The 288,358-nt window shown below is 38.6% G+C and overlaps 1 protein-coding gene across 6 annotated transcripts; it reads right to left on the minus strand.

Annotated features, from left to right (window-relative positions):
• Positions 1 to 22,365: 22,365 nt before the first annotated feature.
• On the minus strand, positions 22,366 to 149,547 carry EXOC2 (exocyst complex component 2). 6 transcript variants are annotated; one of them, XM_064426149.1, is made up of 28 exons: positions 149,409 to 149,547; positions 135,623 to 135,778; positions 130,732 to 130,908; positions 129,226 to 129,352; positions 119,280 to 119,393; positions 114,979 to 115,103; positions 103,143 to 103,223; positions 99,170 to 99,315; positions 98,988 to 99,069; positions 98,383 to 98,485; positions 95,318 to 95,436; positions 83,526 to 83,651; positions 80,258 to 80,382; positions 76,896 to 76,964; positions 76,476 to 76,633; positions 73,325 to 73,446; positions 69,767 to 69,828; positions 67,399 to 67,479; positions 66,428 to 66,487; positions 65,538 to 65,599; positions 64,559 to 64,625; positions 62,494 to 62,610; positions 58,468 to 58,609; positions 33,627 to 33,682; positions 30,537 to 30,659; positions 27,720 to 27,781; positions 25,848 to 25,907; positions 22,366 to 23,938 (listed from the first exon to the last, which is right to left on the minus strand). In XM_064426149.1, the coding sequence occupies exons 2-28, from the start codon at positions 135,738 to 135,740 to the stop codon at positions 23,845 to 23,847; spliced, it is 2,778 nt and encodes a 925-aa protein (XP_064282219.1). In that variant the 5' UTR covers positions 135,741 to 135,778; positions 149,409 to 149,547; the 3' UTR covers positions 22,366 to 23,844. The 6 variants fall into 6 exon arrangements, with proteins under 6 accessions (XP_064282219.1, XP_064282228.1, XP_064282249.1 ...); XM_064426158.1 differs by lacking the exon at positions 149,409 to 149,547 and adding an exon at positions 138,314 to 138,483; XM_064426179.1 differs by lacking the exons at positions 129,226 to 129,352; positions 130,732 to 130,908; positions 135,623 to 135,778; positions 149,409 to 149,547 and adding an exon at positions 120,189 to 120,294.
• Positions 149,548 to 288,358: the final 138,811 nt, after the last annotated feature.

A 288,358-nucleotide genomic window follows, 5' to 3' on the forward strand; every position in this document is an offset into this window, starting at 1 on the left:
CCAAGCTGGTTTTCCCATAGGAAGCTGGTGTGCAGCTTCTCTCCACCCAAGGCACCACATCCAAACTGCAGTTTCTCCAGGTGATTGAATCTGTGGTTTCTCATGCTCCTGTCAGAGCCATTCATAACTGTCTTGTAAAAGGAAAGGCTGAGCATTTCTAGTTTCTAGCACAGTGCATGTAGCCTCCAATAAAATTGCTTTTAGAGATAGATGTCCTACATTTTTCCTTTCAAACTTCTGGGTTTCATAATTTTATATCCTCAGAAACCAAAGTTATGGGTCAGGCCTTGATACATCTCCAATAGCTCATTTTCATTTCCTTTTTTCACACATGATCAAGAGGTTTAGCCTGCTTCATGACTGTCCCCTCCCACAGAAAAAAACCCATGCAAGGAGTAGTGAGAGAGAGAGACTTCAAAAACAGGGTTAGTGACCTCATCTACTGTGGAGACGTCAGTCTCCAAGAAATAGGAAAGGTCAGAGCTGTTTAGAGCAATGGGGTTTTCACAACTCAGCTAAAAAACCCAGACTGTCTGAAGAGTTTTTGGTGCCCTCACCCTTTATCTCATCTTTCCCCAAACTGGTTGGTGACCCTCCATCCAGAGAATTGGCCGCTCTGTGGTTTTTAACATAGATTACCATCCTATCTTCCATTGCTTAACATGGACTTTCTAAAGGAAAGTAGTGAAAAAAATGACAGAGGTTTGCATGAAAAGGATTCACAATATACCATATTGTGAATCCTTTTGTCCCTTTAAAATGAAACACAGTGTTTTTCTTGAGCTTCTTTTACCTCCAATATAATGGAATCCTGGAAGTTTGAATTGCACTATCTTAATGATTTTATTACTTGAACTAATTAGCTGGTTTGGTTGCTGGGCTTTGTGCAGCTGTCTGAGTGGGGCAGGGGCAGAAGAGCCCTCTCTCTCGGTGGCGGTGGCAGGAAGCTGGAGCAGCTGGGAGCTGTGTGTCCCCGGTGCCGCGGGCCGGGAAGGGGGTTGGATGCAGGTCACCCGTACCGCAGACAGCGCCAGCCTGGAAGATGACTCTGAAGTCTCACTTTCCTTTAAAACCATCACTCTACCAATAAAATGGCTTACCTGCAATCCCCACACAGTTACAGGCACCGTTTAAATATAGCATCGATGTCTATCTGCGAATTACAAGGAAATGAATAAATCGAGGCGACGCAAACCGCAAGAAGGAAGTAGAAAGGCTGGAGCTGAGATGGGCTGCGTGTGCCCGGGGCCCCGCTCCAGCCTGCGCCGCTGCTCCAGAGGTGGCACCGCCGCCCCGCGCATCCCGCGCCGCCGCTCTCCAGGGAGCTGGCCCACCTGGAGCGGGCTGGATCTGGGCCCCGGGGCCACCTGCACCCCCGCAAAAGCCAAAAGCACCCCGGGCAGCCGGGGTCCCGGCCGCAGGGAGGGGGACGGTGCGGCGTTTTCTGGAAATGAGCGAGTTCATTTCTGGGAGGCAGCGGTGGGGGTGCTCCAGCACGCAGGGAGGATGAGTGCAGGAAGTCGAAGCTTGACTTCTGTGCTGCTCGCCGTCCTGCAGCCTGCTAGCTGCACATATCTGGCAAAGTTATTTGGCCTGGCTTCGTTTTTATACTGTGAAGGTTGATTACCTCTTTTTTTTGATTGCAAAATTTATATGAACGCCAGAGTCATTAGGTAAAACATGAAGGTATTGCATACAGAGTGTGTGTGTGTGTCTGTGTCTTTGTGTGTGTGTGTGTGTGTGTGTGTGTGTGTGTGTGCAGCTAGCAAGCCACCCTCACCCTTCTTCGATAATCTTTTACACAATTGGCAGGGTTTATTCCCATGTGAAGGAGGTGCTAATGACACCCTAAACATTTTGTGAAAATATTGCACTGGGGAGAGGAAGGAAGATCAAGTGCAGATCAGTGTCTGCTGCAGGCTCTCAACACGTATTAGGCACTTAATTTTTTGCATTTCACCAGGGGAGGAGTGTCCATTGATGCCTTGTGCCTTATTAACCCCCCGGCACTGCACTGCACTGCACTACAGGCTAATTCTGCTGCTCCAGAACTCCACCTTACCTGCAAGGTCTTGTGAAAAACAAAGCACATACCCCAAGGGTCCAATAAACCCATTTTCCCTCCTTCCCCATGCTAGGATGAAGGCTGTAGCTCTTGGCACTAACAACCCTTTCCCCTGGCCACCAGCTTGGGTGGTAGGCTGGCTGCGGGCAGGGGAAGGAAGCTGAATGCTCATGTGCAGCCTCTTCTTCCACCCCTCTGGCACACCCCTGTGGATGGGATAGCACTGAAATTAGTCCAGCAGGATGTATGGATCATCAGCACTGCTCTCTGCCATTCCAGCCCAAACGTGTCTTTTCCAGGAAAAGCTCTGCATCTTTGGCAGGAGGAGGCAGAGGGCAGTGGCTGCAGGCATGAGCCCAGTGACTGCAAGGACAAAGTGTGGAGAAGGACAGCAGGCTGAGGACAGTTCAGTTGCAGGTAGAGCTGGGGTTCGCTAGGGCCATTTAGTGCATTCTGCCTTTTGCAAGAGTCTGAAGTAGAGAAGTGGGTTTTGGCCAGGAGGAGAAGTCAGCTAGTTCTCAGAAATAAGGCAGCACGTGCAGACGTGGGGGGAGCAGGAAAGGCATAAAAATGTAAAAATAAAAATCAGTGCATAAAGACGAGTCTTCCCCTCAAAAAAAAAAAAAAAAAGAAAAAAAAAGAAAAAAAAAAAAGAAAAGAAAAAAAAAGGCCATGCTAAATTTGGCTGGGAAAGAGGTGGACAGGTATATAGAGGTGTGAGCTGCTGCTTGTGGCCACACAGGGTCAGTTATGTGGGGGCCTGGAAGAGCTCAGTAAGAGTTGAGAGGGGGATACCATCAGGAAATGGGCCAGAAGCAAGCCTGGAGACCATCCCAGGGGAGGATGGAGGAGGAAAAAGGGAGTGAAAGGGCCCCCAAGGGGCAGCAGTGGGGCCATGGCCATGAGGGAAGGTGACAGTGGGGCTGCTAAGTGTGGGTGTATGTGGAGGGCAAGGGGGAGTTTGAGGACTACAGAGTAGTGAGTTGTGGTTGGAATAGGGGAGGAAGCTTGAGGAAGAGCTTGGAGGGAGAAAAGGAGGAGAAGGCAGCGCAGCAAGAGGGATGCTGCAGCCACAGGTGCTCTGGCAAGCAGGAGGAAGGGAGGAGAGGAAAGAAGAAGAGGATGGAGGATGATGATGGTCAGAAGTAAGGATCTGGTTGTGTTTAGAGGAGTCAGTGTTAGGTGTGTGGCTGGGTCCAGAGGAGCTGGAGGAGAGGGTTATTGGAAAGCCTTGCCAGGAGGCTTTCACCCACACTTGGAGAATGGGGTAAAAGTAGCTCATGATCTGGGGTAGAGTGAGCCAGAGCAAACCCAGTGCTACAGAGAGATAAAATCAGGAGAGTCAGAGCTGTTGGAAGAGACCTGAAGGATCTTTGTGCAGAGGGACAAGGAGAGGCTGAGAAAAGCAGCAAAGCCACATCCAGTGATATAGCCAAGGTCACAGCAAGGCCAGGTGGAGAGACAAGAAGATGATGCTGAGGGAGAGACAAAGGTGGCCATAGAGAAGGAACTGAGAGCCCAGAGATCAGATAAGGAGCAGAGCATAGCCTGAAGAACGTTTTTAAGAGGAGTGAAAGTTAGCAAGTGGTCCTGATGTGGTGAAGCCTTAGTGAAAGTGGGATGTTGAATATTTCCTCAGTTCCTCAACAAAGTCAAGCTAAGCTTCCTTGGCTTCAGGTAAGTATCTCCCCACAGACACCCACGTGCTCCTGCTCCTGCCCAGCCATCTCCAGCTCCATGTTTGGAAGTAGAAAGTGAAGAGTATTACTTTTGGAACAAAGACAGCAGCTCCTGTGCAGTCCACCAGGGAATCTCATCAAGACTGCCATGGGTTTAATGGGCCAAGAAGGCTGATTTTAAGTAGTGAATAGTTCAATTAATCATTGATTTTATTGCCAATGATGCAAAAGCACAGGCTGCCATTGCTACTCAACACTTCTTTTCTGGAAGGTCCTTGGACTGCCATTGCCATGACCGTGCTCCCAGCAAGAAGGTGTTGGTGTGAGCTGCACAGTGCAAGGAAGTGCTATGTTCCCAGAATGCATGGGATTGCTGGGGATCACACAGTCCAGCAGAGACGTCCTTCCTTTTCCATGAGCTTGCAACCTTTCCCCCATCCCCTGGGTGGAGGGAAGAGGCTAAACGCACCAGGCAAAAGTCACCTCCCTGATGTTTGAGAAAGATTCACAGGACAAGGTCTTCTGCCTGGCAAGAAGGAAAGTTAACCTGCCCCCAGAGTGAGTGGGGAAACACTTGGTGAGGTTTGCTAAGGGGTGAATATAAGTCTGGGGTAGGTCCAGAATAAACCCATGATTAAAGGCTACCCCAAACCATTCTTCCACCCCTAAAATAGTCCTGAGCTTATTTGTGAGCAATCATTCAGGTTTGCTTTTAAATGCACTGGAAGTAGGTGAGCTTTAAGATGAGTACACAAAGCAAATGTACTGTTTATCACTTCTTATGCTGATGATTAAAGCAAAGGTTTTCTTTTCTCTGCAAAGAATATTGTGAACTGAGTGCAATCACGTTAATGACAGCAGTAGCAACAACAGAATAAGTATTATTTTAGTGGAAACCGAGGTGTTGGTGAAACACAATCTGAGCTGGAGCAGGACAGGGTTGGGGTAGAGGCTCAAAATCCTGACTCCACTGACTTTGTGGGCTGAGATGTCACCCCTGAGAGAAAACTCTATGTTTTAAAAAAACAGAGATTACTTCAGTTTGGGAGTGGGTCTGTGGTGTTGCCTAACTGCTGGGGACATCCCATAAACCTCACAGCCACCTGCCTGTGTTTTGATGGCCAATTTGGAACTGAAGCAACTGATGTGGTGGAAATAATTATCTCACCATCTGATCTAGTCACTCTGGCAAGGTGTTTGCAGAACTTAGCGCTTTGTATAGGCTAACAAAAAGGCAATGGGCTGGCTAATTCAATTAAAAGCAAATAACTACAGTCTAGGCACTGACAGCATGTGGGAGGAAGTGGTGTTGTTTCCACTGTGACTGGCAGTGAGTGACTAGCAAAAACAAGGTGGTTTGAGGAAGGCTTGCGTGTTAATGGCATTTCCCTGTTCTGTTTGTCAAGCAAAGGTGGGAATATAGAGTCAGAGTTTACTTGAATCAGTTCCTTTACAAGAATAGTTGGGGGGCCTCCACGGGAGCGGTGTGGAGTCGCCGGGGCACAGGGCAGCCCTGAGCTGGCTGCAAAGCGCCCCGGAGTGCCAGGGGCAAAAATCCCAAAATCCCTGGGCCTGAAACAGAGCAAAAGACATCAGAGCTGTGCAAGTGCAGGTAGGAGATGGAGGTCAGGCTGCCGGGAGTGTTGAGCTGCTTTCTCTCTCTCTCCCTGGCAGCCGGGCTCCCACTGCCTGCTGTCAGCTGGAGGCTCCTACCTAGAGTCTGCCCCATTCACTTTGTACTCGCAGCAGCCACAGGCCCCCTTTGCAGCCAAGGGCTCAGCAGTCTGGCTGCGCATTTTTCCAGAAGTGAATCAGTCTCTGCCTGATGGCTGTATCAGGCATGATAACTCAAAAGTGTCTGATAGTACCTTCCTGCCCGTCTGAGTTCATCTTTCCATCACTACAAAGATAAAAAGGCCACCTGTACTGATTCTGGGCGCTCCATCCTACAGGACAGCCTATAGGATGTTAATTCCCTCCTAACCGCCTCAGATGACTTTGCATGAGGAGAAAATATTTCTGTATCAAAACTCACTTTAAAAGAAACTTGTCCATAAATAACTAATTCCAGCCTTTTGATGGCTTAATCTTTCAGTCAGAGAGAGAGCCAGAAGTGAGGTGCAGCACAGAGAGGGACAGTTTCTGGGCTCCCAAGTATGTGATGCCTCTCACACTGGACCAGGGATTCCTCTGCAGTGCTGCTCTCCTACTCACAGCTCTTCCTGTGATTTGAAGTCTGCCAGCCCTGGCTGGCACCAAACTCCTTGTACTAAGTCAGGCTCAGCCTTCTAATAGGTCTTGTTTCCCCTTGAATACATCACAACAAAAATAAAGGAAGTATGTAGATTCTCCCCCTCCTGCACCAGCTAATGTATTTTTTGTCAATAGAAACAAGGGGATATGCTCTGGCCTTAGCTCTGTCATTTCAAAGATGTATGGAACAAAGATGTGTAAATCTGGAAAAGTCAGACTTGGACTGGCATTACCTCTGACCCATCCTGATGTTCCCATCCTGGCTTTGGTGAGTTTTTTGCCTGCATCTCATCTTGGTTCAGATCAGACTATGAACACTCTGGCACAGTGCGTGGGCATTTCCCTGTCACTAAGCACTGGTGGCTCCAGCTGGGAGCTCTGTGTGGTGCCACACAACAAAGTCTGGGGGAAGGTGGCAGGGCAAGTATAACAAATGCAGCCAAGCAGTAGCATTGCTCCAGCACGTCTTACAACACACAAAGTGCCAGCACATGCTTGCTCCAGTAGAGCACAACCATCCTGGGTGCCTTGGAAGACAGAGCCTGCAAGTGTGTCCTGCAACATCCTCTACCACCAGCCACAGAGACATCCCCAGGAAAACAGTGAGAGGAGAGGCAGAGGGTCTCCTGTGCAATCAGAGATGCCTTAATGCCACTAGATGTGTGCCCAAAATCTCCAGGGTATTAAAAACCCTCCTGACAGCATAACCCAAGAATGTGCCCCAACCAATGCTAACAAGGGCATGGCTCTGTGATGCACATGTCCACACCACACAGCTTCTGCCATTCCAGGGCTTTGCAGCCCCCTGTTCTCAAACACGTCCACAGCTGATGGCACTGGATGTTTTCTCTGTCTGAAATAGTTTTAATTTCCAGCTGCTCCTGAGAAGGGCAGCTCCTGCTGCTCAGTAATGGGGATTGCACAAGCTGGGCACTGCTGGGAGGCAGCCGGATGCTTCACTGCAGGTAAAACCCTGATTACTGTTGGGAGCCTGCCGGAAGAGAGAACAACTTCTTGACCACTTTTACTTAGACCAAAGTGTAGTTCCTTTTGTTCTGTGGTTGGCATCAGGAACTTCACACCACTGATTTTTTTAAAGTTGTTTTTTCTCTTACCCAGTTTGAATGGAGCTGCCTCCTACTCTTCCTTCCCTGTTGCTTGTTTATTCTCACTTAGTACTTCTGCCTCCCTGTAATTCAGAGTCACTGGCTGAGGAGGGAGGCAAGGTGGCTCCCTGGTGTTCATTTTTTTGCAGCAGCTCCATTGTCGCTGCCTGTGCTGGTTTGGCTTTGACAGACAGCAAAACAAACTCCTTGGTGTTTGAATGGCCCTGCCCCATGTTAGACCCCTCTCCAGCCCCATGGCATGTGGAAATCCCTTGTCCTGGGTGATGGGAAAGTCTCTGGCCCCACACTCTCCAGCGCCTCATTGCAGCCTGGGCAATGCTCACAGCAGCACCTCGGGAACTGAGCTGCATCCCAAGTGGTTGTGTTTTATTCCTTCTTGTTTGCTTTTTTTCCTTTCCCACTGCTGCCACAGGTCTGTCTGCTTTGCCTCTGCCTGTCAATAAGTTGGGGCTGTGGGACAATAAGAATTCTGTTTTGCAGAAGAAACAGGGAGTTTTGTGACATTTGGAACTTGGACTTTTGTTTGCTGCCTAGTTCGGATGTTTTTCTAATTCAGCAAGGGATGGGGGAAAGAAAGATTTCATTAATGTTTTTCTTGGGGAAAAATGTATCCAAGAAACAATAAAAATGAAATGAAATGAAATGAAATGAAATGAAATAAAATGAAATAAAATAATAGAAAAAGGGAAGCCATTCAAAAGAACTTCTCACTAGTAAGAAAGTTTGAAATCAGGAGTGGGGCCTGGCCCAGTCCAGTCTCCCCAGTCACCTGCCTGCCCTGGTGGTGACACCTGTGCCACCATGGGTGCAGGTGACCCAGCAGAGATACTGAGATGCTCAGACACCGCTGTCCCTGGAAGCAGCAGCCAGGGATGAGCAAAGGAGGCTTGAACTTGGTGGAGAAGAGGCTCACTGGTGGGGAGGACACCTCTTCATCTCTGCCAAAATCAGTGACTTCAAGGCTCAGCCCTCAGCCTGCTGGGAGTACTCCTGGCTCTCCAGAGCTGTGCTCCATGGGTGCTCAGAGGAAGCCCAGCAGAGGGGATGGCCCTCCAGGAGCTGGGATTGGTCCTGTGTGATGCAGCTGGACTGTGGTTTCGGGTGCTTTGGAGGAAAGCTGCTCCTTGCAGGCTGGGCCCCACCGCAGGCGCTCACGGCAGCACAGCGGGGCTGAGCCGCCCAGGGGCTGGGTGTGCAAAGCTTGGCTTCTTCTAAAAACAGGACACTTACTCAGAAGCAGAATCCAGTACTTGCCTTTACTCCAGCTCTTTTATATATAGTCCCCATTTCTCCTGTTTTTACTTCAGCAGTCGCTGTATGAATTGCAGCTCTGTGTGTGTGCAGGGGTGCAGGGACAACTGAGTGCTGCTGGCCAAGCTGGAGCTGCTGTTTTGCTCCTGGATGTGGGGATCCCTCTGCAAAGGCCGTGTTGGACAGCAGACTTCATCCTCCAGATGGTTGTTGGGGGCTGTGCCTGGGGCTTATGTCACCTTAAATGAAAGTGGGGGGCTCTTCTTTTTCCCCAGGGAAAGACCAAGAACATTTTCATTAGTGTTTCCCTTCCCGTTGCTGTTTTTCTGATTTCTTTCTCTCCTCCCCAAGCCCCCAGTTTTTTAAAGAAACAAAGCCAAGTTGCAAAACTAAGAGGTTTGTTTCCCTGCAAAGCAGGATGATTCCTGGATTATTATTTTCAAGGGAGGTGTCAGATGCCAGGAAGCATGTTAGCTCAAAACCTGTGCTCAGAGGGAAGGAAAGGGAGCAATGGTGGTTTGACCTTACCTCCAGGAATGCTGGTGCTGGAGGCAGCAATAGGCCTCCCAGTTTATCTGAAACTCAGAAGATCCCCAGATCCACCAACCAAGAGTCTCGAGGAGCTGCAGCATTCCTGCTGCCCTTTCCCAGCACACAGAATGGTGGTGGGAACTGCTACTGCTTTCACTTCAAGGATTCCCAAACTGATGAATCCAGGCGTCTGTTTATGACAGCAATTCAGAACACACATAAATGGGGGGCTGGCTTCTTTTTCTCCTGTCATTTTTATAAAGCTGTGGCAACATAAACAGGGATTTGTAACAGCCAGGGGAGAACTCAGTGGAGTCTGAAGTATTTTCCTAGAAAAGATTCACAGACATCAGTCCTTGGCCCACATGATTATAAGCAGAAATAAACAGAAATGTTTATCTCCTTTTAAACACCGAGGCTACCCTACTTGGAGTTAGGGAATTTAAAAGCAAGGGACATCTTTCAATGCTGGTCACTTTAAGAATCAACCTGATTTTCCTTTTTCCAGCAGTAACAGTGTAACTTCTGAAAAAGCAGCACATCCTATATGAAGTTTCCTACTTCAATCACTAGAAGCAGGCACAATCAGCACACACGTGTATGCAGAAGACACATACACAAATCAGGTCATCTTCATGTTGGAGTCAAAATCAAAACAGAACCAAAAACCCAACCCCAAAAAAAACCCTCAAAAAACTTACAGGTTTGATTTCACCTCATGGGAAGGTGACCTTGAGACCTTCAGGCATTTGGTTGCTCAATTTTTATTAATGCTCTCTTCTGCTTTGCTGTCTAGACACCAAACCAAAATGAGGTTGGCAGCTGCGGTGGCTTCTAATAAATGACATTTCTTGCCCTCAGAAGTTTCCTGTCTAAGTCAATGGGGCAAGTGGCAGAAGAATGGAAACATTACTAACTAGATCACTCCCCTGCCACCTTTGAAAATGTGATATAGTGAGAGGATTGATGAGAAAAACATTACGGTTTTGATAGTTGAAAAAAGAAATAAAAATATGGACAGCATTTTTTGATTGGAGTCATATACTTACAAGACCTAGAAATCACACCACGGACCCCTTTACAGTCTTAGGCATGGGACCTGCACCTGCCCTGGGTACTCAGGGCTGCTGCAAGGAGCCTTTGGGGTGCCCAGCTCCAGGAAGGCCCCATAACTCTCCCTCATGAGCTCATATCTCAGATTTCACCCTTGCCCAGGTAGTGCTATCCTAGCTGGTGGTGAAAGGAGCATTTCCAGGAGCTGAGGCTGCTCCCTGTTTGTCCTTGCTCCCAGGCAGATGAGAAATGAAGGATCAGCACCGCTGCAGACAGGGCTGGCAGGAGGCTTTTCCAGCCCTGAGTTGACAAGGTCTCAAAGCAGTGCACAGAGATGAGGTGTTGGTGGGGAGCTTGTGGCATCAATTCACAACCTGTCATTTCCCCAAGGACTCCAAGGAGCCGGCTGGACCAAGGGTGGGATGGTGCCTGGTGGCTCTGTGGTGGCAATGAGAGGCTGGTGTAAGCCCAGGGCCTTGGAAGTTGCTTTTGACTGGACATCAATACCTATCAAAAGTAAAACCAACCAGCCCCAAGCCCCAGCAACCTATTTTTGTGAGCAATTTTATCCATTATCCTAATTAAGAAGGAAATGCCAGAATTCTGAATAAAGATTAGGATTGACTGGAATGATTACTCACCATGTCCTCCCAGGGCTGGGTGCCTCTGTGGGTGCAGAAGGAGGCTAAAAGGGTTGAAGAATGAAAGCACAGCACATGAAAGGTCTCTTTGGCAAGCTAGGGAAAAGAGCAGAGATAAGGGATGGTTTTGGCACAGGTCTCAGAATACAGAAAAGCCTCGTGGCCCATGATTCAGAGGTGCTGGTCACCGCTCTAGCGCTGCCTGAAGTGGTGGGTGTTCAGCTTCTCAGAAAGTCAACCCTTTATTTACAAACTCACTCATCACTTACAATCCTGCTTGTTTACAAAGCCTGTTGATAAAAGTACCTCATCTTGAACTCTTAAAGGAAGTCTCTTTAATCACAGAAATCTTACATTGCTTCTTTGCTTTGGGTTGGTTTTTCTCTTATTCCTATTTTTCACTTCACTTACAGTATTGTGCAGACAGAGGAGAATATTATGAAGGCCACATGGACAAATTTAAAAGATATCAGCATTTGACTTGTCTGTGCAGTGTTTGTGTGCCTGGGTAAGTGGATCCCTTAGCTTAAGGAAGCAGAACTGGGAGGGACACAAACTTAAGGGTCCATTTCATTGGACCCTTTTTGGCTGTAGCCTGGTGCTACACCTCCCAGGGGTACTCTGAATTGCCATCCTTAGGACTGGTCCTCACCCAGTATGTCCCGAGATGCTCCAGGCACTTCCCTTTCCCATCACCACCATCTCTAAGGCACAACTTCTCCCTCCCTCTCTCACCCCTTCATCCCTCATCCCTCATCCCTCATCCCTCATCCCTCCCCAAGCTGTGCCTGCCCTCCCCTCCATGCCCAGCTCCTGCCTTGTCCCCAGCAGCTCCGGGGCTTAGGCTGCTGCTGCCAGCACTGTCAGAGCCTGCAGCAGTGGGAGCTTCCTCCTGGGTGAGACCCCACCAAGACCCCCTCCCTGGGGCTGCAACACAAAGTTCCACACAGGGGGGCTCAGGTGCAGAGCCCAGGGGGGCTCACGGGGAGCCCTGGCTGTGGAATAAAGCTAGGGAGGATTTTTTTAGCTGTCCAGCTCTAGGGAGTACTATGAGCAGGGTGATTTATTTCTTCAGAGGTTTATAACTTGGCAAAATTTGGATGGAGGTTTTTTGCAGGCAAGCAGCACATTCCTGACACCCAAGCCAAAGTCCTGCCACATTTCAAGTCCTTTTCCCAAAGCCTGGGGACATGAGGAAAAGGTCACTAAGTTTCTTGAAGCACGGAGCGAGGGAGAAAGAGTATATTTTCTTCCAGTTAAATGATCGGCAACTACTTAAAATTTCCAGGCAAAGAAAATAGACTGGGGCAGACTCCAACCTGGGATATTTTAGACCAAAATTACAAGCAACTGTAACTGAGAAGCAAGAGGCAACTGCTGGATTTTCTTGTGTCCCATTTTTGCATTTTTCAAAGACTGAAATTGCTGTACAGTGTATTTGCTATGGCTGGGAAGAAGCAGCACCCTGCTTTGCTTCTCCCCCCACCTCCCTTTTTTTTCTGAATGAAAGTGTTTTACAGATGAAAAATGAGGTTTCCTGAAATGATGGGTTGCTTTTTATTCTGAGCTGGCTTCCATGAAGTATATCTGTGAGCCTTTTGTCGTTATCTCTCAGCTTGCTGGGGGGTGACAAGGGACCATAGTGTCCTGGTCAGCCTGGCCAGGCAGAGACCAGCGGGGCATTCAAGGAGGTTCTGGGCAGCCCCAGGAAAAGGCTTGTCACTCTCTTTGCTGGCTGTCCCCAGATTCAGAATCAAACCTCGTCTACCTTAGGGCCTGTTGGACATCTGGGGAGGCAGAGGCTGCAGGAGGGCTCTGTCCCTGTCACACCACGGGGCTACAGTCCCAGTCAGTGCACCATCCTCATGACAGCCTGGGGAAAGGCTTGGCTGCCTGGGCGCCATCATCACCCTGCATGGACACCAAAGGGTTCTGCTTCCCCAAACCAGAGTGGGGGAAGGTGACCCCGGAGTGCTCACAGGTATGACCTGCACTTGCCCTGAGTGCTGCTGGCTAACTCACTCTTCCTCATGCTTTCTGACTCATCTCCATCACTTGTCCCCGAGCCTTCACTCTCTCTGTCACTTCACTGAACTCCCTTTTTGTCCTAGCCCCTCTTTCCCCTACTGCCCCAGAGTGCCACCAGGAGAAGGGTGGGAAGTGCTAAGGAGTCCCATTCCCTGGAATTCCACACACCAGTGTCTCCAGAAATGCAGCCTGACCTGCACGGCCCTCTGGGCAAGTGAGGTAGTGAGGAGACCATGGGCATGTACTGGAGAGTGTGGGCCAAGGCCAGTGTGTCTGTGCCTGGGAACTGCTGATATCCATGAGGGAATGCTCCTTATGGGAATGGAATCACTTCAGTACACTCAGAGGTACTCAATGACTCCATGAGCAGCAAAACTCCCCCCAGCAAGGAAAAGGCAATGCAACTGCGAATGACAAACTGTTGCATGGGTTAGGGCAATAGTCTGAATGGCACATGAGCACAGGAGCTGAAACTTGTGGAAAAACTCCCAAGCTTGCTCACTCCCTCTAACCTGTGGACTCACTGCCACACATCACTGCTGAGGCAAAAGCTCCACAGAAAAATTAAAATCCTGGTAAGTCAACCCCTTGCCCCTCATCTGTGTGGCTGTTGGGAAGAGCTGAGAAGTACAGCAGATAAAAACCGTCTTGGTGCAGTCATGTGCAGGTGGTGAGAGCTGCAGGGATGCTTCAGTGGAATCTTCCACCAGGTATGCAGGAAGGGCAGACGCTGTCCCCTGAAGCTGGAGCACTTACTCCTCTTCACGCTCAGGAAGGCATTGTGCTTTTTAGAGCAGTCCTAGCTTCAGTTTTCATCCTGTGGGACCAACATAAAAGCAAAAGGATGTGTATTTGTGTCTGTGAGCAGGGGTAGGTCTACTAATGGACAGGTCTGAGGAGACTGAACCTTTGCTCACCCTTAACTCCTGCTGGTGTTGCTCCCACCACACATCCTCTTTGTTCCCACGGCAAAAATGGCACAATTGCAAATATGATATAACAGGATGTGTAAAACAGATTCTGTTTTGCCACAGAGAAAACCTTTTTTTATGTTGAAGTTAAGCTGAAATATTACATTGGTGAAAAGTGTAAAATTTTTTAAGAAAGAGAATATTGCTGCAAAATTCCCCTCAGGTAACACCCCCTTCCAATAAATCAAATATACAAAAAACCTCTTCCCAATAAAAGACCAAACAAAACACATGAAACACAAACACCAAAAGGACCAACCAGCCCCAAGACCCTGACAAAATGGCAGCAACTGGGTTTTATTGGAATATGAGGAACCGAATAGATGTAAACCCAAACAAAATGCAGATATGGGAAGTGGGAAGAAAACACAAAAACACCCCAACAAGATGAAGAATAGAAGGAAATAAACACTCGGGGCATCATTCCAAAAAGCCCACACTTTGTGGTATGAGTCACTTCAGATGATGCTCCACCAGCCCACTGTGTCTTTGTTCTCCTCCCTGCTCTCTGCAGCATGATAAAAGCACAGGAAGGATGTTTGAAGGCAAATTGGCCATTGGCCACTTTCAAAGGAGAGTCATTTAGTGAGATTCACTCATATTTGTATGAGCTGAAACAAAAAAAAAATGAACAACATGTGTAAAGCAACCATACTGATCTTACAAGCACACTTCATTTTGGATCTGGCTGATGGGGAAAAACACTTCATTAGAGAGAATGTGGCACTATGAATACAGAAAACACCTTCCAGCAAGCCTCAGACACCTATTTCTAGATGAGTGTTTATCACCATGTGGTCAGTTGTGGCTGACCATGTTGTGTACAAGTCTGAATATTACAGCCCTAGTGTATCAATTTTACTTTTTTTAAGTACAGGTGTGTATGGGGGAGGGGATGTGTGTGTGTGTGTCTGACTCGCCCCTCATTTCTGTAGCACAGTGGAGTAGTCAGCTTAGACCAGAATCTGTGAGCTGTTTTTCCCAAAGTGGTCAACCTGATAAAAGGCTCCCCAGAAAGGTGGAACCATTTTTATCAGTGAGTGTTTATCATTCACTATCATTGGTAAAGGCTTGCTAGTCAGACTGAAGGTCCTAAGAAATAGAGGAAACCCACAACCTTTCTTCAGTTATTTGAGTGACATTCTGCTCCCCAAAAGGCTGAGAAAGCTTTTGAAGACTGAGTAGTTTTTCATTCATGAGAACTGACTTGGTTTTACTGTTTGTTTGCTTGCTTGTTTTTGGGGGCTTTTTTTTTCTTTTTTTTTTTTTTTTTTTTTTTTTGCTTTTAAACCTGTCTTACAGATAAAACCGGACACAATTCACCACAGGCAGGAAACCCTGGAGGGTGCGGTCTGCTGGGTAGAGCACAGGCCCACGACTTCGAGTGTTCAGAGTATTTACTTCCATCCCTGCCACCTGCACTGACTTATTGACTGCTGGGGGTGTCACCTCCTGGCTCCGCAGCTCCTGGGGACGTGGTGCCACACCTGGTGGGACAGCTCAGCTCTTAAGGGCAGCCAATGCCAGGCTGGGGCTGTCAAAGCCAATGGGCGGTGTCTGCTGGCTTTCACAAGTTCTGGTGTTCATCCCTGCAAACTGCGCTCAGAGTCAGAGATCAAAGGTGTCAGGAGTGTCACAAGAAGCTATGCTGGACTTGTAAATTGAGTTTTCAGTGTGTTCATAGATTGCACGTGAGGGTGGCAGAGGAGTGAGACCTCTGCTTTAACTGTAGCATCAAGCACAGCTTGTCACGTATGAGCCACCCAGATGTACCATGACTCTGCTCCAGGAGGAATTCAGGTTCATGTCTCTGGTCTTGCATCAATGCACGTGGCCACAGGGAAGGCACCAAAGCTGATCTCATGTCAGGACGGGAACTTTGGGCACTTTGTCCCACCTCAGGCGGGGCTGCTTTTGACCCTTCCAGCCCTAGACCATGCATTCTTTGTCCCTACACTCTTCCTTGTTCCAGCCCTTGTGCTTGGCAGTCATCTGCTCAGTGGTCTGATGCCACAGATGATGAATTTGAGGGAAAGGTGGAGCGCTTGGCCGGGGGAGTGATGCAGCAGCCTCACACTCCTCAGAGCCAGCTGTTTCCAGCTTTGCAGTTCCTCAGTCCCACAGCAAAATCCATGCTGAACATCATAAGAAAAGCACAAGTGTGCCTCAAGAGCCCATCAGCTGCATGAAGAGGCACCTACAAAAGTTGTTAAAAGTCAGAAGTTCATATTTAAACAGTCCTTAGTTGCAAGATTTCATCAGTCTTCAAAACTGAGACGTTGATCTTCACCTGTCCTCAATTCTCACTTTCAGCAACAAAACACCACTTGGCTCCTTTTTCTGACCAAAGAAATCTTGAATTCATGGACTCAGTCATAGAATGTTTAGACAGGAAGCGACGTTCCAGATCCCCTGCCATGGTCAGGGACAGTTTTCACTAAACCAGGGTGGTAAAAGCCCAATCCAACCTGGCCTTGAAGACTTCCAGGAATGGAGCATGCAAAACCTCTCTGGGCAACCTCTTCCAGTGTCTAACCACCCTCACAGTAAAGACTTTCTTCCTAATAGCTAATCTAAACCTCTTCTCAATCATTTCAAGCCATTCCCCCTTGTCCTACCACTATACATCCTTGTAAAATGTCCAGCTCTCTTGCAGGCCCCCTTTAGGTACTGCAAGGTGCTAGATGGTGTCCCCAGAGCCTTCTTTTCTCCAGGCTGATCAACCCCTACTATCTGAGCCTGTCTTCAGAGGAGAGGTGCTCTCAGAGGAGCCCTCTGATCATCTTGGTGGCCTTTCTCTGGATTTGCTCTAACAGGTCCATGTCTTTCTTGTGTTGAGGGCCCCAGAGCTGGATGCAGCACTGCAGGTGGGGGTCTCAGCAGAGCAGAGCAGAGCAGAGGGGCAGAATTCTTTCTCTCCCTCACTCTGCTGGCCACACTGCTTTGGGTGCAGCCCAGAACATGTTGTTTGGCTTTTCACACTGGTTGGCTTTCTGGGCTGTGAGTGCACATTGCTGGAGCTTCTTGTCCACCATATCTTTCCTGCACAGATTAAACCATGGGAACTGGGACTCCTTACCACAGTGCAACCTACAGCAGCCTACATCTCATCTTAGATGTCAATATCTGTTTGTGAAGCTGGGTGCAAAAAACAATGGGATTGGTCTGAAAAAGTTGACACACAAGTCCTGATCTGTTATGGGATGGGTCCCCAGGTACATTCAGGAGGCAGGACTGAAGTATGGATTAACACAACTCAGGTGGGTCTGTGCAATGAGTACTCTCAGGAGCAGAAAACCACACACGCACAGAACATATTGGCATTGGCACACAGGGTCCCCAGAGAGTGGAGTTTATCAGGGTTTAGAAAGAGTTTCAACATTCACACATATGGGACCCTAAGAAAAACTGTTTATTTTGCTCATGAGCTAATCCGTGAACCACCTGGGTTTGTAAAGCTCGAATTGACTACAAGAGCTACAGATCAGTTTTCCCATTTGACTCAACACTTAAATAATGACCCAAAAAGGTCAACCTGGGCAGCGCTGCAGTACAAGGATAAAACATGCCTGCAAGAGATGTCTTCCTCAGAGATGGTATTGGAACTAGCCCAGTTGTGCTGCACATTTTGGAAATTTCAAAATGTAGAACAGGTTTTATCCTTGTGAGACAGAAAATTTTGCTGGAGTTCATTCTATTCTGTTTTGTAGCACTTTTAGTTATTACAAAGAATCATCTCACCTTCTGTACCATGACATCACATTCTCCTGTTCTCCAGCACGAGTAGGTGGAGATGTCTGAAGAGACGGCAATGGAGATTCCCTTTCCTATGCAGGCTGTACCAAAGAGAGCTAGAACAGGTGTCTACCAACATTTTTCACTCAAGTGGTTCAGAGTTCTCTAGTCTCTCCTAACTTATTTTCAAACCTATGTCTGCCTGTATTTATGTCAGGTTCTAAAAATAAGTGGCACTGTTCACATTTTGAATTTGAGTTATCTGCTGAATATCTAAAAAGATAAACTGGAACGGGAAGCCCCTCTGTGAGCAGAAGTACAATCTAGTTAAAATGAGTGAAATTTATCAGAAAAAATGAGTAATGAGCAGTGAGAAAAACTGCCTCATTTCGCTAATTTTACTTTATAAATTATCTGATTTGACATTCTGTGCTAAAAATCTGCTTATGAACCAAGAAAAGCAAGGCATGTGCTTCACTTGGTCAAAACAGAATCTGTGGCTGCAAAAACTTTGCTGCATTAGTACTGCAGCATGAAATCCTGTGCCACCAAAATGAAGGCTCTCATGGTTGTTTCTAGATCACTGTGTATTTAGAAATAACTGGGTACACCAGGCTTCAGGTCTGAGTCTACAGTGAGCCCCCTGGTTATCTGCAGTCACATCAGAACTGCAGTAATTTCACCACACAGGTGTCATCAAAGCACGGAAGCATGCAGCAAAGCTTTCCTTTCCCCTACCTGCACCCCATTTCAGGAATAAAGGAAAAGATAAAATGAGTGAAAAGATTATTCTTAATCCTTAACTGGTATTTAATGCATTTTTCATGAGCTATATTGAGACCATCAGCCCATTTTATTTGTGCACTTTTGCCTGGGACCGGCAATGAACTTTTAATATTAAAAGTTTTTTCACAAGAAAGAGGTGAAAGGCTGCCAGAGTAGGCTATAAAACTAAGCATGTGTTAATAGCATCTGTTACAAATAAGGCTGGATTCCACTTTCCATTGTCTTACTCCTTTTTCCTCAAGTTGTTTAAATTTTCCAATTCAAAAGGAATTTGGCTGAAGATTTCCCTTACTTGGTCTTGAGCTCAACGAAGGCTGCTTGCAGAAGAGTTGTACAAAACCTACTACAAGCTTTTAAATAGCGGGATTGTGAGAGGAAAAGAATACAGTTGTCTTCTGGGATGTTCAGAATAGAAGCAATTAGGTACAACAAAGAAGCCCACCCAGTCCCCCCATTTGCTCCCCAGAAAATCCTGCAGCAGATCTGTGGATGCAGCTGCTCTAAAAGCTGTTCTGTGCAGTGATAAATGCCACAAATTGTGGCATTTAAGTTACTCACCAAGGCACATTGTTTTAAAAGACTTCAAGGTTGCACTGGTGATTCTCCAAAGGAAAGCCCCCTTGGGTTGTCACGTAATACTGAAAGAGGTATATAATTTACATGATAAACACCTTGTTCTGAAATAAATATACCATTTTGAACCCACTCTCTTAATACCTTTGTTAAAGACAAGCTTTTAGATCTCTCAAAATAGCACAAGAGAAATGGAACTGAATTGCACATATCTTCTCTTTAACCCTTGGCAGCACTATATAAAACCAGGACTTAAAAAAGGTGAAGACAGAAATGGCTATCGTGTTCCCTTATGAAACTGTGCTCCCTGTTACTCCCAGTTTTGCCTTTCATTTCATGCCAAAAGGACTCTAGTAAGTGATGCTACGTCAGAAAACAGCCTGTCAACCACATGAAGCCAAAATACTCTTAACACGTAACACAGCTTGTGCAAAATTATTTTTGCCTATAATTAACCATCTAGCTCCCTTTTTTATGGCTTCCTTTAAGAATGTTGAAAGAAGCAAAGTGTCCTGTGTTTGCACTGCAGAAGCAATTCTAGCTGTGGCCAAACTCATGTGTGCACACTTTGTACTAATGTTTGATACAGAAAGACAGGAGAACTGCTAATGAGGCCATGGCAGGTAAATTGGACCATCTCTTTATCACTACCTGGACAGGCTGGAACATATCTAAGGATGTTTTTATCTTTGAACGGTAAACATACCAAATTCTTTCCTAAAAATCTTTTAAAGGAATTTCCAAGTTACAATTATTTTTATTTTCAGATGAGCGTAGCCACCCAGAACTCCCCCAGTTACACAGCTAGACCAGAAATGCCAAAGGATCGAAGTCCTTGAAGTCTATAATCACGTTAAACAAATTCCCAAATATTTCAACCTATCTGGAAGGCTGAGTAATTCAAATCATATTTGCATCTTACTAGTTAAATAATGCATGTGCTGTGGCTTGTTTTGACAGTAGTCAGAGTCTATTACTAACTCCTGACTAATGCTAAAATTTTAAGTGCCGTACAGGAAGTACAGTTCCTAAGAACCAGAAGCAGATTGCAGATGCTAGATATCCTCAGGGGTCTCTCCTTTTATCCCTGGATAAGATGCACCTCATCAATCAGATCCAGAGAGCCAAAGCTTTACAAGGTTAAAGATCCAGATGTGAATTCTGAATCTCAGGCTTCAGCAGGGGCACTGATTAAATTTTCAGTTTCAATGTGTTCTGATGAGATTAAAGATCTTTTCCTTCTAATTTTCATAGATATTATGCAATGATAACAGCAGTTATGTTTATAGTGTGTAAAACATGTAAACTCCTTCCTTTCTAGTGAGTCCAGAAATCTGTTTGGATACAAAGATCAGTATTTGCATCCATTGATACAAAGGATATTTAATATCCTCCGGAAAAACACAGCTAAGAGTATTTTAGCTGGACACATCCAAAGCTGTGGTCTGGAGCTGACCTGAATGTGGTCTGGCAGTAGGTTTGGAAGTATAAATCCCCTGTGCAGGACTGTCTCTGATGATCATGGTAACCATGACAAAAGGTTCTTGAAGTTTCCTTCTTCATGGGGCCAAAACTGTATCTAGGAAACTGCAATCTTCTACCTTCTCTTAGATTAGAAACAGAAAATGCCCATCAGGACCTTCAACATTAAAAAGGAGTTGGATTTCAATACATTCAATGTTAAAAAGGAGTTGAGTTTGGATAATTTGAAGGTAAATTTCTTAGGGCATCGCTTAGCTAAGTATTGGACTTTTGCAGATGAGGGATTTTTTGCTTCTCAGGCTCAGCAGTAAAAGAGCTCCATGAAATTTTTCTTTCATGATTTTTTAGAATATTGCCATTACTTCTGCCTTTATATCAACAATCAATTCTTATTTTTTTCCCCTCAACATACATAGGCCTATTCTATCTGTATCTCACTACTTACCAATAGAGCAGGAAAACATGCTAGTGCACCAGAAATGTTTTTTTGGTTCTGGATGGTGAAAGGCTGCCTGGGTAGAAAAAAAAAATAAAATAAAAAAATCTCACCTTCACCAGAAAGTACTCTCTCTTCAGGGAGATGCAATAGCTTTGGCAAAGGTTAAGAGACTGGAGCTGTTTTACAAGGCCAACAGTCACACGTTATGGAGCAGCCAAAAGCCCCCTGCAAAGCACAACTGCTTCTTATTTCCTTCTCTGTTGCCATACAGTGAAATTAAACTGCTCAGAGTCCTGGGAAGATGCAAGGGGTTTAGCACACAGAATTCAACCTGCCTGATCCTCAGTTGTCTCATGCCTATTCTTATCCTCAAAATTCAGCACAAGCATGAAAAGTAGCAGGACTGTCGTTCTTTCTATAATTATAAACCAGGTGGCTTTTAAAAAGCTATAGGAAGATGTTAAACTCGGACAACAACACATTATGAGCACATTTCATAAATGATTTCTAAAGCATGTCAATTAAAAAAAGTTTGTGAGTGAGAAGGAACAGGATTTCTTCATTATTTTATGCTACTTATTTGAGCTATTCCATTAAGTTAACGCCCAGATATGTAATGACTTTTCCCTATATTTACATATTTTTTTCCCATCACTTTACAGGGGGATTAAAACTTTTTTTCCTGTGTTGTTCCCTAATTACATCAATGCAGCATTTGTGTTTTATTTCCTCTTTGCCTACCTCTTGAACTACTCAGGACTATTCAAAATAAATGTCAAAATAAAGTAACAGAATGCCTCAACATCTCCAGAGGCTGAATATCTCAACACAGCATATTTTGGTTGAATTTTCCTGTAAGTTTTTAAGTCAGATATATTTTACAGCCTTATTACTTTCTATATTTCACTTATGTAAAAATAAAGCACTCTAGGCTTTTACTTAAATGACAATTTTTTCCAGTTTGTATCAATTTTAGATCTTTCTAGAGGTTCAAAGTTCATGTAATAATTCACTTTATTTTCCCTTGTACTGTTTTTAGCGTTTACCTTGCTTTAAATGTCAGAGCCTTTCACTTCTGTTACTTTGATTTCCTTGCTGTGTCTCTTCTCTGCAAGCTGTAACTGACGGTGTATTCTGGTGTGGTCTCCCTGTCTTTTCCCACTTTCAACAACTCTTTTTAAACCCAATTGTATCTTCTAACAGTTTTTTATTGCAAAACCCACACTGACCACTTCTTGTTTTTTGTAATGTTCTTTTCAGAGGAACTGCAGCCTGCTGTACATTGGCTGTGAAGCCTCAGCAGTCCCAACATCTCTTCCATGCAAAGGGATTCCAATACCCCCATCATGCTCACTGACTTCCTTAATCCACAAAGTGGATTTATTCAAAAGCAGTGCTCTGACTTGACTGTGAACATTTATTCTTATCAGATGGGATTCAAGGAATGTTTTGATCGATTCCACATTATTCTCGTTGCCGCCAACGAGATGTTCTGAAGCATAAGTTACTTCAGAGAAGCACCTACACGAAGTCTGACTTTGGGTTTTAATGACAAGCAACAAGCTGCTGCAGTAAAAGATGAGTAAGAGAATGATCTTACAATAAAGAGATGTCTGAATGTATATTAAGACAGCACAGACAACGGATAGGTTTTCAATACTTAGAACATGTCTGATACGAATACAGAAATTGTAGACTGGCAAAATTCAAAGAAATAATACTTCTTGGAAAGTGAGGAATTCAAGAAGAGATTTTGACCATATTTCTTAATATTTTATTATTCTGAAGTGAAACCTTTTACAGAACTGGATGACTGTTTCAGTTAATATCAGCAGTTGAGACTATGACCAGCGCAGAATGGACAACACTTAACAAAACAACATTGCTCCAGGTGCTTAATGATAATAACATATACTTGAAGTCTCACACTTCCATTCAACATGCTGCTACTACTTACACAAATCTTATTAACAAGTCACTATGTGTGCATCAGACTTTCTCCAAATTTGCATTTTATACGAATTGTACGCTGCATTTTTAAAGTACATAATTGAACTGGCAGAATAAATGAGCTGACATTAAGAAATTGTTTGAAAACTATGCATCATTCCTGAAACGATATACCCAAAATGACCATAATTACAGAAATAATGTATTATTACTGCATTATTTAATTCCAAGCCATGATATCAGTTATAAAATTAAACCCATTTGTTACCCCCCAAAACAATGGCAGCAAAACTGGTCTCTCCTGAATCCCTACTTCCCCCCATACAAATCCAATAATTAGTGGAGAAAGGAGGAAAAGAGGACTAACAAGAGGAAGACAGTGGTAGTAAGCCTGTAAGAACAAGGAAAGATAAGAAGAATAAGAAGGAAGAAGCAAAACAAATGATGTATTGTGATCCTCCTTACTATGTGAGAAGCTGTTTACTATTCTACACCTTAACAACAAAGAATATTTTACCTGGACATTTTTTCTACTCATCTTATAAACTTGGAGTGCTCTTCTGGTAATTTCCAATGAAAGTAAATTTCAGATGTGAAGGCTACCATCAATACTTGAATAGAAGGGAGAAACATGAAAGGGAGCAACATGTTTAATTAAAAATAGGTAAGAGAATAAAAGCCCCCAAGAAATCAGACTTACAAACACCAAAACTGTAGATAAGAACAGAAAAAAAAAAAAAAAGTTACCATTTATAAATGCAAAAGAAGCAGTGTACTTAATATGGTGGTATCTGGACATTTATTAGTCAGCTCTAGGGGGCAATGCTTATTACATACTTTTCAATAGTTTATAGAATTTGTGTCTTCCCGTCACTTCAATATCCTCTACACCTAGAAATTAAGATTGATACACTGAACAACATGAGTAATACTCATATTTAAGCTGACATTTGCTAAAAATACATTTCAATGTATTTTTAACAAGTGAAACTGAGACTGCAGAACAGTGATGAATATTTCTTCATGAACAAGTGTATGTAAACAAAATTGACTTAATTACCTCCATGGAGTGAAATACAGAAGACAGAAAACCATTTAATCAAAGTATGTAGGAACACAAATCTGACTCAGCAGGACACCCCATAACATCACTGAGAAAGTTGTATCTCAATTTATTTTCCAGTGGAATTATTTTTAGGTTTTTTAGGGTGTTCAAAGGAATTGAAGTAGTCAAAAAAAAAAAGTACAATGGTTAAGCACATTTGTCTGCATTGTGTTGTTTATGTTTTCATCATGGCTGATGAAGAAGCTTGGAAACAGGTCAGTTGCAAGTGCATGCTGCTTTTGAATTTGTTCAGCAGCTCTTCTAGTAACCTGTAAAGGGAAACAGTTACAATTTTAGAAGATTCTGAAAAGGGAACAATAACTGCAAGTTATGATTATTCTGTCTGTTACTTCAGGTACGCTGTCTGCTTTTCTTGTGTAGCTGCATTGCAAATTTGGGTTCTCAGGCTTGTTTTTGGAAGGTATTTGTAGATTCCTCTTAAGTATTATGACTGAAAGATCAGAGATATTATGAGTGTTCTAGGAGAAACATTAATTCACCACAATTATGTTGTTTTGTCCCTAACAGATAAACTGTGTATGGGTTCATTTGGGGGCATAACAATAGTTAATTTACATCTACCCAGCTGTCAAGAAAGTACCTGGTGCAGTGGACAGTATTTATCATAATCCACAAACTGCAGGTGTAGGAGCAATGCTGTTGATGTTGATTGTAGAAAATATTGATTGTAACACTGAAGATACATTAAGTTGTTTTAAGGTCTTGGCTGGGTGTTTTATTTTCTCCCTAATCTAGGGAATAATGTGATCTCTGAACTTTCTGCTCTATTTCAAAAACAAGCCATATTGGGCAGACATGTATCACCTGAACTTTTTGGCATGCTGCATTATTGAACAGCAAATAACAACAACACAATATACTGTGTGTTAAAAAAACCAAACTAGCTCAAGAATAACAACTTAAACCAAAAAATCAGTATCTGCTTCCTCAGCGGGTCCTCTGGAAAATGATCACGTCCACATTAATCATTTAGCATCATAGTAGTGATTATGAATGAAGACACCCAAACAGCTCTCAGTCAGAGCACAAATGTGTCATTTTACACAAATACAATAGATTACAATGGGCTGCCTGGAAAAATGACAACTGACATAAAGTGACTTGGGAAACAGAATAGGTTCTGCCCTGTCTGGAGCTCAAAACACTGAGGCAGATGTAATAATGATGCAGTTCTTGACTGTCATTTGTCTTATGAAGCTCAGCTGCTTGTGACTAAGTGAAGAAAAATGTCTACATTTCTACAGGTGTTTTGGAAAATTTGAGTTAAAAGATCTCTCCTTACTCAAAACTGATATTAACTTTAATAAAGCGTAAGAGCTAAGTAAGATGAGGAGGTATCTTGAGACTTCTTGTGGCTAGCGAAGAGCAGGTTTGACTACATAGAGGACATCTGGAAGAAGGCACAAACCATGAGCTGCTTTATGTGTGTACAAAACATTCTAAATTCTGACTGCTAAGTGCAAACTGATTTGATGCAGGAAAGCAAAAGGAAACCAATCTCTAGTTCAAACCATCTATACTAACACTACTCTACTCATTACAAATCTGTCCTAGTTTTACTCTTTATTATGCTGTGGTTGTAAAATAGACTACCATATACCAGGCTGGACACAGCAAAGCAACCTCTTTGTCAAAAGTTGTTGTGGTGGAAAAGGAAGAATCCAAAATTCCTCCTCCTGATGTTAATTAAGAGCCACAGACACTCCTTATTTGTTTTTAAAAGGAAACATGCCAGTTTTACGAGTTCCCCATACATCAGCTTGCAAAAGCCAGAACTTTGTTCTCGGCCATTTTTAAAATTGCTACTAAATTCAGTGAAACAATACAATGGAATTCACAGAAACCTTAAGATTAACAAGGAAGGCTAAAGTAGACAGATACTACAAGACAAATACAAAGCTACACTGAACTGATAAGACTAGGACAGGCAAGCAGGATATGTCACAAAGACATTGGATCCTCTGGGTAATTTAATAGGCCATGAACAAGGCAAGGACTGAGCTTATTCTTGATTCTGTCCAAAAAGGCTTCAGCTGTGTAATTCAGAAGGGTCAAATAGGATGAAAGTTAACCCTTTTATAACAAAGTTTTCTTACAAGAGTAAACAGCAATGGCTCCAAAGACCATAAAGGAAACAAGAGGGTGCATTGTACTCACTTTCTGTCAGTTCCACTTGAGAGCTGAGGCAAGGCTTCCAAAGCTTGCTTAAAGCTTGATCTGCAAGGAAAACAAAAATACTCATATTCTGCTAGTACAAGACTCAGCATTTACAGTTTCTCTCTATAAATCCTATGGAGAGATGCTATATTTTATCCATTCTTTTTTTCAATAAACTGACAAAATATTTACCTGAGACCTGACATCCATGTGCAAATTGAACATAAAACAGACATGGGGTCAAGCATGTATCTTGATATTCCGAATGCGATGTACATCATACACCAACAGGAAATGTTAAATCAGCAGCTCACTGAAGACTGTCACATCTTGGACTGTTCAAAAATTAACAGGTAGTGGCCAGCCTGCCTTCTGCCTAAAACTAAGTGACCATCAGTGTATGAAAAACAGATAAAACACTGATTTTGTCTCTCTGTGCTTAGCAGACAGACCACTGCATTCTGCCTTACACAAGGGTGCCTACAAAGAGTATTCCAGTGGGTTTGCATTGAGGTAACATAGAGTCATAGAATACTTTAGGTAGGAAGGGACTTTAGATCTAGCCCTGATCTCAAAGTAGGGCCCATTTCAAAGTTAGAGGAGGTTTCTTTGGGCCATTATCCAGTCAAATCAACAAAGATGACTTTGGGGTTCCCACCTCACTCTGGGAAACAGAAGTGGAACAGAATGAGGGAACAATGCAGGTGGAATCCTGTCAGCAAAAGATTAATATGGTGACTTATGGCAACTACTGCTAGTTACAAGTTCAACAATAATAAAACATCTATGAAGCACTGGCTTTCAGGGTTCACTGTACTTTGCCCTATTACAGACAATATAATTTTGATTTTATCCAACCTGAGCCGGTGCCAAGTAGTTTTCTTTTAGTAGTTTTCTTTTAGAGGCCTTTGTCACTATCAGAATAGGGAAGTGAGTACTCTGAATTGGAATGCAGTGACACCAGTGGACACTACGTGTGACTCTATGAAGACACATTAAGACTGCGATGTCTCCTACAAAACTGTTGATTAGGTAAGATGATCAAATTACCACCTGCAGGGACATGTAATGCCAATCTTAAAAGAAGTGAAGGTAATTAAAATAATGACTGATTCTGCCCACATCCAGTTCCCACCATAAGCACCTAGAAATTTCAATCAGCTTTCCTCAAAAGTGCTGAGAGCTACCACAGCCTGTTTTTACAAGCCTTGCCTGCATCAACCATTGATGGTGCTCATGCTTTTCCTTCTCCGTTTATATGAACGTGTATGAGTGTTCCCCACACTATTCATCTTCAGCTGTGTCTCAGTGAGAAATTATAAATTGCTGAAAGTCTTTTGAAGGCATTGACTCTAGGAGACAGTGTGAAGCTGAATTCCCTTTCCCTGATTAGGTGTGTGGAGAAGGAGCAGGGTATTATATAAGCCCATGGAGAGCCCTAATTCTCCATATAGTTGTAAGGGGGCTATGCCAGTATCTGGATCTGTAGACCCTCTGATAAATCAGGCAAGTTATTTATGTTTTATGAGAGTGCTGTGAAAAACTAGATAAAACTCATCAAGATCTGCTTGTGTCTGGCTTTAGCATAATTATCCTCACCAGCTGTAGTGGTGTTAAGAAGTTTTACAATTTGTTTTTGGTGGCAAATATTAGTTTGTGTCTAAAAGTCCACATAAAAAACAACAAAAAAGTAACCATTTTCTTTCAACTGATAAAATCTTGCTAGGCATCTGTTTTTTTCTATATTTACACAGTAGATTGCATATTCTATTTGAAGCAAAATTCCTTCATTCTAAATTTACAGTATGTGTTTTTGTACGTTTACCAAGGATTCCATTACACTGCAAAAAGTGACATTACAGCATATCTTACTTGCTTTCAGGTGTTAGGTATATGGCCACAGTATCCCTCAAGGCACAGATTTCAAGTTTTGCCTAAAGACAGAAATACAAATATTGAAACAATGACATAATGTCCTTTCACCAACTGTATACAAGTACCCCAAAGCTTCACCTTCTTGAGAGGCAAATACTATTGCACACTGCCCTTGTAAGCAGCCTTGGCTTTTAACAGTTTATTTCCTGTATTCTTTGTTGCCATGCTACTCTGTCAGGAGACTGCTGAAAGGAACAATTTCTTACTTCTGATTCAAGTCAAACTGTTTACATGGTCACTGTGTAGTAGTCAAAAAACACTAGTTTGTCTCTCAGTAACAGTAACAAATCTTCAGTTCTGTTTAACCTTTTCTGTACTGTGATAGAAAGACAGATGCAACTTTTTTTTCTTTTTTAAATAATTCAATACAGTGAGTTTAATTTCTCACAACACTGCTTATTCAGGGAGAAAGGAAACACAAAAGTACAAAAATTTGTCAATACACATTTGGTGCTTGGTTCTTCTGGTGAATTTATTTTTTTCCATCAGATGAGGAAGCAGAATGATTGTAGTTTGTTTCTTTTGTGCCACCTGGCAGGCAGAAGAGCTTGGGGATTTTATTCCTGCACTGTACTGTGTGCCCAGGTATTGATTTTCACTTAGGTAAACTATGGAGGAGACTGAACTCACAGATTAAAACTACTTCATAGACCATCCATTGGACTTCAAAAAGCAAGCATTATCATCACAACTTTTATATGAAATACAAACATTCTGCAAGAGACTATGAAATAATTTCATTTAAAAATACAAAGTGAAATTCATAAAAATAAATATTCTGTTCCTTTAAGCATAAATATGAAATTTAATCCAGTTAGACATTACAGTAACTGATCTACATTTATACAGATCTACATTACACCTTTACATTAATCTTCCAAAACAAAACTTTTAACAATGCAACACAGACAACTAATTCAACATCTACTGAAAGCCTTTGGCTTTTAGGTATCTCCCTCATCCCTCCTCTAGGTAGAAAGACCAGTAAAATTTATGTTTTTTTAGAGCCAGAACTTTCTGGCACAAAATATAACACAGAAACCCCAAATTTTACACTCATCAGAAATGCTTTTCTCACACAATATTTTACCTCTTTTTGTACAGTGCTCCAAGCTCAGGAGTTGTGGACTTTTTGAAGTTCTATGCCTAAGATTCTGGAGTCTTTTCTACATTTTAGGAGGGACCATCATCCCATTCTCAAGTACCACAGCCTAAGTAAACCTGGTGGAAGGCTGAAAGGTGAAGGGTGAAGGAAGCTCTGCAAAACTGTAGGTCATGGGATGTGGTAATACAGAGTGAAGGTTAAATGAGAATTTCTTGTTCAGCCTAACAAGACTTGGATGACTTTCATGCTGCTGTTGTCTGTCAGAAAAGATTTGCCATGTTCAGAGGAACAGAAAATGACCATTGAGTGACAAACTTACAGTATGGAGAGAAAAGCCTTTCAATTATGGCCTTAGGCAGCAAGTCCCTACAGTGGGTTGTTTAACCAGACAAAAGGGTTATAGGTGTAGCTTTGTTGTTATTCATGGAATTGGTTTAAATGTGGAGTCAATCACTCGGCTATGATCTTTCTATACTAATTCTCTGTCCAATGCCATTACTTGAAGAATTGTGTTTCCAGGGCTGTTGGGGTCCACTCTGGCTAGCTATAGACCCTTGCCCACACGATACTTCACAGACGATGGTAAAAGATTGGAGAAGCCCCTCCTCCACGTGGGAAATGTTGTTCTTTATTCCAAGACACACATCAGGCAGAAAAACCCATGGGAGAAAAGAGAGGGTTCCCTGGCAGCAGGGAGCTTTTATTCTCCCCAGGATGGGGACAGAGGGAGAGGTCCACAGCCAATGGGACACCAGTGAGGAGTGGTGAGGGGAGGGGTAACCCAGAGGAGAGACCACCAGGGGGTACTGGGGTAGGTGAGGGAAAGACCATGTGATGGGGACATGGGGTAACAAACCACATGATGTAACATAAGCTATATACACTGCAATATAAAACTATTCTGTGCAAATTCCCAATCACCCAGTGCAGAGGAACAACTAGACAGGTGCACCACAACAATTACTAGCAGCAACTGGAAAACAAGGCTTACCACTGGATATTATTTTCCTATCATAATGCAAGAATTCTGTCATGTACAATGAAAATAGGGAGTTTGCTCTTTTTCTGCTACAGCCATAGCAATCTGACTCAAAGGGATTTTTTATAAAGAGGTGTGTTTCTTTGAGTCCTTTAAAGCTTAACCAATAGCAACACCATTCCATCTGTAAATAAAGACAGCAAAGCTATTCTGTCCATGTTACAAAAACATGGTATTGTAGAGAGAGTAAAACAAACAAGTGACTAGTCCTGCAAAGTCTTACAAGATCCTACTGCATCCTGTTTTAGGGATTTTTTAAATCTCAAAATCTCAACAACCTCTACGTTGTTTTTTTCTTTTAAAGTGATTTTTTATGTCAGGCCAAAGAGAATATTTAACAATATTTCAAACAGATATCATTATGATGCTTTTTATTTCATGGAATACAGGTAGTCTTTTAATGGCCTCTAAACAATGATAACCCTAAAATATAACAAACCCAAGAACCACTATCCCAAAGGGTTATTTCCATAAATCTGAAATAGGTTGTAAGCTAATCCTTTTTATCTCCTTGCTTTCACTGCTACAATAAATCGAATACCCAGATTATACCTCTGTTATTCTCAGTTTTCTAGATTCAGATGTTTGACAGTACAAAGTATTCAGGTACCTGTAAAGCTCCATTTTTGCTGAAGGATGAAACACACTGCATCAGTCGACTCAGTTCTTCAGAGACAGCTTCTACAACCCTTGACATTACCCGAGGAACTAAGTCTTTGGAAATGGTAAACACCTAAGTTTAATGAAAGAAGAACCATGAGCACAACATCTGCATTAACATTTCAATAAAAAAACATAAACATCTTTGACTGAAAAGTCTCCTTCATTTTTATCAACATACCAAAAATTCAAAAGAAACTAGAATACGAAGGGTGTCTTTTGATGCTTGCCCTGCACTTTGACCAATCCCCTCTGTTAACAGCAAATTTGGCTATGTGATTTGTGATAACCTTTTTGCTATACCGAAAAGCAGCTAACCTTCAAAATACGTGCTTTTGGCTGATGGATGCAGGTAGTCAGGTGGCTGTAGACAGACTGCTGTCTTGCAGATAGCACCTTTAATTCAGAGTTGGGTGTCTGACTGACAGTCACACATTCAGCCACTTTTTACCCATATATTTTGCTATTTCTTCTAGACTCCTTTATATTTGACCACTGTTACATGGCTAGTGTCATTATACTCTGTGGCAGAGATAAACATTTGACAGCCTGTGTGAGTATGAGGGTGTGAATGGATTTTCATTTAGACTCTGCCACTGCTGCCATGTATTAGTTCCCTGGCAAAAAACTTTTAAGCCTTACTGGTTTTCCCACGAATCAAAACCATCTTTTTAACAATTTATTTGTGTAACTTTTAGAAGTTGCATATTCAGAATAGTAACTGCAAGTTATTATTCCCTTCAAGTTATATCACAAAGTTATTAAACCTATGCTTGAAGCAAAGTATGAAGAGACCAATCTTCCTTAAAGGGAGTTTTACAGAAGTGAGAAATTGTTGTGGATTTAAAAAAAAGAAAGTATGATTTTTCTATAATGAATTCAGGAAAATGCAGGCCAAGAGGCTGGAATATAGGAGGAAGTGAGATTATGGGTCAGACACACCAAACTTGTGTCAAAGCTTAAAGGTGATGACAAAGCTGTATTAAACTGCACAGGGCTGGGAGAGAAGATGACACATGAAGCTGGAGTGGTGTATGTAAGCTTAAGTATGTGACTAAAGTGGTACAACAAGGAAAATGAGATGTATAAAGTTTTGAAACATTTCCCCAGTTTCTGCTTTGAAAAATTCTAAAGAATTAAGTAGTGGACTGTTTTGCTGAAATACCTCTGTTTTACGCAAAGTTTAGATCCCATGTATGACAAGGAAATTTACCAACTGACAGAAGATTTTAACACATAAGTGTAAAAATCAACAAGGAAAAAAAACCCAACAAAACAAGGAAAGAAAGATTCCTAGAGAGTTTTCAGTGATTTAAATAAAGAATTGTGTAGCAAGCATCCCATACGGCTGACCATTCCAAAAAGCAGGTCTGCCCCACAGGCCAAGTTCACTGACCCCATAAATCAGCTACCAGCTGTAACCAGTGCTGGAAAGGGGTAATCTTACTCAGCACCAAACACTGGTGACCAGTTCAACACAAGCATACTGGGAACATGCCCGAAGATCTTCTCCTGAGAAGAGAATATTTCTGCCTGCAATGAGCACTCTTGAAGTTACTTTACAGAATCCCAGAAAAATAATTGTCAGCAAGGGTGAATCATCACAAATTTGCAATTTTGATTTCAGCAAAATTTGAATTCAGTCTATCCTTGCTGTTTATCTGATAGTTAAGTTTTGCTGTTTCAAAATACAGAAACTTGTTGCCTTACTAACTAAACTTACACCTGACCCAGCTTAACAGAATTTCACCAGTGGAAATGGGAGTTTCGTCTTGACACACGTTTTCATATTTCTGCACATTTCACATCTAGACATTTATGAGGCAGTGCTATTTAGGCCAGAATCAGTATCAGTCTCAATGAAGAGAGTGTAGCAATGCACCTTTCTGCTGCAGCATTTTAACAAGTATGCATGTTTACAAGCCTAGTTCAATAAGTCACAAATTACTATAAATTTGTTTAAAGCAAAACCTCTAATTTCCATTTTAATCTATTTCCACTACACTGAAAAGCAATATGAAAAATTGGTATTATGTTGGTGTATGTTTTTAGTGTTTCTAATTGCCTCATTTGGAAGCATTTGGTAAAATCACAATGCTTCTGTGAAAATGCTTCTGCTATAATATAACACTGAAATAGTATCAAAAATACTGCAAGTTAAATTTGAAGTTCCTGAAAATATTTAATTTGTATGAATCCTTGTAATTCAAGAAGGAATAAGGTAAGTAAAAGCCTCAAGTGAATTTCATTATATTTTAATTACAGGGAAAAGATAGAGCAGCCATACTTGTGGTATTTTGGAAGGTAAGAGTGATATTACTACCAATGCTTCTACCAGGAGCAACAGTAATATGTTAACACTCTTGATGATTAGAAGGAGTGATTATGTAAAAACAGGCTCTAACTCAAAGAACCACAGAAAATTCCTGCATACAAACCCAAAAGGCTAAATAACTGCAGCCCCTCTGAGCTTATTATGTTATAAGCCGTGTTTTAACATGCACTTGCTAGCCTAGGTAGCCATTAGCTACTGAGGTATTTCAAGCAGTATTTGTGCTTAGAAAGACTACAAAACTTTCTGTGTTTAGCTTTCCTATTTCCATTGGATGTAGAAGACTGACATATATTGGCTTTTCACTCTGAGTGGCATGTATTAAACATTTCCTTCAAGGTGAAACAGAAGTTAATTTACAGATGTTTTGGAAAATAAAGATAATCAGAGAAAGAGAGCATCATAACTAGCTACATACCTATATATTATCTGCATGGAAAGGGAGAATTTAACTTTAGCATTTGGCTTTACTCTTTATCAGATAATGGAGACAAAAAGGTGTAATGGAGTGATAGAGAGGATAAACAGGAACTACTCATCTCCGTCTGCCCATGAAAAAGTTCTGCGTTGCATAACAGGTTGGCTAAACCTAATCTAAAACACATCAATAAAGAAGATACTTCAATAAAAAAAATCCAGGATTTACCAGCAAAAGTACACTGAAATCATATGAATATAAGCATGAAAAGATCTGAAGTTTCTCCTCACCTCTGCATGCACAGCAATGATATTCACTAATGCTTCTTTCAAGTAGTTTCTCACACCTGAAACAAGAGAAACAAAATAATTACTTTCATTCTGTTATCTCAACAACACCATAATATTCTGCTGTTCAATACTGTACTTTTTATTTTCATTTTTTACTACTACTTTTGCAATCAGAGGCAGAAAGAGAAAGTTCTATAGCCACACCACCAGACTATTTCCTTTTTCAAATCAAATGGAGAAAGGCACATTTCCTTACAACAGAAGGTTAAAAAAAGCCAGTAGGTTCCTGTTTTAGTTTTCTTCTCTAGCAAGACAATTTCATCAACTTTGCAATTTAATAAAAAACTAGCATTATTAAAAAATACATTCTGGATGCTTTGCTAGAATACACACACCATAGCACATAGTTTGATAAGTTCTAAAGAACAAAGTCAAGGGGTTTTGTTTGTATAACAGCCTTCAAGATCTTACTACTTTATCAGCTTCTCTATCTGTGAATTATTACAGATAGGAATAGCAAGGTCTCTTGTTTATCTGAAAACGGTTCAGAATATATTACTCATGGCAGTTTATAGGAGATGTCATGCCTTAGTAGAAATTTCCTTTTGGGGAAGGTGGAGAAGTCAAATAAGCGTTTTCTTGCCAAGCTTATGAAACACTTGTCAATTTACACTAAGAAGTGAATTCTAAACAGAACATCCAGCAGCATGTGCTTTAGTTAGGCTCTTAGTACTCTCTGCTGCTGTAATTCTGTAACTTTCCCAGCCTGTAGTCCATTCATCTAAGATTTAAAATAGGCAAAAATCTAAAATTGCCTCACTTGTTTTTATGGCCACTTCACTCTTTAGGCAAAGGAAAATTAGAAAGCATTCAACTCATTAAAGCATGTATAAATGCTGTAAGTACAAACAAAGTAATGAGAGAGGGTTAGTGATCCACATGACCTCAACCTCTGATTTTGATTAGTCTACCTGAATCAGAGAAAGTGCAATGACCCCATCCCTCCCTTCAATAAATTCAATCAACAGTAAAATACAAGAATCATGGACTGGTGAGACCACACAGCTCAGAGATCACAGTGTGATTAAGGCTAATGCTATAAAAATTACAAAGTGAACCTTTAATCAGTTCATCTTACTCGCTCCACCTTTCCTCAGATAACACCAATGCAGAAACTTAGTCCTGATACAAAAAACAGCTTTAAAAGGGGTTACCCAAGATCATCAAAATGAGCTGTTCTGTGAGAAGAGTAGTATCTCACTACTGCCACCACAGTCATGCTCATATCTTTAACCATTGTTCCCAGAACTTGCCTCAAGATCTAAAAAGGTGACACTTTTTCTTTGTTAGACAATTACGGATAAAAAATTTATAAAAGCAGGACACAAGGATGACAGGACTGTCTTGCATGAGAAACAAGCATCTAGGATGTGCAGTGGCATGCAGCCTGGACGTCAGAAAAATACAAACCTTTCTCCACACATTCCAAACATCTCTAGTGCCTTTTCTCTTTACACCTTTATTCTTCCCCTTGAAAATTTCAGTAGTTTTTTTCTGCTTACATTAACCCAAAGACAAGTCAAACAGTATCATATATCAGCTTGCAAACTTAAAATTTATTTCTTCTTAGGAAGGTAATGAGGGAGGAATAAAGCAACACCAGAAATTTTATGAAACTGACTTTTTTTCTCCTGCCCTGTAACCTTGCAAAATAAAGCAAGAATGTTACACACCAATACTTGAACCACACCAAAAGATCACAGGTATATGTGGAAATGCAACACCCCCTTCCTTTTTCCTCTTGTACTATTTTCCTTCTTTTACTTCACTCTGCCCCTGTTTAAATTCTCTGCATACTTCATATCACAGAGGTCAAAATTTCTATCACACCCCAGAAACAAATACAACTTGACCAGACACTGAATAAGAGTATGCATATCACATCAAGAGGTACAGGGTGAATTTGGGAGCTGGTTTGCAGTTAACCTCAGGGTGCAAAGTGTTGCTTTTGGTCTACAAACCTATGCAGTATCCAGCTTTGGCTGTCTCCCAGCCTCATCTTGTGACAGTAGGATCTTTCATGGGGAAACTGTGGTTTTACTTTTGCACAAATGCCGAACAAGATTAAGACTTTGACAGTCTCCCTTCTCTAGGGATACCTGAGCACTGCCACGGCACATTCCTTAGTCAGTCAAAATTTCAGCTGTGACCTAAGCAGCATTTCTTTGGCCCAACTGAGTGTTCCCTAATGAAGTATCTCACTCAAAACCTGCTACTGCTGGGGAGCAGCAAGGAAAGTACAGAGAGGGGGCTGCCATGTCAAACAAAGAGGGCACGTGGGTCTCCTGCAGAGGTGGCCAGCAGGCTGAACTGGGAAGAAGTGTTATCAAGGAGGTGAGTGAAAAGCTGGACTGGATAGAGACTGAAGTGGGTCGTGTAAGAGGGGTGATGTGGTTCCAAGGAAGAATTCTCATTTCCCACCTAAACCCCCGAGGTAGCGAGCCTCTTCTCACGCATTTGTGCAACTTGGCTCAGGGTAGGTGCTGCTAATTCTGTCTGATGCTGCAGGCACCCAAATTAAACAGCTCTTGACTGTGCTAGTAAAAGTTGCCTATCACTGTATCTGCAGAAACTGTCCATAACATATTTCATGAAGAGTGAGTTACCAAGTTGCCATCACTGCTATAACTACCTAAGTACTGTTATTTCATGCTTTTAGAAATTACTAGTATCAGCAACATTAGCACCAGATGTTGAACACCACTGTCTCATGGTTCTTAGCTAAGGTAAAATGGTCATTTATGTCAAGCTCAGAATCAATTCAGTAAATGGAATGGAGATGGAAGCTATGGTAAAAATGAAGTGAGAGTAGTTTAGTATTACGTATTGTTAGTGTATCCTAGCTGCATGATAAAATTGTTAACTTAAACCTCAGTGAAAGGGCATAAGCAGACATATTTTATCTTCCATCCTTGTACCACACACAAGGACAAATGGGTGAACTAAGAACTTAAAGGAGATAACTGCTACTGGGATTGCAAGAAATAATTAGGTGTTCCTGACCTTTCATAGTAGGCTCAGTCCTGCAATGACTGCAGGATCAGGGAGCTCAGTACCAGCACAAATATTTCCTCAGTTTCTTCGACAGGTTTTACAATTTAAGAGCAAATAATTCAGCACAAACTGCGCAAAGCTACGCAGTTTAGAGACAGTCTATGTACATGAAACTGCAATTGCCTTAATTGCAGCATTTAATAACCTGGAAGACCTTGTCTTCGTAAGCTAAACAAGCCAAAGATAGAAAGAACATGCAATTGCACTCTAAAAATGCCAGTCAGTGGAACCGAACAGGGAAAGAAGGAAGAACTGTGGAAGGTGAAGAACAACATAGTCACAAGAAAGAAAGGAAGGTATACATGAATGGCCATCAGTGAACTTAGGCTGGAAATTAAAGGTCACTGTGTAAAGGTTTGCTCTAACTAAGCTATGAAAGATGTGGTTTTATGACAATCATTGCTATTGGAGGGTCAGTTTCCTACCACAAATAGAACATAAGTAAAAAGGGCATTTCCCCCTACCCCTCTCTTTTGTCTTATTTGTGAAGGATTTATTTTTTGGATGTGGAGACAAAACCAAACATATCAGAATGTCAGGACCTGCAGGCATAGTTAATAACTGTACTATATTTTGAAAAGTTACAATTAAAAAATATCCCATTTCTGATTTATATCACTGTACTGTTTGGCAGGCTTTGCTGAAGCAAAGTATTACTTTTCTGGAGTATGATTCACTGGAAATACAAGCAGTGGCATCCAACTGTGAATTTGTTGTGAAATTCATTTCAAAATGAAAAAATTCTGTCTAGAATAGAATTTTTGTGCAGCTTTCTCTACAACTGTTCAGCAGCCCACGCAATTACAGTTTTTGGGACACCATGCTGCCAGTCCTATTATACAGCACTGAAAGCTAATGCACCATGTAACTGTAGATTGCAACTATTAGGCTAATCAAGTGAAACACAACATTCTTAAGTCTAAAATACCTCTTATTTAGCATATTGAAGGACAAATACAATGCCTTTCCACTGCTTCTGACAGAAATGTGTTATAGAAAGTCTCAACAAGCCCTTGCAATTTCTCTGAAGAAAATGTTATTATTCTGTTACAACATAAATGCATTCCACTCCCACTCTATTCTTAATACCAAAGACTGACTTGCTGGAATTCTAGCTGCCACTAACAAAGACCCAGCATTGCTCTAAAGAAAAATGAATGGGAAGACTTAAGAAATAAAAATGAAGGACAATTTCAGCCATCAACTATCACAATGGCTGACAGAAACTTTAAAATAGCATCTTCCAATTTTGGACTCTCCACTGTACTTTTTATCAGAGAAACACATAACAAAATTATTCATTAATCTCCAGTTTACACCACCTATTAATTTTATTCTTTTTTTTTGTTTTGTTTTGTTTACAACTTAAATGTGTCAGTCTACATTTCAAAGCAATTTTAGCAACACTGTAAAGCTGTAGCATGGATGACTGTGTGAATGATGGGAAAAGCAGAAGGGAAAAAGGTTTGTGGTTCTGAGGAGTAACAGAAACCAAACTTTTAGCTTGCTAATAGAGGAGTCATTCAGAAGATCTTCAGATGGTGTAGTGCTACCAGTTGTCCCACTTAGTTAGTTCTCAGAGATATGTTTCCCCCAAGTACTTATATGACATTGTTATACTACGAAACCCCCAAAGTGACTGAATAAGCATGAAAGAGCTGGGACTCCAATACCACATGTGTAATTCTAGAACACAGAGAGGCTACAAAAACTTGCGTGCAAGAAAAGAGCAAAGGTTGCACACACAGTAAGACTGAACTCATCCGGCTGCTTTTTCTGTGACAGAAGCTAACTTGGGGCTTCAAATGTTCCCAGTCCTCCTACAGTAAATTGATAGCCTGAAGGATGATATGAGCTTCAAACATTTTTTAAGCCTTCTGCAGACTTGAGCTCAAGTTTGGTGAGGACAACTGAAGCACACAGGAAATTTTAACCCAGGCAGATGGGGTCTGACACACTTTTAACTTTTGTGAGATTGGAACCTCATTTGAGATGGACACCTGGGAATCCAGCCTTGCTGCTGCATCTCACCAAACCAGCCTTTAGCTTGCCTCTTGTGCAAAAAGGAGGAGGAGAGGATAAATGCACATAACTGTTTAGAAAAAGCAGGTGATGTCAGGAGGTACCTCTGCTTATTAGCAGTAAAACATGAGGATGAGAGGCTATGAAGGATCAAAAGAAAAGGAAAAAGGCAAATTTAGTTAGAGAAATCATGCAGGAGTATTGAAAGCTACTGTTCCTTTCTGGAGGAGCTAGAAAAGCCATCCACAGGAAATTCTACAGTTTGACAGCTGTCACTTTTTTTTTTTTTTTTAAATAAAGCAGAGAAGACTGAACAGTTCTTAATATGTTGACTAAGCTACCAGTCCTGTTTCACGACTGAGTTGACTGACTTTTTAGAAACCTAAGCTCAGAAATGAGTGTTGGGTAGGCACAGAGCCACCAATTTAGGCAACAACAGAGAGCATTCTGAGACCATTCTGTAGGAGGTCAATACTTAACTGGGCAAGCAACCGCTGCTGGTGGTAGCAATGTTTCTTAGTGCTTCTGAAAAGAGAACACTAAATTTGTTGGCCTTGAGGCTTGAGCATGACTTGGTAGAGATAGGAAAACTGATGCCTGGGAGTCTGAAATTTTGCATTTTAAGACACATCCAATTGTACGCAATATTTTTTACAATTTATTGTTCTGTTTGGTGGGTTACGCCAGTAACAGTCAATCAGTCTGAAACCTTTTTCCTGATTAGTTTTTAATGAAAACTTTCTGAAAAAATAATAATGTACAGAATTTGGTGATCCAAAGAGATTAATATTTTTCCTATCTAGCTGCAGAACAACAATAATTGCCTGTTCCTGGACATTTCATTTGCTAGAGGAGGATGAATGCAAGAAAGTATTTAATCTGCTCTGTTCTAATGCAGGAACTGGCTTTTAAATTTTTTTATATATATTGTTTTTAGTTACATTACATCCTACTGCCAAATTTAAGCAAAATGGTATTGGAAATGTTAATTTCTAAGCTTCAGATATATCATGCCAAACTTTACAGCAAGTCACACACAAAGTTTTTTGAACTGTATGTCAGTTAAGCTCCTGCAGCTCTTCTGTAAGTTTTTAATCTGCTATGTGAAACTGTTGGGAAAAAAAAAGCTGCACACATCTACTGCAAGTCGTTAATCAGTGCTGCGTAGTGTACATTAAAAAAGAAACTAATGAATGGTATCCAAAGCCTTGTGGATGTAACTTCTTTCAACAGTCTGATTTTAACTGTTAAGTTTCCTCTAGGTTCTGGCTGCATTGCAGCTGCAATAGCAGTATTTGATGCCTGCTTTAACTAAAATTATCCTAGCACAATTTCTAGTGTGGTCACATTCTTTTCCAATGCAACTCCTGTTACAGAAAAAGTGCTAGGGGCTAGCAGGATTCCTTCTGGGATGGCAGACAATAATTTGTATTTCTGCAGCTCTTGAAAAGGCAGTCTGTGCTCTTCAACACACCAAGTGAGCCCCGTCCTGCCTGTGCATTGTGAGAATTTCAAGCTTAGATGGATGCCTCCTGATAAACCAAGCTGCCCCACACACACCACAGAATTTCACTTTTCAATCTAACCTAAACAATAACTTCCAGCTAAAATCAAGTAATCTCTTTCCAAACCCCAAACATTTCCACAGGTAAAGCAGAATGGGTGGGAGGGGGAAGAAGCTCTACAGAGTAAAACACTGTCTGAGGTCACAGCAGGTCAGCAGGGCAGTCAGCACTGCCTCCATGCAAAAGCTGCTGGAACAATTTTAAAAAAAGGTTAACTGTGCACATGTGTCTCGGTAGAAAAATTTTAATTTACAAGATCTATAGATAACTCCAGGCTTCCCATACTTACAGATCACCGCTTGCCACCTCCAGTGCGTGCAAAGATCTATCAACTACCTTATCCCAAGAAATGAACAGGAAGCAGCATAGACTAAAAGTGAAAATTCAGATGAACACCAAAATATTTTTATTTTTAGGCTGCAGAATTCCAAATAAACATGACTTATAATGTACCTTACATGTAAACTATTTCAGAGACTCAGGGTACTGGACTGTAAAGTATATATCAAAAACCAGTTTACATTATGTTGGTATTGGGAAGGTATTTATGAAGGAATATTCCTTATATGAAAGAATAAACTTATTACTTGAATTTTTCAGAGCACTTGGATTTGAAAAAAAAAATAGACCAATTTGGACTTAGAATGAAGTGCCCAGGATGACATGAAAAAGGCTGATATCTATCTATGAGAACCAACAGCACAGCATGCCTGAGGCTGCATTAAATGCATTTGAAAAAAGGTGTTGGCCCTCAAAACTATTCAGAAATCTAATATTTATAACCAGGGAAAGTTTAATGTGACTGATAGTCTGTTTAACCTTGTATGTTCCCAGAACAACAAACTGTATTTGCCTCATTAGAAAATTTGCCTCATTAGAAAATGCCCTAAATTATTTAATGTTTTTGGAAAATTATTTTGAAAGCTAGCAACTATTTGCAATTACTACAGTAAATGTGATACCTCATTTAAAAAAGAGGCCTACACCTTGCAAGATAGTTCCCTAACCTGGAGGAATAGACAGAAACCTAACTTGTTTGCATGCATAAGTCTTCCATGAACTACAGCACTGGTACATGAGTATTTCATGCTGTTTTACTGAAGTGTCCCCACCCACACAGTGATATCATCTAACCTGACACCCCACAGATGCTAAAAAAAATATATATTAAAAAAAGTAGAGACGTGACTTGGAATTTCCCCATGGACATAACAAAGCAGCTCACCTTTACAGCAGCACAAAGGTTTCTCCCTTAAAAGACAGTTGATAGGAAATCAGCTTCAGCTAACGGTACTACCAGTGGCCTGTTTTCTAAATTAAGGCAGCTACACAAGCCTGCTTGTTTCTTCCTAATTACTAAAAATACATTTGCTGTCATGCTTTGTTGTTTGCCCTGGATAAAAACATTTCCAGAAAACTGCTTGCAGGATGCTAAGAGCAGAACACATAGTAGCAGTAGCTCTCAAAATACAGGAGATTCATCAGGTCATAACCTTTACCACCACCTAAGTGGCCTTATTTTTTTATTATATTCCCTCTTTGTTTCAACTCACTAGTATTATTCAAGTTGATTAAAAAAAGTTAATAATTAGTAGCTGTCAAAAACCAAATAATAAGCAGTGCAAATAATGGCTATCATTTACTTATTGCTTTTGTTTGCCCAAAGAAATACAGACACCACCTCTTAATTCTAGAGAATTAAATGGACATTAACATGTTCAGTAAATTCCTTACTTCATAGTAAGATTTATGCAGTCTGATTAATAACACTATTTTTACAATCATTTTACACAATTTTTATAATTATAATGTTTTTACAACTTTCAAACATGATTATAAAAATTTTTTAAAGTGTGTGCATAATACACAAATACAGATGATACCATAAGTAACATAAAAAATAAATACCACATATAAGAAAAAGGTAAGTTAGAGAAAAGTAATTATTTAAAACCAGTCTAGAATGAAAGACATAATTACAGCATTCACAGAATTTTATGGATCTATATGATACACCTCAGCCAAGTTAAATGTCACACAACTCCTCCATTGTAATTTAAAAAGAAAAATCCACTTCAAAACAGGGACTCCAGAATCTCATTTCAATTTAAACAAGAATGTGAAATTTCTCATTAGGCCACTTCCTGCTATTGCTGGAAACATTCCCTCCTTTAAACGGAGATGGATTTCAAGGTACTGTACTTAATGTTGTTTTGAAAGTATATTAAGAAGAAAATGTGAACGTGTAGGCAAACTGGAAACTCTCTGGAGAGATTACCCACTTATTTAACCACATTTCCTGTTTTTTAACCCATTTGTCCTAAGTCAGTCCTTAGACTACTGACAAAAATAGATACAAGTGTGCTATAAATAGTTCATTAGCAGGTTTTTCTCAGTAAAACTGAAAATGTTTTGATAAATCTATTGTTCTTACTATCTCCATACTAATTAAACTGTGAATCAGATTAATGTTTTCTTGAAGTTCTTGTCTGCACAGCTCATGGTAATTATAAATATAGAGTGCCTTAGGAATCTGAGAAAAAGTCCCGAGAACTAATAGTGACCTAAAAAATAGCTATCAATAATTGAAATTTAATGAAGAAATTACTGGTAACCTATGTGGCAAAGTGCTTTTACAAACAACAGTTCTGAAGCAAGAGAAGAGGCTGATCACACAAAGTCACAACCTTTCTAAATATTTTGAGATCTGAAGGCCTGTTTGCTACATCATTGAATTAGTCACCTTGCACTTATTTTCAGCCATGGTAGTGTGTTGATCTAACATAGTGAATGTCATTTGAAGGACCTGATACAAGTAGCCACAAAACTGATTTCTAATAATAGTAAAATGTGAAGGCTTTTCAGACTTATGTTACCTGTAGTTTTTTGGCAGGAGCTCTAAAGATTGCAAATACTTTGATTAATACCTTTGTCTATGCATTAACTTCAGTCTACAAGAGGAAAACACCAAGAGAATAAAACTGGTTCTGTGCCTTCCTGCATAGCCCAAACTGAGATATCTGTAAAATTGAAGCTGCTGAGGCTCTTCTGAACTTTCTGCTACCCCATTCAAACCACAGAATGATCTGAGGGACTGCTGAAGAGGTCTACCCAATATTGCTGCTTTCCTTACAGATATTAAACTCCACTGCTTCTGGGACAGGATAGAACAGAGTTTCCTTTATTATTAAGAAGGAGCAAAATCTGTAGTTGTCAAAGACTACAACAGAAAATGCAAAACCCATCAGTGCTTCACTTGGGAAGAAGAGATGTTTGCTATCATCAAATATTTAGAAGAAGAGCAGGTAGCTGAAGGCCAGTTTGATATGTATACATGTTCTTGCAAGGATTTTGTTAAGAGATGGATTTATTTTCACTTCTTCCTCCAAACACAGTAACAAAGCATAAAGCGCATTTTACCAATGCAGACATGAAGGTCTTGAGCAAAAGAAGCTGCATATCATACTTAGAACTGAACCATGAAGACTCTCAAATTACTCAAATTATTGCACAGTCAGCCAAATTTCAACCCACTAATCAAATAACAAAGAATGTAAATGGTGAAAGAACAACTAACAAAAAAAGCCTGAAACCCCATAAACCAAGAATTCCAATGGACTAATGTAAAAAAAAAACCTACTTCAGAAGTTATAGCCATTCATATCTCTCCATCTAAGCATACACTGGTTTCAGCTCACTCCCCACTGGTAAAGAAATGCATTGATGATCATTAGATGAACCCAGTGCTTGAGATACATGACCCACAGAAATTTGTCTTTTGGTTGCTGTAATTTAAATAAGAACAACATGGTCTGGCAGAGTTACAGCCTTTGCAGTGCTCTACAAGTGCAAGAACCAATGTGTAGCTGTAACCCATAAAAGCAACCTGGTGTCAGAACAAGAATATAAACACTTCCCAGCCAACAGTGTGCTGCTCTATAGATTTAGCATTACTAAAAAAATACCTTACCATTTCTACTTCAGCATTAACAGCTTTGGGGATGTTGAGTCATTTTTTTGGTGGTTGTTGTTGAATTAAAGTGGGTATATGTTTGACTGAAGGGAAAACCTAACAGTAGAAATGAATTACAACTATTAGATATTAAAGTAGGTGGTTTGAAGAAGATGAAAAAAAAATGCACTACAAGAAAAGACATTTCACCCAACTAAAACATAACATCTAAGCCAAACCCATTTTTCTTCCTGAATGTAAAAAAAAGCAAGGTTCTGAAGAATGAAATTTATGCATGAGACACTCAGATATAACAAACACTCCTCCTTGACACGAAAATGAAGACATCTAAGGATGACTCAGTACTACCTGAACTTTATCTACCACCAATCCATTTGCTGTAGAATGCTGCTTCATTTTCCAGAAGAAAAATTTTTAACAAATTTCTTCCCTCTTCCTCCCTTGATTTTCAGCATATAAAGGTCATAGCATATAAAGGTCATAGCATTATGTATCAAAATATGTATCTATCACTACATTTCCACTACAAGAATAATTTTAGTGCTAAAGGATTTTCTTTTGACAAAGCAGAGACTACTTTTAGCCAACAGGTAAAAACAGTGTGCTGAAAACAGGGCACTGAATAAGTGGTATGAATAAGTTCCTACTGGTTTTAGCAATTTATAAGACAGGACTGTAATCCTTCTGTATGTATCCAGGAAATGTAGCAGAGTGGAAACCTAATGGCTCTTTCCTGGTCACCGAATGTTCTTAATTTTCCGAAGTTTGTAGGCAAAAGAGGGAAAACTGAGGGAAAACACAATATTCCACATAAGATGGAACAGACTACAAAGTGTATATAAATATTTGCTGTGTATTTGACATATTTTCAAATAGCTGCGTGCATCAACAGTTTTAGCATGAAATAAAGTTAGATTATGCTGACCAATAAACTGCTCTGCTGCTTAAAAGCTGTCTTCCTATTTTTTTTTTTTTTTTCAGATTTAAGAATAATTGAGAAACTGTGAAACAGATCAGCTGGTGGGTGGTAGACAAATGTAGAGCATCATCATCTTGTAAAACTAGTGCCTACATACCTCTGGAGCCTGGCACTCACATAATTTCCAGTACTGTAACCTGTTTGCCATTTATTTTCCAAATTCTTCACAAGTGAGCCTCTTAAGAAAAAAAACCTGAACAGTTGTACTCCTTGACAACTTTGACATAGGCTTGCAAAAGTCTGAGTGTGGTACCTCATCACACTTGGGAGTCCTTGCCACTCCCAGAGCTTTCTCACTTCACAGAAGTGAAGTCACATGTACCGTGGTGTCTGTGGGGGTCAAAGCCAGGAACATGGACAAACCCCTTCAGACTGCCCCCAGAGGTCCCCACACAGGAAGACTTATGTAATGACAAGAATGCCAATTAAAAAAGGTGTTCCACAGACAAAAGAGTGCAGCTATATTCACCCCATAAAGGATGACCAATTCAACAGGAAAAGCCAGACCCTTCTTTAATTGTAAGGTAGACTAAAAACCAACATCTCTATCAAAATTGAGAACAGTTGAATCTAAAAATCTCAAGCAGTATTTCCTTTCATTAACACAAACCAAGCATAGTTGGCAAGAATATTCATTTATTTCTTTCAAACACATCAATTTTAAGGCACCCTGAAGGTGTCCTTTCATGATTTTATAAAACCTAAAATTATTAAAACCTTTCAAAACACAGACTCACTCAGGAAACTGTGTGTTCTTCTCATAATTCCTTAAGTCACTGGTACTGTAATAATAGCCTGTCAAATGCAAAATGACAGCAATTTCATAAATGAAGAATGGGCTTAGAGATATACTATGTTTATGAATTTACTTTGGTTGTCACTCAAATATTATTATCATAAGAAATGAGAAAACTGAAGTCAACTGATCCAAAAGAGACTAATTTCACAAATAAAGTGTTTGGAACAATACAGACACTAATAATTTTAGTGCCCAGTTTTGCTCTGCATGTCTCTAACCTTCAAGTTACTGAAAAAAAATTAATTACCCATGAAACATGTCCTGCATTTATTAGAGTGACTTACGACAGATATACTTAGGTAAGTAAAAGAAAAGGCAAAATTGGCAAGAGAAAGTATAGACCTTTTAAAATACTTTTTTTAAAGTAAGCAACTGCAAAAGCGGTGCTTTGAGAAAACGCTTACGAGCAGCACTAAGATCCACAATTTTCATGGTTTTACAGTATGTTTTGTTATTAACACTGATGATTTTTTTGAAAGTTGCTATTTCTATTGAATTATACAAATGTATAATGACAACAAGCAGGTGGCAATGCATAATGTAAAAAACCCAATACTTCTGGAACCTGATTCTGCAAAGGTCTGTGAGTGTTCTTAACTCAAAAAATGCAAGCAGTCACCGCACTGAAAAAAAGCACAGAACCAGTTCTTAATATTTTTACATACTTTCTTCCAAATTGCTTTGTGTACCAATTGTACATGAAATGCATGAAATAATATGAAATTTTTATTTGTCTTAAATAACTAAATTCAGCAAATTGGCAACTAAATCAAGGCCACTGTAATAACTTACAAACACTAATAGGGAGCAGTATTTAGTAGGCAGGATGGAAGTATCGAGTCATGGGAAAAAGCTGACTGAAGAAAGGGACTTTGATTACAGATTCAGTGGATTCTTTGGAAAATGTGGTAGGAGGTTGTACTCTGCTTCATTTCACCAAATTCTCAAATTTGATTTCTATCACAAAATCTAGTTGTTTGTTTTTTTCCATAGACTTGGTAATTTGGGATGACCTTGAAGGGGCAATCACCATTTTGCCTTTCAGACAGCTCTTACTTCTACCAATGTACGTATTTAAAACCTGAAACATGTACTGCAGTCAAATGCACATAGATCAGCATATCAGGAATAATTACTCACAAGAGTATACCTTACATTTATGGCAAAAAATGTCCTAAGTTGAATTTTATGTATAGCTTTACTTATCTGTCTGTTCAAATAACCAGTGAGTTGGAACCAGATAACAGCAGCTTTTAGAGATGTTACTGCAGAAAATCAACCAAACCCCAACAATCAAAACAAAAAAACCCCACTGCACCTTACTGTCTTCTAGTCTGCAATGAAAAAGGAGAAAATGAGAGAAAATTGTTGTAGGAAACATACAGTATTCAATGAGATCACATATTAATCCTATTTATCAGTGTGAAGGTGAGAACTTGCACTGACTTCCAGTGTTACTATTTCACTGTTTTTCACTTCCAAGCTTTACTGAATCCCCTATAGCATTTTGAAAAGGGCATGGGTTTGAAATTAAGAATGTTTCTGCATGATCTGAACAATAGATTCTTTAAAATTATTTAATCCGAAATCGACATTTGGAAGCTATCTTAACTCAGGAGTGACCCACAATAACTGGAAAGCTTAAGACTTTTCACAGTTCAAAGTAAAGGCTTTTAATATTTTTGAATTACTTCAACTGCTGAACAAGCCCAACACTAATTTCATCCACACATCAATAAAGTTTTAAGTGTTTCAGTAAATTTAAATTGCTATTCGTTGTGTAAAGAAATTTTAAGCTAATGAAATGTTTTTTATTACAATGGATTCGCTGTACTGTTAGAAGCCAATCATATTTTCCCACTTAAAAAGTAAGAGTTCAAGGGCTTGATAACTTGGCTACTGAGAGAATATGCTCCAGGCTGAATTTTGTATAGAAGTTTTGTATAGAGAAAGCTGAGGCATTTTGTTACACTAGAATTTTTAACTTAAAAACACGCACACCCTTGGGCAGAAAGTGTTATGAAGTACTGAGGAGACAGCTGTTCCCCACTGTCCTAGTAGGACTCTGCAAGTCTGGCCAGTTGCAACGTTCATTTCAGAGACTATTTTCATCAGTGCTTTTAAAGCATTAAAAACAACAGCATCCTTAACTACTACATATATTCAGGGCTTGGAAAATAGCTCTTTCCTACTGCTCCTTCATCTTGAAATCAGTATTATTTTATGTCTGACCATAGACCCCTTGTGCAAAACTTCAAACTATAACTGAGAATGTGAACTGACCAGTGGGCTCACTAAGGGCATAAAGGTTATTGGACCTCCTCTGCTGTGCTGTCTAGGTCAAATTCAACATGTTTTAGGATGATTGTCTGCATCTGCACAGAAGGTAGTATAATGCTGTATTTCATATGGCTCTTGAAGAATCTCCACCACAAGACACTAAACACCTTTATCAGGAGAGATCACTAACTGTTATGGATTGTTTCTAAAGAACACCTACATGCTAAAGGTTAAAAAGACAAAACCATTCACTAAGCAGAACAATTTGAATTATAGGAACTACACAGGCAGCTCCATGCACAGAAAAATGGGTAATTTTGACAGAGGTGAGTTTATTTAGACCAATACCAAAGTTTTAACTTGGGACTTTCCATCTAAATATCACACACAAATCCCTGATCCTTTATAATTTGAGCTAGAGGACTATGACTTAGCTACAAACACCAGCAAACCAACCTCTCCTACAGATCAAACTTAAATGGGAGCCACATTCACCTATGAATAGGTAACAACAACACAATTAAGTTTCACAAATATTAATCGTGACCGGTAAATGCTTCTTGATCTCACAGTGTTCCCATGCACACTGCCTTCTGAAACGGTAATGATGACCCCAGTAAGATCTGGGTAAAGACTGACAGAGGGACTTGGAAACAGTTCTGGGTAGAAGAAGACAGCAGTCACAAGACCTTTTAGCAGCTAACACTACCCAGGCTGCATATTCTGAGAAAGAGAAAAGTGCCTACAATTAGCACACCTGTGGAAATAAATCTTCGAAGGAAGAGAAAAATCCAAGCAAAAAAGCCTAACTAGGAACTCCAGAACAGATCTGATACCAGAGTCTGGGACTACAGGTAATTTTACTTTTCATGTGACTTACTTTCGCCACTCCACTAGTTTCATTACACATCAGTTTGTTAAACATTGCCACAGAAACTACCTTGAGCATTACCAAGATAATAAAAAATCTGGTTTCTAAGAGTAACAATTGAAGGAGCAGTCTAACATAGCTCACTCAAACACTTCATACACAGCCAAGGTTTGAATTTATTTTGGCTTATAACCCAACTAGTAATGAAATAAAACCAAGTAGTAGTAATAGTGACTATTGACTTGGAATTCTAAGCTTTTTTGCATATTATCTTCTCATACCTCCCTCACCTCCCTAGTCTTCAGTTCTGGCTTCCAAACCCCTCTGAAACAACCCCATTGAGTTCTTCCTCTCACACACTTCCATTCATTCACTTCTGCTCAGTTATCTAACCTGCAAACCCAACCTGCCTGTGCTCCAAAACTGCATCATTCCGTAACACTGGGGCACCCAAAGAATTCACTAAATCAGACAGGAAACATAAGGATGCCGTTTGTGCCTATCGAATGCAACATAAACATGAAAACATTCACTATGCCAACAAGCTAGACCACGGAGTATTGTTTTGTTGATGACACAATTTATTACTACTTTTTTTTTACTGAAAGGGCTGAGACAGTACAAAACTTGTGTGGATATACCCTCATTCGTGCTTCTAAATAGTGTGCTGGAAGAGGGGGAAAAAATGCTTGCCCTTTCTCCTCTATCACTGATTCCAATCTCTAATTAGCTTTCTGCTTTGAGCAATGCAGGGATTAGATCCTATTACCAAAGACAGTCATAAAAATACTAAATGATATTGGAAGATCTTAAGTGTTTCTCAAAGAAAGTATGCTTGAGGGGCTAAAAAAATTTAGGTCGCCTTGTAACAAAATCAAAACAAAAACAAAATGAAGGCTATTGACATTAACACATGTCCTCATATGACAGAGGCTGACTGTATAAGCAAGAAAATGCTGAACTGATGACAAGTATCATACAACTTCCTACAACTGGTTAGACAACAGAAGACGACAAGTCAGAAGAGACTTCTGATTTGTCAGACATGCCTGATAAGTAAATCCTCTGAAATTGCACTAATTATAATCTTATGCAGGTACTAGAGTGACTTGTCATCAGTTAGAACAGGTACTTGAGCAGACAACTCTCAAGCTACAAGACTAAGCTGCTGTCTGACCAAGGAATCACAGCAAGACTTCATTTTGCAAGTCTTTAGTCTTTAGCAAGGCACAGACATATAGACAGAAATGCTACAAGGTATCCTAGCAAGAAGTTTGACAGGTAAAGCCAAAGAGAAGCTGGAAGAGTGATGGACAGCAGTCTAGTAAACAACTACTGGTAGGCTTAATAAAAGAAAATGCCAGAAATCAGAACTGTGAGTGAGGGAGGACATGTGAAAAGCAAGAGGAAGCATAAGGTATAAACCAGGTAAGATGCAGATAAACTCTACTGAATGCTTGTACATTCTAGAGTCTAGAGGCTGCTGAGACCAGTCAACAAAAACTTGAATCACAATTAGAAGCAGAAAATCTTGCATGCAAGAAGCTGGGGAAGCACAAGAAGATATCTAATAAAGTCAACATACAAGGGCAACTCAATGTGTAGCAAGTAGGAACTGAATAATGTGATGTCTCTCCAGGATGGTTTCTAATGGGACTTCTATAATAGTCAGAAATTAAAAGTAACGTGTTGGTAGAAACTACAGGAAGCTGAAGCACCATTGCCTTCTTCTGTTGCCATCTTTTGCAAGGACAATGTGCATTCCATTTCATCAACTACAATAGTCCTTACAATTTTAAATTCAGTCATGAATATAACAAGACAATACAATCTTGTGAGAAGTGAAAAATAGAATGAAACCTAAATGCCTCAAAGTGAAATTGAAGAAAAATTTCAGATTAAAATGAAATTACACAAGTGAAAGTATTTTGAAACATACATTGAAATTTGTGCTTATGTTTCAAGCAGTAAATTAATTTTTTACAAAAAATGGCAAGGCTACAATATGAAGGCCACTGACATTACAATTTTGGTAAATGATTCTACTCTGTGAAGAATTATGTGTAATAAAACAAATGCAAGAACTGTAATCGTTCAACGCATGGATTGTCACACTTGCTGATCGAATGGGTCATTTAAGGATGAATGAATTAAACTCATCCAAATACAAATTTGATTGTTATACTGTAGGTATTTCCTTACCAGAAGCACAAAACATCAATTTACTAATGTATGTTGTAAGAGCAGTTAGCTTGAATGAAAACCAGCACATTTTAACTGGACTATTTAAAGACTGCTGTGTATAAGAACCTTCTTGTGTCATAAACAAACTACTAGCATTTTGTAACAAAAACCCCAAACTGACAAGTCCTTCAGCAATTTCATTTGCCATTACAGAAGACTTTTTTCCCTTAACATTATATGTAACAGACCTGCAAAACATTGTTTTCTTCCTGTTCACATACATGGCACATCACATCCTTGCATCAAAATTCAGGAATCAGAATTTGGCCTTACTAAAGCATAAAAAATCAGACAATTCCTAAAGACACTACATCAACAATTTGAGGACTGTTGGAGTTCAAAATCATCTACCTGATGTAAGTAAGATAATTCTGAAGCCATCCTTTTAAACGGTTAGGAGAAATCTAAAGGGTTACAGAGATTTCAAACAAAACTATTTTGCACATTTCAGTCAAAAAGTAATTGCTTATTTCTAACAAAAAAAAAAAGGAAAGAAAGAAAGAAAAAGAAAATGATTTGTACTATATCCAAATGTTTTTAAGATGTAAATGCACTTGTCATCTTTCACGTAAGCAGGGTGCTAGTGCCCTAAATTAAACAAAAGAAGAAAAGTTAGGGTTGACAAGTATGTCGCTGCGTAACTACAAATTAAATATGCCTTTTGATATTTAATTTTTAACTGCTGAGTACCTTTTCATCAGGCTATTGCCATTAGAAGTTTTTTATTAGATTATTAAATTAGACAAATAACAGATAAAAGATGTGACAAGTATAAAAAAATCTGATTTAGCAGATGTGACGCACTTAATCTTTTACTGTGATAGTGGCATTTCATATATTTGAAATGTTTCAAACAATGATCTCTTAACACACCAAAGAAGAAGAAATTCATATATAACTTGACTATATTCAATTTATGCCAAGTACAGAATGAATATCTAAAAACCACAAACACCTTTCAGTTGAAAGTGCAAAATCACTTAAAACTTTCAAAGCAATGTGAAATTTTAAATACTACAACCCCCCCGAGTATCTGACAACACAAGTGAAACACAGAAGATGCATATTTAAAAAAGACTGTTAGAATAGCAGCTGAAAATCTGTATGCTTGTGAACTCTGAGTGAATGCTGGCTAGACTGCACAGCAGCCAGCATTTCAAAAGCAAGTTATAAAGAGATATCACCATTATCTGAATTGTTTAGAAAAATAAATGAACATCGACCTTTTGTGTGGTAAACAAATCCTCACATACTACTGTCTTACAGAAATTAATACAGTAGTTGCATATGTAAACAAATTAAATATAATCAGACTTGCCATATTATGAAAAGTAATTTTCCATTTGCATGCAAAAGCTCACATTAATATTCTAAAAGACTAAATGCTCACATACTACAACTACCTTTGCTTGTATTACACAAACATTAACACACAGAAATATTTTCCATCCAAATTCAGAGCAACCACTTCATTTACTCTCCAAAAGTCTATAGCCTTGCAAGTCAAAAAGATAAATTTTTTAATATTAAAAAATCATGCAAAAATATAAATTAAAAAGCTGCCTAATTCTGTTATATGACTAAGACATGTGCATTTTAAATTAGAAATAAAAAACCCACAACAAAACACAATTTACTACCAAAACAGAGATGTATGAACAGGAACAAAAAAACCCCTTGTATGTTACACTATCAGATTGACCAGTATGCACAAAAAACAATCTAAATACATACTTGGCAACTGATTAACACTATGTTTCCTTTGTTCCTTTCATCTCTTTTAATTATGTTAATAATGTAGAATAAATCAGAACAATTTTCAAACAAGAGAAAAGAACTAAACTAGATTTCACTGCTGCTGCATGTTAAAATTGAAGTCTGTCTTGTAAAGACTCAGAAGTCTACATTGAAATTAAAGTGAAAACTTGAACGAGTTATTTATTAACAATAAATCTAATTAAGTTAATAAAACTGCCTTCTAACACCAGCAGTCACACCTTAGATCAAAATAAAGAGCCAAACATAAAATCACTTTGTACACAAGTTCTGACATTTAGATCTTTCTTACTGAAAAGCACATGTATGTTGAAAAACTAAACAGTAAATGTTTTAATACGTAGGCCAAATGAAAATTTGCCCCATGCAAACAATTTATCCTTTTTTATATTTAAAACTGTAACAAAAAGCATATGTGTTAGGAAATATCTGATAATGACAGGACAATTGCTTAAATGAGCAAGGCATAAGCTTCTTCCACACTGACAGAAGCAGAGTACCACACTTGAATAGTATATATTTTTCAAAGCTTGCTCAAAAGGCAGGCTTCTTAATTTTATTCAAAATTCTTCTTTGGAACTGTTCATTTAATACAGTTCTTCTCATTCTTGCATTTCCCTATGAATTTTATGATGCAAGAAATTGTTGTCCCTAGTACTTACAGCCAGATGCCTGCAGAGCAGCCAATGATAAATAGTGTCAAGGTTTTTGGATAAGATTTTTCTGAATGTTCTATAACTTACAAGACTTTAGCTAGTCAAATTAATCATGAATGTTCAAACAGACAGGATTCAAAGAAGGTAGTAAAAATAGAGAAAAACACTTAAGTGAGTTATTTACATGACATAGCAAACTCTGTGGACAGAATCCTACCTGCACCTTTTTTTCCCACCCAGATTATGCTTCACTTGTTTCTCAAGTTTTGTAACAGCTCAGGATAGGTTTTTGCCTGTATCAATTCCACTTAATATAAAAACCAATTGTATTTCCAAATCAGCTGTCATTTTATGAAGCAAGACAAGTCCACTCATGTGAGAAAAAATATTATTTAAAGATGGAATTATAAATGATTGCATTTGTGTAGTTTTTCTTTGTGCATGAGTTTTACTGCTATGAAAAAGGAAACAAATCAAAAGCCAGACCAGAAACCAGCAAATTCTCTTACTGCATTGGTCTACATGGCTCAGCAACAATATTGGCAATAAATACATTACATTTCTGTAAAGGAAATTCATGTGGATTTGATTAATTTTCCTGATGACATAGACCTTTTGAAGCCCTGATTCTCAGAAAGAAAAAATGTTGGTAACACTGTCAAGGCAGAACATTTAGGTAATTGCTGTGCTACCCAGTGGTATTGCCTATACATAGGCAATATACATATTGCCTGTAGTGTACTCCAAGAATACAGTAATTCATATAACTTCTGTAAGCTGTGCAAAGAAAGTAATCAGTGATATTAATAGGCTGTTATCCCTAGAGCATGAAAGTGCAAGATTGAAGGGATTTCTTAAATTACACAGCAGCCTGTGGTAAGCTCACTTGTCTAGTGAGTATCAGATTTCTCTGTCTTTTTATTTGCACTTCAACCCTGTCTCTTGTTTGAATAATCCCGTGCAATCCATTTATATTTCTAAATAAAAATGGATTAATTCTATTTAATTTAATTTCTAAATCCTACCCTAATTTATGGTTTTAACTTGCTCATCCAGTCCTGGTTTCCCACCTTGCTCCATCTCCATTGGCTTGATAACAGTCTTCATCACAAGGTGTTTGTTCCAGTCTCTCCCTCTCTTGCAGTTACATTATTCCCTATCTCAGCATTAACTTCCTCCTCCTGAATAACTCCATCTACTCAAAAGCATTATTTCCAATAGTCCAGATCAGGTGGCCTCTGCAGAGAACTGTTCAGAAACAGCTGTAGTCTTGAAGCTCTGGACTGGACAGGAAATTTACCACCAGAAAATTCTTCATCTTGTTCCTAACCAAATAATGAGTATTTTCATACACATTTTCAAAAAAGTCCTTTGCAAAAGATGTGTCATGGCATCAACATGCCCCCAGTTCTGGTCAGATTTTCAGGGGCCAGATGGCTTGAAAGTTTCAGACTGAATCAGGGATGTCATTTACCTTTTCTTTACCATTCAGATATGGGCAAATCGATGTTCTGACCTCCTCTTTCCCTTCAGAAAAAGAACTGTTCTCATCAAAGTTCGCCTCTTTACTACCATCATTAGTACTGTTTGAAAGCTGATGCAGAAACAGCACATAAAAAACTTCATGCCCAGCTGTAATGTCCTGGCAATCATCCAGTAAGGATACAACACTACACATCACTGATAGCATCACTCAGGAACACAACTGAGGCCTAAACAGTTTCCCTTGCCATGTCTTTTTCTTATTTTTTTTAAAAATTAAGACTTTAAAAGTCAAAATCCAAACCAGGAAAAGGAAACAAATACAATATTTACAATTTTCAGATATAAAGATTACTGAAAACAGATAATAATTTCCAATATACAATTTTTTCCTAAGAAATCAATATGTCACTGTTTAAGAAATCCTTGAGTGAACAACGTGTTTGACTCAAGTCAGACCCACTCCTCATCATATGTATGGTATTTTAGCTTAATAAAATAGGTATTTTTAATGCTGTTGGAGATTAAGTGTAACATAGAGCTTTGTTTGTTTTGGGTTTTCTTAGAAAGAAAATAAAAAAGATAGCACGTCTACTGCAGTGTTAACTGCATTGTTTAGATTATGTATATTTTCTCAATTAAAATCTTACATAGAATTTAAAATTGTTTGCAAATACCAGTTTATTGAAAAAAATCAATTCTATGGCTCTTGGGTGATCTTTTTTTCTTTTTTTTTTTGATTGAATACTGGAAAAAATCTGATTCTCATTTGCCCCACAAAGAGGCTTTTTTTCATCCAGTCCTTTTCAATTAATAAGCTCCTCTACCTTCATGAAGAGGTTACCTATTAATCACTTACTAATTTTATCTTCAGAGCACCAAATATTTTCAGGGTCAATGAACCACTGCTCTAATCAAACAAACTGAAGGTCCTCAAAGCTACTCTTTGTTTGGGTTCTGGCTGGGATAGAGTCAGTCTTCTTCCTAGCAGCTTGTATAGCATTTACTGTATTTAGTATGAGAATAATGTTGATAACACATCCATGACTCAGGTGCTGCTGAGGAATGCTTACATTAAGTCAAGGACTTCAGTTTCTCATGCTGCCCTGGCAACGAGTGAGTAGGGATCCATGAGACTCTGGGAAGAGACACAGCCGGGCAGCTTTCCCTGACTGGCCAAAGAATATTCCATACCACATGACATCACGCTCAGTATGTAAACTAGGGAGAAAGCTGGCTGGGCGCAGGCTGGGCATCGGTCAGTTGGTGGTGAGTGACTATTTTTCATTTGCATCACTATTTTTTTCTTTTTTCTTCCTTGTGGTTTATTTATATCTTTGTTATTTTCCTTTTAATTAAAATTTATTATTATTATTATTATTTTATTTTAATTATTAAATTGTCCTTATCTCAACACATCTGTTTTTTTAATTTTACCCTTCTGATTTTTTCCCTCATTCCACCAGGGCAGGAGAGGAGTGAGAGAGCAGCTGTGTGATGCTTAGTTGCTGGCTTATATTAAATCATGATACTTCTATACCAGTAGTCAACAGAGTTAACATTTAACGGAGGTTAATTAATTGGAAAGGTAATTAATCATCAAGGTGGAGAAGCATAGAAAGAGTGTCTATATGTTCTTTTTCAACATGTCTAGCTTGGGGATTAATAAAAAAACCCCAAATGACTTTTCTACTATTTTGAATTGGCCAACACTAGGATATGCAACCTGAAGAAGCGTCTCTAATATTCACTGTGTTCACTTCAATTTTTGCCAAAAAGTTACAAAGTACATTAAACCAAAAATAAATTGGACAACAAGAAGGCTGAGGCCTACCTGCATTAGAAATGAAATATTCCCTTTAAACAAAGAAAAGACTGTACAATTATCCTAAAGGCAATGTGAGCTAGAAAGTAGATGCTAAAGCACTAGGTCAAGAAATGAGCACATAAAAAGCTGACACAATGTCTTAGCTGTGGGAATCCAAATGTGCCAAGTGAAAACATACTTCAAATATGATGACAAGTTATGTATTATTCAGAAACGTTTTTGAATGTGCAAGATGAGTATCTAAGTTATTTCCGCAGTATGTTGTATCACAGCGTATATTCTGAGCTCAAAAGTATTAACAAGAGATGGAAGACACACTTTTATCTACAGTAATAAACCCTAAGATCCTTTTGCTTTTGAGCAAACAAGCACCTGCAGCTCTTGATTCACAGATTACCAGTGGGTCCCTTGTAATTACCTCCATATCCAATTTTCAAGTGCCACAGAATTTTTACTAAGTCTGCCACATACAACTCCATTAAAACAAGAATGTAAAAATTGATTAGGACAAGAACATCTTCAAAATGCCAAGTAATGTCACTGCAACTTATTTCTACTTGGTATTAACCAGGCATTTATGTGATAAGGAATTCAAATGTATCAATTATGCATAGGACCAATTAAGTGTTCAAAGGACCACAGAGAATACTGTGCAAGTATTGAATACAGTTCAATACTTGCACAGTATTCACCACTGCAAGAAGAGACAAATTTATATATTTTTATATATTATGCTCCCTCACAACAGAGGACATTAAAGCATTTAAATAATGACTAACATCTCAGTCATTTTAAACACCTTATACGTGCCCTTCAATGGTTTAACATTCTTTGCTGAACTACTGTTATAATATGCATTTTCTCATAATTTTACCTTTTGAGAACTGTAATTATGTCTATTATCAAAGTAGCCAGATTCTATTGGAAAATATCCCAAACTACCTTAGTGAATTTCATAAGAAAATAGCAAAGATGGCTTTTATAATTTTTTCTATTATATACAAGCAATGAAGCAAAATAATCACAAAAAACAAGTATTAAAGAGATTATCAATAATGAAAGCAGCTTTAATCATTTGGGGGTATTTGAAAAATGATTTAGGAATTAAGCAAAGTCTGTGAGAAAGAACTCATAATAAGAACATGTCAAAAGTTAAAAACACAGACTAGAAAAAAGTTTTTAATTGCACAGTATATTTTAGCTCCTATCAATCACTGTTAAAATCATTTGAGTTTAATAAGCACATATTTACCTGTTGGAATGAGACAATCTTTCCAATCAAAATATCCTGCATAAATGCCAGGTTCTAATGACCCAACTATTGGATCTGCCTTGAATTCAATGTACATTTCAAACAGTCTTTGATCCAGCTCTTTCAAGGATTCCATACTAACCTAAAAAATTAAACAAAAAAAAAAAGAGAAAGAACATAGTAAATAGTCATTAACTGAAAGAATTTAACCACATACCCAAAAAATAACATCATCTTTAATTTCAGCAAAAAGCAGCAATTACTGACATATTTCAATTCATAATTACGTATATAAAAACTTCAGAATTTCCATATTATCTGTCCATCCCACCCAGTATAATTTTTTTTCCTGATTGTATTCAGCAGTAGACATTTTCATGAAAAATACAAGGAATGCCTAAGCAGGCAGATCATTCAGTAACTGTCTACTGGCATAATTTCTTTTCCTGCATGTCAGGAGGTGTTTAGCTTGCAAAGTAAACAACTGGATTTTGTGAAAGCTTTAAAATATACCCATAAAATTTTCAATCCTTAAACATGAACATTTTTCTAAAATACTTTAGATTTATCAATTTTAATTTTACAATTTCTTACTATATTAAAAAATACATTATTTATTTAGAAGTTTCTGTCTTCTGAAATTGAACCTATGGACTTTCCCTCTCTACTTCAACAAGTGTCTGTACAAACAGAAACAGAAGGTGCAGCTCATTAGCATCTACAGAACTCTTTAACAGCTCTCCATGCGCTTCTTTGTAATTCACACAATTTAGCCACACTGAAAACTAAGGTGATACGGACAGTTTGTTCATTGTATCTGAACAAGTTTAATTTTTATACCAGGCTTTTTATTAAACAAAGGTACTCCCTGTAATTATAGCTTCTACAATGATTCTATAACATAATGCATATCACAAAATGTTGAAGCAGAACACTAGTATCTAAACATGGCAATGGATGCTAAATGCAAATAAAATGAAATTAAAATTAAGATCAAAATCTCACATGACTTCTGCTGAAATGTATTTACCTTTATAAATAAGAGCTTAAGCAACACAAAAATAAAGATTTTAAACTAGTGTTCATTTCCCTCAATAATTAGGGGAAATATATGAATAATCATTTCCAGAAGTAAAGGGGTTTAAAATGAGGTCTGCTTAAAAAACAGATCTCTAGAGCCTACTGGGATTTCAGAAAAAGAAAAGACTCCTTATCATTCCTTTCTAAGGATTTAACACTGCAAAATGTGGAATAAGGGCGGAACCTTATTCACTAGAGGGATGTCTCTAAATTGTGCTCTACTCTGGTATGCCTACATTGTTAAATAAAGAGAAAAAGGAACTGCAATATTTGAGTCAAGAACTGAAGCAGAGATGCTTTCAGGAAGGAGATCACAAGTGTAAGGGAAAACAGTTGTTACTGAGGTTAAAGCTGATGTTAGGGAAGTTGGGATGGTGAAGCTGGTGCTCAGAAAGAAGACACATGACTTTCCTGCTTTTCTAGGTGATGAACCTTCTTTGATTTGTGACAAGAGGACGTCTATCCCAAAGGAAAACTCTCTATAAGGCATAAGAAGACCTAGGCTATTTTCTTCCTCTTTTCATTCTACCTGACTGCCTATTTATAAATAAAAGAGCACATTAAAAAGGTACAGAAGTCTTGCTATTTTTTCCTCTTACACATATTTCAAGACATTTTTCAGTTCAATTTCTTATGATTAGGGACAATAACAACACTTAGACCATTCCTATTTTGCTTTAAATTAGTGTGAAAAGTAAGTTTGAGTGCACGGTTCCTGCAAATATGTACCCATTCAAAGAATCTGTGAAAGAACTGTTCGCTTCAGTGTTCCTCAGCAAAGTGTTTTAGAATTAAGTAATTTGACCTTCCACTTTTGCAGTCATTTAGTACAAAAGGTCATCTGCACATTCAATACAGACTTTTTTGTTTCATACAAGTTCTCTTCAACCTGTTTCAAGTTCAATACACAATTAAGATAGTGGTAATCTGGTTTTTGAGCTGGTGGAAACATTGCAAGAAAGAATGAACAATTAATCTGAAACTAATTTTGAGACCAGGATTGGGGAGAGGGAAGCAGAGCAGAAGTCCTTAACATTCACCATGTATGCCCATGCCCCTGATCCTCAAGTGGGCTAAATGCTTACCAAAATAGACAATTCTCACATTGCTGCCTTTCTGCTATGAACATCCCTGTGACTACAGTTTTCATTTCTTGCATAAAGCCATTTTGAGCCTCAACTCTTTAAGGTTATCTCATTATCAGAACTGTGGAAATAACTTTATTCAGAAGCTTGATCAATAAGCTCGATGAATTTTATGGGATACATTTTTTTTTTCTACTTCCTAAATGACTAAACTGATGATAAGTTGAATTAAAGAATCTCCACAGAGAAGTACAAGAGTCATGAATATGTGCCAAGGTAGCATGTGCTAAAAGCACAGTGTAATGTTTGGCTGCTTTAGGTAATTTTGTATTTGGCAGACTAAGAAAAAAATCTTGAAATAATTTTCATATAGAATGTAAGGAAATGTTCTTTGCTCATTTATACCATTTATAATTTATGTACTTCAGAATATTAGATAATAACAATTTCCCTACTAACAAAGGCAACTTAAAAAAACCAGCCCAGTGTAAGAACAGATAGTTTTTTTAATAAAACACTCTATCAAACTCACTTTAAAATTAAATTTATAAAGCTGACAGAATTTAAAAGTACATTAAGCTTCAGTCTTTTCAGATAAAAACTAATATTTAAAAAAATTGCCAATTCCTTATTACAACTTTTTAATCTAATATTTAAATAAATTTAAAACTTTCAGAAGTTTAGGTGACAACAAAAAACTGAAAGAATCAACCCACCCCTCTAAACATCTGTGAGCTTCCAACCTCATTTAAAATTAATAAAGGGCTCAAAAATTGCCCTCTTATGATGACTATCTAATTATCCAAATCCCCCTAGCTGGCATGACCCATTGATGTGTCCCACACATGCAGTACTGCACCAGTCAGAGTTTTGAAAGGGTTAACACAGACTGGGAATTCATCTGCCCCTTCAACATCTGAATTTGTTAATTTATAAATGTACCAAACTTTCAGTCACAAAACTTTGATGCGGCTGTGCAAGGCAGGGTGTTGAACACATACATAACAGATGTCTTAGCTGCTTCCAACTGTACCGAGCTCAACTCTCAGTAGCAAAAAAATGGCAATATCCAGAGTAATTTTCTACATTGTACTAACCACACAAATCATAGAAATTCCTTTCAAATGCTATTCAAAACTACTTAGGCTGTAGAAATTCAAGCAACATTCAGGCATAATGGGACTAAGGATGTACTACATAGTTGAACAATCAGTTTTGAGTGAAATATTGTACTCTGTACTGGAAAAGATAACACTTTACTTCCAACCAACAAATATTTCTGTAAATAAACTAGCTTTATGGTCCTAAGGATTAAGTCACAACATTTCTCATAAGAAGTGATTAATCTTTACAAAAAGGCAGGAAAATGAGACAGCTACTGCCACCCACTTTGACATTTTCGTTCTTTGAAAAAGAAAAAACAACAAGAAAACCCCCCCCCAAAACACAACAAAAAACCCATGAACTAGTTTACGAACAAGAGCTATCAGTAATGCAGATTTCCAGATGAAATAATTTATCAAGTATATTCCTGAGATAACAATCTTTTACTCTCTGCATTGAGAGAACACAGTGACATTAAACAGCGTTACTAAGAAATCAGATAAGCTCTGCCATTGAATACACAAGTCCTGAGCAAGAGCTCACATTTTCTCCACCAGCTACTTAAGCCCTGTATGAACACACACAACCATATCCTTGTTGTTGTTATGTCCAACCAACGCTTGGAGTCCCACCTATCCGTGGAAGGCCCACCCAGGAGTCGTTCTGGATGTTTGGACACTTGCACCTACTTTTCACAGAAGGTAAACCAAATAAAAATCTTCAAGCAATGCTGCTTCATTCCAGTGCTCTCACTTACTTGAGTTATTTTATCAACACCTTGGAAGCCATGTTTCTCAAAATGTTCAGCTATATTTAGGAAGGTATGGCGTTCCAGGTAACGGCAGTTACTGAGTCCAATTAAAAGTCTCTGCTCCTAAAAATTAAGAGAAGAAAGAGCATATCAGTTGAAAAAAGAAGTATCATCATAACCAACACTGCAAATGCATATAGAGTATTTTACTGACTCTCTGTGCATAATAAACATTCTCATAAATAAAGTAGGGTTTACAAATACTTTTGTCAACAAACTACTGAGAACTGAATAAATATCAGGTATGATGATTGGACATGATGCTTCCTCTTATAGGATCCAGAGCATTCATTGGAATAGTTATGACTAATACAGAACTGTGGTTAACACTTCTTTACAAAAATTAGGTTTGGACAGCTTTCCAGGAAGCTGTTTCTGGATTTTACTTCATTTTACTTCAAGAAATATACTAAGAATTATGACCATCATAAATATACTAAGAATTATGACCATTATAAAATCAACTGAAGATCATCTTCACTTTCCCATGAACCTGGCTAAAACAAGGGAAACAGGTACTGAACAAATGCACTCACCAGCTCTAAAATACTAGAATGTTCTGAACTACATTATATAATTTCAGCAGTTTGAAGAAATTCTAGGTGATTATAACTTATGTCTGTTCTTCAATGACATTTTTAACTACAAGAGAGTCAAATACATTCTGTAACTGAGATACTACAATTGCCTTTCCTTGATCTTGATATAAGATATAGCTTCTAAACAAAGAACAAAACAAGACAGAATTACTATTGAAATAGATTAAATAGATTGCCTCTTCCCCTCTCCTCCTTTTCATTCCAAACTATTTTTCTACCTCAGATGAAAGGTAAAAATCAATTGAGAAAACATTTTGAAAACAGAATTATTTTGGTGACAGTAAAGTCATCATAACAGCACTGATCTGATTAAAAATGGTATTGGTTTTCAGACCCAGAACTCCTGACAGTTTTGTATTTCAGTAATACAATGACTAGGACTGAGAATTGCCTTCTACTTTAAGCTATAACCAGGCAGTATGCAAACTGTTAGAAAAATGAGAATTTAAAAAATACAGTGACCAATCTTACTCCAATCATTTACTTTCTCTGTTCTCATTCAAGAAAGTGAAGACAAAATGTCTTGTGATTTACATAAGAAAATAATACCACGGTACCATGGAAGCCAGACATTGCCTAAAATCACTTTTTTTTAAAGCATTTATACCTATGACATATAGGAAGAAGCCACGAGTCAACAATTACTACCAAATCCATGTATTGCAAGAATAAAATGATATAAAGAACTAGTAATTACAGTCTACAATTCAGAAACTTGCCCCAATTTGGCAATCTGTGATTCTTTATTGTAGCAGAAATGTTATCATTCTTGTAAATTAGGCAAAGCTGGGCTTCTGACAACATTTAAAACCTGTACTAAGGAATATTGATTTCACAAGAGGTTCTCAGTAATTTTCTTGCAGGTAAAATCTACATTTTTTCATCAGCTGCTTAAATGGAAGAAAGTACATTAACCAAAGTGTCAAGAATATTAAAATTATTTTTCCAATTTCCTAAAAATACAAAATCAAACAAGCCAAACAAATAACCAATACTTATTCTCAGTAAATTTTCTGGGGGAAAGAAGTATTACTGTATCTTTGTGGGTTTCAAAAAGTAACTAATAATCAGACTGATTCTAATCTAAAATAAGGTGATAATTCAAAAGTCAAATCCTCAGCTGACTTAACACCAATGCTATTTTCACTGATTTCTGTGATGCCATTTTAGTTTCTGAGGACCTGTTTTCAAAAACAACTTTCATGAGTTACCTTAACAAAGTACACTAAGATACCATAAAAACCAGTGCTTTCAACAAAAGAAATGCCTACAGAATACAAAATTGTTCTCTAGAAAAAAAGAAAACAAAATAAACAATATTTTCAATATTGCAACACTAAAAAAGAGCCACATTCTTGTTATCTTTGAGAATTATTTTCACATCAACTTCTAGATATAGAAGCCAAACTTACTGAAGAAAGACTTGATTCCTCATGAATGCTTCCAAACAAATCTGGAGACGAAACATCAGCTGAAAGACTAGGAATATTGTTTAAAAAGTAAGTATATACAAAAGTATAGTGCTTTTTATTATTTGATACATGGTGAATTCAAATCAACAGGAAAGAAATGCAATCGTATTTCAAACCCCCCTTACACCAGATAACAAAGCAGTCCATGTTGCTCAGCTTTTCCAAGATGCCCACAAAGCCTACAGGAGGAGCTTGGTGGTCTGATAATACTATTCTAGCTACAGATCTTTCTTTTCCTTCCTAAAGCATTTTTCTTTTCTCTAATTTCTCTGTTTTGCCACACATTCTGTTTTCACACCTATCCAGCCAATGTTCATCTGAATAGGAAGAAAAAGAAATTTCATTAAAATCAGAGTTAATTTGCCCTTTCCAATGCATATTGCTATATTTGCCAAGTCTCTGGCTTTTCACAAATGTTTGTAACTCCTGAAAGCTCAGGCTACCCCGACTTGTTTTGGTCTCTAAAATAAGTGGTTCATAAAAATTTATTGAGCAAACAACTTTTATCAATTTAGCAGAAGTACTAAAAGAATCAGTAAAAAAATAGAAGGGAAGAAAAGAAAGGCAGAGGATGTTTCACCATGACTGGATGTTACTTATTGACAAGTACAACTGAATCCCTGTAAAGTCATGTCAAAACCAACACATTTGCTTCAAGAGCACACAACTTGTGTCACTGAATAAAACAGTATAAGTAATGTAATATTAATTATCCTGTATGATCTTTATTACATGATGCCACACAACATTTTGACATAAGGAGTACCTGCTCTTATTTGAAAGCATCACTTTTCAGAGGCAAAAGTATTCACAAGAAATATGAAATACAGAAGGGATAAAACCACAACCCCAGTGAAATGTAAGACTTGTACACACAATTGCAGAGTACTACACATAAATCTTATTTCTTTTTACTTACTGTGATGTGTCTATGTCACCATCAGGTTTAGTGCTTAGTTGTTCCAAACAATCTATAAAGCCCTAGAAAATAATAAAGCAAGTTCTAAATTTTCTGCCAGAACTAAAAACATTCTCAAATTCACTTTTACTACACTCCATAAAAGCAGAGCAATCATCATCACCTGGTTTTGTCTTAAACCTTATCTAAATATAGTACATTTAGTTACAGCTTTTGAATGCATATTTTCTGTTTTGCATGCATCATAGTGTGCTTTTTAACCCTGAGAAATAGTTTTCATGATGCATGTTTAAAATCATGCAGTGATAATCTGCTGATTAGCATGGTTAACAGTTTTTATGTGCTCAATCTGAACAGTGGATTCCAAGTAAAAATTGCAGAAGCCTCACTATAATCCTGTTGTTGCTTTGGCTCATCATTTCCTATTCGAGGAGACTATTAAAATGGTTCAACAACCTAAATAATGCTATTAACCAAATTTCAAATAAATTAAAAAAAAATCAGATTTTGTTACAAAGAACACTGTTTTCTGCTACAGAAATTAAAAGCCAGATCCTCAGCTGATGAAAACCAGCATTTTTCCTCTGACTGGCAGCAGATAGATGTTAGATGGCATCAGCTCAGGAAGCATCAATTGTCAGTAAAATCTTGAACAAGCAGTAAAACACTTGAATATGTCACTTACTCTCTCAGGATTTGCCATCGCTGGATTGAGCTAGTCAGCTCTACCTACTTTTAAAGTCAAACATTTCTCAGAATCCCTGAGTGTACCACAGGAATAACAGAGTCATCAACTTAAGCTACCTTTTGGGAGGTGGGTAAGATACAACGCACACATTTTTGATCATCACTTGTGTTGACAATTTCATACTTCAAAGTGATCAAGATACCTGCATGATCCCAATGCTTAGCTGGCACACATCCTCCTGTGTTTTCTGCTGCTGGAAAACCTGAGGATGCAAGCACATTATTTCAGCAGAACAACTTCACATGGCCTTATTTTTAAGGAAGACCTGAGTAACTTATCCCTAAAGAGATGACACAATTAAAGGAACGGCTGCTAGGACACTTTTTTTATGGATCAATTTCAATTTTTGTCCATCCTAAAAATGGGAGAGACAATACAAGTCTCAGTAAATAGTTTGATAAGCATGAGGAGATAACACAGTAAAAGGAAGAAAATCCTAGCACATGAGGTATGCATCATTGCTGGCTAATGGAATTGCAGCAAAAGCTCCCAGGATATTTCAAGATCTTCGTGTCCTAAAAAGAAGGATTCATGCAGGTGAATTCACTGCAGATTCTTTTGAATAATGTTCATTAACAAAACAGACCAGATAGTCAGAAAGATTAACGTAAATGAGGAGAGAGAAACAATATCTATACACAGGGCCCCAAGGGAGTTTGGAAAAGCGTTAAACTCCCTCAGAAAGAAAACATCAATGTTTCAATCAATCAGGGCCTCAAGGTACTGAGTAGATGGGGACAAAATATTGAATTTAAGTTCTTCAAGTAATTTGGATCTAACACTGAGTGAAGAGTAAGGAATGACCTCTCCCTTTTTTATTTTAGATGTAATGTCTACTGCTATCTGAAAAGTACATGAGTAGCATTTTTTTTTTCCAGAAGAACAGTTTTAAGGATTTAAATACAGGTTCCATCTGCCCCATAAACACAAATTACCCTTAATAAACGAAGCACAATCAGAAGTCTAAGAGCTAGCACAAGTGAAAAGGTGTGCATGGGAAACAAATACAGAGGAAAGTTATATGCTTGGATCATTCTCTGAAAGTTCTTTTCACATAAATTACTATTGGGTTTCAGAAGAAGAACAAAAATGAAAGCATAAATCAAAACTTACACTGGCTTCTCCAGGTTTGCAGTCCAACACAGTTTTAAGAGATTGCAAGGAACGAATAATGCACTGTTCAAACTGGGATGGCTGAAAATCAAACAAGTTGTTAGCTGCAGATAAGCATGTTAAATATACACTACACAAATACATGAAAACTTACAAGGTGTATACTAAGCTCTTTATTTCCAAATTATCCCAAATAAGGAGTGGGAGGGGGAAAAAACCTAAATAATCACATTTCATGCATTACCAGAGGATCCTTTCATAGTGATGCGCTTTTGTATGTAAATTATCTACAGAATTATTACCATAGATCAATGCACATTTTTTTCTCTGAATGAGACTTTGATACCAATTAGCCTCATATAAAAAGCTTAGGAAATATTTTTATTTTTGTGGTAGCATTATAGATGCCTGTTGACACATTCCCTTCTCCACTCCTTTATCCAAAATGGAATAGAATTTCACCTGGGATGTGCAATATTTCCGCATTGCATTTCAGCAAAAGGTTTCTAAGAAAATCAGACTGAAGCTTGTTTCAAATGGAACAAAAAACAGTTTGAGGGGCTGTTGTTACCTTCAGGTTTGCAAACCTGAAATTTGAGTGCCTGGATAACATCTATCAACTTCATCCTGAAAGTGCAAACAAGTTCACAGCAGTCATTAGTCACTTTTTCCTTGTCTTTCTCTCTTCTCTGATAAGCTACACTTCATTTTTTAATGCATCTGTATGCTGGTATTAGGCAGGAACCTATTTGTGCAGGGCAACATGAAGCAGTCACTGCTCCAGAAAAGCGAGACATCATCTTACTGTATTTGGGTCAAAGAAGTGGACAAAAATGTTTTTAAAAGTGCTGTAAAGTTGCTTTTCGTTCATTAGATAGTTTATGGCATGCCAGCAACTTTAGGCTTAGGAATAATTTTTATTTCTGTAAATGATGGAGGTGGATTGGAAAACTGATGCTGACGTGGCAAAATGAAAACCATGAAAAAGCCACTAAGACAATCTGTATTTAGTATTTTTGGATCCCTTAAAAGAAGGCCAGCAGTAAAGTGCTGCTCTTGGGTTTTCACTTCCACACTATAAAACATCACATCTCAGGAGAGGAAAGTTGTTTAGATATATGATTCTTTGGATATTATGAAGCTGAAAAAAAAACCAACAAACAAACAACTTGGTTCTGTATCTCACTGTTGCTTTTACCTGGAATAGAAATACTAGAGAGGTCTTCAACCTTTCCTACAAACTTAAAATACAGTTTCTACCTCAAGACTAAAATGTTCCCAAAGAGACTGCCTGATCCTTTTTTATACTGCTTAACCTTTGCTCTAATATTACCCCAATGAACTATACTTTAGTAGGCAAACAATCTCTCTATGACAAAACACAGTCAGCTTCCACCATTAAAATTTGGCATGTTTCAACCATGGCCTAAAAAGGTATCTAGTGAAGTACAGTATACAAGGAATGAATGGGTGATTTCTAAGCACAAAAATTACTTGAGCAGTTTTTTTAATAAAGATGGGTTAGGCTACAGCACAAGCATAAAGAAATAACACTTCTGTGGAAGAACCTTTCCCCTGCCTTCATTCAGCAGATAAACGCAGTGAAAAACAGAAAAGCTAAGGGACTTGCCCATAGCAGCAGCAACTGAAATCAAGACCAGAAGCTGTAAATCTGGTTAGAGTACTACAATTGACAACAACACTCCTTCCTACGGTATGCATATTGTGACTGCTTAATGTCCTCCTACTCAACTTCAAACACGTATTTATAGAAGCAAATAAGAACTAAAAAAGTCTGTGGAGCATTCCCTTAGATAACATACACAAAGCAACTGTCCCTCCCACAGGCCTTTTCTGCTTTCACAGATTGCATTTAAGTCACACCTACAATGCGCTTGCTGTGTTTTAGGCATTACTCATTACTGTTTATTTCCAGAAAGCGTCTCACTAATTTATCTGAATTTGGTTTCAATCATTGGTTGTTTGCATGTAGGCAATATCCTAAATTAGTTGCTTTTCAGTTCAATTTCTCATCATAACATATAAGTGACCTATTTATTCAGCTACAGACCAATTCCCTGTAGTGCACCAAGTTATGAAGCATTTTGATATGAACTGAACTTGTGACCTCAGGTATGACTTTTTACTTCAGTAAACCATTCAAAGAGGTAACCATTCAAACAATTAAAAAAAAATTAGTGTCCCATATTTTCATATTTTAATAAAACTACAGACACCAATATGCACCCACAGATAAAGTCCAAAGTAATTAAAATTTTGGAGAATGTAGAAATCACTTTCATTACACATGCAAAAGACAGAAGAAATTCAGCAATGGAAGTGTCTACAAGACACCAAGTATACCCACCAACGATGTCAAGCCTTCATTGTCAACAACCCAGTCCTCCTTTTCAGCTAATCTCTTTATATCTGTAGGACAGAGTAGTAGGGGAAACATGGGATGGGTGGGTGGGGAGAGAAGGTATAAATTTTAATTATTAAAAACTCCTTGAACTTGAAAAGAAACCACAGACACTGGAACTGCAATGACTAGGCATACAAGCAAATAGCACTACAAGCTTCAAAGCCTTCAGTACTCTCAAATGACTAAGAATGGAACTCACACATGGTGTGCTGCTGACACCACACAGAGAAGCACATCTATGATACATGGCAGGACTTGCATGAAGCACATCGTTTACTGGAAAGCTTAGAATTAAAGGAATATTGCAAAGGCTTTGGGTTTGTTTTTGTTTTGTAAATTTTTAATCGCAACATAAAATATTTCAACTAAGACCCCAAGTCTCTAGCCTATAATGCTCCAGCTCTTAATGAAAAATGAAATAAAACTGCATAGCATTTTAGCAAAGACAGAAAGGACAGTATATAATTCATACTCAGAACTATAAAAGAGGCACTGGATCTCCACTCAGGGTCAAGGATCCACAGTGCTAGATTTTCCTTAAAAGTACATGAATGCATATGCAAAAAGCACTCTCTTCCACTACCCAGAAGGTGTTAACTTATACAGGCTTCTGTATAACTATTTATTGGGATATGAATCCAAAACTTATGCACTATAAAAGCAAACTTCTTCTATGGATGGCATGCATCGTGCATCATCACTGTGTTTTGGGCTTAATTGAAGTGTAAACAGAACAAAGGTGAACTGTGTGCAGTTTGTGGGGCTTTGACATACAGTTTTCCCACACAGAAATTGCTCATCATAAGTGCCTGCACATCATGAAACTCCCTTTTAAATGAACAAAAATTTCAGTGAATTACCATCTCTTCTAAAAATGCAAGAAAAGAGGATAACTAATGCATGCTAAAAGTTATCTTCAAAATCTTAGTGCTTTCTGTAGCTAAATTAAGAAGCTTAGTGTCATACTCTGCACCCCTCACTGAAGTATAGGCTCAATGAGGATAAAAGGCATTAAGAGATTGTATAGAATAATGACTCTGTTCACCTTCCTACTTAATTCAATTGATACTCTTCTAAGGGTTTAGATTGCACTGGTCAGCCTTTACATGTTTTTGTGGCTGTTCACTTTCTCATTCTGTTCTTAGCTGATACAAATACAAAACCCACCAAATTTCTTTCTCATATTTCACTGCTCATCAAATTCCAGTCAAATACATTCATGTAAACTCCCTGTCTAGTCTGGCATTCACATAATTTGTCTTTCATGACCTTTATGACCAATGACCGCATACAGGAGGGAAAGAACGCAGACTGCCTCTCAGGGCCAGTGTGTATACAAGGTGTTTATCATAAGACAACAGAAAAACTCCTGTGTGTGGGCAGGTTTATCATATTTGAAAAGCTAAAGTGCTCTAATGAATATTTTAACTACATCTGAATATTTTAACTACATCTGAATGCTTTTACCAACTTACAACATGCAGCAAGAGATGAGACTGAAGTTTATATCAGCACTGTACTCGTATTTCAGAGTTATTAGGACTCCTCAAGTCCAGGAGGAGCTTTTTTGACTTACATATTGCAGATATAGCTACTTCTGAGATACTTTTACATAGCTCCTTAAGAATATCCGTTACCTATCCAAGGGCCAAATTAACCCAGATATGTGCAGAAAAAAAATCCCACTATCTTAAATACATTCCAGAAGTACAATTTTCTCTAGTAGGCAAATAACAAAAAAAGGGGCCCACAGATAAAGTATGCAATGCAACAGTAAAGAATGAGATTATGGCACAGGCAGGCATCTTTCCTCCTGCTTGATGCTATAGCCAACACACAGAACTGCGGGATGGAAGCAGCAGCCAAGGAAAGCTGCTATTATGGCTAGACAAAAGAGAGTTACATTATCCAGCCAATAACAGCTACCAGCATCCCTAGGGATCTGCTTTCTTTTGATTCAAGACAGAAAAGTATGAACTGCTTGTATTAAAAACTAAGATGCAGACAACCACAAGAGGTTTTCCTACACAGAATGTGTGACCAGCAATCTGAACATGCGGAGCAGAAACTCTGCATCAGAACAAAGAACTGAGCTATTGCTTTGGTGCAAAAAGTAGGTAAAACCAGTAACACAACAGATTGTTCCATCACTGGTCAAATATTGGAGCTCTCTACACTGTTCTGGAGAAGCTAGGTAGGTAGCTCAGAGATTGGATAAGCTGAGGATTGTCAAGAAAAAGGCTGAGAGCTAAATACTTCCATCCTTTGAAACAGCAGAACATCTGAGGACTCCCTCACAATTCTCAGACAGAAGAATAAGTCGGTCCAATAAGATCATCCTCATATCACAATTAAAAGGAAAAAAAATCTCTTACACCACTAAGAAAAAACAATTGAACTCAATTGTGCTAAGGGCTGAAAAGCAAAAAAGACTTTTTCATACTTTATGTGAAATCTGATATAGTGACAACAGTTTACAGAGTTTTAAGGAGACAAGATAATGTATGAACTTGTTCAGCCAGCTTGCTTGATACTAATGCTGAAAAAAATTGTTAATTGTGAAATGGGATTTAATAAAACAAGAGCCAAGAATGAAATTCATATCAATATTGTAACAAATAAACCATAGATAACTAATGATATATTGTCACCAAAAGTTTAAAAACATGCTTGATATAGTCACCTATGCTTGGTATACTTAAGCCTAGAGTAGAACTCTTAGCTTACACAGAATCATATGCCAAAGATTAAAAGTGACTAAATTGTAATATTAAAAAGCCATATTTTTTTTTTTTAACATTGAGGCTAAGTAGCCTTTTGGAAAAAAAATCCCATGACCCTGCTAAGAGAATTAGTAGATCAATCTGCCCTGATGTTAGGAGAGACATTTATTTCCAGGAGATCTACTTAATTGAAATTTAAGTTTCAGAGTTGAATACAAGATAGCAAGAAGAATGGCCTCTGATGGTATAGAGTCATATTAGATTTAGAGAATGTGTTATGGCTTTCACAATCCAGACATTTATGGCAAAAGTTGTGTACACAGCAGGAAACCCTGGGGATTACAATGTTAGTAAAAAGCCCTGGAAACCACACAACTAATATAAAGGCCTGTGGATTGGTTTTTTGGGCTTTTTTTTGGCCTTGGGGGTGGGACACTGCTTATTTAGTTCTTCATGCTATAGAAAACCTCAAGAAAGAAAATATATTCTATTTCCAACATGGAAAAGCTGCATCGTGAAATAAATCACTTGTGTTGTAGAACTATCTCAACTCAAAAGAAACAAGTCTAACCTACTCTATTTATTAGACTGAGGGAAGAAAATACTCATTACTTATTTCTGGCAGAAAAATTAAGTATTTGAGTAAGCTTCGTGAGAGACTACAACATCAGATGAGTTCACTGGCACTAACAAACACAGTTATCTACCAGATCACAGTTTGGCCTAATTAGGGCACAAAGAATGACAGTGAGCAAGGGGACCTGCAGCCTTCTATTACCTTCAGCTGTGTGTTGTAAGGTCACGATAATGCAACGTACGCGAAGGTCCAGAATAAGATCCTGGATGATCTGAAGCATGTCATTGGGTATCTCGAGTGCAGTAAGAGACTCAGAACTAAGCCTAGAAAAGAAATAAAGTTAGGTGGAAGTGTAAACCTCAAGGTTTTTTAAGCTGATACAACTACATTGAAATTTTCAGACATTTTCTGCATAAATAAATACAACAGGTCCATTCTCAGTGTATCTTTGAAAATCAATTATCCCATTCTGAGAAGATTATTTATTTAAATAAGAAGACTGTAAATACAGATTTATTTTTCTCTAAGATTACAATAATGTCATCACAGCAACATGCCACCTTTTTTCTACTATCTTCTTACACTTCCCTGCTTGATCTCCTGTCCTATGATTGAAGAATAATTCTTTTGGAGCAGAAGTAACTTTTTTGTTTTGTTTTGTTTTTAGATGAATGCCTAGGTCAAATACAAGAGGCACAACTAGGTTTCTGGATATTTTTTTACTTGCATGAAAACAGTAACCATGATTAAGCTGCCAGAAATGGTGATGTGGCTGCGCAGCAGATTGCTAAGAATATACATATTCCAGGAGCCAAAATACTGCACCACGGGCAGAGTAAATTAATTCACTTTCAATTCTGACCAAGCACAAAACACTGGTACTACAGGTGAGGATAGAGACATTAATTTCTGGGGTTTTTTTTCCTTTAGAAATAGTAACACAGCAGCTATTTGCAAGAATTAGCATTTCAGCTTTCAACTAAAAAGCTGCAGCTGCACTCAGACTTAGCGGCACAGAGCATTCACTGTTTTTATCCAACTCCTGGATATGTAAGCAAGGACAATTCAAGGGTAGTCACTGCCATCTGCCCTACTGCTCATACTGAGGCAAGTACAAGTAATAAGGTGTGCCAAGGTGGAGGAATAGGAAGGCACAAAGCAAACAGGTGGAACATTTCCGATCATCCTCCTGTAGGCTCCAGTTCCATATCCCTGGTATTGGACACAAACCACCAAACTCCCACCATTAAAGAGGCTGCTCTCCACCCCGTACAACTACTGAATTAGTAGATTAGAAAAATCTGTACTATCTCAGCCAGCCAGGAAACAGAATGTAAATACCCATCTGTGAGAAATGTAAGTTACTTTAGACTGAACAGAAGCCCTGTACTTTAGAGTTGATTCCACTGAGCACACAGCTGTCACATCCTTAAGATCATCCTTTTTCTCTTATAATTCACCCTAACAAATACATACCTTTCATACCTTTATAGTAAGGCAAAAATCTTATCAGCAATGGCTCACTTGATTGCATAGCTCTAATTTATTCTCTGAAACCTATTCATACTGGGCAATGACAGGATGGGGTACAAGAGAAAAACTGTGCCACCACCTGTGTGATATACACAAATATGTACGTGTGATATCAGCTGTGTGAGACATACAAAGGAGCAGAAGAATTAAGATCACGTCACACAGGCGTAATGACAACTCCTTGTTGTCTAATGCTGTGAGTTCTATCACTCTTGAATACAAGCAGAAAACAGTAAATGATTTGTGAGATGAGAGAAAAGAGTAAAATTCTATCATGCGCTCCATAATGACTTTTAGTTATGAACTGAGAAAATAAGGCTTATGCTATTATATAACTTTGCAACAAATAAAGGTCTTAGGCAATGTGTAGACTCCTCTTGGGAACAGCCCACCTTCATCACTAGTGAGTCACAAGAATTTTGTCAGACTTTCAAAGTGTGGGGGCTTGAAAATTAACCTACCTGCAGCACTTGCACAGACTTCTGACCTGGTCATCACTGATCAGTACTCTATGAGGACATGTTCCATGCCTCTTCTCCAGACGCCCCTTTTATTCTCTACTTTTGATCAATTTGCAGTAAAGTCTAGCCCACTTTGCCCAAGTGTCATCACTAAGAAAACAAGGTGGGGAAAGGAGTAGGAGGGAGAGAGGATTTCCCCAGCTCTCAGTTCAGTTGTTCATTACAAGGGTAGTGCCCGGAAAGCAAAAGGAGATTCTCTGAAAGAGAGTCTTCAAGTAGACTGGAGCCTCAGCCTGGATCTTATCTCAGACGGCAGGAGCACAACTAACCTTTAGAGAATCATTGCTTACATTTCCAAGCCAGTATTACAGATGTGCAAGTGCTAAAGTCTAGAATTTTATAATTTGAGTGAAACTCGTGGCTTGCTTTTCATAAAAGGGTGTCTCTTTATATCTCTTCATCAAGTCAGTTCCTTCTTAAATTGAAAGCATTCCATAAAACTCAGCCAGAATAACAAACTTCACATGGAAATATTTTTCTATGTGGTTACAGATACTTTAAGTGACAACAGAGTGACAGAAAGTGTTAAACAGACTTGACAACAGGTGTGTATCACCCCATCCACACTAAGAATATCTACATATGATTATATCCCTTTCCTTTCTTCATGTGCTTTGCCTGTTACCTGCTTTGAAAACTCAAGATAAAAAGTACAGTATCACACCCAGGTATTACTCAAAAGGAGTAGTTACTTTTCAAAAGGTAATGACAATTCTTGAAGACCTCACAGACAAATGCAAGCAAATTTTTTATATTAGTGAGTAATTTTGCCATTAATGAAATATACATAATGAATTTCATAAAAAAATATAAGCTGAATGACATTATAAGCATCAGTATAACCTTCCATTAAACAACTGCAATGGCAAATTGTGATCTAAGACTAACTACAGTGAAAAACATGGTATTTTCACCCATTTTGGCAAAGATAGAAAGATGTGTAGCAAATGCAGCAAATAATTGCTTTATACTCTAAAGAATTAAATTGTGTTTCATTCACTGAATGCCTATGCTCTATGCTGTGCCAGGCAAATATTTTGTTCAAACTTTTTCAAAAGATGCTATGGGAAAAAAATGAATATATTATTATGTAATAAGACTATACCATGAGACATTGATAATTACACTTGCACATAGAATCCTAAATCTGACATAAGCAACTTTTTTTGCAATCCTACTTTTGCAAATGTTAACATCCTGAAAATTCAGGGTATTTAACACAATGAACAAAACATTTTGCCATAAAGCACACATATTCCATGAATAGAATGATTTTATGGGTCCAGAGATGCATTTACCTTACAGTCTGGATAACCTGTGTTAGCCACTGGCCAGAAAGTTCAGATTTCATCTCCCAGCCACCATACTGTCTTAATTCTCCTTCTCTGAGGCTGAATGGAAGCAAGGCTCCACGTATAAGTTTTACCAGAGAGTGCATCACTTCCTGAATCATTTTCTGCATCAGAAGAAGGGGAAGAAAAATCAAGGAAAAATCTCTTCCAAAATGCTTAAGCAGCCATGTACTTGCTATATACAACAGGTAGAAATGTTAGATTTACAGGTGGCTCCATATGGTAGAGAAGAGAGGAAAAGGAGGTATGAGGGTACACAAATTATTTAGGAAATATTATTTTTCAAGGCGACACTAAATATCTTGCCATGAAGGACAAATGAAAGAAATAAGGGCTCTCCCCACTACATCTCTCCCAACTACTTACCTTGAAATCATTTTGTCTTTGCCTAGCATTTTTCTTCGATCTTTCCATTTGGCCAGATTTTTCAGCAGTCTTGTGAAAATGAGAAAATTGAAAAGTGTAAGTATCTTATAACCACTGTTAAAATAATTCTGAAAAAGGGGGTTTCAAAGTGAAGAAGTGAAAACTGATGAGTTTATGATGTAATTATAAAAATGAACTTAGGGCATTTCAGTAAGCAAGGACTATATATATCTCAATAAACTCAACTTACTGTAGGTAAGTACCCTTATGTTTAACTTTGAGGAAAAATGCGTGCTTAAGACAAAGTCAGAGACAAGCATAAGAGTAGCTCAAGCCATACAAACTTTCTGAAGTTAAAGTTTTCTCACTGAAGTGTTAATGAGATCTAAAACATATATAGTCCATTTGTGCATCAAATTTATATGAAGAAACTGTATTTGTTTAGCACGGAAGCTGACCAGAGAAAGACATCAATGTGAAGTGGGTGACAAATTTTGGAACGAAGGTAACTTGGAAATACATGATGTGAGGGGGAGGGTTGCAGGGTTTTTGTCTGGTTTAGGAACAGTGTTTTGTTCCAATGATCTTTAAATAATTCAACTAATTGTAAAAGAGACTGCAAAATAAGCAGCACCTTTATTGTCACTTCTTTGAGAACAGAGGAACATAGAGCACACTTTGCATGAGACAGTTACAGTTGAAGAAAAACATGATTTGACTAATAGTCTTCCTGTTTGTAGTTCTACCCTTCTGTGAAGAGAAGATACTCTACTGAGATCTCAGTAGAGTAAATTACATTGAAAAAGTTATTTCAAATCCTAGGTGAAGTGCAGATGTTGAATTTTATACTCAGAAAATCTCCTATTTTATGTTTGTACAGCAACATCTACTGGACAAGAAGTGAAATAACATGACAGGAGTGTCCTCAAAGACAATCAGTTTACTTTCAAATGATTCATTTGAAACGCTCTGTTTTTCAAAATCCTTCTTTGGTTAAAGCATTTAAGATTTTTAAGATAAAAGAAATATTTTGAAGTGAGCAAAAATTAGAGAAAAACCAAACTGCTTAACCGTTTTGGAAAATACATAGCTATAAAACTCTTGTACATTAAAGCTCTGAATTATACCATTTCAGACAAGGAGAACAACCTTCAAATGATTGCTGCATTTAACTCCCACTTCTCTCTTCTAAAGCATTAAAAAGAAAGTAAGTTGTATTCCTTGAAATTTCAGATAGCAACTTTAAATTCACACTGGTTTACAGCTGGATTAAACAAAGCAATTCATAGACCCTTGATACATTTTTTTTTTTTTCAGTGGTTTTGCTGAAGACCAATCTTAAACCTTTCCTGCACAGACAGACCAAAACTATCTTGTGGTAAGATCAACGGTTACTACTCACATTTGTGACTTCACCTAGAGTGATTCAAAGAACTCAACTTTTCAAACTGTTGAAATACCACACACATCTTAACTGACAATTTTTTAAGGCATATAGCTAATCTCTGAGAGGTAAAAAGAAGCCCCTCTTTGCCAAAACCATACAAACTGAACAACAAAAAATACATCTTGAAATGCATATATAGAGATTTTCTTTCTACATTTTTAAATGTCTTTAAGACTTAAATAAGCTAACTGAAAATAACCCTGTATACCATTTTTAACAGGATGTTTCTTTAAAAAAGTAGCAATTGCCTTGTTTCCTGAATGATGATATATACCAAGCAACATAGTAAAAGAATTTTCTTTGTGGACAACTAAAATTTCTACTGTTTCTGACAGCAAAACACAAACTTTCAGTCTTGAATGCACTGTGATGATGGATATTCTTAGGTGCTTTAGAAGTCTTCCAGCTTATGCCACCCCCTCCTCTCACCCATCCTCAACTGACTGAGGCATGCAGAGTACACAGGAGGAATGGATTCCTTCCTATCTCCCCAAGAACTTCTGGGGCTTCTGCAGGAACCAAAGGGGTGGAAGAAATCAAATGTATGGGGATTAATTTCTCAGAAGTTCAGAATTAGGCCCAAAGACAGAAGAGTATATGTACCTTACAGATTAGCAAGAAAACTACCTCTTTTGTTTTTTTTTAATACATTGAAACAATGTTTTGTTCAGGCAAGACAGACGATCACTACATTTTCCACTTGCAGTCATTTCTGTGAGCAAGATTGCTTAATCTTGTTTACAGTTCAAGTCTTTGTTTCTCTAGAAACTGCTTTCTATTTCATTGCACACAGAAAAATGTCACAGTAAACCTAAGAGGTGAATTTGTAAAGTTGAATTTTCAACAGTACTGGTGTTGAAAGGTTGTCATTTCCCTTATGAAATAAATTATTTTTGTGAAGTCAACAGCACTAAGGCTTATTCTTGATTTTTTTTCCTACACTGAACATTAGGTGTAAATATCATATCTTTCTTTTGATTTTTATCGTGTAAAATGAAGATCACACATAGCACCTATTTCACTGAAGCTATAATGCTCTGTATATTGTGTTCAACATGTAAAGGGCTATAGTATCTATTAGTATCATCATATAAACAGTAGCAATAGATAAATTAATTCTTTGGAAAATAAGAACATAAGCTTCCAAATGCTCTTTTTCAAAGGCTTTTGTTTTTCCTACTAAAGCTGCAAAGAAGAGTAGATAGACATGATGACTTCATAATTTAAACACATCAGAACAGAGAATACCACAAATCAATTAATTTATCAAAAATTAATTTTGGGAGGTATCCTTTCAAAATCTGTTAAGAGTGTGCATATAAAAACAGCATGTATCATAAATCATTACTTTTGCTTTTCTCCTTCTTCTTGCATTAGCAGGATGATTTGGAAAAATCAGGTCATCTGAGCAAGAAGGAGTAGGTACACAGGTAGCTGCAGCTGACAACCTTCCGGACTAGACTCCCTATAATGTGTCTGTGAATTCTGCTCAGCGCCTTGGTTATTTTGCAACTCTGCTCTTGAACCTAACCTCACTTCCAAATACTTAAAATTCAAGAAATGAATACTCCTTTTCCAAAGAAAGGAAGCAATATTTTTTCTGTATGACTCTGCCTTTCACATATCTCTGTCCTTCATGCAATGTGTTATTTCTTCAGATCACCAGTGAAGGGCCAGCTATGAGTAAGAGGTGAAAGTACTCAGCTATTATTGAGTCCAGCAACTGGAACACAGCCACACTCACCATCCCCACTGTCAAAATTTAAGGTAATTCCACTGTATGCTTACGTTCTTTTAAAAAGAAAAATCTCTTACTAAAGTAAGTAGTTACTTCTACCAGTGAAATATAATACTCAAAATAGAATTATTACAGACCTTTATTACTTATATGTCCTTTATATAGAAGAATCCATACCTCACTGAATAAACTTCCATTCACATAGGAAACCCAGAGCTTCCAGAAGTTGGGCAGCTGACTCACAACAAGTTTTGTCAACTTTTCAACAAATACAACTTGCTGAGGAGCTTTGTATCGCCAAGCTAAAAGGGGGAGAAGGGATGGAAAAAGCAACATTAAAATTTTAAAAATAACAAGAATGTACTAATAGCTTGCTGCTGCACTGTATTACACAAGTGACTATACAGTATATATAAAACCTTTCGGGTAAAAATAGAAAAATTTAAAGCCTAGTCCAAATATGTGTACACAATCTTTACACATACAAGCTCTCTCTTCTCCTCTTGCATGCTTACAAGGTGCCAGCATTATGACAGTATCTACAGACTAGTTCCCCTTGTGGGGGTATCTAAGGCGATCCACCTAAAAATCCACTCAGACTGTCTTCATCTTCAAACCACTCTAAAATGTTAGATAACGTGAAAGTAACCAAGACATTAGAAAAGTTTCAAATGAAATCTTGGCAACCGATAATTTTTTCCAGTTTCCTCTGCAATGGGTGAAAGGGGGTAAAGAGAAAGCTGAACAGAGGCAGATGAAGTCATTAACACAGAAAAGAAAGGAAACCTTGTGAAATACTCTTCCATAATCATCTATGTTCTCCATTGAAACCTTCATGATTACAATGGTTTAACAAAACAGGGTATCAGCACAACAGTGACAAGAGACTTGTATTTCACTTCAGGAACTACAGTCTGCTTTGGAACACTTGGACAAAGAAATCATATATTTTTTGAAAAAACACAAAACAAATCACCAAAACACTTTAAAATGACATGTTTGTTGATGTGGTGGTTTTTTTGTATAAACTCAGGTCTTGTACGAATGATACATTTAAGAATATGATATCAGCCTATGTAACACTGTGGAAATGCAGAAAAATGTTGCATGAAATAGCACTTTTTGTATCTACTTTGCAACATCAACAGAATGTTGCCTAGACACAACAGGAATTAATGAGTTAGGCAAAAATAGCTGCCTAATAGCACATTACATGCTAGTAGGCTTCACCAGAGCCTCACTATTTTATTGTGTTGGTAGACAGCCGTGAATCTCCCTGAAGTACAGCATGCTTTCAGCAGCTTCCATTTGCTGAGGTGTGGATCACTTATTGCTCCACCTCTTTACTGGAGAATAAAACATCTAGTAATGCCCTATGCATTTCTTCTCATGGCCAAAAAGCTAAGGCATTTTGAATCAGTATTTGAAAATAAAATCATAATGGAAGCCCAATATTTGGAAAGAGGGTCTGACATAACTCAAGTGCAACTATGCTGAGAGTGATAGATCTGTTTAGGAGGCATGAAAACATCAAAGCTCTTCTAGAAAAGCTCCTGGCGTGGACACAGATAAGATACTTTCACTGGCTTGGTCTATGACTGCCAGAGAACTGGTCTAGACTCAGTGGCAGAAAAACTTTCATTAACAAGCTGTGACTAGGTCAGGAAGCTACACCAACAGAGCTATAGCAGCAGAGGCTCTGGAACTTCTAGAGACCCCAACTTCTAATGAAAAAAATTCAGTTCCTTTGAGAAACCACTTCATCTTTGCCAAAAGCTCCAGCACCAATCCAGAGTTATAACCAGGGATGTCTGTTGGTAACTGGAAACATGCTGGCAAGATTTACTTAATCTAAGAAATTATTTTCCCCTCAAGGAAGCATATTTCAGGCTTTGTCCCAAGCCTGCAGATAGCAGATACCTCTTAGAATAAGCAACTGCACATCATATCAAGAGGTTATGGTCATAAATTCAGGATATTTTTACTTTGTTACTAGAGAAAGCTCCAATCTATATTTTATTCTATTGATTTTATTATAATCTCTGCTATACCATTCTAAAGAGGAAACTAGAGCTATTGTCTATTGTTTACATATTCTCATGAACATATGCTCAAGCAAGAGCTGAATGTTATTTGAATGCTGCAATTTTGAATTTGTAGTAATTTCTTTAACCAATATCTTGGACAATCACTGTCAAACATATTGGAGAAAAAAACCCCTAAACACACCAGATCACAAAAAAAGTCCAGAGATGCCATTCCCCAAATTTACCAAAAACTAAAAAGGTCCACAAACAAGCTGAAGACAGAACACATCACAGCACTTTTGGAATGGCAGCTCTTGCACAGGCATCCTAAATTGTAGGTTTGCTTTGTCTCTCCACTCAAAGAAGAACAAGGATGGCAGAGCTATCAGTGGTCATGTGCACCTAAGTACCAAGGAACTCAACTCAGAGACAATTATTATTGGGATGGATTATTAAAGTGCTCCTATTCTACAGTTTTCCTTTGAATCTTGGTATAAATTGGTGTCTACAGAATATGCAAAACATGCTGAAATTTAACCTTTTTTAGTTTGTAAAAGGTAACAGATCCGTAACTAAAAGCAAAATAACTGAAGTGGAATTGTCAGCCATATATGCAATTGAGTCCCTGCTCATGCAAAAGAATTCAAACAACTTAAAAATAAACTGGATTTTGGGTGTTGCTTGCTACATTAAGTGTAGCACTCATATTGTTAGTGGATGGCATTCAAAAAGAACCAGCAATTTAGTGTTTTGCTTTGTAACACTTTTTAATCATCTCCATGCAAGGCTTTAGGCTAAGAAATGACAAGGGTAACAGTAAGACAGCTATTTCAGTAAGGAATGATCTATTCTGTGAAAAGCATGGTTTCTGTCTCCTGTGATGTCACCACTGAAAGATTCCTGAGAAGTTGTTTGGACAAGGGTATTGATGACACACAGAAGGCCTCAGTTGATTGTGGATAGTCAGACTGCTTGAGCTTAGACTAACATTTTATTTCCCTTTTTGGGTTTAAAGAATCAGTGAGTCAGATATGTGAAGTCATAGAAGGTGCAATTGCAAGGAGAACCATCTTAGCAAACACACACAAAAGGTATAACAAACAAAATGTAGTAGGCAGTAGGTGGCCATGCATGCAAGAGAAAATATCTGGTCTTGTAGAAAAAATACTTTTATTACTTTAACTACATTCTAAGAAGCAAACTTTGAACTTGAATTTTATGAACAGCTCTTTGCTTGCAGAGAACATGGAGGACTTCTTCAGTAAGCAACAATGGTGTATAAGAAGAACGAACTGTATTTCATAGCAATCAAAACCAAACACACAGTATGTGGGTTTTTGTTTGGGCATTTTGACTACACCACACAGTGGACAGTGGGGCCCGCAGCTTTTTTTATTTCAAATAGAACAGATGCCTACCATCATCACGGCCAGACTGAAAGCTGCTGCCCCTTTTTAGGGAAGCAGTTTGACTGAGATGGCCGATCGGCGATGGACGCACATCGCTGTCCAGGTCCAGCATGGGGCTGTGGAGCAAAGCGTTGCCTGGGGAAAGGGGAAAAAAGCCAGAAGTTAGAATAATTTTGCACATCAGTCGACATGAAAGTGCATGCTGCATGTGGAATTCTAATTTAATTCAGTGATAAAAATGTTATCTTATAAAAACATTCTTAATCTTGCTTTATTTAGATTCTTTGTTCATCTGTATCATTGCTATTCAAAACCACCACTACTGACTCCTGTAGCAAAGCCAAAACCACAAGTACCACGGGGAAAATGGCATTCTTTGGACTGTATCTTTCCCTGTTTGTAATTAATGCCCTGCAGTTAACAAGTAAATTAACAAGTTCCTTGAAATCCATGGATAAAAATGTATTTATGCCATTAGTGACACTGCCCATGCTTTTTTTTTCTGGGGTATGTCCTACATATACTTTTCAACAGCAAAAGTTTCTTTTCTGTCTAGCTGAAGCAGTTAAAGGCAGAGTGTTCAACTATTAGCTGTTTTGCCTCTACGAAGTTCAGGCAGAGAGAATCCACCCATCAGGAAGTAGATGAACTAATGGGACCTTTCCTTTGTAAATGTCCTTATCTATAAATAACTACAAACCCACAAAATATTTTCCAGTATCAAACAATTATTTTTTATTTTGGGTGCCTGTCCACATGTAGGTTACTATTCATAAGTCTAAGTGAGGATCTAATCTGATGGAGGTAGATACTTGGAGTCTAACATGTATTTTGAAAAACAACCATATAAGAAGAATAAGAGGATTATGATAATTTTTTAATGTACTGTGACACTACCAATAACTTTTTAAAAGTCTAAATTGCCGCTTTATGCATTTCGCCTTATAGAGACATTTCTGAAAGCAGTCATCAAAAATTACTTCAGCATTGCTCAACTGAGCTGCAACAAATAAACTTAAATCAATCAAAATTCCCAGAATTATGGAACATCCCAGGTTGGAAAGTATCTCAGAAAACCATTTAGTCCAACCTTTCATGGGAAAGGGAGCCGGGGTGAGATTATCTAGCACTCTGTCCAGTTCAATGTTGAAAACTTCCAGTGATGGCAGCTTTACAACATCACTGGGGAGCTTACTTCAGTGATTGATTGTTCTCAATGCAAAAAAATATTTTCTTATACTGAGACGAAACTGCCCCTGGTAATTAATCCTGAATTTTGTAGCGAGAACTCCCAGCATTTGAGGTTATACTGTTGCTCTTTTCCATTGATACCCACATTCACTTAAAATAACAGGAAGTCACAGAGGACGACCACCGGCTGTAACACTGAAATACTCAGATTCAGGAGTAACACAAAGCGAAACTATTCAAAGCACATTTATTCGAGTGACAGAGCAGCATGGCAGAAAAGATACACCTAATCCGTTTACTTCAACGGATGGGGCTTAAAGAGCAATATAAAGTATTGTGAAACTTATCACAAACTTCCAATAGGTGACAGTATTGGGTTTTCATTTTGAAAGTTCTTTTATAATCCCTTAAAGGGTTTCAAAGAAATTTCCTATGGTCTTTCACGGCAGCATTATCTTCACCAAAATAGCTGTCGGTTCTTCCACTCATCATCTTACTGTTCATAGTATAAGACACATAAGTAAACAGATCCAATTTGCTTCATCATTCACAATTGTGATTGATACACTGTATTAACTATGCTCTGTGAACTCAGCCTTCCTGTCTTTAGGCTGTGCTATGATTCTGTTCATTGTATAACTCCTACACCACCTACAAAACACAACTCATCTTTATGACAGCTTTAAAACAGATGAGTTTTCAGCAACATAGAATCTGCTGCAGTAATTTAAGTGTATTAGCCACTGTCATCACAGACAAGATCTACAGTCTGTAGATCTTGTTCAAGAGTTTGAACAAGAATTTGTGGAAAGATTTTTCTTTTTTAGAAAGAACTAAAAATGCACAATAATGAGAAAGCAAAAAACCAAAGCTCTGCAGTAATCAGCATCCAGGAAAACAACCCAGCCATCTTACAGAATTAAGTAAAAGCAAAACAAATTAATTCCTCTTCAGATAAAAAAAAATAAAAAAAATTCATTATCTTACAGAAATTCTACACTGAATAAAAAGAAAATTGTAGAAGACCCTGAGAAAATTTAAGTGTCTCACATAATTCCTGGGATTTCAGGAACATTTGAGTGAGACTGAACATATTTGCACTTTATTTGGAAAAAAAAAGAAAGTACGTCAAGAAGGCTAAGTCAAAATTGTCACAGGCATTGATATTTAAAACATATTTTATTAAAAAATAAAAAAACACCAGCAGGAGTGTGGCAGCGTTATTTTCACAAAAAGTACAACAAAAAAAAATTCTGATTCTCTGCATAGAATTTAAGTTCTCAGATTTCAGACAGCGTGTTAATATAAGGAATGTCTTGTAAACAGATGGTGTCTAAATATGACAGTGCCAATTAAACCTCAGAATTAAGAAAAACAGACACTTACCAAAACACCTTAATGTGAATTAGCTCAATTAAAACCACTTGCTCGACGTAACTGCATTGCTGCTGGTGCACTAAGCCCATGCAGCCCGAATGGTTTACATATTCACCATGTAACAGAAAACATGTAAAGAATACTCTCTTGTTCCACAAGAAAAAACCACATCATCAGTTTGCTGGCATACCAGGAAAAGAAAGTTTAACATGAACTAATTTCTTAATTGGTTGTCTAGCATTACAAGCAAGTATAACACAGCAGCAGGGAACTACAACAGCACATATACCCTCAGGACTAATAAACATCTGGACTACATTAGCAAAGCTGATCTTGCTCTCACCCTACCAGAAGATAGCGCTTGAAGACTGCACACTAACACATAAATCTTGTACAAAACACTGAGAGCTAACTTACAAACAATTTTTCTTCTATCCCAACTCGTTCCCTCTCTGGAGCCAGCAGCTTAAATTTAGCAGCGTAATGCAATACAATGAATTAATAGTAGTATGGACTGCAGACAATAATATTTATAAACCTAAATAAACTAACCAAATACTAATTTACTGCCCACTCGGCATTTGATTTGTGTACTATTTTTACATTCTTAGATCCTGAATGTAGGACAGCAACAATTCAAAGTTTTGAGAAATTAACTTTTTACTGTGCTAACAGGTTTCAAGAAGCATAAACAACATGAAAAAATATTCCCGGTAGATCTTTACTTTTAAAAAATGCATTTGCTTTTAAAACACTGCATCTTTGAAGCTACAAAAGTACTTTTTTTCCCAAAATACAGCATCTACACGGGGCATTATCTGTGAGTGACTCCAGTACCAAGTGTATATTTAACCAAGGAAATTTTGCACTTTATTTGGAAAAAAAAAAAAGTACTACATTCTCTTCTTCTACGCAGCAGTAATGAAAAAACAGAAGTATAATTAACGGGTTATTACATTTACAACTATATAATCATGAGAGGATCAAATATGAAGTTTTAGGGCTCTCAGTACTGCTTTAATTTTATTTTTTAAAGGATTTTAGTAGGTTTAAACTTTTTGCGCACAGATATTTTGAAGGTGTGCATTCAGAGGCTATGTGAAATAAAAATATTTCAGTGGTTTTGTTCACTCCTCTTCTGTTCTAGTGCAGTAAGATCTCGCCAAAATAAGAATCTAAAGAACACAGTAAAAGTACAATTCTTTTTGGTATTATTTCCCTGACTTTCTGTAAATCAAAAGCCACCTGCGCTGACCCCTAACTGCAGGTTTATCATACTATAGGTTCCTACAGTACCAAACAAACAGTACAGTACAAAGCTTGACCCCATTTTTTGGATTGTTACGTGCAAGCTCTTGGCAAGCAGTGCATTACAACCTCCACTAAAAAGACAACTGACATGAAATTTGCCTAAAATAAATTTTTCCATGATATGCAAACCAGTCAATGATTTAAAATTTTAAAAGCTGCTTTACCTTCATATTCCTAAATTATTAACAAACTGAGTGTAAAAATTGTTCTGCAATATCCACTGCTCCACAACTGCCTGGGTTTCTTCCCCACTCTGAGGTCTGGCAGCCAGAGGTTTCTTGAAGGAGTCACACATCTCTCGCCTCCCTCGATAATCCAGCCACAGCTACTCTGCAAATCTGCCAGCCCAGTCCATCAATTACATGACTTCCAGTAAAGGAAAAGACTTCTATAAAAGCTACTGGTGATCAGGGGATTAATATTGTGCCAGTAATTCCTTCAGCGGCAAAGAAAATTGTTAACAAGTGACCAGCCTTAGGTTAAGTAATTTTTCAGTGAGATTTTCCACATTAAGTCAAATGTCAGTCATGACACAGACTTGCTCATATACAACACCTACGTGTACATACAACACATACATTATGTATATGAGCAAGATTAATTAAAAAAAAAAAAGACCTTACAAGATGTGCAACCAGGTGAATGCAGCTACTGTGTTTTCTCACCCATTATGTACCTCACAGTGGATTTTCTCACAGGCTACAATAGCAAGGGAAGGCTGATCTACAGCCTCCTGACTCTCTGAAGGGCGGCAGACTTCCTCACCAGCCTCAAACACCTTTGAACACTTTTTCCTGTGCACAGCGGGCCCTTGTCCTGTGCTACAGCCTGACCACCCACTGTTGCTTGTTGACCAAACACACAGTGCCTGGAACCCGCACCGACACAACCAGGATAAGATTCCTTTCAAGGACACCGCGGTGAGAATTTCCATTTGTCTAGGCAAGAAATTAGGCAAGCAGGAGAAACTGCTGAGAAATTAACCTGCTCAGCAGATGAATAGTATTTATTCTTATATTATTCTTATTATTCAGCAGATGATTAGCATTTTATTCTTTTCCTTAAGTACTTTTTCTTTCTCACTGTACATTTCATATTGATCAAGAAGAAAACAGATTGTTTTTCTATAAAAGAGATGGGCATGGAAAATTAAAATTGATAGAAAAAATGTTTTTGGGAGATATTTAAAAATGAATGCTTTTTTAAGTCTTAAAGCTAGTCTTCATTACTGTAAATGTGTTTATAATGAAAGTGTTTTTCAGTTTACTACAAAAAGGGTAACTGGGCCTATTCTAGTGCTGTTCTAAGTATTTCACAGCCTAAGGATATGACTTATTGTCAGCCCTTCAGACCAAAAAGTTCTGAAACAAGAGCCAAGCATTCAAGTTCAGCAGATAAATAAGAATTACTTCATTTTACAAGCTGCAACAGACATTAAGATCATCAGCACTTTTGGAAAAACTCACTTTTACGCCTGAAAAGGTACTGAAGACTGGAGCAGACACAAAGGTAAAATTCTGGCCACTGAAGAGTTTCAATCGATCTTCATTCATAACAATCTTTAAAATTTTGGTTTTACCTGTGTTGTTTGTTAATCCCAACAGTTAATCTCTTTATAGTACTTTAATAATATTTAAAGTATTACATAAAATAAGAGTGCCCCCTGAACTTCTGAACATGTTGGATTCTACTAAAATTTCTAAATTACAGCAAACATACAAATAGAGGCAGTAAAGGAGGAAAATGAATCTGGCTATCCATTTTTGTACTGATCAATTTTTATTCTCTCTCACTTTTTTTTTTTTTTTTTAATTAATAACCCATTAAGGGTTTGCTTGACATCTGCTGTCAAAAGGGTATTTCTGCTATGGACAGGGGATGTGGTTTAGACATGAAATGGCTCCCAGCTGCAAGAATTCTTCTTCCAGATGTACAGTAAGCAAAGGCAATGGAAGAGAACCAGCTGCTAGGATAACAAATTGAAAAGGCCCTTTTGACACAAGCCTTGCTGGCCTGTCTGATCTAACAAAGATGGATCATTCATTGCAAGGTGAATAGAATCTCAGTGTGGCGCAGAAAAAAAGAGCAACATGGTCTGAGCATCCATTTCTCTCCTTCACACCAAGTACAGCTGCTGTTACTCTGGCACAGAAAAACCCTGCAGAATTTTTTATATCTGGAGAGCTGAGCATCATACTCAGTGCTGCAAAAAATGTATTTTTTTACAATATGAACTAAAAAAAATTATATTAATAAAAAATCACAGTGACTATACTATCATACTCTTGTTGGAGAGCTGGCTCCACATTGGGAACTTTAATAGGTTGTGTACCGTATATTTTGCAAACCAAAGGGCAGCAGGAAGATCACACTACAACCATGTCAGTGTTTCCATTTACAGCTTTAGTTTCTAATCAGGTTAGCTATTAACAGGTAGCTTTTTTTCAATAATACTACATGAAATCTCAAAGATTTGATCACAGATGAGTGATTTAGGTCACTCAAAGAATCACTATCAAAGGTATTGGCAAAAGTAGTTTTAATAAGAATTTGAGGAGTGAGACTTGACAAAGTTTGCAACAACCTGTGAAGAAATTAAAGATTTCTCAGCCAGTTTAATGATAACTGAATGGCAGTCCATACCCATTTTAGTTCAGAGGATCATGAAACGTACTAAGCCACTATTAAAGTCTAAGCAAATAACCACTGGCCACACAGAAAACAGTCTTAAATTCCACAGCTTCTATCCCTTATACTTGCATTAAGAATCCCATTGCTTAACTCCTTTTGGCTATCTGCCCAGTGCCTCAGGAAAATTTTAAATTAAACCTCATTTATTTACATTTATTTTCATGTCATTTTATGTCATTATGTTCTTCATGTTTCCTGCACTCTAACAAATCTGGGAAGCATAAACCACAGTGAAAAACTACAATTATGATTTAATAATAAATTGCCAAGTATAGTTGCAATTTAAAAATATGTAAAATCTTAACTGAAGGAAACCATTTAGCATCCAGGTACCAGATCTGAATGTCCCTAGATGTCTACAAATCATAAGATCATAGGTCAAACGCAGCAATTTGGGCTTTAGCCAATACAAGGCATAAAACAGCAGCACAATTCAGTTTACCATTCAAATATTTCTTCCTAGAGATCTAATATACTCTTTTGGGTGAGCATGCTCTTCCATTATAACCTTTATATTCATGGCTTGAAAAAACACTCTTTTTCCATTTTCTTCTGTCTCATGCATCTCCTTAACATATCTACATACTAAGTAACAGCAGCAAACTGGCTTTACCTACTTCAAGTTCTCCCAGTGGACAGAAAAATGGGATACGACTAGACAGATAACACTAATTCATCTATGCTTCAGGAAAACTTCATAACCATTAAAAAAAGTTTCTAAAACACCAAAGGAGCACAACTGCCTATTCTACAATTAAGGCAGATAGCATTTTAAGTTTTCTATTTAATGCAATAAATGTATATAAATAAATAAATGTATATAAATAAATAAATGTATATATTTACAAGCACTACTACATAAGCTCTAGTCAATTGCACATGGGTCGCACATCTACAGCTGCACCTTTAATGAAAGAATCTGACCATCAGAGAAGCAGGAGAACGCCTTAATAGACAGGAGAATGGGAGCTTAATGATTCGGGCATTCCCTCTACTGCCTCACTATGCCTTTGGCAATGCTGTTTGGTCTCTTTGTCCTGGCTACTTGTACTTCAGCACAGGAGGAATTGTGATCTGCTGTCTTGTCTGCACTTTCACTCACTCCTTAAAACATGTGGGCTTGGAGTCAGGCAGTTTGTCATAATACGAATATCCTATGCCTGCATTTTTTTTTTTTTTTTGCCCCACAAATGAGGAAGGTCTGCCATAGCAAGAAACAGAGAGGCTAAAGGCAATGATGGGTGAGTAACAACAGCCATATCTTAGCACATAATGAAACATTAATCTACACAATGCAACATTAATCAGCAAACCAACAGGGTTGTTTAGACTGAGGGGAAACACTACATCCATACACATACAGAGTTATTCCTCAAGGAAAATAATAGACTCCAAAATGCTGCTGTGAAGTACTTCATACACAGGACTTGAGAGAATTCCCTGTCCTACTTGTACCCATTGAAATAAATGCAACCAATTAACTAATGATCAGCTTATATATAGATGATCAATGTCTATTGAAATCAAAGGAAAGATTCAATTAAACAATTAGCTGTTGGCAGTTGTCAGCTTCTTAAGTCACAATGCCAAATCATTCGACAAAGCTTAGCACAGCTGGATATGCTCTTTCAGTTTTTGGAAATAATATTAACACAAGTTGGATTAACTGGAAACAGACAGTATCACACAGGATTTCTGCTGATCCCTGAAATAAAATATGAGAAAGAATTCCAAGATCATTACAGTCATATAAACTTGCCACAGTTTCTTCCTTCAGGTTTCATCAGAGACTGCACCAAGATATGATATGATACTAAATGATACTTTGCACATCTATGAGATAATCACAATTATTGAGTATTTTTTACAAAATGAAGTTCATCTCTGGTAATACACAAGCCAAGAGGTTTTTTAAAAAATTGCTGTGATATAGTGAGGGATTCACACTCAGATCAAAAATACATACATCATTAACAACCTAAAACAAAACATGTATTTAAATAAATAAAACATGTATTTAAATACATCTTGAATGTACAAAGTTCTGATAGCACATTCCAACACCTTGGCATATAAATTAGCTCACTTTTGTCCTTCAGTTTGGAGACCCTTGGAAGTCATTAACAAGAGGGCAATCATCAGGTGAGGACCCCAAAGAGTAGGTAGAAAACTAGTCTTACTTCTTGTCAGTATTGGAGATTTTTTCTGACTGCCATTATTGGCCTGGATTTGTCAAAACCTCTCACAGACAACAGGAGAAGATGCTATTTCTATATAAGAAAATGAAATTATTGCAGCTGTAAAGACTAATGGGTCCGCCTTCTTGTGTGGAGACAACTGGAACAATTTTGTCCCATATAATACAGTGTTGACTTATACTAGTGATTAAATTTGGAGTAAGTTCTTGAATTTACTTAGGATTGTGTTTTAGCTTGTTTAACAAATAATTGCAGTGTAAGCCTTCCCTTCCTGAATACATCGTGGCCAGCAAATAAATTCTTTGAGAATATTTGGAGTTGGACAATCATCTGCAAAAATCCTTTCCAGAATGTCTAACGGTTTAAAAAACCCCACCCATATCCAGGTAAGAAAAGCAGAGACTTTGTCTAATTCCAAACCTATTTAAAGTAGTAAAAGTCATGCGTAATGACTCAGAGCACAGTTCTCTTTTCAAAACCAATAAAATAGTAGCAAAATACTTTGGCAAAAGCTCAGCAGAAAGGTGAACAATTTTGCAGAAATGTAAAAACAGATACAATCTGCTACTGAGGTTTAAGTTTACTATGCTGAAAAGTTTTGACTCAATCAGTTTGAACCCACAGATTCAGTTGGCAAAAGAATGAAGGTGAGAATAGCCAGAAATAGCTGGTATACCCAAGGTGGAGCTACAATTGCTGTCTCCTTGTTTCAGCATTTATAATAGGAAAACTGCCATCTGCTAGAAACAATGGAAACCTATTATTTTCATTAGAATACCAGTCTTATGACCCATCTCATCCTCTAAATGCTCGATAAACAAAGAAGTAAGTATTTTTTGAAGCATGTGTTAGGTGGATGACTTACATGTTGGAAAATTTAATACCATTTTATCTTAAAATGGCTTATGAATTTATGAACATATAAATAACATTTCTAATTTGTTTGAGTTGATTAGATCCCACAGTCTTGCATAACCAAACTGAGCAAATCTCCAAACCTTCCCTGTTTGAAAAGCATACACCTATTAAAGTAGATTAAAATGCATGCCATGCTTCATCACAACCAGCATTGTTCTACTAGGCAGTTCTAACCAAACCTTCTGAATTCTCTTTTTTCTGTTTCTTACCTGGAGTATGTCAAAATTAAACATCAATGTAAAGTCAAGTCATGTTCAGCAACTTTCCTTGTCCTACTAGATACTAAGCAAGAAATTCAATCAGCCAGGATTGATTCTTGAGTATTTTAAAATCTGTACAAAAAGCTATAATCAGTGGAACACCACACAGAAGGCTGGAAGAAAATGTTTGGAATTTTGATGAGCTGTTAGCATTTCTTTCATACATGCACAAAATATTAACTATTTATACTTTTATTCACTGGGCATTCAAGTTATTTAGCTTCCCTCTTCTGTGAGTCAAAGCTGTATCATAACTGCTCCTCTGACATTATGGCTGAGGTAAGCAGTTTTGTTGCAAGAAAAATACCAAACATGTTGAGATTTTTCAAAAAAAAAAAAAGGGAATTAAGACATTTTTTCCACTCATTCATTGGAGCATTCATATAAAAATTACATAGACTACTAAAACAAAAAGTATCATGCACTAAGTATGTCTCTATTTGTCTCGCTAAAAAGCTGTAAAATGGCCATGCAATTTTTTTTAAGTGAGAGAAGAAGCAAGCATAGAATTATTAACCATGGCTGTTTTTTCACAAGTGAGTTTGCTCCTGATAACTTAATGTTGTGAGGCTGATGGTACTGCCTCATGAGAGCTTTGGACAAGGAAAGAAGATCTGGGGGGTTTGGAAACATTCTGAATTTTGACCAAGACACCAGGAAAAACAGTGTGGCATTCCAGCTAGTTCCACAGCACTTCACACCATGTAGTGGAACAACAATGGTCTGTGCACACTTTTAAGCTAAAACTTACTGACACTGCTGTCACAAGTGATGCACCCCGTGAACTCCACACCTCATGTCACAACCTGTGCAACAGAGAGTTCAAGCCTCTGCAGAAAATTTACAGCACATTTCTACAGCAGCTCCAACTCAGTAAAACTGTTGTGGTTTCTCAGAAAAAATCCCCTTATTTGGCTTGGGATATGCATGCACTAACACTAAACATGGGAGTTACCTATAAGCCAAGGGATGCCAGATTCCAATATGCCTATTCATTTCAGAACTGGCAGCAAACTCTGTAAGACTTCTTAAGAAACAAGGCACTGCTTCTATTTCCTAATTTGAAAATCCAGTTTTCAGATTTTAGTACTAGAAATGTCAGGCCAGCAACCTTCCACCTCCTGGAAGGCTTTTTATATGTAGGCTGAAGTGATCATGTTAATTTGTAGCTAAGCTGCAGCCACACCAGCAAGCCATACCTACACTTTTCTTTAAGGAATAATGTTGTCAAAGACAGTGTATTCATATTGGTCTTAATAATAACTTTGCCTAAATATCCCCTTTGTCCTCACAGATCTGCGCATATTCAGTGCAATCTGAATTTTGAAACTGCACACAAACAACAAAGAAGAGGACTCCATAATATCATTCACTACATGGCAAGGAATTAAGCATTATTCCACTGTGCCCCAATGTCCTGGGTATCCATATACTAACAGAATATCTTGTGACAAAGTAATCTAACCAGCAGATTCACTGAACAATTCAACTTGATATGACCTCAAAGAAATGTTTCAAGAGAACAGTAAACCATGGATAAATGATTGAAATTTAATGCTTTTCCCATGTAAAGAGCTTAAAAGTTATAAATTAAGCAAAAAGAAAACTCCAACTGCTGTTTTGTGTTTAGCAGAATACAGAAAATATAACAGAATAAAGGAAATATAGCAGAATAAAGAAAAAAATTAAGTCAGTATTCAGCTTTGTAAAAAGCTATCTAAATTGATGGGGAAATCCTAAAATATCCTCTATACACTAGTCTCAAATAAAAGTCAACGACAAATTCCTAAATGTCAATGTGTATATATATACACATATATATGTATATAAAGGTAAAATAAAAATGTATCCTTGCCTTTCTGTTCTTTAACATAGCTCTCCTTGCAGTTGTGCATGAGCTGCAGAATCCACTGATGTTGAGCACCAATGCACTGCCAAGCTGGGTCCCCAGGCGCATGAAGATCAGAAAGATATCTGTAAAATCCAGTCCAAAAATCACAGTTCTGACTTGACACACTGAAGGTCTCATTAAAACAAACCAAAGATGTACTAATTTTTTTACATAATTTTAAATATTCAAGAATATAGTATTAAGATACACTCACATTCACTGCAAACAGAAGGTTTGCATTTTCCCTTCTTCAATTAATGAGGCAAAATTCCACCAAGAAATACATAAAAAACCCTTTAAGATCATATTAATATGTATTTTCAGTTGTGTCTCTAGTAAAGTATGCAAGAAACCAAACTTTATCTGCAAGGTTGCAGTTTAGTGCTCCAGATTTGAAGGAAACCAGTGATGGCATCTCAAGCACATAAAATACAGTATTTTTCTTCCTAGTGATACTATATGTATGTAATCTTAACAAGTAATTAGAAAAGGAATTAATTTCTGGCAGCTCGTTAATTTGAGCACATGCATGCACAAACATATGTAAATCAAGCTCCTGCGTTGTCTCTTTGTTTATTTTGGTCTGGTGGTTTTTTGTCCACGCACAGTCTGAAAAAAAAAGAAGGGGGAGAGATAACAAAAGGGATTGTGGCTTCTAAATTGCAGAAGCAAAATACTGTCTGTCTTTAGGGAGAAAGGAGTATTAGAAGCCAGCTGTTGTGATTTCGAAGAGAACACAAAAGGAATGTAGTCTCATGTATGGCATTCAAGACTATCTGACAACAGGATTTCCAAAAGAGTATTTTCAAAAAGTGGTAGCTGCTCTACTGTTTGAGGCACTCTGTTATATCTTTCATTAATGAGACTCAGGACAGAAGAAAACAAGTTAAGTTGCTTAAGGTGAACTATACTGATAAATTATCTTAAGCAGCGCAGGGAATGTTTACTTCCTCACAAAAGCTGTTTTACAACTATAATACCTAATGTTAATTAGGATTGTGTTGAATTCTGTCTTCTTTGACAAACGTCTGCAGCACTTGAAGAAAAAATAAACTGTCAAAGTAGGACTGGTTGGATGGATGAGAAAATTATACAACTAACCATTCTGACAGGGTGACATTCATAAATTATGAGCTCAAGTCCTTTTCAATGTTATGGGGGACTTTAGTCTTTTCTTAGGTACAAAAGTAAAAAAAGAATTACCACTGGTCTTGAAATACACACATCTACTTGGATGCTAAGTGCTATGGTAAACTACTTCTGAACAATATAAAATAATTAACAATGTGAATACCCTAATAAAATAAGAGGAAAGTATGAACTGAAGCCTAATTATAAACATTAAATATCTGAAAGAGAAAATGACAGTATTTCAGGTATTGGTCAGCCTTCAGCTTCAGAGGCATACAAAACAAGAGTATCAAGGAAGAAAAAACCCTCATAAAACCAGCAGGACTTACGCAAACTATTTTACAATTTGGATTTTGTTAGTTTCATTTTTGCTGAAGTCCCCTGAAAAAAAATTACTTTATACCTCGCCTTCAGAAAATTTACATTAATATACCCACATATATTTAGAGTAGTGAAACTAATTTAACAGTTTTGTAGACTAGGATTCTGTTGATTCATTAGAACTAAATTATTTCACATTCATCCACTCGCTGCTCTTCTTTATTATACTTCTACATATGGAATACATCTGGTTACATTAACATAGTCTGCTTTAACATAGTCTGGGTTATTTTTAAAGATTCAATAGTTCAAGGCAAGTGGTTAGAAAACAAAACACCTTAAAAACAATCAACTAAAACAACCAACCCCAAAAAGTCAAGTGAGAATCAATAAAACAGAACCAACAAAAAAACCCCACAAGAAACCCCAAACACAAAACCAAAATCAAGCTCATGTGCAACTTTAAGTCTTTCAAACAACCACTAGAAAAGGTCCTAAGACCTGGCTTAGGTTAAGCAGCTGCTCTTTAAAGTTTTCAAGTGTCACAGAGAAAAGGAATAGCGAGTGCCACCTTCACAGACATAAAACGCTGAACTATTCATCTTAAAAACCAATTCCAATGAATAGGCAATATTTACAGAGCACCCAGAACAATGAGAAGCACTCAACATAAATGCACACAGGTCACTGTAGTCATAAACTCACATGATGCAAAGGGACGCAAGACACCAACACCAACTTGGGCCTGGTGCACACACAAAACACTCAAGACCTTGTGCAGGTGTCTGAATTTTACAAATGTTTCCTGCACAACACATTTGGTCTGCTTCTTTTACGATAACTGATAAAAACACTGAGATTGTCAAGACACACTAGCAGTCCTGGTAGCATCCAAATCTCAAAAGTTTTTAAATAAAGCCATCAAATGTTCCAGAGCACTCTAAAGTTTGGCACCAAGGACTGAAAGCTTGAAGTCTACATCAGCTCCTCTCAGCAGCCCTACAACAGACATCAATTTTGTGAAAAACAGATAATCTGTAAATGTTAATGAAAACTGGGCATCTGGTTCATGTTGATGAAATACAAAGGAACTTCATTGTTTAGCCTGAGCAATAAAAGAGCTAATATCACTTTCAAACAACAGGACAGTCTGGATTAAAGCCTCCCTGTCATCTGGCTCAGGACGATTCCATTTCAATGTCAAGACAAGCTGAAGTGTAAGACAAGTTATAAGAAAACTATTTTGAGGTAGGCAGACTAGGACTGGTCATTTCAAACACAGCTTGCAATATGTGTTATTAGAGAATGCAACAAAATCTCAACATGCCTTAAAGATTCAAAAAATTAAATTCAAATCTCAATTATGCTGCATTAAATTACTCTCATTCAAGAACTGTTTTTCAGTCCTTCAGTAAACAATCCAGTACCATTCCATTGCCATTACTTATATAATCATGAATTCTCAAAACACTCACAGCTTTAAAATCAGTATTTAAACAATAGTAAAACTAGTCACTACCCTATTTAGGAAACATTTAACACCATATGTCTGACGAAGGCACTAGGCAAATGATTACCTTATATAACGTTTCTGATCATGCAATGTTGATGGAGTTTCAAGAAGCTTATCCAACAGAAGTTCACGTAAAGCTTCAATTCTGGTTTCAACTTCAGCATAATCTAGGAATAGAGAGCAGGAATAAATCCAATGTGTCCTTAAGCAGTGTCATGAACCGAAAATTACATTATTTTCCAAGGGTATCAGACACTTCCGGAATTAATGTGGAAATCAATATAAATCATTTTATAAAAAGCCACATCTGAATATACTATACATGACAGTTTTATAACACCAGAGAATTAGACTTTCAAGTTTTTCTAACAATATGTGAGAAAGACACCCAAAGCCACATTTTAATTGCTGTAATCTTTTTTTATGTCCAGTAATACCAAGCCTAGATAAATAAATAAAATTGGATGTGATTCCACATTTTGTAGTATATACCTCACTCAGAAAACTTGTCAGATATATTGCCTAGAGTAACTGGCTCCTATAAATCCATAATTTGTATGGATGAAAATCTGTATCAAAACCACATAAAGCTCTTTGGTCTCTTATATGATTTTTAGCCTTTAAGCTAAAAAACCCCAAAACCATTAAATAACAGAACCTGTATCTTACATTTTTTGAACACTTGAACCTCTGTCTTTCCGAAGAGGGACTTGGCTTTTTCGTAGTCATTAATAACCACATCATAATCGCCCTTAAAAAAAAACCAAACAAGCATTTACATTGGTCAAGAAAAAGACTAATGTCAAAAGGCTACTTTCAGCAAACAGAAAATTATTTTTAAAGTGTTATACCTTCTGGATATTTCTTTCAATGTTTAAGGGAAGATTGAAAAGAAATTTAAAGCGCTGGAGAACATTAAGCGCGTTTCTCGTTGAATCAGCTTTGTCCTTGCGACCCAGCACTTCTTGAAATAAGGTATCTGCTGTGTTACTGGCTCCTATTTCAAAAAAGGGTGACAGTAAGAAAAAGTAGAGTAAGTAATCAGTTGAAATCACAAACACATTTTCTTCATTTTAATGAGTTATTCAAGGTTTTTTTAGAGCAAATGAGTAATTATTGCTGATTTTCATACTTTTTTGTTCAACTGTGTTAACATTTTACAACTGCTGAAATTCTATTTCAAAGTGAACCACTTAGCATTTTAATGTGGTAAGACCCCTGTGCGATTAAAAACAATCACTCTTTCCTATTTCAAATGCTTAACTTTGCTGCAGATATTTTATAGTTTGCTTTGGCTCCAGATGTACATTTTACAACCAAATTATGCATCTCAGGATATAGAAAAAAATCATAGAAAGCTTCACTTTTAAAATAAGTATAATTACATTTTGGTAATTAATGTCAGAGCTTCTAAAGTTATCACTGGGTTTGGCAAACACTTGTTTTATGTTTCCAAGTCAAGTCTTAAAAATTATAGACAATATTTGAGCCCCTTAAAAGTACCGATGGTCAAGACAAAGACAACGTCATGACTGAAAACGTCTAACTAGCTGGCACTGTAACAGAATGAATACAAATCGTCTTGACATTGTATTAAAACTCTTACTGGCTTCATCACACACAGGATGAAGCCTTAGTCAACAGTTTCATGTATTTAAGTCTCTATACTATCTATGAATATTCTTAAAAAAATACATTAAATATTGCCCTAAAACCTTTTCTATCCAAACTAAAAAGCCATCTATTTTCTAATAAAAATTGTTTCCTAACACAGAATGATACAATTTTATTTACAGTAGAGAAGTCTTACACTGCATATGAATATTTGCATTTTTCAACTTATGACTTACTTTTAATTAACCAAAACAAAATAAAACAAAAAAAAGGGGAACCGCTTTAGCCTTTTTGATCATTGCGTGTAGAAGTTTCTACATTATCTGGTCTAGTGACTATACTTTAAGCAAAGATGAAAAAAATTACATCAGTCTCGCTGGGTGGCTTGCATGCCATTTTCTCTAGTCAACACTGTGGGTGGCCTGCTCATGTTAAAAGTAGTCTTTGTAAAATAATTGTTATATCTAAATAATGTTTAAACTTTGTTGAAATTTTGAAGCCTTGATGTAAAAAAAGTTTTGTCAGGACATCTATTTCCACCACATACTATTCAGCATAGAATACTTTAATCCATTAAGGAGAAATGCACAATGAAAACAGTTAGCTGCACATTTAAATACAGATCACCGTTAAAGTATGATTTTTCTCAAGTTTATAAGAAATTATTGTTTTGTAAATCCTTCTAGTAAATAACATTTTGTTTGTTTGAATTCATATGTTTCTTGTCCATTCTTTTAACAGCCCAGAAGCAATGTGCTGTACCTGAGAATTGAAGTTGTATTCACAAAGTTATTTTTTGTTTTCTTTTTGATTTAATGCAAACCCTTTTTAAAAGGTAATTGACAACTGCAGGAAGACCACAGTGATTTATATTTTCATCTCTTTATGAAATCCTCAATTCAGGTAAATGATTCTACTTTTTTTTTAAGGGTACTTTTTCTGTTTTATAAGAAATTGAAATATATCAAATAACTTATTAATGCATTAATGAAATTCAATACTTCATGCAAAACAGGTCTATCTTTTTAGAATTAAAATATTGTAACATTTCTTGCCTCCTCTCCTCATTCCTCCAAATCTTTTCTACAAGAATAATCTTTATCTCTTGATTACTGATGAACCATCCATGGATAAAGTTTCAGTTCTTATATTGACTAATTATGTTTTCAAAATGGATGATTCATCTACGGTGCAGGAATTTTTTTACTTCAAAATAAATCTCTAGTTATTCAATAATTGTCTTAGAGCCTGACAAAAACCATACATAACAGAATTTGATTTACCTCCTTTAATATACAATTCTTCATTAAATTAATTATAAGGCATAGTATGTTTTGAATAAACAATTTAACAGCTTGTTTAGTAATTAAATTGAGCAAAAATTCCAAACATCTATAATTCCAGCTAAAACACCAAACTGTTATTTTACTATCCCATGCCATTTCAATTCAAGAATTTGGAACCCTCTTAATGCACATTCAGATGCTGTGGAAAACATGCTCATTTTTAAGGATTTGTAACCCAGCTCACAAAACTGCAGTTGTCTCTCAAAATATGCACCTACGGTCCATAAAATGCACAATTCAACTAAAGAATTAAAGTCATTTTTGAAAGCAGTCCCTGCTACTCACGGATTATGGAAGCTTTTCAATGGTCAGGCAAGAAACAAAGCTTTGATCCTAAACTACTTTGCATAATATTATTTACTCTTTTTAAATCCTTGTATTCCTACTTCCCTGCCTCCCACCCATCATGACTTGCAAAGCATCGTGAGGAAAAGCAGCCAATTCTTTTCAAAGCAGAGCCAAACTTCAAACCACTCTGAAGTGTCTGGCACAAGTTCCTCCACCATTTCAGCTTGGAAAAAGACAGCTTGCACTGTCTACATACAGAGTTCATTTATCAAATGAAACAGTAATTATATATTATAGGTAAATTTGTCTTATATTAATGTATATAAGAAAACAACACAGACCTAAATTTTTGCTTTTTTATTTAAAATATGTTACAGGATTTAGTACAAGGGAAAGTGCTCTCCGAGGAATCTGTGCTTGGTGCATGACATGGCCTAAATACAGAGCACTGAGGATTGCACTGGAAAATTTCAAGAAATGCTTCTTTTTCTTCTACCTAGATGTACCAAATATTCTGCACACAGACACACTCTACGGTCTTTATATAGAGGTGTCAGGCTTTATGTGGTGTTTTTTGGTGATTTAAAAATTTTTTTGCAGTTTGTTTTTTTTCATTTCAGGCATCAAGATGAGGAAATAACAATGTTCAAACTACACCTTTATTTTGAGCATCAAGGAATCCCTACTGAAAAGGGCTAGAGCTGTTCACAAAACCCCCTGCTTTCTTTGTGCTCCCCACACAAACACACATACAGTCACTGCTTTCTTCATACAAGAGAAGAAAAACAGTGAACTTCCATGTCACTTTCTTGATTTCATAAAACACAGTCAGACTTTCCAACACTGAGTCAGCTATCTGCATGTCATTCCTGCTTATTGATACAGCACTAAGGGAAACATCCCTTCCTCTGTGAAAAAAATCACAATGAAACAAAGTAAAATTATCTTGGCAGAAGTCCCAGAATTAAAAAAAAAAAAAAGGAACTTTTTTGATCTGATGAAACACATACCAAACTGCAGCAAATTTAAGCCATCTCTCTCAATACAACCTTACAGCTAATACAGAGAAAAATAAAACTGACTGCTTTTCATGGTTTCTAGAAAGAATGTTCATGCCCAATAGTATAAATGCCAGCACACTAAGTGGAAAATATCCTGTCAATAGACCTTGCTACTGCAAATATCTTATAACTGGGGTTTTTTCTGCCTTACTTGAACATCTCACAATCCTGGTATTTAGTTCAGCTCATCCTTCTACACTTGTATCCATGTAGTTCCTCTGTTTTCCTCATCCACTCAAAATCGTGAGCCAACCAAAATTAGTCTAAAGTAAACATTTTAGAACATCTTTATTTTGATATTTATTTGCTTTGTTATCACACACACTGACAAAAGTCATGGCAACCACTTCTACTTATTTCAAAAGATGCATTATCACACCTTGGAACCACTATCACCAAATAGGGAAGGGATGAGAGACTGTTTTCTACTTTCTACAGTATTCCAGGGAAAATATTAAAGCCTGTTAGAAAGTCCAAAGTCCATAAATAGTTGCTGCTGGAAGGACAAAACTTACTGTTCAGTACATTCTCCAGTTTTTGCGTCATGGATCCTTCTACTTTTTCCGTTCCATCCGCTTCCAGTTTTTGATGGATTGCTAGAATAAAGAGTGTAGTTAAAATGCAGAACATTTTAATAGGTGGGAACACATTACATCAAAGTGACACTTTTAAACATTTTTAAAATTAAAAATAAAGTGTTATTTTTCTCTTTAGACACAAAAAAATACAAACATGCTTCATGGCAGCAGAGCCTAGTGGAAGACAGGGCTTAGAGCCAGACACTGCAGAATTTTAACCATTACTTTGACATAGACTTCCTGTATCTTCTTGAACAAGACAGTATTGCTTAAGGAAAAAATCCACAAACATACAGACAGAATAATGTATTAGTTATTATAATCTAAATTAGCCATCTTGTACAGGTATTAATTAAAATTTGTATTTTGAAAAGTACCATTTAAGCATATAATACTTCTGCTTTGTAAGTCACTGATGTCACAAAAAAGAAATTACCAATAAGTTAAGGGTAGAAAGGGAGTCACTGGGAATCTGGATGATGCCAAAATCAAGTGCTGGAACATTCCCCCACCACTTCTTTTCATCTATAAAAAGGTACTCCTAAAATACAATTTAAAAGTTTCTTGAAGCATTAACCATTATCACAATCTTTCTGTGTGATTTTGCTCAAAACAACAGGAAAACAGAGGGGAAGTTTATTTTTCTTTTAAATTATGCTTTATTTTTTTTTAAGATGCTATTTTTCTCCTGTCCTAAAATGCCAAAATTCTGAACTCTTATTTCTGTGTGGTATTACTAATGGAGGTGGAAATGCACAGTGTCAGCACTAATTTATTATTTTACTATAATTTACTCTAATATCTTTTGCAGGGAGGGGGAGACTTACCAGCACAGCCTAATGACACTATCTTACTCTGAAAATACAAACTTTGAATGTAGTGTAGATAGTCCATTCTTCTACTTCCCCTCTATCACACAGCCCTCCTTCCCTCTTCTACTGTTCAGCATAGCCAGCACAAACCAGTATTCTCTCTTTTAAAGTATTATTCCTGTATATATGCAGCACATATAAAATATTATTTTCCTTTCAGGTTTTTAATCTGATAACATGCAAAATCTGCTCTATCAAATAGCCATAAGCTCCTATTGCTTTAGATATATCTGAGGCTTAAAAAAAACTCCTACTGCTTTCCGCTTGTTCTCAGTAGAATGGAGTGAAGCTAAGCTACTCTTGAAAACAGTGATACCCAGTGCTTTGAAAAAAGCAAGTAATGATGTATTTTAGCTCAAAACAAAGATAACTTCTGAAAGCAGCTTTTCAACTATTCCAGCTTATCCTGCTCCAGTTTGTATGGCAGAGCAAACTGAGCTCCACAGCTGGATTCTTTTAATGTGAAACAACATTAGAAGAAGCACCCCAAGACTACACCTGAGGTGCTGAGATATCTGGAATTCAATCCACGGGGTGAAATTTGAACTAGGTCTGAAATATTGCCATAAACTGCCCATACCATGCATAGAGAGATGCCATTGCCAACTGGTTTCCTCTCCAGTGCCATCCCTACTTGTTCATGCCATGTAGATGCAAGCTAACAACTGAACAAGGACAGGAACCCTGGGGCCTCAGTCATACTCCAAGGAGTGATCCTGAAACAGGGTGGCCCGTTACAGCCTCCAGCCTCTTTCAAAGAGGAATTTTCGTTGGGGGGAAATAGAGGAGACAGGTGAGTAAGGCCAGTGTGATAAAAAAAATAATTAAAAAAAAAAAAGAGAAAAAAGAAGGGAAAATACATTATTCTCAAACATCCAAATCTGACCCTTCAATCCCTTGATCCTACACAAAGAATTACAGGAAGTCTTGCTTTCATGAAAATACAAGAGCAACTCTATTTTCGTTCTTAAAGTTATCAGAGGCGGGGGGGAATCTAATTAGGACACCATATTTCTTAAGATATGAAATGAACTAAAACTGACAGATTCTTGCACATTTTAAGGACAGAGATCTATCTTAAAATATGGTGTGTTGTTAGCTGTTGCACATATTTTGTGTACAACGGGGACAGCACTTACCAACAAGAATACTTCTACAATTTTATAACAAAGGCATTAGTGGCTCTACTGACATGATTCCAGTTCTATATATCATTTTCAATCACAGGCAGTCAATTATTGTAGTGCAATTAACTTTACATACTAAAAAGCAAGTTCATCAGAACAGCAACCACAACATAAACAGATATTTTAAAGCCAAATGTTGCAAGTACTATTGGGAATCACATCAAGCTGTAATGATTTTAATTTACGTATTTTGAAATCATTCTATGAAACATACTTTTGAAAGATACTTTAAAAATAGATGTGGATAAAAGTCCAAGTTACACACTGCCTCGGAGGTTTTTAAAATTTAGCATTTTGGAACAATTAATTGCCATTAATTGCTGACCAATGCATTATCACATAGCTTCTGAAGGGGGCACACCTAAGCATGTCCAAAAGTGAACTGTAATATCTAAACTCTATCAAAGCATACATACTGGCAACAAAAGGTAAAACATAATGAGGGTTTTTTTCTTGTACAGAAGTTTTGGAATAGCACTGTCTACATGCTAGAACCTTCAAAAAGTCTCAAAATGTAGCTTCTTATTATGAAGGCAGCTTATTTAGAAATTATGATGATAGTAAAATTAAAATATCATGATCTTTAACCAGTTGCTGAAAGTTAAAATACACCTTCCCAAAGCAATTCTCTTTCTCATCTTGTTTGGAAAAGAACATAAAATAGCAATATGCTATTCCCTCCTCTTCCTTTTAGAAGGCAGAAAGAAATTTCTTTTCACATTGGTAGCTATTGTGCATAGCAACCTGGAAACCAGTATTCAAGAATCTTAGTTTGAAATTTTTGATGTTGGAAACCCCTATTAAATCAATTCAAAACACACTTTCAGACAGAGAAAAGTATGTCAGCGGGGCAAAAAAAACCCAATAAACCAAGGTGTTGAGTTTCAGAAATGTAGAAAGCATTGCAGAGTACAGATAAAGGCATATTAAGCATATGTAACTAGGAGCGTAAAGAAAAAGGCATTTTTGAACCATTGTCTGAAATAAGGTATTTTAGGACATTCTTTAAAGTCTAAACCTACTTAAATTACTCTGTGTTCACACAATAAATTTGTTGTATTTCCTTCTACATGTTTAAGCTACTTTGTTTACTGTAGTTATTTTTACACATCATATTCAGATTTAGCAATAGAGAGCACATTCATTGTGTTCCAAGGCTGAGTTACAAAAGAAAAAAAAGTCTTACGTTTCCACAGTGAAAAAAGTTTTCCAATAAAGTCTGAGCTTACTCCATCTGCATCAAATGATTTTGAAAGAGCATATTCCTTCCATGAATACCAGACAAAAAGTCGTTGATTTAAAAGTTTAGACAAGCCAAACTATATGCAGTCATGAAAAGTAGACCTCATCTTTGAAAGAAATGTAGAGATACTCAAGTTATTTTTTTCTCTTAAAGCACTAAATCCATTTAATAGTGGGATGATACTGTTTGGGACAACCCCTGTTCTCCTGTACCCAAAGTGCTTCCTTTTGCTGGATCTAGCAATCACACAGCTGCAGGGCAGCTGCAGTGAGATAATTTGGTGCAAAACTAACTCACCAAGGAAGAAATGTTGCTTTACTGATCAGTGAGCTTGTCTCTGTGGCAGCACTGCAGTATAAGGAAAGGAGCATACGGCGAAAGGAAGGTGGAATTCTTTCCCCCCTACCAGTACTTAGGATTACCTTCAAATGCAACTTCTTACTCACAACTCATCACTGGCTGCAATAAGAAGAGTAAGGAGACAATTTTAGGTCTTTGAAGGCTTGAAGTAAAGGATGGATGGGATTTTTCTTAAACTGCCAGTTACCCTGGATTTACCTGACACAAACTATACAAGTTAGAAAAGCAGCTGGAAACCTAGCAGAATCTGTTTGTTATTTTTAGGAGCTTTACTGTAAGAAGCATACAGTAAATAAAAATGAGGAAAGGCTACATCTGGATGCTTCAACTAAGGCCAGATAATTAATTGTATTTTGTATCATCTTTGCCAGTAAGGGTTCACATTTCCTAGCTAAGTCAGGGTATTTAAAGTCTTGCAAACTTCACAGCTGCAGGCAGAAACTGATTAATAATAGTGAATAAACTAAGTTCAAAACTCACAACCTCCAACTGCAACTAAATACACGAGAACACATGCAAAGTTTAATCTGGCAAATAAGCCATAATACAGGCCTTGTATTAAAATAAACTGCAATTAATTCATTGCTACTTGTGTTGAAAATAATCTTATTTAATTTAAGAAAGGCTATGGGGTTTTTTGTTAGATTTATGGTGACCATGAATCTAGTAAATTAAACCACACTTGCCAGGATCATGCAGCTTTTGATTTGCAAATTTCACACTTGATTTCCTCATTAGATATTTTTAAAATGTATTTTGAGAGAGGCACCAGGCGTGGCATTCTCAAAAGTTCCTCAGCCTCTCAGCTCAAAGCAACACAGACCATTTTCTGACTAAAGGATGGCTAGAAATGCATGTGGCATCTGAAAATCTTACTCATTTTCATAGAATCTCGGTTAAAGAAAAAAGTACTTGAAATAAATCACATCCTTTTAGTCAGATGCAGAACTCAGGAGGGGAAAAAACACAAGAAGCGCAAAGCCAACTCAGAAAAGTATTTAAGAAGATCTGACGTGGTAACTAAGAACCTGGCACCAAAGGAGGAATGGAGGAATCAAGAACACATTAGAACATTGCCAGGGTTCATGCTTAATGCATGAATAAAAATGCCTTTGGTTTCCTTTATTGGAAGATTAACAATTTTTTGTAATTTTAGCAAAATATAAGAAGGTCATTGATGAGGAGAATATCCCTATGTAAGGTAAAAACTGTTCTGAATGGATTTAACAGGACTGCAGGGCTGCATATAAAGAGGAAAACAATAAAGACAGCATGCCATGAAAGGAGCTCCTAACACATTAGTACATGAAAATCTAAAAAAAAAAAAAAAAAAAGTAGTTTTTTCCCTTTGGCCATTAGTCCATTAATAGTTTTAAGTCTAGTTTGGTTTGGTCATTCCTGCAGTGCCCCTTGAGAATTCTAGATATTTTTGTATTGGCATAGCAAACTCAGCTTTGTTTTGGTTAACATTATTAATCCTAGCAAAAATGACAAAATATTGAACTAAATGCAGTATTGTCTTAAGTTGCATTTTTGTGTTTTGTTTCTCTAGCATTTACTTTTTCAAGCTTGTTTACCCAACACAGTGGAAAAAATTGAAGAAAATGGACAGCCTTAACAAGATATTTTAAGGTAATTGAAGCACAGTGCTAGGAAGGGAGGCTAAACAATTTTAATCTAAAAACATTATGAGACCAGACAACTTGTTCTCAGATGAACTTATATTAGAGCAAGTCTGATATTTCTGGGCAAATATCTTGGAAAGAGACAGGAAAATGTGGCTTATTATTCTGCCTATGGATGCACTAAAAATTCCAGGACTGGATCCAGGCCTTTGCCAGAACACTTCAGAATTAAACAGTACAGAAAATGCTATTCTCTCTTTACTGGCGCTAACTTTCTGCATCTGTGAAAGGTAAAATAGTAAAAACAAAAGCAGCTTTTAAATGTTGCATTTAAAAGGTGGTATGGAAATCAAAATGGAATAATGTAGCATGAAATTAAGGTGGTTTTATGGCTTGCAGGATAAATCTGGATTAAATTTAATCACAGGTAACTTTTTTGCACACTTGCAATCAATTGCGGAATTAGGTGTTTGAAAATTGCAATTGCAAAACATACTTCTCCTTCTACATGCTTTACTATTTTTCAAATTCAAACAGAAGAGTTAACCTACCTGAAAAAAACCCAAGTTCATAAAATATGACAGCCACACAGTAACTATAAGCTGTCAAAACTACATTCTTTTGGAGAAATTCTGCCGGTAATCAGCTCACATCTCTAAAACAGTAACTGATGAAGAAGATACTTGAGTTCTGCATAAAAGCAGAATTTGGGCAGAGAATTTTCACTATGACCTGTGACAATTGCTGCTGTTTCCCATGTTTTCTAATAAAATTTTCTCTCGCTTGAGACAAAAAACCCCAACTCCCTATACCATACCATGCTAGGACCTGCACCAAAGGAAAGTTTGAGCCTTTTATCAATTGTGATAACTTCTGCTTTTATAAAACTGCATTAAGGTAACAATTGGTCTGCTACAAAAATTGACTATAAGAACTGCATGTAGAGGAAACATTCACCCAAGACTAAACTATCTACCACCACTTACATACTTTATGGCACCCCTTTGTCAGGTCATCTTTCTCTCAGAATACATTTCTCATTTTAATGTCCCTCTTGTTATCTAGTGCTGAAAGATCAGAACACAAGTTTTCAACAAGCAAAATTAAATTAAGTTTTATTTAGCATGGCTATTTTTAGAATGCTTAATTTAGCACATCTATTTTTTTCATTTTGAATGCTGAGGAGGCCTATAAATGTAAGGAAAAATATGAAGCAATGATAGTACTTATCCTTCTCATTCAGTTTCTGCCTGTAAGGGTAGCACAAAGATGATTCAAGTGTTCAGATAGGAGGACCCACTTGGAAAGCTAGACAATGAGCAGAGAGTACATCAGCTATTACTTCATGAGGACTACATGGAGGTATGATCATAATCCTTATCTTGAAATAATGTCATTTGCACCTGCTATGGGGCACACATATGCAGAGGAACTGCTACTCTGAAGTGACTAATATGCTCTCAGATATGTATCTGATACATGCAGCTTCATTTTTTTTATTCTTGCCAGCTTGTTTCCATGGCCCTATTCTTTTTTATGCTCTACAAACTATCATCTTTAAAATCACTAGCTGTAACAGCAGACTGTTCACACCCTGAAAAGACAATATTCTATCACTTGAAGTAGGAGGAGGAGAACATTAATAGACATGCATCACACGGAGAATTAGAAATAGAGCAATTCCAGACATTTCAAGTCACCTGCACAACATTCAGGCAGCAATCATATATTTGAATTGGATTTAATCAAACTCATAGACTTATAAAAATCCATACTATTTGAAAAAATATACATGAGAGCAAAATAAAGCAAAAGCGTGAATTAGATTTGTTACAAAACAGCAGTGTTACAACAGCAAAACCTGGTATACCGTCCCAATCCCACATTACCAAGCAAAAACAGTCATGCACTAACATTTAATTGGAAAAAAGAAAACCATTTCAAAATTATTCATCAATCTAGTTTGCAAACAGAATCACTAATGAAAAACTGGTTGGCTCTATAGAACCTCTTTAAATTCAAATACAACAAAATTCCTCAAAAGTTTGAAGTGAAGGGACAAATTTATTACAGACTAGCATCAGTTTTTAGCTTCTCAACTTCCCAGTCTGATTCAGAATTGAATATAGCTCAGGTGATATTTTTTGTTTTACTTTAGGAGAAAATGAATTTAACAGACATAATGGCAGCAGCACAGACTTATTCAGCCTGAATCCAATCCTGGATCACTAACATGCTCATACTACAATAAGCCTTAGGGAATGAACTGTAAAAATAGTCTCCTGGAAGAAAAAAACCAAAACTAAATAAAAAAACCCCAGGTATTGGCCAGATTAGGATCTTTTCAGCCAGGTTATTTCAGCCACACCATTCTAGCTTATGTATTAAGAAAGGTAGAAGACAAAAGGCCAACTATAGTCCAAGGTCCCTATCATGCAGGTATTCCCACAGGCCACATATCTGAACAGGAGTAGGAAAGGGAAAAAAGGAACAGTGCTGTAATAGCCAGTAGTGCTTCTTTTGTACAGACTTCTTCCTGAAAATCATAAAAAATGTGTTTGTAGTTGTAACTGCAAAAAAACTGTAGCCATGGCAAACTAGAGAGCCAAATCTAAAACTCAAATTTGCTCATGATATCTGTGTTTTAAAGACATTACAGCATCTTCTTTACCTGCCAATAGAGATTTCGTACTTACATGTTTTTGTATAAGTGAGCGACTGAAGTAGTCATTTCCCTATTTTTTCCTGTCATTTAAATAAGAAAAAAGCTGCAGCCTTAGGTTCATTGCAAAGAGCATTTCAGGAAAACAAAACAAAACAAAACAAAACATACAGAAAGAAAATTAATTTGCTAACTTTCCTAACAACTTCTGTGTGGGACCTGATTTGCTTGTGACGGTAAAATACGTCTGAACTACAAACACATAAACAGCCACCCTTTTAGGAATGCTACATTCTAGGTTGCACTTAGAATTACAGGAAATGAACCAGCTGAACTCCCCAACACTGACAAGTAGGTCAAGTTGAGATAAACCCTGCTCCCCTCAGCTCAGTTTACAGCTCCCTTCAGCTGACGAAACAAACTTCCTGTTGAACATCTCCTCTGCAGAGTCACTGTCAGCCAAGCTAACAGCCAGAGAGACATGGGGATCTGATAAGGCTATTCTATTTTCCCAGAAATTAAGCCAAACAAGGATGGGTTCTGGTCTATTTGAGCTCTTATTTTCTCAGCAAACAGCCTCTAAATCACAAAATACAATAAACATCTTAGGACTGCTTTTTATGCTTTCCATTGCTTATTTATGAAAATATTAATAGTCGTTTAAATGTGTAATAGAGTCTGATAGTACACTGAAGATCAGACAGAACTTACTGGTCCTAACTAATGAAACAAGCTGCACAATAATCAGTAATTCAGTCTTTCCTTAATCAAGGTAAATATATATTTGCAACAAACATTGTTAAATGTATATGAGTTTTAAAAAACATGTATAAAAGCTGTAGAGGAGTATGAAGTAACTGGGCAAGCGTTATACCTCCTAATGTGATCCTCCTATGAAAAGTTATCCTGTACTAATGCAGGGAGACTTAAAAGAAATAACTGCTCACAAGTAGCTCCGTTCTACAACTACAGTGCAACAGACCTGCAGTTTATGAAGCACAACCACTGGGGTTACAAGATGTGTTCTAAGATACCTGAAGGGGAATATTGAGAGTCTAAATTTTTGCCCTCAAAAAACCCTATCTTTAGAAAATAAATTGGATTTTAGAAATCTTCCTAAAGCAAGAGAGTTAAAAAAAAAATCGAAACAAAATGAACTAACTCAGAAAATTTAAATCATATTGGAAGACAGAAGAAATGTATTCAGTAAGGGTTTCCTTTCAGTCACTTTTCATCTGTGACAATTGTATGCTCAACATCAAATAATAAAAGTTTGCAGAACAATGGCTATATCCCTAAGAGTTTGTGCTGAAACAATTGTTCAGCTTTCAAATATAAACTACTACTCACTTCAGCTTTGTTGAAATGCATACAAATTCTAGCTGCACTTTTTAAAGGAGAAAATAAGACATAAAAATTCACCCTTAGGTGTGTAAGGGCAGAAAAGTGCCATCACATCATCTTGCACAATCACTGTCTAGCCAGATTATATTTTCAATTTAACATTCTTCTGTTAAAAAGCTTGAATTTGATAGCTGCATAATGAAGAATTAATGGGGGGGGTTGTTTGCTTGGGGGTTTTTGTTTGGTGGTTTGCTGTTGTTGGTTTTTTAAAATCTTAATCTGAGCTGTTTCTCTAGAACAATGTTAATAATGCTTACTTTTAATTCTCAGCATCTTTCATTTGAGAAAACTGTAGTGATCAAATGTTCTGGAAAAAACTTTGACATCTGGCAGTAGGGTTGGATGATGGCACCAAATAAGTCTTTTTTTTTCTTCTTGCTACTGGAAGCAACATCTAATTTAACAGTTGATTGCACCTATCACAAGTTCAAGTCTTTAAAAAGTTATGCCATTTTTCAGATACACTCTCTCAAAAATATCCTGCATAAGGAGGAAAAACAGGCAAATATGTAGTTCTGCATTCAAAACTGAAATTCATATGCAATAAAAAAGTGGGTTTATTGACTGAAAAGAATCAATAACCCTTCTGCACATGAACTTAGGATAACATTCAACAGAGAAATGTCTATTAAAATGCTACAGAAGAGAGCTGTGACTCATACTGCATCCTCATTAAGAATTTGGGTTCAGAATTTAAAAACTAAGTATTATATTGATGCTGCCTTTGAACTTCAGTGTTACAGTTTTGAATTTATAAGAGTGAGGCTTTAAGTCTATAATTTTCTTTTACAAGAGCATCAAGGCCCTTCTTCCATTATATCACTTTAATTCACTGTATAAACTGAAAGTCTGCTTCCTTTTGAGCACTACAGGGAGATCACTGAGGGGAAGACAAAGCCAATCCATTTTGGTTACAGACAAAAAGTGACATCGAGAACCTCTTGAATCATCCCAAATATAAGCTCACAATTTAGCTAAATGACTGCGCTGATAAACCCTGATTTTAGGTAAAAGTAACACTGATAAAAGTAAAAGACGCAAAACAATATTACAGCTTACTTTTTTTTTCAATTGAAACTATAGTAGTTAGTAAAATAAACAAGGTTGCTTTCCCTACCATTATTTTATTAATATTTCTCACATTACTACTTGCTTGTTGACCTCCTCATTTATCAGAAATCAGTCTCCAAAGGCAAAATGCTACTAAGAGGTGGAACAAAATGAAATTACTCAGTTGTGCTCAGCTTTTCTAAAACCTCACAACATTTATGGCTTGTCTTTCTTCAAATCCTACTAGGTATGTGCTGATCCAAAAAATAATCCTACAAGGTAACACTGTTAGCACTACTTTTATCCATAGCAGCAATTTCTTGAAAACAGAACTCAGTTTTTTAGGTATGAGATACTCCTTATGAAAAGGAAATTTGGTTGTGAAAAACAAGCCACGTTTCAATCTCTATTTTGGATTATGCTTGAGACAATTTAAAAAAGAAAAATAGGATTTCAGTATTTCCAAGATAGAAGAAGTACAAGGAAAGCCTATTATTTTTCCTAGCATTTAATGAAAACTCAGCATAAAAAGGTGAAACAATGCCAAGTAATGGGTCTTAGAATATTTTCTTATAAGTACCACCACATTCTTCAGATTTTCTGCTAAATTCTTTAATATTTTTGTTATTGAACCTTGTTAGATTTTGGCCAAAGGGGTCAATGACCAGGATGGATAACCAGCATAGCGGTAAATGACAAACCTATTGGGGATGATTTCCTGAGCACTGTTGCTGTCTCACCCAGACCAGAGCCTCCCTAGACAGGACTACAGTGGCCCACAGTGAGGTTTGACCTGTGAGACCTTTAATGCTTTAAGTGTGTCTGTGTGTTTCTATATACAATAAACATGAATATATAAATGACAATTACAATAATCTCACTACTGTGCTGCATTCTCCCAATGGCAAGCAGAACAGAAAGGCTCTGATTTCCCAAAGCAACAAGTGTCTGGATATTCATATAAATATTACCATTTGACTATTGGATAAGGCATCATAAAATCAAAATTTTTCTGTTGCTAAAGTTTGCAAGCTCTCTTAATATTAACTACAGTTTAACACTTCTCTTTCTTGCATTTGTGGTCTAGGCAATTTGATCAAATGTCATTACATCCTGTAAGATACAGTTGGTGACATCTTTTACAAATAAACCACATCAATACAGCTAGTGACATCTTCTGCAAATAAACCACATCAATGAGTTAGCCAGTTCTAGCTTGTGATCAACACAGCACAGATTTTGGGCTCATTATATAGTTTTAGTACAGACCATTAAGAGAAACAGTATTTTTAGTATTAAATTCAATCTTATATGCACAGGATAAAGGTATTTTCTTTATTCTGTACTTTGTAAGTGCAAAGCATCTTTACCTGACAGAGCATCTTGTGCTTCAAAAAATGTGCTGAGACCTCCTTTGACATAAGCTAGACTCCCTTCATTTTTCTTATTGGCTTGTTTCTTCAAATTCACAACAGCTGTTTTGAGCTGATCAAAACTGAAAACAAACAACAAAACCTCAGAGACATTCAAACAATAAGGTCATCTAATAAATAAACAGAACAAACTACTTGGAAAATAAAGCCACTTTCAGAACAACTACTAGGGGCGAAGTAATTGCTAATGAGTGTTTATTTCAATGACTTGGTTCTTAGTCCAAAGACTTCAGTATTTTAGTTTCAACCCTAAATAGAGGGATTCTCTATTTTGTTTTGTTTCTGAATGAATTCAATATTTTTTGTTGGTTTGGACATACAGCTCCCAATTGAATACAATATTAGTGCAAAACAAGAGAAAAGCTAAACAGATCCAAGCTTTATGAAGGTATGGTTTTTATATGCAATCTGCTGAAATATTTTTGAAAAACACTTCATAGGGCAATATTAATCACCAACTCATCATTGCTGTTGGTATGGTAGCTTTCTTTTTTATCTGATTTTCCAAATATTGCTTAATTTTTTCCAAGTTAAAATTTGATTTCACATCTTTATCTTTTGCAAGCACCTGCAATTAATTGAGAAGCCTTATGTTGTGAATAAATTTTCATTATTTGTATGTAATTTTTTTGGTTGATGATGATTAGTATGACCTCAGTAGTTATATTACTTGATTAACTATAAAAACACCACCATGAACAAGCTCAGAAATACAAATACAGCACATGATTTTCATCCTTAAAGTCATTCTTCTGAGCTGCCAGCCAAAGCTATCTCCATAATACAAAAAAAAGTAAAACAAAAATCTGCACTACAACTCTGTGAGGAGAGGGATCAAGGAAGTAGAAAACTAAGACATAAGACAATTCCATCAATATTCTGCCCATTTTAAAATAAGAGCTGGTACAAAAAGACACATTAAGAGAATAAACCAAATTTTAGCCCAGGCAATGAGAAGGATATCCCCACCTGCTGGGAGAGAAAGCACACTGGTACACTTAAAAGCACTTTTCTTTTTACACTGATGATGTCACAAAATTTTGCCTAATTTTCTGATTCCATCTGCTGGTCAGAAAAAACATTACTCATTACCTGGATTGGTCCACTTGGGCATATGTGAAGAACTTACCAGCAGCATTTTCAAAATAATGAAAATCTGTACAGTTCTCCTTTTAAGCACTTTTTCATGTTACCTGATGATCTCACTACATGTCAAAACAGTTTATTTTTATTTAACAGGATATTGCCAGGATTAAAAGAATTAGTAAAAAGGATGTTATACTGATTTGTTAAAAAGAATATCCTTCAAGGAAAAAAACAGACATAAGCTAACCAAAATGTCAGTGCACCGCACATTCACCATTTCCAATAGCTAAGGTTATATAGAGGACAAGAACTAAACCACTGCTGCATTTCCAGAAAAACAGCACAAATTATATGGGATGATATTTATACAATTCCAGAATATTTTTAAGACTACATATGTTGAATTGGGGAAAAAAAAGAAAAGTAACCAAAACAGTTTTTCTACTTCTTTATTTAAAGATATACTTAGATTCAAAACATAACTGGATTCACCCTACCCATTGAGCATTTATTCCTGTTGAGTTTTACAGCACTCTTGTAACTTCAACACTAAGATTTGGATTTTATAAACCAATATAAATGGAGTTAATATGCAAAAAACTCCAGATTTCATTCAAAAGTACTAATTAACACTTTTTATGTCATTGGATAGAGGAGATAATTACTTGAAACTGTTGACATGCAAAGACACAAACTGATGGAATTTTTTCAGCAGAAGTATGAAATACCTAAGCTGACACTAGACAAAGTGTTAAAAATGTTTTGTCTTTTCTAAAAGCACCTAACTCATTCAAGCTGTATAGCCACAGACGTTTATACTCTCCTGAGTTTGTGGCTCAGCTCTCACATCTTTCTTATAGCAGTGGCCATAGGTGGGCAGAGCACTTCAACTGCAGCTTTAACAATGCCAAGCAGAATAATTATCTCCATATTTTACCTAACACATTGCTGCTGATACACCCCAGAAGATGCTTTGCACTAAACAGTCAACTTTTGCAAACACTGAATTGTCTTCTATATGACTGCTTTCCAATCCCAGGTGTGTACTCTCCTGCTTGCCTTCCCCACACCCCTTTGAATCTTGAATTTCACAATTGCTACAGCCACGGCTGCCACTGGTTATCACATCCCCTGCCTCGCCTGCAAGAGTCCTACTCAGAAGAGCAGCACCCCTGAAGACCCACACTGCAGCTGTGTTAGAAGTCATTCCCAGAGCTCCTCACAAGCCTCCTGGGACTGCTACCCCTCCTTGTAAATATGATGGACATTAAAGTCTTCTACAAAAACCATGGTCGGCTCTCTGGAAACTTCTCCAAGTTGCTTAAGGAAGATTTTGTTCACTTCCTCATGTCATGGCAATGTCACCTATTCCAGACTCCTGAAGAACATCTCAACCATCCTGCTCCATTAACAGGGCCCATATATTTATTCCAGCTGTCTTTCACATGAAGGTCAAGTTCATCTCTTCTGGGGATCTTCTTCAGGTGGCCTCTTGCTATCCTTCCCAAAATACTAGGTACATGAGCTAGCCCACTTTATTCCAGTAGTATGTTTGTCTAATTCCATGTGGAGTTCTGTTTCTTACTTGATTCTCAGACAGCACATGACTGTAAGGTTAGACACTTCCAGCTAGTTTTGTAATTACCTGCAGCATTCTTAACGCTGTCATTGAACCCACAGGTAGCACCCTGTCCCTTCATTTTACTGCAGGCTATTATCACCATCCCCTGATAGTCCGAATTTAAAGTTTTTGACACCAAAGTGCAAAACTGCTGGCTCCCACACTCCCACCCCACTTTTTCAAATTAATTCAGTTTCTCACTAGCAGTCTTTTTTCTTTAGTCATGGACCCAGCTGGAGAAGCAAAAAGTGCTGCTTTTGAAACCAGGGTTATAGCCATCTGTGAATCTACAGGACGCATCCCTATTACCTGAAGATTTCCCCTTCGCATATAAATCAAATGGATACCTAGGCTCCCACACTCTCCACTGTTGTCCCCAGTCTGCAATCACTTGTGATCTGTTCTGCATCTCTCTGGGCAGTGTCCCTGGTGCCCATATGGATGAGCAACAAAGTGGAAACAATCCAAGGGCCAAACATCGAGAAAATTTTTAACAAAGACCTACATCAAAAGCTGTTTACTCTATCACTTAATTATCCCCAATTTTTAAAAAACAAACCGTGATGATCCCCAAAGTTATCAGATTCTGACAGACAGAATTAATTTGGAGTAACTCCTCTTAGTTACTTGATTTCAAAAGATGCTGTCACTGTATGTGTATGCATTAGGTAATCATGTTCTCTTGCTATTCTGACCCTTTAAAGTACCATCGTTTTGAGAGGAAATTTAAGTATTTCCCAAACATAGTAAACGGCTGTTTCTTTAAAAACTAAATATCCTCCCACCCCCAAAACCAAGAAGCAACCCACCCCTTTTCCACTAGTAGGAAATAAAACTAAAACAATTTGTAAAATTTTATTTTCCATTAAAATACCAATCGGAGTATCTAGCTGAAAACAAGAAATGAAGCTCATCTTCTCTATTGAAAATGGCTTCCAGTATTATGTGAACACATAGCAGGTATAAGTTCTGGAATTCAATTATACATGTAAAAATATATTTATATAATAGATAAATAGTATGTACATACTATGAACTCTATTTCTAAATTAAGATTTTAATTGTCAAGATTTTTAAGGGATTTACCTCAAAGATTCTACTTGCTTGTTCAACTTCTGCTACTACAGCATTTTCCACAAGTGTTAACTACAACCTAAATGATAATAACAATTATAGCAATCTGTTCAGTGCCTATAACCTGTGTCTCTGTTCATGACTTAACACCTGGAGATTCCACTCAAGGCCGTGTTAACTTCTTGATTCCTGAAGTTTGAAGAAAGACAGCTTCCATCTGATATTGGGGGTTGTGAATATAAAAAAAAAAGCCATCATAAATTAGGTCTGGTTAAAAGCAAGGTCTTTCTCAGAAGCAGATTAAGCAAACTGGTTGATTCATGTTTCAGGCCAAGCAGACACACCAGAGACAATTGTGACTGTTTTACACACAAACCACCACTGACACATCTACTGCATAATGAAATACCATCAGCGACTTGCATTTAAAACAATTACTTATATGACAGCAACAAACCTTGTTGTTGAATGATTCTCAATCAGGTACCAGGCAGCAGAAAAGTTTTCACTTGTGAAATCAGCGCTCATCCCAGGAAACAGCGACTCTAAATCTTTTTGAGGAAATCTGCCCCTGAAAAATGAATATTCATTTCTTCAGTGAAACATAGCCTTGTAAACAGACCTTGTTTACAATTAAAACATTCACACAAAAAACTCAAACTAATAACAAACACCAAATCATTTCCCTATAAGATGGAAACATTAACTTGTAACTCACCTTGAAATTAAATCTGCTATTACAGACACATGTAACATATCTGGGAGAGACTGAAATCTATTCTAAGCAAAATTCATTTTACCATTTTAATTTCACAATTACACATAAGACAGAAATTTTGTCTGTACAAAGTGCTTCTACTTAACTTTAAAATGGTAAGACATGATCTCACACAAGTATTGTCTATTGATTCCTAAGCAGCAGAAGTAATAGAAACATGAAAGGGAGATACACTGAATATACTTCCATTATATACAAACACTGGAAAAAGTACAATATTGAAGTTAAAATAATTCTCTTGCAAAACAGAACACACTGATCTGTTTGTTCACCATACACAAAACAAAGGAAAAACAACTTATCAAGAGGCAGCCATCAGGTTCTCTAAGTTTTTATGCAGTCTTACAAATGCATGAAGAAACCATGTGAGCAATTCCTTGTGAAAACAGATTCTCTACAACAGCATTTTTAAAACTGTAAGTAGTTTCTAAGATACTCATCCAGAAAATTTATTCCATTTACTTTAAGTCTGCATAATAAAAATATTTAAAGCACTTTTTGATGAAAACACAACAATCTTCATCCCTCAGTCTGGACACACACTCAACACTTGGCCATATTCATTCCACCATGCACTCAATACATCACCAGGTGCACTTCCTCCTCTCATCTTCACCACCAGCTGCATCCCATCTTCAGAGACTAATTGTGGCAAACAAATCCACTTGTGGTCAGCCCTAAATGGGTCAGTCAGGTGGACTAGATGGACTTATGTCCCTTTCAAGCGAAATATTCTCATCTATTCCAAAAATTTACTATTTCATTTTTGGATCACAACATCCAACTCAAAAGACAATGAAGTCCCTCTCTGATACTCACAAGTTAGGTGAGCTTTGTTATACAAAGTATACTGTAAGCAAATGAAAATCTGCCATACTTTGCATTTGAGAGAAAACTTGGGTGGGAGCAGCAATACAGAGTCAGTTATAAAGAATTACATTTAACACACAGGGAAAGCCATTTAAATGGACACAAAAGCAGTGATTTGTTAGTTTTACTTTTTTTCTAATCTAAACATATTTCAAGATAGTTAAAGCTGTTTTTATTACAAAAAGCAAACAGCAGATTAAGTGAAACAAATCTAAAGGCGGGCACATTAAAAAGTATAATTATATAGAGAGAAGTTGTTTCCTGGAAGTTTCTTTTCATACCAAATGGCCATTAGCACAAGCAGGTACAAAGGACCTACGTACATAATGACATGGTACAGAAGTCTTTCATCAGTAGCACCTGATTACAGCAGGGGCATGAAACAATACATTCTAAAAACCAGAAAAAAAAAATCAATTGAGATTCAGGGAAAAGTGATGACAGATATGAAAAGTAGAGATACAGGGAAAATAGTGTGAGAAACAACTGCAGCAGGAAAAAATGAGGGTCCCAACATCTGCCTGTGTTCAATTAAAAAATGATGATGTTAAAATAAAACTTAAGACAGAAGTAGTGAGATTCAGGATTTTCAATGACCTTAAATTTCATGAATGACAGTAAGCAGAAAGTGTTGATGGATGTAAGAAGAAAGTTTCAATTTATTCTTCATTTAAAGACAATTTAAGATACTTTATTTTACCCTCCAATTAGTCAAAAATGCCCAGTAGGAACATGAACTTGAAGGATAGCACTTCACATGTGATACACAGTACAACTGTACAAAAAAACATTTATATTTGATCCACACATGGTGACATCTTTGTGGACAGCTGCATTTTTTAATGCTAGAAAAACAAAACCGAGAAAACAAATTTGAGTTTTTGGGAGAGATTTAGACATTCTGTGCAAGCACTATTTAAGTGAATGCAATCAATACAGAAGCATAATTTCACTCATATTTTCAGAATTTCCAATGTTCTCCAAAATCAAGGGACAGATATAATACAAAAAGCACATCCACTCAAATATGCCAATACCAAATGCTACTCATAACTGCAGGTTTGTAAGGGATATGCATGACAATTTAAGCCTATGCATGAGCTATACAATTCCTAGGGGGAAAAATAAAACTATTTTTTAATACATACATACATACATACATATATATGTATATATGTATAAAGACCAAGATAGACTTGTAATCAATTACTGCAAATGAATCTTGTCTACAGACAGAGGGACACAAATGAAGGAAATTTTTTTCAGTTTGATGTTTGGCTGCCTTGAAAAGTTATTAGGAGGTTTTTTTCCAGCAGATGTACCTGTGTAAAACCATAAATGCTTTTATCTGCACAGACATATTTTAGACATAGTCACAACAGACTAGAAACATGAATGTGAATGTGTGAGGTATGTTAACAATATGTTATACTGTATGGTTTAGTACCCTTATTTTTATTGTACATTTTACCAGTAGTTTTCCCACTAACAGATATGCTACAGCTTGCTACATACAGACTTGCTACAGCTGTCTTCAAAACTAAGTGCACACTAAAATGCTCACACTGAAAGCAACTGTGTTTTTAGAATGTCTGGCCAGATGCATCTAAAAGAAGACTGACTCCACATACATACAAGTTTGTTTCATTAACTTCCATTACTAAATTCAATAAGTCAGGTTTTGGAAGTATTTCTCATGAAAACTTGCTTACTGTTTACTTATAAACAGGCCCATATGAGGCTTGAGAAAGTACTTCTGGTTTATTCTTTCCAGCATTACAGGGTGAAGATGAACCAGTAGCAAAAGCTTAGATCATGATGGCATGCAATTAAACTGTAAATAATTTCTCTGTTGATTTGCTCATTGTACAAGAATCACTTCATGAAGAATACTTAATCATTATTTAAAAGTAATCACTGTAAAAGAAACTGGGAACCACAAATTGAATCCAGAAAATCTCAGAGAAAGAAGAGTGAAGCTTACCACCCTTGACAACCCCAAGTATTACACTACCTTTACAAATTTCAGCAAAGGTGCACATACTGGGTTTGTATACTACTACTTTCTGCTTGGCACACTATTTTACCTAGAATAGAATTAGATCTGATACTAGACCTATAGTTAACATTTTAAAATAGTCTTATTTATGTTTCAGCAGCAGTTTTAAATACAAAAGAAATTGAGATTTCACATAGTGGTCATATTAATGAGCATTATAATAAAAATACATTTGGTTACAAGCCACTATACACTTTCACTTCCCTCAACCACATGCTGAGTATAGTTAATAGAGTCATACAACATTAGATGTAGTGGTCCTTGCTTCCATGTAAAGGCCATGCACATTTACTTTGGATTCAAAACAGGTGTTCAATTCACTTGTACCACAAGTGCCCATCAACAGAAGTCCCTCCTTGCACTAGTTCAAACTTCAGGCTCTGTATAGACTAATAGCAATAAACCTAATTTAACAGTACGGGATATATGGGCTCTTACAAATTCTACTACAGAACTTGCGTCCATACACAGCATTTATATTCTCCGGAGATTAGCTGGAAATCTCCATGGGTAATCACAGCCTCCAAGCAGTCACAACCAAGTAAGAGCAACAGGGTGCAACAGATACTAATTAACAAAGCTTGACAATGAACGCAGTTCAGTAAGTAGCATTTTTTCTGTTAAATTTGTTTTGCTCCCAGAACTTCAGGATCTTATAGTAATAATTTCAGCATATATGACAATATTTGCAGATTAAAGGTGTGTTCCAAAGCAAGATACAGACAGCAAAAGGTAACTTGAAGCTCAGTTCCACAGGAGTTTACAAAAGGTCAAAAGGAGCAACTTTAAATAAACACAGATTCTGAATAGCAACCAGCATAAAGAAGCTCCAGCTAGAGCTGCTGTACACTCCCCCTCTGTCTGGTACCAGTCAGACTCCTTCAAGCTGGCTTTGTACCAGCTGTACTGTGTTAATAATGCATGCAAAAAGATCAGCGTAAGGGACACTGGTGTAGACTAAACATGAGAAATCAGAAGGTGCTAACAAAGGTCTCTCCAATAGCAACAAGGCAAGCATGTACTCTGGCAATTCCTCCCTAGTAGCACTGGATTCAGTAGAAATATGAAAACAAAGTGGCAACTGTATTTTAGAACTGGCACAATGTGGTAAGAGAAATCTACTATGAAATTATAGGCTGGTAGCTGCAGCTGATGCATCAACCTAACAAGCAGTAAGTGCTACTTTATTTTTTGATATCATAAAGCTAGGACTATACTGCAACTCTCTTTTGTAGCTTTCAGAATTTTTTTGCATGCATCTCTGTGATCAAGTTTCCACACACCCATCACTTTCAATGATGAAATTTACTTCCTTTTCTTGCAAGCCATTTAAAAATAAACATCTCAGCCTCCAGAAAGTCTTTTCCTATCTCGTGGTAGCAAGTTGACGTTTACCATTAGGTGGCAGCGTAAGATCATCTGTTTCTTTCTCCAGAACGAACTGTTTTGGAAGCTGGCGTGGGAAGAGGGAAGCATCTGTATTGAGTGGGTGGATACAGAAGTATGTGGAATGTACTTAGCATGTCAGCCTTTGCTTTCATGTACGAGATGGATCCACCAGAGTGACCTCTGCTACATGCAAAACAACAAACACTACTCAAAAATTTTCTAACCACCACTAGGTCTGACTGATGTTACTGTTTTACAGAGAATGAATTTTCTTAGCCTGACAGAGTAGTTAGAGGAGTCAGGGAACCCTTAGTTAAACAAAGACTTACCATGCAGGAGGAGGAAATACGTGGTACATCGGAACAGCAATTCATTCACAAATATCATGTAGATCTAAATTTTCCATCAACATATTTAACCAGTGTCTATGAGACATAATCTCTCTCAGAACCATACAAAATTCTGAATGATCTTGTGTTACCAATCTGCTTTTGTAACAGCTCTAAACTGCTAAAACAAATCAAAGTACTGCCACATAGCTGCTAAAGTCAGAATTTTTACACCAAGTTCCACATTTCTCATACTGAGACAACTACTCTGAACACTTTTCTTCCTGCACAGGTGTACCCTTTGCTGGATTAAAAACTGGATGGCCGTGTCTAGAGAGTAGTGGTGAATGGAGTTACCTCCAGCTGTTGGATGGTCACTACTGGGATCCCCTAAGGGTCAGTACTGGGGCCAGTCTGGTTCAGTATCTTTATCAATTATCTGGACAATGACATCGCGTGTACTGTAACTTTGCAGATGACAACAAGTTGGGTAGGAGTATTGATCTGTTGGAGGATAGGGAGACTCTGCAGAGGGATCTGGACAGGCTGGATTGATGGGCTGAAGCCAGCTGTATGAGGTTCAACAAGGCTGAACCTTGCTTGTGTCACAACAACCCCAGGCAGCTACAGGCTGGGGGCAGAGCGGCTGTAAAGTTGCCTGGCAGAAAAGAACCTGGGGGTGCTGGCTGACAGCAGCTGAACATGAGCCACTGTGTGCCCATACGGGCAAGAAGGCCAGTGCCATCCTGGCCTGTATCAGCACTTGCGTGGCCAGCAGGAGCAGGGCAGGGATTGTCCCCCTGTACTCAGCACTGGTGAGGCCTCACCTTGAGTGCTGTGTCCAGTTTGGGCCCCTCGACTCAAGAAGTACTGAGGTGCTGGAGCACATCCAGAGAAGGGCAATGGGGCTGGTGAGGGGTCTGGAGACTTCTAACTTCTGTGAGACGCTGCTGAGGGAGCTGGGGGTGTTTAGCCTGCAGAAAAGGAGGCTCAGGGGTGACCTTATGACTCACTACAGCTGTCTGGGAGGAGGGTGTAGCCGGGTGGGGGATGGCCTCTTCTCCCAGGGAACCAAGGACAGGACAAAGGACACAGCCTCAGACTGTGCCAGGTGAGGTTTAAGTTGGACATCAGGAAGAACTTCTTCCTGAAAGGATCATCAGACATTGGAATGGGCTGCCCAGGGGAGGTGGTAGAGTCACTGCCCCAGGAGGTGTTCAAGAAATGGCTGAACATGGCACTTGGGGATATGGTTCAGTTGACAAGATTGGTCTAAAGTTAGAAGCAATGACTTTGAAAATCTTCTTCAACTGTAACAATTCTGTGATTCTGTGATTCAATGTTTCTGTAAGGATTCCTGGCTACATCTGCATAACACAACAGCAAGGAATACCCCCTGGTGAGGAAGATGGCACAGACCTGCTCTGAACTGAAAGTGAGCATAAAGGCAGTGATAGGACACTAAACCTTTGTATATCACTTTACCATACTAAATATTAAAAACCAGAATTCAAAGATTAAGTATTTTAAATACCTATTTTCTGATGGGAATTGAATATCTCACAGCATAAACACAATAGGCACTAAGTTACATCAGTGCCAAAAAACCCTTATCTGACTGGATCAGCTCTCTGTTTTAGAAGATGAATGAACAACTTTTAGGAAGAGAGGAGAACAAACATGTGCAAACACTCTTCTGCAAATACATTTGTGACTTCAAGGGTCACCACCACCAAAACACACAGACCAGCAAGTTCAAGTTTCATTATAATAGAATTGATTTTTTTTATTAGCAAGTAAGATTCTTAGTTACATGATGCAGGAACTGCAACTAATATTTGGAAAATGTGAAGAACTTATCAGCCAGCAATTATGTACACTTACTACTTGCTAAACCTGCAGGCTGTAAGATGATGGCCTGAACATTATGTATACACATGGAGTTAAAATACCTTGACTGTGTATGTAACATTTAAAATACCTTGATTATGTAAAAGAACAGCCAGGAGGATGACTTCATATACATTGCTGTCTTTTTTGCATCCTTGCAATATTTGAATATGAATATGAAAGCACAATTCCAGTGCATATTCTGAGTATATTTATGTTACTCCTACAATGTATCTATAGACAGTATTCTAATTATTACTAGAATGTCAGACCAACTATTGCATATTTCCCTTAATTCATAGTTCAAACCTTTTGTTCATCTAAATCTCAGTCACTCCCAATTAAAATCCTATCATCTATCTACTGAGTCTGAATAATTTTTTTTGTCCCTGTGCATGCCTTTAGCAAACTGCTGTACTGAAGCTCTTCTTTTCATTACGTACAAGGTCTTTTTTTCTCTTATTTCAAGGTCTCATTTGCAGCACCTTGAAAGCATCCACCTGAATGGTTCAAAAGCTACAATTAATTTTAAAACAGATTTTAATTGGACAAAGTACTATAAAAATGTTTTAAAAAGCCACAAAAAGAACACTTAAAGCCAAGTATAACCCATATTAAAAAAAATAATAAAAAAAATCACTCAAAAAAGCCCCTACATCATTCTCGTGCTGCAGCTTGTCTTTTCTGTATCATTTGCTAATACCTGATAATCACTTTCTACAGGGAGGGCTTCTTTCTCTTGCAGTCTGTAGTCTAATCACCTTCCTCTGCCTTCTCTTCAGTGTGCTCATATATACTTCATTCCTATTCCATTTTATCACATCTGTTTTTCACTGTTTTTCTCCCTGAGCTTCTCAATTAATGTTTCTTTTGTTTACCACTATTTGCATAATCAACACAAGGCACTCCTTTCCCTTCCTTTTCAGCCATCAGGCTGCAAGGGCTGTAAATCCCAACAAGCCAGACGAATGCCAAATGCTTCAGCTTCAAAATTAAAATACATACCTATTTGCACATGTTTAAAGAAAACCTTCAAAGAAACCGAAGGTATGAATAAAAGAGAGATCCATAATGTTGCATACACATATTCTTTCTGCATAACCAACAGTATTATTAGGATCATATTAGGATGTCTTTTATTTTAAAGCATCCTAACAACTTCTATCACTTCTAGTGACAAATATTCCTGTATCTAGTAATGGCTATTGCTAATTTTTTGCATATTCACTGTCTTTCTTAGTTTACAATTGCCTTTTTTCACTACCTTGTACAACTTCTCAATACTTACCCATTCCATATGTAAAGTATTTTCAATTGTGAGTTTAGCTAAACTGTATGGTATTAAAGTTTATTTTATAGAAAATAAATGTCACATTGCTCCAATTTATCATGAAAATTATGGAAGATTTTCCATTGAGAAGGCATTCTTTAATTAAACCCAGAATGTTCATCTACAGTCAGAACTGTGCTGTCAACACTAGCACAAGGGCAGACCAGGCTTTCCCACTCTTTCCCCTCTGCACAATGTAACCCCTCAATTCCTCCACACAACTACTTGTTTTACTGCTCAGTGATACATCTCTCAAACTGGTGCTTGCCATAATCTTCCTGCTTCTCCTGCAATGAACCTGGAAGATCAAGAACAATGAACTAGGCTTGATATGCTTATCCAAAGATCTCCCAATTCCCTCCCTCTACAAAAGATTATTTCCTAGCTGTATCCACATGTTTCTGATTTATTTATTTGCAAACAAAGTTTTACGTTTCAGTAACACATTTTATAATGCTTTCAGGAAAAAACATTCTAAATTTAACATGATTGGTTTTCTATTGAACAAACATCCAAATAGATAACTCTAAATTAAGCAAATCCTAAACTAATGCAGTTTAAGTTTCTATATGGTAATTCTTAATCTATCATATGGACAATGTCTTAACTATAAGTAGCAACTCAAGAGAATCAGCTAACAAAGCACTCACTGCTAGTTGCTGTGTAGCACAGTGGTAAAATGGATTGTTATGGGGTTTTTAATTTACATAAAGGGGAGGGAGAGTGGAAGAGTGACAGAAAATTTTCTAGTAACACATTGGAATACTATCCATAGTATGAAGGTCCACATTTTGTCAGGGTTTGGACAACTAAGGAAAATGAAAGAATTACCTGTTACACCAAAGAAAAATACTTTAACAGATAAAATTTCCAACCTATTACAAAAAATTGGGTTAGTACTTTGAAAAGAAAGAAAAACATATATTCAAACTAAGAAAGAAATCCACATCCAGAGGCTGGAAGGTGGTGTGGATCCACTAGAAATCCCATATGGATTTTGGGAAAGTGCAGCTTTCTCATCGGAACAAGGTAAGAATGGACACTGCAGATTTTTCCCAATGCACTTCCCCTCACAAACGAGTATTCAAGCAGATGAGACCTTCGTAATAGTTTAATTTTAAATAGCCTTTTGTTTGGTAAAGCTGGTGTCTTGATTGAGAGAAGTATTCCTGATGCTATTTCTAAGAGTTGGGCAGGTTTAAAGACCCCTAATTCCATTTATCATTCACTACAAAGTTACTATTTCAGACAAAAAAGTCATAAATTCCACCACACTTAAGAACTAAAGTATGAAGACTGTGTGCTGTAAAACAGTATTAGTATTTCAATAAAATAAACTAGTTGATGTGGCATAATAAATCACATTTTACAGTGCAATTGTAGCAACAGATAGCAATCTAATATCCTTAAAAGCCCCGTGAAACTCAAATGCAACAGTAGGTATTCCGTAACTACAATGTATAAATCTGAAGCCTTAGGTTATTTACCAATCCTCACAATCAAAACATCACTGGGGTTCAATATACCAGGCTTTTAGATTATCTACAGTTCTAATTGATGATCCAAAATAGAGGATTATGAAGCAGGATACAATGTCCACTAACAACTCAGAGTACCAAATAGAATACTAGCAGCTAATAGATGCATGTGTTTTTAAATCCTTCCCTGCCCTGCAAACCATTAAACTTTCCTGGAATTCACAAAGACACATATAGAGAAAACCACTAAAAAAGGGGATTAAAGGCACTTGGTACTCACTTGTCTATCTCAATACCAAGCGGATTAGCTGGACGTAAGGACAAGGGGGGAATCCCTTTGTTCCTGTCAGTGCGCATGTCATAATAGTTCATTTCATCCACCCAGACAGCAGACTGATCCAAGATACCTAGCGAAAACAAAGCACAGATCCTTAAAACAACAAGGGCAGTCCAGCACCATCAACTTCTAACATACTGAATTAATTTGAAAAATCCTGATAAATATAAAATGCATGCCTAGGTAATATATTGAAAGATACATGGCAAAACAACCTGGATGCAATTATGCTAAATTATTTTATTATAGCTGCTGAAAAGGTATTCATGGCTGGGCATCAAACATTATCCTTTTGCAGAGTGCACAGTTTCACGTACATTAGAAGCTTTTTCCTGACCACAAAGTATTAGTATTTTCATTCCTGAAAGTATTTTGGTTTCTGTACAAACCTTGTTATCTACTACTTTTGAAAGAGCAACTAATTGAAAGTCTTCTCATTTGCATATTTTAGGGAAGATTCCTTTTCTGTCCCATTTGCTATCCTAAAGGTAACTGAACTTTGGCCACGTGCCAAGATAAATGACTTCAAGGACTGAGAACTGACTTTGCTTCCAGTGCCTTAGCACAGACAGTGCAAAAAGGTGAGGCACTATACATTCTGGAATCTCAGCTGAAAATGGGGCCAGCCATACCCTTGGCCTTACCCTCCTTTAACATACCCATCAGTTGCACCACCAGAAATTACTGCATCCCCACACTTTCTTATTATTAAGATATTAGTGCAGCTTGGGAGAAATTACATGTTATTTAACTGTCACTGAAGGGCTGAGAATAAAAGCCTAAAACAGTTCTTGTGGGAACTCTTGTGTTAGGAAAGATAACTATCCAGCTCATCAATGAGGGGTTCTGAGAGAAACATTTTCAATCCACAGGGTATTTAGACTGGATTCTAGGTTAAGCAGAGGTCCTAGACTGCTTGGCAAAATAATTTCAATGGTTAAGAATCTCATGAGAAATACTTAAGACTTTGTCTTGCAGGATGGTTTGAATTACAAATAAGAAATGGCACTGAGGACTCAACTTTCTTTAAAGGATTAACTGCCAGTTCAGGATTTAGGTGTAAAGCTCATGAGCTGGTCCAGATTTTGTATTTATCTACTATACTTAAGAGTAATTACTAGATCTGTTATTAAGTTTGCTAAAATTTCAGAAGTTTAGAGCTATTCCATAAAGAAAAATAAAGGGCGAATTTTAATTCATCACTGAGGATTTTATCAAGATATTGAAAAAGGAATAATTTACCTATACCCTGAGTTTCTATCTCTATATATGTATGGATATTTTAATTATATACTCTGCATTTTCTAAACAACTGCATATTGTCCTAAGGTGGATCCATTCCAAACACACATTTTATGTATGACATAGAGGCATTGAACGACAAAGAGGCATTCAATCATATATTTTCTTAGCAAAGGAAATAGATGTGGATTTGAACAAGAAATATACCTATTTTTTCAGGTTTAAGCAGTTTGAAGGAAACAGTTGAAGTTCCTTTGCCACCAGACTTTGTAGTAACAATAATGTCTCCCTTGTCATTTTTAGCCTGTCCAACTCGACACACAATTTTACTGGCAGACATCCATTCTGCAGTGAGGAGACAGTTGTGCCCACAGATTGTTAAACCTGGGAAAAAGAAAAAAAAAAGAAATATAATTCTGTGAATAGAAGTATCTTTTGAAATTCTGCAATGCAAATTCATTTAGGATGCTACATGTGTTTTACATAAATATATAACCCTTCACCAGTCTCCTACAGTCAATTACAGTAAAGGAATCACAAATACATTTTTCAGATGTTTCCTAGGTGACTTCAGGTCTTTTGTCCCAGCGACAATTCATAAGACACAAGCAGTGCAGTTTGAAACTTATTTAACCTCTTCCATTGCTTTTGCGCTACTGCGACTTTTACTCCACATAGAACAATTGATTTTCTGTCTGGAAGACACTGGAGAACTGCTGTTCAGTATTGCATTTCTGTGAAACTTCCCTTACAAGCTGCACACAGCCAATTTTTCACAAGTTCAGTCTATATGACTTTGCACAGAAAAAAAAAAAGAAGACTGTAAAATATTTACAATGAAGAATGTTTCTTCAACCTTATGTGTTTAGCAGTACTTCAGTGGACACAGAAGGCTGTTTTGGCTAAAGTAGTATTAATTGACAAATATTCCATCCCAAACTCTTCTGTAAAAAATCCATGATGCAAGATTGATTCTGATGAATAAACTTCCCTTGTTATAGGAAAGAATAACCATGTAATGCTCATCTATTCCCTCTTCTACACTTTTTCACAAGAAGGATGACAAACTCTGAAATACAAGAAGGTCTTTTCTCATAGGAAGAGACTGACAAGCTTCAGAGTTCAAGAACATCTCTCATGACTTAAGAGTCAAAGTGCATCTTAATGTAAGGTCCAAGGCTTCCTGAGATTTCACATCAAATTGGTCAAATCGATCAAACTAATCATCAACCAATCACCAATCAACCGATTGGTTCTGGTCAGATCAGGACTCTGGATGCTGGAATAGATCGATTGTTTTCTCAGATCTAGAACAATTTCCATATTCGTAGCTGGAGCTCTGCTATCCTGGAAAACTGGCAAGATCCTAACTGCTCCAGTATCAATTTGGAGAAAAACTTCATTAGGTTCTTCTTAAATAACATACTTAGCCAGAAACATTTTGCCTTATTTCTAAAAGAACAAGGCTGCACTAGTGTGTTGGCTGTACTGGAGTATAAATTAGTCAGGCAGAGCAGTTCCTCCCTTGTTGGCTTGACTTTTGTTTTTCATTTCTAGAAAGCTCTGACCAATTTAGAAAATACTTAGAGACAGAAAAGGGTCAGCGTATGTGGCTTAGTACCAAAGCTTCACACTTATTTTCTCTTACAATTTAAGTCTCTGACATGACACAGCAGAGAAATTTGGCAGTTTTCATGGCTGTCAGACTAAAAATGCATTACTCCCTGCCAAAAACTATCTTGAAAATGAAATCCAAAAATTAAAAAAATGGAAAGGCACTGAGTCTTATTACAACTGAAATTAATTTTACTTGAGAAAGGACAGATTTGTTTCTTAAATATTCTTTCTGAATAAAAGGGAGGGGAGTGAGATGAAATAGGATATACACACAGAAAGACTTAAAAAATATTTTGCTTATTTATGAGCAAATATTATTTGATAATAAAATTTTAATCAGGTCAGGTTTTAGTTTTATGAGGGAAAGAAAAAAACCCATATATTAGGATGCATATTACATATATGCAATAATTTAACCTTACGTTATATTGTTATATTATTACGTCTCTTACAGTTTTATGCTAGCATCTTCTCTAAAGGAAAAAATATTGTGATAGGAACTAAGACTAACTGAAATGCTTTGCCCAAACAATTTATAAAGATGTTTTCACCCCGTATTTTCTGAATTTATGGTTCAACTGAGCAATACTTTAAAATCCAGAACTAAGCTAGAGTAACTGTTTGAAGATCCTTGTATCAATTATTGTCTACCCATCAGAGGTTCCAAAAGCTCTCAAGACATCAAGATACAAGGTCCAATACTTTTGAAATGGCAGGAAATGGCCTTTGTCTGTATCTTAAAAATGCAAAAGGAAGTTAAGTCTCTATCAACATTTTATATATCACATGAAGCAGTAATGGCACAACACAATTTCTAAAACACATAAAGGCATGTTGGGAGAAGTTTTGATAGCACAGTTACCACACTTCTTTCTCCAGAAATAAGAAACTTCCCTTTAAATAAAAATTAATTTGAATCTGTTGCATGGTATAAAGATCTCTGAGAACATCATTCTCAGCTTCCAGTATTTATGTGTCTTTCTATAAACAGGCATAAGTAATACTCTTATGGAGACTTTCCCATTTTGGCAAAGCTCATATATGGACAATTTTACAATGTCTAAAAAATACTGCTACAAATGTCTTAAAAGACAAGCTAAACCATGAAAACACATGTGTTACAGGTACCTCCTGGATTTGACATTTTGTACCATGAGCTATAGAGTTACAAATAAAAAGTTCATTTGGTTTCAAAGATACTAAGAGATTACTCGAAGGCTCTCAAATGAAACCAAAAGAATGTTCTTCTATTATGTGATACTGTGTTTATATACAGAAAAAAGGTTTCTTGTTTTTCATTTTACACTAATGCATCTCAAACTTTTTAAACTTCATAAAGACCTCACTCAAACTTGCTTAACTCTCATGCCTACAAAGCCTCACCTTTCCAAGCATTTCCATTAACGTAACAGGGAATATTTACATGATTACTTTAACCATTAAAAGAAATCTTTACCTATCTGGGGCCTTAGTCACTTTCTGGAGAAAGCAGACAACTGAGCTAAGGAGAAAATAAGGCAATGCATTATTTATTTTTACCGCGAAGCATAAAATTATTAGCAGCTGTGTGTTACAAATATTACTTTGAAAGAAATATAAGAAATATCAGCAGCTGCTCAGCTGTAATACAGAAGTACAGCTCAGTGCACATCTTCATTCCAAGAACATAGCACTGATTATTTCTAAGAGGATCATACCAGTGAACTAATGAGGCTATTGAAATACATCAGCCACACAAATACACAGAAATATACTCACCCCTAACACCATCAGTTATTTGAAGATTTCTCAATATGAATTCTATAGTGTACTGCAACCTCACCTAGCAGCTCAGGAAAATACTATTTCTCCTTTTGAGAGACACCAAACTGAAGTGGAGTGGAAAACTGTAGTAGCTTATGCTTGGCCATAAAGCTCATTGTGGTGGCCATGAATGGAATTTGTGGACTTTGGTTTACAGCCATGAAGCGAAATATTTTTTCTAGCAAAGCCAAACAAAATTCCAATGGCCTTCAGAGGAGTCATGATTCCACAACAAATTAGACAAATTGTATCTAACATGACTACTGAAGTACACATATGCATAACTTACAAAAAAAAAAAAAAAAAAAAGGGAAATTCCAGTAGTTATAATTAACTTGGATTTCCAGGAGCCTTTACTGAGTCTTTCTTGAAAGGCTTAAGAAAATGATTGAGCTATAGGATAAAAACCTCTAATGAATAGATAGCTCAGCAACATAGAAATAGGGTTACAGTAAATTATTTGCTCTGAGTAAAGTTTCTACATGGTATATGCCAAGATCACTTGTGTTCAGTACAATTATAAATGACAAGATAAAGAGGTTATAAAGTTTACTGATGATATTCATTTATTATATTAGAGCGTGAAGACCATAAACCCCAGAAAAATGCAAGCCAGAACTTATTAGACTGAGTGATGCACTATAGTAGATATGATAGATAGATTGTAGATATTATAACACAATGGCTGAAATTCACTGAACAAAGACAAGACGCACGCAGGCAAAACCTTAAATTCATAGAAGGCAGGCTCAAACTGACCACTAATCCTCACGCATTTAACCATGGAGCTGTAGTAGGCAGAACAACAAAAACATCAGCTTGATTCTCAGTAGGAGTTACACAGAAAGCAGAACTCTATGGCCGAAATACAAAGCAAAAGTGAAAGTACAGTGTTGTGCCACAGGGTATTCACATCATGAACACTGCACACAACCAAGATGTGTCACCCACAACTGGTAGTGAAACTAAAAGAGATTCACTGAAGAGCAAGAAGAAAGGCCAAGGACATATGCAGAAAAGTTAAATAAGCTAAGACATTTCAGCCTGAAAAGGAAGCAACAGAGCAGTAATGAACCAGGTCTGTGGCCAGGAGAATCAGTGAAAAGATCTTGTGCCCTCCTTCAGCACAAGGACTATGATGATTTTAATGAAATTACTGTGTCAAAAATCAAAACAGTAATGAAAAGGGTTCTTCACATATTGTGTAGCTAAAATACTGAACCTGCTTTATCATAACTGCAACAGACATATAAACTGTCTTTAATTCAAGGCATAGCAATGTCTTGGTTCAGGGCAAATTTGGGAGAAAATCCCCAGTGACTACCTAAAAACACTGAAAACACTTCTGACACGAAAATTGCAATGAGGAAATTCTCAGTTTCTGAGAAAGTAACAAAGGAGTATGTCATTATGTCTACCCTCTTCTAGTACACTGCAAAAAGCACTCATGTTCAGCACAGGATGCTGAGTCAGATTAAGGGTTCATCTAAAAAGGTACAGTCAGTCTGGTTAGTTACACATCGGGCTGCATCTCTGAATTTATGGATTCAAGTGCGTATCAGTGTAAAGGGCATTCCTCATAACATCCAACACAGATTCTATCATGCAAAAAATTTATCTCTAATCATATCCAAAGTGTTACCTTGTGCAGTACCAAAAGAGTGTTTTTTCAACTTACCTAGGAGGTCTGCAGGTCCAGTACCCAAATTTTCTCCTCTAATTGTCACTTTTGTCCATGCAATGCCTTCATTGGGAGAGATACCAGTTACAAGTGGGGGTTGCCGTGCTCGAGACATGATGACTACTCAGTTACTGCAATCTGAGCTGCTTTTATCTGTTCATCAAGAAACAATAAATTAAAACTCCATTAATTACATAAAAATTATTAAAATAATTCCAACTTGTTCTTCTAAAATGGTAGGGAAATACAAATGTAAATATGGAACACCACTCAAAGTATTTTTTGACACAGTCATAAAGCAATAGAAAAATTGCACTTCTAAAAAATTTTTAAAAATTTAAAAAATCTTTGCACTTTTAAAAAATTAAATATAGCTTTCTGAAAGAAAAAGTATATTCAGAAAAATATTAAACTTTCTGAATGCTTAAGGAAAATGTATACACAGACTTCAAATTAATTATGCCAGAATTCAAATGAGTCTATTACAACTTCTATTTGAAAATTATTATTGCATTCCTTAGAAAGTTCAGAATTGTTAATCTAAGGTAAGTAATAGACTATGATTACATATCTGGACAACTTCTCTATCAAATTAAGACCTACTGACATAGACAGTCCCATGTGAGGAATTACTCAGCACTTATTTGTATAAAGCATCAATGCTAACATGCACTGAGAAAATTAGAATATGACTTGCAAATACTACACTAGCAGAGATCATCAACAAAACAAACAATACCCCAACATATCAACAAAAATGTACATAAAATTATTGAAAAAGCATTTCTTCAGAAGAGTGTTTCTTTGCACCTGAAATTTAGTCAACTCAGATGAGTTTAATTAGCTCTGTCATTAATGAGCTCTGTAGCTCAAACAGAAATATGGTACCAATGTAATATGGTCTACATTTAGTTTACTATGCAACTGATCACAAATGCCTGGTTTTTATTAGCAGTTTCCTTTGTGTACCTCTGCAGCTATGAACACCTGTAAGAAGCTGAGTGTATATATAAGATCAGTATAACGTGAATTACAAGTCTTATTAAATACCATCACCATTCTAAAACCTCAGTTACACACACCCACCCATTTAGTGTAAACAATTTTGGAAGTTCAGGTTGGTAAAAAAGATGTGGAATATAAGCCAAGCTTCATAAGGCTCCTCTTAGCTACTTTTTTTTTGAATCAAAATGTATTTTCTATTTTATTTGCAAATGGTCAAGTCCCTGAAACTCAGAAACTCTCTAAACTATCTCTAACAATAAATAGCAGCAAAACTGAAGTTTCCAAGTACCTGCCATTAAGACATACTAGAATTAAGAAACACTTGTTTCAGCTGCTTCTGCATATACAAAATACTTTCATTGTACCAAGATACCCCATGCTTCTACACAGCCTCCCCACATTTTTCACTGGTAGTATCTAGATCTGACACAAGAATCAAAGAAGCTCCCACCAGCTGATTTCATTCTTCACATTCCAAAGCTGGAACACGCACTGAAAATTAAGATGGAAATAGACAAGGCAGGAACTGGAAGGAAGATTTCATGCTAAAAGTAATCAAATACTACCCTCAGAACAGGATCTCCTATCTCTGTCTGTCCATACCACAGGTTCATAGCAGGTCACCTATAACAAAACTTTGAATTCTGATCCAACTTCAGAGCCCACAGCCACACCTCAAGTCAGTGTGAAATTCACCCTGAATATAAGGAATACTGCACAATGCTCTGATATACTGAGGTCCTAAACAACCACCTCAATTCTATAAATATGTCTGATTTCAAATGTCTGTTTCTTGGTTTTACATATTTAAAATAGGAATGCTATCACTCATTTCAAAAGCTACTCTTGTAAACAAATTCATTAACACAGGAAAGGCATTTAGATACCCTGAACACAACAGAAGTATTAATATCTTCAGAGAGCTTTTCAGACTGAACAGTGTGCAAATAATAAGAGATGTAAATTCATGTTGAACAAACAAGAACATAGTAAGCTGCAGTATGTGAGCCATGTCCAGTGTATGAAGAAAGGCTGTTAAGGGCCCATGATAACACATACAATGCATATCTAATTTGGCTTTGTAACTTTCTGTGGCAAACCTTGGAATACTTCTTGACATTAAAAACTATATAATGTGTTTAATAAACCATTGGTTTCTCTGGGTTTTTTTTGCAAACAATGAACTTATGAAAAATGAATTAATTTATATAGAATTATATGGGTGTTCTTAATAGCCTTACAGGTAAAGTATTGGAACATTTCACATGAACCCAACATGAGGCTGGAGAAGCAAGCAGTCAACAGATGCAGGCTATAAGGGTAGAACAGCACTAAAGAAAAGAACTGTATCACCAGATTACAAAGAAATCAGCTGACAGTCATCTCCAGCTATGGAAGAGAAGGCTGTGATCTACAGCCTTCTCCCATTTCTTTCACTGGCCTACTCCTATTTCTTTCACTGAACTGGCTTCTCCTCCTCCTCTCTCGCACACAGACAGCCCCTGCTTCACCCCAAAACTGAGGTCAGGTCCTCATCGTCCTCATCTTGCAGAAAAACTGTTTCTGCCCCTATCCTACCGACTGTCCCTCTGACTTTTTACCCATAAGTTCAAGCAGGGAGAGAGAAGGATGTTACTATTCCATCTTCCTTTCAAATCCAGACACCTTGGCAGTTCCTCTTACCTTGCATTGCCTACTCCAAGCCTTCTTGTCCAGATACATCACCCGCACAACTATTGATCCACGTACTCGCCACAGGTGAGAAAGACAGACCTCATGTTCTGTCAGCATCCCTAACCCTGGAGTCATAAGGCTTGCCCAGCTTTCCTCTCATCTGTGCTGCATTCAGAACTACACCACCACACCCCTGCCCAACAAAACAATGGGCAGCACAATAGAAATAGGATGCTAGAGAAAAATCAGGTTCCTAATTTTACCAAGAGGGAGGTGAATAAACCACATCTATTCCTCACAATCTTATCTATGTACTCTTTGCAGCTTTCTTTTGCAGCTTTTCTCACAGATCCTCAGCAAAGCTCAAAGATACACAACAGCTGTAAAGGAACAGTGGTATTAGGTCCTTCCATGCACACAACCACCTTCTGCAAGAAGCAACATGTGTCTAGATAACAATTAATCAATATAAAACACCTCTTTTATTTTGGAGCAATTTTTTGTAAATATTTATGTGGAATATTAATCAGTAACACTGACATTAAAAAGCCATCTTCAGGAACATTAGGTAATATCGAGAGGAAAAAGCCTTGAGAAAAACAAGTAAAATAGAAGCTTTTGTGGTATTGTTTGTGTGGTATTGTTTGGGGTTGACCCCCCTCCCAAATGTTATAGTTCTCTTGCATTGCAGCTATTGATGCTTTCAAAATACCCAGGCACACAGGCAATTGGCTTGTTTCAATACCAAAACTCAAAAGTAATATTACAACATCTTTTTCTGGATTTCAGAAATTGACACTAGATCCCCCTTCATGATGAGCTAAATAAATGTAATAAAAACGCTGAGCCTCCTGAGATCTAGTATTTCTTCTAAAGTATTTCCATGCTTACTGCAGAATTGCTTTAAAATACCTCACTGGAATGAGAATACCACAGTAAATCTCAACACATTTCAAAGCACTACAGCACTGAGATGCTCTATGATTATTATTTTTAAACAGCAATTGCTTTCATTTATTTCAAAGAGTGGAACTATTTGTAATATGCCATTATTATAAATATCAAGCAAATGCTTGGGAGCCTTCAATTCATTTATAATATTTCCTCTCCTTCTTAGGACAGATGTCCATAGCTAACATGACTGAGGTGCTTACTGGGAAGCCTAGTCACTATACTACTATGGCAAGTTCCTAAATTTAAAAAAAAATATTTAAGACAAATCCGACAAAAAATTACTTTTCATTTTACAAAGCATGAAAACCATCTAATTCAGAGCTTTTCTGCAATTCTGTATGTTTCCCTAAAGATAAAATCTATTCTTTACAAAATGTGCATTACACATAAAATAGTATTTTTATTAAAACAGCCCTCTTCCTGAAAGACTGATTCTCATGCAGACAAGGAGAGTGCAGAAAGACAGGCTTCTATACAAGATCTTTCCTCTCAGGAGCCAGGCTCACTGAAGAGGTTTCAACAAGACTGTTTCTTACAATGGACAATGTTCTACATTAGCAGAATGCTCTGTCTCCCTCTTTATTTCTCTCCACCCTTTTTTTAACATCATTTCCTCACAATATCTCCCCAACAATTTAATGTGGATATCTGATTGACTGCTCCCATGATCCTGCCTATACTATTCTATTATTCTGTCATAATTATTGTTATAAAAGCACAAGGAGTTAGAAAACCTCTGCAAAGACCACCTACTACAAAGTCCTCTTGAAAAATGCTTTTCATAAACAAGGTCTTTGTCTTTGCACCAGTTTCTCCAATAAACTGTCCTCTCACAAAGATTTGGTTAAAAAAAAATCCAGACAATTCTGAGCATTAAAAGCTTGCTAAAGAGAGGACATCTTCCATCTTTATCCTAAGAAAACCCACTTTAAAATAAATAATGAAGCAATGAAATATGCCCCAGCATAAGGGAAAGCACAAGTATGTTTGGTTTTTTTTTTTAGATTTGTAAGCCTTCAGTTTTTTTATGTGGTTTTGAAATGAGAGTTCTTATATAGGTTTTCTCATTCAACTTTCAATGGCAAACAGAAGAAGCCCAAAGTAAAATGCCAAGAGCTACCATACCCGTTCTGTAGAGCAAACTACTTTCTACATTTTGCTACACTCTGGAAGTACCACCAAAATAAGAAGTACATGAACAATCAACGTTCTGGATATTAAACTGGCTGGTAATTTCAAATCCCAAAGGGAAACTACAAACATCTTGAAGGCATGGAACTTTGGAAGATGAGTAACAATATGCTGCCACCTTATAAACTTCATCAGTGGAAAAATTAGCAGCTGAAGTGTTTTAAAACAGTTTTAGACTTCTAAAACAAAATACCAAAATTGTTCCAGTGACTCAAAATTCAATTTAATTAAAGTTTTCAGTGATACTTTGTCACAGACACTGAACTTAAAAGATTCTCTTTGAGGAAGGTAGACTCAAGGTCAATGCAAGTGCCATGGTCATCTAGCAAAGGGAATCAAACCTGTCAAGAATGGAGGGAAGAAAAACCCAATTTGTCATCATTGAGAAAGCCTAAGTTACAAGAAAGCATTTAAACCTTCAGGTATCAGATATTTATTTATTCTTAATCATGTATATGTGACAGAATACAATTTAAAAAATGTTGAGGCAGGAACAGCAAAGCATCACCCATGTGCAAATCACAGTATGCTTCAGATGTTGCTGTTTACTTAAAAAAATCCAAACAAACAAAACCACAAGAAAACCAACCTGAAAATAATAAGTGAGTTATACTAGCATCACAGCATAAAATAATTCCCAAATGAAAAGATTTATGACATGCCTTTTTAAACAAGCAATAAATACTCAGATTCCAGAATGTAGGTGATGGCCTTTTAACCTTAAACTACACAAACTTGTGCTTCTAGTACATAAATCTAATAATTTGTTTTCACTAGAAAACCCAGAGAGTCTCCTGAGTACAGCACACTATGACTTAGTCAGTGAAGGGACACGGCAAATGACCCCAAGAAGAACGACAAAGCAAAATGTTTCCTGGATGTTTGTACTCAAAACCATTACAAAATGATGATAAACACTACTACAACCTTTTCTGTGCTTTATCTTCCCAACAATATAAATTCAGACAGACAATCTACATAAACCAAGAATTAAAAGCATCCAAAAAGCAGCACTGTGAAAATAACTGACATTTATTAACCCCTCTGGAGATCTTCAGTGCCCTAGAATTGCCACAGCCTTCAACACTGCATTAATAATATAAAGTCCATTCCTGCAAGCCTGCCAGAAAAGACTGGGAAGTGAATAAGCTAAACAATGCTGAAATTCCAAGTGATATTAAGAATCTATGCGTGTTTATTTAAATAATAAAAGAAGACTTGTCAATTTAAACAAGAAGCGCTCACGAATCTTACATTTAGGGGGAAAGAAACTCTTCATAACACCACTAAGCTACTTATAATGAAAAGATGAACAAACATAAAAAAGTGGGTAATTTCACTGTCACACAGAAAAAACAAAGCCTCATTTGTCTTGCCCTGTCATATCCGGCGTGTTGATTCAAGCCAATATTAACACTGACAAACATGTTAACCTACAACATTACATGCCAAAAATCAGTTCCAACTTGGGGAGATGTGCAAGTTTTGTGACCGAGAGGGCAAACAACAAAAAAGACTTGCAGTATTGAATGACATACTATGATACCCCTTGGTTTTTCAAAAGGCTCCTGAATATTCCAATCAGCCACAAAGGCTGCACTAGACATTTTAGTTTTAGGGTGGACAAGGAACGAGTGCAGCAGTTTTGCTTTCACCACGACCATCTTCACAAATTCCCTTCAGTATCTCAGAGGTCCCGTTTTCCTTAACCCAGCAAGGCACATCTTCATGGCCATGTATCTCGACGGAGTGAAAGCAAAATAATCACAGCACTCAGCGATGCCATTAACATTTCTCAGTCACAAGGGATTAAAAGGCTTGGACCCGGGGCAGATGCTGGGAGAGCCCTCGGCAGAGGAGTTCACCGCCCGCCGCAGCCTGGGCTGCAGCTGCGAGGGATTGACACGGCTGACGGTGGAACCCGGCTCGGGAGAAACTCCGGGCACAGTTCCGGCATCCGAAATAAATTAAAGTAAACAGTGTTGCTCTCTCTCATCCACCCTGTTAGCAGCCTCTCGGTTGAGCTGGAGACCACACACCCAGACCACACAGCACCAGCTGAACTCACTCGCACGCAACATCTAGAAGCTGTCACTCTGCTGAGGTATGAGGAGGGGAGAGGGGGGCCGGAGTGCGAGTGTGTGTGTGTGTGTTTAGAAAAGCTGCTTGCTCTCTCCTCCTATCATTACAGCTGGTTATGTTTTGTGGGGCTGGGAAGGAGGGAAAGAAGGAAGGGATATACGAAAAAAGACCTATAAAGCTCACTAAGAAAACATACTAGCCTTGGCCTTTTGTAGTAATGATTTGCACTCCTCCTGTACTAGTTTAGTAGCTGATGAAGGGCTAACAAAGCATCCATTTAACATCAATTAACCTTCTATCTATCACACGTCAAAAAAAAAAATCTAGACTAATATAAATCCATTTCCTTGTACATTTCAAATTACAGCATCCTGTCAATTACAATGTGAAAAATACCTATATATTGATCTAGTTTTACATCAGGAGTTCTGAGATGTTATTTATTTGGAGAGGGGAGAGATATTCCCCACAAAGATCAACCACACAGATGACATTACGACATCAAAACACTGAATTTTCTCCAAAAACATTCCATAGTAAAATACAGTTTTGTTCACTAGCATTGTATACCATAAACAACCTGAAGGAAGTTAATGAGCCAACAGATAACACTGAGTTTGCAACTCATCAGAAGCAAGAAGTAAAAATAGCAAAACACTAAAAATAGATTAAAACCAACAACAGCCTGTAATACAGATGAACAGAGACTTTTAAAAGGGGGGGAGTTCTTTGTTTCTTTTAGTTCAGAAATCATTTCATCTGCCAGTTATGTCACCTGTTCAAACAGAGAAAGCGGAATAAAATGTTTGAGGACTCATAAAATCTATTTCACTGAGTTGACTTTAAAAAAAGATTTCCTTCCCTCCGCTCTGCTACCATGAACACACATAGCTCCCCCATCAAGCTCACCAGCACACAAATTTAATTTCATCCATACACATCTGGACAGCCCAGAACCACAGTCACATTTTCACCTCAGATCAAAATCTTTGTACCTAAGTGACAATGACAATCTCCAAGTGCTACTACTAAACAAAACCATCAAAACTGCAATAACCCAAATGTCAGTAACAGCCTTATAAACTTGGATGAATATATTTGTGTCTGTGAAAATCTTGAGAAAAAAAAAATTCACCTTACCAAATACATTTTAAAAAATGTTAGCTTCAAAGTTCTGTAACTTCACACTGAAAATAATTTATTCCCCCAATTCATGAATTAGGTCAATATGCTGGTTTATACCAGCTCTTGAATGAAGGCTTTTGCGGATGTATTCAATGTAACAGCACCTATTCATTACCAAGACTCAAATCAGATCATTTTAAGTGTTCTGAATGTCTATTTTGGTCATACTGGCTTGCCTAGAATAGGTTGACAGCACAGAAGAAAATATAATTAAAGAAAGTTTGAACACAGATGTTTCTCCCCCAAATTTCCGCTACTTTCCTTACAAATTACATTGCAACTCCCCAGAAATTAATTCATCTACTTCTTAAAAGCTTCCGTATTTACTATGTGACACATCACTATAATCTAGCAACATTGTAAAGAAAAGTCCTAAACATCTATATATAAACATATATATAAAAAAGTCAACTCAGCTTTATACAAAACCATATCACAGATGGCCATAAATCTCCCATTAATTTCTAAATTCTCACAAGGCACATCTTCCTACATCTGCTTCCACCTCCAACATTCCGCAATGTTTGCTTCATCCAGAAGTCATTATCCTCCTCTCTTCCAGTTAAGCAATTCATCCCTCTTTTGTTCTAAAGTTATGATTAATTTTTTGTACATAATTGAATTAATAGGAAAATGGTAAAAAAATCTTAATAGCTCATTATCCTTCCATCTTATGTTATTCACAGGCAGAAATTCGAAAACAATACTTCAAGTATCAAAATCTTTCAAATATGTTTATGCAAATGCATTCAGAAAGATCCAGAAGTTCAGAAAAATAAACTAAATGAATCCCAAAGGGATGAATTTTTTTTCTAGAAAAAAGAAACAAGACACCACAGATTTTTTTTTCTAAGCCCTGTAACTATATACAATATTCTTTATAAAAACACCATATAACCACTGTAATTACACAGTTCACATGGCTGAAGTTTTAACCTGGATGCTTGTATGTAAGACTGCAACACTTACCGTGTCACAATTTTAGCAGTTCCTTTTGTTTCAAAAATATTTAAAAGATGAGACATACACTTGTGTAACTGAGATTCTGGTATTTTTTATGTTCTCTCCCCAACACCTCTTTTTGGCCTTTGCTCAGGGATGTACCCGAGCCATATGCTAAAGGTTTTTCTCAATTCACATGGTCCAACACACACTCAAGTACTTCCCTGACAGACTGTGTGCACAGGTATTTTTCTAACAAAAGCCTCTCTTTGCCTTACGAGTCTTCATTTCCACTCATCTCCCTAAAATCCCATCTCCTGCATGGAGCAATCACACTTACAGAGTAGTGAGGTTGTCTTGTGATAAACACAATCTCCCCTGCCTTCTCTGCTAAGGAAACATGCAAAGAACTCATCTGCTATATGCACAGCTTCTTAATTTTTAGCCAAAAATCCAATGTGAAGTTTTCCAGCAAGAACCGAGGTATACCTGTTAAAACCACTGTGAGATTGGAAATGTCACAAGACTCACAGAATTCTAAAACAGAAAACTAAAAGTAATTGCTTTTTAAATTGAGATATTTCATGAGTACATAAAAAAAATAGTTTAGTTTGTCCTCAACACAAAAGTGGCAATTTAAACAGAACTTTTACTTAGAATAGTCTTAATCTTTAACAAATGCAGGCTTTTTGATGAACTTCCAAATATGGGGTATATTGCCTTTGGGTTATCGACAGTGTCAAAGGAAAAAAAAACAAAACCAAGTCTAAATATACCTAAAAATCCTTGATTTATACTGTAATCTGAACCACAGACACTTTTACACTGCCAGAGACCCCACTGGTTTCTGCACAATATAGCCTAAGCTCTGTCTTTGAGGATAAATCTGAAAATCTGGGAATCTGCAGTTCTGCTAAGGTCAAGGGAAAATCAAACCCATTAAGGACTTGGTGTCTCAAAAACTTTGTTTTCCTTAAAAACAAAGCAAGCAAAATCAGAAAGGAAATGTGGGCTTTCACACTCATCACCAGACATAATCGCAGTATATTCTAATGAAAATGCTGAACATACTTTCTGCAGATTAGTAATGTCAGTAGTCAAGAAAAGGCTACGCAGACCAGGTTCTTTTTGGAGAAAAATCACTAAATACTTCCAAAATAATATAAAAAGTACAATTACAAAGAAGTTCTCCAGAGGAGTGAAGTGTATGACCCAGTGTTGTTTAAAATGGTAAACACTTATCTTACCTTTCCCTAAGCAAAGCCTGTAACGTGGCAAAATTGCACAATAAATAATTATTTGCAAGCATTTCTGTCATTACTTCATGGGGGTTTGGAGGTTGTTTTTTTTTTTTTGCTCCAGGATATCACAAAAATTATTTCTTTCTCCCTGCTGCTCTTCCCTTCTCTTTATAACTTTCAACACTGGGAGAATAATCCTTATGCTGAAATGCTGATTGAAATGCTGACTGAAATTCCCTAAAATAATTTTCAGGATAAAACACAAAAATTTTTATCAGCCACATTTTTGAACTCGTACTTTGCTAGCTGTAAACACAGACCTTTGCTTTCATGTTCAGCACAAAAGATGAAACATAAATCTGACATGACTGCACTGTGCATGTGCTGTCTCATCATCCCTCATACTCCAAGCACCTTTACAAACAAGATTCCCTCCATTACCAAACATCATATTTCTCCCCTGGGAAAAGTAATTTGAAAGACAATGTTGCACAGCCTAGATTTACAGAATGTAGGTGGTCCAAGACAGAAGGTCAAAGTTAAGCTGAAGAGCTAACATCTGACTTCTGCTAAAAGATACTAATTCAGCTGTTTTCAGATTTTGAACATTCAGCTGGCTTCAAGTATAGCAGTAGGTTCCACTCTGTCTGAAAAACTCACATAGAAAATAAATTCACTGAAACATCTACAGTTCTCTGAGTACTATTTTCCCAGCCCCTGACTGGAAAATGAACTACTTCTGACTTCTCCTGCAGAAGGCTTTCTTTGCCTGTTTGTAGAAATAAATAGTGACCTACAGGCATTCAAAATAGATGCAGGTAGTGTCTGTATGTGCTTCACCAGCTTTTGTCCCAGTGCACAAAACTCTACCTGTATTATTTCGTGGATATTTTCCATAGTTGTCAGAATCTATGTTTCAAGAACATCTTTTATATTCAGCCTTCTGACACCATCCTATCAAGACAAATACTTTTTTCTGTTCATTATTGGTTGTTTTTTTGTTTTTTTTTTAAGTGAAGGCAGAAAGCCAAAAAGCACAGAATAAACAGAATTAAAATAACTCAAAACTGATGTTCCATTTCAAGTACAGTGATTAAGGCTTACTGAATTGACAGCTAAATATATCACCACATTGAAAGAAATTGATTAAGTATGGTTCAACATAACATATCTGTAAGTTTTGATTAATAAATGAGGTCAGTGGCCTCTTCCTTTCTAGTCAACCTATTTATTTTGCTTTAGTCCAGCTTCTCTGGGAAGAGCAGCACAATAAAGAATGGACTGCAACAGTGATCACGGTTTCATTCTAATAGGACCTCAGGAAAACAATTGGTGAATTATAGATTTTGATGTCTTTACTGTCTGGTTTTCACTCAAATGCTCCCAACAACTAGCAGAGAACCCTTGCTCACTCTCACAAGAAATCCTACACTTTTAGATTTCTTTTACTGTTCATAACTTACAACTTTACTTTCCAAAAATTCATCTGGAATTTCATTAACCTAGACTGCTACTTAGCTCTAAAATATTAAGAAGCAATTACAGCATTAAAAACAACCCCAAACCATCAAGTCTGTAAAAACATTTTCATTTATTGAATGAAGACCAGAAAAATACAAGACAACTTTATACTTTATTTTTTTTTAAAAGCCAGCATAAGTTTGATAGATAACAATCTTTTAAATAAATTGCTTTACCTCTGACACATCCTAAAATATGTTTTCCATAAAGAAAACCACCCTTACCATTACAACTTAAAATAATTTTCACTGAGGTAAGTCCAACCAGTATAATGAAAATAACCGCATCTGTTTTAAATGACGCTGCAGACAACAGAAATTCCATCTAAATAAAAACACTGTTGTCCAAGGAGTGGGCATAAACCACAAGAACTGTAAACTAAGCTATCCATAGGAAAGAAATCAGCAGCAAGACGTGCCTCTTGCTGCTTGTTGCTGGGTCAGTGCAAGCTGGGATAAGATACAATAAAAACAGGGAAGTAAGAATTATAAAGCATTCCTTCTTCAGGTGAGCAAAATGCAAAGGAAGAAAATGGACCTGTTTTTCTAAGCCACAAGTTTGTTTATTTACAGTCCTTTAACTGTTCTGACAACTTTATCAGAAGCAAAACCAAATCATCAAAAGCAAAACAAAAAAAGAGTTTACAGCAGTGGAACACAGAAATCGCTGAAGGAGAAAGGAGACTGTTTACTTGTTATAAGAATGATCAGAAAACCTGGAAAACTGAAGCGAGATTACAATTTTAACTACATTTTAAACAATGAATATTTGGAGTTTAGGTTGAATCTGAAGTTCTATCAGAGCTAGGATGGCTTAATATTCTACTGGCTTTTGACTCAGAGCTTTTGAGCCTATGGCTAAAAGCTGTTAACCCGCAACAAGCGAGGAAATGGCAGAAGGAAGACTATTTTAAAAAACCAGTAAAACTGGACAGAATGGCAAACTCTCTTCTGGAAAGAAGATCATCCCAAATTTCAGACATCTACACCTTGCTAAGAGATCATTTTTAGATTCCTAATTAGGATATTGAAGAGGCAAGGAGGAAAGATATTTGGTGACCCAGCTCATGGACACTGCTGGACAGCAAGGCAGTCTAAATGAGGGAGAAATGTAGCACTGGGTAGGAAGTTAAAGAAAAAAAATCCGAGTCTCAGAGAAGTGCAATATCTCCAGACAGATATGAATGAAAGCAACCATCTCTCAACCAGCATTTTATTTCAATTCCTCCACATTCCTTACCCTGTTATTTTCCTATTGCACTTGCCTAGGTACTCATTGTGGGGAGCTGTACCTGAAACTTGATGGCACAACTAAATGCCAAAACAAAAAAACAAAAAAACCTAAACCAAAAAGTAAAATCAGTCCTGCAAATAACCAGCTTTTCAACAAGTCCTACAAGTAACCAGCTTTGTCTCACCTCTCTACCCTGCTTATTTCCTCTATCCCCACCCCGCACACCCACACTTCACTGAGCCGAACGACCCCGTCATTTCACATGGGTCGGACCGGATGATGTCGGAACTCTTTTCCAACCAAACTGACTCTGGGACTTGGCACAGCTCCGGCCCAGGCCGCTGTCAGACTGAGACACAGGCAAAGGCCAGGGAGCTGCTGCTGCTGCTGCTGCCGGGCCCGGACACGCCACAGCGCTGGGAAGGGCTCCGGGCCGGGCCGGGGCTCTCCGGCAGCGGCACCCGGCAGCACACCGAGCGCCGCAGGAGCCGCCGGCAGCCGGGAAGTCACCGGGGCACAGACGGCCGCAGCCAGCGACGCCCCGAGAGCCAGCGCCGACAGCTCCGTCCCCACGGGGCCGGGGCGGGGACGCGACGCCCGACCCCGCCCGGGGAGCGGAAGGCGGGGGGAGGCCGAAGGGAGGGGGACGGCCTCCGCCCCGGGGAAGGGGGGGAAGGGAAGGGGCCGGAGCTGCCCCGCAGCGCCCGAGGGGGCCGGGGCGGGGGCCGGGGCCGGGGCCGGGGCCGGTCACTCACCGCCCGCCGCCGCTCGCATCCGGCACCTGCGGCCGCCCGCTCCCGGCAGCGCCCGCCGCCCGCAGGCGCCGCCAGCCGCCGCCAGAGCGCATCGAGCGAGCGCCGAGCCACCGAGGCGGGCCCCGCCGGGGAGACCACGCCCCTCAGTGAGAGACCACGCCCCTCAGTGAGAGACCACGCCCCTCAGTGAGAGACCACGCCCCTCGGTGAGAGACCACGCCCCCTATGGGAAGACCCCGCCCCCTCCCCGCCTCCCTCACGCCCAAGGTTGAGCGGGGGTCGTGGGGGCCCCCGGGGAATTTGAGGGCTGGTTCTGCCGGGGGTGAGGAGCAAGGGAAAAATACCAACGCAGTTATAACAGCCTTGGCTACGGCAAGGACAGCAGTGACCCGGGGGAGCGGCCTGAAGTTGTGCCAGGGCAGGTTTAGGTTGGGTATCAGGGGAAGGTTTTTCTCCCAGAGGGTGGTTGGGTGCTGGAACAGGATCCCCAGGGAAGTGGTCGCAGCACGGAGCCTGGCAGAGATCAAGAAGCGTTTGGACAATGCTCTCAGGCACATGGTGTGACTGGGGACCCTGTGATCCTTGCGGCTCCCTTCCAGCTCAGCAGATTCTGCGACTCTGTGACCAGCAGTAATAAATGATAACAAAACCGCTCCCAAGCACTGTCCCCACGGGCGGGAAGTCACCCAGCAGTAGTGTTGGGACTCCCAGCCTGAGGTGTGAGGAAGGCTGCCCAGGGGGTCATGGAGTCTCCCTCTGGGCAGACATTCCAAACTCACCTGGACACGTTCCTGTGTCACCTGTTCCAGGTGTCCCTGCCTTGGCAGGGGGGTAGGACTGGACAGTCTCCAGAGGTCCCTTCCAACCCCAGCCATTCCGTGATTCTGCCAGGGGAGGTGCAGGAGGATGGGTGGTGGGCAAAAGCCCAGGGACAAATACTCAAGCAGTGCTGTCAGCCCCAGGTGACATAAATCCGTCCTCCTTTCGTGATAAACAAGTAAAAATATTTCTTTCCAAGCCCAGTGGCTGCCTGGGGGGATTCTGAACACCAGGTCTTTTCCTTATGGAAAGAGTCAGGAGATCTCCTTTTTCATTTTTTGCTGGTATTGTTCGATATTTGTTTGCAAAAACCAAATTCAGACAAAATCTTACTGGAAGAAGAGGAAAAGCAATGAGAAAAAAAAAAAAAAAAACACAACCCCAAAAAACCAAACCAAACCAACAAACAAAAAACCCCCCCCCCAAAAAAAAAAAAAAAACCACAAAAGAGAAAAGAAGAATCCATTCCTCAGTTATGCCAACCCAGCCCAAAGCAGGACATTAATGGAAAAGCAAATTACCTTGCATAAAATCTTAAAGTACCATTAAAGTACCATTATGGCCAAACCCCACAAATTTCCTAACTTTTTTTTTTATAGGTTAAAGCTGCTCAGGTTAAATTAGTAGACTGGAATATGTCATACCATGAATAAGCAATACTCTTCTGATTCTTTCCTCTTCTCTGTAAAACATTGCACAGTATGTTCCTGGTGGGGAAACAAAAGCAGATGATACCTATCTGTTCTATAATTATTTCCAAAGTTGTAACTAGTAACTGTAGTTAGTTTTCTGCTGAGATCCAATGCAGAAAATGACCTCCTCGGTTCTCCAAGAAAAGTAAAATTAGCATCAGATTTAAAAAAAAGTGCAACCATTTGCCACCCATTTCAAAATTATCTTTTTCCTTCATGACAGCTTGTTTGAATTTTCTCATTGAACGCCTGTCATCAGCTGTGCCAAAGAAAACTGCTCTTTGAGAGGTTGGTGGGTTCAGAAGCACAGTGGTACCTGGGTGCCAGCCCAGTGCCCTCTGAGAGGGGATTCCTGTGCCCAAAAAGCCCATTGACTTTTGTGGGAGTCCATAAAGGCAATTGTGTACCCAGAAGGTTTTGTAACAAGCAACCACGAGTTTAGATTTAGTTCAAGGGCTAAATTTCAGTGCCAAACTGCAGTTTGGTTGCAGATTTGATTCAATATTCACCTCTGTTGTAAGTGAAAAGACCTTTAATAGGTGAATCATTAAGAAGAGGGAACCTGAACTTGAAAAGAGTCAACCTCCCCAGTGTTAACACCCCAAGTGAGGACAAGCTGACAAATCTTTTGCCTGTGAAAATGTCACCTAGCCTTCAGAGATTTTAATCTGCTATTTCTGAAAAGCTGCTCAGCAGTGGTTTTATGCAGGTTGTGGTCCTTGGGAATTTGTCAGAACAGCACAGCCAGGCTAAACTCTGCAAGAACAGAAGCCTTATAAAAGGCATGTGTTCTTTCTTCACTGACATCCACACAGGCAAATCCTCCTATTTCCACAAGCAGGAATCGTATGATCTATAGGGCCCTGGATAATACTGTCAGTGCAGAACTTCCTGTGTGGTGCACTTTGTTGAATCTGCTGTGGGTGGTTTCCCCAGCTGATGTTTAGTGACCATCACCTACCCCTTCAGTGACTCCAGAACAAAGCTGACAGTGACTGACTGCAGATGTGACCCTCTGGAGAAAAGAAACACCACCGCACATATCTCTTTGGAACAAAAGGAAGAAAACTAGTGTGGTTAAAATATATATATATATATATATATATATCTGTCATATATATATAACTTATGATGTATATACCATAATATAAAGTATATATTTGCTGTCATATATAATGCTGCTAATATAAATATATTACTCTATGGAACTCCAGATGCTGTTAAAGAGATTAATCTATGCAGTTAAAACTGAGGAAAGAAGTGACAATTTGTAATGTAATGACCTGGTAAATAGTAAGTGTTATACCTCATAGAGGTCACAAGAGTAATTGCTCATTCATGCCTTTTTCTAATCCATTTATGCAGATTTGACAGTGATCTGTAAACATTACATCTCTCTACAAAGTTGGGTAAACAGATTTGAAAGCCAGAGAGATTATTATGATCATCTTGTCTAACCTGAATATTGAAAGCTGTAGAATTTCCTCCAGCCATTCGCACACCAAGGTCTTTCTGTAGCTGTTTTTAAAAAAGGCCTCTTCATTATATTTCAAAGAATATAATTTGTTATTTATTTATTTTGAAAAAATGGCAAATCCATCACTGCACTTTTGAAGATTTCTCAGTGGTTATCCTAACATGTACCACACTACCTTAATGTGTAAAAAGAACCTGATAGAAATATAAATGTTGTTTGAAAAGGTAAATTCATCTAGCTGCAGCATCTGTCCATTTCAAGCCTGCTTCTTGTTAACAGAAATATCTTCCTTTTGTAGATGTTTGTGAAATGCAGCAGATTTACTCCTTCACCTTCTCTTGACAAACTGTATGGATTAACTGTGATTCTGCACTGTATAAGTGCCTTTCCAGAACTGTTTTCTGAATGCCCTCAAGCTTAGAGCTATTGCCTAATTTTTTTTGACATGTGAACATCCAAACCAGACCTTCTCCTACTCCTGTTTAAATTTGTAAGGTGAATATTATAACCAGGGAAATCTGAGGAACAGAAAAATGCTAAGAAGCACTAGGTTGAAAATGGCCTTAAGAAATCATCCTTTCCAGTTATTTTCCATGCCCAAGATAGGATCAACTACCCTTTTGTGGTAACATAACTTTTTTCAATCTTGTTCTTACAGGCTTCCCAGTATGGTGCTTTTGCCATCTCCTCAGGCAATTTTATCCAGTGTTTCTCTACCCTTATCACTGGAGGGTTTTTTTCTAATGCATGCTCTAAATATGTCCCCTACTGCAATTTCAGTCCATTAGTGAAAGGTCTGTCTTTGCTGGCCTGGAGAACAGACTCTTTGCTTCCTCCCTGTAGCAGTCTTTTCCACATTTAAAGGCCCTGTATCTTCTTTGCCTCATTATTCCAAACAGTCCCATCAATATCCTGAAGTTTAATGTTGTCTGGACTGGTTATCAAGCTTGAACTCCCCTGCATTCTTCTGCAGACACCCAATGTCGTTCTGGAAACACAATTCCCCAAACCAAGCATGATTCAGGTGAAAAACTTGAAAAAAAAAAAACCCCAAAACACTAAAATTTAAGCTGTACCATGGGGTAGCAGAGCAAAATAATTGCTTTGCCTATTTTGGAGGCTGTTTTCCTGTTTCTATCCCATTTGTATGGCATTTTCCTTTTTACAACAGCATGACAGTGGTGACTCGTGCTTAGCCTGTGATTCACTCTACATTTTTTCCAGGCAACTGTAATCCTGTTTACTTTTCCCCATCCTGTATCTGGGGAATTGATGATGCTATGTCTATTGCACCTATTGAATACCATCTTTTGTGTTTTTCGTAAAAAAACCCCTCATAACCAGTTTGACAAATTCCCTCTGAATTCTAATTTTGTTCTCTAACAATCTTTTATCTGCTCCCTTATTCATGTCCTCTTCAAATATATCAAGCTTAGTCTCTACTCTCTTCTTTGGATGTTTTATAAGGAGTATCAGACTGAGGACAGACCCTTGAGAAACCTCTTTCAACACATCTCTCCTTTTGATAATGACCCCATTGTGCTAACTGTTCCTCAGAAATGGCCCTGCCTTTTCTGACACCATGGGGTTTTCAATTTGGACCATATTGTCTTTGCTTATTCACAAGAAACATTGTCTAAAGCTTTACTAAAATGAAGGTATATGACTTTGTAATACTTCTTTGTATAACACCTATTACCTTATTTTAAAAGGAAGTCTTATTGGTTTAATAGGATTCGTTCTTGACAAATCCATGGTCATCATTATTTGTCCGTCCTGTAATGCATACAGATGGTTTGCTTCATAATTGCTACAAACCGAACCTATCTGATTTATGACTCAGCAGCTCCTCCTGTTTTCCTGCGTGTACATAACCTAAAGCCTATTTGAAATTAAGAGGGCTGCTTCCATGACCATCTTGTGTCTTCTGCACTGGAGATCAGTAACCCACCAAAGCCATGGCAGTAGAGCCAGGAGCAGAACCAAGAACCCTAACTCATCCTTGCCTGCTCTAACAAATCCATAATCACTGCACAACCTTTCTTCACCTCATTGGTTCCGCTTCCCTTTATTTTCTTCAACCATCAATGTAACATCCCTGTGGATGTTGGTTTCTAGACCTTCCCATAGATTTTATAAAAATTCATATAGATATTTCAATTTCCAAGCAGATTTCCTGCTTTTTTTTTTTTTTTGCTCCCAAGACCAGCTGCTTTCTGCTTCCTCCTAATCTGAAAATCACCTGGATCTGTGTTGTCAAACCAGCATCCAGGAACTGATCTACTTAAATCTTATGGCTCTATTTCTTCTTTTAATACATAGATACAGAAATAAATTCTTTGACCTTGGCAGCATTTGGCTATTATCCGGGACCTTGAGCCAGAAACTTTCATTATGAAGTGAAATATATTTATCTTTGCTGAAAGGCGAAAGAGAGAAAGAAACAACTTACTGATCAGTGTTTTCTCCCAGATGATTTCTGGTATGCTTCAAGAGAAACAACATATAAATTAATGCACACAATATTTTGAGTTTTCTTCCAGAACACGCACAGTCACTTTTTCCACATCAAACAAAAAATATAGTCTTTGCACTTTCAACCATTTCCAACAGTACACAAAATTCTCTCACTCTTTTACTTTCTTGGCTAACACCACCCTAATTCTTCCCTTTCAAGATTTATCCAAGGAATCTGTGCACTACTGACCCAGAGGCATTGTTTCTCTAAACAGCACCAATGAAACAAATTACTAAATTACTTTGTGTAGCTAAAAATACTGAATGCTGTATACCACAGCTCTGTCAAGGGTGTCACTAGTAAGTTGCATCAGTTTAAATACTTCTCGGGACCAGCCTTTATGTTCTGTGGTTATTGTAAAAAAATGGATGGGGAGAAGTTGAAATTTAAACCAACTTGAAATTTTTCCCCTTTTCTTTCTCGACGGGAAAAAAATATCCCACTTCAAAGGCTGTTTGGCAGGTTTTGTCCTTCAAATTCCAGGTGGGATTCTGTTTCTCTTTTTCATAAGAACAAACTCTGGCACAACTGCTTTAATTTCCATACTTTGGGACTAAGCAGGGAAAAGCTATTAGATATTTTTTCAAACTTCTGAAATCATGTTGAGTGAGCAGAGAGATCAGATCTCCTGTTGTGAACTGAACTGTACCCATCGGACCGTTCATTGCTGCCTGAGCACCCCACGTCCACTCCACTGGAAGGGAACACATCTCTGCTCCAGCAGCAGCCAGCACTTCCTAGTGTGACCTAGTGAAAATCAACTTGAGTAACAAAGAACTACTATTTAGTTATCCGTTCAACTCATTTTGGTGGAACTGAATTGTTTCCTTAATTTGCCCCATTCAGTGTCTCTACAAAACTGTATTAATTTTAAAGAAAATGATACAGGAATTCTTGTGTTTAATATTACATGTAAAGGTTCCATCTATTACATCTATTACTAAATACCTTCTTGTTTGCTTTTTTTTTTTTTCATAGTTCTTCCTATCTGTCCCCCCTTCTTTCCTCTTTTGTTTCTCCTAACTAACTGATCTATAAGTCTCTTAGGTTGAAAAAGAAAAGGAAAATACAAAACAAGGCTCAGAAAAAGGGGTTAAGAATGGCAAAAAGTAGATAGATAAACTATGCAACTGGGCCAAGTATAATTCATTTTTCAAAACTTAACTTTTTAGATAATTTATGTTCAGATTAGCATCACAACTATGCTGTTAGCAAGAGGTTGCATTTTACATCAGTTAGATATAATTATTAAGTTTTTTCTCTCCGAAAGCAGAGAGTAGTTAGTATCTCAGATGAGCAATTAACATTAAAATGTGAATATTGGTCTGTGCCTTAAATGTATGATCAAAGGTACTAGATCATCTGAAACCTGTTAAACACATGACAATATTTAATTTTAATGAACTACAGTTCTAGTCTTTAGCGTTTCTTAGTGACATTTATTCTTAGACACAGAAGTCTGAGGGGTGTTTGGCCTTGACTTCAGATCTTCAGCAATTTCCACAGAAATTTCTGAGAAGAATGTTAGCCAATGTTTTAAAACACAGAGGCCTAAATTTAGACTGTTAAATCTGTATTTAGCCCTGCAATGTGCTGAGCTCTTGGGCTGTGATCCAAGAAAGCACTTATGAGTTCCCATTAACTTGAAAACGCTTTCAGGTCTATTATTCACTTTACCAAAAGTACTGAACTCAAATACTTAAAATTATGCATGCACATTAAGTAGCCTGTTGGACTTAGCCTTATACAGTCCCCAGTTCAGGTCAGCTCATACCTGAGACCCTGACTCACTTTATTCTTTGAGACACACATTTCAAAATGTGGTCAATATTTGAATACCTTTATAATTAATATTCTGTCCTGTTTCTATGTTACTATTATACAATAATAACAACAACAATAATGATAATGATAATAGTGTTTTGCATACCCAAATCCTGCATGTGGGAAATAATCAACCACTTCTGAAAGCTGGAAAAAAGTTGCATTGCAGTGGTTAAAAGTTAGTTTTCTGTGTCTCTGAGGGACAGGATGATGAATAGGAAACACTATAGCAAAGGCATTTGGAAGAATTGTAACACTGAAGACAAGGAAATACTGGTATAGATTGTTTAGGGAATCCATCGAACCTTGTTCATTGGAAGCCTTTAAGAACTGGCTAAAGCACCTCCAGGAACAATTCTATTCCTGGAGCTATAGTCAGTCTTTCCTTAAGAGGCGGGATGTACTAGGCACATTCATAAGGTTCCTTTTAGCTCTGTGCATCTTTTAAATTTTGACATCAGGCTTGTGTTTGCTCTTGCTATGTACTGGCTAGCTTTCTATGCTGATAGCATTACATTTGCCCACTTAGGACCTGTGTCATGGTTCAGTAGTGAGCAAGCACCAGGAGTAAAAAAAAAAATTTAATTGTATTATTATACAATTTCTAGCCACAGAAAAAAAGGATGGCTTGTGAAAACTGGCTAGAATGCTTTCCATTCCATTTGTCCATTTCCCAAAGCTATCCGCTGCAGTGAAAGGCAACATCAGTTGTGATCTGACAGAAATCCTGGTGTTTTCTCTGAAGGCATTTGCCGAAAAATAATTACAAAATCAGAATTAGAGGAGTTAGTAGTGGTCATTTGTCAGTGTGACAATTGCTAGTTATTCTGCAATGCTGTAACAGATACAACCTCTATGCGCAGCAAACCCGCTACTAAAAGTGCCCCATATGCCCACCACAAGATCCCTCCTGTGCTGTGTCTCAGTTGTGCCAAATGCCAAGCTGATGCTGTGACTGTATCTTTAACAAAATAGAGAAACCTTCATGGAGGAGAGACAAGGCTGGAGGAGCATCCGTTCCAACCCATCTTTCCCAATTGATTACTGCTCTCATTTACAAGGCAAAATTAACCAGCTATAAATAAAAAAGCAAAGTCCTCTTTGTCTTGCCCTTCATAGAATCATGGAATGATTGGCGTTGGAAGAGACCTTAGATATCACCTAGGTTCAACTCTCCTGCCAAGGACAGGGACATCTTCCACTAGACCAGGTTACACAGAGCCCCATCCAGCCTGGCCTTGAACACTTCCAGGGATGGGGCATCCACATCTTCCCTGGGCAACCTGTTCCAGTGCCTCACCACTCCCACTGTAAAGAATTTTTTCCTAATATCTAATCTAAAGCTTTTAATTTGAACCCATTCCCAGTTGTCCTGTCACTACATGCTCTTGTAAAGAGCGTTGCCACATCTTTCCTGTAAGTTCTCTTCAGGTACTGGAAGGCTGCAATTAGGTCACCCTGAAGCTTTCTTTTTTCCAGGCAGAGCAATCCCAGTTCTCTCAGCCATTCACCTCAGGGAATTTGTAATATCCAGCTGAAACAAAACTCACTGTTAATTGTAATGAGGCACAATATGTGCATGTGAGATACACTTTGATCAATTGCTACACAACACTTAGCTTGGGGCACTTTTTAACTACCAAAATCAACTTTCTCACTGGGAAATGTATCATGAGGGAGTTTGAAAATAGGATTCAGAACCAGCTGGAAAGGCCCAGTTAAAATCTGAACTTCCCCAGTGGGGAGATCTTGACTTTTCAAAGGAGAAAATTATAATATGGAAGAATGCTTGGGCTGACATTTTGATTTGAGATTGCTTCTGTTAAAAAACCAACCCCCCCACCCCCAAATCCCCAAGAACAACAAACCAGAACAAACAACAAAAGCCCAAAATCAAACCCCAAGCAAACACTACAACAAACCAACCAAACAAAAAATCCCATTTTGTTACTTCACTAAATTGCAAGAAATATTTGGTGCTTGACTAAAAGGTCTCCAAATATCAGATTTCTAGACAAAACCCCAAAACAGCATCCTGAAAACTCAGAAATAGGAAAGAATTTAGTTTTTTCAAATTTCTTTTCCTTTCAGCATACAGTTTTATCTTCATTCTGGAACATTTATAAATTTAAATAGTTGGGCAATCCTAAAGATTTGTGCCTGTAGGTAAAAACAGACTCCAATTCACTCTTCCTCCAAATAATTTCTGAGATACAGATCAGCGCCTTAATTGTATATTTATTGTTAAACATTTCCTTATGCCTGAATTCTGGGAACAAAACATAATTCCCGAAAGACTTCAATAGTTGCACTTGGTGTATCAGGAAAAAAACAAACAGGATCATGCCAACCTTTAAGTTTTGCACACTCAATAAAAAATTACCATCAAACAAAACAATTAGGCATGAAGAGAAAAGAATTCCGTAGACTTGAAATATTGTCAAGAGATCAGTGATTTTTTTTGATCAAAACTTGAAATTTGCAACAGGTACTCGTGCCCAAGCATGTTCATTTCCAAGCAGGGAGGTAAAGTGACATACTAACCCTGTCTGCTGTGGAATTACATTCCTGCAGAAATCCAGGGAGGCAAAGCACAATGTTAGTGCCAATGGCACATCCAGACATAGTTGGAATTTTCCTAGAGAGTGCAGGGGGGCTGTTTCTCTTTCCCTCCACACACATTATGTAGCTATTGAACTCTGCAAGACTTGCAAAGAACACACTTTATATTATCTTTTCATTTCCATGGCATCTGTACATTTGAAGTTTCATGCCTCATTGTGTCTGCATGTGATCATCTTGTACATGTATTTAAATTGCTTCTCTTGCCTCTGATCTTGAGAGACAAAAGCAACATTGAATTCTTTTTCCATTATATATTTTTACAAAAGAACTACTGTAAAAATTAATCAAAGATATGCTGCTTTTTATTGTTATTTTTTTAATTTTGGGGGTTACTTTTCCTCATATTGCAGTGGTTTTGAAATTGAAACGTTGCACTGCTGAGAAAGTGCCATGAAAATATAACCCACTACATTCCAGGAAAATAAATAAGCAAGGCCACCCAAATTTTCAATTAGTGCTAGTGCAGTATGCAGGAAATGGCTGGAGAACCGTCAAAGGCAGCCTTAGGCTGGGTCGTGGATACGGAACAGTGACAGGAAGGTTTGAAGCAGGAATACAGGCTCAGTGTGAAGATGGCTCCTCTCCAAGGAAAACTGCATACTAATAGGTTAATACTGATTTCCTGAAACATACAGCCTGGGTATTACATGCTGGAATTTACATTCTGACAAAGGCAATTGCTGAGCCTCAAGACTTTGCTTTTTTGGTGATGAAATAACACTAGAAAGTTCAAACTGCATTATATATTTCATGTTTTAAGCTTATTAAACATTCAAAGTACAAACTGTGCACATATTTTTAAGCCACCTGAAATAGCAACAGCCTCACTAGTTTGGGAAACTAGTATGAGAAACATTACATTTCAACAGGTCAAGCTTGTCTGGAGTAATCCCAGCAAAAGATACAGACCAAGGTGGAGTGATGCCACTTTTAGAATAAACCTGCCTGGAATCCAGAATTACTGCCCAATCAAATAGATACACTTAGTATCAGGAAGCAAACACTTTTCCTTTAGCAGAGCCTTTGTAGACAAAGTGGTATTTGGAAGGTATCTGAAGGCTGAGTTGGACAAAGCACTTCAGAAAATAAAGAACCGAAAAGCACAAATGAAGACACTACCTCTCTTTCTGCAAGTCAGAGGAAGGGCTCCCATTGATGACAGAAGATGCTGTGCCAGGCCTTCATCCTGGAAGTGCGTGCCTAAAACAAGAACAAAATTAATAAAGCAGAGAAACTTAACGAGAAAGACCAGTCCAGCTAAAGAATCCAGCCAACCATTCCCTACAAGTGTCCTCCTATTTCACTCTATCCAACTGATGTTGCGAGTGTCAGCTGAGGGTGGCACTGCAGCATCACAGGAGACCCTCATCCCCTCAGCCAGACCCATGTTCTACCTCTGCTGTCTTTATCGAGGGTGGCTGGCACAGGAGCACAGAAACCACCAGTGGAAGTGGAGAAGAGATAGTGGGTTTTTCACTGGCATCTGCGGGGCCTGGATTTTTCTGTTTATCCACCTTAATATCAGCAGGTATGTTTCTACCATTACACTAGTGCAGGCATGATCCCATGCCACAGTGAGCAGCCAGCGGTGCCCAGCTGTGCTGCCCTGACCCCGGGCACCCACTTAAATCACAGGCTGTGCCTCTAGTGGTTGATCATATTTATTTATGAAGTGCACACCGTTTTCATTGTCTTTCTCTGCTCAGAGAACTAGAAGCCCATGCTGCAAGCCTTTTTAACAGTTTTAATTGCACTAAAGTCACTGGGAAATCTGCCCAGATAGAGCCTGGAAAAACTGGGCCACAGAAAGAGACCCATTATAATTATTTGCAGTAGGACGCAGAAACAATCCCTTTCTAGTCCCTGCCTCTCCCTAGGAAATGTTCTGTGGGATTGAATTTGCTGAAAACTGCTTGAGGTCCAGTGAGTGATGCACTTTCCACTTCTTCTCAGGGAAGCTGTTTTAAATAAGCTGTATAAAAATTTTAATCAGCACATATTATTTTAAGTTCTGAGTACCATCCCTACCCTGGAACCTTTTTAGTTTAAAGTCAGTAATTCTGTCAGTTGCCTGTGAAAGTGAAATTAATGGAGCAAGGGAGGAAGTGGAGGGAATTTGGGGAGTTTGCATTTGTGTTCACACATAATGATACATTGTTTGGTCATATGTGATAATTATTTAATCAAATGGAATTTGCCCTGTGGTGCTTTACATGACACTGCTGCCAATCACCCCAAAGCAAATAAATCTTTCAGGTGCTGAAGGGAGCCTTTACTCGCCTGTCTTCTGGAGAGCTGCATGCTGTGCATGCCAAACAGCACATCTAACACTGCTGAAGTGATCTGTGGGCAGCCATGTGGAATGGACATCAGGGCAGAATTTATGCATTTTGGGGAGTCTAGACAACTTTTACAGAAACTTGGATATCTGTGTAAGGCTGCATATATTCTCAATAATTGTCCTGAACAAGATGCTCTGCTGAACAGAGGACACAGATTTTATGAAAAGGTACTTCTTCCCTATAGGAGAAAGTGCCTCATTTTTTTTCCACATGAACACTCTATCCATGATAAATGTTTATAAAGTTCCCCTTCACCAAGTTTCCTAACTGCTGAAGAATAAATATTTAAAGAATCACAAATGCTATAATCAAAACCACGTAAGATGCTACAAGAGTGTTCCCTTTCGTACAAAAAAACAAAGGAGCTCAAGCTTGCAGAAAACTCCATTGCCTGGTTTGAAAACTGATCCACTGTACAATACAGCATGTATTATCTTTGTGCAGTATTTTTATAACAATACCTTAAATGCCATTGGCTTAATTCTTACCATATTACTATAACAAATCTATGGAAGCTCTGCAGAAGACCGATGGAGAGGAGGCTTGGGGGTTACATCTGCAAGCCCCTATTTAGTGAAGTCCTGGGGACGAGACCCATGTTTGAGATTAAGGATATGCCTATGTGCCTTGCTGGATGGGAACTTGCAAGACTGAGCCCTTTGCTGGCACTAAGGGTAGAGACTGAACAAATTTCAACACTGAACAAATTCCTTATGTGGAACAAGTTATTATTAATAAAAAGAAATTTTAAACCCCCCCAAAAAACAATACAAAAACCAAAAACCACATTTCCTAATTGTAATAGGTAAGTAACACCTCTAACACCCTGAGAAGAGGGGGAACACCTGATGAAATTTACCAGCTGATTTCAGAAATATAATTATATACATAAAGTTGAACAAGACTTTTAGTTAAGTCATTTGGGTAAAAAACCTGGTTCCATGGTACAAAATGGGATAAATTTCCATTTTTGACATAGAGCCAGCGTTTTGTGCATCCCTTTTATGTGACACAGGCTGATTTGGAGCCTTCTTCTGACTTTGAATTTGACTGTAATATTAAGTTAAATGGCAATTTCCTATGACCAGTGACCAAATTATCCAATAAAGTCTGCTTAATGCAGTCAAAAAAACCCCAAAAAGGTGGAAGTCATGTTATTTTAATGCAACTGATTTGTTTCCTGAATTTTAAGCAAATGGGACAGAAGGATCAAGTTAGTCATCCAAAAATTTACACCAATTTGGAGGTATTTTGAACAAAATCACACACCTTTGTCCAGGTAGAACTTTCTTAATTCTACGCCTTCGTCCCTTCTTTCCTGTACTTGTATAAAAATATTCAGGGAAAAAGAAAAAAAAAGAGGGAAGAAAAGCTCTTCTATTTAGGAAGGCAGGAAAATCTAAAGGAAGTATAACCACAATACCTTTGGACGCCTGGATATCAAAGGTACTTTCCTGCTTTCCTGTGCAGACCATCAAACAATTGCTCTGAAAAAAAAAAAAAAATTTTTAAAAAAGAAAGAAAAAAAAAAGGTTTGATAATAAAAGGTGAGGGGAACATCCTGGAGATATTCCTGTGTTCCGGCAGTCATCTGGCTGCCCACACACTCCTGCACCAGTAATGCAGCAGATGCACAACCAGCACCTGAGCATCTCAGCTGCAGATTTTGGGCCACAGCCCCCATGCACACACTGCACTGAAATCCTAGCCCACTGCCAGGCTCCTTGCAAACCAGTACTGACTTCGGCAGAAGCAGAGAATGATCAGAAGCAGTTTTCACCTTGTGTGTTCTGTATGTTTGTAATTAACTGTGCATTAACAAGGAACATTTCTATACAAGTTCTCTTTTCATCAGCGAGAGGCATACCCATGTATTTGAGCCTGGGGAGAAAGAGAAACCTGTTGCTGAGGTCAATGTTTTATTATTTTTGCTTTCCTTTCAGCCTCCAGGCATAAATACTGAATTGAGAAAATGAAAATTTGAGAGTGGGGTCTGAGTTTCCATTTATGTTATACCTAATTTTCACAGTAGCCATCAAGAATGAAATAATTTAACTATATTTTTCCACAGTAAATAGCTGTGGACTAACTTCAAATCCAGCACAGAAGCTGAAGAACTAATAGGAGAAATAGGTGAAAAACTAACAGACACATGGAGTTTTTGTTTGTGAAGCCATTAATGAAAGCAGAGTCCCTTAGCTGAATTACCTACTTTGTTGCTCTCTGATATATCACTATTCCTTTCTCCACTCTCAAGATGAATCACCACAGCAAAAGACCTCTGTAAAAAACTAGCTCAAAAATAAGTGTAGCAAAAGGCAGAGGAGGAATTAGACAAGCTTTCTTCTGCAAATTATAACAACTTCTTGCACACATAACTATTGTTTATTTGATTAACGTTCTGTTTAAGCTTTCTGGTTTTCAAAAACCACCAGAGGGAGCTCAAAACCTCTCATAAATATAAGTAAAGGCGTGTTTTGAGTCAGCAATGAAAAAAATGGAGTAAGAATTAAGCTGTCTTTGGGTTTCAAAGGAATACACTAATTGCTCGTTCACCAAGAACCACACAGATGCAAAAGTTCTGGACAGTGATGAATCACATAAAACTGTATTAGAAGAATATTTTAAATTTAGTCCTGACAATTAAGAATACAACCCAGAATAGTCTGAGCATGCCAAAAGACACACATTAGAGTTGAGGATGAAATTATGTAGGCAACCATATACCACACAAGACATAATCATTTAGGAATAAACTTTTGGGCTCCACTGCTGCATCTGTTTAACACTATCAGGTGCAAAAACTGTAAGTGAAGTTATTTATGAGATGGTCTCAGGGCTGTTTCTCATGACTGCCACTGTTTATTTCCTGATGGCTAAGGTAATCACTGGGGAAAAGCTGATTCTTTGGATAAGAGGGTGAGGAGCACAGTGTCATGATTGCATGACTACCACAGAGAAGCACTTTAAAACCCAGACTGACGTACTGTATGACTTCCTACTGATTTGTCTTTTCATCAGCTGGCCACTGATTGATCCAGCTAAGCATTACCTTGACTAGAAAACCAAATAAATAAGGAACTATGTGGATGGTACACGTGGGCTTACCGGACCACTCTTACCAAAGAAAGCTAAAAATGTCCAGTATAAGTAGTGATTTCTTGCTGCAATTACCTTATATGAAGGTTCTTCCAGAAGGTTCAAAAGCATCTGACTAAAACAAAAGTATATCCTAGGAAAAGCTCAGGAAGTTTGGCACGATGCTACAGGAAATGGTATATAATTTTTTTCCCCTTTCCAGGTCAGTATTTTCAGGATGCATGTCCTAGTTTTATAGATATGGGAAAAAAATTAAAAGTTCAATTTGCAGAAAAGCCTAAGAGGAAGATGGGCAAAGGATAAGATCTGATAGCAGGACCTGACACAAGAAAACACTGTTTCTTTGAACAGCCAAGTGAAATTAATGAAGATTAGATGAGCTCCATTTGCTGTAGCCAAATTCTTTACCTTTATTAGCTCTCAGGAAAGGCTCTACAACACACTTCTTTTTATTTTGGGCATAGAAGGAAAAACATCTTTGAGCACCCTGGTCTAATGTAAGGTGTCCCTGCCATGGCAGCGGTGTTGAGACTAGATGATTTTTAAGGTCCTTTTCAAGTCAAACCATTCTGTGATACTGTATACATCTTTCCCTTGATGAATTGTCACAGGTTTTAATTGCAACATTTTTCCAAGCAAACTTCAACCCTAGTTCTGGAGGTGCACATGAATGTAATTGCCCACAGCTTTTACAGATGTAACTATAGAGCATAATTTTCATCTATTACAACAAATCTTACCAGTTGTTTCACTGCTGTGACCTTAGCAATGGAGGAAATAGTTCTTTCCCAGTTTTAGCTCTGTAGTGCTCTGGGGAAGAAGTTGCTTTAAACAATGCCTGAAGTGCTTGACTAATATGCAGTTCTGTTTACATGCATATTACAAATAGACTGGTCAATGCCACAAAGCAAAATACAGTAAAACTTGGATTTGTAATATTCCTGCAGTGTACATCTTGACTACACCAGTGATCTCTGTAACACTACTGATATCAACAAAAAAAGGGTCTAATTCAAGAGTAAAATGAGCACTCTATCTGATGTACCTTACTTGGTCCATAGTATAACTCATTAAAGATGCTTAAATAAAAAATAAATAAAAAGAACAAAAGGTAACATCATGTTATCTCTGGTTCGCTTCCTTTTAGGAGACACAGGACAGAATTGCAGCCAGTTTATTATTTGAGTACTCTGCAGATGAGGGATCAAGTAGAGATCAGTTAATTAAAAAAAAGAGGATATTATTAGAACATCATCATTAAGGGGGGAAATTGTTTGAAAGCCAGGAAATTCCTTGTTTAGTGTTCACAAAGACCTGACCGCTAGAGCTTCCTCATTAGGAGAGAAAAGTTACTCTACCAGAGGGCACACAGATCACAAGGTGCAGAAAAGGATGAAGGAAAAATGCTCATGCCTGCATCAGGTAAAAAAGGGCATCAGTGGAGACTAAGTCCACCCTGACAAAGCTTTCTGCAAGGGACCAGTGCAAACCTACATCTGCTCTTACTGCTTTAATATGACAAAAATAGCTATTAGCAAAATGGAAAAATAGGGCAAAAATCTCATGTTCTACATACAAATTGCAGACATCCTTCCTCCCCTTGGAGCATCCCTGGAAGGGCCGCATCCAGGGCTGGAGTGCCATGACAGGTGGTGTTGTGCCCATGCAGGAGGGGAAGGCAGGGTGGCCACCCCAGGGTGGGCATGCAGGGCTACAGGCACAGTGGTTGGCACCTCGTGGGGCCCAGCAGGGCTCTGCTGGCTGGGACAGCAGCTGGAGTCACCTCCAAGGCACAGGCACAGTGCAGCCAGGCACGCTGGTGAGCCTGAGAGCCAGCTGTGGTGGGATGCATTAAAAATCCTATGCCCAGGGGGCAAGTGTAGGACTGTAGCTGTTCCTGAAACTCGCCTTCCCCAGCCTTAGGCTCCTTCCTCACCCCCATTCCCACGACTCGGCACAGTTGGGGATCGCTTCTGCTGCCTCGGCCGGCTGTCACTCCCTGGCCATCTCTCTTTGAGCTCATGAGTCACTTCCTCTCCTCAGATCCCACCTTTCAAAACTTCCTTTTTCCTTTTTGGGGGTATGTGTCTGAAAGCTTTTTCTGAAAGAGGGCATTGGGCTTGCCATGGACAAAAGCACTTCTGGGAAGCAGCATGTTCTCCTGTCTGAGGACACACAGCCAAGACCTTACAGTCACATTCCTGTGGTGCCCACGGTGCTGGCATGCACAGCTCAACACTGACCTCCTCCAGTTCTCTGCCCTGACACACTTCAGCTGTGGGGGGCTGGAAGGGGGCTCCTTGCCCCATGCCCTGCCTGCAGGTGTGGATAGACAGAGGGAAGAGGAGAGAAAGGAGCCCAGCTCACCCCAGTTTCACTTGCTGGCACCAGCTTCTGGCTCTTGCTCACAGCAGCAGCCCTTGGGTTCAGTCACAGCTGGAGAGAAAACAAGAAAATAAAACAAAAAAAAATCTTTAACTTAAGAAATTGAGTTCCTTTCTTTTATCCTGTGTGGTTTTTTGTTTGTTTGTGCGTTTTTTTTATCTGTTGGAAATTCAGGCTTAATGTTTTTCTCTACAGCTATGAAGGTTTGAGATCTGCTTCTTGGAGAGCAACAGTGAACCCTCTTAAAACTGGTGAGTGTCAGAAGCTTCTCTTGCAAGCCAGTAGTGCCACACCCTGGGAAGCTCCCAGGTCTTCATGATACTCCCTTGTGTGAGATGCAGAGTTTATATGCTCCTACCCCTCATAGGCAATAACACCAGGAAAGTTAAAGGGGGAAGAGAGTGTGGATGTGTGTGGAGAGGTATGTGTATGTGAGACCCAGGGTTTGTGTGGTGGTTCAGGCACAACTTGTTCCCTTGGAGATTTCTGTGCTATCAGCAAGGTAATCTTATTGGCTAACAACTTAACCTGAAGGTGCAGAAGCCAAATCTGCCTACACTCAGAAATTCAGAATGAAGCTGCTTACTATCCTATTTGTCACTGTATTTTCAGAATTATACTGTTGAATGAGGGTCCTTTGACTGCTTTAGCTTTCAAAGTATTTGAAAAGATGGGGTTTTTTTGCTGTAGAACCTCTGAGGCCTGATGTTTTGCCTACCTGTAAGGCTGTTACTGCTTCTTTGCCATGTGGTATAGAACCATTCACCATTAGGACAGGAAGCATAAATTCATTTGGGTCAGATCCTCAGCTGGGGTAAAGCCACATCTGGAATAGGGGGCTATGCAGATTCATGCCAGCTGACAATTCAATCTAATTTATAACAGGTATTTGCTGTGGAAGAGATCCTGTGTTTAAGTTGTTTTACAGCAGGGACTTGCAGTTTTCATGCTGATTTCATGCCATGCTAATTAACTCACTGAGCAGACAATTGCAGTATTTAAATTAAGCATGCAAATGGATGTGGTGTTGAAAGATACTGTTTCATTAGTATCTTCCATTCTCAAATATTATGATGCTTTTCATGGCCAAATACACCCACACAACTGAGAGGGAACGTGAAGAAAATAAACTGTGTGTAGATTCCCATGTGTTGCCATACTGGTGTGACAGAGCTGCATCACTTCTGGTCAGGGGGTTTTGAACCCTGGCCAGTCTGCCCCAACATAACACTGTGACCAAGAACTTAATGGACCTTTCTAGGCAGGAATAAAAAAGTAGGAATAACCACTGCTTTTAACTAACATTAGGTGGGCAAAACTTATACAGATAGGAGAAAAATTTTCCAGGGGAAGATGTGCCAAATTTGCATAGAAAGATTAATAAATTACCATAAAGTCAAAATAGGAATACGCTCCCTTCACCAACACTTCTAAAATATTTTTATATTCACAAGGTTTTTAAAATACAAAACCCATGAAACTAATCTTAGTTCAAAGTCTAAATATTTTTTTTTCAGATGCAATTTTTTTCCAACACACTGTTGCTGTAAATTCCTTATCAAGAAGTAACAAAGAAATGGATTCCTCTCTTCAGATCAAGAAAGCAGCTTTGGTAATGGCTGTATTCATTCATCTTTCCATTCCAAACATCATCCATCACTCCTTACATCCCTTACACCGGACTGCAGAAAACATACCACAAATTCTACTTGGAATAGCAATGAATCTTGAACAAAGCTGACTAAACTCAAAATTAAGTTTTCAACAACTGCATGTTAAAAAGAAAATCAATGAAAGAAAAACAGTGAGCTCTACTGAACAAACATCCCACAGTTAAAAAAAATATGTTTTGATTGATGAAGGAAAAAGCCATGACATTTTAGGTGGCTTAAAAGAAATTTCAAGGATCATATTAAAAAGAAAGTTGGCATTCTATTAAAATATAGTTATCCCAAGAGATAACTGGAATATACTGGGAAAAAAGGACATAGTCTGGCTTTTACCATTTCTCAGAACATTTCATTAAATTTTCTTTTCTTCGTCTCATGTCCCCAGTTGAGGGAGTTTACATTCAGGATCATCAACTTTCTTGGTTGTGAAGCAGCTCTAATCCACTTACTTGATCCTCCTGCAATCAATTAATGCCATGCTAATCCTGTGCTGGCCATGCACAATGTGGAAAACTAAATGTATCACATTATCTACGAGAAAAGTATTCAGGAATCTAGATCTGAATCCAAGACACTTTTACCTCTACAGAAAGGTCAGAATGAAACACTCTATAAGATTTATGATATCTACAAAAACAGCAAGGTAAGTTCTAAGGAGAAGCAATATCTTTCATCAGATCAACTGATCCAGCTGGGAAAAGCAGACATTTCAGCACAGAGACCCAGTGCAACTATGGGCAACATCAGAAGTTTAGTTTATATTAGCTCTGCAGTGAAAAAAAGTATTTTAGCATTGGAAATTTCAACAAATAACCCTTACTAAGATAATTTTTTATACTCTTTATGAAAAACATTTTCATGGTGTAATTAGAAATAAATTTCCAGCTTTTATTTTTACTAGAGCAACCCATAGGAATTTATAGTCTAGAAATAATAATGCAGATGCATTTTGCAGATGCAATATTAGTTATATTTGTAGTATTGGAAGCCTCTGTCCAGCCTCACAGATTTTTAAACTCAGTACATTGATTTCAGAGGGTCGATGGTCCTTTTCCAATGACTTAATTTCTATTCTTACAGACAGTATGAATCATATTCTTTCATGAGAAAGTGTAGGTCAGTGGAATTGCTATGGAAAATGCAACTTCCTTTTGACTGAACTTTCCAAGTGAATGTCTTCACTTATAGTACTTTGAATGCTACTCTAAGGGCATCTTTGCAAAGCAGAACCTCTCTGGGAGAAGCAACCTGCTGCCATTCTTTTTTTGTATGTGCCTGATCTTGTTTATCTACTTCCAGTCCTTTATGCAGGAAACATGATGGCACAAGTGATCCCATGGGAATGTGATGCTTGTGTATGTCATCCTCCCTGAATTTTGTACCAAATTTCCACTACTCCTGTGCATTATCAGTGGGATTTTTGATTATTTATGCAATTGTAGTTGCCTGCAGCTGGACAAGCCCACAGCAAGTTCCTCCTCCGTGTATATTAGCTACCATTGCTGTACTCTATCCTATCTTATTTCTCTTTCAGATCTAGAAAGAGGAATGAAGTGTAAAATCATGCAGGCAAAAACAATAGAAGCCATAAAAACGCTGAGCAGCTCAATGCAATGCTGTTGTTTTGTTCACAGACAGCCTCTCCAGCACAAAGGAAGTGAGGTGGGCTCACACTGAAAAGAAACAGACCCCTTCTGTATGGCCAGGGCCCCAAGGACTCTGCTTGTGAGGCTGCTGGTGCTCATGCCTTGGGCTCTGGAACAAAATTGCTGGGACCTTCTTGTCTTACCTCCCTCCTGGGCGAGCACAGCTTCCTCCTCTCTGGGTGGTCTTTCCAGCAACGGAGGTCTTGTCCTTCTGCTCTGGTGTGACCCAGGAGTGAACCAAGATCATTAAATATACTTGCCTTTCCTTTGAAAAAGAAAAGGATGGAAATAGACAGATCCAAGTTATGATGATAATGCATTTATATAAAAAAAATAAAGACAGTCACTTGTTTGTAGAAATCAACAGAATTTCGCCTCTGTGATACTTCTTTCTTGAGAGAATATGATTGTCAGATCAAGCATTTCAAGACACGTCATTTCCAGAAGAGAGGAGTTAGACACACTCTTGATCGTGTGCTTCTGTTTATTCTGCGTAAGGGATCTAGGACACCTGTGTTAGTTTTAAAGCTACTACATGTACAGCACTTGACTGCTATATTTTGGCAAGTCCCAGCTGTTATTTCACATGTGTGAACTAAGAAAATACCCAAGGTAAACACAGACTTAGAAGAAGTACCAAAAACATTTACAATAAAGTGCAAGTATAGCCCAGTATGTTAACCTGCTAATATATACAGTGTGCTAGTCCTGATCTATTTCCCTTTAGAGAGGCAAAGGAAAAGAGATGTAACAAAGCCTGTACAAGGCACCACAACTGGTTACCAACTTTTTCTTCTAAAGCACTATGAATTGCTTTTCTCTTATTTCTCTCTACTCACAGTTATTACCAGTCAAGCTTACCCAAATGCAGACAATGCAGAATAGAAACTTTTTCTTTTCTGTTAATTTTGCACATCTGACAGAATTTAACTTAAAAATCAGTTTTAATCCAGATTACTTACATGTGTGCACAAGCTCACACTCCCCCTTTACATACACAATGTTAAAAGGACATTACAGATGATAATTTATTTTTCTCTGCTCTTGCTGCATTTCATAATATCCCTTCTCTCTTGAAATACTGCCAGAGAAGATTGTCTTTAATAGACTTCAACGGTGTCAAAAGAACCTCAGGAAATGAGGACTGAGGTGAACCTAAGGTCCACTGTGTGCCACCAGGAGTCTGATTATATACACTGCTTTGTACAGGAGGCAAAGATCTGCACCCCTGATGTCTTGCCTCCAAAATCCAGTATTCTGTCCACTTTCTGTCTCCTCTAATTAAAGCTCATTATTTTGACCTGCTTGCCTTCTTGTCCAGAAGTGATGTTCTTTTACAACCTCCTCTTGCTCACACTCAGTTTTGAGTTACGTCTCCAAAACTCTTAGATTTCATTAGAAATGACTTTTACTAGAAAAACAGGGCTACTTTATCTCCATGACTTCCTGTATATGGGTCACATCCTTTTAAGTACAGTCATCATCTCTGTAAATACTATCCTTAGAGGTAAGCTTTCCAGCTGCCTCCTGACACGTCCTGACGTAACCACCCTGTAGTCTGTGAGCCAAATCTTCTATGGGGCAAACAAATAAAAAAATTGATTCAAATTAAATGAGTCAAACAAGAAATTTCCAGGCAGCAACCCTAACCCAGATTAATGCTTCCTGATTTATTTAAGCCAGGAGCCTAGCAGGTATGAGAAGGTGTAGTAAAAAAGCTTAGCTCTTCATTAGTGACAAGACTAAATTTTTTAATGTGATTTCAGCACTTTGTGTATCCAGGATCAGCTCAAGATACAAAGGAACATTTCCCAATGTTTTAGCTCTCACTTGTTTAATTAGTTCCTGATGTAAATGAGACCTGTTCTGACGAAGTTATGCAAGCTTGCTGTGTAATAACCACATGCCATTTTGTGATTAACTAATTTCTTGCTCAAAAGCTTTCAGGAGTAAAAGACAAGTATTGTATTTGTCCCATGTTTGACATGGCAACTTTCAATTGAAATATCATGACCCTCTAATTATAGGTGCTTCAAACTCAGTAATGTTTTGCTTACATCACTCACTACTTCCATTCATCATAATCCAGGATTGCTCTAGTTCACTCAGCAGTAATTCTAGCTGGCTTTCATCATTCCCATGGAAAACATATACGAACAATTAAATCTCTCAGCAGAAGGAATAAACCTCATCTGGAGATTTATCAAAGCATTGCAAAAAAAAAAATAATGTATATATTTATGTGAGCAATAGCAATGAATAATTATGTAAATATCTGATAACAATACGGCTCATTTTATCAATGGTGAAATACTGATTTGGTTTGATTCTTGAGAATTTCCTGCATAACCTGAAAAGAAGGAGAGGAGGAGAAAAGACAAGGAAAAGGCATATGTGTTTATCTATAGAAGTTCATAGAAAGACCCCTATGCGGTGCGATCTAGAAAACATTAATTTACTGTAGTTATATAACCATGAAATATTTAAGTATATGTTTAGAAACAACAAAGTACATCCCATTATTTTAAGGCAAGGAGAGCAGGTGCCCAAGACAGAGAAAATTTCACCTCCCTCATTTCTTACCCTTGCAGGTTTGTACATGCTGACCTCTGATGAACAATCTGCACTGTCCATTCTGTTCCACCTGCTCTGATGACTTAATTGAAATCCTGCAGAAAATTTATGTGAGGGCAGGCAGTGAAGAAAGGTTTTCCTGCCCCATGCTGTAACCATGAGATCACCCTCCTATGTAAGAGCCTGAAGACATCACAATAGCAGGTGAGAGGCACTTTTATAGCTTTCCATGTATTTTAGTCAACATAGCTTTGCAATACTAGAGAACAAGCAGTAAGCATAATGGTTTGAGGGCTGATAGCTCTTCATGAAACATTCACATCAGGTTGATACTGATTGAAAGTTGTCTTTACAAGCTCCAAATGAATCATTCCAAGGCTTGAAAGAAAGAAATGTGGCTTAGCATTAGCTTCCTAAAGAGTGCAGTTGTGTTTTCATAAAGAAGGAACATAACTGATGGATAGCTCTCTACATGTAAATAACATTATTAATGAAGAATTGTAAGTGGTGCTCATTTTGTGTATTCATACACAACATGACGTAAAAGGAACAAGAGAAAAGAGGTGTTTCAAAGCTACAGAAAGAAATTGGCAAGGTTGCAAGATATTAAAAATTGCTCTACAATACAGAGCATACACAATAAAATAGCAAAACAAGAATTGATGAAGTTAGTGCACAGGTCTCCATCCTGTAGACTTCTGTACAAAACCAATCCTTGTGATGTAGATTTCCCTCGTGGTTGAAATTTTTATAACTTGCCAGCAAAATACATTTCAGTGTAAAAAGATGATACTTAGAGTCACAGAATGATTTAAACCTCCACAGGCAGGACTAATGTTAGGTTAGATTTAGTGTTGATGCCTGAAGTTCCTAAACAAGGGAACAAAAGTTTATTTTGATTCTATCCTTAGATAATCTGTCAGTACTTCAACTACAGCATATACAAAACAACTGAAAATGGATAAACAGCTTAGCCCTCTTTGGGCTCCCAGGGGTCCTTTCATAGACTTCTAGGTTGTGTGTGATTTGCTCTTTCTAACACTAAAATGTTCATACAGTTAATGATGTATCATTCATGCCTTGATCCTTCTAGCTCACAGACATAATGGCTGGGAAAGAGGAATCGACTTTAATTTTTTGCTTTGCATGACATGACAAAAAGATTCTTCCAAGAACATGTAGGCACTAAGAGAAAGCTGTTTTGGAGATACAAAGCCTTATAAGGACTTTTAAAGGAGTGAGATCCATACAGAACTATCAGTGAGAGAGATTAGCACTGAGTAGAGCAGAGCAGGGATTATGAGTTAGGAAAAGCAAGTGCAGAGTCTTAAAAGAAACAATCTATCTTTATTGCCTTTTAAATCAATTAGGGAGCAGACCACCAGCATTTCTACATCCTGCTTTTGCTCATGGTACTCATAGATTATGAAAATGTTGACATTTCACTTACACTTGATAAGGTTTTTTTTAAAAAAAGGACATTATTTTTAGATGCATTGCTTTTTATAAGTAGTATTTTAACAACGATGGTCTAAGGGTAAAACCAAGGCCAGATGTGTACAGATGGGTATTGTCTTTTATTAAATTAAAATAGTTGGAAAAAATAGACAAAATTTAGAACATACCATCACTCTTCTGGTAAAAGGAACAAAACACCTTCAATTGCATCAAGTTAAACTGTGGAAAGAGATCAACTACAAGGTGGCAGTCAATGGCCTTGGTCAGGCTTACTGGGAGAAAGAGGAACGCAACCTCCCTATCACTGCACTGTTCAAGAGGAGCACCCTTTATGATTCCTGATTCTGATGAGTTTGGGGATTGCTGTCCCCAGAGACTGTAAGGGACAGGACTGTTTGTCCTCTTTTCTGAGTCTCATGCATGACAGGCTGCTTTTGACAGTACTTTTATACCTGCAGTGGGAAGTTAGGAGGCAGACAGACACCTTGCTGGTTGATGCACACACTCAGGATGGATTTAAATCTTCAAAAAAAAAGGAGACCTAGAAGAATAGAATCACTGTCCTTTTAAATCCTGCAGATGGCATTGCTCAAGCAAGCGTGTTTGAATTCTGCATGAAAAGAAAAACATATCTGAATAAAAAGTATCCACGCAAAAAAAAACCAACAACAACAACAAAAAAAAAACCCCACAAAAAAACAACAACAACAACAAAAAAAACCAAAAAACAAAACAAAACAAAAAAACCCACAAAAAAAAAAACAACAACAACAAAAAAACCCCAAACTCCTAACACTTGGCATCTTCTATTTTCTGGTATATTTTGCCTTGGATTCAGCTACACTTAGTAACTGTATATAAAACAAAGCTTTGTGTCCTGAAAGCTAACTCCATATCCTTGCTCTGTAAAAGTCAATAAATAAATAGGAACACTAATAAAATGTTAGAATTTGGATGAAGAAACAGGGATTTAACAAGTGGTATATCAGAACAGTCTTAAAAATAAATGCTTACTGTTTGGAGACTGTTCTGTTCCCATTCTAGTGTCATTAACAGAGATGTGATCACAAATATTCCACAAGGACACTAATCCAGGCTACACGCAGCAGAAGCAGTGCTCTCAGTGAGCCAACAACAATGACTGAAAAATAAGGTAATGGCAAACGCTGTGCATTAGAAATCAATGCACAAGTACTGCAGTTCTGCAAAATTATTATTATTATTATTATCATTACAATGCCAATTGTGATCAGCCTGGAAATGCGTGGACAAAAAGGGTAAAACTACAGAGAAACTAATAATTTCAATTTAAAAAATTTATTTATTATATTTATATAATGTTAATTTTCTGGAATGCCTACCATCATGCAGATGGTAAAAAATATTTATTATGTCATTAGCTTTTAATATTTTCTAGCATTTGTGTTTTGATAGACTGATATGTGGAGAGACAATTGCAGAGTATCCAGCTTTAGGATGGGAGATGAGCACAGACACTCCCTCCCCTCTGGTTCTGGGGCCCATCCCATGCGAAGCAATCAAAATGACAATATGCACCTGTGGTTTCCACACAATGAACGAGAAAGAGTTAACAGTGCTTGAGAAGGGTTCCTTTGGGAACTCTGGCAGGCTGTTAGTCAGATTTGTTTCAGATCTTGGCAAGTGTCTTAATTCTCCTTGGCCCACTGGATAGCTGCTCAGCAATGACTAGGCTCGTTAAAGTGTTCTTGAGAACTTTTTAAAAATTCACACCATATCATCTCCAAAAAGAAAACGGACATCTACATTTGCTTCAGAGTGTTGAAAATGCTCAGAAACAACAAGCAATGATTTTTTTTTTTCTCAAGGATTACACTTAGACAATTAACTTTTTTTTTATTTAAGTCTTTTTAGATACGTAATATTATCAAGATTTTCCTGTTTATCTTTCTATGAAATATATACACACATCTATAGCATGTGTGTATTTATGAATATAACTATAATTTGTAAAAATATAAATGTGATTATTGCATTGTAATATTTATAATGCTTAATAATGATATGCAGTGTTAAATTATAATCGGCATTTCATGTTCCTCTAAGAGAGAGAAAAAAAATGGACAAACAGCCAACATGTCAGGCATGTTGCTATTGGTGGTACCTTGAGACAAATTTTGTTATTTCTGAGGCTGAGGCCCTTTCCAGAAGCCAGCAGGAGACTCACACTGAGCCTGCCAGGGCACCCAGTAGCCACTGCAAAAGCTCATTTTTCAGATGCACCATTCACCTCTCTACCACATGGGCTCCCAGCCTCAGGTGAAACCACACAACCCTGCAAGGGGATGTGGAGCAGCACAGTGAGTGATGGAGACAGGCTTCAGTCCTCACTGCTACCTTTTCTATGGAATTCTTTTCTCTGTTAGCCTTCAGGGATGTTTTATAATACCAATATATGTAAATCACTGCAAAATAAACCACAACTCTTTGGCATCCTGTTAAGGACCAGGCTTAAACTGCACCCATTCACACGCCTGAAATAATGTGAGCATTTGGTTGCCTGCAAAGTTTTGTCTTCAATTCAATTTGAAAGAAACCCTTGCAGTGAAAGCTAGGTCATGGTGTTGTTCTGGGGGAAGTGGAGAATCTGAAAACAAAAATACCTTCTGCAAACTAGGAATGATTCCATTTATATATAAAATTCTCTTAGTGCTAGTTTGTTGATCTTGAGCTGTTTGTGTGTATATGGACACGATACCTTGGCATAATATTTACTGAGTCCAAACACATTTTTATCATATGCTTACCTGCTGAAGTGATTTATTTTCTGGATGTCATGGTGTCATTAGCAGGTTAATGCTGGGGGTGGCCAAAAAAGGGGTCATTATGTGCTCTCCTAATTATTTGTCTCCTTCCCAAAACTTTCTCAAGTCTGTTGAAGTCACAGGGTTGCAAGGAAGAAAGATAAGCTTATATCCAGTGAGGCAAGGGAATGTCCAGCCCCAGGGCAAAAGCGTGCACATTCATCCTGTATCATGTGAGTCTGGGAGGGAATGGTGCCAGACCCTCAAGTCATTCTGCTGTACTGTACAGGCAGATTATTCTTAATACAAAAAATGTAAACCATGATAAATGGGAGCAGATTTTAGCTATGATAGTCCATGTAGACTTCAATGCATGAGTTAATTCTTTGATGGAAGTATGAGCTATTTGCAGCATTGACAAATACATTTATGTTCATATGGGTGATTTTATAAAAAGTGATTATATAAATAAAATGTATAGCTTCTCCAATTCAGATTCCTGTAAATGAAAGATGTAATTTTAACAGGTCAAAATACTGCATTCTGCTTTAAAACTGTTGTTATATTCAGTTCCAGCTGAAAAAAGTAGCTCAGGTCTAACATATATGTTTAACATATATAAGTTTTATTCTATTTACTTCTTTAAAAAGACATAAAGCAAAAGAAAACACAAATACCCTAAGTCAGAAAATCCAAAAACCTAGCCAAAAGAAATGCATCTGTCCACTTTTTAGTGAATTAATTCATTGTCCAAAGAACATGTGCTTTGTACATACATGGGTCTTTCTTGCAGTGGTTCCAGCTGTGCAGTGTAGGACCACCTGGAATAACAATGGAGCCACTAGTACTTTTTATGCATATACAGCAGCCAGGATTTGGTCCTAGCTACATACAAGAAAACTTTTGCTTTTGAAGATGTTCCCAGCCAGCAACACCTTTATGAATAGCAAAAGTTGCAATTTAAATACTTGAGTTGTGCCTCACATCTGTTTGGGTCCAGCACTCTGCGACTGGTTCCCTTGATTAAATCTACTACATGACAGGGAAACCCTATGAAAGAAAGTCTGTCTCTAACATTCCAGTTAGATGGTAGAATTTTATACATATTCCTTACTCTTAGCCTCCAGTAGAAATCACATTCTTTGAGTTATGGATAGGTCCCAAGGCCTAAGGGAGCCAAATTTCTGTCTTCCATTACCCAATAGGAAATGGGAAAAATTAAATGTATGCAGAGTGGTGCAGCTAGTCAGCATCACATCTGAACCCTCCCCAGTAATTCAACGGAGTTAGGGGAGGGAACAAATAGGGAAATTACTGTGCTACAATGCACTCTGCAAGAGTTTTACAAGAGCATAGTCCATTAAACGATGATAGAAAACTTGATTGACAACTGGCAGGAATATAAGTACATCTATTTTAATACCTGTGTACTTCTAAAATATTCCAAACCACACTCCCCTTTTAAAAATTTTTCCTTTATACTCGCTAGAGTGACAAAGCCACCTTTTTTATTAAGGAAAAAAAGGCATTTAAAATGTCTGTTTCATGCCTTCCAGAGTCAGGTCATTTTTTTCTACTTTTTAATATGATTAATAACTCTAACAGGTATTTTCAAAGCCAAACAGCTGGGTTATTGCTCAAGAAACAGCTGTTTCATTGCTAAATATATCCTTATTCCACCAGCCATCAGCTTGTTGAAGCTCTGCTGGTTACTTGCCTTTAAACATTTGCTGATAGTGAAAAAGTCCTGGTACTTAATCATAGCTGGTGCTACAAAAGCCGGAGCTACTTTGAAAAAATAATACACAGAGAAAAACATTGGCAGAAGGCTTTTTTCTTTGAGGGTGGGGAGGGTTTTTTTGTTTCAATGCCACACATTAGGTTGCAACCAGATGTTCATGTTATAGATCCTGCTTGGATTAAAAAAAACCACACACACAAAAAAATCCCCTTTTCATTCAAAAATGTCAATATCGTTTAACAGCAAATGTAATATAATTACAGTATTCAATAAACATTTAACAAGACACAGACATTTTCTGCAAGAAAATATTACTAGAGTGAGCCTTTTAGCAGTTCAGCAGTTAAATTAGTAATTTCTTTTATAACATCTGGTGAGCAGTCTCTAATTTCTAAAGTTTTGGAACAAAGAGACATTGGGCAGATTTTGAGTTATGAATAATTTGCCAGTTGTTTACCTTTATGCCAATCTAATTCTCCACTGCATAGATGCAATTGAATACATTACAAATGTGTTTTCCATAAAAATCCCTAAAATGCAGGAGGGGGAAGGTAGAGAACAAGTTCAAGCCACTCTGGCCCTTCACAGGCATTGCCATGCCTGCCGCCATCCTCCTCACCTCTCTCAACATGTGATGGAGACTCAGTGACCCACTCTGAACTCCCAAAATTCAAGAGTGCCTCTGGGCACTGACTCAAATCAAAGCTGTTGACCTTCATAGAAACCTTTCCATAAACTGTGTGGATTTAGGATCAAGTCCAATGAGAAGCCGTCATGGCAAGAGGAGTCTCTCAGGAAGTGGGAGAGAGGCAAGGGACCATCTGCGTGGAGGAGGATTGCCCCAGCCACCTGCTAATGTGCTACTGGGCAGCCTGGGGACACAACCCATGGAGTAGGAAGGCTTCTTCCACATGAAGATGTTGCCAAACCAATTAACACTTTGCTGTGCTGAGCGCTTTCCCTGGGTACTTGTTGGAACCCAGGACATCCCTCAGGGTGCCCTGGATGGCTTAAGATCCTGGCAGGAAGACCTTGGCAGGAAGCCAAAGCCACTCAGGAATTCGATTTTAACCCATGGAGCAAATTATCAACCTTGTATGAAGAATTACAAGTCACAAAGTTTTAAGTAGCGTAATAGTAGTTGTCACCAGGTGAAAAGTGGAATTTTGAAGATTTTTACTATAAGGGTCTAGGAGGCAAGATAGAGGAATTTGGGCATTGTCCTATGCTTCTTCCTTCTTCCTAGCCTCCATCTTCTTGGTGATGTTAGCATTTTTGGATTGGTTTAGAGTAGAAGTACACAGTCTAACATAGATGATAGGTATTGGAAAGTAACTGTAAATAAAGTACACATAGTTTTTAGTATAAAAAGACAACACCAGCCCAGGGACGTGCAGTGTGCCCTTGACAGACCTGCAGATCAGACCTCTGCAGCTCGGAGAGAAAATATTTTAGATAATAGATAATAAACAACTTTGTGAACCAGAGTCAAAGAATCCTGACTCTTTCTTTGACCACTGGGCTGGGAAAAAAGGACTCTGGGGTCATCTCAACAAGCAGAAAACCCGAGAGGTACGGTTACTCCCTAATATCCCAAGACTTCTTGCTCCGTGTTTTTCCTCACTTGGCTGAAGATCTCGGATGAGTTTTTGGCAATTACCCTCCCTATTGCAGCTCAACGCTTGCCTGCACCACAGCTGCAGTGGCTGCAGTGACACCTCCTCTGCAGACCTAGGTCAGCCCACCACATCTGCTGTGCCCACTTCTGTCTACCATGGTGTTGAGCTGCTCCATGGGGATTGGATCCATCCTGCACTACAGCCTGTGTGCTGCATTACACGATCCTGTGTGTTGGGAGAAGAGTACCTGAGATGCAAGTACCTGACCTGCATCCAGCGCTCCACAAACCACATGCTGGAAACCATGTGAGAAGCCTTTCTCCAACCTATGGACTTCCAGAACACAGCTAATTTCTTGCCCCTTATATTGAATGCATGATAATACAGAAGTTAGTAAAAATTACTCTTTGTCATCATCCCATTCATCAAAGATACAAGATTTTTGTATGTTTTAGAGGAAAGGTTTAATTATTAGCCTATTTCTAAGTGCCATAATTTTTATTCTTTAATCCCAAAAATTAAACTTGCAAGATTTTTCAATGTATATGTTCCATACATGTTCATAAAACTTCTGGAAAAGTTTTGTCCATAAAAATAGTCTTTTAAAATATGCCTCCTGTTTGTTAAAGAATCAAAGTTGAAAGCCCAGAAGAAAATCTCTTCTTGTGGGCGCTTTTGTTGTGTGCTGTGGCAAAGCGTGGCTGGATCTCATTTGCCTTGTGTTGTCCATTCAATGACATCAGCTGAGCCTGGTGCAAATATAGGCCAGAATGTTATCTGATGTAAAGCACAATAGTGAATTTTTAACCCATCACATCCTTTCCTTTTTCTGCCTGCTTATTTTTTTCCCAAAAAAAAGTTCAGAGGAGGCAAAAATAAAGCACACATACTTGAGGAGGTTTTGTGCTTTGCTAGATCATCTAGTGCACTTCCAGTTCCCCTGCAGGTCATTCAAACATAAACAGTCCTTAAAGAGGAAAGAGAGAGAAAAGAAGAAACAGAAGCTTAAGCTAGGCTTTGTTTTGCTCTCAGTAACTCACTGAGAGTAACTTAGTAACTCACATGTGAGAAGTGAACAATATTTTCTTCTATAGCCTTAAACCCCAAAGCAAAGCCATATAGCAGAAAGAAATACCATGTTTGCAAACACCAAGCAGCATCAGAAATTAGAGGCAGTACAAACCATTTTCTCTTCGGAGAACCAAACCACTTTGGATCAGTAGGGAAGGGCACCCTGAATTCAAAATCTGTTAAGGCACAGAGGGACTGAAGAGCATTTTGTGCCTTTCATGGTAGAGGATCAGTTATTTGCAATGGTAAAAGTGCACAGTTTGTCCCAGTTCTGCCTTCACTACAGATAGCTCTTGCTCTAATGACTTTGAACAGCCTTTGTGATCATTGCAGGTAAAAGGACTCAGCCTTCTCAGGCCTTTAGCATTGCTACCTGCTAGGCCGAGAAACAGTAATGCAAATGGAAACAGGCAGAGTTTAGGATAATTAATTCAGTGAGATGAGAGATATTTTAATGGAGAAGGTGATTTTTTTTGGTGTGGTGATAGTTGTGTGAGATCCTTTTTCCTTTCCTTCATGATTTGGCATTTCTCTGCTGCAGAGCAGCAGAGCATATCTGGGATGTGACGCTCTGTGGTAAGTGCTCCATCCAGCTGCAATATAAACAGAGCTTTTCACGGCACATTCTAAAGCTGTAACATTAAGGAGAATAATGGACGATGCCTTTTGATATCTTTGTGTAAACGAAGAATTTTATTACAGTGAATTACCATGTTAATTTATGAAAAGTAAACAAAACCAAGTGCAAAACTGATTCAATGTATAACCTAACTTTCTTGGTGCCTAATGAGGTGAGAGTGATGGAATCAAAACAAATATCTTTATGTTTCATAAATGTAGGGAAAAATACTTCTGCGTTCAATCACTGCCTGGAGTCACTGACAATGCTGGCACACCAACACCACAGGTTTTAAAGTAACTAAAAGTCACTTTGTCTACTGGCTAAGGATACAGGCAAACTCACTGTGGACCACCATGGGTAGTAAGATAACAAGGATGCAGGGAAATGCAGATAAGGTTGAGAAGCAGTTGGACCATACTACGCATAAATAATATACTTGGCCGCTGTCATTCCCCCATTCATCTATAAACTATTGCAGAAGTAAAACTGTGCAAAACACTTCATACAGAGCACCTCCCTTGGGCCAGAACTTTCCTTTGACTGCCAAGGGGTTTTTTTTGGAAGAAAAAAACCAGAAGGCATTGAAATCTGGGCCCATGGCAGACAAAGGGTTACCTCTATCCCTAACACATTATCCATCTCAAGCTGGCAAGTTTCTTCCTGTGGTGGTATTAACTGGGTGCAGGTGCCCTGATAGGCCATTTCTCCAGAGAACTGTGATCATGGGAAAAGCTGCAACCCAGGGTAAACCTTCAGTAGGAACATTGTCCATTGTCTCTCTGGGACAACTTGGATGGATCTTTAGTTCTTTACATGTATCTTTTCAGGTGCTCAAGGGGTGTATGGTGTGCTGATGCACTCCCTGCTAGGAGAGCCTGAGGAGGAGACTCCACCACGGCTGCACACTGAAGAGAATTTCTGTGCACAGACAGGAACTGGCAAACTTGGCTCTATTTCCAGTCCAGTTCCATAAACAGCCATGCAATGCAATAGAAAAATCAATATCCTACCAATCAGTAAACTAGATCTGGATAAATTTATTAAGGGTCCAAGAATGTGATATGAAATTAGCTTAATTCTTATGTCTGTGGATTGCACCTTTATGTTCTTAAAAGCCATCTGGAGAACAGACATTTGTGTCTCCTACACCTTATGGATTTTTCCTGGAAAAAAAGACAAGAAGGCACAGTCTCCCTAGCAATGCTCTTTTTCCCTCTCTTGTTTCACAATAGAAATATTTGCAGTGAAAGTAACTTTTTTATGTGGAAACTTAACAGAGAAACTTGGGGATCCATGGCAGAATTCGGCATGGCAATTCCAATTGCCCTTTACACAGCCAAAGGTTAATATCATATCAAAAGCTGTCAGTTGGCAGTAATGACAAAAATAGACCGGGAAAGAGTCCATTTGTCACTGTCCATGCGTTTCTTAGTCTGATCAGGGGAATCCACGGTGTTGGCAAGGCTCTAGCAAACAGTCAGGGCCTTGGACTCAGTCTCTTCTTGAGCTGCCAAGGCATAATCACTCTAACATCCTGGACAGCCTAACCCTGCCTCCTTTTTAATAAGCTCCTATATAAGAAACCATTTATAGATAAAATAAAGGAAAATTATTGTGCTCACTTCATATTCCTGAAGAAGGAAATAGAAGCAAAGTAAATTAAGTCCAATTTGCATGGACTTTTGAACACTCACAGTTTTGGATATAAGCTGTGGAGCAGACATAGAATGTTGTAGCCTTTATAGTCAATATTTTATTAAATTTTTCCTTGTAAATTTTGCTATGTCTTTATTGCATTCATTCAATAATGGGAGAACTTTCCTGTAGCTAATTCTATGCCTTGAAATTTCCCTTCTTGTTAACCTGTGATTGCAGTCGAATGCAGAGTGTCTGCCATGCAATACAATAAGGGTAGATTCAGGTACCAAGGTGACTGTATTTTTTATTAAAATACCATTTTATATGCTTAGTTTCAAACTGATGACTACATTTGCAACACCTAATTGCCACCAGTATCTACAAATACTTTGCATTTAATGAAAATATCAAACTATGCTCCTTATTTTGGTTGAAGCAGTAGGTTGTATTACGCAGTGTAAAATCCCATTTTATGGAATTTCATAGAAATACAGATATAACTTGCACTCTCCATTCTTGTTTGAACTTTATACTCTCTATATTGCAGGGCTTTAATAATTTTTTTGTGGTAAGTCTCAAAATATTTCTGTTGCATCAGGGAACTAGGCAGTTCCATTGTGGCTAATTTAACACCTGTAAATTGCCATGGCTACCAACAAAAAGCTTTCTAGCTTTATGAGGCAAGTATCTATTTCATATTTTAAAGCAGAGGTAGATTTGAATCCACTAGTTGCAACTTATTAAAAGTTCTATTAACTTTGTTCATCAACTCACCATCAGGGAGCACACAAATTCTCACACTTTTTAAGGTCAGAAGGTAAACACATTGGTCAGCCAAAGTTGAACTTCCTCATACTCTTCTACATAGATGCTCACCTAATAATGGCTGAATTGGAATTGTTTTAAAGATCCAAGACATTTTGCTGCTTACAAGAGCAAACAAGAAAATAGTTCAGCTATTTGAAGACTTTGTTTGAAGACTTGTTTAAATTAAAGATCTGTGTCATCTTTGATTCTGTCCATCACTCCACAGCTGCATCAGACTTTTGGTAAAACCCAGCAAGGATCTGGAGGTCATCTTATGTACATCCAAACCATCTACTCCTCAACTGTCCTGTTAATCATCTACTCCTCAGCTGTTAATGCAGCTTTGGCCTTGCTTGAGGCAAAGAGCCTTGTCTACCTCAGGTATGAGATGGTCTGGTGCTCTGTCACCCAGGCTGCAGCCTAATGGAAGGCATGACTCATGGACTTCAGCTTGCCTTGTAAAGCAAAATCAATTAATGGCAACACAAACCAAAGATCATAATTCTTCAAAACTAATAGGATAGGCAGATGCCATAAAACTGGGTTTTTCAGTGCCCAAAGATATCCTTCATATATATCTGCAATGTGAGGATGACATTCTGTAAGAGATGCCTGACATAACAGCCTATGCTCTTTACAGGGACAAAGCTGGAACCCAGCAGCTGGAACACCTGCAGAGGTGAACCCAAAAGGTTTCAGTTTCATCCTTATTCCATAAGAATTATTCCTCAAAAAGGTAATGAAACTCCGTAATTTGCAGGGACAGAGAGCCTTCCTCCATCTCTTAAGAAAACAATTTAAAAAACCAATACGGGTAAAACTGCCAATAAAAAAGCTTTCTAATTCAGTAATTGAGTTTTGTTCCAAATTCTGGATTACATTTAGGTGACACGACTGGTTGAGTTCGTTACTGCAGAGACACTCGGTATAAAGAGAAGTGTCAAGAGGGCATGGAGAATGACCAAAAAGGCAAAACAAACTGTATAAACCCTCCAACCTCTGCTTTATGCTTTGGCTGTTTCTCATGAACAGTTTTACACCTCCATGGGTACAAGTAGAAAGTCCTATTTTCAAAGGCTGCAAACATTTTGCGAAGGACCCGCTATGAGAAAGTTGTAAGATAGCCAGATATATTCACTTCACCCTTCTGATTTAGTGGAAATTGGTCAAAAAGGTCTCATGAAAAATATACAACACTTTCAGATGAAAAAAAAAAAGGAAAAGAGCTTGGAATACATTGAAAGAAGAAATGAGAATGTGAGAATACAACTGCACTGATCTCTTTGATAATGAATGCAGTAGGAATGTTACTTATCTTTATACGTGTGACAAGATTGTGGGATTTCTTTTTTAGCAAGTCCCTTCAAAAATAGAAGAGTGTGACATAAAAAATTGGTGCTGCTAATTCAGATGAAGAAGGTTTCCTTACATGTACTGTATGTATCTTGGCAACCCTGAATGGAAATTAAAAAAAAAGAATGGGGAGATGCTTTTTGCAGAACACATAAATGCAAGTCTGCCATTCCACTGGGTTTAGTTTAGTTCTACAGATTTTCTCTATTAAAATCAAACCCAAACAAAAGACCTAATTCTTCTTTCTTTTATACACACATCATGTAAGTCATAAGGCAAATCCACTGAAGCTAGTGTTTGTGAGACTGAAACCAAGTGTTACACGCACAAAAGATGTGCTCAGGTCCCATGTACAAAGTCAAGACTGGATCTGGAAGTATTTGTATAACATCAACTCTGTATAACATCTATTCATTCATGACTTACTCAGAAGAAAACCCTCCAAAAACCAGAATAAGGTCCTTTCTTTAGAACTGCACAGAATACATCCATAGAACAAATCTTGGTATTAAGGTGTATTAGTAATTTTACTTTGTTCTGCATTTCCTCTCTTATGTTTTCATTTGTTCTTCCTTGCTGTAACTGCTGCTCTGCCTTTTTTTCCAGGCACCAAGTGTCTGATTCAATGAACTTGCTTTGATTTCCACTTCTCAAAAATCAGTTTATTTTGAAGAATTTACATTGACTGAGTTTCTTTTGCGCTCTTATAAAAAAACCAAACCCAATACCTGTTGAAAAACTGAAAAGCTTTGGGTATGAAATGTCAAAAATGTTAGGTGTGCTGAAAGGCTATAAATATGCATTTCTGCTCTATTTTTTTCCAAGAAAACCTGAAAGAAGGTGCAGATATATTTTATGCAATAGGGTCTCTTAGGAGTGGACATGTAGTTGCATTGCTACCTTTTCTGTGACAGTTTGGAGACACGAGTTTCTTCTAAACGTTCCATATTTTTCTTTGTGTATACAGAAACCCTTTTAAAAAAAGTACTAAAAAATAACAAAACTAAACGAGCAAATATTCTATCAGGACAAGAAAAAGCTGCACAAGGATTCTAAGCCGCCTTTCATGCAGGGGTAGGCTGAGATCTAAACCTGCTGAAGATGATGGGGCGGGGAAGTGGAAGCGGATTCCCAGAGCAGGCGCAGGGATGCAGGGATGGGCAGGAGGGCGGGAGCGGCCCGGCAGCCGCCAGGGGTCAGCCGAGACCTCCCCAAATCGCGCTCGGCGCCCCGGGGGAGCGGCCGCCACAAAGCATCCCCAGAGCCGGGGATTTGGTACCCTGCTCTGCAGCTATTCCGCAGGCTGCTGCCTGCACGGAGCACTGACGGATCCATTTTATTCCCTTGGCATTTATGAAGCGATTCCGCTCACAAGTGTAACTCTCGCAGTAACCACTTGCAAGGGTTTCAGTTTGTGCTGATACAGCACGGCAAGTTTCGTTTTTTACTTTTTTGTTTGGTTTTTTTTTTTTTTTTCCTACCCCCATGAGAGATGTATTTCAGGCTGCTGCTTCGGGAGCAAAGCAATCCCACCAGCCAGCAAATTGATTGTGTGGGTAATATGTCTCTACTATTCAGAAACTTATTCAGAAGTCACGGATATAGCAAGACAAGAAAAATATTCCAGAAACTATGGATATAGTCATACCAGGTGCCAAATTTGTGCTTGTTAAAAAATTCAGTTCACATGTAGCTCACTTTTTTCCAGATCAAATGCTTCACTGAACTAAAACTAAAAAAGAAACACAGCTAGCCAAACAGCCTGAGATCACAACCCTACAATAACAACCCGGGACACACACACAATAGAAAAGCAAAGCTTCTGCAGCAGCAAGGAAACAGACTTCAGTCTCAAGCTTCCAGGGGGGTTAAAACAACAGCGAGTTAAACGTGCAACTTTGCATAATAGGAAAATATCTCAGTCTTATATTCCACGAGTCAAGAGTTGCAGAATCAGAACAGGAGAATTGAGTGCCGTCACTGAACCTGCACTGCAAATCCTGGGTTTGTCTGCGCGTGGAGGGAGATGAGGGTTTGGCAACCCCAGTTCAAGCAGAGGACCTGAAACTGGGAAGAATGCTTAGGCACACATACTGGAACCTAGGAAAGTCCCTGCGACAGAAAAAATATAAACTAGCATGTATTGAAACACTTTCCTGAACCATGGCCAGTGGCTGTGGTAATGATTAGAAGACTTTAATGATCAAGCTCTTTTAATTAATATTCAGATGGTTTTATTTTTCATAGAAAGAAAATATAAGCTTATAAACATACCCTAACATAAACATTTTTTTGCCTTACATAAATTAGTGGGTTTTTTGAAAGAGGATTTATTCACTAAAATTTTTTATCAGAACAAATAATAAAATAATACAAACAATGCCTGTGATAATCAAGCAAATTAAAAAAAATGAATTATGTGCAAAAATGTGCAAAAAAAATTTTTTTTGCTAATTTTCTGACTGTAGATTGCTTGTACTTGGAAAAAACAATTCACTTGCACATTTTGACCACAATTTAAAACACTTACATATTCCCTCCTCCTGGGATACAAACTGTTCTTATTACTAAATGCAATATCTCTGTAAATATAATAACATACTTGTAGTATAATGAATTTTTCCACATTCAACCTTGTTTCCTGCTCTCAGTTATAATGACTACTTAGATTGAATAAAACATTGCTTGCTATACAGTTGTTTGTACAGGATAATATCATGTTTATCTAAAACACAGTTGTAGCTTTATTCTGTCTTAACTGAAAAAACAGTCATATAGTTATTTTAGAACTGTTTATGTCATTGTTGGAGACAACAAAAGATGACCTCCAGATTATGAAGTTCTGTCTCTGTAAGTGCTCATAAAATGATCTAATTCAGAAACATTTCTGCCTGTTCCTCAGGAGTAATGGTTGCGATCTAAATTTGAGTCACACCATGCTATATCCAGAATTTGTCAACAGAAGACTGGGAAAAAAAAAATCACAGCCATAATTCTATCAATGTAGCAATGGCCAACCTAAATGTAGGATTAGATATACCAAGCATTGACCTGCCAAGATTGGCTATAAATTCAAAGCTAATCACATTAAGTAGATTAAATAGTGGGTTGGCACTATGTGTTAAAGTTACTGTGGACTGAATGTAATATTTGCAAATTCAGATTTCTTCCAATAGCCATTCCCCATTTGACACACACATATGTGTGGAGATGTTTTTGTGCTACACAGCTGTAGAAATAAAGGCAGTGAATTTCCAGGAGGAGAATATGACCTTCAGGTTTCTTGACCCCGGCAGAAAATGTGGGCATCTCATGTTCTAGCAGACAAGAAAATCTCTCTAGTGTCCTTGGAGCACTGCCATAAATCTTTGATTCCAGTAACAATGTTGAGAAACCAAGGTCTTGATGGCATTTTCCTATAAGTGATTGAGCCAGTTCAATGGGGTTCAGCAGGTGGGTTCACACAAATATGTTCCAAATCAGAGTGCTATTTGTCATACAGACACTTTTTTTTTCCCATCAAAGGCAAGGGACATGATCACAATACTTTTATAAGGATGTGTTTCATGGAAAGCTTTGAAACTTTTTTGGGAAACATTGTTTGCATAAGAAATGCCTCAAAATTGAGGAACTTTTAAAATGAAATTAAGCAGACTTTAGGAGTTTTGGAGGATTTAAGACAGTGTAGAAACTTGTGCCAGAGCAAGATTTCAACAAGACTGCTGTGCACAGGGTTTGCAACAGGGTTCAGAGGCAGCTGAACGGTTGAAGAAGGAAGTTTGTTTTTTTTTATTTTAACTGCTTGGTCACAGCAGCACTGCTGGGGAGGAGTCCTATCTGCTGCCTGTGATGTGCTTCTCTTCCCAAACATGGTACAAAACACACCAGTTGCTACCGGCAAAACTTATGAGTTTTTTCTTCTACTGGAGAATTCTGTTGGCTTTTCTCCACACTGGTCTGCTTCCAGCTCCCTTACACCTTCCCTCTCAGACCCAGCTTTCTTAACCCTTGCTTTGGCACCCAGAAGTGCTTCTATTACTTGTAGTAATATCTTCTCATTATAGCTCATTGTGAAAAAGAGGTGGTGAGGAAAGAGAAATTGCAAACACACCTCTGAAGCTTTCAAAGATAAAAAAAACCAGTCAAGGTCTGAAGTGGAAAATTTCAATTCTACTTTCCTTTTTGCTCAAGGCAACAGCTCAGCTGACCCACTTTTATGAAGCAGGAGAAGTGCACAGTTCAATGACAGCAATGTCTGCATACACAAATACAAATATATTGTGTGTGTGGATATTTTAAAAAAAAGCTGCTGCCTTGCTTTCCTCCCTTCCTTTTCTGCTGTCGGGGCTCCTAGCTGTGTTGCTAGAAAACCCTGTTTCAGACCAACCTCTGCTTCCCAGCATCCTGACAAAGAAACCCTGCCTGGTGGCTGCTCAGGGCTGGGGTAGGGAGTGGTGCCTCTCTCCAGACAATCTGGATGTTAGGAAAGCAAGCTGGCACTTGTGTTTAGAGATGCAGCTCATAGGGCTGAAGCAAAGATCCCTAACAAAGAGGGCACTCCAGCATGTACATGGTGACTGCTGGAATGTTTTGTGCATTAAGATTGCTGAATCCCAGCAGGAGACCTACCTATACTTCTACAGCCAGGGAGAAAACAACCAAGAGCTAAACCACGAGAGTCAAAGGCATGCAGCATCCATGTGAGCATGGTTATTGAGAGAGACAGCAAAGCCACGCTGTTGGAGCATGAAGCAACTCCAAGGGACTTAACAGCTGTCAGTGCAACAAGGTGGGAGATTCTGCCAGGCAGCCAGAAGCTGTTAGGGAAATGTATCCAGTACAGCTCAACATCTGGACTCTTGGTTGCCACTGAAATGTAGGAAAGCACTGTGCTATTATGGACAAAAGGCTTTTGGGACTATATGTACCTCACCCTTCTTTTCAATTAATTGGGAAAAATTCTTGGAGTGGTGGGACAAACCATGTAACACAACTGAAGAGTAACTTCAGCAATTTATTCATATATTTACAAAAAAACATATGTCTCTTATTAGGGCTTTATTATAAGAGCATTGTTTGAGACCTGGGAAATATATACTGAAATTAAAACACTGGATATTATATTTATAGTATGATATATATGTGGGAGGTGGGGGGAGCTTTCCTGTAGGTGATAACTCTGAACCTGCTCCCAGTTACAGCCAGGCAAAACTGCCATTAGCATCAATAGGAGGGGAATCTGACCTGGTGAGAGTCAGTCAAACTTCCTCTGAACTCAGCAGGGCCCAAGTAAAGTCCCAAGGATGACTCAGCTCATGGAAGCTCATTCAAATCCACTTTTCCACAATATGATCATAAATCACTTGCTCTCCTAAGTCAGCTTCAAGGAAATTTGTATCCTCTTATTTGTGTCTGGCTGAAACCAGAGATACCCTGTTGCTACATTAGGAATAGAGTTTGCTACATTCTTTTTTCCAGTTTCTGTTTTATTCATTAAGGACACAAGCATCTGTAAATGCCGGATTGTTTTTTCTATTTTCTGGGAAAGGTCTGATTTTTGAAAGCATCCTGCATTTGCTGCTCCTATTCAATATTCAACTTCACTGCGGTGAGTGCTCAGCATCTCTAAAAATCTCTTAGGCTCAAGCTGAACAAAGTATGCAGAAAACAACAACCTGATTTAAAAAAAGCCCACAACCCCATCTGAAATCTTAATATGCTTTCCTTGTTCACCCAATGCCTCAGCACATGCTGAAGTGCTTTGCTGGGAATTGGATGTGTCTAGTGCCAAGTGCATCTCACAGTGCTTTGGTGGTGGATGCTGAAGCTGAGCTCCCAGAAGACAGAGCCCACATCTCCAAGGGGGGCATGGCACCACACCTCTGTCCCAGCCCAGCCCCTGAATGATCTTGCAAAGACCACTGGAACCATATGGACCCAGAAGAACTAAAACAATACCCAAATGCCCTCTGCTCCTCTGATTTGCACTTTGAATAGCTCTCTGCAGCACTGCTGAATACACGAGCAGCATCATTAACAGCAACAGAAGAGAACTACTCTGGCATTTCCAATAAGGTTTCTTACGTGAGGGGCACTATGGCACAGCCTGCAGCTCTTTATATCAACAACTGACAGGCACAGATTTACCGTGGAGAGGGGAAGGGGCATAAGGAAAGAGCCCCTGCCCTCTTCAGTTGGAGTGAGCCAGAGCAAAGTTCACACCGTACAATGCAATTGCCTGCCCAGCCCCTGTTATCACAGGAAACCTGAGCTTGCAAGGGTCACTGTGGAGCTCTGCAGCACAAGAACTGGGCAGCAACTTGTCTGTCCTACAACAGTTTGATTTTGTATTAACTTACACAGACTAGGGGCCTATGCATAAGTAAATACAGAAAGAGAGACAGAAAAAAAGTCAGTTTGTATTAATTCAAATTGCTTAGATCTTAATTATTTGAGAGCTGACATTAAAACAATCATAAGCCTACGAATAATTTCAGAGGGTTAGACCTTAAATGGAAACAGGTAAGTAGTACTGAATAAGTTATTTTCTATAATTATTTAGACAGTCAGCAGTTCACAAACCATCGGTAGGCAGAAATTTTTGCTGGCAGAAACAGAGCACTGAGACCTCTCAAGCTCAGAATTTTGTGTTATAGCTCCTGAAGTGTTATGGTTTTTTATGAAGTTCCATGGGTTTTAAGAGGTATTTTAGGATAACGTGAAGAGATATCTTAAATCATATGGTTAGACTAGAGACTACCATATAGAATGTATATTTCACCTGCACAGCCCTGGACACAGTAGACACCTTCCATGGATCCTCCTTATTAACTGCAACTAGAGAGGTAAACACACTAATCTAAATTATAAATAATAATTTAGAAACTAATAATAGTTTCCATTCATTATTTCAACATTTTTCTCAAACTGGCACAGTGAAAATTTCTGTCTCATGACTTATTTAAGCTAGCAACATGTCTTTTGTGCCCATTCTTCTAGATTACATTTACATATTTATGATTACATTTCCAGACTCTCCAAAAACTGCTCTTCTGACTCATAAGTTTCAAGGAAAGCTTGAGCAGCAAGAAAAAGAATTTTAAAATAGTCCCCTTCAGAGACATTAAAATATCTCAGAAATGGAAAAAAAAAAAAAAAAAGGATGGTGAGTTTTTCAAGTTGTTTCTCTAGACCTCAATGCATTTGAGCCCCTCACATGATTTTTACACAATGTTTTTCAAAGTTTCAAACTATTAGAACCTGGATTGAGAGCAACTCTAAAGCATGGTGTGTAAAAGGCTCTATACAGTAAGTTAGCCTATTTTTTTAACCTGAAATTGTTTTGGCCTCCATAATCTGTGCCTGGAAAACATTCTGGGCAAGATGGAGCTGGCTGACTCTGTAGCCACGTGTTCTACAAACAGGGATCACACAAGCCAGTCATGTACAACCAGAACTCCTAATAGTCTTCAGCTTTCAAAACACTAACCCCTACTAAGGGAGTACAGGGGCCGCCCTGCTTGTGTGGAGGGAACCTAACAAACACTCAGGAATAGCTTTGATACTTTCCAGTTTATGGACAACAAAAGCACAGATTTTAAAAAAAAAATCGTTGAAACTTTACTCACAATGTAGCCCTGATTTTGAGAACCTAATTGATGAGGACGGAAAGTAGTGCATGCAGTTATGTAGTTTTGGACTGCTGGATGGAGAATGAGCACTGAAGTCCAATTCTTGTTAAATGGGGGGAATAGCACCCCTGCTATTTAGGAGTGATGTTTGCACCTGAACCTCATGATATTAAATTCCAGAACAGGCTTAATTTTTGACCCATACTCATTCACAGGAAACTCTGGGTATACATTGCTATCAAGCAGCTGGCCTTGCTGCTCACCTATGTCTTCCATTGACTGGGGATATGATTGAAGACAACACATAGAAATATTGCTTTTGTTCTTGTTTTTAAATACTTCCAAGGGGTCTAGACACATAACAGTACTGTGCAGGCGTGAAGATGAACGTATGAGGGCACAGGGTCTAACAAACCATGTAAATGGGCAATGGCTTCAGGAAAGTTTTGTTCCTATGAGCAGTAGCTAACAGGTTCTTTTTAACAAATTACATAAGCAAAGCAATGCAGTGAGTACAGCACTTTTTGTTCCTAATTAGCCCAGAATATGCCTCAAAATAAGCAGCCTTTAGACTGCTACCAGGCGACTGGGAGTACGACAGCCAGTTCTGACCAAAGGCAGAAAGGTTAGACCTGTTACAGAAAACAGCCACTGCCTTAAGATCAGTCCATCAGAAACCACCTCTGCTGACCTAATTGTTCTACCTCCACTGAAATTGATGGAAGTCTCTGATACACTTCAGAGTCACCAGAATAAATCTAAACATAATTTTACCTCCACAAATCACATCCATTGTGACCACATTTCAAAAAAAGGATTTTGCTCTCTATGCCAAGGCATCTGCACAGAGCTTAGGGAATCCAATCCTGGGCAAGCTGAAACACATTTATTTTATTTATATTAAATCTACTACATAACATCTGGGCTTAATGTAGAAGTACATCATAGAAGACAAAAACATCTAAATCAGAAAACAGCCCCTAATCTACCCTAGCACCTTTCCTGTGCATAAACAAATTTGCCATTTACAAGAAGGCCAGGTCAGAGAAATTAGTGTAAATGTCCTAGGCTGGGTTTGTCAAGATGAAACTTTTCAAGCCTTTGAAAATTTTTGGCCAGAAGGCAACAGCACAATCAGCAACAATGCTTTCCTGCAAAACAGCAACCGTAGGATTTTACTCCACAATTTTTGTAGGAAATGTAATAACTTGTGGTAGAAATAGAGAGTTTAAGGCTTTGCAGTAGGTAATTGCACTGTTATAAAAATATTTATATTTGTCTTGAAATGAAGCTACTAAGCAAAGAATTTCAGCATTACAGTTTGGAAAGAGCATTAACACTGTCTTCTTTTTTCAACTTGCCACCTTTAGGATACTTGGTATTGACCCATACAAAAAGTCAATCAGCAAAGACACACCTGCTGTGCCAGATGACATACTAAGAGGTTTTAGAAACATGTTCAAGTTGTTTTTTATCTGCTATTTTTTAATGTTCATATTTAAAAGAAAAAAAATCCAAAATAAGAAACAGTTTGCCATTTAACTTCCCATTTCAAAATTCTTGTCTTCATAGAAGAAATTAATTTTCCTGCACATTTTGTTTGGCAGAAAAATACACTATTTCTTATTCATATTCCACAGATGTTAAACTGTAATTGCTAGTATTGTTCATTGTAGAATTACAGACTGCTTTTAATACTTAATGTGATTTAACAGTCTTGACCTAAGCATGCTCCTTTCTGTGAAATACATTAGCATTGAACTGATTTAGAGTAAAAAGGTCTAGTGTTGTGCTTTTTGAACTCATGTGTCTGGGGGTTTTTTTGTTTCTTTTTGAAACAATAATATAAATAGCAACAACAAAAGTAAAGTAAAAAAAACCAAACAGAGACCCCACCAGAACAACTAGAAGTAATCAAAACAACTGAAATTTACACACTGATTCATGTCAGGAGGTTTCCGCCAGAGATAACCAGCTTTTCATTATTTCAGATGGATTTCAAGACCGAATTGTGTAGAATTGGAATCTTTGGTGGTATGACCCAGACTTTCACTTACTTCTATTCTCTTATAAATTTCTAAAGTTGATTAAAATACATTTCAGGCTTCCCTAACATTTCCATTAAAGTTTCTTTGTGTTCATGAAATGTTCTTTATGAGAATGCCAAACCTCAAAATATATCCTGAATCAGCTGGTTCAGGCAGCTTTTAACATTTCTTTGGGCCCAGGTCTATGAAGTCCCCAGCACTTGTCTGCAGCTTGCTCTGAGGCTCCATTAACCAGATGTTGTGGGCACCACAAGATTGAATAGTCAAGCCCATATTTCTGGTACAGCAGTGGAATGGAAGGCATGGTTTAAACCCCAAATGGATAAAACTATTTTCAGGAAGTTACAGGCCTATTTTGGGCAAAAAGACAAGAAAATTCTATAACACCAGCCTATTTTACAAAGTCCCATTAGATCACTTAGAAAACTTTTTGGCTCCTAAGAACAAACCCTAAGAAAAGAATCTCAATTACCTTCAGATGCACATGAGTAACTCATTGGTTCCAATAAGCACCAAGCCTGTGCATATGCTTTTTAAGCATTTATGAATGTACCAGGCTAAGATGCTGGCAGATTTACATGCTGGATACAGTTCTGCATTTTGGTAGAAGGTGAAGGAAGATGAGCACCTCCCACGTTGGAAACAGCAGCTATTCCACAAGCACAGGAACAGCTTTTCTCAAGGTGCATTCTGGCTAATAGGAGGAAACCTCGGATCTGCAACACTCCTAGTTTTCTATAAGACAACGTGCATTCACTGCAACCCTTAAATCAATGGCAGAACAGATTTGTTTTGCCTGAATGATGAATGAAGATTGTTGTTTTGAAATTACATGTTATGAGAGTGAAAGTGCTATGTGCTTTCCTGAGGTTTGACTATATTTCTGGATTGAGATCTTCAAGGCACTGGCAATGCCAGAAAAAATTAAAGAGAGAAAAATTAGAAAATATTTTGAAAATTTTATCATCCTAGCTCAAGAGAAATGAAATTTGACTCTTTGTTATTACTTACATATTTGAAAAGTGTTAATTAAACATTTAATATTTGAATATAATGATATATTGTAATAATTTATTAATGAAACTCCCACTGGTGTTTAACATTAAATCTGGTTAATTTTCCACCAGATTTCTCTGCAGGTCTACTGGCAGAGAATAATTTTAAGTCTAAAAAAATCAGGAAAAAAAAAAGTTATTGCTACAGTAAAACTTAGAAGTAGGAAGAACTTATTTCTAAGTTCTAATGCTATGTCAAGACTGTTAAATAAATCAGAGCCAGGGAATATTCCTGGCCTGAAAGCCAGTCTGGCTGCATCTGCAATATTTGGCCTTGGTCTTTTCTACCACCCCACCTTTGTCCTTTGCACAGTGCAGTGGTGACCCTAAGACATAGACAAAATTTTAGTGGATTTTTTTTTTTTTTCATCCAGTATGCCTGAAATAATGTTCAGGCCCACGAAAATGGTGCTTTGATCATGTGAGTCTGATGCATCTGTTTCATGAGCACACAGAGATGGAGGATGCAGAGTCTGCTGAACCTCAAAGGTCTGTCCTGGCAAGAGGCATTTAAATATGGCTCAGGATTTTCTGTATTCCCTATTGAAACTGATTGCTGATCCCTGATTTCCCAGTGCCAGGAGTAGGTATTGCCTTAGAGAGCACCATATGGCAGAGGTCAAAACAACCAGGGACCACACTCAAAGTTAGGCAGCACAGATGCTCAGGAGTCAGTGCCCAAACACTCCCTGGACAAATTTTATTTAGCAACAGAGACAAAGCCCAAGTGTTTGCCCAAGTGTTTAAAGAAGCTTTACCACATCCACAAGAACTGTGGGTTGTGATAAAGGTCAAAATACCATTTATGGAAGCACACTTGTCTTTTTCAGCAATCTTGTTAGAGTTACAGCCCTGCTCTGAGGAGCACACAGCCAGTTGTGTGCTAGGGAAGCCCATGTGCTCTGGGCGAGGAGAAGGAAAGGCCACCCAGCCAGGACACCTTCCTGGCATTGTCCTGCTCTGCTCCAACACAGCTTCTGCCACAACTTCACCTGTAAATGCAGGTGATGATACTTTCTAAGGGGTTTGAGAAGGGGTTGGGACTGTTTCATGGTGCAAAGAATAACATGATAAAAAAGGAGACACTAGCAGTTCTGAACATTAAAATGGTATTTGTGAACAGTGATAAAATTAAAATAGATTGTAATTTGATTGCTGAAAGAGCTGTAATTAGGATTCTATTTGCTTTTCTGTTCATGTATGGATCAACATTTCATCTCTTGAGGAAGGGGTGAGAAAGTTCATTTTCCATTTTTATATGCATATATCTGTGTCTATGATGTAACATTCACACTTTGTTTCTTTTTTGAATAGCAGGTCAGCCAGTAATGCCTAGCCTAAAAAGGCATTCTTTGCTTTTTTTTTAGACTTCTTTAGTGTGAAAATGCCTGCATAGTCACCAATTAATGTTTAAACATCAGGACAAAGCTCAGGTAGGAAGAGAGATCAACAGAAGCAAACGATCCAGGCCCACCTCAATGCTCATTCTGACTGTGCAACTTAAAGCATATCATATTGGTTAACAGTTTTGAAAGGTATTTAAACTGATAGCTCCAATCAAAAGCAGTAACTTCAAAATAAATTCTTAAAATAGGAAAAAGTTAGGACTTTCATTGAATTAAACTTAGATCTTAAATCCAAATATGAGTTCTAAAATGTCCTGATTTTTTTCCATATTAACTGAGGTTAGTATGAGTTATGCTACTGTAAACAAAGGAAGATTTTCACAAAAAAAGTTCTGTATGTTGTGGTTACATCCACAGTTGTTCCCTAAAATTAGGGGTAATTCCTCACAAAAAATAACACCTATAAAGTAATAGCAAGGCAGAAGCTTCTTAAAATAAGTCAGAGGTTAATTGTATGGAGTACTGTTAAAGTATAGTGGTAGGATTCCTTTGTTCCATTCATAATATATCTTTTCAGCTTAAAAATTAATAACGAAATAACTATTATATTGTAAAAATGTAATGCTTAAAGCAGATGTGATATATTTTGACTGTGGTCAGAAAACAGTCTACAGATAAATTGGCTAAAAATATGTCTTTGGCTACTATTATATCTTTTCTTTTAGTTTAGTGATATATTTTGTTCCAATCATTTAGAAATAAGTTTGTCCTGTCAGTTTTTAGGATTTTTCCTTAGGATATTTCCAAGAACTCTGAGGAGTGGTTCAGCAGTTTTATCCCCCTTAACTGAAGGGAGCTGAAGAGGTACAACAATTTTCTCTTGAATGTGTATTAGGTAGCACCTTATGTGTAATTTCCTTCTTGTCTGTTTCTCTGAAGTGGTTTGACCATCACTTTTTTTCCAAATGGGACTCCAAATGCTGGACTGCCTGAGCTCTTTCCACGGAAGGACTAAGGTCTATGGAGGAACCAAAAGTTGCAAAATACACCTTCTGAGAGCTTCCACCACAATGCAGTTAGGGAGATTCAGACACACCACTTCTGATGGTCGAGTGGGAGGAAAGAGGACCTGAAGACTTGTGAAGTCAGAACAAGCTGCTGCAGGCAAAGTTGTTCCCTCTTTCTACCTCAATGATCTGTAATTTCTCAGAGAAACTTCCTACCACCCCACGAGCTGAAACATGAACCACACTGGGCTCTTTGGGCAGTCTCAGTGCCGTGTTTGGACCCTGAATCTTGGATTGCCCCCTGATGCACGCCCAGCGTATTCGGCCAACTTACAAGCAGGTGGAGGCAGGCACACACAGCAACTGATGGGATATGCCCAGCTTTGGCCCATTTCTCATCGCAGACTGCCCCAGCCCATGAGGGGCTGTTGAGGTGAGCCTCACACATCACTTTCTTTCCAGCTACCTCCCTCCAGCAGGTTTATCCATAATGATCATGGGCTTTCTTCAAAGAAAGTGTTGCCAAAGCCCTTTCCACCATCCAAACAGCTCATCAGATAATGTCTGACTCATAATATATCCAACATATTAATTCTGCTTTTAAGTGGTGTGACCATCTCCAAGAGTACACTGACTGCTCCATCTCACAGTTCAATGGTAAGACAACTTAATAGGGCTATATTTTCAAAAGGTAACTTTGGTATTTTCTTTAAAAGAACAGCAAAGTCTTCTAGCTGTTCAAACTTGTTGCTTTTCATGGCTGTGTTCTCTAATCCTCCTGTTATGAATGACCAAACAGGAGAACTAGATTTAAATTCTAACTCTTGTTATTTTATATATCTTTAATTTCTCCCTTTAAATGTTGAGAAACAACCTTTATACTGTACGTTTTAAGGTGGAAGATAATGCAGGTCTCAGAACATCTTGGCAGGATCAGGAGTCATTCATGTACAAAGTTTGCCAAGAAATACATAACAGAACATATACTGACAATGCAGTGAGAAATTTTTGCAACTCTGTTGAGCTAGATCAGAAAAAACCCCTCAGTCTCATTTCATGACTCTGTGTCACAGGACAGCTCTTCCAAAATCTGTTGCCCTTTAACATCCTATTTTGTTCTAGGACAACATCCATATTTCATTAACTCCTATTTGTCATTTGCACCATCTGCATATTATGATACACAGTACATCACAAAATATTTCTTTGTTGAGAGGCAGCTCATTTATGGCATTATGATAAAGACAGTGTGCCATGTTTCATGGCACATTTTTTTCTATACTTAGATATAGGTAATATTTAAAACATCTATTTTGCTGTTATTGAATCTTCCCACTCCAGAAGACGGAAAATTACCAGAGAATTCATGTTTACAACTCTGACTTACTATAACCATATTTTAAACAATAATGTTAGTTTTATTTATTTCTGCATACATTTCTGCATGTTTCTCTGTGTAACTCAAACTCTGATCAAGAGAACCAAACTTCTAATATAAGCATTCACTAATATTCTTTAGTAGCCAAAGCCAACACTTTTTACTGTGATTTATTTCAGGGAACGATGCAAAATTACATGCAAAAGAACATGCTGGTTTTTAATATTCCCTTAATTTCAGAGTTTTACTGAGGTTTCTGGTTCTGCGTGTTACAAAATCTGCAATAGTGATAATACTAAAATCTTTTAAAATTCCCTAATTACATTCAGATTTTTACCACTTTACAAAAAGCTCCTCAGAGTGAAATGTAGGCTTTTAAGAAAGTACTTCAAAAGAATAAAATAAAATACATTCTGGCTGGCCATTGTTATCCAGATAACAAAGAAACTAATTCGTTGTTTGGACAGGCCAGGGAGCAAAAAGTAACTGAATTTCTGAGGGAGATCAAGTACTTAATACAACACATGATCTGTATCAGCTTTAATTCGTAGGAAACATATAATGAATCCAAAATAATTTTAAAGTAAATATATTAGAAAGCTTATGGAGGTTGTCAAAAGACATTTTTTTATGAAAGACTCCATAGTTACTCTTGCTTCCAAACATCATATAAAATATTTTCTACTTCAAACACAAAAAAAATTGAAAGTAAAAATGTTCTTTACAGAATAAATCACAATAAATTCTGTAAAGACCTAGAGACTGTGCCACTTGAGGAAAAAATGAGTGCAGAGGTTGTAGTTTTACTGTCAGTTTGCATAGAACTGTATTTTACTTGAGACAAAATTCAACTTTGTGCATTGAAGGACAACTAAATAAAAGCAGCCCATTTAATGTGCAAACAAACAACATCCATAGAAGAGAAGGGGAAAGATTGAGGACTAAAGGAAAGAGCACTCTGTGAAATGCATGGCACTTGGGAAGACTGCACTGTTCCTGGGGAGGGGGTGACACCTCTGCCAGCTCTTGCTTTAAAGAGTTGACTAGGACTGGCCTCTGCTAAGAGCCCTCAAATGTCCCCTCAGAAACCTCTCCTCACTTTCCCAGGTGGGGCAGGTGCCTCCCATGCCCTTTGTGTTTGCCTTCCCCACCTGTGGAAGAGGCAGAAGTGGTGGTGCCTCTATTTTCTCAGCTCAGAGTTAGAGGGAGGCCCTGGCCATGTCTCTGGGCATTTAGCATTTTTACCTCCTCTTGAGCTTCAAGCTGTTCTGGGCGGACTCAGAATTTAGGAAAACTGGTGGAAGTGGGGCAGGTGCCCTGCTTCACAATTTAAAGACAAACGCTGCCAAACAATACCACCCATGCATGGAACTGCCTGGGCAGAATTGCTACCAACCAGATTAACCAACCTTTGCTGCAGAGGGAAATCTGAATATCCTTTCCAGGATCTAAGTTTATAGAGGAAATGGGAAATTACTCTGACATGTGGAAAAATTGAAGCTCTAACTTCAAAAAAATGCCAGCCAACCCAAGAAGCACCAAGGAAGCTAATAGCAACAAGCTGGTTCACAAAACATAAATGCAGCGATTTCAAATAGAAAACACTAACAAATTTGGGTTAGTACAATTAGAATCACCACCAGCAATCAATATTGATATGTCACAGCTCTTTCTACATGACAGCATTGTGTGTTTGGCTAAAACTGTAATTGTTCTCATATGAGGGAACTCAAAGTAAGGATGAATGAGATTATGAGATCTGCAGAATGCTTTCAAGAGATGCCAAATGGATCAATGTCATAAGAAGGGATTGATTTGGACAACAAGATTAACACCCAGAACGATGAAGAACTGTATTTCATATCCAAATAAAGAAATGGAAGATTTAGTAAAGCAAATAACTGGAGAAATTGACACTTACTGACCAAGTTAAGATATACAAGCAAAGATAATTGATACGAGCAAAATTTGATATTAAGGTTCAATTTACCAGTTAAAGAAATGCAGCAGAGACCTCATTGTCAAACTAGGACACCTTCTCCTATTGCTCTTGTTTGGCTTTGCCATCCATGTCACTACTAAGACAAAGTGCAGATGAACACAAGTGTCACATGATTTGACAGGAGAATCACAGAAACATTGAGTATAATAACATACAGCTCATGTACTTGACAATTTGAAGTACACACAAGTGCAGACGAAGATTTTGGCCAAGGTTGCAAAAAAAGAATCAAATATATATTTGGAAAAAAATTATCTGCTACAAGCATCACACGCCTTACCCTTAAAAAAGAATCCTCACAGATCGCAACTCCAGCTTAAGCCTAAATTGATGAATCTTGAAATATTGAAGTGATCTCAAAATATGAAAGGAATTTTAGTGTCACAACAGGCAACAACTACATTTACTGAAGTAAACTGCATTTGTTCATCAAAAGTCTATATCTTAAGAACTAAACTAGAGATTTTCAACAAGCATTTCCATTTGGATATATGGAAGCGAAGGCTGGAAATGCATCAGAGATAAAAACAGGTGTCTGTACACTTCTGAAAGCAAATAGACAGTTAAGGGAACAAAAACATGGCAAGCATAATGATGAATCTGTTGGCTTAACAGCCAAAAGTTACTCAGAAGAGTAGGAGGAAATTTATAGGATATACACGAAGAATGAATATAGAACATCTGCTAGGAGAGGGATATACAGGGGAGCAGGGCCAAAAAACATTACTCAACACAAGGAAAATTCATGGGCCTTCATAACAAAAAGGACAGAGAGCAGCCAGAAACAGACTGGACTGGCAGGGGCCATGCTCACGCCTGTAGCACATCTATAAAGAAAGGTTCACCTGTGTTGTAGACTTAGATGAACTCTGCTGGACTCAAATAATTCAAAAATGCTTGCTGGTGCATTTGTTTCTAAATGAGGGGAAGAGCAAAAGGGCTTTGATAGGGCAGTGGCTGTAATTGTGGTTCTTATGACTTTACTGACCAGTGCTATGAACTCCTTCCTCTATGTTAATTCACAGCCAGGAGTAGCTGCAGGCACCAACACCTCCAGTCACCAAGAAGTGCAGCTCTCTGCTTTGCCCAGCCCTTTACATGTAGCTCTTGCCTGTGTAATTCACATCTGGACTATCACACCCAGGAGTAGGCGATGGTAAAGCCCGTCTTTGCTCCCTTCCTCAGAAGAAATGGGAAGGCCTATGTGTGACTAATAAACCAAACTGTATCACTCATGAACCACACTACACCAGCTAACTTGCACAGAAATTGTCACTGGTTAATTTTTCCAATGAGGAATTTTCCAAGCAAAAATGCAATCTGACCATCCTTGAAGCATCCTTCTTGCATAACTTGTATTATGCTGTATAGGAAGAACAAGAATATTCATTTAAAGTCCCTTTGGAAAAGCTGCTTCAGTTCTGCTTCTTCAGAGGGTAATGGAAGGAAAACTCTCACTGCCTCATGGAAAAAGTTCCCAGACTGTGCTTCTTTATGAACTGGGCACTGCAACCCAGGGGTGTCCTAAGTTTGTGAATTTGACCTCAGCATCTTTCTAACTTCACCATAATATGGCAGTGTGATTACGTAAAACATATCCTGGAGTTCCCCAAGGCAACACAAATGACAAACCTACTCTAGTCTTCCCATTTGGAAGAGTGTGATTGCATCAGATGAAGCAATTTGATATTCTAACTAATTTCTAAAATTATGCCTGGAGACTGGATTTTTGAGTGACTACTCCCTCATTTACATGAAAATTCAGGATAACCAAAAGAAAATGAGGTTGTAAAACATGCTAACAGTTTAGTTCATCCCTAAGAGAGAAACTTGCCGGTACGATTGCAAAAGAATAACCTGCCATAATTTGTCTTTCAAGGATCTACACCCTTGTTATGGTCTGAAAACTAAGACAACCAAGACAAAACTAAGGCATTTGTCAGTTTGAAAGAGTCCTCACTCAATACAATCAAGAAAAAGTCTCTCTCAGGATACTTTTCAGATTCCTGCCAATGTTCTTCACATGCAACCTGGATTATTACTTGTACACTTATATATTGAGGGACCAAGTAAATGCATCTACTATCTTATTTTTACTGTGACTGACCTCCAAACAGAACAGGAAATCTCTTTGCAAGCAAATTCCCATAACCAGTCCCCTTGCTGTTTAGTCTGCATTGGATTAAGCAGTGACTTGCTTGCTTCTTTGATTGGCAACTATAGTACTATAAAAACAAATGTACAGAGCAAATCTCACCAGAAAAGCCTCCCAATCTGCAGACTCTTTCAGCTTTATTTGGACTGAAACTTGATGATAGCTTCGCTAGACAGGAAACATTCACCCCTCCTTTCTAATATGGCACTACCAGGAGGACACATTTTCTCACAGACCAAGTAGCAAAGCTGGGAGCAGGGCAGAGAGCAGGAACACCAGAGACCTCCTGTAATACATGTCTCAAATTCAAGCTGTTGTAAGACAGCAGAAGCTGACAACACTATTTATTTAACCTGCATTTAATTCTTCAATTGAGAAAAAACATGATTTACACCATGCTTGAAAATGGGTGAGATATGGAGAAAGCAGAGCAAAAGCATCCCAGGCATTTCAAGCCCACCACATAGTAGAAGCTGGAAGGAGCAGACACTTGAACAGCAAACCTTATTTTTTTGTTGTTTGTTTTCTTACTGGATATAACATACTGCTTGTTAATAATGCTTTGCAATTCTGTATCACCAGGAAGCCTCTCCAGGTGGTTAGGACTCTGCCTTTGGTGCTGTAAGTATTCACAGATATGCAGAAGGGCTCAATATGTAGAGGTCAATATGTACAGTACTCAACACTGACAGAAAAGACAAACATACATGTGACAGAAAAGGAGCTGGGGGCCTTATCCTGCTGTTCTCTAGCATATCTACCAAGTTGTGATATTTATATGAAGTGACCACATATTGAAAAGTCAAAGAAATCAAATATTTGTTTTGAGACCAAATAAGAGATGCCACACAGTTGAGCTAGCACTAAACAAAGGAGCCACCAGCAGGTGTGAAGTGCAAGTCTTGTCCTTCTTACACTTGCATCACCTGCATTTGACACTGCTCTCAAAGTCAAACCTCACCAGCCATCCCAGCCAATAGCTCCAGTTCCTTAGAATCCTACAGTAGCCTGAGTTGGAAGTGACCCATGAGGATCATTGAAGTCCAGCTCCTGGCCCTGCACAGGACATCCCAAGAGTCACACTGTGTGCCTGAGAGCATTGTCCAAATGCATCTTGAACTCTGTCAGGCTGGTGCTGTGACCACTGCCTTGGCAAGCTTGTTCCAGGTCAACCACCTTCTGGTCCAAACACAACCTCTGCTATGTATTTAACATCGGGCTGTCTGTTGGAAAGTTGTGGATTCACCTCCTACTGCTACCAGTACAACCACTGTCACAGAATACATCCAAGAACTGGAAACTGTACAGGCAAGTGTGTGTCAGTGTGTGTGTGTGTTTGTGTGTGTGTGCACAATTCACCCAAGTCTGGATGGCCATGGAAAAAAAATAATTCTGCTGTTTCTTCATCAAAATTAAGAATGGATCAGTGACAGGTTTGAAATTACATAGCCACCTACCTGTGCTCAAGAACTTGAATCCAAAAGAGTCCTAGCACGTTGAGAAAGGCAAACTGCAGCTGAGTCATTTGCACTCCATCTGGGCCTGTTAAATGCCCAGCTATACCCAGGCTGAGGTGTCCTTCCTAAAAGCCCAACAGGAAGGACACAAATAAAACTTCTGTGAGATTCTCCAGCTTTTTTTAACTGAAGGAGTGGAGGTGGCCCCTTACTGTGAAGCAGCGAGGTGCTAAATCCAGGAAACACCAGGAAAGCCATGAGCTTGTCCTTCTCCCTCCTAAATCCAGATATATTCTGACTTTTTATCTCACCTTCCTTCTGCTGACTCTCCTACCTGCTCCATTTGGCATTTGCTTTATTGTTGAACTCCAAGATCTCATTTGACAGGGTGAGAAGCAGGAAGGGGTAAATGCCTCTATCGCATTCACCTGACTCATATTACTCTGGAGCACATTTCCACAACTGCTTTCATATGATTAATCTGAAAGCAGTTAAAAGGACACTAGAAGAAGTATCTTGTTGGCAAAAAAGTGGCTGTCTCATGTTGGTCTTCTTTGGTGTAGGATACCCACATTAACCACTTCTTGAGAACATCAGCTCCTGTGCAAGATGGTCACAGGCTGATTTTGCAGATCAGGCACTGAATTTGTTCTCTGAAAAAGAAAGTAAAAAGGTTAAGCTTCTTAGTTAGTTTTCTGGGATGCCTGAAGAAAGCCTTTCCTGGAGCTGGCACCAGCTCACCCCCACCAGCAGGGCTGCTCACAAGGCTCTCTCCCAGCCAGCTCTGGGGGTGGCTGGATCCCTCCACGGGATGACATAACTCACTAAACCTGCAGAAGGCTACACCTGCCAAGGGTGTGGGGGGGAATCTTTCTGGCATTTTAGGAAGTTGAATTACCTCAGCAGAGGCCAGTGATGCCAGAACTGCCACAAGAGAGGGCAGGGCTCATGACCTTGGGGTGAGGGAGAAGGGCTGCCCCCTTCTTGGCTGCAGGGATGGCTGGTTTGGCCATCGGGAAGCACAGCCTGAGACTCCTGCCAAATGCCTGGATCACCAGGCTGGAGGCAGAAAGCTGCAGTGCTCCCAGGCCCTCCCTGCTGGAGCTGGCACTGTGCCTGGCACCCCAGGGTGTTAACTGGGACAGGGAAACAGAACTGCTGGCTGGACAGCAGGGCACAGGGACACTTGCCAGCTGGGGCAGAGCTCCAGGGACATCCCTCACGCAGCCAATAGAGGCAGGTCTGCACCCTGCAAAAGAGCACCAGCCTCATCTGGGGAAACCCTCATGATGCCCTAGACAGATAACAATCCTGGCCTCTAGCTTGGAGCACAGCAGTAAGGGGGAGTGTCCCCTCTCTGGCAGAGAAAGGACCTGTCACTGCGGAGAGCTTAGACTGAGGGTAAACTACTGTTTCCAGAAGCTGCACTACTTTTGGGGTTGTGGGGGTCTCTTTTTGGGTCAAGGGACTATTGGGGCTTCCCAAAGGATATTTGTCAGAACTCCCATTGGTGAATGCCATCAGGGGTTAAACATGAGCTGAGTATCAACTTACTGAGCTCAGGAAGGGAAAAGAAAAAAAAAAAAAGAAAAAAAAAAAAAAGAAAAAAAAAAAAAGAGAGGAGAGAAGAAAGAAAAAACAGAGGCAGTCCCAGGCATGCCCAGGAGCAGACCTTTGGGCACCTCAGGAATTTTACTGGCAGGAACATAGGCACTTGCAGACTTCAGACGCCTCTAGGGTTAGGCAGTAGCTGAACAGGGGTTTTGAGGATCTAAATATTGGCCACAAATGCCTACGAGGCAGTTAGGCAGAGCTTACATGCCTAAACCTTTTTTGTGGCTCTAGCCCTAAACTAATATTATGGAAAATACCAGCAATTATTAGGGACTTCTTATCAGATTGGATACATATTTCCTTTGCATAACTTTACCATGGCCTCATTTATGTGGTGCTTGGAGAGGGTGAATACCTGTTCTGCATGAGTAATTATGCCAAAGGCTCGTGTGAGGGAGGTAGTTTGTGACCGCTGAGTAAGGCCAGTTACATTTATCCACACAGCTCCAGCACTCACAATTGGTCTTACCACCAAATCTCCCTTGCTGCTTCGTTTGCCTGATTGCAAACAGATCCCAGAAAATGCAGTTGCCCTGAGATGACTGATGCCAAGATGCTGCAGTGAAAAGGAAGTATTCTTTTAAGTGTTATCACGTCCATGAGCATAAGCAAAGCTGTGTCACGTGACAAAATGTAAATAGAGCATTTCTTAGAAAAGCCATTTATTTGCCTCCATGATTTATTATTCAATGACATGTAGGCTATTTTTTCTTTGTTACTGGCACTCATGTTCATAATAACAAGGTACTTGACTTGAAGGTATTTGGCCAACCTTTCCAAAGTGCTATGTAAGCAGTAATCAGAGAGAGCTAGGTTCATGAGTCAACAAATTGCTCTCCCATGCTGATCAAACAGTCTTGGCATCTCTATAAAAAAAAATACAAAAGCAGATTTTGGGCTGGCTTACCCATTTTTCTCTCTAAAATTATTTATTGTATTTGCATTTGGCAGAGTTCAGGCTTAAAATAACCAAAAGTGACAGTTGTTTTGTTAATAAAATTTTACATGTGATTTTCATTTACGTTTAGAAGGATAAATGAGACAGCAAGTTAGCCTGCAAAGTTTTTGTTGCCGTAAATTGTGTTTCATTTGCTCAACCTAAAGGCAAATGATTCTCTCATTTTGCACCATACCTCCACAGCCTGCAGGAGAAAGCTGTCTAATACTTGGGTCAAAGCTAGTCAGATTAGTAGAGCTGAGGTTTATTGTGAAAAGCTTATATTCCAGCCTACACCAGGTTATTACTATGAAAGCAAGTAACAATCAGATAGACTGCATAAGCTGCAGGCTTTACCAGGAGGAGGAACTCAAATCTAAGTGGGATTTTTACTCGATTTCCATCATATATGCTCGAAAACCCAGGTTCTGAATCCAAAACACATATTCCCATGCTCCATATTGCTGCTTCACTGTGTAAATGAATATTTAAAGAAAAAAAAAGAACCTTTAGTTGTGAATCATCTCACTGCTTCTGTGTGCAAAGTGAGTAGAGCTGTGTGAATAATTACATTTATTTTCACTGTGACTGCTGAATTCAAAATATTTTGGAAGCTTGCATTAAACAGATGCAACTTCCCTTTCTCCCCCTGTTCTTAATTTTTTCCATTAAATGAAAAGAGGAGAGCCTCATGTGCACTGAAAAACTCCTTCTGACCCCCAAAATGAAACACTTCAGTTTTTGGACACACATAGTAAAAGCAAAGGAAATTAAAAGGCTAAATTTCATAAAGGAATAACCAGTGTTCTCCCCATTCTGATTCACCAGTATGCAAGAGACAAATACTTTGGTTTCCTGAGGTTTTTGAAGCTGCCATCTCCATTCCCTGGAGATGCCACTTATCATCCCTCAGCTTAAGGGGGACCACCAGGCTGTGGCTTTCCATGCAGCCAGTCTGCTGTGCAGCTTTTCTCTGTGCTGCCTGTTTGTGGTGCCCCAGACATGGGAGCAGCTCCCAGGGAAATGAGGTGAGGTGTCACCGCCTGAACCAGCTGCCCCAAAAGCAGCAGATTGTCCTGCTGCAGACAAGATGCTGCCCCAAGGCCTCTGCAGGTGGAAGCTCTTCCAAGCACCCTCCTTTTGGCTCTATTTTGGTCTGTCTGTGCAGTAAACTGCTCCCTGAACCCAGAGGCTTCTTTATTCTCAGTGAGGGAGCCCTTACCACCAGGCTACACAGCTATGCTTCTTTTTAACCAAAGGGTTACTTCAGCATTTGGTTTCTACCAAAGGGCTGTTAAAATATTTTCACTTATTGCAGGACCACAAACATCTGTTAATTATGGGTCTGGGGTTTATTTATTTATTTATTTTAATAGCTAGGTCTTATTGACCTTCACTTAAGCACTTTTGAATATTTTACCCTATATAAAGACTGCTGTGTTGAAAAGTGCTAACAATTACCATCATGGGAGTCTTGGATTCAAAGACAGTTTGCAGACCTCATTAAGCCAAGGAGCTTGCCAAGTTCAGTCTTTCACTTCAATGGAAGCAACACTTAAGGCCCTTCATGTAGCAAAGCAGCTGCTAGCAATGGAGCCTGCCTGGCATGGGCAGAGAGAGCTAAGCTCACCCAGGGAGACTCTCAGTCCTGGTACCAGAAGACAGGGAGTCACACTGGAAACAAAGGGAGCTGTGAGAACCCTAAAAAGCAGCAGGATGGCTTTTTCAACATAGAGCTGATCAGGGGAGCAGAGTCAAGACCTCTGGGCTAGACAATAGCCTCCTGGTTGTTTCCTGTCACAGGAAACATGATTTCTGCCTAGTCTCTGTGTAGTTACAGTGACAAATCTTGACCAATGCAGAGCAAGCCTGGCAAGGTTTTCCAAGCCCAGCTAGTGATAGGCTAGCACTCTAGGAGGTCTGCATCATGCCATTGAGAATTCTTGTCTTGTATGCTGGAGAAAAGCAGATATTTGAGAAGTTTCAAAAAAGTAAGATAAGCAAAATCAACTCTTCAAAGAGAGGTAAGATGCTTTAGGCACTCAACAGATCGAAAAGCCAGACTCCATATTTGCATACTAAACATGGAGGTAGGAGAATGCCTCAGGTTAGACAACAGTGTTTCTGTGCTTTTCAGCTCTGTATGTGAAGGATTGACTACAGGCACTCAACTACATCAGCCTGAGTGAGGCAGATCAATCTCACACTGTCACTGGAATATGCACAGGGCAAGAGCAGATTAGAAGCTTTCAGTCTACAGGAAGTGAGAAGCATAATGGCATAGGTATTCTATCAGGAAACTCAAAAATAATAAGAAAATTAACAGATCTACCAAAGAATTGAGGCTTCTGAATCCAGCACTATTTAGGCACTTTTCATCTGTGAGGGAAAGGAAAATATGTGGAAACACATGACAGCTATCCTGATTCCCAGGCCAGTGATGTCCACAAAGTCCATCCTTCATTCTTTGTGTCATTCTCAGCTCAGGATGTTTTCAAATAAGTATTTTCAAAGGACAATTTGAATATTGTCCTTTGAAAATAATCACTTGAAAACATCCTGAGCTGAGAATGAAGTTACAGAGATGAACCCTCACATTTGCTCAGCACAACCCCTCCAAATTTGTTTGCCCCAAACCACTCTATTATATTAGATTCTCCCTATCTTTGTATTCAACCATTCATCCTTGCATGTACTAATCCAGTATAAAATCTAGAAGCTGCCCAAACACAATTCCCAAGTGTGATGTAAGTGAATACCTCTCTGTAGCATGGCCGTTAACAAGTTTTATAGAAATAAGAAAATAATACAAGATTTGCCCTGGAACAAAACTGAATGATAAAATCCCTTACTGAACATTTTGAGACATTGTTTTTGCATTTAATTTACAGCTTCCTAGTGTTTATCTCTTCAGGTGGGATTTTACAAATTAACCATGGGTAGGACACACCCCACGTCATAATTCCCTTATCTTACTTAAATAGGAGACAGATAGCAACTTCTATACATGCTCACACCTTGTTAATAGAAAACAGTGATATACTGAACATTTCCTTATCACCTCCAGTTCCCACACAGGTGTTCGTGGTGATAAACTACTGAATGATATAAACAGTGATTTCAGGTAAAAAGTAACAATTAGTCAAAAGGAAAAGGAAAAAAAAAAGAAAAAAAACCCAAACCACAAATTAAACAACCTTTTTTGAGTAGGATGTGGAACTGAAAATACTCAAATACAAGACTATAAATGTGAATTTTTTCAGTGAGGCACAAAATCCCTTGGACTTTCCTTTAGTAACGCTTGCTGTCACCTCTCACAACCCAGAGGCAATTTCTCTTCCCTTTTGAGATTATCTTGACGGGCAATTCACACATACGATAAGGAAATGTATGATATTCCCTTTGGTGTCAAGCAATGCAGGTTTGTCTCCAGTGGGTGCCATCATAGCTAGGGTGTGCAGCTATTCCTGAACAACAGTGGTAGGAGAGTTATTCTGGAAGAGGAATTACTGAGAAAGCTCTCTCCATTTTAGTTCTTCTGGGATTGTTCTTTCAGATATAATAGAGAGCATTTAAGTGTATTTAAACCAGCTAAACGGTGCTGCTGATGTTGTGCAATGAGTGTATTGAATATCTCAGGTCCACAGAAAATTGTGAAAGTTTGTGTTCTACGCTGACTTTGATTATTTTCTTTTTTTGTATTCCAAAGAAAATCTTTATTTTATAGCCCTTACTAATTCCTTCCAAACAGACCACTAGAGACCCAAAAAACAAAAGAAAATTCACACCTGTTTTTGTAGAAGTTCATGGCCAAGCCGTTACTCCTGTGAAGGCCACATCTTTCTGGACAGTGTCACTAGGGACAAAACTGAAAACTTGAGGATGTGATGATGTTTTCAAAAATCCATCTTCTCACAATTTTCCACCACTACTAATCTTAGTTTATACCATTAATTATCCAATAATGGTATAAACTAAGATTAGTAATTCATAAACCCCTTAATAAAATGTAGAAGAACAGAGTATCAGTTTAACAGAAGCAGGAATTGAAACATACATTAAATTTCACAACAGATATTCCAAGGACGTGCCTCAGGGTTTTTCCAGAGCAGCACTGATTGTGCTTTCTGTCAGGACAGGACTCTGGCTTTGCATTTATTATTCATGTGGTACTCACAGGGTTCAGTATCTGCACTCAGCCAAACAGACATCACCATGACTGGACAAGAGCACCAGACTCCTCAGTCTAAAGGACAGCACTGCCCTTATCTCATCAATTCTTCTTAGAGTTTCTGTCAACTTATAAGGAATAAAAGTACTTTCAAAAAGTGGAGCTCTTGTTTTAGGGGGAAAAGTAATGCTTTTTCTCAGTGGCTTTTAGATTATTTCTATAGAACCAGCAGAGTCCTGTTGAGTAGAGAACAGCATCTTAGATTTTATATCAGACCTATCAGATTTCTCTGTTATTTCTGCCTCACCTGCTTTCTGTGGTGGTTTTATGCCTCAGTTATATTCTCCACATATTGCTGTCCACTGAACATCTGCAATTTGGATTTAGATACCTGATTAATAAGTTTGAGGGGTTATTTTTTTTTGTTTTTGTTTTGTTTTGTTTTGTTTTAATTCCCTTTCCCAAAGGCCAACCAACAGTTAAAAAAAAAAAATCTTCAATGTTTTCCACAGGTCAGGTGCTGTCTGGGTAGGTTTCTTCTGGCATCTACAAGAGGTACCAAGTTAATGACAGAGATTTCTAGGCCCAGAATGCATTAATTACTAATGGAAGGGGCCAGTTTCTCGACAAGAGGTGCAGGGTGCCACTAAGGCACAGCATGCCACTGCACAGCTGAACAGCATCCTTAGCACATCTACTTAGCAAATATTGCTTTCTCAGACCCTCAAGACTGATAGGGGTAGGAATTTAGACCAAAAGTGCCACTGGCAGAACATCTATTCCAAGGGCAATTACACAGAGTATAAAATGTATTTGATTATTCCTAAGCATTCTTCATAAGCATCAGATATGCTTAACACTTCCCAAGAAATATTTTCACAGGAACAGATCCCCAAGATATAATTTATCATACATTAACCGAATTAGAATAAAGCTCTTGAAGCATCTTGAATTCTTGAGATGTTGCATTGTTTTCATTTGGAGTGGCCACAATCAATCATATAGGTATTTTTTATTCTTGTTGCAGTTCTTGTAACATGAGTGTTGGCTGTGGATTATGCCTCACACTCCAGCAGCACCAATATTGTCTCGTGTCACTGACTCTTCCTTACTTTGCTCAGTCAGGGTCCAGTTGGATGCCACCATCTGTCAGAGTCCACAAGGAGGCATGGGGTCTGAGAGTGGATTCTCATGAGAAAGACAGCAATGTGAACAGGAAATGTCCCATCAGGAATCCTTTCTTGGGACAGGCTCCTGTGGAAAAGAACAAACCCTTATTGTCACTATTGCAGCTTTAGTTTTATACTCTTGTGCTCATCCTTTGATTCATTCTCTCACCCCCCACTCTATTCCCATCCGATGGGTGGGAAACAGGATATTTTGCGAAATTCTTTCCTTCCTGTGTGGGTCTACATGACATCTTTAATTAGCAACTCTCTGCAATGGAAGTGAACAATTAGAAAGCACAACTATCCTGCTGATGAGATCATAATGCAGTTGCTTTTTGAGCAGGTATTTAAGGCATCACTTTCTGTCATTTACAAAGATCATTGATGTTATTATTTAAAAATATCACACACCAAAAAAAAGTCTTAAAACACTTCCCTACAGAACCAGTGATCAGGAAGAGCTTTACAAACATTGTCTGTCTTTGTGTCCCCTGAAGAGTGTTTTTTTGTGATACAAAAGAGTGATGGGAAGGAGACCTCTGCCTTCTTCCACGGACAGAAATCCAGCCAGCTGGCACCTGATATTTCACCTGGAATGAGTAGGAATACTTGTTTGTTTAATAACCTAAATGCAGGAGCTGATCAGAGTGATGTGTCTTTCTACAGAAAACCCCAGTGGCTGCAAAGATTTTTGTCAGAGTAGAATTTTACACTATGGAGGCACAGACAGCAGCCCTGTCTGTGCCTCCATAGTGTAGAGGCCAAGAGGAAGAGGACCAAAGTATAGACAAACCTGGCACACTCAGGGGACCTGGAACTGATCCTTCCTTGATTGTCCTGTAGACTGGTAGGTGTAAATGCTATTAAGCTTCATCTGGCAGGATTACTCTTAAATGCCAGCAGTCCAAGTGATAGCCTTCAACTTGTGGATGTCCTATTGGGTTGGCCTATCCCTCTCTCCAGATCTATTATGATGAAATTTTCTTTTCCCACTGCTGCAACTGCACAGCCCCAGGGGACTTTAAGATGATCCTGCTTTCTGATTTTCCTTCCTTTTTTTCTTTGATTCTTTTTTGGTTCTTTTCAGTTTGAATCTCTGATGTTCTACCTGGCACCTGGGAGAACTCATTTACACTACTAAACAGCAGCATACACTCATTTTGTGAAAACAAACAGTGAAAACACAAGAAGCGAGATCAGAAAAAAACAGGATCTCTGAGCCAGTATGACATTGCAAAATTTGGGGCTGTGAACTAAGAAAACTGCAGAACAAAGTACAGGGTTGTGCTTTTGCTAAAATATCTGTCATTTCCCAAAGGTGTCTGAAGGCTGGTGTGAAAAACCTTATAGGATCTCACCAGGCTGTACGTCACATCTGAGAAGACACAGACAGGAATAAGAGGATTTTCAGGCTGAGCTTGTGTGCCAATCTCCCAACTGCTATCTCACGTTGTCACAGCAACAGGTTTGTCTACAGCTGCTTCACAGCACAAAGCAACTGCAGGCACTGCCTCCTCATTTTCATACAGATCTAATCATGAAACAAGAATGTGCTTGGTCATATTTGTGCTGGGACTGCATGTCCTCAGTGAAGTTTGCACACCCCGATAAAGTGGCTTGCAGTTGAAAATAGAAACTACTACTATAATAACAGAACATTAATACACATTTCTCTGAGCAAAGATTGCCAGGGTGTGAATATTGCTAATGGCAATAATACACATTAATACACATTTCTCTGAGCAAAGATTGAGAGGGTGTGAATATTGCTAATGGCATTAAGGGTCTTTATCTCATCTTGTAAAGTGTTATCAATCAAACTACAGGTGTTAAGCAGGTAAAAGCTGTAGTTTGAGGCAATAGATAAGAACTTTTCTCTTGGATCTTAAGCACTGTTTCCTACTAGATCTTTCCTGACAGAAAGTGTCAGGATATCAAAGGGGAAAAGAAATACATATTTTTCAGCCTTGGGGCATAAGAGGGAGGGGATTTTGTAGATAGTTTTAGGAGAGGTATTATCAACCTCTCAGAATGACTTCAAATAGCAATCTCTTCCCCAATCACAACCAGATGTTTATTATATTTTCCGAAGAATTTCCCTTTTCTTTTCTTAAATAACAGTATGCTAATAATATTAAAGCTATGTCTTGTGAACTTGTGAAGTATATGTGGAAAGAGAGGGAGGCATAATTGAGCTGCATAGCTTACCATATACCATAGGCACCCAAAATAAATGGGTGGCTACATTACACTGGGGCTTGTTTGATGTACTGGGATCTAATGCACATCACTTGGTTTGCTCCCAGCAAGTGTTATGCATATTTAATACACAGAAGGTACAGAAATCAATTTCAAGGCTATAACTGAAAGCCACTATAAAATTCCACTATTACTGCCATGATGTAAAGTACATGTGTTATTGATTCCTCTGGCCTCTTTTACATGGGAGGTGACTTGGTGGCTTGGGGCCTCAGTCTTTTATCTGAATTCAGACCCTGCCTGAGGAATCTGTTTGCCTTACTCTGAGTCTCATTTTGGGTATAGAAATAGCTGCATTTATAGCAAGGAAAGGAAGATACCTATGCCTGGTTCTAGTTTGAATCACAAGTTTATATTGTTGGGAGCTGGTAATCTGTAATTCAGAGCAACAGGGTTTTTTTTAATGAAACAAACAATTTATTTTTTTTAACGACTTTCTACTTTCTTCCTGCTCCAAAAAAAGAAAGGGAATGACCAAAGTGAAAGATATATATAAGAGTTACAAGTCCTAAACTGCTGAAAACCAGAGGGAAAAGTAAAAGCCCTTTTCTCCGTGCAGTTGATCAGAGGCTTAAATTCATTTTTGAGGCAGGCAAACCCTTTGATAGTCATTTTAAAGTCTGGGAAGAGAGGCTGGGATGTACCCAGGGACCTTACTTGGGCAGGCACCGGAAAGCAGAGGCCAGGAACTTGGCCCCACATTTCCAGTTTTGAGTTCCAGCTGCCCAACCTGAACTCTTAACCATGGGAACTGCAAGCCAAAACCAATCATGAAAAAAGAAAAGAGAAAAAAAGCTCTGCTAGGAAAAAGATCTGCAAAATTCTGTGCATATAACCTGACAGCTGATATCTGAGCTATCTACCTTTTAAAACAAACCACTGCAGATGAAACAGCCAATCTCCTCACACACAGGTACATTTTTAAATAGCAGATTTTGTCTGGATTTCAGCTAGAATTTTAGTGTTCTATAGGTTCAGTTAAAACATTTTAAATAATTATCTCATGTTGTAGCGATCATCTCCTATGGCCACTCAATTTTCACAGAGTGATACAGTATTGTTTTATCTAATGGTCTAAGACTATTAAGAAAGGCTGTGCCCCTGGAAAGGTGAGAACTTTTTGTGCCTAAACTGACAGTAGGTCAAAACTCAAACGCTGACTCTGAGCCCTTTGTATGCTGGAGACAATAGCCTTGGGATTGTGAACCCAAGCCGTGCCTGTGCCATGGTGTGGTCCAAATGTGGAGGAGCTCTTTCCAGAAGCCCAACTACAGAACTAAGGAATATATGCCAGTTAATTTACCCCATTTATTACTTGAATCTAACAGTAGTTGGTCAGCCTCTGAGCTGAAGAGCTCAATCTCAGTTACCAAGATTGACTGATTGGAGTAATTGAAGCAATCTAATTTAATGTTTGCCTTAAATGATCTGGCAATCTGATTCAGATAAGATTTCAAACAGTCTCTGTGCTTTTGATCTCAAATTAGCTTCAGGATTAACTCAAGCTTGGTTCAGACACAGTCAAAAATTCTTTTAAGTGTATCTCACACCGTGGCCATGCTCAAGCCCTCTTCCTGATTCCGCCAGATTAATTAAAATTAAAATCTCACCTCAACCTGGTTGTGCTAGTGACAGTCTGAACTGCAGGACAATGCTGGGAAGCTGAGGGGGGATGTGAAACAGCACTTACAGATACTCCTACAGCTGAAGAGCTGTTACAGGACGGAGAATCTTTGCTGCCTCTTTCTTTCAAATGGTGTTATTTCTTGTCTCTCTGGTACACAAAGAAAAAATGAGATTGAGACAACATGTTAGTTTATACAAGACAGCAGTCAAAACCCATTTCTACCAGTGAAAGCTCAAAGTGAGCCTGAGCCTTTAAGGACCTTTCCTTCTTCCTTCTGTTCACTTCACAGGATGCTTCAGACAGAAATGCTTCTAACATTTTGAAGGCATACTACAGAAGAGGTATGATTTCTTTTAACATAAAAAGACCTATTTTGTTAAAAGTATTTGCTTTTAACAGCTCTATTCCTTTGTGCATTCCTTTCCCAGCTACGGTACAGGTGCTTCAGGGCAACTCTAAAAACTATTTTCAACAGTGGCTTGGGAGCCTAACTATGGGTTTGCTAAACAACTGAGCTAAGCAGACAGAGAGATACCTGTTAGAGTCAAGTTAATGCTGTAACTAACCTCATATAATAATTATAATAAACTCTCCCAGGCAGCCTATTTACAATTTGAGGGAAAAATATGCCTCTGAAAATTATTTTCTAAAGGTATTCTGGCTCAAATTTCTCTGTTCATGATTAGACTTTGTGGTATTAATTCCCTTTTTTTTTTTTTTTTTTTTTTTTTTTTTTTTTTTTTTTTTTTTTTTTAAGATAAGGAGGTATCCAGGCTCAGGTTTCTAGAAATACATAGGTGTGAATAGCTACAGAGGTGTGCACTGGTATCTCAGGCTTGCTGAAATCCCTACCCATGACTTGCAGCTCTCTATTTATCATTTACCCTTTGCTACTGTTGAAAGGGATAATAAACATTTTGAAAAAGCTGCTTCTAAGTAGCAAGATTACTTCAGAAGGTGAGTTTGAGGTTCTTAATTCCCTTAGAAATGCTCCGCATTTTTCACCTCAGGTCTACAGAAGTGTTTGTGTATCACCTAAAACCACAAAGCCTGATTTTGATTAGGCTGTGGGTACCACTGCTAGGTTATTGTTTTAAGATAGCATCATGGAAAAACTTCAGTTATGACTTAATTAATTCAAACACTATCGTTACTTTTGAATGGAAGCATTTTATCCAAGCAAAGGATCACCCCTGAATGACTGTATTTGTACTGCAGAACCACCACGGCTCTAGGGTTCAGCTAAGGTCTGCATTCAAAGTTATTGCATTAACACTTATGTTATACTGCTGCCTACAGGTCCATACTTAAAATTAGGGTGTTATGCTAGCTTATGTTTAAACAAGGCTCCTGTTCCAAAGCTTAGGAAACAAGGAAGATAAGAAAGATATGGGCGAAGCTGAACCCATTTTACTTTCCATGGTTATGTTTGTGTATGTAATTGAATGCATTTCTTCCAGTGCCCTGAAGCCACCACAGAGGGGCTGGTTTTGTAGCACAGCTACATTTGGGAAGGCAGTTCAAGAGGAAGACAGGGATTATGGTAGTGCCCCTATTAGAGGTGCTGTAGAGGAAAGCACAGGGATACCTAGAATGGCAGCCCTCCACATGACAGACAGGTAGGTATCTGATGATCTCTCCTGTGGTGTTTGTTGCAATCTGTGATTTCCCCTTGTGGAAATTGTACATTTTTAAAAGCAAATGTATATGCATTTTGAGGTTGGACACAGAATATAAGGACTGTCTTTTCCTAATTTGTGGTTTAAAGATCCCTTACAAGTAGCCTATAAATCTCAAGAGCTTGTCATGTTCCATCTCACTAATATATTGAAAAAAAGAATGACATATGCCACAGGCTTCACCAAAACAGAAACACTATTCTTGCAGAGGCTGGAGTGGGGAAGGGTAGTTTTCCTTTCCAGTTCATGTGCATAGTTCTTTGGGTAACCAATTTAAATTGCTACACACATATTTTGAATTTCAAAATATTTTCTGAATACAGGAAGAAGAAATTTCAACTTAGTGCCTGTAGGGGAGCCAGACACTTCTGCAAGCACTTCCTCTTCTCCCTACAGAACTGATTGATCTTGGCAACACAGAATGCTGGTGGTTTCAGCTAAAGCTAATAGCCACTGAAATTATTTTCCGTCATGTTCTGTAAACTACGCCATTTTTGCAAAAGGAGACTCCTTTATTTGAAAAATTAGCAAACTGACATTTCCTAATATCATATAAATTAATAGAAATGTTACCATTTAGCACTCAAAATCCTCTGCACCCTGGAGGCAGGATAAGGTATTAGTCAGCTCTAATTAAAGTTGCCTTATGCCAGGCAGTCCCTGGTGACTGCCACAATACTGTTTCCTATGTAATTGTTGGTCAATTTGTTGCAATATATCATCAGGATTACTGAATTATTAGTTATAATTACAAGTTCAGAGTCAATAGCAGTGTCACAGCAAGGGTAAGTAAACACTAGAAAATTATGAGAGATGGAAATACCTTTCTAACAGCTACATCATATTAGTAGTACAGAGACCACCCACTGTAACAGCTAGGCACAATGATAAATTCCTACTTGGAGAAAGTGGAGTTGGATGTTTTTGCCTTAATGTTCTGCATTCATCTCAGTGACATCCCCTATAAGCTCCTCTTTGATTCTTGCCCACCAGCTGTGGAGCACACATGTGAGGTAGTTTAAACTTGCTAAAACTCATACAATCTGCCAGACTAAATTTTACAGCTACCAGTGTCAAACCATCTGCACAGACCATCCCCAAGGATGCCTCTCCCAAAGGACTGCACGTAAGTCCTATTTTCCTATTTCTCTTTGGTCACTCCGAGTCCCATTTTCACACATGGCCTCAGGGATCAGAAGCCCACAGCCTGTCAGACAGGTACCAGTTCTCCATTCTCCAAAGACCACCTCCCCAAGCACTATTTACTTTTGATTCCTGAAACGGTTGGCAGGTTATGACGTCTTGGAAAATTTGCGCCTTCTGTATTTCTGAGAATAGCAACACAACACCCTCCACGGAAAAAGTGTGACAGAAATGTCTACTGTTTTTCAAAAAAGAACATAGTATTTGCTGTTACTACTTTGACTCACATGAGAGATAGTTTTCAAAACTATTCACCATTTCAAAGGATGCATTAATTTGGGGGAAAAAAGAAAAGGAAAAAAAGGAAAAAAAAGTATTTTTCTGTGTGTCAAGTCCAGGACTTCTAGGAAATCTAAAGAAAAAATACTTCTGATAAGAAATTTCCAGTTTTACTCTAAGTTCAAGGTGTGTTTGGAAATGGACTGAGAGTTCAGTGTGTGGAAACATGACGTGTAAAGTTCAGCATATGCTGCAAGAACTAAAATCTAATTAGAGGAGTTGGTCAGGCTTTTAACTTATCTACCTAATCTCCAACCACAGCCTCAAAGTTTGAAAATGCGACTCCATCTTCTAAACCAAGAAACAAGTCATTAAAATTCAGGCTGTACAACTAACATTGCACTCATTTAACAAAACAAGAGTTCAAAACATAAGGATTTTAACTCCACATCAGAGACATTTCTGGAAACCGCAGACTTAACGAACTATCTTCCCCTCCATTGGTTTCAAATGAAACAGGCACAGAGGCTTTCTTTGGCACAGCCTAACCCTGTTCGACCAGGTGTGGGTTTCAATTAAGTTGCCCTTGTGCAGGAATTTGAAGACAAACATTTGTAAACTTTTTTTTTGGTTGGTTTGTTTGTGTTTAAAAAATGTACCCACAGTGGTCGCTCTGCTGAAACCAGCCCGGACAGCTGGAACAGCAACCCGGAGCCAACCAGCCGAGTCACAGCCCTGGCTGCGTGTGAGCTTGTGGTCTGCTCTCACAGCCTGACTCAGTGGAAAAAAAGAAGTCTGTGGAAGCTCAAGCTACAGTGAGATGACAGGTGACTTCTGGGGAAAAAACCCTATAGCTGTAGCCCCACATCCATTTCTGGAATCCTGGCACAAGCCATTTGTGGGAGAGAAAGTATAGAGCAGAGCTGGCTGGGTGATAATGGAATAAGTCCATTCCAAAACTGTGCAGGTTTTCCAATTTTTTAATATGGTGTTGAAATGAAAACAAGAAGATTTAAAATGGAAGGGTGTGTAATTGTGTTGAAACATCTATTTCTGAGTTAGAGAGATCGAGTTTTCAGATCAGACATAACCAGAGACCTCAACCTGGGATACATAAAACTCCCCATTCATCAACACCAGCACCTCTGCAAAATGTTTTGGCATCCGAGAAGCAGCATATTTTAGTTAAATATATTTAATCAAATGTGTTCTGACAAATTCCAATCTTGAAATGTCATTGTGTCACTAGTTTGTGGAAAGATCAGTGTTTTAAAAAAACTCATAAAAATAAAGGACTGGAAAAGAAGCTGAGGAACAGTCAGTCACTCAAAAGACATTTGTCAGCAAAATTAAATATAAGTTCAGGCATATTCTGTTTCATCACATACTGTTCCTTTTAGGGGTGAGGCACTTAAGTAATTTCTCTATTTTGGAATGAGACTGCAAGACAAACAGTTTATCTTCAGTTTGGCAAAAGAAAGTTACATTAACGTCTATCAAGATGAAAGTGGCGCAAACCAGAATATTTTATAGCTTAAATAGTGACTCTGTTCTTCAGCTATGTGTAAACTATTCATCTCACAGGATGCAATCGAATGTCACTGTCTCAATATGAGTTCCCAGTAATGTGGAAAACACAAATCCCTGTAATTTATGTATGCACACATACATACACACACACACATATATATAGTACCTATATATACACACACATATAAATATAATATTTTTATGTACACACACATACATGGATGCAAACCACATCTGGAGTTCCATTAAAATACTTCTCCTACCGCCTCAATAACCACAGTTACAATAATCCCTAGAAGGAACAGAGTAGAGCTAAGGTCAGCTGTCTCTGATCACCAGTGTTTTTACAAAGTGATTTTATGTTTCATTTGCACTAGAGATTGAGATCAAATTAGAATTCTGGCTCAAAAGAATTTTTATGGAAGGAAAAAAATGTTTGGAAGGCTGAAAGATTTTCCCAAAGGAAAGTTCAGGAAATAAATGAGAGATTATTTATCTTTTTCAAGACTATTGCAAACTGAAAAACAGGGAGAAAATTCCCAACCCTGCTCCTCAAAACACTGCATTATCACAAGAGAGTTTGTATTGTATTTTTTCTGCTGAAATTAAAATATTTTTTTTTAAAAAGAGGGAAAACATAATGTGTAAAACTCAGTCTACTCTTCAGTGAAAATATCAGAGTTTTTAATTTTAAGAGTGTCACCATCTTTTCACTAAGATGATTCCAAACATGATGCACATTTTCCATCAAGTTTGAAAGTTTTTAAGAAACCCCTTCATTTCCATGAGAGTTCATAGTTTGGGTTTTTATTTATCTTTTTCCCCAGTTGCTTTTATTGAAACAAATTTCAGCCTATTCTAGCTTGCATTTTGGATTCTCTCAAAATTCAAATTCAAAACTTCAAAGCAAGCCATCTCCGCAACCATTACTTTTTCAGGATTTTGATCAAAGCCATGGAAATTCCTGGTTCCACCCTGCAATAATGAACCAGCCCAGGTTACATTTGAAATCCAGCTCTGAGGAGCTGACTTACCCATCTGGTTTGCAAGAATCCTGCTGTCTTCACCTGACCCGAGAGTATCTCCGCATAGCAAAGCTCTCCTCCAACTGGAACGCATCCATGCAACACAGTCCCCATTCCCTCAATGTGGGGGGGCACCAACATTTGGCTGTCAACCTCCTGTTTACCAACCTTCTCCAAGTTCAGAAAGCTCCTTCTTTGTGCATCATGAAGATCAAGGTTTTTCTGTTGGGTTTTTTTTTTTTTTAGCAATTCACTGTTTGCCTAAAGAGACCCTCCCACTGCTCTTTTATCCTCTGAAGACAGGCCAATTTTCAACTGCAGCCTGGTGGTTGCCTGGGTTAACCTCTGCCTTGTTTCATGAGGCTTAGAAACCCCAATACACCTTTCAAATGGCGTGTCTGATCACACTGCTCTGGCAGATAAGCAGAAAATTAGAATGAGCTTCTCCAGGTAAGCGCCAGCATGAAGGTACCATCACCTTCCAGGAGGGAATGCCTGGCAGGCAGGCATGCAGGCAGGCAGGTTTGGAGATCAGTTATGACAGGGACACAGAAAAGGCAGCTGTGTAACAGCACAGTAACAACACTCTTGCAGTGCTTCTGCCAGGCAAGGCTGTGATGCTTCTTTCTACAGGGAGTTTGGGACAAACATCTTGAGAGCACTTTTAAATATTGTACGTAAGACATTTGGGTTGAAGATGAAATTATCCCTACCTTGTTCTATATAGCTTATATTCAAGTATTTTAGATTTGAAACTTCATGTTTCAGTTTAAGGTCTTTATCCTGTAAGTTTCCCTACTGCTTATAGGATTTTTCCATCATGCCTCTTCCTCCTCTCTCACCGTGACTGCACGCCACAGTCCTGTGCAATAACACAGGCAAAAAGCATGCGTTACTACGACTTGGTTTCTAGTTTCCATTCTTTATGTTTCTTCAGGTTCAAATGCAAACTTCACTGCACAGAAAAATTTGGGTTTTATAGTTGGTCCAGACTGTTTTCAATAACTAAATTGTCCTTTGAGTGAGGGGTGACATCCAGAAGGGCCATCTGAGCTTTCCAAACTGACTCTGGGGATCTAATTACTCTTCTGGATACCCGGCTTTCCTGAGGCACAAGTTGTCTTTCCTAAATCAGTATGTGTTAAAAATAAGTACAACTGAAAGAAAAAAAGAAAAAACCCAAACCCAAAAAATACAAAACAAACCAACCAACCAACCAACCAACCAACCAAAAAACCCCAAAAAAACCCAACAACTTTCACCTTGGCATTTTAAGTGATTTTTTTTTCAATTTCAAAAACACAGGAGTTCAGAATTCACCACCAAATCCCTACTCTTAGGTCTCCATTCTCTTGTGTGCCTTTCACAACTTTCCCTAAAACCCTAACCAGACATGTAACTATCTCCTGCTGAGGTCAATGGGATTTAGGCAGATCCATGCCCCCACAGCATGCAGCAACTCAACTGCTCAGATTTGTTCCACAGTATGGCCTGCAAAAGAAATTGTTTCAAGGTGTACAAAGCATTTGCTGCCTGCTGCTGTTGGCAGGGTAAAACTGCCATGGAACTGTTGCCAGGGGAAGGAAGAAATAAAATCCCCTCAGGAAAGAAAAGAACACACAGGTAGAGAAGGGGGAGTGGGGTGGGAGGCGTGGGGTCCTCCGTGGGACCCAGCCCTCACTTGGAAATAAACTGAGCTTGCTGTTGCAAGCACAGGGTTTGGCCAAGATCCTCCTGTGTGCACCTGAGCATCCCTGTATGTGGATGCCTGCCACACACCGAGGGTTCTTCCTTGCCCCTCTGAGCCTTGGGTGTGAGGCCTCCTTGTGAAAGTCTTTTAAAAGCAGTGACTCTTACCCTGCTTCCTGGCAAACTGTTGCCTAATGGCACATCAAGGAGGGCACCCAAAACACTTCACTGTCTGGGAACACAAGTGACTGCATAGGGGCACAGCCCTTCTGCAAACACCTGGGTGGCTTGGGAAGTCTTTCCTGGCTCTGCCCCTTGTTCCCAACCCAAAACAGGCTGAAGTGCTTTCTCACCCACACTGATTTGCTGATACTCATTTATGGTACAAGAAACTGGACTATAGACCATGAGGCAACAATTTTAAAATCTTTAAACACCCTTCTTATCCCCATGCAGACAAATCTGCTCGGAGTGTGATGAAACAACTTTGAAAGGGAAGGAAGCCACACAGGCACAGTAAGCTGAGAGATGGAGAGCAAAAGCCATGGGAAAGGTCTGGGGCATGATAGTCTTTTCCTTGATCTCAAGTCTTAAATGTTTTGTTGTATCTATGGTTTCTCCAGAATGCTTTTCTCCAGCTAATGCAGCAGGTATACCCATGCTCACATTACAGTAGCAGGAATCATACGAGAATCCATATTTAAGAGCTTTAAATGTTAATGCAAAAAAAAAAAAAAAAGAAAAAAAGTCTAGATACACAATCTTATTTATCTTCATTCATTTTGGGGTCATGCATATATGAAACTTCCTCTTCTGTAACTTCTTTCACAGTCTCCCACAGAGCCCTCCTGCAGATAACCCCAGCAGTAACAAAACAATGCTGTCCTTGCTGAATGACAGCACCAATTCTTGCCACTCTGCTGAGTGGGTGCCTAAAACAAGCACTTTGCCTCTCAATTCATTACTTTCTCATCACCCTCTAAAGAAACATTGCACCTTCTAAAGAATGAGACTGAGTACCAAAAAGGTATATTCCCTACCAGAAGATTTTACAGTTCACTTCAGTATACCATAGATTAAAAAGTATAGTTGTTCTTACCTGTTTTATTGAACCGTTTTTCAAACTCTTTCAATGGATTATTTGCCCCAGAGTAAGTGTTAGTTCCAAACCACAGTTTTATGCAACAAAGCTCACTAAAAGACAGAAAAAATTACATTAATTTTATAACTGGTTTACACACTAGGCATATTTTCCAACTAAATTCTCTTTGATCTGATAATGCAATGCTTCATTTTGAAGCAAGTTCTACTACTACTACTCCTCAAACAGTGTTGCCCAATGCCACACAGAGACTGTATTTTTCAAATGTTAATTCACAGCTTTCATTTTAAGGACATGTTTATAGAGGTTGAAAGGAAGTTCAGATGAAGTTGTTGTATTGTGGCAATATATGAAATGAATTGTTTTAATAGGAAAGAAGTTTAAGATAATCTCTCGGCCTTATTTCCTTTACTGGTTAAACCCCTTTGGTCACGTCTGTGAGAGCAATGCTGGCCACTTTTGTTTATTTTTCTTTAACTGAAAAATTTTAACCCTGAAAGTAAAGTTAAGGAGAAAAAATTAGTCCAGGGGGCTTCATGCTATACCAGTGTGAGTCCTTTTCCAGTTGCAGATGCCTCACTAAGCAAGTGAAGTGATGATTTTTACCTTTCTCCCACAATTTCTGTGTTTCATTTGTTGTACCCACCATCTGCAAAGGGAAGATTGACATTGCCATGTGACAACTCCAGAGATACATAAAAGGAGAATTTAACTGTAGCCCACCAGAAAAATTGTAAAGTTGATGGAAACAGGACAGGCTTGACAAGAAGAGAGGAACTCTTAAGAGGAGCTGTCAGGCAGAAAACTAGAAGAGAGGAGATTGTATAGCACCAGAAAAAGTACAATACTGCCTTCTTAAACCATAAGATAAACCTTAGGATTTTGGTGGTGAAGTCAGAGGAGAGGTCTGAAATCCAGAAGCTGCTGTCAACCAAGATTTCTGTGGTCTATGTCTTATGCAGATTAGAGAGTTCCCATTCCTGGATGACTGCCAAAGTTGTTCTTCTCCATTGGTTTCTTTTTTTTTCCAGCAGAGAGGGCTAGACAGTTAGATATATAGTTACTTACAATTTTTTTTTTCAAATACCAGAAGTTAAAAATATGAGGTGGACTAGCCAGACAACAACAAGTTTCTACTGATCCCTTACCTAACACACCAGAGACCAGGGACTGTTTCCAGTAATGTCTAAAATCTATGTTTTCTGGATTTTACCTCTCTCAGGTCCAGGACAGAGGCCTGGACCAAAAGTCCCTGTTTCCCACACAAGTGCTGCTCATGGCTGAGTAGTCTGAGAGTGCAGTGCTGCATCTGGGGTCTGAGGTTGCTAAATCAGCAGTTTTGGAGCTCACCCAAGTGCCTGTTTTGTGCAGATATGTCACCAACATGCTCCACGTCCACCTCTACAGAAAGGCTCTGGCAACGTGCACATCTGTCCTCCTGCTCATCAGGCACAATGGGTCACCCTCAGGTTTGGGAGATATCCCTACAGAGGCTAAGGACTTCCACGAGGCACCTGAACCATGGAGGGACAAAACCTTTCCTCAGAGACTGTTCCTTATCTCAGACACTGCAAAACATTACTAGCTCAGCTACAGGCAGCCAAAGCTGACTAGAAGGCTTTCTGCCAGTTTGCTCGTACCTGGCAGCCTCTGCCAGACCACTCACAATGACACTCTTCAACCACAAAATGTACAAGTGACAATGCACAATGCACTTGAGCATTAACAGAGGTGTTACAACATGGATTTACTTATGCCCATCACATCCTCAAGGAACCCTTGCAAACGTCACTGGGCTCTGAAAGATTTACAGTAATACCAAGGAACAAACAGAAAATCCCACAGCTTCATTTCCCCATATCAAAGGGAGAATATGCCGATAGCACAGCAGCAAGCCACGCTGACTGTGAGCAAACAAGCTCAGTTCTGCATTGCCTGTGTCTGACTTTTGTTGAGGTACCTAACTTTGATCTTTGATAAATGAAAATGTTGGCAGGTAGCTTCTTTTTATGCTGTTTCTGGAAATCCTGCACATTTGAAAATTTGGTGAGCTGGCCTGACTAACACTTTCATGAATGCTGACATTTAGCTCACAGTTACCACTGAGGTATGACCTGAGTTATTTTTCTCAAGACCACAATCACACCCATTTCTGCAACTGAACTGATTTTAACTAGATATGACAAACAATAGTATGTATACCTCTGTCCAACAATAGGACAGTTTATGTCTCCAAAGTTGAGAGCTCTGTTGTGTCTGTCTTCAAAGAAGCTGAGTGTGAAAGCAGACACTTCAGTTGCTTTAGCCTACACCAAGAGGCAGCTGCCAGGGACTACAGTATCACTGCTGCGCTAGTTCATTCATTACAACCTTTTCAGCTCACTTCTGAAGGGGCTGTAGAAACAAAGAGAAGCAGACGTGCCACGGGGACACTTTTGCAAGGGCACAACTTGTACAACAACTTCCTCGTTTTAATTATCTAAGTGGTAGGTGGGTGGAGCACCTTCATAATTTGCTTTTCTCTTTTATTACTGAAATAAAATATCTGAAATACCTGAGGGTGCTGGGAGAGAGGTCGTTCTTATTGCATTCCTTTGCAGACAGCATGGCTTTTTCAGGGACACCTGTCCACATGAAACTCTGTAAACACTTTCTAAGAGGTCCCCAGGTAGTGGCAAGAGCACAGCTGCTAAAGAGCGTTAATGGCAGGACAGCTGCTTGGCTGACAGAATTGGAACCAGCACGGTGCATGTGCTGGGACTGTAAACAGGAATGAATTTTCCTAAAAGCTTTATAAGTAAAAATGTTTATTTTTGGAATATTAGCAAAATAAAAGGAGTTACGATGTTCCTTTAATTTTAAGTCAAAACATAATGACATGCAGCTTTTAAGAAGGTTTATTTTATAGCAAAATCTCAAATTGAAACAAGGTGGCTTTGAAACAACTTCAGAAATACTTAGATTTTTTCCTAGATGTATATATAAAACATGCTTGGGCAATTATTTTCTGTCCTTAATGTGTAGTAAAATTGATAATGAAATTCTGCTTTCCACAAACCATACATCAGGTATTGGGGAACACCCTTCTGTCTCCCAGGCCTGCCACTGACAGCAAAAGCTCAGTGTGTGGTGTGAGAAGGTACGACAAGGTATGTGGAACAGGTTATTCTGGTGCTAAAAACATGAAATAGAGATCTTGTTTCAAGGACTGGCACCAAGATGGAGACTCCTGACTCCCAGACTTCCCCCAGCGTAGCCTTCCTCTCTGAGTCAGAGCCATCCAGTGCCAAGAAAGTGCCCTCTTGTGACAATCCCAGCACAGGCTCAGAGATGAGATTTTGAGCCCAGACAAACACCAGCTTCAGACTAGTGACAAACAAATTCTTTTTGGAGTGTTAGTAAACAACACATTCTCTTTGGGAAGTTCACCTGAGGACAGCAGAACACAAACTGTTTGCTACTCACCCCACAGCACTTTAAGTGCAGCACACCAGCCTGGATGATGAGTAGTACTTACCTTATCCTCTTGAAATGCCATCCCTATCTTTTTAGGAATGACAGAGACATTCTAAAATCCATCTAGACTTTATCATGTTTCTCAAAGTCTCTCAAAGGCATTTTCCACTGTATATGCTCCACCAGCAACTCATCAAGGGATGAAAACGGTGGGTCTACCGCTTGTACGTAGCCCTTCACAGCTTCTCTTCTTGAGTTTGAAGCTATGCTTGGTTTAAAGTTATTAATTGCCTTTTTCACAGCTGGCACCAGCAGCCTTGCATGTTGACTCAAAGTGTGATGTGATAATTAGGCAGGGTGAGGAATCTTTGTTAAATTTCATTCTTTGGCGCTATTTTGCCTTTGATCTTCACTGCTCTTCTTTCCAGAAGCGTTACAGCATTCCAGCAGAAGCCAAGGGTGGGCCTTTCATCAACCTGGGGGAAAAGCTTTGTCCTGTGCCCCACGGCACTCTGCTCTCAATCTTAAACACCCCATTTGGATGACAGCTATGCGCTTGCTGGAGCGCCTGTGAGGTGCCTACAGCCAGAAAAGCACGTACGGTGCATCCTCCACCAAAACACAGATCACATCAACAAATTAAAAGAGAAGTAGGAATGAAGTTCAGTAATGAAATAAACAAGTAAGCAGGCTTTTATTAATGTCGTTTCTCCATTAACTTGATTGAAACTTTGTATTTTACTCTGCAGGTTAGGAAGGGCCCATGGCACAATAACTTCACAATCCTGTAAAACCAATGTCTACTCCTCTCTCGGACTCCAAAGCTGTTCATATTCCAAGTCATGAAGGCAGTTAACTTCAGCATTCTCTTGATTTTAACTGGACAATTACAATCCACTTAACAGATGGTGTAGAAATAGTTACATAAACTCACGAATAAATCCTAGAACATGTTTACAGTTATGAATGAATCACTTTCCCAAATGTTGAGCTTTTGTCACTTATCATTTCTTTGAGATCTGGCCTTTCTACTTGTCACAGCCTATTCCTCTCTAGACCTGGGATGGCAGGAAAATGCAGGGAGACAGTGGGCACACCTAAATCTCATGAATCCTCTCCCTGCCATATTGTTAACGACACTGGGCTTTTAGCAACAAATCAATGCCAGCCAAAGAAAATCATCTGCCCCAGGAGACATAATTGGTAGGATTTTTTGCAATATGCATAGAGCAAATAAATGAGAGAATACTAGTTAGCAATTCATTTTTTCCACCCCAGGAATGATATGATTGTCTGTTACACGTGATGTGTGTTGAACTATATCCCAGAGATGTTTTGGTACTAGAAATTAGGCAGGGGTAGGACACCTACAAGACAGGTGTGTTACTATGCATTTGACAATGAAGTTAATGTCAAAGTGAATGTATGTGAAGAAATGAGCTGTGTGGTGTGTCATACATAAAGAGTTACTCTTAAAAGATGCTTTCCTCAAGCTGTAATCCTTACAGTCCCTTGGTCTTCCAAACTGGGGAGACTGAGTATGAACTGCCTGTTAGGTTTTGCTTGCTGCCACAGCCCTTTTAGTGGTGGCAATCAACAGAGCATGTGCACATCATCTTCAGTTTCTTCTGGGTAAATGTGTGACAATTCCAGTAGGAGATTCATGTGACTGCTGGGAGACTGGCACTGGTGCAGGAGCAGATATCTGGCTGGTCTATCTCTTATCTGATGGCTAGTGTGTTGCTGCTCTTACCCCAGAGAGAGTTCAAAAGAGTAAATCCCTTAAGGGGTATGAGACCTCCCTTTCACACACAATGGGCTGAGCCACAGCGCTTTTTTGCCATCTTATGCCAGATCTCTTCCACATTGCCCTCCTGGCTGCAGCTGGCCCTATCCGAAATTCAGGAGGTGGGATGCAAAGCAGCAACAAAACAGCCATGGTGACAGAAGTACAGAGGTGGAAAGAGGCAAAGAAAGCCTCTTTCTTATCCTCAGAGCCTAAGGATTATGCAGGATACACGATTTACAGGGCAAGTCTTTTTGAGGATTGGGTCAAAGAAGTAACCTGGTCCCAAGACTCAGCAAAGAGAGCTCAGTGCTGGGTCACATTGGCACTGGGCTGTCCATGGGCTGTAACAAGTCAGTGCTTCCTGTTCTTCTGAGGCTTAAGCTTCCGCAGTAATTTCAAAGATGCTTCTTACAGAGAGTGTCCCCATGGAAGTGAGACAGGCAATGCATTGGACTAGGTAAGACCCAGCAGCACTCTAGGATGATGACTGTTTCCCAATTAAGTTAATTTAAATACATTTTCCTAAAGTGTGGCTCCATTTTAACTGAGACACCATACATCCAGCTAACTGCACATCTTCCTGGCTCACCACTGTAGGGGTTTTTATGACATCTCCAAACTACTTCTACTCCACATGTGCCACCAATGATTGGACCACTTTTCATGCCTTTAGAGAATGGCACTTAAACCATTCCTTTTCTTACTGGGGCTTTTGCCTTTGTGCTTTTAGTTTTTCAGGAGGGTCTCTTCAAGCTTCTGTCAAACTCCTGTTACAGATAGAACCAGACATAGAATAAGGGGCTCATATGTTCTGTGTTCTAATTTAAGCATCTAATGTTCACTGGACTTTGGGTCCTATACACATGAAAGAGAGAAGACAATTTTCTGGTAGGAGAATGGCCACCAGAACCTCCACTGGGGCTTTGCCGCTGTGAGATTTTACTGAACTGGAAAAGGTATTAAAATGTATTTGAATATGAGAGGAAAAAGAAGTAATCAGGATCTCTTCTTGCTTCTGACAACACTGGGTTCCAAAGCAGCTGGTAGATTTTTAGATTTCAATTAATTCAGACAGCAAGAACTGAGATCACATGGCAAAAATATGAAGGTGGCTCTGCTCCAGTGGAAAAATTAGATTTCAGAGATGGCAGTTCTTGAACAGATAATACAAATAGAATGAAAAAGAAAAAAAAGCCTGTCTGCAACTGGACCCAGTTTTTGGGTATCCTGTGGCAGAACACTGGAGGATGAATAAACAGACCTTGAAAACTTTCTCAGATTTACCCAAATAAGAGAACCCAGTGGACCTATCTGAGAGAACTGATAGATGACAAAAGAGTGGGCGCAAAAGGCAGCTAGGCTGTTTAAGTTGCTCCCTGTAACTTGAAACACTTTGCCAGCTAGTGCTTACCATGACCCTGCCCAACAGCTTTGGGCAGATGCAGCACTTCCTATGACAGGATTTCCTCAAGCCGCACTTGGGTTAATTTCAGGACACAAGAATTATATCTGAGCATGCAAGAGCTTAGATTGCCTGGATCTACAATAGACACCAAGTTCAACATAGACAGCATTTTTTCACTATGGAAAAACCAGTAGAAATATATGATTTTAAATGAAAAGGTGTGCTAGATTGACAACAACAAGAAGGAGTCTTGTGTGTAAGGGTGGGGCAGATGCTTCATTTGAGTTCTACCTCTGACAGAGAAGGAGACATAAAAATATTGCTCAGAATAATTAAATATGTATTGGGAAGTTTGTTGTTCATTGGTTGCTCCTTTGTTGCTTGTGGCCTGATGGAGCAGTGACAGTATAAAAAGCTGAAGCACGGGAAGAATTAAAGATGTCCCAGAACTGCTTATATATCAGAAAGCATAACACTCAAATTGTTCAAGGAAGTTATTAGTTCCAGTTCTGACAGCAAAATACAGTCACAACTGACAACTGATGGCTTGAGACATCAGGAGCTCTAGGATGGAAAGAAGGCTGCTACAATTTTCAGCCATGGATTGAATAATATTTAATATTTTTACTGATAGCAGCCTTGAACTTCAAATTGACTGTAAACTCTTCACTATCTTTCACTGATATGAAAGACACACATTTTGAAAAAAGCACAACTATATTTATTTTTTCCCAACTACCTAATATATGATCTGCAAGGCAAATTTCAGTGAGGCCGATAGTGCAGTCATATGCATTTCAGTCTTCAAGAAAAGTCTGGGGTATCAAACTAAATTTGGTGGGAGCCAATCTAAGTTTAAAAGCCTTGTCTAGATGAAATACGGACCATGAAATGTGTTCTTGCTTGAACAACTGCTCAGGATGTGACCCCACAGAGAGAGTGTAACAGCCTGTGTGTTGTGTTACAGCTATAGGGTTGCTGGGGTTTTAAGTGCTGTTACTCCATTGAAAAGAAATCATGGGACTGAGAAGTGTGCTTTAAAGGCTTAAGTTACTCAGGCAGAAACTCCAGGTCTGGGTTGGGACTCTGAGGCTGTTGTCAACATTAGGCACAGTAAGCTGAAAATGCACATGGGAGAAAGTTCTTTTATAAATGCCTTCAGAGCCTATAGTCTGAAAGCCAAAGCTGAGATGCTGCTGCTGTTCAGGATCTCACCAGTGACACACAGCATGTCCTTGGGCAAGTGCCTCCACCTTCAGTAGGCTTCATGTTCAACAGCTGGAAAGCTGAGAAAATTCATGGAGTTCCACAGAGATGCCACATGAAGCTACTGACAGCTGTCTGCAGTGTGAAGTCCACTTAATGCAGAGAATGGCTGACTACAATGAGTTTTGGATCAGGCTGTAAATAAAACCTGTATTACTCTGACTGAGTAGTGGAATTAAATTTCTTTAAACAGCTAATGTGTCTCTAAACTGATAAACTTGTAAAGAAGCCACATGGGAATTTCTTCACACAACTGCCCCAGTGAGAAAATACCCATTTGAAAAAAAAAAAAAACCAAAAAAACCCCCAGTTATTGGTTTGGTTTTTCACTGGTTTTTTGGGGGTTTTTTTTGGTTTTAGTTTTTTTTCTTTTTCAGGAAATAGTCACTTTAGATAGATTTCACAATGTAAATAAATATTAATAAAAATTCTTCCACAGCAACAAAATATTTTGTTTGTTTTTTAAAAAAGTTTACATGGTCATTTCAGTTAAAAATTACTGTTGTTTGAAAAATCTTTGTATCTACCTGGTAGTTATAGTGGCAAAGTAAGACCACAGCCCAAGGGCAAAATTTTGAACTGATTACAATTGGGATGAAAGCCATGGTTACAAAACCAGTCTGGAAGACAGGAAAGCAGTTCCTGGTCCAGTACTAGCCATGGTAATATCAAGCAAGCTACTGCACAAGCACAGAAACACTCCTTTTAAACACTTAATGTGCTATGGTCAGAAAGAGCAGGAATATTCATGCTGGGAAACTGAAGGCATGTTGAATGTCTATGGAATAGCACAGATAAGTAATTGCTTATTCTCACAAAGTGAAAGAATCTACTAGTGAGGCAAGGAAAAAGGAGGAAAAGAGAAAATTTAGAAAATGTGAACCCATAACTGCTTTCTGAATTGATTCCCTTTTTTTGAGAGTTTGAATGGGACAAAGGAAGGAAAGTTACATACTGCTGTGGGTAACAAAGCCAGCAGGAAATATGGTTAGCAGTCAAAAGAGTGTATACGATAACACCCAAGTTCACACGCAAGAACAAAATTTATCTCTTCCCACCACTGTCAAAAACATATAGGGTCCAATAAAGAGTGTCTGCATTACCAAAGTGCTCATACAGGAAGGGTTTAGGAAAAATATTGCAGCACATTAAAACCTGAAGGAGCAGAGGCAGATGTGTGCCATGATTCAACAGAAGAAAGTGAACTTGAGATGAAAAAGAGAGATCTGCCTCATGTCAGTCAAACACAGAGGGGTACAAGCCTCAGCATTCAAATCCATGTTCCAGACACCTACACTGATCTACAGGCTCCACTGAGCAGTTATAAAGGCAAGGGCTGGGCTGCATGCATGGTGTCTGAGGGCAGCATATCTGCATCTAAGTACAGGCAGCCTCCAAGTCTTGGTTTCACCAAGAGGATGGTCTCCAGAGTTGCCTTTCTCAGGTACTTCTGTGCTTCAAAATTGTGGTGTATATTTAGTGAGTACAGACTTTAGATCAGCTGTATGCTCTCAATATATAGAAAATACAGTGCAGATGCAGGTTTCAAAGAGCCTTCAAGTTTAAAAATACTTAGGGGCAGGGATCTGTTTTGGAGCCATATATATTAAATAGAGATGAGCCATAGTTTGCAAATGAGTGGCCTGCGTGTGTCTTCATTCAGGTCACAGATTTTATGAAAATCCCATTACTCTTAAAAAAAAAAAATATCTAATAATATTTTTATTGTGTCAGTTACTGTAGATTTGGATTTACGCTTCAGTCCCTTTCTCTTTTAAAATTATCTCTGCACTCCCTGGCTTTAACGGGATGAAGAAATGCTGGAATAGAAAGAAAAATTACTTCTTTTGAAATGTTTCCAACCCAGCTAAAAGCTGTCCGTATGAGAAATCTTTCAGGAAAATCTGTCCTCATCTTATTTCCAGCTGGGTTGTATCCAGTTCCAAAAGTACTGCTGATGGTGGGAGAAAAGTATCTGGATATGGACAGTTATGTTATTTGAGACTCTGAATTTAGGATTGTGAATACAAACAACTCTGGAAACACCAGAGTGATGTGTTAAGGACAATAACAGAAGGGAGAAGTGAATTGAGACAGCTTCCTCTCCTGAGGAAAGGCCACCCAGCCTCCCCACTCCTGCTGTTACTGCCTTTACCACTTCACAGATGCTTTTCCTTCACTTCCCAGCCTTGTTTTCCCCTCACTTTTCTTCTCAAAGGCAGCAGCTCATAACTCCCTACCAGCTTTTATTCATGTTTCATACACCTTTCTCTTTTGAAAGTGAAATCTGTAATTCTCAGTACTCTATGTCCTTCAAAACACCTCCTAAAGCTCTCATCTGCCATCACACCTAGAAAAACCCGGGAAGAGGCTCCCAGGCTGCTGCTCCACAGCCCAACATACAACAACCATCAGTGTAGATGTACTCTTGTCCCATGTTCCCTCACCTCTTGGTAAGCACTTATTTGGCAAGCCTAAAGGAGACTCTGTTTTCTTTCTCTGTTTATACAACACTGAGGTTCTTATCTGTGGCTAAGTCTCCTTGATCCTATCATCACACAAATAACAACAGGGAATGGTTAAAAAAAAAAAGCCAAGCAAAAGTATAAAGCTTAGTTGTTTGAATTGCTTTCACACAGTGCTGAAAAGTCATTATTTGATACTACCAGAAGTGACAGAATCTCGTTATTATTATTTTTTTACATTGCTGTGTTGTTATAGGGTTTTTTTCAGCAATCACTGTCAGTTCTAATTCTCCAAACAGGCAAAAATTTGGGTGGAAATCCTGTCTCCAGTGAAGTCAAGTGACGGATTTCCATTGGCCTCAATGGGCCTGGAATTCACCCGGTCACAACCTAGAAAAAGAATATTTGTAGTAGCAAACCAAATAAATATATCCGTGTTTTTCTGTGAAAAATCAATTTGAGACCCCTTTTTCCTGGCAAGAGTTATGCATAGCGATATAATATGAGATAGAGCAGTACTTGGAACAGGAAATGACTGTGGACACATTGTCAGGGCAGTGCTGTGCTATGCCAATGGCTGAAGCAGAGAAAACTCCTAAGAATTCATTAAAATACTCCAGGAAATAAAATTAAACAAAATAAAAAACAAACCCAGAAATAAAATAGAGTGCACAATGAAAATACCAGAGTTGAAATTTCTGTGAGCTTGAGAGGAAACAAAGAGATGGGAAACTATATTGAAAGAAAAATAGTGCTGCATGGGAGTTGCCAATGAGGTGCCAGGTGTTGCCCCTTGCAAGGGAAGGAAAGCATCTTGACAGAGGCTGTCAAGGACTAGGAGTAGCAACACAGCAGAGCACCTGAGGGAACAACAACCCCACAAAACATCTTAATATAGAAATTGGGTTCAGGATGTAACAGCTTTATTAGCCATCCAAAGAGTGATTTTCCTATTCTACAGAATAAGTATCAACTGAAGCATATGTGTGTGTACTCAAGAGATCACATGAAACAGAAAAGGAATCTTTCCTAGATTATTAATTACGTGTTTGTTGTCTAAACTTGAGAAACTAAGCCTTAAAGGTAGGAGGCCTATGCCAGAAGTATGAGAAGCAGAACATCACTGTGAATCAAAGGACATAAAAGATGCCCTCTACATCAGATATCAATGACATTTTCAGGTATTTAAAAACCTTGCTTGAAGAAACTATTCATTATTTAAAGTCAGACCATTATACAGCAGTGAGTAGTTAGTCAGTGCAGTCAGAAATGGCCCAGAAACATGAAATGTCTGTGTACAAAACCAGTGACTTGGTGCCTGAATGTGACTAGAGGCACTCTGCTTGTGTACATGTGACAGACACACCAGTTCAGGATTTTGGGGGAAGACACTGACCACTTCCTTTCCCACTCACTTGTAACTCAAAACATTTCTCTCACTCTTTTCCTGTTTGTTTATTTGCTTGTTGTTTGTTTGTTTTAGTCAGAAGATTAATATACTTTTCCCACTGAAAATGCTTATTTTTGCAGTAGTTCTAACACTACACAGACAAAATATTTCAGGTGAAAAATTTTATAATTTCGTGTGAGAGAATAGCTACTGTAACACCAGCTTCCAGAGGAAATGTTGAATTCCCATGACAATTTAAAGTAATTATTGAAGTATGAGACACATTCTTGTAACACAAGCTACACCAATGCATAGTTTATATCATATAATAGGGGATATATTTGTACAGCATAAGAACATCATCAGAATCAAGTGTTTAATCAAAACTGTAACTGGCAAGGTTCCAAATTGCATTCAAACTGATGATCATTTGTGTCATATCAGTCACATTCAGTTTGTAATATTCTCATTCACTGCAGTGAATGTTGCACAATTCTAAATGTTCCTCATTCCAATGTATTGTATAATGAGTTTTGATTTTTTAATACTCCCTAACTTCTTCTGGATGAGGTAGTATGAAATAGTCTTTGTATATATGATTCAACCTTTGAAGAAAATTTTCTGTGCATTTGAGGTGCATTTTATATGAACACTCTAGAAGAGGGATTTTGCTGGCAGAAACTCAGCTTCTAGGCACAGAGTCTCTGGACAGATGTGTGTTATCAGTGCATACAGACTGGATCTGCTGGGGAAGCACGCAGTACTCATGTGCACTCCACTCTTACACAACAGCCCACATCAGCAGCCCAAAATGGATTTGAAGGGCAAATAGACATGCCACATTTAAGGGCCAGAGGAATGTATCTTTTAGATCAGCTGTGATATTTTTACCAAAGTTCTGCTCCCTTTCCTAAGCTGTGCCTCATATACCTGGGTTTTCACAGTTGTCCAAACTCCAGAAGATTCAAACTTCTTTGCTATCCAAAGAGTGACTTCTATTTTCTTATATTTTAAAATATTTTTTGACATAAGAATATTTGTCTACAAAATATTTTATAAAAATATAGAGTTGTTCATGAAAGTGAGCGACTTCTGACTCTCAGACCCAGGACAACAGCTGGAATGCATATTGTGGCATGAGACCTTAGTTTTGTTTCCTTTCTTATGTGAACTCTCCCCTGCAGCTCTCTCTCACAATCCCCAGCTCTACAAATTGTACAACATGGCTAGACCCTACAACAGTCTACATATGTAACTTCCACCCAAGAGATGAATGTGCATTGACTGTTGTATCCCAATTCTTTATATTTTAAATACTTCTAACTTTATTTTTGAAAATATTTTCTTATTTTTTCTCTCCTCAACCAGACCAAGTGGAGGAAAAAACCCAATGTTGATTTTTTCTTAATCTTAAGAAAACTTATTTTAAAATTAAATAGAAGAATTGAATAATTTCCTTTTCCTCCTTCCTTCCAGTCCTTTTTATCATCACACTGCAATTTTCCTTGATTCAGACTGTTGTATCACAAGCTTAGCTGATGTCCTGGTAGCAGCAAGGGTTGTGAAGAGGTACAACCATTGGAAACGAGAACTGTGCCTTTGTTTGTTTTAATCAGAAGATTAATATAGAGGCAGCTTTATTTGCAAATTGGAAGAGTTGCTTTCTTTTAATTTATGAAAGGAAGCAGGAGAAAGAATAAATTACATGAATAAAAATGCTATGTTGCTACTATATATGTAGTCATATCATAAGGAAAAGCTCCTCTAGCAATGAACTTCCCAGGTTACTGCACACCAGCAAAAGCAGGAAGATAACTTCAGACAGCAAATTAATTTATTTTTATTAAATGCAGCCATTCCTCATTTCTTATGTAAAAAATTAATGGTGCATATTAGCTGTAGTTCTTGCAGTAGGAGGACTGCTTCCAGTAAGAATTAGTACCAGAAATTTTGTAAGCACATGCTCCTATCTTCTAGGTTTTTGTTCCACAGCACATGGGACAGGTGGTTGCTTTATCATGTGAAGAGCAGAATGAAGCTCTCACAGCAATGACCTGGGTCTTACCCACCGAGCAGGCAGCACCAGCACAGCACTTGTTAAAATGAACACAGACAGAAAACATGAGGTGCAAGACCAAAGCAGTAGAAGCAGAAGTGATCTTAATTCCACAACAATAAACCTCAGGATGTTGGTACACCCTAGGACTTTCTACACTTGGTGTAAAGCTGGCAGAGGGCATGTTTGAAGAATAATGACAGATCTGTACTAGTAACAGGACATGTGCCAAAATAGCTTTGTGGGAGCAAACAATGCACATTGTGCAAGCATATAAAGGCAGATGAGACTTTGCAGGTCTATAAAACACAACAAAGTAGTCCACACTAGTGGGTACAGAGATTAGAACCCAGATGTCTCACCGATGAGAGCCTTTGTTTCGATTGAAAGAAAGAGAACTATGAAAGTATTTTGTATTTGAAGGGCCTGGGTACACAACATCATAGATACTCAGATACCAAAGTTATTTATTTCAGTGAGCAGAATAGAGGACGGAAACATAAAAGAAATGTGAGGTAATGGGGAATAGCCAAATTAAAGAAACCCACAATCTAAAAAACCTTGTAATAGCCTAATGTAAGAAGAGACACTGTTCAAAGCTGGTTCTATGTCTTATTCACTTATATATTTTACACTCGATTCAGTTATTTTATTTTCTTTCATTATTCTCTGGAGAGCAATAAAAGCATATTCCTGGCAATTGAGTTTTTTGCAGAATAAACAGATGAGCAAAGCCATTTCCTTATGCAATCCTAACTACCTTTTGGTCTTTTTCAGACACTGTTCAAGAGAAATTGTATTTACAACAGAGAAGAAGTCTCAACTGATGAGCAAATAAAGGCACTCCTCATGTCACCAGTCCTTATGTTGAGATTTCTCAGCCCTGCACCACCAAAACTTCTATAATCATCACACTATTTTAATTAACATACTGGCTATTTAAGTTAACATATCAGTGAAAGAGAAGAGAGCTATGGTACACAGCAAACAGAACTTCTTCTACATGGCATCAGAGTAGGTCTAGCAAAATCAGACCATTTATGAAGTCTTTGAAACAAATGTAAAAGAAATCACCCTAAACTGACACATCACTCTTGAACTTAGCTCAAGGTGTGTGTTAAGAACATACCCAACAGTTTTCACTTTGAGCCTTTGCAAATTCAAAAATGGTGAGTAATTTTCAACACTGACCATGCTCTGATTGCGTGCAAAGAATACAATGACATAATAGATGACTACATTAATCTGTAACATAGAAGACAATGGAGAAAAAATTGAGGACTGCTGACTAAAGTGTTTTGAGAACATTTTTTGATATCAGACACAATAATGATAGGCAGATTAACAACATATGACAAAAAGATAGTTAATGTCCTAGAAGCACCAATATTTTATTAAGCTATAGATTAGATAACAACTGGTTTGTTTGTCCCAGTATCACCACCTGCAAGTCGTGGCAGAGGGAGCATAAAGACCTTGGTTACTCAAAGATTCTATTGCTCCCTTCCAAGCAGTACTTGCCTTGGTTGTCTTTTTTTTTTTTAATGATTACCACACAGCAACATGGCTATGAGAGTGCTTTTGAAGGAGATTGAAGTCCTTTGCACAGCCTTTTTTTTTTTCTTCAGAATACCTTCCAGTCTATCAGAGAGGATTACTTGGCAATACATTCCAATTTCTATTCAGACTCAAGGCAATTTCTTACCTGTAGAATGCTGAGAAGATAAACAAGAGTAAAAGTGGAAGGAGAAACAAAATAAGATCTTTTATTGAGTATGTTGAATGGGAACCCCCTAGCTAGCACAAATTACTGCCTATGTCCTAACTCCAACTGTTATTATCTTTCATAGGCACAAATAGCTATTGCTTCACAATAGCACACCTCATCCACAGATATGAAGACAGAACAAACGCTCATTTTCTAAATAAGAGGGTGGGAAAGCAGCCCAAACCCCTCATTTTCCTCCTCATCCTACAGACTACAGAGCTACAAATGTTCCTATGTCATCCCGTCAATACTGATGTCAGTGTGTACACAAACACATCTGTCTTCTTTATTTATTCAGTCATCAAAATTCCAAGTCTGCAAGCTAGTCATAATTATGCCTTCCAAAGAGGCAGGCACCTGCCATTTACTCTACCTTTTTCAATTACATCTAATTGAAGTCTTGAGCTCAAATAGAGGAAGGGAGACAAGAGTTCTTCAGATTGTCTAAACACTCTCTGTTGAATAGAAAAAGAGAGGTCTCCTACCATAGCTCAAAAGAAGCCCTCCAACATGACTGGCATAATAAAGAACTGGAATATGAGATGTGTTTCTTTCCTGTAAACACCCTACACCATGAGGATGTTTTTTACATAGGTGATGGCTCACAGCCCAAAGAAAAGCCCCCTCACCCCTACTCCCTCATCACTGCTGAAGTTAAGCCATTATGAAATTTTTTTGAGTATAAGAACTTGGCAACTTCCAGTAATTTTCTCCTTTCAAGAGCACCTAGATGATGGAAAGCAGCACATCAGAAATGAAAAACAAAAATCAAAAAAAGAAACCAAGTTTGTATGTGATGATACATATGAGATGACTGATAGTATATTATCCTCTCTCAGTACAGCTGTAAACTCCTTAGCAATAGCAACCTCATAGTCTCTGTGCTAGAGTAACCTTCTAGGAATTGAAGAAGCTGAAGGGAAAAAAAAAAACAACAAACAACCCAGCTGGCTCCACTTATATAAGGGATGTAATTAAGCCTAAAAGAGAGGCTGATGATTTCAGCCTGTGTGCTCTGCATTAAGAATAGGTGCCTGAGAGCATTGTTGAAAAGGTACTTCTGGTAGTGTGTGTGCACATGCACACGCACGCATGCGTACGTATGTCTTGGGATTTTCCCTTTCTTCAGATAGTGATGTAGAACTATCTGAAGAATAGTAGATGTAGATCAAGAGCAAATAGGAGGGTATCATTTGAAGAGAAGATGGAAAGAGTCAAAGAAAGAAATCCTTCTATCATGCGATGAAAAAAGTTGATCACGTTGGTTTGTCCCTCAAAGTCATAGAGAAGCCACAACAGCCAACATATTGTTAGTAAATGAGACTGCTTATGCTAAAACCACAATGGCCAAGTGGAAAATGTCTCACATTTGTTAAGGGGGAGTCGATGGTGAATTCTGTAACAGGAGAAGCAGAATAGTTAAAAATATAACAACCCCTCATCAAATTAGTGATGCATCCACAAAGATGCCCCAGCATAATCCTTTACTTCATTTATAAGCAAAGCTAAAATACTCTTTGTAATCTGAACAGAGGCTATTACTGTACCAGAACTTCCTAGCCACATTACTACCTTTCTAAGTGCAGAGTGAACCTGTAGTGATCATACATTTAATTTTAATAAAATGGATGCCAAGAGACATTTAGAAATTGAGGACTCTGTACATAAAAACCAATGCTAGATAAATGAAATATAAACTTTATAATGGAGTTCTCTTAGCTGTTAGAAACTAGTTAATGCTGTTAAATAAAAGCAAGGAAGAACTCAGCTATTTTTCATTACTTGTATCATCTGTTGGAATGTCAAGGGAAGAAGAATGGAAGGTTCCCTTTTTCTGTCTTTACATCCATATTTTTGCTTTCTACAGAGAAATGTAGGCTGATGTAGTCATCATTAAACAGTCTCACAAAGTCAAGGTGATTCTTTCAGACTTTCCTGGACATCCCAGAATATCATTCATGGAAGGGTTTTTTGGAGAGTGCAATGTCACAGTCAGGAACCTCAGGAGCAAACACACTGCACTAACACCACCAGCAACTAGCTAACCTGTGTGCACCTGCTCCTTTTATCTCCTACTTTGAGGGGCAAAAACCAGAAAAGAATAGTTAATTTGCTTTCCTAGCTAGATGCTTCAGTGGAAGAGATATCTGCCAGGCCACAAAAGCACAATAATAGAGAAGACTCTGTGGGTTGTAAGTGTATACTTTGAATTTTACTGTGTAGCCTCCTTTTATAATATATAAAGAGGATGAGAAGAACTGATGATTTGTCACTATCACTTGAATATCTCTCCTTATGTTCGTTTCTAGTATTTCTTTTTGTAGCATTGCATATTTCTTCTTTTCCTTTATTTCTCCTAATATCACCATCTTTCAATAGTATTTCCAACCAGTTCCTGAGCAGATGACACTGCCTTTCAGACAAGGCCATGGATATTCAACTAATTATTTTCATATGTAGATACATATTGGTAGTGATGGGGGTTGCCAGAATTGATGGTACAAAACATGCAAAGAATCATGCTCCATTCTTTAGGATTACTTAAATGCTCTAAAGCAAGTGAAAGACCTGGTCTTGGTTTTTACAAATAAAATAGAAGCAAAAATTCATTTGAGAGATCACTCTACTGGCCAAAAATTACAAAATTGATGACCTTAATGGATTCACTTGGCTTATTGGCTTGCCTGCCTATTCATTCATTCATGCCCCTAGGAAACTAAAGCATGATTTCCCTAAATACATGTCATGGTATGTGTGCAGGTGTAAGAGATATATGCATGCAGTAAGCCTGCACTCTTTCCTTTACCTTGGCAGTGTCACCCTCCATTTCTGTTACATTTTATCAGCCTGACATGAAGAATAAAGGCACTTGCTTCACTCTCCTTCCCTGACATGGGAAAAAAGCCTTGCTTTCTGACAGCACAGGTTAACCACGTCTACAATGATGACCAAATCCAAGGAGAAACTGAGAAACTATACTCAAGTCTTTCTCTCTCCACCAAAGGTATGAGCACAAATCCAGTTTAAGATGGTGTGGGCAGGGGCACAGGGAAGCAAAACCAAACCAAGCCAAAGTGTGCTCAGGTAGATAGCAAGTGGTGCAAGTGAGTAAACCAAGACGACGTGGCACATCACTCCTGCACTGACTGAGAGATACGAGGTTGTTCTGACAGGTTCAGCACTCTGCAGGGGTATTTCTCTCACAACACTGAAAACAGATTTCAGACCTGTTATGCACAAATCTTATACAGAGATAATTCCTACCTTTGCAATGGAAACACTTCAAGTAAATTATCTATTATGTTCATGTCCATTATTAGACCCTGTTTCATCCATGCACCACAAATGTAGTGCCCAACAACACACTGAACAAAAAGGAAAGGTAGAACTCTTTATAGCTCTTGTATTAATATATTTAACACATTTCTACTTACTGCACCTTACCATAAACTGGCATTCACAGCTTCACTATTCCTTTTATTTCATAGTCAGTTACTTGTTCAACGTTAAAGCAGTTTCTTGTTCACATGCATCAAATAATTAGGATAATTAACAACATTTGTGGTTTGCCTCCTATATGACTTGGCTTTTTCATTGCTTATATTAAAGAGGGGAACCCTGTTCATTCTTTTTATACATATACAATCTATAGTTCAATTTCTTTTTATTCAACATAGCACAATTAACAGAGCTTTTGTAGAAGCCTCAACAGCCTCACAGACCCACATTCTGTGGGTGAGACTGCATTTAATAAAGAGCAAACAGAAAAATAAAAGGTAGGCAGGGTAAACTGAACTTTAGCCTGCAAAGCATGGTTTTACTCCTAGAATGGGACAATCCCCTTTCATGCATGTGAAAAGGGGAAAGGAAAGCATGGAATGTTTCCTCAGTGCAGAATGAGGTCAGAGTGCTCCAGAGCTCAGTGGGGACTCCTGCTGAGGGCTGCCCTCAGAGGGAGCAGGGAGCCAGGGACACTTGCATCTCCTGGACGAGAGAGCCTGGGTTCACAGGCAGTCCAAAGATGTTACTTCCCACCAAAAACAACTCTGAGCTATTGAAACATCTAAAAGAAAGATGTGGCAGGACAAACACAGCACAAGCTCCACGTGAGGCAGAGAAATGATGTGATGATGCCAAGCTACATTGCCACCAGGCTCTGACAAGAAAACACCTGTCATATGGAGGCAGTTTAAGAAGTTACCTCATGTTATTACATCCAAATGTACAGTACTTCTTAGGAACACTAATGTGTTGGCTCTGTGCAGCATTGTACTACGCTAACATAACCTTAGTTTTTCCCTGGCTAGATGTGTTCTCTCTTCCCTCTTTATCCTGTTTCGTGTTGCTTCAGATTTAATTTGTTTCCCGAACATTTGTTTAAGGAGCTGAATGAAATGGGGTGGCACACACTTTCCCAAGGCAGTATTGACGTTCCAGTGTGGTGAAATGGTGTAATATGCAAGAGAACACACTGCAGATATTCAGTACAGCAAAAGGCAGGCTTGTTTTTTCTAGAAATGTTTCATTTGTTCTAGCAGGTGTGTCTGATACCTTTTGCATAATGATAAACCCACACACATTCTTCATGCAAATAGTGACCCAAGAGTTGCTCTGAATTGCTTCAAGTAGTAAATGCGTGTAACAACCTGCACTTACATACACACTGTGTGTTTACAGAGTGTTCATACAGTGCAAGGTACACAGAGCCCACTGTACCAGGGCAGGGACACATAGGGCTGCTGAAACAGAGGTGCCATACCACAGCCAACACAGTCAGAATTGGCTGAAATTGTCAGAAAATCTCTTCAGAGATGTTGGGAGAGTCATACGTCTTATATTTCTTCTCCTTTCTGCAGCCAGAAAATATTTTTCTCTCATGTGTGTTATTTGAAATGCCTCCTGTATCAACTCTTCCTGTTCCACAAAGGTTTGGGGAGCAAATGTGGAGTGTCACCAATCTGGACTTTACACGATGTGACCACTGCACACCTGGGTACCTCCATGTGCTCCATTGACCTGCCTTGGAAACAGCCTTGGTCAGCAGAACATTTCTCTCACCCTATCTCACATCTGCTAGCTCCATCTTTCCTTAAATATCCCAGGTGCTGTGCCTCAAAGGTCAGCAGAGCACTTCCTATACCAGCTCTCACCATTAATTTGGTCAGATTATTACTAAGAGCTTCTTCTTTTCTTATTAGTGATTTCACTTCACAACTGAACCCAGTCCTGATAACTTAATGGACATTTTCTTAATAGGAAAAATAAATGTTTGTCCAAATGGTTATTCTGGCAAATATGTCTGTGAGCTAGCTGGTTGACAATTATTTAATCCACTGTATTTGAAGGAAAGTGGAAAGGAAAGAAACAAAAAAGAGGCAATTCAGTTTGTGGCAATGTCCTAATGCATGTAAGTCTGCTTTTTCAACACAGAATTACCACTCTAGATGTAACTCTGGTACACTAAAGTATTAAAGTATATGAACTTTCTACCTCAAGCTAGGGGGTCAAATCAGCACCCATGTTTGATGCAGAACCTTCACAACATCATGACACCTGTCTGAGCTTAGAGATTGTGAATTACAACAGATGAGAGGCAGACATTTGTTTGCATCTCTGTTTTACCTGCTCTTTGGTGTCTACAAATTATGTTTGACAGTAAATAGTTCAGCTTCATCCATTTGATCTTGCACTGAAATGAACTGAAGTGCTGACCTCACTCACCTCTGAGTGTTAACTAGAGCTGTAACCACACAAGGACCACAATCCTGATATGCTTTCACAGCCCACATCAGTGTTTTTGATGCTTTCAGGAGAGTCAAACATATAGCTTTAAACAAGGCAAGTCATCCCCAGTGCAGTTCAAGTTTCCAGGTTTGACTTTGCACGGGAGCATGCAGGGAGTGCCCGGTCAGCAGAAATGTGTTTGCAGAGGCTGGCAGCCCTGCACGGAGACACGGTGTCTGCGTGAGCACCCAGCCCAGCAGCAGCAGCCCCGGCCCCCTCTGCCCCTGCTCTGCTCCTGTGCTGCCAGGAGCCAGGGAGGGTATGGGAAAGGGGCTGCAACTGCAGGACTTTAGGAGGCTGTAAATGGAAGGTTTCCCACCAGTACTGAGGTATGGTCCCTTGGGAGATTTACTTTGTTTTCAATGGGGTCAGGATTTTATCTGATAATGTACTTAACGCTCTAAAACCTGCTAAACTGCACAGACATTTGATAACCAGATAACTGATGATGTTTCATGCAGAGAGTTCCTGTGAAACATTGGACTCCCACCACAAGTCAGTAAATATTTTATGCCCATTTGGGAACAGCTACAACAAGCCACAATAAGCAGGATGAGTAAACCAAGAAAATTCATGTGGGTTGCCTGGGACAGATTCTGTCCTCTGCATCTTCTAATCCCTCAAATTTGTGATGAGTTTTATCTTTCCCTGTGAGCAGTTTCATTCATTTAATAGTGTTTAGTCTTAGTAAAAGCACTAGAATTTGTCTCAGTATGAGTAAGAAAAGTAGCTAATAATTGTCATCATGCTTATCTCTTTGGCATTTTAGCTTGAGTTCCTACTAATAAAGAACTATTTGAGATTTTAACAGAAATGTAAATGTTGAAGTTTCACAGGTCATTGACTTTTATAATATTGAGTCATTGGGCTATTATACATTGATCGAGCAAATAGCAAATGGTGTGACTTGCCAAAGAGCATTACTCAAATATTGACCAGGAATTGATGACAGTCGGCTACTCTCCAAGGACTACAAAAGTTAACAGGAAATTTCTACCAGAAGCAACTGCAAGCTTCTGCCTTAAGACAGCCAGGTTTTTTTTTGGTTCCTTTTTGTTACCATCTTTTTTAGTCTCTTCTGCTATATCCAAAGACTCTTGTCATAAACAGAAATGTGTTTGGAGTAAATGCTTTCATTTATGTCAATTTTTTCTGTTTATCTCTCAGTTATCTCTTATTTCCAACATTCTATTGGTTTATTTAATTAATCATACCTATCCTTCTTATATTTCAATATTATTTTATTATGATAATATAAATTTTTATTTTATTATATAAATATATGCTTCCATCTATAAAGGGTGGGTGCAAGGACAGGCAGTCTGGGAGCAATACAGAGATATTGTACAGGATCATGCAAGGAAAGCTAAAGCTCTGATAAAATTAAATTCAGCCAGAGGCATTAAAGTCAACAATAAAAGCTTCTATAGGTACATAAAAGGAATATTTGGGAAAATGTAGTCTCTTTCCAGAGGGAAACAGAAGACCTGGTTAGCCAGGATACAGAGATGGCTTCAGTCTTGATAAGCAAGTGATCCAGCCACCCTGCCCAAATTGTGGAACCCAAAGGCAGGGACTGGGAGAGGCAAAAACTGTCCACTTTGGAAAAACAGATTTGAGGACATCTAATAAACCTTAAGGTGCACAAGTCCATAGGACTTGTGACAAGATACATCTGCAGTTCTTGAAAGAACGGGCCGAGGAAGTGGCTAAGCCACTACTCATCATATTTGAGATGTCATGGCAATCCAGTAAAGTTCCCACTGATAGGAAAAGGGGAAACACTGTCATTATTTTTCAAAGGAGAAAAATGAAAGACCCAGGGAACTACAGGCTGGTCAGTCTCACCTCTGGGCCTGGTGAGATTATGGAGCAGATCTGCCAGGAAACTAAGCTGAGGCATAATGAAAATAAGGAGATGGTTGGTGACAGCCAGCTTTGCTAAGAGCAGATCAAGCCTGACAAACTTGGTGACCTTCTAAGATGTGGTTACAGTGCTGGTGGATAAGGGAGGAGTGACAGACATCATCTACCTGGACTTGAGCAAAACATTTGACACTGTCCCACATGATAGCCTTGTCCATAAACTGGAGATACATGGATTTGTGAGATGGATCACTCAGTGGATAAGGAACTGACTCAAGGAGTTGTTTTCAAGGACTCCCTGGTCCAAGCAGAGACCTGTGACAACTGCAGTTCCTTGGGGTTGGTACTGGGATGGCTGCTGTTCAATGTCTTTGTCAGTGGCATGGATGGTGGGATCAAGAGCACCCTTGCTGAGTTTGCCAATCATGCCAAGCTGTGTGGTGTAGTACCTAAAGAAGACCTACAGGAGAGATGGGACTTTTTTCAAGGGCTTGTAGTGGTGGGACAAGAGGTAATGGGTTTAAACTGGAAGAGGGTGAGTTTAGATTAGATAGTAGGGTGGTGAGACACTGGAACAGGTTGCCCACAGAAACTGTGAATGCTCTTCCCTGGAAGTGTTCAAGGTCAGGCTGGATGGGACTTTGAGAGACCTGTTCTAGTGAAAAGTGTTCCTGTATGTTGCAGGGAGGTTGAAACTAGGTAATTTTTAGTGTGCCTCCCAACCCAACCCATTATTATTAAAAAAACAGGAATTCCAATATATGGAGCATACTGCTCCACTGTAAAATGTGATTTGTATACAGTACAATGCATCTTATCTTGAACAAAGAATGCTAAAGTACAAGTTTCTAGCATGGTCCTATTTGATTTTACTTCTCCAGAGTCATAAACCTGATCCCAAAGACAACATTTCAGCTCAGAAAGGAGAAACTGCTGTTGAGAAGACCTTGTCTAAAACCCTACTTTTTTCCTAGGACACAGGACACCCTGCAGGAATTTTAAACCCTGATGCTTAAGTAGGACCCTGATGCAGTTTGGGGTAGGAGCACACTCTGTTTTTCAAAATGTACAGCCAGAGAAGGTTAATCTGGGCTCAGAACCAGTGATCTCACCCATATTCACAGAGGAATGGGCTTCATTCTCCTCCTCACCACAAAAAAATTTGAATTAATTCCCTGAAGAACCCATAAGGCAGTTTGGGAACAATGTTCTTTCCTATGAAAGCTATTCCACAGTACTTGGAACAACCAGATATTATCTTGGCCAGAGAGAGTGCTCTTGGACATTCAGCTGGATCGAGGAAACCAGTGTGTCAGTCCCTGTTCTACTGCCTATTTCACACTTTTGTGCTGTATGTTTAATAAAACAAGAACTGACATCAAAGTATCTTCTCTCCCATGTGTGCTGTTAATATGAGATCATAGAATCACATTCAAGCTCCTTTATTTTAATTTCCTTCATTTGTAATCTAATGGATTTTTAACTAGTCCATAAATTTCAGCCCAATTTCAGCAGAACAGCTGTGAGGATGAGGAAACACTGAAAGAGGTCACCCAGAGAAGAGCTGTGGATGCCCCATCCCTGGAAGTATTCCAGGGCAGGTCAGATGGGGCTTTGAGCACCTCCAATATCACATATAACGAGACACAGCAATGAAGTTCCCTGTGGCAGAGGAGGACCATGGGTTCCTGCACTGACCACATGCCTGCTAAGCAACCTTTCCACACAGACTGTGGCCAATTAGATGCTTGGATAGCAAGCCACTGGATTGGGTCCTGCCCACCACGAGCTGAAGAGAGCAGCTTATTCATCAACACACAAGCGGTTTAAGCACAAGACAAGAACCAATTTACTGATTAGTCTGACCGTGCTGGAGGCCCTTGGCCGAGGACTTCCCACTACACTAAAAGATGGAGTCTGCCCTGCTACTCTTCCCAGCTGCTGCCACACCATTGGGTAAACGAAAGGAGCATCTCCAGAGCCAGCTACACCAACACACCTCGAGAAGTGTTCATTCACCACCAAGCACACAGAGTCACAGAGAAACTGCAAATAAATACCTGTCAACACCTGAGCTGTGAATATTGCATTGCTTTGTGTAAAATACCAGAGGCTTTCTTTTGTATTTTTAGAGATTTGCACTCACATAATTCTTTCCCAGCCTTTCTTAGAGTTCTAAGCCACTGTCTAGAAGGGGTTATATTCTGCTCCTGATTTGGGAGTAGAAGTGTCTCTGGAATAGTTTTTGCAATATTCTGCCAGCAGAGGATACCCAGGACCAAAGCTTCCCAGAGTTTTGAATGCAGATCCTGCTTTGAGGCTACACTTATTCTATTTGAACAAAGAGCACACAAGATCTGATGCCTCACTTCATTCATCTCTATAATTTGGGGAAAATACATAAAGCTTCTTTTGAAACAGTACCATTTTCATTTAGGCTTGCAATGTTTTCCAGCAGCAGGAATTTTGCACTGCCAGTCTTCAAGGTTTTAAGAACTACTGCGCCTTGCCAAGAGCATTTCTCATGACACAGGCTCATGATGGATAGATCAATAGATTCTTGAATCCTCATATCCTTTTCAAATTACTACCTGAGATATCTACCTGAGTAGGCCATCTTATCTGATAACTTAAACAAGCAACCTGTCTACACTTTAATTGTTATTGAGGATTAATGTTGTTTATAAAATGAAATCAATACAATCTCTATTGCTTATTAACTGAAACATTCTAGGCTCGGCTTTGTTTGCTTTGCTTTTCAATTAGTTTCTATTATTTTCCCTATTGGCTTTTAACAAATAGCTGTAGAAATAAACTTAATGGTTGTGAAACTGTTATCAGAGTCAACAAAGTCCCTTAATGGAAAGTCTTGTATATTTAAATGTAAAAAAGAATCCACTGTTTAATCATTTGACATTATGAGATAAGTTTATTACTATACATCTGTTCTGTGCTGGGCCTTGGCTTGTTTTTAAGCTAAGCAATTAAGAGTTCTTAAGGGTTCTTTAAAGCTCAGATGTCAGAACTGTTAAGTGGGTCTTTACATTTAAGATGAAAAAACTGCACAGTCTAATAACATTTGTTAAAAAATTGCAAAACTGAGAACAGGCCAAAAACCATGGGATGCCTAGGATCACAATAAATACCATCCATTCACACTGCAAAAACATTCTCAGCTCTGTGCAACAGTTAAGTACGTGAAACATCTTACTGACTCTGCTCATGCTTCCTCTGTGATCCCAACATGCAAGAGAACTGCTGCAGTTGCCAGGGTTTGTTCCTCCCCCTCAGAATGGAAGAAGAGCAAGAAGAGTTTCTCAACTCTAGATGTACTCCTGAGTCTGAGTAGGAGCCAGACGATAAGTAGGTGAATGGGAAGGAGGGATGGGCAGGTACAGTAGTTTTGAGGGTCCTGAAGGGCAATGATGAAGGTGACAAGTGTATATATATATATATAGATATAGATATAGTGTGACAGTAGCATATCCCATTCCAGCCAGTGTCAAGATGGAAAAAAATCTCAGTCATCACTTTTTACTCTTTGAACGAAGAAAACTTTTCTTCCACATTACTCACCATGTAGGTGACAGAAGTGTGTTTGCTGATGGGCTTTTCAAGCAGAAACTCTCAGTCTGTGGGAATAGAGTTCCGCCACACTTGCTGAGTTGTACCTTTATGGATCTTTCCAGCACTGCAGTTTTACACATCACTACTCATAGCCAGAGACACCTGCAACCCACACGCTCTTGGCACACTGTTTGTGGGCTCTCAGCAGTTTAGCTGGACGTGGTCATGAAGCAAGCAAAGGTACAGAAGAGTTACATAACAAAGTGACGAGTTCACACAGGCCAGCAGCTTTGCCTGCTGCTGCTCAAACCACAGGCACCAAAAACAAGTGGCACAATTCCTGCACTTCTCTGCAAAATGATTTGGATTTGGCAGCATCACTCCTAATTTATGTTCAATGACATGAGTGGAGAGCTGGTAAAAATGCAAGACAAGGTTGAACCAAGCTCACAGAACACAGAAACTTTAGGATGCAAGTGTATAATCCCCGGCACAGACTAACATTTTGCTCCTGGGTGTTCACACAGAACTACACACAAGGAAAGAGTTCTAAAATCCACTACGAGCAGTGTGTAAACTATCCAGTGCAACATATCTCAGGAAATGTTTTGTTCTCCCCTGGATTCTAATAATTCTGCTTGCAATCAGCAGAACTGTTCCTAGCCTTCGCACAGCACAGATGCATTCCAGGGTAGGGTGAGGCAAATGGTTATGAAGCTTACTCAGGTGTCATTTATTTCATGAAAGTTTTCTGGTTATTATAATCAAATGTCAATTGTCTGTAATTGTGGCATGCAATGGAAAATCCCTGCTTAGGACATGTTCTGCCACTTGCTGGTAAGGTACACTAACCCTCAACAATGAAGCAGCACCGAAAAAAATGTAAGGTTTTGACATGTAAGCAGGTCTAGGAGTATAATTAACACATATTTATTTTGAATTTTTTTCTTATGGTTTTGCTGTAAAGAAACCATCCTGTATTTTAAAAGAAAGGTTCCATGCAGGATTAAAGAATTCTTCCTACTCAGTTCATTTACTCATCTAATTACTAATTAATAAAACTTTCTGCTTTAATAACCTCTGTTTTGACTTATCTTCACGAACACAGATGAAACTTGCAGTGATCTTGCAATACACAAATGTATCAGTGGCTTATAAGTAAGGATCAGAGCATACAGCATAACTTGAGCTCACCCCAGATGCTGTTACAAGACATTCTCTGAGTTTGCATTCACAGCTTCAAAATTAAGTAATAACTACTTTTAAGAGGATTCTACTTGAGAAAAAAGGAGTAACATTTGATGTGAAAACTGTGACTGATCGTTGACATTGGGCTGCATGGGGCAGGGAAAATGGCTCAGTATTTTAATTCTTTTTTTTCCTTCCTTTTAAATGAAGCAAACTAATGGATTTACACATATTTACTAGCCATGTTATTCTGATGGGTTACAGAAGTGTGGAAATGTCTTGACAATGCTAAAATTGCTAAAGCAAGGTCTTTAAAAAACTTTAAAAAATTTCCAGTAGCAAATTTTTTTTAACATTAGAGGCTGTAGAAAATAAAAGCACAACGGCAGTTTGCATATTGAAACAGAATGAAAAAATTAATATCAGAATCTAACTTCTGGGTCAGCTTGAATATAGATGCAGTAGACTTGCCACCACTTGCAGATTAAAGTTGAGGCTGATTAACTTTCTGAAAAGATGGTACAGTTCAAAGAGTCACACTGGGCTTGATGCAGAAATCACATCACGTGGTTTTGAGTTGTTCTATGCATATGGAAAAATATTTTTATCTACCCTTAATATCTTGGAATCTTGTGAAAGAAAAGAAATTAATAGTATCTCAGCAGTCAAGTAATCAGGGTAGATTATGAGAAGATGTACTTGAAAAATTAAGAGGGGAGAGGAAAGGGAGGAATTTCCGCAAGAATTACATTAGCATGCCAAGTTGGTCTAATATTCCTCATTAGTGTTTGTATTTTCTATGCACTGTATTTTTTTAACAGCTGGCCCACTGTAGATGAAAATACACACAAAGAAAATGTGCAAAGCTTTCTTGAGCTTTGCCTGAAGAATTCTTACAAATCCAAAATTATCTGTAGTGATTTTAACTGTCATGCGTATGACAAACACACAGATTTTATGCAGGTTTCTTAGAAAAGCTGAATTAGGCTGCTTTGTAGCAGTCATTCCAGTGATAACATCAGCACTTTTAAACATATTCACTGTCACTTCCTGTAATGGGAAGTGACATGAATATAAGACCAAGTGGGATTTCTAATTTTTTTCCAAACACTGATTGTATACATCACATATATACACAAAGAAGAACAGAAATTATGGAACAAACCTAATTAAAGGTTTACTGGGAATAAAGGTCCATAATTCTTACAGAAAGTGTATATGTGTATGCATCTCTATAAAAATATAATTATACATGCTGGTCATTTTGTGAAACCACTTAATTTGCAAAATTATTTAATTCTGGGTATCCAGATCATTAGCAAAAGAGGAATTATTATTGTGTTTATTGGCATAATAATACATAATAATTTCTTATACTTGCTTGTAGAACTGTACAACAATAGTACAAACATTATTCCAGGGATTAATTATTCTCAGGATTAATGTTTTCACAGCTTGAACTAACATGATTTTAGCTATTGTATTACAGCTCTCCTCTTTACCATCTGCATCTATTCACTTCTTTGGACTCCTGTGACTACATTTTAAACAACCCTGACCTTTGTTAAATTACTTGGTTAAGGCTGATTTAGGGGCACAACTTTATTATTATTAATATGCACGCCTGTAGGAAAATTGGAGAAATGCTCTGCAAAACCAGCATTTTATTTAGTAGACAGAAGAACAAAGTATTATGGTTTTGGCACAAATATACAACTCCTCACTCATAGGATGGAGAATAATTGGTTAGCAGCTCTTCAAAAAGAGGATTGCAGAGTTATAAACTGCAACATGAACTTGAAATTACAGTGCTGGACCTGTGAGCAAGATTAAACATGGTCTGAAATTTCAGAGAAGACATTTGAAGAAAGCACCTTATAATTATATACTTCATACATAGAGCACAAAAGTGGTTGAAGTTCAGCACCTAACTGGCAAACCTGCAAATTATTTTCAGAAAGTATTAGTGGTTAAGAGTTGCTGCAAATATATAGGAATAAAATTACATGAGAACTCAACAGAATATACCCCTAAGTAAAGGGAGAGACACTAAGTGACCATAAATGCAAAGTATACTAGCAAACTTACAGGCAAAATATATTTTGCTAGAAAATGGCCAGAGTTACATACTGGCTTGCACAGAACTATCAGGATCAGATCTTTGTTGGTGTCCTTGCAGGGCAGACCCCCCCTCTCTAATCAGCTTTTGCAGTCTTGGCAAACAAAAAGAGCTCACTAAAATCACACAGGAGAGGTGCAGAGCACAGCAGCTCAAGGGATTAGGCAGAGCAGAAAGTATCATTCAGATGTCTAGAGCAGATGCAAATATGAATTTTATAGGCTTATTCTCTTGAATGGTATGTGTCTCTGTGCTTAAAATAAGTAATGTGTTCCAATTAATTTTTTATATAACATGAATAGCTATATTTGATGTAATTTTTATGCAAAAAGAGCTCAACAAATCTTAGAAAAAAATCAGTTGGCCCATGTTTAGAATGACAACCCAAGCGTCACATTCTCTCTCTGGTTCCAAGCTTGTTCAAAATGTTCTCACTATTGTTTTATTTGGTTTGATTTCTGTCCCACTCTCCTAAAGAAAAACAAGTTAAATGGGATGTCACAATACACACTCACAGACACCAAGACCAGTTGCAATAAGTCAGCATCCACCCCTCTGAAAATATCAGAAATGCCTGCTAATAATTAACAGAAAAGTTACATAAAATGCTAGTATGCATCATTAAAAACTTTACTGAATGCTTGGAAAAACAGTGGCCATTTATCACAAAAAGCTATAAATACAAAGAATATTGAAAAAAAAACAAACCTAAACATACTGAGAAGGTCTCTTTAAATTCCTAATTTTTATCTGAGGCTTTATTTATTTGAAACTGTATGATACAAAAGATACCTTACTAAGCTGATTAAACTTTGCCATGGGTCACACACCCAGCTGAAAAGGGTATTTTTTTTACCTCCCAGATAAGTTCTCATGAATATTACTTTGCAATAACAACTCTGGAAATGACCTAGGAGCCAAAGACCCCCGCAGCAAGAAAGGGTAATATCCTCTCCAAGCAGACCCAAGGATCCTTTGGTGAGATGCCAGTTCTCAGGTGGAAAGTACCCACATTTTTCTGGATTGGGCTGCATCTCCAACCCCTTCTCTCTTGCTACCCTCTGGCTCAGCAAACCACTTTCTCCTCAGTGCTCTCTCCACAATACTGCCTCTGCCAACACAACTCCAGAGCCTCCTGGGGCAGCGTTTGGCTGTGCTCTCAGAGGCTCAGTGCTGAGCCATGGAGAAAGCAGCTCAGGAGTGACTGACATGCTCACCACTACCAGGGCTCCTTGAGTTCTGCACTGAAGGGGAAAATTGTCTTCTGTGTGGAAACTGAGGAGTTGGTACCTTGCTCCCATCCCTCAGGCTCTGATGGCTGACCATTCAAGGCCATTCCTGATGGAACAAATGGCAAGGGACCCATGCAGGTGTTTGGTTTCACCATTAAAAAAAGCCCTGTACAAACCAATGTGACTTTTCCCTCACAGCATGATCTTGCATGCCTGAACATTGTTGAGGACACTGCAGGACTGGATCATAAGAGAGTGAATGCAATTTATGACCTAGCAGAGGAAATAATCAGTGTATTACATGTATTGTTGGCACTAGACTGGAAAGAGCATGAAATAGAGAAGACTCACTGAACAGGACAGTGAGAGCACTGGAAGCTACAAAAGTCAAAAGAAAAATGGCAAGCACCAAGAGTAGTAGTAAACTTGAAGCGAGAGAGGTCAACAAACTACATGTGCACTTGTGATATGCTGTGACTCAGAGAAAATAATCCAGTACTGTTTTATGGTGTGCATACTGAAATAGTACTGCCCAGAACAGACAAAAAATTGTATGTGAAAAAAGAACTTGTATATAGCATTTGTCTAGGAATTGCTACCTTGTGGGCAAACAGGGAAAAGTTAAAAGAAGACAAACTTTTATGGGTTTGCCTGGTACAAAATGTAAAATGACTGAATCAAAAGCCTAACACTTGGATCTGCCTTGCTCCAAATACAATCAAAACTGATGTGATGTGTGCATGCTCCTCTGATCTCACTGAGATATATCATACCCTTGAGGCCAAATGCACATTGCTGTGCTGTACTAGGACAGGGCCTGAGATACAAAAAAGACATGGAAGTTTCCTGAAGAATACACATGAATCCTTTAACTGTGACTTAGGAAATTTTTTCCACTGCCTGGATTTCTTTTCCAATGCCTCCAGCTAAATTAAAAGCAGAAAGGAGACAATTTTTCAGGAGCTCTTTCAGCACGTTATAATTAAAGATCATTTAATCATCTTAAACATCCTTTAGTCAAATAAATGCTGATTTGAGCTGCAGCATCAACAACTGCAATGAGCTGAAGTTATGTAGAAATCCTCTTGCACTTTTCTTCAAGCCAGAGTTGTGTGTATTCCCATGGCCGGGGCCAGGGCTGTGACCACAAGGTCCAGACTGTCACCCCAGCTCTTGCCATGTCTGCTGGTTGGGACACCACAATGCCCACAAATTTTTGTTATTAGCATTCTCATACATGCGTCTGTACTGACAAAATTCCACATAAGTCTCTTGAGTGATGATAATTAATTATGAATAACTTATTTTTAAACTTTTTTATACTCTCTAATAATATTGGCATAGTAAGCTATTAAAGGAAAGTTATTTCCAATTTGCTGACACAGAATGCAACTTAGAGATACCAAGATCAGAGTTAAAAATATTCTCCAACTTTTAAGTCCCTCCACATTATCTGCTTTTAGAATAAACCTGTAAGTCTGACTGCTGTTTTATGCAAACACATGAAAGCAGACAGAAAATAGCATAAAATACAACTTGGGTTGATTAAAATGGGGCCATAACTTAATCTTTCTCTCTGAACTGATATTCTTGGAAATGTGGCAGATTTATGTCAAGTCCTGTAAGACATCTGATGTAGTGAACATAGAAGAACTTGCTGTTTTAATCTAGAGATGTGGATTAGCAGAATTATAAAGCAGACAAGGAGATATAGGGGATATGGGACTATCCAGTGCTGAAAGAGAATATTGAGAGAAATCAATAACATAAAGGAAATTGGAGAGGCTGTAAGAGCCTTGATAACTCGAATAAAATCTGTGAGAATAATATTTAGTGATTCAAAGCAGAATTTCTGCTTGGCAGGTGACAAGTATTTCTGCTGTAAGGAGATTGAGTCTGCACCTACACTGGGATGCAGGGGATTTGCTTGGATCATCCCATCATCTGCTGCTGCCTTCTGGCCTATGCACTTCGATTTTTCACAGGAGTAATGGCTGTAAGCTTGAAGAAGGTAGGAAGATTTTAGGAAGAAATTATTTACAGTGAGGGTGGTGAGGCACCAGACAAGTTGCCCCTAGGAGCTGTGGATGCCCCATCCCTGGCAGTGTTGGAGGCCAGGTTAGATGGGGACTTTAGCAACCTGGTCCAGTGAAAAGTGTCCCTGCTTATGGCAGTGGGGTGGAACTAGATGATTTTTAAGGTCCTTTCCAACCCAAACAATTCTATGACTATAATTTCCACCCCAAAGAAACAAGTTGAAGGTACTGGAGGTGTGAAAGGATGGATATAAAGGCAGAATGCTGAGAACCACTCTTTTTGTCTCCCTTTATATTTAAACATGCAGGATGGCAGTGAGCTGCCAGCATGAATGACCATGTGTTCTGCTTATATATATATGTGTGTGCGTGTGTCAATCTGCTCCAAAAGCATTTATTGCCTTCACAGTAATTTGGATTTGCAAGTCCAGCTGGGAGTAACATATGTGAAAGTGTGTTGTTCCAGACATCAAAGTTAATGCATCCTGGATTTTCATCTGTATGGTGTAAGGTTAGTACAGGTTGCAAAGAACTGCCCCAGCAATCCAACAGGGCACCACACCCAAGGGAGACTCTTCAGGGTTTCAGTCTGGCTCCCTGGCAACAGCTTTCTGGGGTTCACATGCATTTCCATGGACTTTTATGGACCAGCTCTGACACTGAGCTTCAATGCTCAGGATTCTCTATGTAAGTGAGCAGCTGCAGCATGAGCAAACAGGTCACAGGAGCTGCCAGGCAGGTCACCTGGGCATACAGCTGGGAGGTGCTGGGCAAGTACCACTGGCATGGGTATTTGCCTATGCAAATGTAGACACTCTGTGGGGTTCATCTAAACACAGGCAGCTCTAACAGTCTGTCAAGCCCTAGGAAAGCTGTACAGGTGGTTGGAACAGGGCTATTCCTTTCCAGCCACTGACAGAACACCTATGTCTTCACTTAATATAACTAAACACAACAAAAAAAAAAGCCCATATAAATGAATAAAAAATGTGAGTCTGCATAAATTTTCCTAATCTGTTTCTTCCCGAGCTCATCTCTGATAGGTATCTACACATCAGCCACAAGCCAAAAAGGGCCACATTGTGAAAGACTTGCATACTTTACATACATTGCATTGCTACATACAGAAAACAAGCTTCGTGCCCTGACTGCTAGAGACCAGAAAACAACATTTTCTTTTTCCTAAAAGGTCATAAAACTCAAGAAAAGATATCCTCTTTCATGATGTGGGGAACAAAAAACTTCAGTACGTTTCTGAATTAGTAAGCCTAAGGGAAGATAGGGAAAAAAGTAAATGATCATTGCCCCAAGTTCAAAATATTTGTATTTTCTCAGTCAGTTTCTTTTTTTGTTGTTGTTGTTTTGTTGTTGGTTTCGGTAGAAGGGGAGATCAATTTAAATTCACAATTACATTTTTTCCTGAAAATATTCTAATGAGTCATTTTAACCAGATAAGAAATTTCCCAAAATGTTCTTTGAGTAAGAAGTGTAAAAGTTACACTTGTTTTGACAAACAAGAGCTTGTCTGTCCCCCAGAGAAGAGGCTGTCCCAGTTTGTCATCTCAAGGAAAAGACAGTCTCTTGAAGAAATTTCACTCCAAATTATCAATTGTGCAAGCCTTGTGCTTTTGCAATGTCCATCTCAGTAGACTGCATCTAGGTGGAGATTAACTACTGACCTAAAGAGCTTGTCTCCATAGGAAACTATACCTAAAACTACACATGTAAACATCACTTCAGTCTATTAATACAATTTGAAATATTTCATTGGATAAATTGAATAAATTGCTGTCATTATCTTTTCGCCTGAAACCTTCTTCTAAAAACAAAATGAAATTACTGAATAAAACACATCCAATTACAATTTTTTTCAATCCTAATCTGTCTCTCCGTGACTAAGCTAACACATGCCTACAAAGGTTAGCCTTGGGCTCTGTTGTACAGTCACCTCTTCTGTGTTTCAACTTGCTGAGAACTTTTTTAAACTGGAAAAAAAAAATTGAGCTAGAAGAAGTTACTAGGGTTACTGTTTCTTGGCTACTGTTGATATGAAAAGAGGATTTAGATATTTGTTAGGGTAAAACTATTCAAAGAAACAGAAGGAAGAAGCTGTGGATGTAATCTAATCCTTCATCTATATAACAGCATGTTAGACTTTATTGCTGATGTACTGAACTTACCCCCAGTGGCACAGGGGTAGCTAATAGTTCCAACCAAAGTGCAAAGGAAAGGTGAGTCAGGCATGCCAGAAACAAGTGCTAGTTGGACTGCAATTAGAATAAAACTCTTCTCTTAGAAAACAGATGTGTCAAAAAATCTAGTTGATGGTCAGCACCAGAAATGATTTTTCAAAAGTCAGAACTACAAAAATTAGCCCTTCTCATTATTTTTCCATTTCGGCTTTTTTTTTTTCTGCACTCCTCTCTCTTATAGCCTTTAATTCCTTTCAGTCTCCTGCTCCTCCCTAGACTTTGGCCTAAAATGTACTGTTTCCTGACCTAAATTCTTAGATAGACCCTTTCTTTTTGTTTGTTCTTTCCTTTCCATGCCCTTTACTTTTCGTTTAAAAAAATTAACAATTGGGGTTATTTATGAACCCTGGAGAATCAAGATTTATTGTGGTTGGGCACAGAAATTGTGGTTGGGAAGTACCTGAAGCTTCATTAGCAGGATACTGCTCTGAAGACCAAGAACTCAACATCCTTCTAGTATTAATTAATTATATCTAATTTTTTGTGGCTATTTAGGATTATTTTCTGATTAAAAGCAGAAAGGGTTTTATTGCACAGTCAAAATTATTAAATTATATGAACCAGGTGCCTTACCTCATGACAGCTGGCTATAAAGTGATGTCCTCAGCAAAAACTCTAGGTCAGAAGTTCACTAAAATTAGACACTGACCATTGCTTTTGAATGCTTTTCAATTATTTGTGATAGGCTGGGGCTTCCTCTCCTCATACATTTACTGGCCTGGCGGACTGAAGCTAGAAATGCAAAAGCTTTCCTGGACAGACACACAGTCAGTCTTCAGCACCACTGAGTACAAGGAAACAGCAGCTTGCAAAAGTGTCTTTGGTCCAGGAGTTTAGGTTAAACTGTAGTAGAGGGATTTATACCACGTTAAGAAACATATAGCAGAAAAAAGCAAAGCCAGTCTGGATTGGGTCTTTACCAGAATCAAGTGACAGAATTTTAATGCTCTTCAAGACCCAAAAACACAGTCCTGAACCACTTCTGCCACTCATAGTTGACAACTTCAATATGTTTTTATCTTTAGTTCCTAGAGAGCAGCATCTCACATCCATTCCCATCAATACATACACTGAAACTTTTGAATTATGGGTCCTTAAATAAAAAGTGAACTCTTAAAAATTGTGAGCCAGACTAATACACTTGATTGAATCAGGAGTTATTAATCTGCAGTTCTTGGGAGTTTTATTTCTTTCTACTAACTCTTTGCAGCCTTTTCTGACCACTGCTAGGTATTTTTTTTTGCCATTTGAAGAAGCTCCTTTAGCAGTGCTACAACAAGCTTCTCCCATTTTTCACATCTTCCATAACTTTTAGCTAACCCTGTTGTTGGCTGCTGCTTCTTGCGCTGTTTTACTAGACCCAAATATTTAGAGTTTTGAGCATCATGCTTATGGTGCCTTTTGTTAGTACAGAACTGAGAATCACACAGCAATGGAATCAGACAAAAGCAAAGGTGCTTTTCTAGTGTGCTTCATGCTGACTTTACCATATAATGCTGATACCCATGAGCTTTCATCCCTTTAGCAGCAGGAGTAGGAAACCATTCTGCACCTGTATTTTTTGGCATTCACATTCTCTGAAAAAATCCCTTCTCCCGCAATTTTTCTCCTGGGAAGCTGAGAAGCCTCAGAGAAAAGGAAAGCAATATTATCGTTTGCTTCTCCTGTGTTGTGTTCATGTGTGGAATGTGTTTGGAGATTGTTTACCCAAAGGTGATTTTCTTATTGGATTCTGGTACAAGTTGTTTTGACTGTTTGGTCAATTGGGGCCAAGCTGTGTTGGGACTCTGAAGAGAGTCACGAGTTTTCATTATTATCTTTTTAGCATTCAGTAAGTACCCTTTCTCTATTCTTTAGTATAGTTTAGTTTAGTATTCTTGAATATAATATAGTATTATAAAGTAATAAATTAGCCTTCTGAGAACGAGGAGCCAGATGCTTCATTCCTCCCTGCCACTGGGGTTCCAGTATATACAATTGTATGTGATACAAACTATTGCAAATACCACACTGTAGAAAAGATAACAAACAGCCTGGGCCAATGTTGGTTTTGTAGTCACCTTGTGCATGCCATATTCACTGCGGATGTAATGCATACTTGGTTAACTCTACCGTGTCTTGCAAAGGCTGAGAGTTAAGAAACCTTGAGAGCATGTCTTAAGCTAAAAGGACAACATAAATGTACAAGCCAGGCAGATCTGTTAGAAAGAAAAAATTGCTACAGCTGGGTCTTTAGCAGCCCAGAACAACATAAATGTTCCAAAGGACATGATGCGGGTCCAGCTCACAGCTGTGCATCCCTCCCCTCTGCAGCATGGATGCTGGCTGCTGTGGACAAGCAAGGGGGCCTTTGCTACTCATGGAAGCTGTTGCACTTGGACAGGAGGACACAACTTGTTTACACATATCCTGCAGGAATAAAAAGGGTTTTCAGGCCAGAGAAACCACTAAACAACTAACCATGCTTTGCCTGGAAGGGTGCCCATCTCCAGTCCACACATCCACATGTAGAAAGCCAACAAATGCCAACACCTTAAGGAAAGAGTGAAGTGCTGTTTTTGCAGAGGATTAGGAATGATGACCAAGCAGTCCATAGGACTTCCTTTGGAAGTGTTTGCACATGCTCAGGACCACTCCACAGAGGAAAGCACATATTCATCTTTTACCACATGGGGTTCAGTGGAAATTCTCCTGGTTTTGTCAATCACAGCTCCATAATGAATACGGGAGAGGATGGATGTGCCAAATATTCTGGCCACATTCATAGTTGTGTTGCTAGCTCTGGCCAATACAGAATGATATTAAGATGTCCTGTATTTAAGTGTATGTGGACTGAAAAACTTGCAACGTGGTGGTAACAAGGGCTGATGAAATATCTTTACTCCAGTCCAATCTATCAGCCCTCCCTCTGTATGTGGCTCTCTGTGTGGCTACTTCTTAGTAAGACTTTTCTGGAGAGCATGATCTTGTTTTATTTTTGGAAAATAGTTTTAGAATATTTCAGTAATTAAGGACAGCATTCAGTTAATAGCTGGAGAAGGCATTTTAATTTATTCAATATTTTTAGATGAATAGATGTCTTTTAGATGAAAAACTGGCTTTTAAAAGTCAGCAGTGACTGCACATTTGAAGTTCTGTTGGACAAGTGATTCCATATCCCCCAGTCATAATTAACCTGCAATCAGGGTAAGACAATTCAACTAAGCTATCAAGGTGGATCTTAGGAATTATCAGAAACATTAAGCAAAAAACTAACGGTGGCTAGTAATGGCCACTCAAGACTAAGAAAAAAAAGAAAGAAAAAGAAACATTAATAGGAAACAACTAGTTCCACTACAGCTTTGTTCTTTGACATTTAGCTTTTACAAAGCAGAATATATTAGAAAGGACACTTGGGCTCACCATGAGCTTAGAAGTAGGAGCCAGACCTCGGAATTTTGCCAGTGGGATCCAAAACCAAAAGCAGCAACAGGCAGAAACCAAGAATTTCAACTCCTTTGCCCTCAATGTTCCTTCCTTGTTTAATTTTTCTATCCAGAAAAGCAAATAAACAAATAATAATTTAAAAGCCCAAACAAACAAACAAACAAACCCAAACCCAGCCGCAATGTTCTGCAGGTGACCTTCATGTGCTATTTGCAGTGTAGGAGGAGGCTGGAGGGAGGGGGAAGAGAAGCAGTAACTTTTCATGCGCCTTTTTGTGGTAATCATCTATGTTAACCCCACTGTTAGTGCTGTAATGCCTATTTCACCTTCACACCATGCAAGATGTCTGGAGTCCTTTGAAACAGTGATTAGTCACTTGCACCTCAAGGGCACTACGATGTTAATTGTATCTAGCTGCATTTAAACATTGAAACTTCTTTTTCATCCAAAGAACAAACAACAAAATGACTTTTTGCATCCTGACTCACAAGGGAGAGCCACTTTCTGAATCAGTGCTACCACCTTCGGGCAATACCTGACTCTTCCTGGCAAGTGCTGCTTCTCTATAACTAATTGAGTGCCCCAACACCAAACATTTCTGAGAAGGAAAGACCAGATCACTGAGGAAAAATTAATCTTAAAAAGCAAGAAACAGCAAAAATTAAAATTAAAAAAATTATAGTTTATAATAAATACACATTAAAATAACTATTCTGTTCATTTAAGACTAGTGGGTCTGAACAATTTCAAATTCTGAAAGCAGAGAATAGGAACAAGATATGTTCCAAGACTGCATAAGAATCTGGCCAGTTTACCTGTGTTCTCCTTCTTCTAGAGAAGAACATGTGGAATTTTCCATCAAAGAGGAGGCAGAAATTTTCTTTATTTTTCCTCTTTTGGTTTTCTCCCTTATATTCTGCTGTTGTAAGGAAACATCACCCTTTCAATTTTATGAAATACCTGGTATTATTCCTCCAGTTGGGAATGGATAGGATTTTTATAGAATTTCAGCTGTCAAAGTACTTGATTACTACAACACATAACAGTTGAAAGAAGCCAGCTGGAAAGTGTAGAAGTTTCCAGCTTAAATACTGAGCAAACAAACCTCACCAAAACTGGCTTAAATTGATGTCCTTTTTTTTTTTTATAACAACCCATGTTTGTTCCATTTTACATATCAATTTCAACTTTCCAATTAGAAAGCTTCAAAAGAAAAAATATTTTATGGCAATACTTATTTATCAGTAATTCTCAATTTCACTCAGAAAATAAGGGATAAAAACTTAGCATATGATTACAACATTAATTGTCACAAAGTGATGAACCTTGTGATAAAGGTAAATAGAATCCTAAATTCTGTTTAAATGTCATACTACCAATGAAATCTACAGGTATGAAGCCCTTTCTTGGCTGAATACTGTAGGGCAGTAGTTTTAAATTTAAAACTAGATTTTTTTTTTTTTTTAGGTTGGAATGATTACCTGTCTTGCAAGGTTCTAGTTTTGATAATTGGCTTGTAATCATCACTGGCACAAGTTTCTCAGGGGATTGAAATTTCAGCAATATTGCACTGAGAATTTATACAAATATTTTATAGGCTGTCAAGATGTGATAAGAAGAAGCCAAGGATGCAAGACAGCCTAGAAATGCAACATGATTCATAAATGGAGGAGCAGCAAGAAAGAGAATGAAAAACTCCTTTTCTCTAATAATGAGAGGTGCCACTACACTCACTTGTTTTCTCCCTGCTTTCTTCCAACCTTTCACTCTGCTCCTACAAACAAGCAAACACCACCCTATTATCTTCTGTAGCAGTCCTTGCCATAGTTCTAAATATTTTAGAATATACATAAATGCAGAGGGAAAAAGCAAAGTTTTTTCCATTTTGCTACCAGAATCCATATGCTGTGTTTCCATATCTGCTTCTTTGAACTTTTTCTGTGTGATCTACTTTTCTCCAATATGCAGATTTCGTGCATAACCATGTCTTTCTTCCTTTAGAAGCTCTCCTATTTGTAGACACACTTTTTCATCCTTTTACTGCAACTATGCCTCATAATCAAGTTCTGGAATGTCTCTTTCCCTCTGGGCTTGGTATTCATTTATCTCTTCTCAGAGGCAGAAAATACTTCATCATCCCAAATGCAGGACACTAGGCACATGTAGATATGAGAACTATGCTGTTTCTTACAGAAAAGTATTCCCAGGCTGCTAACTAAGCCTCATGGTCCTCTGTAACAGAGACTAAAGCAGCCAATATACTAAAATCATAGCGATTCTCCAGTAGTTCCCCTCTGATTGGAAGTATCCTGAAAGGATACATCCTCCCCAAGCTTAAGCAACAGAAGATGGTCCCAAAGATGAGAGACAGGGGAATTTCCCCCAGGACCAGACCCCATTCCATAGTTCTGAAGAAGCCTTCTTGATACTGCAGATGTTTCATGCTTTAATATAACACTTTTCAAAATAAAAAACCCTTCTCTTCATACTTTATCTTCCATGAACCCTGAGCAAGAAATATTTTATAAGAATTGGCCAAGCTTTACAAGCCCCACTGCAAGTTCATCTCAGAATTCTCATCAAAGCACTGCAAGTTCACCTCAAATTTTCAGGGCCAGCTCATGGCCCACAGGCAAAACCAATCTTTGCTCTTCCCCATCTGTCAATTTCCCAAGCTCATTCATCAAGGTCGTTTTCATTTTCTTAACAAGACAGAACTGTTAGAAAAAGCTGTATATATGTATTTTACTTTATTTTAATAACAAACCAAGAAAGAAAGGGAATGAGAAAATGAGAAATCCTTTGTCTGAAGACACCTGAATCTGAAACCAAGAAATAGTGTAGAAACCAGCCATCTCTATTTTATTCTATGCTTATCTTTTCCCCTGAAATAAGGGGAAACTCTGAAATAAGATTAAATACAATTTCTTAAAAAAAATTTAAAAAGCAAAACCAAACCATCCCACTTCATATTCACTGTTTAATCACACATGAATGTTAAAACATTCATGTTCTCTGGCCTGTACCTATCACATAGGTTAATAACTAATCTCCAGAGGATTGGAACAATGGCTCCTTTTATTTTTAACACATTTTAGTACCAGTTTCATCTGGGGTGGGGGTGGGGGTTGGGGGGGGGGGAATTGCTGGGGAATTCATTTTTCCGAGACAGCCAGAGCAGGGCAGGGAATGAGTGCAGGCTGAAGAAGAAGCTGATTCTGCTTCATTGTCTAGTTCATGGCTTCCATACACTGCTGGAGGATTATGTGGCTATGGAGGATAAACCCCACTCTCCTAGAGGTCAATTTACTGCTGGAAATCTCAGCCATACATTCTATGTAAAAAGTACTGCTGAACACAACCGGGCTGCAATATGCCCATCTACTCAATTACAGCAATCAGAGAACACTCCTCCCACATGCTGCAGGAGATAATAACTCTGTGTAACATGCTGAACTGCAAGTTTAAATCCAGATTAAAAATTTAAAGATTTAAATCTGGGGAGAAGTCTGGACAGCTCTTCCAAATTGGCTAACTAGTTTGTTTCAAGAGCAGAGAGGTTGGTTTTCCCCTGGGAAGCAATGTTTTGTGACACCCTCCTACACAGAAGCTGTGTGGTAGCCTGACCCACTGCTGGTGACAGAAACTCAGGCCCTATGGAGCAGAATTTCAGGAGAGCTCATCAGATGCTTCTGGCAACTATCTGCCAACTGTGCTGCATATGGACAACCTCATTAAATTCAATTAAGTAACCTTGCAGTTACAGCAGGGCAGACACCCAGACTGGGATTTGAACAATTGGGATTTATACTGCATCTGCCTCCAGTCAAGGCCAGGATTTGGATTCAGCACCTTTTATAGGCAGCATATGCACACACCATAAGATGCAAGAATCCAAGTTATAAGTTGTATTTCTTTTTTTTTTTAGTTCATGTCGTGGCTGATGGGTGCTACTTTTCCCTATGACGTTACACCTTGCAGGTGTCCTGAATTTGGTGGAAAGCAGAATTGGATGGAAAACCAAATGTAGCAACAAACCATGGAACCGTTATTCACTGTCTGATGGCAAGGAATAGGCATAGCTGCCTTGGAAAGTGCACACCTAGCCACTAATCATTCTACAATTGCTTCTTAATGCAAAGGATAAAGCCTTTCACCTCCTTTCAGCCTTTTCCCATGGCCAACGCTACTGTTCTGTAATAACTCATCTCTGAGTAACAAAGTAAACAGCATTACAAAATAATTTCTGAAGCCAAATATCTGATAAAGATGATTAATGCCTCATGAAATGCCCAAGTCATATTTGCAATTATTGCAATATTTGAGATGGATAAGAGGAGAGAATTATAGGATTTGCTGTAAGGCTGAATTATCGACAGGAAGTTCATATGAAAGTCACGCTACCATCTAACTCGCTGGTACCTGCCAGGCACACTCCTTAACAGCTGGCTTATTTGTTTTCTGGACTTTAGAACTAGAACAGTTAGAGTTTTGAGATAGATATTTTTAAAGCTACCTTCATAAACACCCTCATTCTTGAACAAGACTGTATTGGTCTAGAAACTGCTGCACAAATACAGTAATCTTTCCCAGTGAACAGATTTTGGGGTATTCTTGAACGGCTGCCCAAACCAAAGTTTCACAATGTTTGTTCAAGACAAAGTTTGCCAGCAAATACAAATGTTCTTTCAAAGAAAAGTAATGTATTTCTTCTTCTGAACTACTCACGTGGGTATGTTCTGTAGTTTCCCAGCACAACAAAAATCTAAATGTTTGGCACGTGCTTTTGGGGGAAAGAAGACTGAAAGGTACTATTTTAGAGGGCTTCAACCACTTCACATTATATAGTCCAAAACTGTGAAGACAATTATGAATAACTTGCTTTTTTTCCTATGATGGGATAAAGAAACTCTTCTGTTCATAATCATAGATTTTCTTGGTAACCAGCTAGTACACAATATGATAACATTTAATGAAAGAACAGTACGAAAGAGATGATATTACTGTTGGCAGCCACCTACTCCAGAGTTCTCATATTTATTCAAACAAAATTATTATTATTATTATTATTACATCATTTTGTTAATAATGACTGAACACTTTGTAAGGATTGTTAAAATCTAAATTCACAACTGGAGTTGTTCTGACTGGACATAACTGTTTTGTTTTTGCTTTCATGATGCCTTAAGGTTCTCTCTCATAGTCAGTCACTTCTGTGGTGCTAAGGAAAAGCCTTGCTGCAAATATGCCAATTTAATTATTATTCTATGACCACTCCTATACCCCCCAGCCCCAAAGTGCACCAACATGAACACCAGTGGCAAACAAGCACAAACAGGGCATGAAAAAGGTCAAAGAAAATTTGTTTTCAACATTTAAAAAGTATTTCTGTAAAACTCTTCTCAGCACCTGCTAAGTCCTTATAGCCCATAGAATTTTCTGTACTCCTGCAAACTGCTCATTTCACATGCAGAGGCAAGGAGGAAATATCTGGAAGAGGAAAGCTGGCACTGAGGAGGATCCTTCTCCAGCCGTTTGTGTCAATCATGTGAAACTCCAGTCTGCTTTGAACAGTCAAAGTGTAGCAGAGAAGGAACGTGGACAGACTTTTCCCCCCATTTCCAGAGCAAACAAGTAGAAATAGGGAAATGCCTTGCAGGCAGGCACAGATGGGTGCACAGGGGATGTAGCTCAGCCACTACACTGTTTTGCACATTTAGTTTTTATAGCAAGCCACACAGTAATCTTTTTCTTAAGGTGTGCTGCAATATCGTCACTTGCAGCTACCACCAAAAAGCCTGGTGGTTTAGTACATTCAGACTTACATCCAGACTTTTTTTACCCACCAGAAGACCCAATAAGTAACAGGAACACCCTTACTTGAGCCCTTCTGTGACTGCAAAATCCTGGTGCAGGGGGTGGAGCACACCTTGCTCCAAAGGCTAAACACTGAGGGCAAAGCACTGTTGCCAGTGCTTCTCTGCCCAGTGACCACAAGTGCTGTGGCAGGAGACACCGATAGAATTGGCATGGCCTTTGTCTGCTCCTCTGGTGTTCCTCCCCTTGATTCTCCCTTGAATAAATCCCGCTTCCTCCCTTGTTAGGACAGAGGGAAGCTGGTCTGAAATCAGCTTAGTCATGATCACTGATGCAGTTGCACAGTGCTTGCTGAAACAAAGAAACCTTTCCTGCTCGCACCCAATCTGATATTACACTCTCCTGGTCTATAGCAATACGTTTTTGGAAGTACTTGTCAAGAGCGACAATTTTGCTAACAGACACTATGATGGAGGAACATTAGAAAATAAGCAAGCACAAAAACCTGCAGTAAATAAGACTTTGGAAACTACAATATTCTTTTCTTTACAAGGAACAAAGAACCTCATGTGTGTCAGGAATAAACAGAAATCAGCCTCCAGCTTTCACAAATGAATGTGCAAAAAAACTTAGCATTTTTGTTAAAAATAAAGATGCAATTTGCTATTAACTAAGGAACAATAACTATTTCTTCTAGAGCCAGTCCAGTGAGGTTTTTAAAACTGGCATATTCTGATCTCATCTGTTTCCCTATGGGCAAAGAAGCCGATCTTGAGCTTTCCTGCTGCAGATCAAAGTGATGGCTAGAAATATTAGTAAAACAAAGTCTCCCCCAGTGTCAGGCAAAACAGGATAAAAAGCAAATGAGAAAAAACTTCTGCCCAAGGATATAAGACAAAGTGGGAGAGTACTTCTGCCATGCTAAGAAAGCTGAACATCTACTAAATCTTGGCTTTCAACAAATACAACATTATTATGATAGGAGACTGGTTACCATATATGGGTCAGCTCTCTGGGGAATCTGATTTTTATTTTCCTTCCTGTTCAAGGGACAGTTGTTCATATATTTATTTGCATTGCCATAACGTGGAGATGCAGGCTGTGATCAGAGGTCCATTGTGTAAGGTGCTGTACACACAGTTTATCAAAACAGCCTCCGCTTCAGAGACCCTCCAGTCTAAACAGGGAAATTCTAGAAGTCCCAAGGGGAAACAAAAGCTCGTAAGGTTTCCAAGAGAGAACCAGAAAGTCTTTGGAAAAGCATCTTTGGGTGGCATTTTAGACTAAACGGAAATTTTGATGTTCTCATTTCAGTGATACATTTCCTTGTGTTTGTGTCATTAGAAATCTTACCTGTATTTTCTCAGCAATTAGATCAAAACTGTTGCAGACAATAAAACTGAGGGCTTGAAGTTTGTGTCCATTGCAAAACCTAACCAGAATACCTTTCTATCAGAGAATTCATTGCTTTATGAAGTCTCACAATTCCTTCTCAAACATCAGGTACCAGAAATTCCTCATTGACTCCTCATCTGCAAATGTTACAAACTAACGCCTTGTTATTCCACTACTGGTCCCATCTTTCTTGAAGATCAAGGGAAGATAGAAAAATACAGAAAACTTGTCCACAGGAGTGACTCTCACACGGGGGAGAGATCAATAAAAATTCTGAAGGCAAGTCCACAGGGCATTTTCAAAATTAAGGCCTGAAATATCTTGAGAAGGATACTTTGAAAATAGCCTTTTCAAAGAAAATGATTCCCAGATTTGTTTATGGAAAACAAATATGCAAAACAACAGAAACAGGTGTGTTCTTATACAAATTATCTTGTATCCATTTAGAGACAAATTATTAAACATAAGACACAATGAAATGTCACCCTCTAAACATAAATATGCTCTAGGAAGAGAAGTGTGGGTATTTTAAGTAGGAGAGAAATAAATGGTGGGCAGGAGACAAGGAGTTTAGGGAGATACACTTTAAGCTGTTTGAGGGCATATTCCTCCTTCTTTGTTCTAGAAAACAAAAGGATGAAGCGGGGTACACAAAAACTCAAGGGTAATCCAAGATGATGCTTACCTTCGTGTTCATACAGAATCACAGCATCGTGAAGCCCTTTGTCTTTGAACCTCCTCTCTTTTTCCAGCAATGGCAGGCTCCCTTTGGTCTCTGAATGGACTTCAGGATTCTCTACGAGTCTGAAAAAAAAGAGGTGGATAGACTGGAGAGATCCTTGCTCCTTGGCAGTGTGGTTGGTAGAGCTTTATCACTTAAAAATTATTTGTCCTAAAGGGTCTTTAGATATGCTTTAGACTTCTGTCCTACATCTTGGCAGGAAGCGGAGAACTTATAAGGAGTGCTACTTCTGCTGGGATGTGCTGGAAGACAAGGTGAGAAAGAGGAGAGAATGAAAAAGCAGCACATTTCTCACTGGTTATTCAGACCAAGCTGCACCCTCTTAGCCTTTCTTTGTGAACATCAGTAAAACACATTTATATTCCTATAGAAATACAGCTGCTAGATCAGTGGACAAAACTCTGACATAGAAATGCACTGAATTAGTGGAAATTAAGGAAGAAAAAATTGTTACAAAATTCACAAGCAGTAATTAACTGGTAGAAGATATAAATGCTATCCATTTTACCATTTATATAGTTATGTTCTGATCTTATGTTTCAACAGTTGAACACAGTAAAAATACTTCACTAAGGTCAGATTTCAAGTGTTGTTTTTCTTCTAAGCAAATAATGGCATAATCTACTTTGGCACTGCTAGCTGTTAAAAACACCATAAAAAAATTTCTTTTTTTTTTGGTACACTATCTTCTCAGTTACAAAAATGTTAATTCCTGATAGAACTGGAGGACCTAATTTTGTAAAAAGCAGAACATGCTTGACTTAATAAAGGGATTTCTGTTCTGAAGCTTTCAAATCTCTTGTTCACCTTCCTGTCAATCACTGAAGTGAATCAACCTTTTAGTGGAAGCAACGCCATCTAATCTGGAGAGAGAAAAAAGGGTATCAAAAAAGCTAGTTCAGCAGCATGGCAGCCCATTGTGCTGTGCTCCAGACATGAGGTTCTAAATTCTTCAGTTTACAAATGACCTTAAAAAGTACATAGATGTGATGAACAAAGGGAGATTACAGCCCAAAGTATTTCAAAGAAACTGCAAGTAGGCAAGCTGACCTGGCCAACTTCACCACTGTCTGCCTCTGGTAGCCTTCCATTTCAATGTAAGGAGGAGACTGCAGAGTTGCTGGACAAAATCTGCTAAAGCATTGTCATGTATGTGCTTTTATAAATTTTACTGATAATGAATTTGTAGACAGCAAGTGTTTTATCGAATATAGATGCAATACTCCTTCAAAACAGCATCTGCATGCTTGTGTGATTGAAGTAATTCTTAAGACAGAGGCTTCTACAAGTGTTTTTTATTTTGGGTTTTTTAGGTTTGTTTTTTTGTTTGTTTGTTTTTGGTTTGTTTTTTGGGTTTTTTGTTGTCTGTTTGGTTGGTTTTTTTGTTGTTGTTGTTGGTTGGGTTGGGTTTTCTTAACTTATACTCTGTTTAGGAAAATGAGTCTAAATATGATGAATTCTTAAGCCACTGCCATTCAAGTGGAGCTAGATATTTGATATGGAGCAATAAATTATTGACATTTTAAAAATCACTGGAAAAACCACTGACACTTTAATCAAGCATTGAAGAAATTAAAACCTGGAATGTCATACTTTTAGTCTTTACTACTTCATCACTCTTCATCTGACTATGTTATCTGTCCCTGGAGCATTAACTGGATCTACTATAAAATCTATACAGTAGACAAAGAGGTTCCTATGCTTTGGATCAGCTATTCTAATCTAGGAATTATTTTTTTTTTTGTAGTGAAGTTTTAAGCTTTGAGAAATATGCAGCCTTTGTTACAACTTATACAGGAATAAACTGAAACTCTAAATTCACTAAATTAAACCTGTTATTGCCAAGGACCACAACGAAGAGATATATTTATTCAACATGCTTTCCAGTGTCAAGGACTAAGGTCATGGTTTATGGTTGTTTCTTATGTAATGAACATGAAAGATGCAAAGGATTCCATTTTAGGACAGAATTAAAATGAGCTATTTAATATACTAAAAGCTAGTGCATACTGTGTTGCAAGTCCACAGTGTCCTCCAGTGTCAATTTCTGCTTAAGCCATTAAAGAAATTAAGTGGATTAAGTTTCAAAAATAACCTGTGAGCTACTGAGAAACAATTTCTGCTGCCCCTCAAGACAACCTATATATTACCAAGTACATGAAGATCGGGGTAGCCTGAAACCCTCCCTTGGTTACACACTGGGTGGGAACACAACTCAAGCCTTCTAGCCTAAATATGAGGTTCTCATGTGCTTGAACCACAAAGTGAAGCTTTTCACTTCCTTCAGCTTCACACAAAGACCACATAAAGCCACTATTTCTCGTTCTCTGAGCAGCCACAAATCAGGCTGACTGTAAAACTGGCCTAAGCTTATGCAAAAGATGCCAGACACTACTGCTCAAAACTCGTAGTCTGCATGGAAATAAATTCTTATCTGCCCTGCTACAGACAGTGGCAAAAATTTCCCACCTGCACATTTCCTGCATGTTTTTTTTCTCTTGTTCTCGTATGTGTTAGCCTATTATGTGGTAATTGATTACCACCACCAGGGAGATAAAACAGCTCTTCCCTGGCAAGTACAGGAGAATTGCAGGGATAATTAATTAATGTTGTATTATGCAAAGAGATATTCCTTTGCAGCTGGAATTTTTTATAGCATCATATAATTGTATGAAGAAAATCTCTGGGTCAGAAATCTCACAACCACAAATCACAGGAGGCTGGAAGCACATCACTGCTACTTGCCCTCTCCATACACTATTTCCTTAGACATCCAAGTTTAAAACCTTTGGAGACAAGATTCAGGGACAGAAGAAAACTTAGTCTGGCATGGCACAGCCATTCTTTTGTGTAAGGGAGCACAAGTTCAGGAGGACATTTTTACATTATTTACTTTCTTTTCTTCAAAGGTCAGTCCTGTTACATTGCTCTTCCATGAGGTGTAAAACATGCAAGTGGATTCAGGGCTAGAGGAAATGTTGATCCCACCAGATCATACACAGCCAAACTCTTGACTCCAGTAATTTTCCAGGAAAAATGGCAGCATAGATATTATGACAAAAAACAGCCCTATGATTCCACTATGAGGTAAAAAACATGAAATAGCATATGTGGAACCACAACCAGGAAAACTGGGCACTGTCCGGGTCTTGAAATTTTCTTTTATATTTAATTATTCCCTCCACATAAAATTTTCAAGCATTTTATAACAACAATGTACCAAGAAATAAGGATTCTTTTTATTCAATATTTTCACCTTCTGGGAAAACCTTAGTCTGGAGTTTAAAGACATTTAAAGTTTCTCCAGTGGGTCATCTTCTCTATCAGTTGCCACAGCCACTTCAGCTACTGGCTTGAATTCTGCATGTTTCTGCAAGCACCAGTCCCTGCAGTCTCTAACGCTTCACATTGGTAAGGTTTTGCCTAAAACCTAGTATGAAAAAGAAAAGGTAAGCTGAAGGACTAGGCCTCCAATTTTAAGAAAAAAATGCTTTTTACCTTTGATAAAAAATTGCCATCCCACTTCTATTAAAAAAAAAGGGAAAGAAAAGCCTGCAAAACAAAACTAACAAAACTGAAGACTTGTGTGTCTCAAGCAGTTACCACTGGTGCTTATTCAGGCTTTGAAGGATGGTTTTCCCACATCTCAGAAAGTCTTTCTTTCATGTGTATTACAGATGCCTAATAAAAAAGGAGTTTGGATTGGTACTTTTCCCCATGACTAACTTACTTTTTCCTCTCCACATTTATTTTAGAGAAGTCATAGGAACTTTTAAAATTCGATTGCTCCATCAAATTTAGCTAAAACAATGAGCTCAAAAATTTCCAGGAGGGTTGTTCAAATGGGTATAGCACATATAAGTCTATGGGCCCACAGGCAGTAGTTTTGGCTCAGTGCTCTAAGAAATACAGAAAGAGAAGAAATCCATGCTCAAAGACAGACCAAGTGTCCCCTGATAAACTGGGCTGAGAGCATTAAATGGTCAGGCCAGCAGAGAAGAGGTGACACAGGGTTTACGTAATCCAGCTCTACTGCCAGCAGGAGCAACAACCAGGAAACAAGAAGATGGGAGGAGACAAGGAACAAAAGGGAAAAAAAAAAGGTAAAAAAAAGCTTTGCTAGCTGATCTGGTTGATTGATGTGATTAATTGCCACCTACACAGGTAGGTGTTGCTACTGTTTATTTAGCATTCTACCAGCAACAAATGTTTGGGAATCCTGGTTGCTTCATGGACTTTGTCTACCTGGAAGTCAAAACCATTTGTATCTTACACATCATCACTGACTAAACAAAACATCAGGAGCGCAAGATAAACAATCCTAAACAGCTGGATGCAGGGACAGTGCATGCTCTTCCCATCTGCCAGGGAGCCAGCAACAGTAGGATCCATCCAGCTCCTTACACAGCTCCTTCTCTTCTGCTATGCCTCCTTCCTCAGAAAGATGCTGGTATATCACCAACAGACTCATGGCTATCAATGCTCCTAGAACCTTGTGAGCTTGAAGATTTTTAGGTATCTGCTTCATGTGCTGTTACCACTGGGGAAGACCAAGCAAAAGGAAGAGCAAAGGGGAAAAAATTACCTATCAGGACTGTTGTACTGAGAAAGACACTGAACTTCAAGAACATAAAGGTATTGCAAAAGATGCTTTGGAGCTGGAACGATTTTGTTTCTGTACGTAAACATCCTGCCTGGACTGAATTTAGTAGAAATTGCCACATTTACAAAGAATAGGTAAAATGGAAGACTGTATAGTATTCTACCTTAGAATAAACGTACACATTTTTATTCCACAAATAGAGATTTTGAAAAATTTTTTCCAACTTTAGTCATGTCTGAGAAGTATATTTTGAAAACATCTCTGCAAATGTTCAAAGGTTGAGTGACTGTTCTCTTTTAGCCACTGGCATATGTAAAGATATATTACCATTCCTCTGTCAGTTAGAGCAGCTAGGATTTCAAGTATCAGTAATCTGTCTAGCAATCTGATTTATTCTCACCAGTTTCCACATATTAAACACAGCAATAGTATGCACCAAGGAAACAATAACTAGAGCCATGTCAAACATTTTTCTAAGGTTTCATTTTCAGTCTAGCTAACAACATTTTTTCATCATGCCAGGACTCTCCAACCTCTCACCAAGTCTGTGAGCACACCTCCTTTAGTAACATGCACAGCTACAAGAAGCAACATGCACTTAGATACTTGCTCTAATGCAAAAGAAATACCTAACTGTAGGAAAACATACTTTCAATCAATAGTCAATGCCCTAGAACAGAGGAGACCTGGGAGAAGAAAAGGCAAGTTCACCAGCAGATCTGTTAAAAAAAGAAAAGCCTTGGAGGGAGCTTGGAGCACTTTGTGTCACACTGCTTCAGTGCTTTATCTTGGCCAGGGAACATACTGAGAGTGGCTTTCCCAGCTGAAAATAGGTGTCTATTGTTTTCACTTTTGGTAAGAAGCCAATTAGTTGTCAAACATGGTCATCACAAAATTTCTGGCGTGCATGGCAAAGCAAAAAATACTTTTGTTACATGTTCACTTTGTCAGAAACAAGTTATAATGCAAGAATTTCCAGCAAGGATGGGGCGAGGGTTATTATCCTTGTTCACAGGGTAATCAACATGCAAACCTTCCTGTTCAGCTAGGCTTGAGCTGATGAGGAAAATGGGTGAGGATTTATAGAAGACTCGTGTGTAACACCCAGAATAGGCGTTACACAGAATGTTTTAAATACTACAGGACAACACCTCTTACATAATTACACCACCTCCTGATATGGATTCCAATATATACAGTCAGATACTGAGATTTTTCTTTTTGTTGTCAGCGACATTTGCAGAGGACATGAACAGAGCTGCATTGTCACAGGTGAGCGGAGCCAAACTTGCACAGTACCAGAAAGGATCAATCTGCACTAGCGCTGAGCAGCAACAACAGATTTGAGATAAAACACATGCCTGCTTCCGCCTATTAGGATTGCAGCATTCTTTCAGCATGTAATTAGCACTGCTCACCTGTCTTAGCCAATACTCCTCTGCCTAATATGTGGCATTAAAACTAATCACGCAACTATTGCAAATGCCACGTTTCCAGTTCAGGGATATGCAGTGCCCAACTACCCAGTCCTTTGCACCAGCCAATGTGACCATCAGCAGAACAGTTTTCAATAAGAACACCCAGCACCTCCAAGCCTAATGAGCAGCTGTTTGGGCAGGGGTTTCCAGACTGCCCTTGAGCCCAGCTGAGCAAGCTCAGGTGTGGCTGTGTCCAGCTTGCCAAGACCTATCATGCCTGGGGCTTCTGAGACTGGTCATCGCATGTGTACAGTACAGCGAAGGATGACGAACAGCTGATGCATGGCTGACCTTCCTCATTATTGCTTAAATCCTTAATCATTTGCTTTGCCTGCCCACAGCAAAGCTAACCATTAGCACCAGAGACAATGGCTACTGAAGGCACGAGAGCTCTGGGCTACCTGTGTAAATAGATCTCCAGAAGGTTAGCAAAGGCCAGTGACCATTGTGGTCTACCAGCTTCTTGTGGTTTAAACCCAGCTCAGCCCCACACAGCCACTATGGAATGGGGAAGTGCATTGGAAGGGTAAAAGGGTAAAACCTCATGGGTTGAGGTAAAAACAGTTTACCAGAGAAAGCAAAAGCTGTGTCCACAAGCAAAGCAAAATAAGAAATTAATTCTCTACTTCTCATCAGCCATCTCCAGAAGAGCAGGCCTCTGTCACACATAATCACATGGGAAAGCAAATGACATCACTCACAACGTTTCCCCCACCTTCTTCCTTTCCTGCAAGACCTTGTTGGGCATGGTGCAGTGTGCTACTGGGATCTCCCTTTGGCCAGTTGGGGTCAGCAGGTCTGGCTGTGTCTTTTCCCAGATTCCTCACTGTTGGGGCAGAAGGCAGGGCAGAAAAGGCCCTGATGCTGTGCAAGCATGGTTCAGCAATAACTAAAACACCCCTGTGTTTTCAACCTGTTTCACCTCAAATCCAAAACAGAACACTGCACAAGCTACTATGAAGAAAATGAACTCTTTCCCAGACAATGCCAGTACATAGCTGAAGAAGAGAGTAAAGGAAGACCATATATTTTGCCCATTATAAAGAGATAAACCCATGCCTACATCAAACCTAGATGTGACTCTTCCATACTGGTGTTGTTTATATCCCACCAAGGATAAAGATCTTGTGCATCTACAGCATCAACTTCTGTTCCCAGGCCTTCATTTCCTAAGAGCGCTGAGTCTGCACAAGACTGCATTTGTGCAGTTACCAAGGGGCAATAGGGCAAGTGCACAAATTCTTCCCTGTTCACTGACCTGGTATGCCTGCTGATCAGGCAGCATGTCCTGGGTGAGACAAATCCTATCTGGAATTTGTATTTAGCCATAACCCCTTAGCACTGGTGAACCAGACCTTTCCACCAAGGCAACACAGAATCCCAGTGAATGCTGTTGGAAGGAAGATTTAGCACAGTAAGTGCTTGTTTTTACTTCATGTACTGTACATTAAATTAGAATTATGGATACTTGGCCTCTTGGGCAGGTTTAGCTGGAGATACACAAACCAAATGCCCCTTTCCTCTTACATCTCCTTTGTGCTTACCACAAGCATATGTTACACATACTTTTGTGTTCTCTTTACAGTGGCAGGTACCATGTCTAATACTCTGTTCCCACCATGTGCACAGCTGAATTTGTATATTACACAAGGCATGCCATCCAAGTTTATTTTCAGTTACTTAAGAGGATGTTTCTCCCTGAGGCACAGTTTCTGTTTAGCTTGTTTAGATGCCACAAATCCAAACCATTGGAAAGAAAAAACCTATACATATAGTTGAAGAACATAAAACCAGCACTGCGAAAGAGTGCCCCTGGGAGGGAGCAGATGCAATGCAATTTTGAAAATTATAACTCCTGCAAACAGTTTGCCAGTGCCTTTGATGATGAAAGCAAATTTTATTAAAGTGACAGCAGTTGATTTCCTGCAACTGCACCAATGTCATCCTGCAAAACAAGACCAATGAATAAGTATATAGTTAAAGGCAAACAGAATTGACACATTGATACAACATTTAAAAAAGGATCAGGATCTTCTGCGTCCCCTTCCACAAACATTCTTGTGTCAAGGCTTCCTTCCTGTGGCAGGCTCACCTTCACTAATATCCCCTTGCTTTGCTTTTCTCCCTACAGCAGGCCAGAGGAAGGGACAGTCTCCCCTAGTGCAGTAGGTTAGTTGCTCTCATGTCCCAAAATAGCAAGTTGTTCAACTGACACAAAGGAAAGAAAACATCCTTGCATCCTGTCTTGCTGCCAGCTTTCAAAGGTAATTAAACATCCCCCTCTTTCAAAGAGCAGAGTTCTCCAGAATCACGGCGTTTGAGCTCTGATGTTGTCAAACAACAGGGGGTTGCTTAAGCTTTGACTGACCTTTTCAAAGACCTACAAGCAATTTAATGGGAGCACTCCTTAGTGGTGACAGAAATGTTCCATTATCTGCTTCCTACTTTCTAGATTGCTTGGGTTAATGGGGAACTTTAACTCTCGTGGTCATGAGAGCAAACCCAAGCCATTTCAGGCAGACTCACATTCATCTATATTTTCAGTGCAAAGAGCTTTTCTGTGCAAAACTTAGTGTTAGCTTGATCACGTAAATTTTGTTTTCCCCAATTCTGTTCTAGTCACCTTTATTATCCTTAACAAATTGTAATACCTAAGTGCTATAAAGATCCAATCCCACTTCCTATGGAAATCGTGATCTCCATGTGTCCCAAGATCATCTGTCCATCTAAGAGCTGATGGTGGGGGAATTGCCTCTGAAAGACCTGCCTGGCAGTCAAGCTCTGTTGGTATCTAATGCACCATGTATCAGTTCCACCTTCTTCTTTCCTACCCTACACAAGAGATGCTGCAGAGACAGAAGAAGAGAGGAGTCGAGTTCGCAGATGCTATGCTGGGTGAGAACTTCTTGCATGAGGAAAATTTTCTTGTTTGTTTGCAATCCACTCAAAACGAAAAAACACTAGGGAGCAGAATTCAGCTCAAAATTGATTCTACAATGCATGTTTGTTTTCCTTCTCTTTCCGTTTTTTCTTCAAACTGAGTCCAAATGCTGGATCAAATTCTGCAGGCTGCAAAGCAGTAAACAACCCACTCATTCCAGGGGAGATCTGCTCAATTTAGAACCAATAAGTTCAGCTCTGTTTCATAATTTTATTTTTTTGCTGGAAAGTCCCTGGAAGACAGGCCCACAGAGAATGAAACCTTCACAGCCAACATGAGATGAAGTTATACTTTTTCTGTTCTTGGACTGACTCAGGCAGGACTCTTTAATTTGTAAAGTGGAAATGAGGCCCCTGCCATGCCATCCAACATTCAGCCACTTGCTTTTTCTCAAATAAAATGGGAGAAGAGCAACAGACTGCTTTTCATCTGGAGACAACCTTACAGCAGGCCAGCTAAGGGGCCAGCTGGCTCCAAGCAAAGCTCTAGCTTCTGCATTTTGTTTTTGCCTCAGTGAGATCATTCTCTGTACTGCCTTCACCTCCTTCCAGTTTTCCTCTGCTTAGACTATGTAAAATAATTACTGGCAGGAAACCTGTGTCTCAGTTTTCTTCCCTTCTTCCCCAGACATCCAAGGTGCAATGATGTTTTAGGGCAATCCAGGAGTTGGAAAATAGAATAAAAATCCCTTATCTCCTTCCACAGCATAGTCACTACACAAGTGTCCTCTTTGCTCCCCTTGCAAGGTGAGAGAGAAGACATGGGGATACCAAAGCTTCTGGGGCAGGATACAATTACACTAAGCAAAACAACTTGTCTAAACAATTTCAAGACATCTCTGGTGTGGTGAGGATTAGTGAGCATTTTGTCTCAGCCCAGGTAATAAAGGAAGATGCTTAAGGCAGCTCCTACCTATGCTGCAATCTGGGAAAGCCAAGGTTGCTGCTGTGGGCAGGAAGTGGGGGTGCAGAATTACCACCATGAAGGGGTGATGGAGGAAAGAGCAGCCTCCCAGAAACCGTTGTTGCTTTCCCCAGATTCTCATCATACAAAAGAAGGAGAGGCAGCCAGCCTGGATTTTCTTCGGGGCACTTCCCCAGCTTGGTGGCAGGAGCAGACAGGCATTAGCTCTTTTACCTTGGGCCAGAAAGTTTAATTCTGCCAGACCTACCAAAAAGATGCCTGAACTGGCCATGCTCAAACAGAGGTCAGGGTCATCCCTTGGGAGCTTCGAGAAAATCACAGCAACCATAATGGCCACAACAAATTAAAGCAATGCGTCAAACAGCTGCCGACATTTCTGGAAAGTACCTTTGGATTATGCTTCTAGCAAAACACATCCTTACCAAAACCACACAAGTTCTGTAGCTGTACAGGGCAAAGGGGTGTTTGGACTAGTTTTTCATATGTTTGTTTGGTTTTTTACACTAACTGCTGTAAATTTAGAAAGGAAAATAGTGTGATCAACTAGAAATTATTAAATATGTATTCTTATTACCAGTTCAAAGCACACGGTCAAGTAGAGGGCTGTTTTGTAAGTTACCTGAGTGCATCCAAATGTAACACCAAGTTTGAAAGTGACTTATGAAAGCACCAATGATATATTGACATGGCCCAAAACTGGGCTGCCCTCCTTGCTTCCTTCACTCTGAGGCAAACCCACCAAGCATGACAGAGTAACTTTTTATCAGCACCAGGATAATCAAAGAGCCAGCCCCATTCCCCGAAAACCTGTATTTACTGTTTATGAATTCTGCAGGGGTTTTATTTTTATTCCACTGGAAAAAAAAAGAGTAATCCACCTTTTCATCAGGGTGTCTTGGACGACTCCTTTTCATCCATGATTGTGGGAAGTGGTACCCTAGCATCCACAAAATAACACAGCTAAAGCCATCCAAAACTACAGGACTTCCTTCTTCCCTCCATGTCTGTGTCCTAGATCCCATCACAGGAAAAGCACACACAAGGCCACAAGGGAAAGTTTTTGAATGCAGTTAAGATGACAGAAATTTTGTGTGGGTTTTTTTTTTTTCTCTAACTAGTCTGGGCTAACAACAAGATGGAAGCCAGCAGGAATTTTTTCTACCACCCTGAAGCATCTTCCTCAGAAATGGGAACTCACATGTTTTTTACAAGCCTCATAACAAAAGTATCTAGATCCCATTTCTTAGATGCTTTTCCAAAAATTTGGGCTTTTGAATTGTGACAATGTAAAGCACATAGAAACAGTAAAATACTACTTCCACAAACACATATGAAATCACTTGAGCTAAGTTCACTTATATAATACTGATCTGGCACAGGGAAAAAGTACAGCCCAACATAAAGATCTCATTCTTCTTGTGTGCAAATCTCATAGAAATTATCCACACATCACTTTGGTTAATCAATATCCTTAATATCATTCAGACAGTAGCTCCAAACAGTTGATTTTTCTGCCATCCAGTATTTACCACTTTCATGTATTGGTTTAGTTTATGATAATTCTCCTTTATAGCTCTGAAATCTCTGCTTACCTGCTCATCTTGATTGGGTATTGAGTGATTTATTTTTTAATTTATCATTGAACAAAGTAATTCATTAAAAAGAAAGGCAGAAGCTGAAAGTCAGGCCATTGGGGTTTTGGGTGTTGTGAGTTTTCTGGGTTTGTTTTCTTTTCTGGGAGGTTGAGGAGGTGAAACATGAAGAAAAGGAAATATCTATATTAAACATCAGACTCTACCCTTCCCACCGATTGTATGAAAGTATTTTGCACATCCAACTGGTTTTAAGTAAGATTGCTACTGTTCATGAGACAGGTTCTAAAACTCCTGCCTTGAACATGTATCAGTCTAAAATGTGAGATAAATTAGCTTAATATGTTTTTGAAAGCTAGACCTACTTTTTCTCTACCCTGACCTATTTTTAATAGCAGTAGCAGGAGGAGTTCAAAGAAAAAGTTGCTCTGCCTGGAGCTGCACCTTCCCAAGATGATTGCATCACCAGCAGCCACAAGAACTCAAGAGTCAAAGCAGCAAACTCTTATATGAGCTGTGAAATACATTCTCACACTCGAGTTCATAAGCAACAACATTAGCGGGCCAGACTTTGTAGATGGGGTGAAGTGATAAGCAAACCCCTCCTTTTCCTACTGAGAGCAAGGGAGTCAGATTCTCTACCCACTACTAGTGAAGGCAAAAACTCTCCTGCTTACAGGTGTGATAGTGGTAGGACAAGAGGCAGACAGGAAAATCTTCCACTTAAATGAATCTTAACTGTAAGCTGAGTTGTTAATTCAAACACATCTCACTTTTACAGCTGAAATCTCTCTGCAGGTATGGGTATCCTACTGATGGAAATCAAAATCTGGAGCTGGTAAAATACTCAAACATTGTCCTAAAATGAGAGCACTCTGTCTTGTTCAGATATGGGAAAGGCAAGGCTGTGGCAAGAACATGAGAGGAAAAGGCACAAACAACCATCATAGCTGAGCAAATGTATAGCTGAGGTTTCAAAGAAGAAACCACAGGAGACACCAAATTTTCAGTTCCATGCTAGTCAGCCAAGCTAGAGAAAAATCTGTTGAGCCTCTTCATCAGAATGCAGATGAAGAAGAATGTACCTGGCAAAGAATGCCTGCACAACCTGACATGCACACAACCCCCCAGATTTGACTCTAAAATGACTAGTTATTATTATTATTATTATTGAAATTAATTGCTCCTGAGTTACAACATCTTGTGTATTTTAATTTAAGCAGGTGGAGGATGCCTTCACCTTTAAAACCTAGAGTTCTTCACCCTCCAGTAAATACATTCAAAGCACAGTAATTAAAACTCCAAGCTCCCAAAAGCAGATTCAAAGGATCTTTCAAGTGTCCTGAGTGAAAGCCACAGGCAAAATTCTCTACAGGGACAAACAGGTGAGATCCCATTAAAGTCTACACCACAAGTAATTAAAGCAGAACTCTGGTGATGAGCATACAGGCAGCAACTGGGACACCTCTAAATGTAAAAGTATGCTGCAAATATTGTTGGCTATGAAAAGCATGCTGCTGTAACATGACTTGAGATAGCGATATCCTGTTTGGGTCAAGTGGGAGAGTCAACTTTGCCTTGTCAAGTGAGATCCATTTGTAAAATTTCTCCTGAGGCACTTGCTTCCTTCCAAAGGCTCAGCAATTTTTAATATATTCTCTTCCTTGAAGATGTGTTTTTTGTGAAAGTGATGAGAGTGTACAGCACCACTCCCACCTTTTCCAAGATTGCTTTTGGTGTTATTTTGATGCCTCAGGAGTCTCGTTTCAGCCTTATAATAACCCATTTACATATGAACAACTCGTAGTTGTCACTGAGTGATGTTTCATATCTCCAGGCTTCCCATACCAAAAAACCTTGAAGCTTATTCTCTGTTTACATTTCTCTGATGTGGAGCAGTGGTGCTTTCCTGTACACTGCTTAAAATTTTCCTTCCTTATAAATTGAATTTGGCAGGTCCTTGCAGTTGTCTGCACATTGTATCACAGGAAAGGTAAAGGCTTGTAGGTGAGTGACTCTGTGATTAGAGAGGGGTGCTGGCTGGATCAAAGCCTTCTGTACACACAAGTCCTGCCACCCCAGGAGCCCCTGTGTGCAACAAACACCACAGTGATGCTGTGGTATCAAGAGGGACTACCTGCAATCACCAGCATGTCCTCAGCTCTCCTCAGCACCAGCAGAGGCAAGGAGCCCTTAGCAGTGATGTCTCCAGGTCTCCAGGGCCTCTCACATGGTCTCCCATCCATGTTCTTTTCAGAATAACCAGGATCAGCTTAAAATCCCTGGGTGGAGGTCTGTTATATAAAAAAACCCTGTTCTTTTTTTTATCTCCCTGGTTACGAGCTTGGAGAGTTGATCTTGCCACTAACCATTATTTGGTCTGATATTAAACTAGAATGTATCTGTCATTGCAAAGAATTTTCCCTGCTCTTTGATATGTGTTGTTTATCCAATGCTATACCACTGGTTCCAATTGCCTGAAAAAGAATTGGGAATACACTGGATGGTACAAGACACTACAATGAGCAATTTTTACTCACCATAGCCTTGGATCCAGACAAGCAACAGAAACTGCACAGATTTTAAGTGAGAATGTGGATAACACAATTCAGTTTTTTGCTTCTCAAGCTGAATATGATTTGCTTCTTATTTTGTTTAGCTTTGGCCTGCCCAAGACTTGAGATTTCATTCACAGATGCATAGCCCTTATGTCTAAAAAACCTTCCAAATTACTACTTTCAATCTCCAGTCTCTCACAAATCATTGTATTTTTACTATTATTAAAAGTTTACTTTTAACTAACTCATGTTTTCTAGAATGCATTGTGATCTAGATTTGAAGGAATCAAGAACTGACCAGTGTATCCTCAGTTTGTTCTGGGGTTCAGTCCACCAATTCAAACTGAAATGTTCTCCTGTTTGTGTCTTAAAAGTACCTGGATACAACTTTCAGACACTGGCAGCTGCTAGGCTATTGATTCTTCCAAACCAATAAGCAATCCAATAAGTAATTTCTTGTTCTTTTGAAGGCGTTTATCCATGGTATTTTATTACCTTCTTCTCACTTAGTAAGATATTGCTGGAAGTTCTTCTGATTCTTCTCTCATTTACACAGAAAATGAGGAATAACTTGAAATCAATGTCATTAAATTTGTCATGAAAGCACAGTAAAAGTTTAGAAGGGCTGCTGTGTGCTACTCAGACTGATTTATTCGGGTTGATCTTCCTCTTTACCACCACAGATGTTACATTGAAAGGAAAACCTTCGTGTTTTGAGGTAAACTGCTATGGAGAAGTCTCACATACCAGCTATTGCTCAACAGGTGTC

The sequence above is a fragment of the Passer domesticus genome, chromosome 1, assembly GCF_036417665.1.
Source record: "Passer domesticus isolate bPasDom1 chromosome 1, bPasDom1.hap1, whole genome shotgun sequence".
In the NCBI taxonomy this organism is placed as follows: Eukaryota; Metazoa; Chordata; class Aves; order Passeriformes; family Passeridae; genus Passer; species Passer domesticus.

What these genes read in the sequence shown, in the direction of transcription:
- EXOC2 (XM_064426149.1), bottom strand. Translation starts at nt 135,740, where the DNA reads ATGTCTCGAGCACGGCAACCCCCACTTGTAACTGGTATCTCTCCCAAT. An exon ending in TGGACCTGCAGACCTCCTAG is followed by an intron (nt 130,909 to 135,622) that starts GTAAGTTGAAAA and finishes TCTTTTTCCCAG; the next exon opens with GTTTAACAATCTGTGGGCAC. An exon ending in GATCAGAAACGTTATATAAG is followed by an intron (nt 95,437 to 98,382) that starts GTAATCATTTGC and finishes TGGATTTTACAG; the next exon opens with ATATCTTTCTGATCTTCATG.